A 288,358-nucleotide genomic window follows, 5' to 3' on the forward strand; every position below is an offset into this window, starting at 1 on the left:
GTGTGGTCCTTTGAGATTGATTTATGCAGAGCATAGATTGATCCTTCAGCTTTTCAGGAGGTAGTATTAATAGTGCTTTTGCTGGCAATGAGGAAACTGCAGCCTTAAAAAGTATACGATACAAGTACAGTTATCAACAAAACTTTTCTATGCTTGGATTTGAATGCCATCTGTCACTTCCCAAAAAGTGCAACAAATGGTATTAGTGATGCTTTTACCAGCTCTTCTGAACCAAAAAAAAAAAAAAAGATGATGAAAGATGATGACTACAGCCATATTCTATCATGCAAGCAGTATCTATTCTAGCATGCACCGCCTGCAAATTGTGATGCAGGAATCAGGAGACCATCTCTGCAGTGTCTGCCAACTATAGTAGGTCTGTCAAGTCTTGCCTGGACTCCTGATGCCAAAACCAATTTAGGCATTTAGTGTGTGACTGGCTTGAGTCAAAAGAGTCAAAAGCTCTGCAATGTGTGAAATTTTAACAAATCATGAATGGGTGTGAATTACTAAGAGAGGCATACAGAGGTATGTAAGCGACACATCTGAACTAGTCAAAAGATTGATGCTGGTGAGAAAAATGGCATGCAAGTTCCACTTAATATGGGGAGAAGAAAAAGAATTACAGTGTTGGAAATACATTGCCAATGACTTACATAGACTTTAAAGTACATCTAACTTGCTTTCATCATGAAAAAATATTGCTTATGGCATCATTTCATAGCTCCTTATTTGCATTAAGAATCTCTTCTTAACCACTACATACATTCAACACTAATACATGATATAATACGTTATGATATGTCTTACAAAATGAAAGGGTGGTATCAAATAAGTTTCTGCTGTGCTAGAATACATTGCATGTTGTTTGTACCGTCATCCCTCCTCAAGAGAAAAAGCACGTGAAACGTTTTCATAGTTGGGGGGGTTTATTGCTTAAAAATAAATGGATATTTTTAAAAACAAACAGTTGGATTGAAGAAGGCAAGGTAAAAGAAATCTACTTTGCAGTTGGGATTGGATGGCAGTGAACTCTGTTGTGTCTTTGGAAGACTTCACTTTGCTTTTTGCAATCAGCTCTCTGTAAGCTGTCTCCTGAACGGACTACTTCACCTCTTGCAAAGAGTGCTGTTCTTGTCAACAACAGCCAACTTCTTATCTTGAGGCCATAGCTGTACCGAAAATTATGTTCTCTGAAGATAAGACTGGGATAATGAATTTAATTTAAATTCTATGGAAAGCCAGAGAGATTGGTTTGATATGCTTACAAATAGCTTGTGTTTCTAAGATGTGCTGCAGCATTATGCACTTCTCAAAACTCCCTAAATATGGGAGACATCTTATCCATACATAGAGTATTGCTGTAACCCAGCTGAGGAATGACAAACCTGTGAATAAGTAAGGTCTGATTGTTGGCCAGCAGCAAGGACTGAGTTTCTTACAAAACTGGAATTTCTAGACAGTGATGCTTATCAGTGCTGCAGTGTGAGAATGTAGTGCCATCAAGAAGGCCAAGAACACTCTTAAACTGCAGTCTGCAGTAGACGCTTGTGTGTTTGTAACTTAAGCAACAAAAGATTCAGTATGTAAAGGCTTCAAATTATTTTCTCTTCCATCAGAATCTGCTCTTTCATTCAGCTAGTTTTCATTTGGAAGCTCATGTTGTCATGTTATGATAATACATGGTTATTGTTAGGTGTTGCGTGTCAGCCAAGCAACCTGTAGTTGGTGTGAGCAACAGTTAGTTAACAGTCATCCATGCAAGAAAAGTGGCCACCGTAAGACTCCTTAAACAGAAAAGGAAATAAGGAAAGCTGAGAAAGGTGTCCTTGGAAAGAAGAGACTTTAACAGCCAAGGAAAGGGAAGCATTACCAGCCTAAAACAAAGAAGTGAGTAAGTTCTAAAAGGTGACCAGAATCAAGAGCCCCTGAACATTTTGCACCTAAGAGAGGCCTGTGCATGGATGTCTTAAATTTATCCTAGATTCCTCTGTCTCCCCCAGGTCATCTAACTAACTGATGGGGTGATCTTTCTCTGTTGCTATGGTCGTATTTGAGCAACCTGGTGTAGTGGAAGGTGTCCCTGCCCATGGCAGGAGGGTTGGAACTAGATGATCTTTAAGGTCTCTTCCAATCCAAACCATTCTATGATTCTCTGATTTCTTAAAGAGGGACTGAAAACTTGTTAGCACATTCTATGTGCCCTTAGAATCTTTCTCACAGGAGGCAATATTCTCTCAAACATGTTGCAGAGAGCTTCAGAAGAGAATGTCTGTCCGCTTTCTGTCCAGTCAGAACAGAAGATTCTCCATCAGTGTCATAAGTGTAGTTTCAGTTCCATGGCCTGAATGACTGTCTCCAAATTGTTCTAGATGAAGCATTGAAGCTTTAGATAGATAATCTTCTAATGGGAGTTTTTATGAGTTTTTCTATGAGCTCATTGAAGCACAGGAGCTTGGATACTGCATAGCACAGGCTGTTCGTTCAGCGCTAGTTGAATCATTGCACATTTAAAGAAAGGAGAGCTTATTTCTCCGAATTATGTGCTGGCTTCATTATAGCCATTAGTATGGTCATGCTCATCACTTTCATTTGCAAGGCAAGAAGGGCATGAGTTAAATTCACAAGTCTTTGCCATCCATCTGATGTTCAGAACTTATTCATACCTGGGAACTGGAGGATTGGTGAGTGGAACTGTGTAACTGTTTAGACAAAGCTTCCCAATACCATTTTTCCATCAAAGTGGGATTTTTTTTTTATGATAGGGATGTTGTCATCTATAAGACAAAGAGATGCTGGCTGAGGAGAATGGGGATTTATTGCTATGACGCATGTATTCTTATGTCATTATCATATATACCTTATAATTTCATCGCACAAAAAAATTAATCATAAAAAATTATCAGCAGTCAGGCTTTCAGCAGTTTAAGTGCCTGTCCAACTGGAAGTCTGACTTCCTCCATGCCTCATGAGACTTGTTCAATTTCTCTCTACTCTCTTTCTCTTGCTGCATATACAAAGCAAGGGATGGGATTACTAAAGAAAAGTGTGGTTTGAAGATTGCCTATGTAGAGTAGGCTTTTGGGTCCCGGCTTTTCTGGTTTACCTGAAACTACCATACTTATCCAGCTCGTACAATATTATGTTCTTGTGTAATATATAGTTACCAGTAATCATTTAATCAAGTATGCACATTAGTGTGATATTCCTTGTCTTTTGCCTCCATCTTTCTATGACCAAGTGCTAAGTATAACATGATTTGTGTCGTTTCCCAATAGCTGTCCGGTTGGTTGAGATAAATGCCATCTGATGTCTATTAGCTCACTGTTTTGTTTGGTTTTTTTTCATAACTAGGTGTAATGTGCTAAAATCAAATATAGGGTAGACACATACTAAATTTTAATGTATTTTCACCCCCTTTGATAGTAATAATGATAGACTTGCTTATTAAAGACATGGTAGAATATAGAGAGCATTTCTCTGACATCTTTCACAGGCAATTACTTTCAATTTTCAAATACTAACCTCCCAGATTCAGTGATTTGACACAGATGAGGACATCTGATAGATGCACTGGCATGCAGCTATTTCCTTTTTTAAAAATCAGCTAACTAAAACTTTACTGCGATGTCTAAATATGTTCAGAGTGTTTACATGAAACTAAATCTGGGAGATGGGCTTAGGAGACAGGATCAGTCTCTGTATCAGTGTACCATATGAAAAGGGAAAGGTACACACATATATAAGCTTAAACTAAGTTTTACAATTTTTATTTGTATTCTTATTTAAAAATAGAAAAAAACATAATATATAGGAATTGAAGACAACATATATCCTTCCTTTTTCATGTATGTGGTTTTAGAGTTGTTTAGAGATTTTAAAAAAAATTTAAAACGAGCAAGCCTTATCTAACCTGCAGATTGCTGAGACAGCTATTGGTTTGTGGGGTGGTGGTGAATGGTTGAATAGTTAAACATATAATTCATAGAAAATTTTTGAAATAAAGTATTTATTAAAAATAATGGACTCATTGAAGGGGTTAACTTAAAAAAAAAAAGACTTTTAGAAGGTTAAAACTCCTGTGCCATATATACAAATACATATTGCACTCTCTCTCTCTCTCTCTATCTATCTATCTATCTATCTATATGTTTAGTATGACTTCTATAGACAATATTTATATTTGCTGTATTAGCCCCATCTGGTGAATTCTAACAGCATTGCAAACTTGACAGGCTTCATGCTGAACTCTCATGTCCCAGCTCTTAGATGGGTATTAGGGCATATACAGAGACCCATATTCCTCCTTTTGCCCACTGTAGCAATAGCACAAGCACCGAGGAATCCTCGTTAGTATTATTATCAGTAGCAGCTGTTAGTGGACATAGTCATGGGCAACCTGCTCTAGGTGGCCCTGCTTGAGCAGAGGGGATGGATGAGATGAACTCCAGAGGTTCCTTCCAACCTCAAACACTCTGTAAGTTTACCCTTAACATGATAATTTATATTTGTGCAATATCAGTATAAGTCAACACTATTTTGACTAGATAGCATTTTACTTACCTTCTGTAAGAATAAATGATTGTAAAAGGTCTTTCAAAGTGCAGGATAGGATCATAGTTTCTAAACAACAGATGAGGGGACTGTTTGTCTCTAATATATGGGTTAGCAAACCCAGTGAGCCTTGGATACGTGGTATGTTAGAATAATACACTCTCAGTGTCTGTCTTAACTGCCTCGATGCTTAAGGAGTCTTGTTCAGTTTCTCTCTTCTCTCCTCCTGCTGCATGTCTAAACCAAGTGATGGGCTGATTTTTTTAAAAAGCGTGGCTTGAAGGTTACCTACATAGAGTAAATTCTGCAGTAAGATGAATGGTGGCAGTGATTCTTTTACTGCTAGACTTCATTGATTAAGATTAGTTGCTCTGCTAAGGTAAGCTGAAATGTGGCTACAGTATGTTTCTTTCCATCACTTCCCTTTGGAAAATTGAAACATAATCTCGTCATAATCTTTCCAGTCAGTCTAAATGATAATTTATTCTGTTTCTCATCTTCTTTCCTTCCCACAGCTCTAACAGGAGAGAACCATGGGGAAAATAAAACCAGCTAGTAGGGAGACACAAGGCTCTGAAGGTCTTTATTCAAAACAGGTGAATAAAGGGTGTTGTTTAAGCATAACTTAAATAGCAACATTAAATAGGAACATATCTTAAATAGGAACTTCATATCTTTATATGGTTTCAGACTTGGTTACTGTTAAATGATCAACAGGAGGGACTTTGCACTATAACCTGTCCCTTCAATAAAATGTGTTTCCTTGCAATATTATTCTGACTTGAATGGGTTATGAGCAAGTCCATATTAGTCTCATCATTATACCAACTAAGCCAATATCTCTCATTCTCCCAGAGAGATTTCAAGCTTATTCTTAAAATTAAATAATTACCTCAGTGTGTTCCTATCCAGGTAGTGTTTCAGTTAAAGGAGAGTGAGAATCTCCAGTCTTTGTTATTTTGTCATAACTGTAAAATTTAAACTTTAGGATGTCCCAGAATGTAAATGGGAAAATAATTAGTGATAATAAATCAAATCTTGTGATGACTTCTCTTGCTTTATAATACAGTCTCACACTCACTACTACATTAAAAAGCCTATTAAATTCCTCTTGATTAAACAATTATTCATCCTACACCATCTTCATCTTGAGCAAGAAATTAGAAATCAGAGAGAAATGAAAATCCAAAATATACACTGGAGTATTAATGATACATCTGAAACAATAATTATATTTCTTTGTCCTTTGCTCTCAAGACATATCCAAAATTATTTGTATTTTTTTTTTCATTCCGTTTAAAAAGCTATATGTCACAGTCCAGTGAGTGTGTGTGTGTGTATTAAATATACATGCAGTAAGGTTTCAGCTTTATTGGTCCTCATTAACACTGAATCTGTGCAAGCTGAAGATAAACCCATGGATGAAGAGAAGACTCTTGCCTTCCAGGCTGAAATAGTTGATCATCAACACTTTCTATTCCAGCAAGGAAACCTTTCTGAGGAAGCCAGTTTGCAATTCATTGGTTGCAAGTAATCTAGCTATTAATGTGACTCAGCCAATAAAATAAAGCCTAAGTTCATAAGTATATCCTGAGGATGCTCAAGCCTTCTGTTGTAGTCTGTGGACAAAATCAGACTTGAGGCCTTGACTGATTCAAACAACCTGGATCCTGGGAATGACTGACCTGACAAGCATAATTGCACTCCGACCATCATTGATTCAGGCACAGGATGACCAAAGCTGACCTCATTACTATTGTGAGGTCCAGCAGCAGAGCTTTAATAGCAACATTGCTTGTGCTGTTGTCTCCAGGTTTGGTTGCTTCAGGGTCAGCTACTTTTCTGCCTACCGGCAAATGTGACCATGCTCACAAAGCAAAAGGACAGGCAGTATGTATGTCACCTTCCATTCAAGGCTCTCTTGCTGTCGTTGATAACAATAAATGTTCCTAAATGGAATTCACTGTTCTCTGTCTTGTGGCTGGCTAATGTCAAGTGCAACATATTGCAGAACAGCAGTGGGACCACAGGTGCACAATCTAATACAATAGTGTGTGAGCCAACACTGGCAGGACACAGCAACAACCACAAAACCATGGATGAAAGGCCAAGAACAAACTTAATCTTGACACCTCGTGGACTGGGGGATCTCCGAAGCAGCACCCAGGCAGGACACAGGCACCGTGGAGTGCGAGAGCCCTTATTAGAGAGAGAGTCCTTGTTAGCAGGAGAGCAAGAGCTCAGACTTGCTGTTCTTGCCTGTATTTCAAGGGTTCAAACAGACATAGTTTTCCACTGTGCTTTGATTTTCCCCAACAGCTGGGCATAAATCTAAAGCATGTTCAATAAGGCGCCCCTGAGTCCACCACATGTCTATGCTAAGTGCGGATGCTCTACTTGTCAAGCACATAAGACTAAAAAACAATTAGTGTGATATATGTTTTCTAGCACCCCACCTGCGAGTCACTTGAGCATGTTTACAATCCTCCTCGCCAATCTTCCGGTATTTTCCCACAAATACTATCTCTAACTTTAGCAGCAAATTTGCCCTGGCTGGGTAATAATGATTGACTGAATTTTGTATAGCAGGAGAATGAAGATGGTATCACACAATACAGCACCACTGCTGCATTTCATTTTTAGTATGTATAACATTTAAAGAAAAAGGTCAAACTTAATGAATTTCTGCATTATAAACTCCCTCTTACACATGTTGCTTCATGAGGGTTTTGAAAGTTGGGGGAAATATACATTGAAATGGTATAATTGCTGTAGTTGTTGCGTTTGTTGGAGCAAAGAATAGGTATAAAGCACCAGTTCATCATTATCAGGTAGTCAGTGATGATTAAGATTTTCTTATTACAATTATATTAGAATCATAGGATGGTTTAGATTGGAAAGGACCTTGAAGATTTTAGAGTTCCAACCCCCCTGCCATAGGCAGGGACACCTCCCACTAGACCAGGTTGCCCAAGGCCACGTCCAGCCTTATTAATTCCTTATTAACTCCTAATTTCAGAAAAAGCTTGCTATTTGGCCATTTGTGCTGCCACTAGAACTCTCAGATTTCATTCAGGGGAACCCCATGGCTGTAGAACAAAGATTATCCTGAATCTGAAGGAAGACCAAAGAGAATATTTGGAAGAAAGGCAAATCAAAGAAATTGTGAAGAAGCATTCTCAATTCATCAGCTATCCAATTACACCCTTTGTAAGTGCCTTGTTTGGGATGCTAATAGTACATGCCTTGAAACACTAGTTGCATACCTAATGTCCTTGCATCGTTCCCAGATGCTACTAGTACAACATTAACTAAGCTGTCTTTGTACTGCTAGCATTAACATTTACATTATGTTGTGTGATAATTTCTCAGTTTATTTTGCTAATGATCTCTTTAAGAGTACCATCTATGTAGGATAGAGTTATACCACATTATCAGTCAAATCTAGATGCCGAGCTTCTCATTCACCCACCCAGAGGATGTCTTATGAAGCTAACATTTATGTTGGTGAATATAGTAAGACATACTTCATGCTTTTGTTAAAACCTGGACTACTTGACAATGAAAATAAGTGTTTGTTGCTGAAAATCCTAATTATGCAGGTGAAGCAATAAACTCTGGACATATATTTTATACTGATATATCCTAAAGTTGTACATGTGGGGCCAAATAAATCTCCTGACAGATATGCTTCTGAAAGAGGTCTGGTTGCTGCTGACTACTTAGTAATTCTGGCTTTTAAGCCAGAATTATTATGGCTTTAGTTCCAAAACTGAGAACAGATGAGCAGAAGGCAGTTTACAAAGGTACTTTGAATGCCGGGTATATCAGTATTATTTCATTAATGAATTCTACAGAACTACAAAGCATAGTTGGAAATACTTCTCATATGACCTGTAATGACCTTTACTCTTTAAAAAAGCAGTGACATGCAGGGAATTCAGTCAAGATGGACATGACATGCAAATTAAAGAATATAACAGGAATATGAGCACAGAAGTTTCTAGAGTAAAGAATGGCCCACTGTAATTTTCTGTCTCAGACAAGTAAGGAGAAGGAAGCCAAGTCATCACGGTTATATTTGGTATACATTCAGAGCTGTATTTCTGTTAGATGAAACAAACTTGGAACAGTTCTGCAGAACTACAGGTGAGAGAGAGATTTAATTTTGAACAAATGATCTGAGAAAATGTGATTTTAGATAAGCCATTAGAAAGAGCAGCTATGCCCTGAGGAAGAAAAGCTGCAAAATACCTTATTTTACTCTTCCAATCCTTTACTGCCCCTTCCTGCACCTTAGCTTTGTAGATCTACTGTGGAGGATAGCAAGAATAAGACACTGAAAATGCAGTCTGTCGTCAGGTTTTTAGTTTTATTTTATCATAAAGAACTTTTCTGGTTAGAGTGAACTTTCTGATTATATTTTAAACACTAAACATTTTTAAAGTAGCTTGAATTTGACAAAATAAAGGTACTTTCACTATTCCAGACATATCTAAGCCAAATAAAGTGGAGGTGCAGATATCCAGGGCTGTCAGCATCTGAAATGGTTTTAAGTTTGTCAAACACAGGTGTCAATGCAACTCCCACCCAGCTGAAAGAGCCCTTCTGGAGTGGTTTTCCTCTGTCTTGTTTTGTTTTGTTTTGTTAGTGGTGAAGGAAAAAGGCAGAAATCTCCTTGCAAGTATGAACCAGCACCACTCTGATGAAGAAATAACCTGGTGACTTCTAGTAACTCTAGTCTGTCCTACTTTTATAATGTAGAGCAGCTGCATTATACTAACATGCATATTAACTGGCTAAGAATACCCTCAGCTCAGCTGACTGCAAAGCAGGATTTCAGCATAAACAGCCAAGTTACTTCAGGAGATTTGCCTCAGTATGGCAGGAAGCATCTCTTTGAACGAGATGAAAACCGACTTTCCCTCTAATTCACTATGCCTGGTTACTGTAGCCTACAGATAGATTTGTATGTGATTAATCAAGTACTTATACAGCTCTTGACAAAATTTCTCAAAGTACCTACTCATAATCAGCTTTAATCAGAATTATCTTACTGCTACTATCCCCTTTTCAGCATTCTTTTGTGGAGAGAAAGCTGGGATTCAGACCTCTCCTGTTTTTTCACAAGAAATTAATCTTTTGATCTGTCTGACAGAGCAGGAAAATAACATTAAACTGTGCCTAAGCAGAGTGTTCATCATGGATAGCTGTCAAGCCTTAATCTGTGATTATCTGAAAGTACTCCATAATTTTAGTATCTTGGGTTTTTGCTTAACTGTCTCTCTCTAACAAAATGAAAGTACAATCTGAAATATGAAAAAAAGAAATCTATCGACCATGTACTAAAGAGTATACCCAGAACATATAGATGGATTTAAACTAATTTCTTGTCTTTTTCTTACAATTATAGGGTGCTAAAGTAAAGACTATATCCTGTGTTTGAAATACTAGAATCAACTTCATGGACATCTATTTTAAATGCTCATAGTCACCCTTCATGAAAAATGTGGAACCTGAACTTGCATATTTTTTAAATTCCTATGACTCCTAAACCCTTTGTTGAAACATGCTTCATGATGAAATTTGAAACTTCTAGGCATGTAGCACATTCATAGTATAGTCCAGTGTGTACTGAATTCTGAATAGCTGACTTAAAGTATTTATTCACAGATCTTGCAGCAGAGCAGAATTACAAAGGTGACAAGAAAAAGTGTAATAATAAAATTCTTTAAAGTTTTCCTTGACCATCAGAAGGGAAGAAGACATAACAAGTTTTGTAAGCAATATTCCAGAATATGAGGTGTTTTACCTGGACACCTCTTTCAAGGAGGGACCAGACCGTCAGGATGTAAAAGAGGAGGTTGCTCCGCAAGGGACGGTGACCCCGGGGAGCCAAGGGTAAAAACAAGGCAGGCAGGGGCAGTGAGTGTACTGACAAGGGTCATAATCCCATGGTATCTGAAAAAGAAGAGGAAAACTGGTCCAGTGAAGTTTCACCCAATAGCTCAATGATCACCACACAAGTCTCTAATAATGAGGTAGGTCCAAGGACAAGCCAAGAAGTCAGGTCAGCAAGGCAAGGCTGGGATCAGCAGAGGACAAGGCTGAACTCAGGCACAGCTACAGCACAGCTCAGGCAAGCATCGAAGCCAAGGGCTGAGGCTTAAATGCAGCTCCTAAGCTAACATGGGAAACTCTTGGCCAAGGTTTCTCATGGCTCTTTCTCACACTGCTCCTTTCATGCTGTTCAGATCCAAGGTAAATTGGCTGCGTGACATCAGATCTAGTTTTGAGCGTAATTCAAACAATAATTAACTAAAAGTCCTCACTGCTAATTCTTTCTAGAACCAGGCTTATCAGATTCTTTTCTGCACCAATTTAAGCAGAAGTTCTGCAAGATTCTTCAGTTCTTCCCATTTCTGTGCCCTCTTAGAAGTTGGGTGTTTGAGGTTATTGCATGCTCAGTATCCTCAATAAAAATGTGTAATTGATTTTTTTTAATCTAGTTTACCCTGATTCCAGTCACCACTGCTTAGTAAACCTCTTTTCTCAACTCTTTAAACAACTAAAATTCCATTCACAACTAAATCTGAAAGTGTAAGTGATCTCCACATCAGATTGCTCTCACTCTTTCCCTGAATCCTCTGATTTCTAAAGTAAACCTTTCTTTGAAAGGTTTTTCTTTGTCTCTAGGAACTGTGCTTATTAAGAAGTAGATGCTTTGAAAGTGTTCATGGAGTATGAAGGCCTTTCCAACAACTCAAAAAAGGCTCGTAGCTATAGATAATAAAAGTTACAGCTGACACCATACCTATTGTTCTTCCTCCAAAGCTAACATTTTAAAGTAACTATTCCTGATTTAAGGGAGTTCTGACATGACATTCTACTGTCATTCTCCAAACCAAATACCCATATATGTTGTTTTATTGGTCCCATGCTAGGCAAAGAGAGCACACACATTTCAACAAACTGGTACTGGAGGCATCTTGCAATGCTCCTAATGCAAAGAGCAGAACCAGATACTGGAAAGAAACACTTGTAACTCTGGAAGACAAAGTGTCCTGTGTTGCTAAGTTTAGATAGGTGTAATTCTTGCTTTGTACATATAATTTCAGCTAAGAAGTGCATATTTATACATTTATTTTGGGAAAGTGTAAATGATGATATAAGGTATAAAACTATAAAGACAGTATCCCGTGTTCCAGTCACAAGGGAATATTGAGATGAGGACCAATTTAAAATAACAAATTGTAGTGGTTGTAAACTTAACCTGATCTATTAATTTTGTAACAAACAGCATATAAAGTAAGTTATTATAAGATTAAACAATTATTCTGGGGCCTTGTTAGCATTCCATGAATCCAGGCTTTCCCATGCTCATTCTCTCAGCCTTTCTATGCAGCTGAGCTTTTATTATAAATTAGACTTGACATTTGTTAGTAGAATAATTGTTGACTTTTGCTATAAGATACAGATTCTTGTTCAACAGTTTAAGTGCCCTTCAGAATTTCTTCTGAGAGCAATGACTCTGACAGATATCACACTCCCTAACACATACTTCAAGAACCATAAACTCTCGGGAAAAAAAGACGCGTACATATTGCCCTTGGTCCATGCAATTCTTGCTGCCACCTACAGTTCAAAAGTACAAATGCATTTTATGAGATCGATTCTGTTCTCTGCCTCTTAGCTACCTTTTCACCGCAAAAATACTCCTTCTGACTATCGATCCTCTTTTTGTGACCTAAAGATCTTGTGAGCACTTCATCTTCCAGTAAGACATGAGAAAGTAGGAAACAAGACAGCCTAAGGAACAGTTTTAAGAAAGCATGAAGCTTTGCTCAGTCAGAGATCCCTAGCCAGCTTTACATTTCATTATGATAACACAAATTTTACATGCATAATTCCATATGTTAAAGCAAACTAGACACATATTACCACATCTTTCTACTTATGCCAGTCTTCTGAAATCTACTGTTTGGGTGATTTGGGTTTCTGCTGGTTTGTTTTCCTTAAGTAAACCCTGAAGCACTGAGATAACAACATGACAAATCTGTGTCAGAACTCAAACAGAATTAATTTTAAAGCAATGTTATAAAAGCATTAAGGCTACAACACCAAGCACTCAAAAGTTAGTTTAATGCTGGAATCAGAATTCTCTATGTGAATGTCATTTAATTTCTTTGTGGCTTATAAAAATGAAAAAAGTCTTATTCAGCAGCACTGAAGAAGCCTTTGATGGAACCAAGAATAGAACCCAGTTTTCCTGGGTGTTATTTCAATGCTTTGAACATTAAATAACTTTCTTCCAGCCATCTTTTACTTTGTTCATTTTTAATTTCGTAACTTTCATATAGCAAGGAGTTCTATGAAATTGTGTAATTAAACACTTTTATTACAAGGCAAATGTTTATGGGGAACAAGTGTGGGACTCCTCCTTAGGAAATCAGTAAATGAAAGATTGAGGCCCATGTATTTAGTGCAGCAATGTGTCTGACTTCTTAGCATGTGTTGTTGGGATGGAACAACAGAGAAGTGGGCCCATGTGAACCTCATGAGGCTGAACAAGGCCAAGTGCAGGGTTCTGCACCTGGGTCAGGGTAACCCCCAGTATCAATACAGGCTGGGGGATGAAGGGATTGAGAGCAGCTCTTCTGAGAAGGACTTGGGAGCACTGGTGGATGAGAAGCTCAACATGAGCCAGCAATGTACGCTTGCAGCCCAGAAGGCTAACTGCATCCTGGGCTGCATCAAAAGCATTGTGGCCAGCAGGTCGAGGGAGGTGATTCTGCCCCTCTACTCTGCTCTCATGAGACCCTACCTGGACTACTGAGTCCAGCGCTGGGGCCCTCAGCACAGGAAAGACATGGACCTGTTGGAGTGGGTCCAGAGGAGGGCCACAAAGATGATCGGAAGGCTGGAGCACCTCTCCTATGAGGACAGGCTGAGAGAGTGGGGGTTGTTCAGCTTGGGGGAGAGAAAGCTCCAGGAAGACCTTATAACCCCTTCCAGTACCTAAAGGGGGCCTACAGAAGAGCCGGGGAAGGACTTTTTAGCAGGGCCTGTTGCAACAGGACAAGGGGTAATGGCTTTAAACTAAAAGAGGGAAGATTTAGACTAGATATAAGGAAGACATTTTTTATGATGAGGGTGGTGAAACACTGGAAGAGGTTGCCCAGAGAGGTGGTAGATGCCCCATCCCTGGAAACACTCAAGGTCAGGTTGGTCGGGGCTCTGAGCAACCTGATGTAGTCGAAGATGTTCCTGCTCATTGCAGGGGGGTTGGAATAGGTGACCTTTAAAGGTCCCTTCCAACCCAAACTATTCTATGATCCTATGAATAGTTTCTGGTTAAAGAAGACCTGGTTCTTCAACATGTGATTCAAATCTGAATTTTCTGAAAGTAGAAGTTGGTAAGATTCTGGCAAGAATATGGCAAATCAACTACCGGCCTGAGCTTCGAATTTGAAATTAGAATTTAATGTTGTGGTTGTTGGGGTTTTTTACCTTTGCATTTACAGTAATGTTTGAAGCAGTAAATCTTACTGAATAAATGGCAGTTGCCCCATGTTATTTATTTTAATATTGTATAATCAAAAAAAAATGAAATCCCATGTAACCATCCCTCAGACATTGGCTATAACAGTCATTAAAAAAAATGGAAGGATGTTTTTAGTCCAATTTCTCAAGGAAATGAAGCACATGCAAAAATGTCGTCATTGTCCATCAGTCCCTCCCTAATAATTTTGACCTATTTAACCAATTCAATCAAAGTTAACAAAGGAATAGAGATCATGGAGATGTTAAGGTCTAAAAAAATCAGGGTAGCAGAGACGTGTACTCTTGTTACCTTATTTGAAGGAAGGGGCAGGGAGAATTCAGCTTTATGCTCCCTGTTTGGCTGGCCTAACAGCAAGGAGGCAACGGCTAGCTCTTCCCTGAGCACAGCTGTGTGCACCGGCCGTAGCACACAGGGCTTCTCACCCAGGCGGAACATTAAAGGAAGGCAGATGCAGGATAATTGGGTTTAGGATGATGAGGAGAGGGCTCAGGGGCATCTACGGGATATGGAGGGAACAAGTGTGTGTGAATGTAGAACTTGGAAAATATCAGGCTTCAGCATTTCCCCTGTTAATAGAACTATTTTTTAAAATATGAAAGTATATTAATCTCTGGGTTGAAAAATGGAACTATTTTGCTCGGGTTTTCCCCCCAAATTAATTCTGACAGAAACCAAGTCTAGAACCAGTCTTTTTAGCCTAAAACTGAAGCAATATGAAAATGGGATCAGTTAAAACAGAGTAACTGTAGGAACAAAGTGCCTACCTTCACTAGCCCTCGCTGCATAACAGGACTAAAAGAATATAGATTATTCACAAGTCATGAAGAAAACATTTGTTTTACGCAGGCACACAGGAACTTGGGTTAAGCAGAGCTGGGAAAACTTAGATGGTTTAGTATGAGGTTACTTTCTCATAGTGCACTTGTCAAAAAATTTTGACAAAAGAAGTCAGTCTGGTTTTGAAGACTTCTTTTGAAAGCTGAATAACACAATCACAAAAGAGAAACAGAATGATATGACTGCTACATTAGACAATATAAAGGCACATGATTCTGCAGACATATGCAAAACCTTCCATAGGCCTTCACATGCTTAAAATCACATATATCCCCAAGTCTGAATGACTGAATCCACATTAATCAAGAGATTAGAAAGGAAAAGATTTTCTTTAAAGAACATTTTGAATATTTTGATAAAAGCAGCACTCTTAAAATTCTGGACATCTTGAAAGGAGAGCACACAAATAATTTTAGTAGGCTATTACCGGAAAAAAATGCTTGCACAGATTTCCATAAATTGTAATATTTTAGCAGTTCTCTAAAATACAGAAGTTGTTTTGACCCAAATAAATGCTAGAAAACATTTCCGTTAATGGAATCTGACTGTAAGAGGGTTTCAGCAAGAAGTCATGTCCTATAGAATTTATACTACAGCGGGACTATTTTTAATCTAAGAAAAACATGAAAGTTACATCATTATGCTTGGGTATAACTGCCAGACTTTATTAGGATCGTGGTAAAAAGCCACTAAGCTGCTTTACGGAAGCAGACAACCAAAGCAGCTGTCAGACCATTGAAATCATAGTTACTACGCAAAGAAAGGAACACGGATGGTGCTTATTATTTTGTAGAAAGGTGTGTGTTTGAGAGAAAGGAAAAGAAACGCATTGAGAAGCACCACAAAATCAGACTCGAAGAAGGTACAGAAAACCACCAGCCAGAGTAAGCAACAAAAAGGTGACCCAGACAGAACTGCAGAACTTTCCAGGCTGAGCGTTGGCTGAAATCCAGCTTTTTCAGTGACTTAGAACTGTGAGCAAATAACTTCACTCTTACAGTTTGATTTCTCCCCTGTGCTGAGCAGCAGCTTATCTATATACCTTCTTATGTTATTGTTGACACCACAATTAATTTTTCCTTCTAATTAAAATAACCCGCATGACCCTGTATTTTGGCCAACTGCTTGGATCAGAGCTGCAACACCACTATTTAGAGGGGCAGAGTCCTGTAAATCATTGTACCAATGCAGATACTGATCCAGATACTGCAGAAACTGCAATGAAACAAGCTGTAATTTTAATTCATTGACGGGTCCTACTTGATGTCTTACATGCATACTTAATATATCTTCTTGTCAGATACTGAGAAGTACTGAAAACTCCCTGAAAGACATAATGCTGCAACAAAATCAAGTCGGTAGGCCCCAGTTCAGTCAGATTTGCTTGTCTAGGTCAAACTGCAGGATAATGGATGCTACAAATGCTAAATTCAGCATCAGGATCTTTGGTTAAATGCATTCATGGACCTGAGTATTGTAATATCTAGTTAATGGGGCGTGCTACCCAGGGTAATTTAGGATGCTTAAGTGGGAAAAGGGCAGGTTAGGCATATAAAAATTCGAATCCCAAAAGTCAGTCAGATGTTGAACTAGATAGCTGTCTGGGGTACATCTAAGAGCCAACAGCAAATGACGAAAAGTTGCACCTGGGATGAATTTTTGCTACAGAAACAATCATTTTTATTCCTCAAATAAATAAAGTTATTCTTTAGAGCAGGGAGATGGTCTAGATTCACGCTGACATCAGTGTACACTTGTAACATGTAGCTTCACTTGGTATTTATATCCCAAAAAGTGGATCAGCTCCAAGAAGAAAGTTTCAGAAGCCTGTTCTGGAACACATGTGATGCGGAGCATTCTCCTGAGACATGGAAGACCTGCATTTAACTCCCTGCTTGCAGTCAGGTCGTTCAGGATATAAAAATAACCCCCCTGCTAAATGCCATAATCACAGAGCTACTGGGTATAATGAGACGTACTTATCAAAGCCTTTATGCAAGATGTATAAATGTATGCATAAAGATGTCTGTAGCTATACCCTTTGAACATCAACTGAGATTTCCCACAGATTAGATGGCAAAGGCCATGTCCAGGCTGAGAATCCCAGCGGCTTTCAGGCTTTGGGCTGTTAACAAATTGAACAGCATTGGCATCTGTCTCATGTCTACTATTAGCACTTAAATCCTTAAGTAACTACATAGCTATGTAGGTCTTCTGAGCTTCTTGGATGTGATCCCTTGACTCTTTCTACCCTGAACAAACACACAGACTGAGGCACGGCTTTGTTCAACTCGCAGACTGATACCCGCTGCCCTCGATCCGGCGAAAACGCTTTACCACAGCATCCCTGAGCCGTGATTCATCCGGCTACGCCCGGCAGAGCAGACGGGTCCTGCTCGGCGAGCGCAGCAAGGCAGGGACGCGGTTCCTGCCGCTCCCTCAACCTCCCCCATCCCGCCCCGCAGCCCCGGCCTCAGGGGGAAGGAAGCAGGGCCGCAGCTACCTGCACAACCGGCCGGCGGGGAGCCGCCCGCCGCCACTAACCCGCCCGGGGCCTGACAGGCACAGCCCGGCCGCTGCGGCTACGAAACGGAGACGGGGGCTAAGAGGAGAGAGAGCGGCTGCCGCCCCGCACCCCGGTTCCGGGCCCTTCTCCCCACCGGTTCTAGGCCCTTCGCCACAGCGCAGCGGGACGCGCGGGAGGAAGGGAGGCGGGGGAGGGGGAGCGGGCCGAACCCCGCCCGCTTCTAGGACGTTCTGAGAGGCGCGGGGCAAGCGAATGACGTCACCCACCGCTTGCGCAATTCCCCCCCCCCCGACCCTCTTCCCGTTGCGGCCTCCGCGCATGCGCTCGCCTGCCTGGCCGAGCCGACGGTTGGGCAAACGGGGGAGGGCGCGCGCGCCCGGTCGCTCATTCAGCCGCCGGCTCATGCGCGGAAGCTCCACCCCTCCCCCCTCCCCGCGCCCACTGACAGCTGCAGGCAACGGCAAACGCCTGCGCGAGACCCACGCTCTGACGAGCGCCTGTCGCGGACGGCTACTATTGGCTGCGAGAGGCTCGGCACCGCCTCTTAGAGGCGTGACCGGCAGTCTCCGCCCCTGTTCCCCCCACCGCCTCCCACCGCCGCGCCGCCCCCTCCCCGTGCCTGTCAGTGAAGGTTCCCGATGGTTCTGGAAGGAGGCGGTGCCGGGGCTATATAAGCCGAGCGGGCGGTGGGGAGCGCGCACTAGTGGAGGCACGACAGTGTGGGTTCGGCGCGTTCGCAGCTTCAGTGAGAACAGCAGCAGCCCTTCCCCCCTGCAAAGGTGAGCGGCGGGGGCGGCGGCAGCCGGTTGTGGAGAAGGGACGGCTCATCCGTGGGAGCGTGGTCTTCTCGGATCCCGGCGGTTGGTGCATGCCTCCGCCCGCTCCTGGGGCTGCGGGATGGAGGGAGGGGGGTGATACAAGGAACCGCGTGGTGCGGGACGTGCCTTTCTTCTTCCCCCCCTTAGTCCCCGATAAAAGGTGAAGGGGGATGGGGGAGGTGGTGGGTATGGAGGTGTTGGCCTCCTTGAGGTGAGGTGCTGATATGTCCAAAGCCCGCATATTTTATTTATATATTTTTTTCATCTCTGAAGTAAAATGGTGGGGGGAGGGGGGAAACGGGCGTGCATCTCCGTGTGTGGGGGGGGGTTCTTTCTCTAGCAGAGGTGGAGGAGAGAGGGTGGCGGGTGGAGAAAGTTGCTGCTTCTTAAGGGGTGTAGATGCAGGACTGGGGTGCAAGAACGGGGGGTGACCCGACCCCGCCTCGCTGCGGGGGGGGGAGGGGGGGCTCCGCTCCCAATGAATGGGCGCTCGGCCACGAGAGCGCAAGATGGAGAAGATGGAGGGCGGGCGGGCGATCCTGAGGGGGAAAGCGGCTGTGGCGGGCGTGGGGAAGGAGCGGGGGCAGTGGGCTGTTGGGCAGCGCTGCCTGCTGGTGGTGGGGGGTGGGTGCTCGCTGCGCGGGGCCGGCGCTGACAGGGAGTGGGTGGAGGGAGAAGGGGGGGGTGGGGGGCGGTCGAGGAAGGCTCTGGCAGTTTCTAGAATCTTTCATGGTTGCGGCGAGAGCCTGCAGGGGGCGCTGCGCGGCGGCGCGCGGGCGGCCGCTCCCGCCCGCCCTGCGGCTGGCGCTGCTCCGAACGGCCTGACCGGGGCGTTTGTCCGATTGCTGGGGGACTTTATTATCTGTTAATGAACTAGCGTTGTAATTAAGGATTCTACAGCGATTAAAGTGGGGTCGTGGTGGGAAAGGTTTTACGTTTTTCGAGCTGATTCTGTCGTTCCTGAGCCTTGACACGTGCAGAGGATATCCTAGGCTGCAGGTGGGCAGCCAAGTTGGGATAACACCTGTATGGCAGAGTAACGACTTCGGCTGGAGCGTATTGGTACATAAATTACAGTTGCGAATGGTGTCTGCACGTGAAGATAATAGGCGTATGAGCAAAGTACGAGGTGGACGCGAGAAAAAGTACTACAAATAAAAACTTTACTGTAGTGGTTTTCACAGGGTAGTGCAACTACGTTATCGAATGTCGGGCTAAGTTCTCAGTTGTTCTTTTCTTTCTTGCGGTATGTCCTTGGTATGTGGCAAGGGGACGCAAGGGCAATATAATAATCTGTAAATTAATGGAGAAGAGAGGAAGTTTTGTTTTACCCTAAGTAGTGCAAACCAAAGTGAATGTAAAGCAAGCCTGTAGTTAAAATCTTCTCAGTTGGTACTGGTAGGAAATAATAATCGGGTTTTCTTTGTGTTCCTGTGGTGCTGCATTTGAAACCACGTAGTTAAATACCTTTAATTTCAGAATGGCGTTGTCACTGCCTGTAAAAGGGCATGTGCAGCAAGCTGTTCGGGATGGGATTTCAACTCCCTCTCTCCTTACAGATGCCGGAAGCTGTGCAAACTCAAGACCAACCAATGGAGGAGGAGGTGGAGACCTTTGCTTTCCAGGCTGAGATTGCTCAGTTGATGTCTCTGATCATCAACACTTTCTACTCCAATAAGGAAATCTTTCTGAGGGAGCTGATTTCCAATTCATCAGATGTAAGTACTTAGCATGGTTCATGTCAACAGGACTACTAAAATTTTTAGGAATAGGGAATGTTAAAGTCTGCTTCTCTTCTTACAGGCTCTGGACAAGATAAGATACGAGAGCTTGACTGACCCAAGCAAGCTGGATTCTGGAAAAGACCTGAAAATTAACCTGATTCCAAACAAGCATGATCGTACTCTGACCATTGTGGATACAGGCATTGGGATGACCAAAGCTGATCTGGTCAACAACCTTGGTACTATTGCCAAGTCTGGTACCAAGGCTTTCATGGAAGCACTGCAGGCAGGGGCTGATATATCCATGATTGGCCAGTTTGGTGTCGGCTTCTACTCTGCCTATCTGGTTGCAGAAAAAGTGACAGTGATCACCAAGCACAATGATGATGAGCAGTATGCTTGGGAGTCATCTGCTGGAGGATCTTTCACTGTCAGGCTCGATAATGGTGAGTATTCCTGCTCAAGTATGCTTTCTAAAGACTTCTGGCACTCGGGTACCTACCGTGTGCATTGAAAAAGACAAAAACAGATGAAATGGGTATCGTTAATCGTGTATCAAATCGAGCACAGGCACAGTTGTTCTCTTACATTCCAGTTCGAGTAACTATACATCATAAAGGAATGCTTCAAATAAATGGTGCATTGTAATGAAGATTAAGCTTTCAAAGCTTATACATGGAAATAGTTTTGTAGTCTCGTGCAACGCCTCTATATACAAAACCTTGAAAGCTGACACATAAAAAGACTAATTGGTGAAAATCCTCTTAAGCTTACTTAAAATCCATGCTGGGTACAGTATGCTTGGGGAAGTGTCTGTGAGGCTCTTTCTGTACACAGAAGCTTACGTTTTTCTAGTGGCAAAGCAATTACTGGTACAGGAGTGCCTTTTTAACAAAGGCATCTTTTAGAACTAGTCTAGTCTGTTCCTACACATGTAAAACCTGTGAAACTCTTCTAGGCGAACCTTTGGGCCGTGGAACAAAAGTCATCCTGCATCTTAAAGAAGACCAAACTGAATACCTGGAAGAGCGGCGAATCAAGGAAATTGTGAAGAAGCATTCTCAGTTCATCGGCTATCCTATTACACTCTTTGTATGTACCTTGCTTGAAATGTCAATTTTAATCATTGCCACCTTAAAAACTTCACTTGTTTTACATTTCAGAGAGCAGGCCATGTGTATTTTTTTAAGTAAAATTGATTTATATCTTGCATGGATGTAGCTCTTTTGAAATGCAATTCTGTTACTTACAATATTACAAAACAAAATTTAAAATGCATTTTTTAAGTAGTATCACAGTCTGCAAAACACTGAGTAAATTATCTATATCTTGACATACTGTTAGTGGAAATCCAGTGTAATGAAACTAAGTAGCATAAACTACAACATTAGCACGTGGAAACAAAATAGCACTTGTGTTTCAGCACCCAGAATGTAACTCCTTAGTTGAATCTAGGATGAAAACTTGACGCTGTACTCTGGTAGCTTTATGAGACTACAAGGAATACCTTAGGGCTGTGTTACTTATGAACTTGTAGGTTTCTCAATTCAACTAGTGATCTCTTTTGTAGGTGGAGAAGGAACGTGATAAGGAGGTGAGTGATGATGAGGCTGAGGAAAAGGAAGAAGAAAAAGAAGAGAAGGAGGAAAAAGCTGAAGATAAGCCAGAAATTGAGGATGTTGGTTCTGATGAAGAAGAAGAAAAGAAGGATGGAGATAAGAAGAAGAAAAAGAAGATTAAGGAGAAGTACATTGATCAGGAAGAGCTCAACAAGACCAAACCCATTTGGACCAGGAACCCAGATGACATTACTAATGAAGAATATGGGGAATTCTACAAGAGTTTAACTAATGACTGGGAAGACCACTTGGCTGTCAAAGTAAGTTCTTGTCTTCCTGCAGTCACAATTGGTTCAGCCACTAAAGCTGGAAGCTTGCTAAACATGTAACTGAACTGGCATCCCCACTCTGTCAGATGTTACTGTGATAAGTTGCTTAGTATTTGGAGTGATACTGTTGCTTACAGCACTTCCACTGTGTGATGGTGACACTTTGTGCTACATTTATTCTGGCTACTGTTAACAGCTGTGTTTATAACCTCAATCAAATCCATACCTTGGTTTATTTTAAGTATGCGCAGGTGCCTTCCCAGTTTGTAACTTAGTTGATGCCAAATTTAATGAAAAAATTTAAAGTACCTTTCAAATAAATTCAATTAATTTGGTTTAGTAGCTTAGTTTTGAAAAGGCCTATAGTTAAAGGAGGATGGATAAGTGAGAGGTAATTGTCCTTTTTGTGTCTGTAGTGGGAAGGGCTGGAAGGATACACTATAGTATATATAGTGTATATAATATAAGGAACTGAGAATGTGTTCTGACTCTGTCTACTTCTCTGGTGACAACTCAATGGAACTTATCTGTCCGTCTAGAGAAAGTGCTTGTTCCTGATAAATGTCTTGGATATCTTGGCTACTGTGTTTTTTCCTGAAATCTCTGATGGTTGGTTGCCTTCTGCATTTGGAAATTTGTGAAAGGGTTACTAAAGTGAGAGCCGTACAAACTTAGTGAAATGATAATCTTGTTTTCTCACAGCACTTCTCTGTGGAAGGGCAGTTGGAATTTAGAGCTCTCCTGTTTGTCCCCCGGCGTGCACCCTTTGATCTGTTTGAAAACAGAAAGAAGAAGAACAACATTAAGCTGTATGTACGCAGAGTTTTCATTATGGACAACTGTGAGGAACTGATCCCTGAGTATCTGAGTAAGTACACTTTTGGGGAGAGCGTTTCCTAGAATACTAGAGACAACTGCTTAGTGACTTTGTAGTTTCCCTTCGTATATAAAAAAAATCAGGGGGGTGGGGGGTGGGCAGGGAGACTGAATCCTAAACAGAGCTGATCAGGAGGAAATACTTGAGCAGTTGAAGAAAGTACTGCTTAGTTTGTCTTGTCTTGAATTCTGTAGAAACCAATTCATAAGAGGGCAAAGCCACCTAGGTGGTGAATGGTTAATTTCTTCAAGACCTGAAAAGCTAATTCTCGCCATCATCTTCCAGATTTCATGAGAGGTGTGGTAGATTCTGAGGACTTACCTCTGAATATTTCTCGTGAAATGCTGCAGCAAAGCAAGATCCTGAAAGTGATCCGGAAGAACTTAGTGAAGAAGTGCTTGGAACTTTTCACTGAGTTGGCTGAAGACAAAGAGAACTACAAAAAGTTCTATGAGCAGTTCTCCAAGAACATCAAGGTTTGTGGTCTTTCTGCTCAATGGTACTGAACTGTAGTTCAGTTATTCCTGAAATACTAAACTACCATAGTTTAACTTAATAGTTTTAAAGGTAAACTTAATAGTTTTTATTCCCTCTTCTACTTTTGTAGCTTGGTATACATGAAGACTCCCAGAACCGCAAGAAGCTCTCAGAATTACTGAGGTATTACACATCAGCATCTGGTGATGAAATGGTTTCTCTGAAGGACTACTGCACTCGGATGAAGGAAAACCAGAAACATGTCTACTACATTACTGGTGAGTATACATTGTCTGTGAATGCTGCAGGTACATATGTTAGGATTATCTTTTTGGGGGTTAGAAAATGGAAAATAACCATGGGAGTTCTCTTGGTGAATTTAGAAATAAACTGGGATTCTAAGTGAGAAAAATCTGTAACAACAGTTAGATTCAGTCTTGAAGTTGCATTGCTATACAGAACATTGAGGTGTCAGTTAAATACATGATGGAGGAACCCTGTCTCCTGAGAAGATGGAACTTGCTGTGTAACTTCTACCAAATCTCTGTAGTGATGCAGTATTTCTGAAATGAATGGGTGCTGCAGTGTTAAAATCATGTAAAGTAAATTTGTAGTTACGATTCCTTAAGGAAGGTACTATGTCCATGAGGATGACAGAACTAGGTACAGATAATTAATTTATACTGTAAATGCTGCCTTTGCAAGCTTGTTGGGCATGCTGCTCACAACATTTACATTCCCTCCTGGTAAAACTGACTGCTTCAGTACTAAATGCCATCCCCATGTAAATGAGTTACAATAAAAAGTGGTCTTCAGTTATTACCTTGCCCTTGAAATACAGTGTTCAATGTCACTACTGCTACCTCGAAGACTTAGGAAAACCCAGTTTAAGGTTATAAAGAACCCATGCACAGCTAGCTTAACCACTGTATTATTTTACTTTTTTTCTCTGTTAGCCCAGACAGTGTGCTGCAGAGTCTTGGAGGTGTCTCTTAATTTGAAGATACCTTTGTGTTCTGGCTTCAGCTAATAAAGTTGGCCAGGAGAATCTGAAACTCGAGACCTCATGCTCAAACCAGTTTACCTGTTTTTTAGTATCGGATATTAAGGCTTTTTTTTTTTTTTTTTTTTTTTTTTTTTTTTTTAAGTTAAATGCTGTACAGGGATTCTCAGTTTTTCTTCTTGGCAGGAGTGGGAAACATTTCTTAACCTGGCATTCCAGGAAGTGGAAATGTATTTTAAAACCAGTGAAGTATTAGTGGTGTCAGTTTGAAAGGCTTGAGTCTTTTCATGCCAGCCTAATCTTTGCAGTAGCTTGTTTGTCCTACCTGTTTCGTGCCTGTTTTTTTTTCCCTGGTACAGACATCAAATATCACTGGAAATTATGCATAGGCTCTTCAGAAAATAAAATAAGCTGCCACATTACAGTGTTGAGGCTCAAACTGCAACTGTGGCATTCTTGGTTCTTGCAGGTGAAACAAAAGATCAGGTGGCCAACTCTGCATTTGTGGAGCGTCTTCGCAAACATGGCCTGGAAGTGATCTACATGATTGAGCCTATTGATGAATACTGTGTGCAGCAGCTGAAGGAGTTTGAAGGCAAGACCCTGGTTTCTGTAACAAAAGAGGGGCTGGAGCTTCCGGAAGATGAGGAAGAGAAAAAGAAACAGGAGGAGAAGAAAGCCAAGTTTGAAAACCTTTGCAAGATAATGAAAGATATCCTTGAAAAGAAAGTAGAAAAGGTAATTAGTAGTACTCAGTTTGTCTGTAAGTTACAAGTTGCTTAATGATCTGAAATGAAGTTGCTGCAGAGAAGGTTCAGATAATGTCTGTTACAGTTACCTTTTCTGAAAGATGACAATCTCTCTGCAAGATACAGCTTCATAGATTGAAAGTGTCTTCCGATTTTTTTTTTTTTTTTTTTTTTTTTTTTAACGAAGCCAAGTGGTTCTGTCAAGTTCTTCAGCTCTATCTCATGAGTCTTGGGTCTTCTGTGACGTGCAACAGTATTTCAAAGTTGAACCTTGGTTTACAGTTGGATTCAATCTTAAAGGTTTTCTCCAACCTAAATGATTAGTGAGGATAGTAAATGAAGCGTATGTGTTGAAATGTTAAATTACAAACTCTTTGTGTTTATATTCACTTTTCTAGGTTGTTGTGTCCAATCGTTTAGTTACTTCTCCGTGCTGTATTGTAACAAGTACATATGGCTGGACTGCCAATATGGAGAGGATCATGAAAGCGCAGGCGTTGAGAGACAACTCCACAATGGGATACATGGCAGCAAAGAAACATCTGGAGATTAATCCTGATCATTCCATCATTGAAACACTGAGGCAGAAGGCAGAGGCTGATAAGAATGACAAGTCTGTGAAGGATCTTGTCATCTTGCTGTATGAGACAGCACTCCTATCCTCTGGCTTCAGTTTAGAAGATCCTCAGACACATGCCAACCGCATTTATAGAATGATCAAACTTGGTCTGGGTGAGTTAGAAATTTGTCTTGTCTCTAGTAAACTTGGTGTGGTTACACTCCTTGTGGGGTACTGAGCGTTCAGAGATTGTTTGGGTTTTTTTTTTACTTGTGGAAAAGGGGGAATGCTCAGATGAGTTGAAAGGCTAAGGTGAAGAAGTGAAGAAAGCTTGGGGTTCTGGTATCAGCATTAATGGTATGTGTGTTTCCTGAACAGGCATTGATGAAGATGATACTGCTGCAGAAGAAGCTAGTCCAGCAGTTACTGAGGAGATGCCACCTCTTGAAGGAGATGATGACACGTCACGCATGGAGGAGGTGGATTAAAACAGTTTACAGGAACTCATGAATGTTTCCTTGGCTAATATGAATAAGTTATATTTTGTATATTATGAATGTTACCTGCCAAAAAAAAAATCTTTGACACTTTGTCTGCATTCCCTCTTTATATTTATTTTCAAAGATGTTATACCTTTATTTTTGTTACATTGCTTTTTCAGCTGACGTGAGATACAAATGCCATTGAGGGAATATTTTCTTTAACACTGTACAACCCTAAACAGGCAAGTAAGGAGTAGTTATTTTTGTCTGTATTAGCTGGTTGCAGGTGGCAGGGTTTTCAACTTATTCTTAATTGCCAGAAATGTGGGAAAGAACTAACAAAGATGGTATGACATCAGGATGTTCAAGTTTGTTTAGCGTTATACAGCTCTTCAACTCTTACATGTCTAACATACAGTACCTAGTAACTAGGTATCTATGAGAGCTGAAATACTTGGGGAAGCTTTAACCCTTTTGCTCCTAACAAGGTCTTGATGTTAAAAGTTGTTTTTTATACTGTTTAAGGATTCTGGATTGCACTCTACCATAGAATAGAATCCACTGTAAATCTCTATTGTGACTTATGCAACTCTGCATGTACAGTTCAAAGCTAGAACTGTAAGAATAAAAGTGTTAAGAATGAGCCGTGTCACTGACTTGTCTGTTAATGCTGGGAGCAAAGCCTCATTGGTCTTGGCATTAGTTAGTGATTTGGGTCTTGTACTAGCTGCCGTTTCGTTAAATCTGTCGTGCTGCATGCTTTGCACTGCCACTACAAACTAGTACTGTATAAAAGCAGAAGAGTGGGCAGTTATCAAAGATTGGACAATTTTAATCTGAAAAATTGATTCTTTTGCTTGAAGTTAGGTTGAACTGGTGTTGATAATCCAGCAATTTTTTGGAAGACTTCATGAATGGAGCTAGGCTCCTAAAGCTGCCAGCCTGATCCATTGTGTTGTACTAAAGTGTTGAGTTTTGGGTGGGAAGTCGGGTTGTCAGCATTAGGTCATACACACTTTAAAGAAACTGTAGCAGTATCTTTTCAGGGGTCTTAATCCCCTCTCTACAAGCCAATTGACAGTAGTAGTTTGTTGCAGGAGTTCTGGGTTCCCAATGATACTATGTGTTCATGTCAAACCAGCACTCTTCCAGGGGCGGGGAGTCTGATTTACACTCCAGGCATGGGTACAGTGGTGGATACACTTAATAGTGGTTCTGCTTGCCTCATGAGTTGAGTAGTCTTCTGATGGTCTCTTAAAACTGGTGTTTTGTGTATCAGTTTACTGGACTGATAGGCTCACATTTTTATTTTTGCAAATCATTGAATTCTTTCTCTGAAATGAAACTAAGAGGATTGGATACAGGAATAAAACTGCTTCAGCACTGCTTACATAATTGCTGAGGGGCTAACATGCTTGAAGACTTCACTTTTTAGTGCACTTCTGTGTTCTTCAGTCCATGCTTGTATTGGGTCACTTCAGTCTGCTTCAATATGGAGGTACAGTCGTAGTTGAGAGAAGAAATAGATTCCACTTTTTTTCTCTGGTTCAGAATCTAAGTAAATGAAAAGAAATATGCCTTTCAAAAGTCTGTTCCTCTCACAGTTCCCAGTGGTTTATGTTTGTCACAAAGGTTTGTTGCAGCTCTTTCTTGGTGACATGAGGAATTACGGCACCTACAAAGTAGCTTGAAGTCATCGGTTCACTACATGTGGGGTGTGAGTGGGGGGTGTTTTTGTCTTCCACAGCTGATATTTTGTGTCATGATGTAAAATGTCTAAAATCACTTCAGATGATGGGTGTCTCAAAAAGACTGTAGCAAAAATTGGGGCTTACCATGGTAGTGAAAGTTAGAAGCAAGGTGAAAGTGTGAGCAATGTCAAAACATGCAAACAATTCTGGGAAGTGAGGCAAGGAGGCTTGGTTCCTCCACACCCTAGCCTGAGGTCTAGGTGAGACTACTTCAAACTTCAGTGTCACGGTTTCATTCTGTTCTAGGTGGCATGACTGATGAGATGTTTTCCATTACTTTCTTGCCATAGTAACGAATAATACTGTTGCTATAGTGATGAGTATGACATCAAAACACATACAGTCTTCTGGCTTCTGAGAGAAATTGCACAGTTAAAATCCTGTGTACATCAGTACTGCCTGGCAGTTTGGTGCATGGGCAACGGGAACAGTGATTGGAAGGTAAATGCTTCCATGTTGGTGAGGCTCCAATGTTGAAAGCTGTCAGGATGACACATTTCAGTCTCCTTTAGGTAATTTCTCCAAGGCCTCACTGGCAAAAGTTTTCATTCAGTGTACCAAAACTAATGGCTTAAAAAGGCTACAACGACAATTAAGGGATTAGAACATCTCACCTATGAGGAAAGGCTAAGGCACATGGGTCTTTTTAGTCTAGAGAAAAGAAGACTGAGGCGGGATCTTACTAATGCTTATAAATACTTAAAGGGAGAGTGCCAGGGGGATGGGAACAGTATTTTCAGGGGTGCCCAGCAATAGGACAAGAGGTAACGGATACAAACTTGAACGTAGGAAGTTCCATCTTAACATGAGGAGGAACTTCTTTACTTTGAGGGTGGCAGAGCACTGGAACAGGCTGCCCAGAGAGATGGTGGAGTCTCCCACTCTGGAGATATTGAAAACCCGCTTGGACGTTGTCCTGTGCAACCTGCTGTAGGTGACCCTGCTTTGGCGGGGCGGGGAGGGGGGGGTGGACTAGATTACATGATCTCCAGAGGTCCCTTCCAACGTCGCCATTCTGTGAAAAGCAGTTGGATTCTGAGACCTGTGTGTCTTGTGACTAAACCCTATTTTGCAAAATGTTTTATAATGTGTAAAAAAAAAAAAAAAAAAAAAAAAAAAGTGAAAATACCTTCTAATTAGTATGTTGAGATCTGAATTCTACAGTGACAAGAGATATTGAGGAGACTTTTCCCATTAGTCAGTGAAACAACGGTTCACATTCTTAAATCCCTTGAAAACTAATTTGTTTGAGAAAAATTCAGGTGAAACTTGTAGGTTATCTCCAGTATTTTTTGCTGTGAGAAGGTGGTGGTGTTTTGAGTCGTTTCCTGCATTACACTGAGTAGTCAGAGTATAGGTGTTGCACAAAGGACACAATGACAGCAGGCTTTCCTTTACCACAGAGCAAGGAGCTCCCCTCATTTGCCAGCTTTGTGCTGAAATACATTTTAGTAAGTAAGGGCACCGTTCCAGAAAGTTCTGTTGCTCAGCTGCCTGTTGTAGTGGTTCACGGTCTTTGTTTCTCACATTTTATACTGTTTTAACAGTAGATGGAGTGATGCAAGGCACCGCAGTGGAGTTCAGGAAAGGCTGGGTGACCTAATAATACCTTCACTTCTTTTCAAGGCTCTTTGACCCTGTGGCAAGTCTGGTGGTACTGTTTGGGGCATACAGGTTCATTTCTTCTAAGCAGAAAAGCACAACCAAGTTCAGCAAAGGGTTGAGTACCAAGATTAAAATATGCATCTCCTTACTTGAACTGTAGGAGAGTGGAGCTAAGTAAGTGATTACAGTAACACTGGGCGCAGCTTGGTGTCATGCTCTTTCCTTGCCTCCTGGTTTAGAGCTGAGATAGCTGAAAATTAGGGGTTTCATTTAAGTTCATCAGAACATTTTCCTATTGATAATAGTCTTTTTGAAATCACGCCAGGGTTAAGGCACTGGGATACTGAATTCAGAAGTACTTGATTCTGTTGTTGTTTCTGGAAGGAAACTGCTCTATATGTGTGTTGGATTTTTGAACCTTAGGAGCTAAAATGCTGGTGCCCCAGTGCCCTAGTGAAAGGCTCCCACTGTTGCGTGCTGTACAGTCTCAATTTTGGATGGCAGCAGAGGAGAAAAATGGCTTTTGTTGTCTAGAAATTACCGCAATCAATTAAACCTGATAGATTTCCGACTGTAACACAGAAAGGAAAAGAAAAAGTACACATGTAAAATTCTGTGCTGTGATGAATGAGGGGGAACTTGATTCATCTTTTAAATAAAAAATGCATCTAGAATGTGCTACTGATAGCCCACATACATGAACGCTATTATTACAGCGTTCATGGCTAATGATGTGTCTTGCCAATGAAGAGATTTTTTTCAGCTATTTTGGAGTCATTTACAGCTAACTATGAAATGTTCATTTAGTCATGGTCTTGATTTGTATTTGGAGGTCTTGATTTGACAGTGGAAGCTTTGGCAAATAGATAATTTCAGATGGTTTTCTGCCTGTGCGTAAATTAAACTTTTCTCATACCAGGATATGCTTAATAGTGGGGGCACCCTAAAGAAAGGGCCACCTGAATTTCAGATCTGTGTGTTTCTCATACTTCATTATGTAGTGGTCTTGTTTAAACATTATTTTCAACAAAGCAAACCTTACCTAGAAAACATCTGAATAAGTCATACTGGACAATGAAAAATGATTTCAGACAAAGATTTGGTTTTGTGCTAGCAAATTGTATAAAACATTGTATTTTTTTAAATTAAGGCTAAAAAGAAATGAATAAAACTCCACCCAAAATATGGCTGGTCCAAGGAGGAGGAGATGTATCAGGGGAGCGTTCAGTAACCGTAGCAGCAGCGGTGTGAAGAGGAGACGAAGACATGCGTTCTTTCATACCAAGGTGCTGTTTCGGTGGGGTGATCATAGAATCATAGAATGGTTTAGGTTGGAAGGGACCTTAAAGATCATCTAGTTCCAACCCCCCTGCCATAGGCAGGGACACCTACCACTAGACCAGGTTGCCCCATCCAGCCTAGCCTTGAACGCCTACAGGGATGGGGCATCCAACTTCTCTGGGCAGCCTGTGCCAGTGTCTCACCACCCTCGAAGTGAAAAATTTGTTCCTAATATCTGATCTAAACCTGCCCTCTTCCAGTTTAAAGCCGTTTCCCCTCATACTATCACTACATGCCCTTGTAAAAAGTCCTTCCTCGGCTCTCCTGTAGGCCCCCTTTAGGTACTGGAAGGGGCTATAAGGTCTCCCTGGAGCCTTCTCTCCTCCGGGCTGAACAACCCCAGCTCTCTCAGCCTGTCTTCATAGGAGAGGTGCTCCAGCCCTCGGATCATTGTTGTGGCCCTCCTCTGGACCCACGCCAACAGGTCCATGTCTTTCCTATGTTGGGGACTCCAGAGCTGGATGCAGTAGTCCAGGTGGGGTCTCACGAGAGCGGAGTAGGGCAGAATCCCCTCCCTCAACCTGCTGGCCACACTTCTTGTGATGCAGCCCAGGATGCAGTTAGCCTTCTGGGCTGCAATCGCACATTGCCAGCTCATGTTGAGCTTCTCGTCAATCAGCACCCCCAGGTCCTTCTCCTCAGGGCTGCTCTTGATCCATTCTCCGCTGAGCCTGTATTTGTGCTTGGGATTGCCCTGACCCAGATGTAGGACCTTGTGCTTGGCCTTGTTAAACTTCATGAGGTTGGCATGTGCCCACCTCTCCAGCCTGTCCAGGTCCCTCTGGACGGCATTGCTCCCCTCCAGCATGTCTGCCTTGCCACACAGCTTGGTGTTGTCAGCAAACTTGCTGAGGGTGCACTCGATCCCACTGTCCATGTCACCAACAAAGATGTTGAACAGCACAGGTCCCAGTACCGACCCCCGAGGAACACGTCTTGTAACTGGTCTCCACTTGGACATCGAGCCATTGAGGAAGAAGAGAGTACGGGGCAGAGGGTGTTGGGCTTTACACCGCACAGGGTTCTCCCAATTTGAACCATTAGCCAAGTGTGTCACTATTGGTGCTTTAAAATGCACAAGTATGGTTTCCAAGTATATTTCACTATGTCGTTTTTTTATCTATTTATGACTGGTTGTACACGGTACTGTTGTGTTGCTTTCCTATATCAGGAAAAAAAAATCCATAATAGTTTTTAAAGAAAAAAAACTTTTTTTTTTGAGGATAGGCCTTTTCAAGTAATCTTCCACTAGTTTTTCCTAAAGCAGTATTTAAAAAGCTGTTAACAGGCTTCTGTTGCAAAGTAGAAGTTACATAAAACCATGTGTAGAGTGATTTATGAAAGGAGAACGGTGATAGTCTCTCCTGCAGAGTACCACCGGGGGTTGTGCTCTACTTGCTAAAATGCTTTCCGGCATTGTTGCTTTGCTTTTGCTGGCCCCTGTGGCAGGCAGTTTTGGGTGCTGGAAGTCTGTGGGAAACCTGCCATCCAGGTATCTCCATGAATCCCTCGGTGGGAAATGGACCCAGCAGCACAGAACTCATTTTGCTCATTTGGAGTCATTTTATTTTAGTTTTTAGGTGTTTATTGTGGTTGCTCAGAAGATGGATCGCTGCATGCAGACTGCAGTATGAATTTCACTAGTGGTAAAGGTCAGAAAGGAATTAAAACTCTACTGCCAGAGGCAGTAGACCCGGGAGATGTTTTCCACGTAGAAGATCTACAACATGTTCTCACACCTGGAAACTCAGTCCTGCCAGTTACAGAGTCCCACAGTGATATTTATATGGAACCGGAAAATGATTTTCAAATGCCAGTGGAAATAATTGGTAAGGAGACAGCTGCTTTTCCATCAAAATTAGTGGAATCATATGAAATGTCTCAGAAATCTAGAACTACTTCAGACTCTGAATGCCCTTCACCCATGGAGACTGAGCCTTCAAGACCTGTGGAATTTCTGGAGAACTCTATTACAGCTGCGCTGCTGCAGTGGGACGGTGACATGTGTGAACAGAGAGCAAACGTTTCCAATTCTAGAATGCACTGGTGAAAAATAAAGGAAAAAGTCTTCATGTGCTCTAAAGTAGGTATGGCAATAATACTAATAATATCCACAATACTTGGTCCTGTCATTAATGTACTGTGAAATTTCTGAAGTTATCTTAAGGTTCCTTTGTGCAGTGGTTGAAGTCATGTAGTAGGATTAAAGCTTCAAAATCATTGTTACGGGTTGTATGGATAAGCTGGGTCCGCTTACTCCATGAAATCCCGTGGTAGATCCATACTGAATCTATACACACAGGCAACTACAACTAAGGGCCTTGAAAAGTTTAGCTGATTATGAGGATGAAGTCCATCTCACTGTCCCAATTATTGCTGTCTCTCTTAGGATCTTGAAGGTGGTCATAAAAGGTACCTGGCATTTGACAGTGCCCTGAGAGAAGGAGAGGCATTTTTTTTCTTCTCCTGTAAGTTGTGCAAATACATATGTACACGGCACCTTCATTCCCAAGAGCTCCCAGCTGGCATACAAACACTGATTTCCAGCACTCTCTATTGTAAGAGGTGGCCAGATCACTCATGTTACTCCCTATCTTTTTGAAGAGCAAAACTATAGCTAAAGATTCCTGGCTCCATTCCTGAAGCAATGCCGTGCAAAGGGAAAAGGGGGTGGGTTCGAATGCAGTGTGGCCAGTCCTTGTACCCACCTGCCATGGACCCCTGTCAGTCTTGGTCTGCTTGAGAGGAGAGCACAAGACACGTTTCCTGATGGTACAACCAAGCAGGATTTCAGCAACTCCAGGACCAGGTTGTTATGAAAACACTCCGGGAAGCTAAGCCTGTTGCACTAGGCAGATCCCTATGGGAGGGTCATGCTAGCTCAGTGAAGACACTCCCTGCAGATGCTGACTTCGACTCTTTAACAGTGTCAGCGTGTCCTGTAACACCAGTGCCAGGTGCATCATTTCAGTCTGAAATTATATCCAGAGCAGCAAATGATACAGACCATAACGTTCATTGAACGGAGTCATGAGAATTAAGAGTTTTCTTTCTACTCAGTTCTCCGTTAGTCTCCTGTGCTTCTCCTCCAGTCTGCTTTCCTGCGAGCAGTAAGAAAGCAAGACAAACCCTATAAATACCCGTGATTCCCATGCATGGTTTGGCCAAAAATTATTTCTAGGCTTTATTTTTCTGAAAAATGAGACAGTAGATCTGTTTTTTATCCTCATGCCACCCTTGCCTGGCAGAAGAGGTGAATTTTGGGATCCGTGGAATTTTGATACCTCTGGGTAGAAACAGAGCACATCCATGTCCCCTGTGGTGTGTCCACATCCAGGGCACACCTTGTCCCCTGAACACTGTTGTCACCCTGAAGTCCTGTTGTACCTGCAGGATCCCACAGACCCAACCCAAAGTGAGGGAACTCTGTAATTTTAAACTGAAAAGCTTTCAAATTTGGGCTGCTGGTAACAAGGCAGTTCCAGTATGAGTCTTGGCTGAGCACAAACACTTCACCTGGAGCTTTTTGGTCTCTGCTGAGCATGTGTATCATCAAGCTTACTGCATGGTCACCGGTGAAGGGTACACTCCTGAGGTAAAAGGACTTTAAAAGGTTTGCCAAAACTTGCTACCCAGTCCAAGAAGCAGCTTGTTGCAAGAACTCAGCTTAGTCCTTGCCCAGTTTCCAAAGCTCCAGTTCAGCTTTTATGCTGTCCACTCCACCTGTCTAAGCAGCAGTGTAACCATAATATTTAACAGAAAAGGCTGAAACTGCAAACAAGTGGCTGACTAATGTATTCCTCAAGTGTTGCTAATGCATCCCTGGATGTTCAGCTGGGCATGAAACCCACTGAAAGTAGCAACTGAAATAAGCAATATTCACCCCCGGAAGCCATGCACATACCCAGGCAAATAAGCACTCCACATGTCAGAAAGCAGGCGGCTTTCATTAAATAGGATCCCAAACTTCAGCAAAACTTTAAAGTAAAATTATCTTTTGGGGCAGAACATATCACAGAATCCCAGGTTGGAAGCGACCTCCAGGATCATCTGGTCCAGCCTTTCTTGGCAAAAGCACAGTCTAGACAAGATGGTCCAGCACGCGGTCCAGCTGAATCTTAGAAGTGTCCAATGTTGGGGAGACACCACTTCCTTGGGAAGATTGTTCCAACGGCTGATTGTTCTCACTGTTAAAATATTTTCCTCTTGTGTCCAATCAGAATCTCCCCAGGAGTAACCTGTACCCATCACCCCTCATCTTTTCCATGTGACTCCTTGTAAAAAGGGAGTCTCCCTCCTAGTTGTAGCCACCCTTTAAATACTGGAACATGGTGATAAGGTCCCCCCTAAGCCTTATTCTTTTCTCAACGCTGAACAAACCCAGTTCTCTCAGCCTTTCCTCATATGGCAGCCTTGCCAGTCCTTTGAGCATCTTTGTGGCCCTTCTCTGGGGCCTCAGAAGTCTCCAGAGTAACCTTTGTCCTTCAGCTGAGAGGATTAGATCACATCACACATCGGAAATGGCAGTTCCTTTGGTGTGGATGTAAACGTGGGGATGCTGGAGCTGCATTATCCAAATACTTCACGGTGTTCCAGCCTGCAGAGCACACTGAGAAACTGTAGCTCATCGGGCAGGTGGGGTGATGTGTGTCAGCCTTCAGTTCGACTTCACAGCCTGCTTTCTTCAGGTGATGCAATTACTGATGAAACTGAGCTAAGAGGAGGAATGTACAGATATCATTAAAAAAAAAAAAAAGCAGCATGTTAGTCACATATAACTGGAGTTTTAGGAACAGGAGTCTGCATGTTCGCACTCTGACCGCCTTCCTTGCCTCCTCAGTACCCTCTTTACAGGACCCCAGCCTTGTACCTAAGGAAGTGGCTGAGGGAACAGAGGCAGCCAAAACGCCTGATTTCTACAGCCTTAAAAGAAAGAAAGGGATGTAGGTGCTTCCAGGGACATTTACTGTAAAATAATTCATCTTCAGAACAGCATCAGCCTGTCAAAGACATCCATGGGTGACTAAAGAGCTGTATTTCAAGAAAGGCAAAATGTTTCCTCTCCAGTATTCATGAACAAACTTGGAAGTAAAACAGCAATAGTCCAGCCAGTCTGTAAAAATGAAATTCCCTCTCCAAATGCCAGCATGGCTTTCTGGGTTATTAATACTCTGCTACAGCGAGATGTTTGGTTTGGGTTTTTTTTTGAGAAAATTCAGTACTTTTCATCTTCCCTGGCCAACTGTGACATTCCAAAGGCGGATTAAAAAGAACCAGCATTATGCCTACATTTTGCAAATGGGGAAACAAGGTTTAAAAAGGGCTGAAGTGTTTTTCCCAGGGCCAATGATTCCGTGCATCAAGACACAAAGAAAAGTCAAGAACCGCAGCTGTGTTTTCTAACCCCCAGTTCAGGTCTCCAGATGATGCTGCCCCTTACATGCAAGAAAAAACTAAGAACCTAAATGACTTCTTACGGTTTCTGTTCCATGTAATATCCAGTATTTTGGATATGGTTCCTCGGCCACCTCTGAATATATCACTGCTGTACTCACTGGAGACACCGAGGACATTTCTTTTGTCTCCCACACCCTTCTGTCATGTATCCCAGGGAGAAGACTTCATGAAGATAAGAACAGGATGTTGCTATGTGGAAACAATTGTGAGTACAGGAATTTAAAGGCTGCCTTCTTGCTCTCTTTTTGGTTTTGTGAAGAATTAACAGCTATATATTGATAATAATAATAGGTGCAGTAGCACTTTTTGAGGTAAGCGGTGGGAACGAGGAGACTGCAGCAGCAGTTGTAGTTTGGCCATACTTCCAGTCATATGCTGCACTGTATGTACAAGTACATATGAAGTAAAAGATAAAGCCGATTTCTGTTCTGCAAGACAGCTGTAAACTGTACTTTTAATGTCTTTGTTCACAGTTTGATTTTGATAGGAAGTGAGTCTAAAAGATTTCCTGCACTGCTCACAGGCAGAAACATGCAGCTTGCAGTTTCTGCAGCATCTCGTTTCTAGCTTCCCACAGCACTCTCAAGCTGGACTGACATGTTCTTGATTAGTGTTCAGCGGTGAGTTGACACAAATGGCCAACTGGATGCAGATCTTCATTCTCTGATCTGCACTTGCTTCATCTGATGAACTTCATTTAGATTAAATATCTGGTTTTGGTTGCTCCCTATTGCAAATGAAGGAAAAACCCTTTCACCAATACAATCCCATCTTGCATTTTCAAAAACATGTGTAGTGCGTGAAAGACATGATTCCTAATGTCTAAATAGCACCAGCAGTACTGGTGTTGGGCGTCATTGTGATACAGCAATTCCAACAGTACTTGAGGATCAAAATTTTGAGATAGGCCTTGTCCTCCAAAGACAACTTGCAGTAGGAGAAGCATGTGCTTCTGTCAAGCCCTCTGCCAAATTGAACAGAAAAATCTCTGCTCGTTCTGATCCTCCTGGAGGTACCCTGCCAACAATCTGTCTTGTCTTTGACTGGCAGCTGGAGGGGCATCAGCAGTGGGAGGAGATGAGCACCTACAGTCATAGAGCCACCGGGGACAGGTGGTGGCTGTGGGGAGGCAGAGTGACACTGGTCTGAAAGCAAAGGGAGAAAAAAGCACTAGAAAGGGTTGCCTGGGCTCTTTGGGCAGGGTGGAAACCTGCTCTTATAGAAGGACTGTGGCTTTAGGGAAGAAGGCTGATCTTGCTTCATCTTGGCCTTCAGAGATCAGGAGCTCATTCAGGTTTTGATTTTGGTTGGGTTTGTTTTTTTTTTTTCCCCTAAGAGTTCACCTTCTCCTGTTCCCATGATGAAAAAGTATTATTTGCTTGATTGCTTCAGTTTCAGCCCCCAAACCCCAACCCCCAGCTGAAGCACCCAGATGGCTGCGGAGCTGCACATGGAGAGCCAAAAGCCTCAGTTCATCCCTTTGTGTTTCTTACAGTGGGAGGTTTCGCTGGAGCAAGATATGCGTGAGTCAAACACGGTTCGCTGTGAATCAGTTCCCTCTTCATGCCTCACAGATGGAATCTGCAGCTAAATGATAATCATTTCCATTGACTAATAGGAGGTATTCAAGATTATTATTTAATAATTAAAGATTAACATAAACTGCCACCTAAAATCTGCTCCCAAAGGTGGCAGTCCTGGCTGCTCTGCAGGCAAGAGGTGAGCCACGGCCTTTCCCTGAGGGATGTGCAAGCTCGGACAGCCTCTGCTCCAGCCTCAGTGTCTTCTCTGCAAGAGCTGAGCTCTGCTGGCCCCAGCCCCAGAGCTTTAGGGGTTTTTTTTCATCTTGGACAAACTAGTTTTCTACAGTTTTTCCGCCAGCACATTTCACAGCAGATAATCTAGTATGTTTTGGTTTTGTATTTAGAAGTCAACTGTATTTCAAATGCGGCAGGGGGGATTAATTTTTTAAAGAACAACAGAGACGCATGTGTGAAGTATTAGATGGGAAGTTATAACGGAGAGGCTGAACTGATGAGCTGAGAGAGGCTTTCCCAGCGCTGTCCTCCCAGGGACACCAGGTGAAGCGGTGAGACAGTGGGCACCTTTGAGTAAGAGGAGGAGGAGTGACAATGCCTTTGAAAACAAGAAAAGATGTCTATTACCTACGTTCTCAGCTGGCCTGAAAGCCTGGACTCGGGGGAAACTAGAGCTGTCTGGGGCTGGTGCGGGACCTGTGCAGGGTCAGGGGCTTTTTCCAGGAGTGTTGAGGAAAGCCAAAGCACCGAGCAGCAGTACAGTAAATTATTGCAATAGATGGCTTAAGCGAGCATTTCTGTGCCTCTGTAACCCTCTGGCCACCCTCCTTGTTTGTACTGCACCAACCGGGTATGGCCGAAAGCTGCCCTGCCTTGGCAATGGCATTATGTGTGTGCTTTGGAAAGTGAAAGACCAATATATTCCTTGGAAATCTGTTGTCTGACTGTAGCTCTGCTGCCTGACCCCTGCCTAGGTGGGTGCTGGCAGCAGTTTGTTGTGCAAACCTTGGCCTGGTCTCAAACTCAAAACTGAATCACCGTCTCATCTGTAATCCCTTGCAGACCAACGGGGCTCCTGAGTCCCGGATGCTGGGGCATTGTTGCTGGCAGCTGGTGCCTGTGAAGCATCAGGTGCTGATTTTGGGCAGGCTTTTGTGGGAGAAATGACTCCAAGCCATGTGTTTGGATTAAAGATGGTGATTGTATGTGCTCATTCAACTCAGCTGGCACTGCAGGCCCTGACACAGCACTTCTTAGCTCCCACCTCAGTGGTGGGAGGTGCTGGGGGAACTTGGATGAGGCTTTTGGTTGTTCTATTTGTTTTGAAAGTGAATGGAGAACACAAAGAGAGGGAAGAACCATCAAACAGTCCTGGCCTGGGCAGAGAAGGTAAGGAGATGGGAAAGGAGGAGTCTGGGAAGAGAAGAGGTCTATGCAAGAGGCTGTAGCTCAGCTGGTGGCAGAAGTGGAGTGGAAGGCTTATGAAGTTTGTGAGCTCCTCTCACTGTCACCTCCCTGGGGGCTTGCTCCTGGTGCCTTTTCAGAGTGACAACCCACTGCTGGCTTCAGAGCCAGATGCTTGTTTTACTGAGGCTTTTATATTAATTTTAAAATGAATCTAAAACTATAATACTTTCTGCATTGTGCAGGAAGATGCAAGAAAGCCAGGTAGGAAGGAAATAATGGGAGAAAAAGGAATTAGATTTGAAAAAGTAGAAGAGTTAGTTCTTCGTTTCCCTATAAGAAGGAGGAGAAGAGGAATGGAGATGTGGCCTTTAAAGGGTCAAATCAGCTCTGCTTCTTGTGAGAAATTGACCTGATTCATAGTTCTGTGGTAAATCTGAAAAAATATTACTCCCGGTACTTAAAAATAGCAAAGTTGTTGTTCCTTTTCTCAGCGAGTGATGGCAAGTAAGGGTGAGGGCACCTAAGTCCTCCAAATCACACGTGATGGATTGAAAGTGATTAAGAGATGTTTAGAATGCATTGCATGTCCAACTGCAGCTGTCCATCTGACAGACGGGAGATTGTCTGCCCCAGCAAATGGCAGGAGGAAACATCTTTGAACCTCCTGGCTGCCTTTGGAGGGAGTAGGTGTTTTTCCCTTTGACTATTGATTATCCTCTGTCAGCCTGAAGGTTGCGTGAATGAAATGGGGCTACAGAAAATAAATCAGCAAGAGTGGAGAGGGAGCATTGCATCTCTGGCCACCAGGCCTTGCAAGCTCAACCGAAGGGGTGTGTGCATGTCCGTGTGTACATGTGCTTTATATATATCTGCACTTAGAGAAATGCGATGACTAGAGGACTCACGCTGCTGTGCTATTTTATGCTTATTTCTGCTGTAGACCTTCACAGAGTTGGATCTGGTGAACCCATGGTGAAACAGTCTGGAGCCTCCAGCAGTGGCACAAAGTGCTTTCGTAGGAGGACTTTACTCTCCTTTTCCTTGCTTCACTCCCATATTTTCTTGAAAGAGCAAAATCTCTGGACTGTGGGAGCATGGCAGGGCATGTGCAGGAGGTGGGGGCGGAGGTGGGGCAGCCGGGGGCCGGAGCCTATAAAGCTGGAGGAGGTGAAATGCTGGAAGCAGGATGGCCTCAGCCCAGAAGAGGCAGTGGCGGAGGAAGAGATGTGGGGCTGGGCAGCCCATGGAGGGTATGAGAAGAAGGGACCACCCTGTAACAGAGCCCTGTTGGGAAGGGGAAGGACACATGGGAACTGAAGGCGAGGGTGGGAGTGCTGGGACAGAGGGCTGACTCTCAGCGTGGCTTTGCATTTGTCCCTCTCTAGGCTGATGCGGTGTCAGGTACAAATACCTCTTTGAGGGTTCTGAAAACTTGTACTGCCTTAAAAAAAAGGGGAGGGGGGGCAGAAATCCACTTTACAGAATATAAGATTCTTAACAAAATATTTTTTTCTTGCTGTGTGAAGGGCCAGAGAATGAAGTCTATTTTGGCAGAAGGCAGCAGCTGCTGCTTGGTTGATTTTAAGCAGAAGCTGCCTTTGAATGCTTAACTCAGACTTTGTGAAGGACTGACCAACCTTTCTAGCACAAAGGGAGTTACCATGTCTGGGGAATTTATCTATGAGAAGATTTTTCTCTAATGTGCTTTCCTACCCTCTGCCTGTTCTAGTAGATGCTCAGGAAATGAAGGACTCCGCTAAAAGCCCAGACTACATAGAAAGACTGGCACGTAAATACATGGTAACTTATTTTCTAATTGCTGCTTCTCTATTTCTCTACTAAAATATAATTTAGAAAATGTTAGTTGCTTTGTCATTAGCCTGGCAGTGCAGGTAGCTGTGCTGGCAAAGAGTGCATGAAGAACATGTGTGAATGAATTAATTCAAATGGTGTCACCTGCAAAGAAATGAAAAGGGAGGGAGGGCAGGAGGGAGCCATTCCACTCCTGTGCTACCACCTGGGGAATAAGGGGGTTGTTTGTTTGTAAGGTCTCTGTAGCAAGAGCTTCAGAAAAAAGCAACTAAAACTACATCCTCGTGTCTGCAGTTACATTTCGGAGGTGTAGGCCCACCAAAAGCAAAGAAACAACCAAAACATCAGTGCAAATCAAGAAATGTTTTGTGAAGTTATTTACAGACCAGGAATCACTGTCCCTAACAAGTGCAAGGCATGTTCTGGATAGTTTCCCATTGTATTTTGGGGGGGGAGGGGTGAAGACTTCTATTTTTCCCTTACATTTCACTTGCACAACCTGAGCACCACAAATGTGGGTTGTTTGGAAGGACAAACTGGCTTCAGATGGGACAGCTTTGGAGAAACACAGCATTTGCAGTTTGTACCAGAGCTTCAGCTTCAACCTGTAGCTGTGGAAACTTCTACTTTGAGTGACATTTCTTTTCCTTCCTCCTCTGCAGCAGAAGTGCACGGTAGAGTCAAGTTCGGAGTCCGAGTCTGAATCCAGCGTGGAGGTAAGGACCAACTCTGAAGCATTTTGATGGTGATGAGGTTTGCTGACGGGTATCTGACTCTTCCTGCAGCCTCAGCGGGAGAGTTGAAGGCATGGTCGCTGGGGTTCTTGGGTTTCTGACTGGGAAAGGAAAGAGGAATAAAAAAACCTCAGCACTATGCTATCTATCAGGCTCTTCCTCACAACTGTTACTAATTTTAGCAAAATTGATTCTGGGGGGATGAGGCAGGAAAGCGTCAGCGGTAGCATAAGCACTTCTCTGCTAAGAAGCCCTTAAAGCTGAACTGGGCCGTTTCTGGTGGTTAACTTTCAGCAGCTCTGAGCCAACAGGATTTCCACAGGTCTGAGTGGAGAACCTCCACCTTCTGACTGTTTAGGATGAGACTGAGAAGCAGCTCTGTTGCTGTGGTAGTTACTTATGAATATCAGTAACTTCCTGAACATTGTTCTGTCAAACCAGTGTGTTTAATGTTGATGGGGGAAAAAAAGACCTGATTATGGAGCGCAGAACTAAATACTTAATTTCTGGGTGAAAGTCTTCAGAATTGATGCTGGCTCTTAGTCCATGCAAATTTCTGTGTTCTGTGGCTTTGAGAAGCTGTCTGCCAGGGACCTGCCACCACACCTTCCTGACAGCATAGTGGGAAGCTGGAGTTGTCCATGGGAGAAACAAGGCTGGGAGCCCAGTTGTCTGGCTGGACTGTGATGGCTGGGCTGGGTGGAAGAGGGGCTTGCAAAGGCACTGGCCTGGACTTAAGAGCTGGTTGCTTTCACCGAGGGCGCTGAGACAGGTGCCAGGCCAGGGCTGGGGGATTTCTGGGCTCTTTGGAGAAGCAGAAGTTGCTTTTCTTCACTGCCCAGCACTACCCACTGGTGTTGGGGGGGGATGTGTCTCTATATCCTTGAACTAGCAGGAGAACGGACAGTCAGAAATGGGCTTGGACTTCAGCTCCTCTGCTAAAGCCTTTGGGTCCCTGTTGTGGGGAGTCCAGGTTTGCCAGGCTCTGCTTGGCATCACCTGTGCCCAGACTCTGCCCCTTCCCCACGGAAGGCAGGCACGGCACCGGCGGGCAGCTTGTTCTCTGAGCAGCTGTGGTGGATCCTTCTCAAGGAGCGCTTTCCTTGCAGTGAACTCTTTTCCCTTTGTGTCATTGCTTTGTATCTGTGGTTTGCTTTTAAAAGGGAGTCTCCCTACGTAGCTTTCCTTATTCTCTTTTTGAATAGACCCAGACTATAAGCACTATTTCAGAGTGATGCGGTTCTCAAGCATAAATTCATGAAGAAAGTTCTTTGTCCAGGCCTGGACGTGTCCATGTTTAGTCACATGGGGAAAAGAAGTCTGAAACCTCAGTGTTACAGCAGCGATACTGAGACTGATTGAAAGGACTCGGTTTGGCTGTGTTAGTTACAGAACCCCCCAGAGGAGATCAAATCCGTAATCCGACTAATAAGGAAGAATTTCAGACCACCCCTATGTACAAGGGAACAATGGACCTGAGTGGGAGGGACTCTCTAAACTCGGCAGTACCTATGGTCTACTATTAGTTAAATGTGGATTTAGTTTATTTTTCTGGTGGTAAGGGGTACAATGACGCATTGTTCTCTTCATAGCAATGTTTTAAGTGCAGTAAGACTTACCATAGCTCTCCTCCGTCCCTCTATTTTAGGGTAACTTTACTAGGCCTTTAGAAGTTAGACTGAGATACACTTTTTACTATCTTGTAGCAAGGGGTCAATCTGGCATCCTCTTCTCTAGGTTTTTTACCTACTCTGGTTTCACTTTGATCAATAACTCATAGGAAAGTGCTTTACAAACCTATGTTAACTTCTCTTAAATAGGTCACGCCTAGCCCGCTTGCTGGAGGACCCAGGAAAGTGAGGGACTCCAGGGGACCACAAGTAGGTTTGCCTGTTTTGCAACAGCCTGTTTTCAGTGTGGCACCCAAAAACTAAAATATAGGTGGCAGTGTGTGGACAAAGAGAAGAACTTGCATAGTAAGTCTCTGACTTAGGTTGTAAGTGGTTTTAAAGCCCACTGTATGTTGCTGCTTGTATTTTTTTTTTTTTTATTACAGACAAATGAGTATCCACTATGTTTAGAGAAACCTTTATTTTAGTTTTTAGATCCTTATGATGGTGATTCAGAAGATGAATCTGTTCACTCTGACTGTAGCTTGAATTCTTTAAATAGTCTAAAAGTTGCACCATGGGCAAACAGTGCTCCAAAAGCTGTGGCTTTGGAGGATTCTGATACTTCTGAAGATGGAGAGTCCTTCCCTAAGCCTCCAGGCTGGCTCTGCCCAGAAACAGAAGTCAGTGAAATTCAGACAGTAAATGGCTGTAAAACACCTCTGGAACTCCCTAGCCAAGAGAAGGATTTCCCGAGAAGCCTGTCGCAATCACCTGAACTGACTAGAGCCACAGAAGCATTTACCTCCATGTGGCTGACACCTGACCATTCCTTACTGATGAGTATTGACCCTTCAGCCTCTGCAGATCTCGCAAGCCCAGGTGACAGTGCTCCACAACCCATACTAGCAGCTGACTGTGATGGCACAAGGGCCAAACAGTCTCTAATTAAAAGAAAACAAGGGATTCCCATTCTGGAGGGTGCTAGTGAAAAACTAAGAAGAAAGAAATTCCGTGCAACTTAATATGAGGTATGAATAAACCGTTGGGCAAACCTGGTAGAGATTTCTTTTGCAGATGGTACCTGAACTTTAAACAAACTGTTATAAATGCAGCTGCACCGTGTACTCTAAGCTTTGAGATCCACCTGAAAGGATGGGATTGACTAAACAAGCCTGTGTGGCAATTTAAGTGAAAACGAGCCAAGGTTTCTCCAGAGTCCCAGCTAAGCTTTAAGCCTGGGTGCTACTTTGGTGCCTGGGGCCTCTTGGAGCACCAGGTGACTCCTGGATCTAGTACCTGGAGGCACCTGCTCAGTTTCAGTGTAACTTCAAAAAAATGTATTACCAGGGTTTGTTGAGGAGAGAATTGCAATTAGTTTTCCACAGCTATAGTTTACCTTGCACCTGCTTCATGTCAGTGTTTGCCTCTTCGTGTCTAAGCTACTGTAGGAGAGTGGAGGAGCAGCTGTATGGTGAACGGTCTTACTGGTTTGATTACAAACAAATGAGTTGCATTAAGTTGAACTGCCTGCAACTAAAGGCAGTCTAGGTTTGGTCTGGTTTTGTTTTTCTTCAAACGGGGAGAAATTGACTTGTGCTATTAATATATTGTGTTCCTGTTTTGAACAATGTTTTATGTATGCAGACTCAGTGTACCCGCCAGATAAGAATTTACAATGTGAAGTTGAACACATGAGCTGAAAGCACTCTGCCGTAGTGAGAACAAGCACTTCTGAGCTGCGGAAGTGGCCCACGTGGACGGGAGGCCAGTTAGGCAGCAAAAACCTGTATCTCTGATCTCTTGCTCCTGTACAGTAATTTCTTTTTTCACCTTTACAGTCTGGGTAGTCCATTGATGTGGAAGGGGAACTACTATCTGTAAAAGTATAATAATGGGTTCATATATGTTGGTACCAACGAGTTGTGAAGGCATTCAGTCTGTAGGACTGGCAGAGATTTTCATTTGCAGTGTCTTTCATAAGGTGGAAAGCCACTCAAACCACTACATAACTTCTAGCCTTGCACCCTTCCACTAACAGCTGCATATTCATGTTACTAATGCATCTTTACTTTCATCCTTATCCCCAATCTGGAGATATGGAGATGGTTGGAAAAAAATTAGTTAGAACAATAAGAATGGGAGGCCTTTCCCTAAGACACAAACTACTGTGCAGCCCCAGCAGTAAAGAACACTGCAAAGTTAATTGCATAAAACCCCCCTTGCAGCTAATAGGTCTGCACATACTGCAAGTAGGGTGTGGATCTCTCTATAATTAAGAGATGTGAAAAGCTTAAAAAATAGAACATTGTGACACAGCCGAGCCCTTCAGCCCCCTGATAGGGAAGTCATACTCTTTCAAGTCCTGGCTGTCTCCTGAATGGTCTTCAACCACCTCATCCAAGGCTAAATAAAACTGAACTGCAGCCAAGAACCCTAAACTGGTCAAGTGGGGATTTCACTTAAACCAGTTGTTTAAAACACAGCATACTGAAATAAATAATACACTGGGAAAAAATAATACAGGACCAACCAGGAAACAACTGAGTTGAAGGGTTAGCCGTGTGTGACAGTGTCTACTCAGATATTCAAAGTCTGCTTATTGAGTATGAGAATCCAATTGTGGATTAACTTGGGAACTGAAAAATGCACCTTTTTTAATTTCAGGCCTAATGCAGAAGTTAACACATAAAGAGCTGAGCAGTTTGGGAAGCTCCAGCTGTGGGAAGGGGCCTGAAGAGCAGAGCCCTGAGTACGGCTCAGTTAACAAGTGGGGACATGCTGGAACTTATAGGCCATAAACCTTGGGAAACTTGACAAATGTTACAACACTGAGATAAGCATATCCGAGACTTTCTCGATCTCATCATTAGTACTTGCTAATAGGTGGAACTGCTTGAACTGAAGATTTTGGTAGTAGCTGGTACCTGGAAAAGACAGTATGAATTCCAGATACTAATATTCTGCTGATGGAAAGGAAAGCAACTCTTAGGAGCTGAAACAGAACAAGGATGTTTTGTCATGGTTAAAACAGATCTTGTATGATGCATGTAGTTCCCATCTCTGGTTATGAGAACTACAAGCAGCAAAGGTTACATGATGCACTGGTCTGGGATTCATTCTTTAGGAGGTAATGAAACCAGCTAGGACAGTTCAACCTACAGAGAATAGCTATACAAAACTGTATGGAGAGGATAGACAGCAAGAATTCTCTATTTTAGTCACTAGTAGGCATCTGCTGAAACAAGCATCTGAGGCAAGTTCTGATAACAATTTTTCCCTCCCAGCACAGGCCTGTGCTGTAGAACCACTTATCGCAGAAAAAAAATAAAATTAGAGTTGATACAGGTTCAGAAAGTCAGTGCTTTCATAGGAGAAATCACTGGAAGGAAGGAGCTCCCGAGATTTCCATTTTGAAATTGAAAAGCTATGCACCTGTATTCTTCACATGCATCTTTGAACCATCAGAGAGGACAGTTGTTCTGACAGGATGGCCTGGCCAGAAGGGTAGAAATGCTTACCCACTGAATTTAGGATGCAAGAAGGCAGGCAAATGCTCAAACCGTTACAACCACCCAAGCGATTAGCAGGAACTCTCAGCTCCCATGATTTTGTAACAGTTGGTCACATATGAGTCTCTGAAACATTGTAACTCCTTGTTTAAGCATTTAACAGTATCCTGCTGGGCTTTTAACAAGACAGGAAACGGGAGGCTTATTTCACCATGAAAGCAGCTTAAGAAAGAGGGAGACCTGTGGTCAGTAGGACAAGTCTTGTTTAGGATACTGTAGCTTCTGAATGCATCTCAGCAGCTGTGTAAACACAGGTTACTTCAAGCAAGAGCCGGTTCACTGCAAATAATTCATGCAGTGTCATCAGATGTCATAGCAGATAATGTCAGGCTCTGCGTCTTACTGCAGTGAGGACTTAGGTTCCAAGATTCCTGTTACTGGAGGTTAGCTGAACCAGCTGCTGAGTGAGCTGTGTGAAGGTCCACAATATGTTTGAATACCAACTCACTGCTCGGTATTCTGCGAGAAGATCACAGTTTTTCCAGAGAAAAAAAATCACTATAAGAATTTTATTTCCAGAGAGAGTCAAAAGTATTTCTATGGATTTTATTTCATATAACATGATCCATCAAATATCACATCTACCAATAACCATCTAAAGATCTCATCCAATTTTCCTTCGAGGAAATCTAGCCTATCAGCCTTCCAATGCATCGCCCCCTTCCTTTCTAGTCAACTTAACGCAAATCCATCTGACAACCTAACCAGGTTACAAAATACAGGTGAATACAACAGAGAAGACTGACAATTACTACAGTCAAAGCAAAGCTTTTCACTCAGTGCACAGAACCGCGACACCACGTTCATAGAAGCTACGGGGGTCTTCCTTGGTAGCTATTTCAAAGTCAACCGTGAAAATCAGATCAGCACGAGTGAAGTTCAGATAAACTGGTAAAGTAACCTGGGGAAAAACATGAATACAGAAAATGAGTTATGTAAGGTAACCAAAGAGTATAAGAAGCTTCTATAATACTATACAGTATTTATGAGATGGGAATTTAGTCTCAGATAACCCAATACTCAAAATATGAGAAAAAACCCAGGCCTAATAAATTCACCTAAAGCACAGCCTTCTTTATAGTTATAAAATCAAGGCTTGGCCTGAACAGCATTAATATCTTTGGATGCCTCTCCCTCTTATCTAACTACAGAGGAAAGTCCTAGTCAACACTAGGTCTGTTTGCTGCTAGCCCAGAATTCAGGTACTTACTGACATTGAGAATATAAAAAGAGAACAATGTGATTTGTGGTACCCAATAAAAGTATCCATAACACTTTAGGAAAAAAATTGTTAGGTATATCTAATTATGAGACTTTTTCTTTTAATTATTCTTATTAATACTTACAACATTTGCTTTTTTATCAGCATTTGTCTGCTTTATCCAGCGAAGCTGTGTAATGGGCAGTACAGTTGAAATAGCATTCGAAAGTGACAGTTTGTTGTTACTGCATGTAGCTCCCTGGAGCTTCAGGCCTGTAAATTGAAATACACTTTAGAGTTCTAAGAGCTTTTATACATCCCAAGATTGCCTCCCTAGGTATCATTTAAGGGCTGCCCAAGTCCACTAAATGAGAGGTAAGTATTTCATACTGCAAAATAGAGAGGTTGTAGCAGATACGCTATCCAATACCGCTTAAATATATACTACCCTGAGTCTTGAGATTTATTAGCATTTTAAGTACTTCCCTACTAACTAATATCAAACTAATCTTCAAACAACTTCAGAAAGCATGTATTAAACTTTTGCAATGATGTGATCTTTTTCATTTGATATAGCCCATTTAATACCAGAAGCTTCTGAAAATATTTTAGAGCAAGGACCCCTTCATTCTGGTAAGTTTACCTGTGACTCCAAAACTGCATGCATCCAGTACTGCATTCTGTGTAGTTGTAACATTGACCTCAAGACAGAGTTCTTCAAGGGACCAACTGTTTGCTTGGGCAACATATTGTCTTGTAGCAGTAATATATGCCTCTGGTACAAACAAGCCACCAAGGCACACATGGATGTTCTGTTTGAGGGGAAAAAAAAAAAAAAAAAAGAAGGATATCAGCTACAGTATTAATTAATGATTATCATAAATATTACTTCATCAATCTATTTACATTAAAATTTTCCTGCTGCTACTGGAACACTGTAACTGCTAAACTGCTTTTTGCTCTAAGGATACATCTTCTGTCATTCTAAACCACTGTTTCCCTCTAATCTCTATGAACAGTTAGCCTGCTAAGCCCCACCCTTTTGAGATCAGGAGATACTCAACAGTATTTACAAGAACATGTCAGAGAACATAGACTGAAGCTGTTTTGCCAGAGGAACTATTTAGAAGCCTTGATGTGAAGGCTCCATTAAGTAGTTCTACAGTTCTATCAATATCCTCTAGAAGAAGTCAGCACAAGGTACCTTTAGTTCTTTTGCTCCACCAGAAGCAGCAGCCTGGGAAATATTCTGCAGCTGTTTAATGCGCTCACTGAAGTCAGACACCCACTGAATAACAGTCATACCAGCTGGCACTGTGTAATGAGACCAGCTACGAGGCAAAATACCTATGAAAAAATGTGATTAGAATTAAGTTTTGTTAGCATACAAGTTGGAATTACACACTATTTTGACACTTCACTTTTTCTCCCAATAGCCATTGAAGACTTAGACCAGGACATCAGCCTCTATCTTAAAAGGCTCCTCAGTAAATGAAAGCACTTTCAAAGATTACAAAACAAATGGTCTCCAGGTCTACTATTTATTTAAAATGCCATCCAGTTACAGAAACCCTTCAATAGCAGCTTCAGTTACACACAGCTATATACTGCAGTAACTGATCTTCAAGTTTTCATGAAGATTTGAGTTCTTTAGAAAAAATTGAAGAGGTCAAGTATCTGTGTTTCAGGAAATGCTTTGTTCAAAGCTGACGGCAGATCTTCATGTATTACTAGGAGCAGGATGTCTGTGAAAATTCCACATTCACATACAATCTTGAAACAGAAGTTTGTGGAACTTGAGTATTTTCTAGGAGGTTTTATAGGAGCAATATTACTCACTTTGTGGTTTAAATAAATTTATTCAGTCACAATTCAGAGACTGAAAGAATTTAGTAAGATTTCATCTTAGAAATTAAGCTGCTGATATAAACTGTACAAAAAAGCCTAAATTAGCTACCTCAACTTGAAATCCCAAACCAAACCAACTGGAATTTCATGCTCGACTCTAAAGCATTGCTTGTGTCAAATGGTAAAGTCAATCCCAATTTTCCTGCAGTAGTTTTTTTTTTTTTTAAGCTGCTGAGCATAATTGCCTGTAACTTACAGTGCAAGAAGCAAAGAGAGCACTGGGAGATGCCAATTTGAATTACCGTACCTTTCACCAGTTCGTTTATAAGCGTGCGCAAATAGTTGGTTTGTTTCTTTTTTCCTTCACACACTTGAACCACATCTGCAAGGTCCTGACGAACATCCTGAAGCAGCTTAGCTCCCATTTTCACCTCTCTCTCAAAGAATCGGAACAAAGGATCCTGATTGTCAAAACATTGAAAGTAAGTTGGAGATTGAAGTTCTTGCTGGAAAACTGCTACAAAAAGCAACCCCAAAATCCTGGATGGACTGACCAGTAACACTGTGACTACACAAAACATGAAGACACAGTCTATGGTGCAGAAAGTGATTGCAGAGATGTTTTAAAACCAACAACCTCCTCTCTTTGGTAAAGCAAGAAAGTAGAAGTCTTAGCTGAACAATTAATGCAGAGTGCTGCTGCAACTCCTTCCAATCAACTCTGGACTCCTTTTAATTAGCAAAAAAAGGTTCTCACCAGTAGGTAAGTGGGTTACCCAGAGTAAGTCTTTAGAAGCAGTTAGGCAGCCATGGGCATATTCAACTGGGGAGCTTATTCCCAAATCAAACCTTAGGGTACTACTGTCCAGATCTCGAAAGTTTCCTCCATCCCTTGCAATTTCTGTTCCCAGTTAGCAGAAGCTGCTGCCCTGTCTCCCCTCACTGATCATCACTAAATTTTAGCATTAATTAATGTGCACTGGCTGTAAAAGCAGTACCATAAGTAGCAGTCAGTGTGCTGCAAGTACAACAGGAAAAACTTGTTTCTTGCTACCTGATCACAGAGAAATTTCAAAATTGGTACTCTTGATAGACAGTATGCCATTGTATTTCTTCAAATAATCCCCAGAAGACATAAACCAACTTTTAAGAGCATTTCAAAAAACCCAGTGGAGCATTACACAGCTATGGCAGTCAGAATCAGCATTGATACAAGTTCCATTGTCCTCTCCCAACAGTTTAATGGGTACTTGCACATCACAATGCACTTGTTCCAATGCACAAGAACCTGTGCACTTCCTATGCCCGCATTAGATAAAACTTAGTTCTTACCTTAATGTTTTCCACAGTCCGCTTCAGATGGTTTAGAGTTTGTGGGATAAGATGAAGCCAGTTAGAGGCTGTGGTATGCAGCGTTCTCATCCAGGCTGGGCGACCATCTGATGTAGAATCAGTTCTTGTCTTCTTCTCAGTTTCCGCATAAGCTAGATCATCCTCATCCTCTAGCATCTGCATTTTCAGCATTTTACTGATCATATCTATGCCTAAAACAGAAGATACGCTGTTAGTCAGAGAAGCCGTCACATCAAGATGAAAACATCCTACTACATGCAAGAACTAGGACTTTTCTTTTTCCCTAGTCTAGACCTAAGATTCGGAACTGCCCAGCTCTAGGTGGCTCCAGAGCTGACAATAAAGTTTTCCAGAATCAAGATGGGAGTTTGACATCTGGAAGGCTGAATGTAACTTTTTTTTTAATTCACAAACTTCAGTTTTTGGACTACTTGAGTGTCTTATTTTGCACAAGTTAAACCAACTATATTGAGGAAGGAGGGGAAAGCTATCAACTCTTCAGCAGGATTTGTATTTCTCTTCTGCTTTTTAGTTAAAATGGTGGCCTGGTAATCTATGGAACACGTTGTCTAAATTCTGGTTTTACCTTGTGTGGTGAGAAGAACTTTCTCTGCATTATTTGGCAGGCCCAGCCATGACGGCGTTTGTGTATCTGGCAGCATCTCAACCCACTGGACAAATTCTTCACGCCTGCAAGTCAGAGTTTTAATATTCATTAGAAGGCTTCCTCTATTGGAATGGCAAGATAATTATTTGCCCGAGAAAAATGCTTACACAACTAAATTCCAGCACAGAAATACAGGTTAGCATGTTGGTTTTTGGGTTTTTTTTTGGGCTTTTGTTGTTGTTGGTTTTTCTTTTTTTTTTTTTTTAATTTAAAAAAAATTGTACATAAGAGTTCAGGATAAAGAAAAAGTGATACCTGATTCCATCTGGCATCTGAATATCTTTGTGCCCATCAACTTTGCAAGCCAGTTTGAATTCACTATCAAAACTCAGAGTAGTGAACAGACGTTCCAAGAAAGTGTTTAACAAACGTTGATCAAATTCATTATCGATGCGACCTCCATAGATAGACTGTGCCATCAGTGTCTTTAATGCAGACCAGGGGATTTTATCAGGTGAAATGTTTTGGCGACCCTACAAGTAAAATGCAATGTAATTAGCAGGAACCAATCCTTTTCACCTCTACGACTGTGGAACAAATTCAAGAATTAAGTTAAATTGCCACCAGGTTATTTACGCCTACTCATTTAACTCACTAAACGTTTCCAGAACAGACTGCCTTACTGAAGATCTTCAGCAATCTAAGCACTACCATACCTAGGTACACAAGACTACTTGCCTTTGCTGTATCATCCAACCATGTATCTACTGTGTCACAGGCAGATCTCAGATCAGATTCTCCAAATTCATACTTCTTGGACCAACCCAGTGGAGCATAACGCAAGCGCTCTTGGATAATGGCATGGAACCAGGCAAGGAGGAAATATAAACGAGCACGCTCATTTGGAGACTAGGAAGTGGAGAGAAAAAAAATAAACACGACTATCACTTAAGCAAACTGATAAAAATCAAAGCCTGCTAAAAGGCTAGAAAACATCACATTTAATGCTAGATTGCTACCAAAACTGAATACATTCTACCAACAGAAGAAGCAACTACTACTTTACTTCTGTGAGAACAAAACGTTCTATGTACCTCTTGGAAGCTAAGGTTTTATCATCTATGGTAAGATTTTAATGAACACATTCTGACATTTTCTTTCACCTACACAAGCTGCAGTGTTACCTTGCACATTCTAGAAACTGGAATGCTACTGAAAGTCCTCAGCATGTTTGCCTTTACACCAGGAGGAGGTTCAAACACGAAGATTCGTCCAGCACGTAACAAATTCACTGGCACCTAGAAAAGATCAAATAAACTCAAATCCAACTCCCTGATAGCACTCTTGGCTCTGCAAGCCAGTTACTCTACCAGAGGATCGAATTTCAAATCAATGCTACCTTTGGATTAATCTCCATGGTAAGGAAGAGTCTGAAGCAAGCATGGGGTTGTAGGGAATGTAGCTTCTTTTCCAGTTGCATGAGCCATCCAGGAGCCAGGTGAACATTCTTCAACATGACCCACCTGTGAAGTTTTGAAACAGAACAAGTGCTTTGTAGTGTACAGCTTATGGATCCTGGCTATTATCACCACAGTGAGTAAAAGAATACAATCTTAATGCTCCACGCTTTTCTCCCTCTTTTAAATCTGCCTTCTACATAGAATCAGTTACATAGAATCACGGCTTTCCTGTTTTGCAGATACAACTTACTTCTCTTGAACATATTTAAATCAAATAGAAGTTGTGAACAGCTATGTTTAAGTTACGAATTTCACTTCAGAAGACAGTCCAAATTTTTTTTTTTATTTTACTCAATTTTATCTATTTAGCCAATAGATTTCTTCCCCTTTGCCTCCCACTTACCTTTCTACTAGGCATTATTCTAGCTAAAAAGGAGACAGAACTTACCTTCCAGATTTCACTGCTGTGTTTATTGCTTTATCTGCTTGGTTAAACCCTTCAGCAGAACCTAAAAGACAGAAGGGCTGCTAAAGCTCTTACTGCTAACAATTTCATTTATGCTTTGATGATGAAATACGCTATATTCTTACCAATAGCAATAGAAGTAATCTGTGTATTCTGCTCAGCTGCAAGGTCTTCAACATGACCACTGGCATCATAACCAGGCACTGAACACATCAGCACAGGGGTATTAGGTTTCACCTGTTGCCCGAGAGGTTTAAAAGGATACAAATCAGTCACTACATGAATATGAATATGAGAATGCAGCAAGCTCGGTCCTTCTTCCCTCTGGCCAGCTAAAGACATCGTGCTACTCTAAGATTTACATTAACAAATAGGAAAACAATCCACTCCTCATACCATGGGGAGAAGGGTAAGTGGACGAAATGATCCAGTGGATAGCTTTATTCACCATAGAACTCACGCGAAGTGGCACTAAGCACTACCTCAGGATTTTAGCCTTTCAAAAAAAAGTGGGTTACCTCTGTATCTACGATGTGTGTCAGATCTAAAGGCTGCTCCATAATGGACATGAAAGACTCTCCAAGATTTGTTGAAACAAAGGTATGTGCCATTGCCAACAAACGATCTGGACGGAAGGCCTGGATCAGAAGCAAGCGATGAATGGCTTGTCCGATAGGAGCTGAAAAAGGGATATAGGATTACACAGACAGGTAAGAAAGCCATCCTCATCACCTTCCTCTCTTCAATTCTCCATTCAGTTTTTCTCCTTTTAAAGATCTGTTGCAATTTATTAACGGACTGCTTATTTCTGTCTTCACTTTGACAGTCAAAAGAAACTTCAGACTTCAGTTGGTTTGTCTTCTGTGACATTTTAAGTACCTGCTCAATTGCTCATGTTATGAGCCCTTGAAAAGCCTACCTTGACAAGATGCTCTTGGATTCTACTGAAATGCTACAGGTTTACAAAATCTGCAGTCTAGACGTATTGTCATGAAGTGATTTTAACTTCCAGGGATACTAGATCTCTTCACATCTTCTCACTCATTCAATAATCTGCTATTCTGCTAGACTTTGAAGTATGATATACTTGTCTAGTGTGGAGAGGATAGATAACCTAGAGTTGCTACAGTTAATGGTCAAGCAGCTTTACAGTAGCTAGTAAATACAGGCTTAGAATCCTTAATTTAGAAAGCCACCTACAGGAATGAGCCCTGAACAATCACAGACGGCAAACACTTCCTAATGTTACTGTTCAGACAGGGGAGGAACTGTAGGGTAACAATTACCCTTAAGTTCTAACTCCTAACAAATTAGCACTAACAACTAATGCAGCAAGAATTAAGACTCCATGCTTAAATACAACTGCAGCAGGAAACATTCTACTAGACCAGACCTGTCCTCAGAAAACCTGTGTCTTTGAGCTTTTTAGAGTATTGAGCTGCCTCCAGATTTGCAATGACTAAGATTAATCCAAACTATTATGCAATCTAATGAGATCGTGGAAGTACATTTCATCCTCAGTGGAAGACCAGATCACAGGTTAAGGTGCAGGAAGCAAGTTTAGTAGCTCTTGCTTACAAAAGTTTGGGTTTTTTTAAAAACAAAACAAACCCACTGGACCCAAGGTTCTTCCACAATCCCAATTTTGATTTTCCCAGGCATTAAGGTCAAAATTAAAGTTCTACTTTAGAATTGCTTTAATATCATAGTAATTCTAACTTAGATTAAAGTCAGTACAGTAGTATTGGTGTGGACAACAGTGCAACTTAACTTACTTGCAGGTTTTTCTTCAGTCCAAAGGTATGGTACAGTCTGCTCTGGTGAACTGCTATCCAGCCAGATACAGAATTGCTATATTGAAAAAAAAAATGCAAAAAACTTGAAATGGAGTTTCCTGGCATCAACAGTCTGCTGCAAGGTGCAGGTCCTGTTCATGGTGCAGGGATATTCAATCTCAGCCTTAAAATCTAGAATTTATAGTAATGCAGAAGTGTTCAGCTACATAGCAACTCTCAGGAGGAAAAAAAGATTGCTAGGGTAGGGTTGAACTTGATACAGTCTGAGCTCTACTAGCCTTGGGCTTGCAAACAGATCTTTAAAAATTCTATTAAGTAGCTAAATGTTCAAACAATGAAAAGCACAACTTTCCAAAATGTTTCCTATTTAACGCTCATATCTTGTCATCTATCTTTAGAATACAAATTTAGGTTGAGTACCAGATGAAGCATTTGAGCTTCCATCTACAAATAAGTCTTGAGAAATAAGACAGGGCTAACACTGTTAAACAGAAGCACTATTGTATCGATTAAATACTAGCCCCAAATATTGTCCAACACTCAACATAGTTTGGTCTTTTCCAAGGCTTCTAGATACATATGGTTTGAGTGTTTCATATATAAATGGTTTGAATGTTTCCCTGTGCAAGACTGCAATTTAACCAACATATTTAGTTAAGCTTTCGACTCATTCTAATTAAATGAATTTCTCCAAGTTCTGTTGTAGTTGTTTTTAAACAAAAATCCACATGTAAAATTATGCTTTGCCTTTTATGCTTTCTTTAGATGTGTCCAATCATTTCACTGATACCCCTAATTCTGCATAGCTTCCGGGACCCCTGATTCTACAGATCTCTACCAAGTCCCAGGCCAAGCTATACGTTATTTTAGCCCAGGTTGAAGAGTTTGAGAAAAGTTAGACGTAGCAAAGAAAATTCAGCTTTTAATATAAAAATTAGGCAGGGCAACCAAACAGGTCCTATTTGAGATACGGACATATTCTGGAACATACAGTTTCAAAGGCAGGACATAGATGTATTGTTAGAACGCTTCGGTCATCAGAAGGAGCAAAGTGTTTAGCAGCTGACTGCTATCCAAATTTATTCCAAATAGTAATGTTCAAGACCCCACCATAATGACATTATGTATGGCTAGGGCTGCTTCCCTCTCTATGATTACTGCATAATCATCACACAATAGTGCTACAGTAAAAGACACGCAGCATCACGCTTTCTGCTACCACAGGTACCAAAGCTGACCACAAAGTTTGATGAATGGTGAAGGTGCTTCCAAGGCTGAGTAATGAACAATGCTGGTATGTACAATCCAAGTTTCATAGCTTGATTACAAATGAAGTGAGAACATTCATTTCCACAAATACAACTAGTTAGTCTGTAAGGCTTCTCTTCTCATACTAGGAGAGCTTACTTGTAAGCATGAAGGTGTTAAAGCAGGCACCTAAAAAGCTCTACCAGGTAGTTTAGTGCAGAAACAAACCCTAGCAAACACTTACCTCATCAGCTTGAACTTTTGAAACAAGGTCCTTAAATGCAGGAAGGCAGCTCAACCTCATCATTGCTTCTGTTTGCTCTACAGTCAAACCATTGATTTTTGGGAGAGATGCAGTGTTTAGTACAATCTCCTTCCCTCTCAAGAAATGCTGGAATTCTGCATCATATGTAGGCTCCCTGATGTAAAGGGAAAAGATGACTTGAGCTAGGTGCCTTCAAGACATCCCTCCCCTTTTTAACTAAAGTGAAGTGAGAAAACAAACGTTTACCCAATAGTGCCTTTCAGTTTAATCCGGGCCAGCAACATAGCAAACGTTATATGATCTTGATGCAGCATGCCACGTGCCACTCTATTAAAAGCCACCTACAAAAAACCCAATGAAGACAGCAGCATAAGGATCCTTGAACTGTGACCCTTTGAAAATGATTAAAGTACATTTACTAATCAAAAAACGAAACCTGAAAGAGATCCTTTGTGATGATTGAGAGACGCTGAGTATGGTCTGTAATTCCCTTCAGATTTGGGTTCTCATACAAGACGTTATGATAGATGTCCAAGAAAAACTGGAGAGAGTATTGGTACAGGAAATGTATCTGAAAGAAAAAAAGAGTTTGTTTTTTCTCTCTAGAGTCGTGCTGTTTAAGAGTCAACAGCTTATGCCTTCCAAATTGCAATATGGCAGCCAGGGCTGGAATTCGGCAGTGCCTATTTAGCTTTGAACAGTAAACACAAGAACCTTCCAGTATGAAGAAGAACTCATCCTACCTGTTTCAGTGACTCCATAGTAAAGTAGATACTGCTGCATGCTGTAGAAAGAGGTAAGTACTGCTGAGAAACAGTCTCCACTTCTTGCATGACAATATCAGTCTCTTCTACTTTTCTGGTGACCTCTGCTGCTTCCTTCTTCAGGTTCTCAAGAGTAGTAATGATGGTGTCATCATCCAGGATACGTCCCTTCACTTCATTAAGTGCTTGTAATAGGGATTTTTCTAACTGACGCAAGCGCAGCTGAAATTCACCTTAATTAGAAGAAAATTTATGTTACATATTGTACAGATGTGTTAGTTTTTAAGAATTGTATGAATTGTGTATACTTCTCCATTGGACATCCTGAAAAAGCAAGACTATCGGCTATAAAGATATTTCACTGGATATTTCTACAGCTACAGTAAAACCACTGCATTCTTTTAGAACAGGAAGAAGTTACTTTAATTGTGGTAAGCATACCCTGAAGCTTGAGGAGGTCAGAGCGTTTTTCATCAACATCTGGTCTTTCAGCTTTCAGGACTTCATTCAGACACTGGCTCTGTAAGCTGCTGCGAGTTACCGTAAAGTTCACAAATGTAACACGAGAGCAGAGGTCCGGTGGGAATTCAACCTATCACAGGAAACATGAAAACCTTTCTCAGCTCTCTGACATACCGTTTCTACAAACAGGACAGCTTTTTGTTTTACTTACTGTTGGGTCTCTGGTGGAAAGGAAGATAACGAAGGATGGTGACAAATCAATATCCTGGTCTCCCAGAGTAATCAGAACTCTGCCTCCAGTTCTCCGGACTTCACGATTCAGAACAGGATTCAGAACTGGATCATAGCTCTCCACATCCTAGAAGCAGAGCTGAGTTAAGACATTCTGTTTCTTTCAAGTGGCTCAAGCTAAAAATCCTCATCAAACTGGGGCTTAAAGCTCTGGTAGCAATCAATTTGCAGTTGCTTTTGAATACGGATCACATTCAGAAGGTACTTCCACTTTAGATTCATAGTTGAGCTACACGAGCACAGAGTTCAGACTACTACTGTACAAAATCTCAGTGGGGGAGTATTATTATGATGTTAGTTTGAATGCATAATAAACCCTATACAAAGCAGCACAAGCAACAGTTACTGATCTCATCTGTGAGCTAATGCTTTGTTTTTCCCATTTCTATACTAAGAAACGAAAAATATATCCATCTCCAGTGAAAGTCAACTATTCCTACAGTTGCCTATTTCTTTGCATTACTGAAAGTTCTTCCTGTTACTCAGAATAGATTTAATTCTAGATAACTAGCCATATTAGGTGTTATTACCTAAGACTAGAGACAGCATATGGGAACAAAGGAACAGACAGATAGGTTGTAAGTCATTTTATAGAGTGGAAGTAAAGAAAGATAATTTGAAAATAAAAACATTTGATCTTGAAACAGTGGAAAAAGGAAAGTCCTTCTTTTAACTGTCTACCTCACTAATCACATTTTTCTCAGGACTAACATCTCACATCACTCAGTACCAGCTTACTTGTTAAATTACAGTTTGAAAATAAAGTTGTTTGCACCTTGCTAACAGAACAATTACAAACTTTTCTAGTACACAGGGCAGAATTCAAGAATTTTAAATAGTTTCTACATGATTGCAACTAACCTGTACCAGAAGTGGGTTACCAAATCTCAAAGCACTTTCCAAGTTCTTCCTGAAAGCGTCATCCAAGAAACTAGTACGAGTTATCTTACGGTCTTTATATTCATTCATGATAAACTCTGTAGCTTGCCCGGAGGGATCAATGATCAATGGATACCTAAGTTAGTAATAAAACACTTTGATTATTTGGGTTTTGACTGCAGACAGCCTCTAAGCAGTTTTACAAATTTAGGTTGCATTATTAGTCTCAACTCTAAAGGCTTGTATATTAAAGGAATAAGTTGGCCTGGTTCAATGACTTACATCAGCTCAGAGTTTTGAAAGGTAAGTGTGCATTTGGGTAACAAAATAGGTTCAGTTCAAGCCAACTTATTTTAACAGCTAAGCACAACAAAAAAAGACAAGCAAACATGAATGAGAGTTTTTATGTTTACACAAGGCTGAGAAGCTTTTACAAACATTAGAAGCTCCCACAACAGTGAAACAGTGCTTTGAAAGAATTACTATGACGCTTTGACAGGTGCAAAACCCGGCCTGCTGTGAGAATGTTGCTTTAGAATTCTACATCTTAGAATGAAATACCTATTAAAACGCTTAAGCATGATGGCATTCTCAGTGCACAGATCGTCTGCAGGTAGAGAACTTGCTTGCCAGCGAAGCCGCTCATCTGCGTTGGACAGGTACTCTGTCCTTGCAATATCCGTACGGAACTGCAATAAGTACATACAGTTAGTATTTGACTAGAGATGTCTTAAGTCAATGCAACTCTACAAGGTTTTTTTTTCCAATAGCTCTATTCTTTACTTAGCAACCTTAACACTTCCATAACTGCTGCAGTAAAATGATTTACGGTTAACTTATCATGTCTGTATCTTTACCTGGATATTTGCTTGCTGCAAATGGTGGGACCACGTAGTGAACAGATTCTGACGCATCTGCTGATCAAAGTAGCCAGCATAGGCAATAAAAGCTCCTGAAAGTAAGCAGTCTCCTGCAATAGTGGACATCTGGTTCTTGAAAGTTTCACTTGTCTTCTCCCATCTTTCACGTTCAGCAGAAAGACTCTTCAGAAGAGCTGTGCTACGGTTTACCTAGAAGTAAACGTGAAGTAGTCTCTTTAGATGACAAATTGTTACAGAATTACAAGTCTCTCGGGACACTTAAATACTGACTTAAGGCCCAAGTTAAATTTAAAAGCTCATAATTAAATTAAATTTGTGTTTCTTCACTTCAGCGTTAATTTTTTATGTTGGTTTTAACTGTTATCTTGATGAACTTAAAAGTGTTAAGTATTAGCGTAGTCATGACATGATAATGATTCAATCAAATACATTGAGAAATTCTCCCCCCCAAAAGAAAAAAGTGTAGTTAAGGCACTACAATTACACTACATCCACACCTGTTTCCAAAGGCTTTCCACTTATTTTAAGCCTTATGTGAACAGTCTCATTAATCAACTAGCAACATGAGATGGTATTTTTAACTCCAGACAGGTTTCCGTAGCTTAAGAAACTGCGTGACACCCAGGGGTGAAACAGACAGCTGAGATGCACTGCACAGGGAAAGCAACCAAGGCTGCTCACAAGTTTGAAGAATGGTTCAATTTCCAACTGTCAAAGATTAAAGAATGGAAAATTACTGATATATAAAAGCCTTACTTTTGCCTCTACAGCAGCCAAGTCTGCCTTAATAGCTTGAGCCTCCGAAATCAGTACTGCATATTCTTCTTTGTAACGGGCAATACTGGCCTCAAGATCACGAATCATCTGCTCCACTTCATTTGCTTTCTGTTGGTTGTCTTTGGCATCATCCTCCAGCTTCTGCAGTTCATTGCGTAGAGGTTCCACTCTTTTCAACATATCGGCATAGTTGAGCTGTAAACAGTAAATAGGCCTTTTAAACTTTCTGAAGTGACGCGTTAACCTCAACCACAGCATTCAGGTATATACTATCCACTGCATCTTTTCAAGCCTAGGTACTTGCAACCTGTCTAAGACTTAATAGGTACTTAACAGAAACTTAGGATTGTTCATCAATCCCTAAGACTAGTTTAAACAAAGCACAGACAAAAAAGTAACTGCTTTTTGCAAGATCCTTCTACTGCTCTGTAGACATACAGAAAGTCATCTGAAAGGTTGAAACCACATTAAGTAGTGTACAGCACTACTTTGCATAAATACTCGACTGGGTGTCCATGCCAGTACTGTGCTAATCTGCCTTTCTTAGTATACAATTGAGTACAGCTAAGCCACAGAACAATTAGGATAGGACCCACTGGCAAGATTCAAGGTAAACAGTCTCTGAACATCATGCCATTCATAGCAGGCACAGTTTAACACGCCAAGCATTCAGCTGTATTGAACACCAACAGGCAAGTAAAACCATTCTTGCATATCTGTCTGGGAGCATCTTCCCAAAAGCCTATTCCTTTAGGAATCATGGAATCACGGCGTTTGAGTTGGAAGGGGCCTCTAGAGATCATCTAGTCCAACTCCCCTGCTAAAGCAGGATTGCCCAGAGCACATTACTCAGGACTGCATCCAGGCGGGTCTTGAAAATCTCCAGAGAAAGGGACTCCACAACCTCCCTGGACAGCCTGTGCCAGTGCTCCCTCACCCTCACCGTAACGAAGTTTTTCCGTGTATTTGAACGGAACTTCCTATGTTTTAACTTGTGCCCATTACCTCTCATCCTGTCACTGTGAACCAAGGAAACTTGTCAAGTGTTTATATCTGCCTAAAGGACCTTAACAGAGCTGCCTGTGAGTGTGCCCCGCTCTGAGGCAAGACAGAGACTGCGTATGTTTCGTTAAGAGGACTGCATTGTGTTTTCCAGCTGAGAATTGTATTGAACTGTAGAATGACACTACTTAAAGAAAGGAAATGCTATTGTTTACTGTCAACCTATAGTTTCTCGGTGCAAAAGCTGTACCACAACTGGCTATTAGTTCTCTGGCACAGTACTACAGAGCCCATAAGAATTCATCTGAACCATCTACCAATTTCTTTGGAGCAAAATAGCTTTAAATATTTAGTTGAACAGAGACAAATTCAGAACTTTTAGACGTTGTATACACCTTCAGGCTCACTCCTGTCACCTTGCATTTGCCTCCCCACAGTACTGACTTTACCTGTGCAATTGCCCATTTCACCATAGGTCCACAGGCCAGCGATGCTCTGTTAACAATTTCATAGTTGTAACTTGGATTTGACAGGTAGTTTTTCTTCATCTTCTCCCGGATGGCATCACTGCAAGGGAGAAGTTTTTAGAGATAGCACGAGTACATGGTAGGACAGCAAACAGCTGTTCAGTATCCCTTTATGTGGCCTGCCTTCCACAGTTGACATGAACAGTTCCTAGCAGTTTTGCAGACTGGTAGCTGGGATGTTTCAAGACGTTGTTTCAGAAACTACAGCTTACAGGCGATAAAAGGCATTTAACAGTATTTTAAGATTAGTCACTCACAAACTGCTTAACTCCGCTCAGAAAAGTTTGAAATTGGAAGGGAATTCAGATGTCCCTAGTCTGACCTTCCACTCAGATTCAGCACCAACTAGGAGGTCCGCCTGGATAAAGCCCTCAGCAACCTGGTCTGTTATTGCTGCAAAACTACTTTCAACTGATAACACGCTTTGGACAGCAACACACTGCTTTGCAACCACGCCTTGAAGTTACTCAACAGCAGCTGTTTTGTCCCAGTTTGCATGATACAATTTGCTTTAGTAGTCTGTTTCCTGTACCAACTACACATTCACTACATGCAGGAATAAATTAGTCTCAAAAGAAATCAAGTGCTACCAAAGCAATTACACAGAGTCCAGTTAAGACCTTCCATATCTTTGTAATGGTTTATTCACATAAATAACCCACGCTTGCACTTTACCTGATTTCCTCAGCAGAGAAGTTAACAATGGTTGGAATGAAGTTCTCTCTCATGATGATGGAACGTATTTGTTTCCAGTCAGTTGTACTTTCACCTAGTAGTAGGCAGATGGACTCCAGTGCTAGCTTAACCGCTGCAGGTGGATTAGCCATAGAACGGACCTCTACCAGGTGCTGTTTCTTTATTGACTTCACAGCTAACCAGTGCCAGAAAGATGAAGAACGTTGATTGGGAAGAAAACAAGTTAGCAAAGTCTATTAAAGTACCCTGGATTTGTAAAAATGCTTCAAGATTCTCAAAAGTAATTTGAGGTTATTGGAGAAGCAGATACTAGCGGATAACATTCAAACTACCACATCACAAGATAAACTTTTGTGAATGTCAACTTGCCAACTGACCACAGGAAACTTGTTCTGCTGTCTAAAAAGCTATTAAAGCAATGATTCCTCTATCCAGTTTAACGAATGGACAACTTGATTGTATGCTGTCTGTGCAACAATGAGGCATCAGTGGTCTTTCTGATTATGATCTTTCTTCATGAATACACAGACTGAATAAACAACTAGAGCTGGTCAGTCAAAACCGAAGCCATAAAAGATAGGAGCATCAAGTATCAGATCAGTACTACAAACAGCACAATATCACAGTTCAAAGACTAGGAATTTCTTCAACACTATTCAGCGCCATGCTAAGACCCTACATTTTTGTTGGACAGCACCAACTCAGACCACACCAAACCACATTCCCAGGGACTTCAGTTTTAGATCCAAGCCTATAGTGTGATCTCTTCAGGTGCTAACATACCATTCTGAGCTTCAATGACAGCAGGCTCCACCTTGTCAAGATCTTCTTTCACACTCATCTGCTTGTCTGCAATGACCTCCTGCTGCTTGTGCAGCTGTTCCTGGATCTCCTGGCTCATGACCTAGAAGGAAATTTCACAGACAAAATACTGCTTTTTAGAAGCTGAACTTCTTCCAGTGCTTGCTCTGCAGGCTCTGTTTTGTAAATAAGAATATTTACTACGCACAGAGATTTAACAAAGACTTTTACCTTTTTCTTCTCAGCTTCCTGCTGATCTTTCACCATCTTTTTCAGTTTGTCATTGGCCGCTGCATTCTTCACTTCCAGCTCCTGACTCTTTATTCTTAGGTCACGCCGCAATTCTTCCACCTGAGATAGATTGTAAGATGGGAGAGAGAATTCATAATAAGCATGGAGATCTATTTAATCACTCCATCCTTATAGAGGGTAAAGTTTTAGAGGTACGTACCTGATCAACGGTTTCCTTGATTTTTCTAAGACCAACATTCAAGTGCATTTGCTGTTCCTCCAATTCACTTCGTTTCTCATTGAATAAGTTGGCATAATGGTTGATGAAGTCTAAATAGTGGCGTGGTGTGATTGCCATGGTTCTGCCTCCTCGTTTTGCCAGACGAGCATTTGCCTTTATGTAAGAAAAAATTGTAGATTATGCATTGTTTTTTAAATCTACTTGGATGCTAAAGATCATGCTTTTTAGGAAACTGATGCATGATGCTGTGGCCTAGAGATCAATATAAGTTAAGCAGCGTAATAATAGCATACCTGATGAAGAGTCTGATGAACAAACACACAACTATTAACAATAGCTTCTCTGTGAGTTGGTGGTTGTGGCAGCTTATCATACACAACTGGCATGTAATCGGGCACAATATAATTTGGTTTCTCAAGATCCATTTTGCTTGTGAACTCTTTGCCAACTTGGTACAGCGCCTCAGTTGACCAGTCTCCAAACCAGTTCAAGACACATCTGAAATACAAAAGCATTTGTGGAGACTTCCCAAAAAGCACTCATTTAACAGTACTTGTAGTACATGTTGGAATATACAGCAATTACCTGTTGAAGAGCGCAGGAGAGGTAGCTGCCCTGTCCTTCAGGCCCTCAGAAGATGGATTCATAGTGAACACAACATGGAGATTGCGAATAACTTGGCTGGTGAACCATTTGTAGAGTTCCTCATGGGAATCTAACATCAAACCTTCTTTCTGTGCTCCTTCTTTACACTGAGTCATGAGGGTGGCATATTCATCTCCTTCAAAGAGACCGGGAACCTAATACAAAAGATAGTTTTGTTGTGGCTTACAGTTGTAAAAAGGCGCTTCAAGTATTTACTTAAAATCTTCTTACCTCTCCATTTGCTAGGAGAGTGTTCATTCTCTCCAGGAATCCAGAATCCAATACATTTGACTCATCCATTATAAAAGCTATTTTTTCATTTTTACAGCCAGAACGTCTCAATACTGTCCTAAGGTCTTCATCAAAATCTTCACCTGTATATTTTCTGTGAACCTAGTAAGATTTAGCATTGGTTATTAACGTGCTTGTTTAGCTTTTAATGGAATTTTTTAGGGGTTGGTATTTTAGAATTTTGAGTTCTGACTAATAGGGTTTAAGTTAAACTAGCATGCCAACCTTAATTTGGTAGACACTCAAACCATTCATCCAGGCAACAAATCTTGACAGGGTTGTTTTCCCTGCTCCGCTGACTCCAATAAGCAGCAAGTGGCCCTGTGGCTGACGGAAGATTCTGAAAAAGAACATAACCGAATATGTTTGATAAGTGTTATCAACTTACTGAAGCTTTCCTTGAACACCTAAACTTCAAGTTAGTACCAAAACTGACACACCTTTCCTCTGACACTACCTGCAGGCTAACAATATAGTCTATGCCATTCTTACTCTGTACTCAGGCTACTCTGTTTTAGAAAAAGTCTCCAAGTACTATATATATGAGCAGCAACTGAAGTCTCAACTTACCGGTCAATTCTTAACACGTGATCCAAGACCTCATTGAACAGAACAAGTGGTACATCAAGTTCTTCTTCATAAAAGACTTTAAGCCTAGCTTTCACATAGTCTCTTAATTCTTCTTGATCCACTGGAATATAATCCTAAAAGAACGAGCCAATACAGTACAGAACTTAATCTTAAGTGAATTTTGCTTAGGGATCAATTTACGAGTAGGTGAGAGCAGAACTATCAGAACACTTAAAGTAGCAATCCGCTACAAAAGCTTAAGAATGCTGTACTCATTTAACTTGCACAGGAACATGTCCACAGCCTAGAGTGCCACAGATAGTGACATGGGTTTTAAACACTCCATCTGCTGAACATACCATAGGTTGAGTCTGTGCTGTCAGTCACCAAAGGGACTGGGAAGTAGCATGATGGATTTATTTCCCTCTCTCCCTCCCTCACTCCCCCAGCTTATTTTAAACTGGCTTTCCTAGCCACTTGCTACTGGTCACAGAGATGGGCAGCAGGCTAGACAGACTTTTGCCTTGGGCCAGCAGGATTTTTACAGATTGCCTAGCTAGATCACTTCAGATTGCAAGAAACAGTCCACCATAAAATTTATACTGTCAGTACTGTTCAAGGGTCACTGCCTTATCCAAGAGATTCCGTAAGGAATAACTGTTGGCAACTTTCTCAGAGTGTTATACTGTTCTTGAAAAATATTATTTATACTTCCTTTATATACTGTGGTAGATCTTACAATAGCATCCCTGGCATAACAGCTATTAACTTTTGTGGTAGAGTTCACTGCAGATAATCATAGTAAGAACTTCTTGGAGACCAGTTTAGCAAAATGATGGGCCCTGATTATCACGTTACTATAGTCATAAGAGCTGCATTACCCAGTTGCTCCCAAGCTATTTTATTTTTTAAGTTTAAAAAAAAAAATTACTTGCCTTCGACAGCCAGTTGCTGTATAAAATAGGTCTGCTCATAGCTTTTTCTTTGTCAATATTGGGGAAGTGTTTCAGAGCAACCATATCAATGTTCTCATCAGTCCAGCGTCTCTCCTCATCTTCTACAAGTCTGGATAAAGAAACAAGTCAGTGACTACAAGTTCTCTGTAATGGAAGGATATAATCACATCACATGGCAGTACTACAACTAAAGTATGTTTCTGCTTTGCACAGATACTACTCCCAAGAGCATTACAGCTATATCAAGGAAATATTCTTATTTGTATTCCAGCTATTTAACATGAAGCATGCTCCAGTTTGGTCTTCTAATGAAAGCTAGCAAGGAGTGGGGAAAATTAATTTTGAATATTTTTTTTTTATTCCCTCCCATCTCATGTTTATTTTACCTGTCTTGGAAGAGACGTAAAGCTTCATGGGCCCAAATCCTGATAAGGCCTTCAACTGGTAAGGTTTCCAGTGGTCTTAATGCTTCAAATATACCTCTCACCCATCGAGTCATTTCACGAGGTGAATAGATGTAGTGTGGCTGTGTGTCTTGAGTGAATCTCTCCTAAAAATTTAAACTTAATTAGTTACTTCATACCAAAGTACCATATTTTTTACAGGCCTTGGCATTGCAAGATATTACTTTGGTACTGTCATTCAGTGGCTTTCATCAGAACTCAGGTAATCAGTTGAGTTCTTATACACATATTATCCGTATGAAAGCCAAACAATGCATGTTAAATGATTTGGCATAAAAGGAAGACTTCTAATTAGAGTTTGGGGTTGTATTTAACAAGTTACCTGAGACATTGTGTAGAATTCTACCATAGCAGCAGTGAGAGGTTCTGCATATGTACGAAGTGATGGGATCAGTCTTAGCATTGCACGATTGAATGTTCCATATATCTGAGTAAGTGAAGCTGGTCCAGGGTAGTCCACATAAACCACAGGAACATGTCGTAAAAATCTGAAAGATTAGCATATTACACAGTCCAGAAAGTCAAATTACAGTCTGTACTATTTTCATTATCTTTTGCCAAAATTAATTAACTGCTTGATTCAAAATGGTCAGCAGTAACAGCAGTTGGTTTGATTGTTCCTTAGTGACTTGGACCAAAAAGCATTCTGATGTATCCAAAGCACTTCAGACAGGTTATTCAAGAAGTGCAACGGTAAATCCACCGGCTGGCTTTCAGGATAAGAACCAACTAGCAGTTAGTTCAAAAGCAAGGAACATAATTTCAGGACAGCTGGTGTTAAACAAGTGTATTAAGAACAGATTATACAGTCGATGCTTCAATTTTCACCCCTATTCTCTTGGTAATAGTATTTACTAGATACATTACCTATGTGAGAGAGGTTTTCTTCCAGGATCAGTAGGTGGATTACACGCACCAACAAACTGAATTCTCTCCAGTTTCACCCATGTCTGGTCTGATGTACGATAGAATCCTCCATGTTCCACCATCTGCAAAAAAAAAAAAGTAAAGTAAAATAAAATCAGTGGGACAATGCATTTCTCTGAAAATAATGGTTATGATATAGCTGATTACAAAGGAAAACAAACCTGTCTAATGAAGGATATGACTCTCTGTGTGCCATACTTATCCATATCTGGCAAGTTGATTTCATCACAGAACAGCACCAGCCACTTTCCCAACTGCACAGGAGCCAGCACCACTCCATTAGGTGTACGCCTGTACTCACAGTAGTGATCAAAAGTTTTCAAAAGCAGCTCCGGAGTGGTTGCACTAGAAAAGTTGAGTCCAACCACCTTACAAAGAGGACAGTGAAAAGAAATAGTTAAAATACACTAAAGCTTGGAAGAGAGCATATCAAGAGTCCTGAAAATGGGTACATTTGGCTTTGCACAGTGGAAGTATATCTACCATCTATATTTCAGGTTACTGCCTATATTCTGACTGTATGCTGTTTGCTTCTCACTGCAGCTTCTCCATTTACCATGCAGCAATGCCTCCTGCCCAACCTTATACTTAAAACATCACAGCTTCATGTAACTGTTACTTCACTTAAATACACCAAAGACTGAGAGCTATTCTTAAACATTACCACAGGTTTTTAAATACGAAATGGGGGAAGGCTCCTGTATTATTGAAGCAGCAAAGGAAAGAAATAGCTTTTAGGTTAAGGATCTTGAGATATAAATTTAGATTCTGCTCAAAATTTTTTTTTTTTTTTTTTTTTTTTATGTACACACATGACTGACTGAGGTGCAGGCATCACTAAATTCTGGCTAGCAAGTAATTTCTGTGCTAAATCAAGACTGCTTTAATCTTTAAGGAGATTAGAGACTTGTAACTACTCGGTAATTCACACACACACATTGTTGTGTACCTCCATGTCAGGCAGAGCTCTTAGAGCACTGAAGAGGGTCATGGTTTTTCCAGAACCTGGTGGGCCACACAGTACTAGAGGTTTGTGTTCTGCCAGCCAAGTATACAGCAATGCTTCATGGCGAACCGTATCAAGGGTTGGTACTACAACGTCAGGAGCTGCAACTTTGTGTGTTTCAACTTCAATTTGAGGAACCTTGGATTGCCATGGCACCCATTCACCTGTAATGGACACCTAGGAGCATAAAAACATGATCAGACAATTTAGAACGGGAATACAGCTCAACCTTAGTTAAAATATTTTTTTATTAAACCACAGAATAGTTTGTGGCATCAAATTTGATGTGTTTATTTAAACAGGCAGCTTGTTTGCTGAACTGCGAAATGGTAAAATTTAAGATAGTCTATGATTTCACCTTCCAGTATCATCTCAAAAATCTAAAGCAAGCTTCTAAGAACATAAGAGAGCAATGCTTCTAGCATAGGAAAGGTTTACCTCATAGTCAATTATAGGTATGTTGGGTGCAGTTGGCAGTGGCACAGTGGTGATTCTCCTAATGTATTCTCCCAGCTCTGCTCGCATTTTCAAACGACTGTCTCCAGAAAGAGACCAGAGTATTGCATAGACCAGGTACCTCTGTAAGCAGCAGCAAAAGCAGCTATTAGTTTTAGAGTAATGGAACAAAACTTAATGAACAATAAACCAAATCTAGCTGCTATACTGACATGTCAAACACAGCAGTCACTTAGAGGCATATGGTATTTACCTGGATGTAACGCTCCAGTTGATCTATCTGCATTGGGAAGTCTGGATGATTGGCATTGTACTGGGCTACGTTGCGGCAAGCTTGATGCAACATGGAGAACAGAGAACCAAGACAGCGCAAGCGGGTGAGATCCATAATATGCTCCAACTTGAAAGCATGTTCAAGCGCTTTAGTTACCAGGCCGTTAGATGTGAAATATGGCTGCATTATGGTTGCAGCATCTCTCTGAATCTGTTGGGGGAGACAAACACCACTCAAAGCACTTGCTTTTCATCTGATTACCAGGCAGCAGGAAATAATTTTTTTTAAGGTTTGAAATGCTTCATGTTTTAATATTCCTTTTTTAAAGAAAAAAAGATGTAAAGAGCAATTCAGCTTTTCTATGATAGGCTGCCATAAATTCTTGTGATACAAGCATTCTTACTACATTATCTCATAATGTAATCTAAGTTATACCTGCAACATTGGGGATGCTGCTTCTTCTCCTTCATCTTCTTTGCCCTTTCGCCTCCGCTGAGCTTCTTCCTCACCTTCATCCAAAGGAATGCTTCTTAGTCTGGCCAGGAAGTTATTGAATATCATGTCTGTACTGAGAACATCCTCACTGAACCAGACCATGCCACACCTTGACACAGTAGCCAAAGTGGCATATTTCAGATCCTGTACCTCAAACATGATACGCACCTAAAGAGTAGAAATTTAAAACAAGACTTTGAAGTAAAAACAACCAACCAAAAGCAAAACAAAACAAAAAACTCCCCACCCCAAAAGAGAGCTTTTAAAATAAGTTAATTTGTATTTCGCCTCTGAATAATCAACAGCAGCATTAAACTATCCTAAGCTATGTTCATCATTATTGACTGTTACCTGAGACTTCTCTATAATCCACATAGCTTGTCTTATGGGGTCAGAGTATGTGAAATGTTTGTTTCCACAAAATCTCCTAACTCCAGCAAAACCACTACCCGACATCAGTATTACTCTGCTTGTGATGAGAAAGAGGGACAGCGCAAGTACCCATTAAGGTAAAGGCAACAACAAGCTTATATGACATCATGTAAAAAAAAGTAACATTACATTTGGTGGAAGGCTGAGACGTTCTCCATTCGGCAGAGTCAATAGTTTGTTGTCATCCAAAACAGAGTTCAAGTTCTCAACCCACTCAGGGTCTACATCACCATCAAAGATAATCCACTGACGTTTTTGTAGTTCACCTCGCACATTGTCTATGATTCTACATTAAAGGAAATATTTATTGCAGAAGAGAACAAAGACTCAGTAAGGCCAGATTATCCATGGCACAAATGTACTGGCCATTTTTCATTTGTGCTATTAAAGACTCACTTTCTCAGGACATGTGTAAACAAGCCATCAGTCCATTCTCTGGTGTTTGGATCCAAAGTACCATAGAGGTGATCTTTGCTGATTGCTTTTGGATCTATAATATGAGCAACACCTTCTACACCCTCCAGCCGTTCAAGGGCTTTCAAAAGTACTCTCCAAGCCATGCTCTTCCCACTTCCAGAGGGACCGACCATCATCAATCCATGATTTATCTGTGTAATCTGATACAGCTGCAGAACCTGTGACAGAAGAAATGATGTACCAATTAAGTCTGAACTTCAGTAGTCAATCTAAGCTTCTATGTATTGCTTGCTTAAGACAAGAAAAAGGAAAAAAGCTTTCCCCCTTTCATAATAAACGAGGAAGTTTAGTGTTATACAGAAACTTCAATTCCATATTTTCAGTTTTATATATTACCTTTTCAACCCACATGCCACCAACTTCTTCTCCATCACCATAGGTAAGGTACATTTCCTGACATACTTTCTTAAGCTCCTCTCGCAAGGCTGTCATCTCCCCACGATGATACTGTACTCCAGGGAACACATCAGAAAGGAGACTGAACAGTAATGGAATATCTTCTGCGACCAGTTTTGGTACCATAGTTTCACATACACTTTGGATCAGGATCTGCAGGGACAGTCACATTTTAGTTAAGATTTTTTGTTAAGTTCGCTTTACCAAACGTGTTTGACAAGGAATGCTTCACTAAATACTTTATTGATAAAGCACCAGACCAGGGTGGTCTTAGTAAAAACAACCATTGATGGTGTTTCAACTTTGAAACTACAAAGTGAATTCCTACTGAGCTTCAGTTTATATGATTATAGTTTCTTACGCTTCTTCACTTTGCTTTTGGTATTACCTGCTAAGGAATTGAGCAGCAATAAGTGTTGTGAATGCAACTACCTCATAAGAACGTGCCTTTCACTATGATTCAGGGACTCCTAAGAAATGTTTAACTTGGTGCTTTTAAGCTATCAAATTACCACCTTTTGTAACCCACATTACTTTGCTTACATGGCTTAACACTAAATGGTAAACACTGCAGGGTTATTTCCTTTGTTTAGTGTGTATCCTGTACTTTATCACAGAAGTAAAGAATTCACACATGCATTACCTCTTGTTCTGGTAAGTTCTCAGCGATTTCTCCCTCATCAACAACTTCACCACGCTCTTCTTTCTCCCGCTTTATCTTCTGAATCCTCTCTCTCTTCACATTACCTGCACTAACCAGTACACTCTTCAGTGCTCTCAAGCCAAAATCATAGTGACTTTGGGAGGACAGCTGTTCATCACAAAGCCTAAAAAGCAAGAGAGACATAATACAATTTGATTCTCAATAGGGATCGACACAACACTCAGTAAATGTCATTGTTTGCTTGAAATGATTGCTGCACAACGTGCTCAGTGAGTTGCAAAGAATATTACAGCTTTGAACAAAAAGCTCTGTTTTTACTGATTGGAGCCAAACTTGTTACTCACTTGAAGAATGGTACTATCTTATTGGCAAGCACTTCAGCTGTACGGAAACCTTGGGAGTACAACATGACCTGGGCAATCAACTGACGGTCTGGTTTTGTCATTGCCAAGCTACGGAACAGCTTCTTCAAATTGTCAGGCAGATTTGATCTGCCTGCATAGCCAGGATTCATGGTGATGAAGATTGCCATGTCAGGGCTCACTTTGACTTGTTTGTTCAGCAGCTCACAAGTAATAGGTGTTGCAGCTGAAAAGAGAGTGCATTTAGTTACGCCTGAGTCAGTGATCAATCACCCTGAGAATAGAAGTCATTTTATCCTATTTCAGTTTCCTACAGTAATGGACAGCAGGTCCTCTAACGCTGCAATTCAAATACATATTTCTACCAGCTGAAAGTTTTTTAAGTTTTGATAGAAAGTGGCTTCATCCTCGGATTGTTTGGGACAAATGTAACTGAGCAACAAAACAGCATGAAGGACATTAGAGATGCTGTACAACACTATTAGGAATGATCAATTACGTACTCTTGTCATAGTTGGGGTTGGAGTGCTCTCGCAAGGCTTCCTGGATGCACTGAACTTGCTGTGAAACGGCAGAGAGCATACGCTCCTCAAGTCTGTTGAACTCGTCAAAGCAGCCCCATGCGCCCACTTGGCAAAGTCCCACAAAGATGCGTCCCATTGCCTGCACGTAGGGGGGAAAATTCACTGAAGTTGCATGATCATTCTTGCCTATGCATAGGCAAAGGAAGCAAAGAAAAGCACTTTATACAATGCATCCAAGGCACAAAGTAGCTGTAGTTATATGTAGCTTACCATATTCGTAGCACTGTAAGAGTTATAAAAGGGTTCTAACCGACTTTCAGATGTTCACTGTTTCACAGAATCATAGAAGATGATCATAGCTTCCTATTACTACATACTGTACTGCAGTGTATTCACAATACAGTCAAGATTAAGTACACTGCATAATGTTTTGTTTGCTGATACCACTATTACCAGGTGCAGTTCTAGTCCTTTATTATAAGGAGGATACTAGAATTACAAAACATTTCAGAAGAGCAAATTGGATGATCAGAGTATGAGAAGGCTTCCACCTAAAAAACAACCTTTGAGGTAGGATTCCGCAAAAGGCAACATGAGGGAATAATATGGAGGTCTAAAAGCCAATGGTTTAAGATGAATAGGAATTAACTGTTCTCTTTTCCACTACAAGAACTAAGGAATCATTAAAAAAGACAAAAGAAGGTGCTCCTTCATAAAGTATACAGTAATGCAGTGGAACTCTTTGATAAGGAATGCTATAGAAGCAAGTATGCATGTGGATTTAAGGGGAGAAATGAGTACCTGGAGAAAGGTCCACTGCAGCATGAATAGAGTAACCCATTTCAGCTTGCGACCTCCTGATCCTCACAACTGTCAGAGGTAGGAAAGGGACTTGGGGCAAGGAAGGAGTATCACACACTATCTGTGTTCCTACTGCTCCCTAGGTATTTTCTTACAGTCACCACTACAGGCCAAAAGCTGACTAAATGGATCCCCGGTCTGACTGAAATACAGCTGTGCAGAAAAAAAAAAACAAACCAACAGATGGGCAACCTGCCAGAGTCCATGAAGTATCATGATTCCTTGTCCATGTTATATATTGTTTTTTTATATGTACACCTGACTGAGGTTTTTATTTTGAGATGTTTGCTGTGTACCAGTTTACAGAGGCATCTCATCTGATTCTTAGTTTGAAGATGCCATTAATTTTGAAATATCTGGGTAAATCTTCTTAGTTTTGAAGAATCTTTCACATGCTAAGGCAAACTCCACAGTTAAGTCACAAAGGATAATTCAGTAATAGTACAGCTACTTTGGCAGTCTCACACTCTCATCTGTTCTCTGTTTAACCAGTAATATCAATACAAACTAAACAGGTTACGTTACTTTCCTAAAGCCAGTCTTAAGCCTCCATCCCATACTTCCTCTTCTTTTCCCTCCATTTGCTGCTACAGAACTACCCATTCCAAAAAACCAGAACCCCTCCCGCAGCAATGTTCTGCTCCACTTTTGCTTTAGGCATTTTTTTGTTACAGACCATCTATATGACCCACAGATACTGGCTCAGTTAAGACATACATAATCATCTTAAAAATTAACACTGCTGGCTGCTTTAGAGTTTTGAAGATATTCCTATTGCTTGTTAGCAGAGAGTACATTTTAAAAATCAAACAGCTTACCTGGAAGTCAAATGTTTCATCGCAGTTGAAAACCAACACAAAGCGGCCAAGCTGATGTCCAAGAGCCTTAACAGATTCTGTTTTACCAGTACCAGCAGGACCTATTTTCAAAGCAGGATAGACACGTTTCAGTGTTTATGATTTGAGGTACCACTGCCTACTCATGTAGTCTGCCAGCATGCCGATTCTGATGGTCCCTGACAAGAGGGTTCAGTGAAACCTAAACTGCTACAACTTCCCCCAAAAGACTGTTTTGTTCTTCAATATCTTAGTTATAAATGTTCTGCATGTTTACATTAAAGCTTTATTTTAGAGAGGATAGTTTATATACTTGTCTCAAGTTTTTATTGTACTTCAGTACAAACTTACCAAATGGTGATCCTCCAAGTCTTGCCTCCAGGGCTTGTGTCATTGTCAGGTAACAGCGGTCAGTAAGAGGAGTCTGTACTAGCTTATCCTGAACACCGAGGTACTCAAAACCGTAGTTGAATTTGGCATTTGCCATCTGAATAGAGAGCTGTTGCAACACGTCTGTCTGTTTTGGGTCAAAGTAGAACCGCATTTGGCTGAGCCACTCAAAGGATTTGGAGTTGTCGATCTTGCTTTTGATCAGTGATCTCGTAACATCTCTCTGGTGCACCAACTCGGTGATCTGGAGAATGAAGTAACTCCTTAGACTGCAGTAATACAAGCCATTGCTAATAAAGCCAGGAATCCTACAGCTTCTCAGATCAGGACAGTAAATTGCCAGCACTTAGAAATCACAACCCACCAACAGTCTCTGCCTTAAAATCCACTGCTACAAAGAAGGACAAAACTAACAATGTTGACTGCTCGTTAAGGACTTCCCTAGCTTTCAGCAAAGCACTCTGGTCCAGTTAGTCTGTTAATCCATTACACTACTGAACTAGATATTTTACTTGCCAGAAACTACAAAGACAAGTACTCCTAAAACGGGCCAGATATTTCCCTCTAAAAATCTGTAGAAATAACCAAGGATGATTTTATCTTCCTACCCTCTCAATCCTTATCTACAAACAAAAGCATACAATAATTACAATAATAAGCAGCTTAATGAGATATGTTACATTCGAATGAAGAAATCAGTAACTTCCATATTTGGAAGAGCTAGTTTGAAAAATCAGTTCAGTGAGCTAGTCTAATATGGTACCACGCATCAAGCTGATGAGAGTGAAAAACTACCACCCCTTACAGGATCAGGGCTCGATGTAGTTGCTTAAACTGCAGAAAACTTTTTCCTAGAGAAAACCTTTTCATTAAACTTTTAAAAATCCTCACCTGAGAACCCAGAAGAGGAAAGGAGGTTTTTACTTACCAAGTGCTCCAGTTTCCTTCTGCGAAGAGGCGGCTGCTCCATCAGCACAGAATCTGCCAGGACATTGAGTGTGACCTCAACATTAGCTAGCACAGAGTGGAGGGGACTGTTGTCTCCAGCTCCACCCACACCATTGAGGGCTGACTCGACATTCTCAGACCACGCAATCTGGGCTGACAGGACAACAAGCTGAGCCTGTGTAACAAAAATCCTCATCAGACAGTTTTCCTCACTGAAGTAACCAAACTGCAGTATAATTAAGTGTTCCATATTGATACCTGGTATTTGTCAATCCAAGAGATGTAGACTGCAGGATCAATTGAAGTTGCCTTTCCAAAGATTTCTACTTCAGTCACAGATTCTGCAAGCAATTTAGCAAGGGTCACTCTCATTTCTTTCTCAACAAGAGTGAGCCACTCATTGATCTTGGGATGTTCTGTGATGGAGACAGGTGTTTTGAAGAGCACCTGCAAGAATCAGGTTTGAGTCAGCCCATGTGCACTTATTTTCAGAATTTTATTTGAAAAGAAAGACTGCAGCTATACCTCCTCTCCTTCACGTGAGGATATCCCAAGGACCACAGAATTATCTTCATTGAGAATAATGCTAGAAACGCCAGCAAACATCTTCTTGAAGTGTTTCTGCAGCTTAGCAACATTTTTGCTGTTTCCAATGATTTCAAGCAAGTCTTCATCCCCGACAAAATAAAACCTAGTAAGTACATAAAATTAGATCTATATCAGAACTCCCAGCTATCACTTTTTATTTATTTATGCTGTGTAGATGACCACTATATGGGAGTAATTGACACTCATTTCCCTAACACTGCAAGAGTGCATGAACCGTAAATTTGCTAGAAGTTATACTTCTAAGATTAAGTCTCAGTTCATAAAGGTTGGACCAGATGATCCTTGAGGTCCCCTCCAACCTGATATTCTATGATTCACGTGGTTTGTACCATACAAAAATGTATACGTGCTCCATACTGTGAATAATTTTCTTTACTTATCCATCCCTGAAATACCTTTACTCTCTCATGCTAAGTGACAAACTAGTCAAGGACTACAGGTAAGTCAGAACCAATGACTTAAATACTGGATCGTGACAGTTTAGACACAGTCCTTCAATCAAATGCTAGGATCAAGCAGTTCAAAATAGAACCTCTAAGTTTACAGAAATCAGCTGCAAGGGCTCCTTAAGCAATATCTAAATCCTACAACCATCCACAGATGAGCAAGTAAGGGAAGCTTCAGACCCACTTCCTGAAAAGTAGCTGTAACTGAATTCTGTATTTAGACAATACAGATTTAAATGGTCATAACATCTTATATACATGCAAAACATGAAAACTGGCAGAGGCTTTACAGAACGGTACACCAATTCCTGCATAAAACTACTGAATTACTTCAAGAGTCAACTAAAGTCAACTTCTTACCGAGGGAAAGAGGACCTCTCCCTTTCCAAGTATTCTCCCAGTGCCTTCTGTATCTTCCCAAGCAAGTCTGCTAGTCTCTCTAATGACCTCTGCACACCTTGAATGTTAAGAACATCCATCACAAGTGGAGACTTGGACACCTTTTTCATGAGTGCCAAAAATTCAGTGCTGATGCTGCAAGTAAAAGAACACAGTACATTAGTGTAAACTCAGTAACCACAGGCCCGCATAACACCAGTTGTCTCTCTGCCTCTCCCATTGTTGTGGCTGCTAAGTTCCCCAAAATAGCACTTTATCTACCTCAAGTCCACAACAACAAAAATCTAACAATCTAAAAATCTATCAATTTCACTGCTGAAGCTATAATTTGCCTTATTTCCTGAAGAGATGCATAAATCTGTTTCTTTGATCTGACTGGAAGGGTGTAGAATGAATAAGGATGACCAGAGCAACTTAAAGCTGGGAAAGAAAATGACATTTGAAGGATGAGACTGAAGCCTGCGGCAAGAGAAATCAGCCTGCTTGTTGCAGCCACAACGCAAGAAAAATCCTTGAAGTAGCTGACTAGAACTAGCAAGAAAAGCCACCCCTTCCAGTTCAGCCACAACAAGAAACAGATTTATGCATCTCTTAGGAACTAAGGCAAATTATAAGCTTCAGCAGTGAAATTGATAGATTTTTAGATTGTTAGATTTTTGTTGTTGTGGACTTGAGGTAGATAAAAGTGCTATTTGGTGAACTTAGCAGCCACAACAATGGGAGAGGGACCCACTGACATCATGAAGTTGCAGGCCTGTCCACATGGTGCCCCAAGGGAGGCAAGAAAAGAACAAAGCAATTAAAAAGTTACCTCTGGAACCGCTGGGTCTCCACAGGCAGCAAGTGCTTGATGTCTGCACTACCAGTAAAGATACCTTCCAGGTAGACCCATCGCCTTTGGACATCAATCCAGACATCAAAGAGTGCCATGATACGGTTCAGCTTATCTTCCCAGCTAAGGGCATCTTCCTCAAACACCTGAAGTTTAAACGCTGCATTAATATTCACTTTAACAGTATCACTAGTTTGACCACTAATATTTATTAGCGGAAACAGTTGTTACAAAGTATGCATAAACAATTCATCTTCTGTCAACTTAAATAGTGAGTATATTCCCTGCTGAAAAATATATAAACTAAACAAAAGGGGAAGGAAAAATTAAATTAAGATTTTTTAGCTTTGTGCTCCATTTTACCTTGTAGTATGGTGATAACTTCATAGCGGACACACTGTTAATGTGCTCTTTTACTTTGTTGAAAAGGTCATCCCAGCCACGAATCAAACGACATTTGTTCTGGTAATTGACCAAGTCCAGTTCATAAGTGTTCCACACTTCTCTTATCTGAAGATAAAAATTTTTAAGATATGATACCGATAATTTCTGCTCCAACATAGTTACAAACTAGAAATGTATTATAGTAATTAAATTTTAAAGGATTCTGGGTTTATGCTCAAGTTTTTGTTAAAAGTACTACAAATATGATGCAGTTTGGTAAAACTTAAAACAAGGTGGGGTCTTTGCAGTCATTATCAAGGACTGCTCTTCCCAAATAATGCAAGTTTCATCAGAGAAAGCTTACATAGCTTTAAGCTGTTCCCCAAAACAGTGTTCCATGGAGTCTCAGCATTTGTATCAACTGCTAAGAATGACAAGTTTACTACACAAGTGTCAGCCACCCGACAGCAAGCCTTTGATTCTCTATTACATGCATACATACAAGAGCTGATACTGGCCTGTTTCAAGAACTCTTCCAAAGCCATCTCTCCCTGAGCCACAAGCAGTACATCTTTGACAATTGCTTCATTTCTCTGTAAATCGACATCCCAGATCTGACCCAGGGTCAATTCTGAGACAACCCAGTTAACGTGAAGCCTCTTCATCAGCTGTTTCCAGTGACGATCTTTAAGCGCCTCGGATTTCAGTTCAATAACTAACATGTTTATCTACAGAAGACAAGAAAGTTACATCCTTGAACTTGAACTATTAAATACATGTATTTCAGAAATTTGTATAACTTACCTTCATGTAGCCCTTCAGAAGTCTCTGAACATACTCATAGGAGGCATACTGTCGCAAGCGGGCAGGGAAGTTTTTCAGTTGGTTCAGCAGACCATCTAAGTTTTGTCGAAGCTGTGATTAACACAAAAGCAATGAAATCTTTCTCTGCAAGTGCTGTGAACATTGTTGTACAAGTCTAAAAGTTGTCTATGTATTTTTACAGAAACCTCTCGCTAATGAGATTATCAACGATATAGCTCTTTTAGTATTATATGTATTTGCATAAGATGTGGTTACTCTATAGCTGGGAATGTAATTTTATTGGTTCGATTAAGACGTATGACACAGTATTGTCACAGGCAGTTTATGGCTTAGCGCTCCTACCACTCTCTACCTCCTGAACTAAAACTGATGCTGCTCATCCAATCATGTAATGAAGTTTCCCTGATGAAGTCCAACAGCCTATTTAAAAACAGCACAGTTTCTTCGCTGAGTCCAATCGCAATTTCAAAAATACTGGAATTGCATAAATCCCCTGCAAAATCATTTAGGTTGTGACAAACCCTGTGATTTTTTTTTTTAGCTTAGCATGAGAAGAACCACAGAATCACAGAATTATCAGAGTTGGAAGGGACCTCTAGAGATCATCTAGTCCAACTCCCCTGCCAAAGCAGGATTGCCCAGAGCACATTACTCAGGACTGCATCCAGGCGGGTCTTGAAAATCTCCAGGGAAGGGGACTCCACAACCCCCCTGGGCAGCCTGTGCCAGTGCTCTGTCACCCTCACCGTAAAGAAGTTTTTCTGTGTATTTGAACGGAACTTCCTGTGTTCCAACTTGCGCCCATTGCCCCTTGACCCATCACTGGGAACCACTGAAAAGAGCCTGGCTCCATCCTCCTTCAACCCACCCTTTAGATACTTGTATGCCATAATAAGGTCTCCCCTCAGCCTTCTCTTCTCCAGGCTAAAGAGTCCCAGCTCTCTCAGCCTTTCCTCATACTCTCAGCCTTACCACGCTCACAAAATTCTGAAAAAGGTACCTAAACACTGAAAATTATCTGGAACGTGACAATTGAGCAAGTCTATCTCAAGAGATCTAATTCCTAATTTGCATATACTTGTGGTAGCTACATTTTTTATGTATACAGAAATTAAGTACCTTGCGAGGCTGTACTGAAACCCAGGGTTGTTCTTTCATTTGATCAATCTGTTCCCAAACCTTAGAGAGTTCAGACCAGACGCCTTTGAGATCCTGCAACTCTTCAAGGGCTACCTATAATAAAGAATGTATCAAACATCAGCAGTTATTCTTAATTTCTTCAGAATCATTAGCATGGGAGAGCTGAACAGAACACTTTTAATATGTCAAAAACCTTCAGATAGCTTGCCAATTCAACAGAACTGTAGTAGCAAATGACCGAGATGAGATTGTTGCATCTCAGGTCACATAATAGCTTCATGAGAGTAAGACAGTCAAGGAAGAGATCACAGACAATCTCTTAAGCCTAGAACTGAACCAGTGTGGAGGTTGTGTCTTGATACCCGTACATGCAGGCTACAAGTCACTCTCTTAAGGGAGAGAGAGATGGAACTGAAACACTTTTATCTGAAATTGACAAGAAGTTATACAAGCAGGTTGCACCTGGACACGCTCTTCACTGCCACTGAGTAGTCCTGTATCTGTTAGTTCCAGAGCTTCCTTGGCCTTTGCACACTTCTCACGATCATCCTTCAGCCTACCGAATTTTCCTTCATAAATGGTAAGAGCTTGAAGAGCCTCTTCTGGACGCAGGTTTCCCTAAAGTTTGGATGGGATACATTAATCCAAAAATCCTACAACCAAGTTGAAGCCAAGTTAAAAGCAAGGACTAAATACAAAATGTTAAACCGGTTTGTTTCATTTTTCCATGTCCAGTTTGCTTACAATAAGGCTACATACTAATCTAGAACAAGACTTATCCCACTTTTACATGCAGTTTTTGGCTTTACGAAATCTCACTTTAGAAAAAAAAAAAAAAAAAAAAAAGAAAGCAGCTTGCTTCTGAATCCTCCTACATGCATGCCTTTGACATATCCCTTGTTTCAGCCAAAGCTTTGTTAGTAACTAAGTTGTCTTGCTTTTTGCACCTAACAAAGACCTATGTTGCATGGGTAAACTTCCCTCTGCTGCTGCCACCCCCCTAAATCAACATATTGGCAAGTTATTATAGAACCCTCAAAAAGAATCTACCTCATTTGCTGAATGAGTATTAATCATCATTACTTACTGTTACAGGCTTTGTTTTCTCCCAGTCTGTTAGCAAGTCAGTTGTTCGGCTCTCCACTGCACGATCCTCTTGAACTATCTTCATCTGCAAATTTGCTACTTGCTGTTGAATGGCAGAATCCTTTCTACGCATTATGTCATTAAAGGCACCCCATTCTCCTTCAATGTTGTCAATGTACAGCCAAGAGGATGGAAACTGGAACCTTTGTTTCTCAAGCAAGCGCTGACCATTGCGATAAAGCTACAAGAGACAGTGGTTGTATCTTAGAAAGAGAAAACTAACTTAAGTCGCAAGGCTAAATACTCAAGATATTTTAACAAGTGCTCACTATAAAGCTCACGGGATTCCTCAGGATATGAAATTCAAATCTGTTCTCAAGAGAACTTGAATATCATGAAGCTGCATCTTAAGAGGCAAGCCTGATATTTCCAGAAGTAAGAATCATTAGCAAGACAACATACCTCAACTTGCTTTTCGAACTGCTTGATTTTACGTTTCAAGGACTGCACATATGTGATGAACGTCACTGCATCTGATGTGCTAGCAGTGTCCACCGAATGCTGCTCCAGTTCTTGACGGGACTGTTTGGGGCATAAATCTGTGTTTTAGAAGTCTAGAATAGTTGATCTGAAAGTGAAAAACTGGAATTTAGACTTGTCTTACCTTAGAAATTTGTGAATGAAACTCTGTCATATTCTGACCAAGCATTTGGCCAAATTTGCTGAGCACTTCCTTGTGCCAGGAGTCATACTTCAAGTTCACCTTTGATTGCACCTACCATTGAATAAAGTCACAAAATAGTAATTTGTCAGCCTTGCTATTTTCTGTTATACACCCATTCAGAAATTTAATGCACTTAACCCGAACTATTATGACTTCTTACCTTGCCATAGTCTATGACAACAGGTCCAAATTCCTTTCTGGTTTCTGCATTGTCAAATGTTCCTCTTGCCTTTCTTATCTGAACTAAAAGGGCTTGCCATTTATTCAGGTCTTCTCCAAGACGGTTGTATATGTTTTCAGCCTGCATATCCCACAGACACTGGTACTGCAGCCAAACCTAATTGAGGTATTTCACAAACAGCGTTCAGAACTTCTCCAGTATATTCCAGAAGATGTGTGTTGTTCCCCCAACCCCCAGGAAAACTGAGAGAAAAGTACACATTCGTTTCAGCTGTAGCATTATGTAGTGTCAGCCTCCTACCTTGACATATTGCTCCACTTCAGTCACAATTCCCATGACAGCAGAGTACGACTCCTCCAGAGCTGCAGGGCCATCAGGCATCCTCGTCAATGCATTACGATAGAATTTCTCTTCCTCAGACAGCTCATAATGCACTCCAACCTGAAAATAACAATTATACATGTGATATACATGAACTTCTAGGGCACTCAGATTCAGTCCTAGAGCACCACACTAACATACTGAGCACAATTAACGGCAAAGTTAAAATAATTGCTCAGACTTAGATACAGCTTCATTACACTTACCTGATATCTCTGACTTTGAATTCTTGGTAGTGACAGGATTACCATCTTCCAAGAAAACATTTCTTGATACAGTTTGTATCGACACTCTTCAATTGGTGGATTCAAGTATATCACCTGGTTGGTTATTCTTAGTTCATGTACAATGTTCTGCAGAAACAGCAAAAACACTCAGTTTTACCGGCAGATACTACTATACGTAGACAAGAATTCTGGACTTCAAGAAGTAGCACACACTTTTGAAAAAAATTAACTTGCACTTAAACAAAGACACCCCACACCAAAACTTACTTTGATCTTGGGTTCACCACCAGGCTTATGGCTCACTTGAGGAGCATCTGTATCCATGTCAACTTCTGCTTTGTCATCTGCTTGTCCAAGAAGAACTTGGGTCCAGGCCCTCAGTCCAGCTTGCAAACGAACACCCAGGATTCTTTCAATCTAAAGAAAATAAGCCACATTGGACGAAAGAGAGGCACATTCACTGTACAAAGATCCCCACTATTGATATATTCTGACACAAGGCACATTATAGCACCTCAAAGAACCAAGTGCTCCTTTACTAAGTCATTAAAAAGGGGTAAGAGTTTTGGTAAATTTTCACTGAATATCAATTCAAAGCTTCTCCTGTCCTCATGGGCTTAAATGGAATTAAACAATTTTAACTGCTTTGAAGTTGGCCTAGTGTCCAATAACCTGAAACTTAACTCAACAGGCAGAGCCGAACAATATGAAGGTAATGAGTCTTTGCTACTGGCATGGTAAATTTTCACCACCTCACTCCCCAGCACCTTCTAGGCAGTCAAACTGTATCAAACTTTTTTCTTCAAAGGACAAAACTCCCCTTGAACTAATTGATCCCAAAAGCCAACAGCTAAAAACAAACAGATCTTGCATCTTCTGCATATTGAAAACCCACTGAAATTTTCAGAGAATGGGGAGACAGACTTTCCCCTGGGTGACTATGAAGTGTATAATCAAAAAACGTTTTGCACCTGATTAAAACGTTTCCTCTAAATACATACTACTCCTTGAGCACAAACCTACCTCCATATCCAACTTATTGACCCAGATTGGCAAATTTGAATATGAATGAAGATTTAAGTCATCCACAGCTTTCTGAACCCTGTTCAAGATTTCAGAGAAAGTCTTGTGATCATACATGCATGTTTCCAAAGATCTCACTTCCAGGTCTATTTTCTCTTCAATAATGAGCAGATCATCCACCTAAAATGGTTTAGGAAAAATAGGGTGTTTAGTTTGACAGGTTAGATGAGAGGCAACAATAACAATGCAGTAATGGTTAGTCATTTCTCCATATTTGGATGCAGCAAGCCTATTAATTTTAGTACTACTAAAAGATCCATACAGCTGGCCAATTTGTGCCAACCCAATCAGCTACTTAAACCAAGGAGCTACAGAACAGGTTATCAGCTATCCAATTCCACTTTCAGTTAACCACACATTACTGAAGTATAAATGTAAAAATTTTGCAGAATTTGAAAGATAAAACAAACCTTTTCCTGGAAACTGAAGACAGTCTCGGCTAAGCGCTGTACATATGGATCAAGTTTGTATGATTCCCACACAAGTGCAATTCCTTCTGCAATCAAAGCCTGCACCTCTTTCTTCAAGCCAGCAACCAGAAGTGAGATAGTATTACGTTCTTCTACTTTCTCACATGTTCGTTCATATGTACGGACACTTTCAATGAGAGAAATAGCAAACGGATAGAGCTGGTTTGCTTGGTGAGCTTTGTTGACAATTGCTAGTGGAACACGGAAACCAAGCCACTTCAGGTTTCGGACTTCTTTTGAAAGTGTAATTATTTCTGGGAGGAAGTTGACTTTCAGTTTCAGGACGTTTCCAGTTCGTCCTCTAACACGAGTGCTTTCAATGGTGAAAATGCGACCAGACACACCAAGATTGCGTTGCTGAACTTTTCTTGCCCAGTCATCAAAGATTTCCTGAGTGTTGAGCTTCATGCGGAAGCTATCTCCATCCTGCTTTAGCTTCTGACCTTCTACGTGGTTCTCCCAGCCTTTGCCAAGGACATCCTCAACACGCTTCATGTAAGCTGTGAGCTGTCTGTCAATCTGTTTTGCCCAAATTATAGACCCAGACACAGGAGGCAAGTCACGAACATGACTCATTTTACAAGCTTGACTCTGTGGGTATTGTACTTTAAATTTGTCATGAAGAGACTCAATATCGTCTTTTACGCGCTGGATCAATTGTGTTTGATATTCACGAATGGCACCGCGAATGTGAGGTCTGACAAACAAAGCATTAAACCGAGAGAAGATTCTGAACATTTCATTGGCATTCTTTGCTGTACCAAGCTGATCTCTCAAACGGGCGGTTATTCTTGTTTCAACTCTATCAATTCTTTCATCATATCGTTTCATTGCTGCCTCCCAGGCTTCTGTACCTTCTTTGGAAACATCTAATCCATCTACTTCCTTAACATTCTCATAAGCAAGATTGACTTCTTCAATCGCATTGGCATCTGCAGCATCAAAAAGGACTTCTGCTACTTTCATATCCTGTGGTTCAGGTACCTCTCCTTGATTTTGCTGGGCAACAGCAGTTACCTGCATTAAAATCACACTTTAATGAGTTCGGTACTTCAAAATTAACCTACAAATAGCTAAGCACAATCTGTTCTAACAAGCACTGCAAAAGCCCTATAAATTAGTACCAAATCCGTAACAATCTTTCAGTCATGTTTCAGATTAAAGTTCCCCTAGGAATGGGGCAACAGTTACTTTACAAACTTCCACTACTGTGCAGCATAATCTAATTTTCCACTATGGTTTAGCCAAGCTCAAGTATTTACACACTTAATAATCTCCTTTATGTTAAGCTTGGAGTTGCTGTGTCTATTAACATGAGATTTAAAGCTAAGCCTATTAGCAAGGGTTCAAAACTAGACTGTTTTTGGAGGCAGACAGCAAAACTGAACGTTACATTACTTTTGGGTTGGTAACTTTTTAAAGCAACAGCTAACACTCCTGAAGTCAAACACTCTTGAAGAAGCTGCACAGATTTTCTGTCTGATAACAACTAAAAATATTACCTGAGGTCGCAAGACTCTCACAATAACTGCCCTCAGCTGCTCATGCTGACGCCTGAATTTCCTCATTTGATCAAGACGACCTTGGAGTTTCCTATGAGCAGGATTGATACGCCACACCATCTTCAAGTTCTCTTCCCTTTTTCTTTTCACAATATCTCTCAGCAGAACTTGTAGTTTCTCATACTCATCATCCCAGGTTTGGAAAACTTCAAAGCAGGCAACCATCACCTGAAGAGAGTTTCAGAAGAAGAACTTCAGTTCCCAAGTGAAATGTTTTCTTAAAGTCACTAGTCAATGCAAAAATACAGCTGTCAGTGCCACAAAACCACGAACATACCTTTTCAAATTCTTCATAGGCAACGTGCATTAGTTTTCTGGTTCCCAACACTTTAAGTAGCTGAGAACTCAGATCTCTTGAAATAGCCTCCACTAAACGCAATGCCCTTTGGATCGGATATTTCGTGTTTCTGATTTTTCTCAAATGGGTAAATATTGCAACAAGGGCCTGCCTTATTTTGTCCAGCTCAGTAGCAGACAGCAAGTCATTCAGTGGAAAGTCTTTCATCAGTGGGTTATAGTCATTCACGGTTTCCAGAGCCTGTTTTAGACCTAAATGAAACAGAAGAGATTTTGAATGTAACTTTTCATTTCTCAAATCAAATCTGTATATGACAGTAGCTTTAACTAGACCAAGGTTACTCTAGACAGCACTGTTCTCTGTACCACAATGTCCAAGTTTCCTAACAGGTTAAATTCCGTAGGACATTCGTGAAGAAAATTTACTGAACAGGCATTTTACCTGTGTCTGTATCAAAGCTGACAGTTGCATGAAAACGTTTGCCATGTTTTAGAATATCCAAAGTTAGAAGAACTTCTGGACTTTCACGTTTTTCCTGAATGCGATACAGAGCCCGTTCCAAATTTAACCAGAAGCTTATTTCTTGTAATGCAGTGCCTGACGCAGGATCTCGATCTAGTTTGGTCACCTTAAAAGTAAAAAAGAGAAGGGAGGGAGAGGGAGGAAGAAAAGCATTAATTTACATGCTTCAACTGTAAAAACTTGCTCTATCACTAAACGTAATTGAAACATGTAACATCTACTAGGTTTTAATAATCTAACATCAGACAGTTTGGCACCCATTCTGTGAGAAGTCTAGGAACTGTAGCGTAACAACAGTAAAGGTTTAATTCCACTGGCCCTGAAGGTCGGGTTTGGGACCTTCATGTAATATCTGCAGCATAGCCTAAAAACGTCACCTGTCCACTTTCCTGATCAATGTCTGTATTCTAGTTAATGCCAGATGACCCAGGCAAGAAAACAAATGTGTTATGCTCTGGAGTAGGAAAAGGCACTGCTCTCTCATGAGCAATAGGTGTTTACTATGCCCATGGATGAAAAAAAGCCATAGTAGTATCTGAGATGCTATTTCTGAGTGCCAGCGAAAGAAAAGTAGAGTTCTTTTGAAAAGTAACAGGCAGGAGTACAAGAGATTACAAGATGGGACTGGAGCAACTGTTCTGAAGTGGTTGTGGATGCACCTGGGGAAATAACAAAACAACACAAAAGGACCTGTTTATCTCTGTCTGCTGTAAAGACTTGAAGAAGAGTTACAAAATTCACAAGGTCATTGCCAGTTACTTGAGTCTATTACAATAGAAATGAAATAGTCATGCTCTCAGCTACTTGCAGAACAATTTAGACTAGACTCTACATTTAAACTAGGCTTAGTCTAGTCTAGAATTAGACTTAGTCTAGTTTAGACTACAGCCTCTGGTGACTCAGAAAACTGGTCTCAGATCTTCAGAGTATCTTGCATGGTGCAGTATTTTACCAGTTAAACTGTGAAGATGATACATAGTACTACACAGAAGTTCTTACCACATAGTCTAGTACTTGGGGTTCTATTTTTACCTTTTGTATCTCTCTAATCCAGCGGTTGACTCCAGATTGTAGCTGATTGAGGAATAACGGATCCTCAGCCTTCTCACCGAAGTCTGTAACCTTTGGTTTTTCTCCACGTTCATAACACTGCTTGGCAACATTAGTAATGGTTGCATGAATTGGCAGACTAATCTCTGGAATTTCAATATTCTGCTGCAGGTGCAAGAGGCCCATTTCAAGTTCTGCAATCTTTTTCTCAACTGAAGGAGCCATCTTATCTCCATCCCTGAAAAAGCACAGATGTTTTCGTATAAGAAGCCAAAACAAAAACCATACAGAACACACTGAAACCATCTGAACTACTCCCCCAGTCAGCAACAGCATCATATGCAGCTGCGTGCTTCAACAATTTCACATGACTTGCCTTGAACAGTCACTGTTATTTTTTTCATTAAACACCTACTTTAATTCATTAGCAGAGAAGTGCAGTAATTATACTGAATTACCTGTCTGCTTTGCCAGATTCTCTGATATAGGACTTGAAAAAGGGAGCAACAGCATTGCTAATGAAAGAATGTAGTGTTTCATATGGAGAATCTTCACTGAGAGTCAGCACCCTCAGTTGGGAAGACACTGGTTTGTCGGCATCAATCACTGGTGTACGCTTAATGAATGCCAGGCTGCAGAACAGAGAAAAGAGTTACCAACTTGACATTTGAAACCTAAGTGACAGTTAAGAAGAATCTTTAATCTGACTGCAAGTTTAGGTCACAGGAGTCAAATGCTAACCTGCATCATTGTTCTTTATAATCTTTCTTCTAAGAGACTTGAACACATCTTCCAATAAATACATCATTATACTTCAATAATCAGCCAAACTTAGCTATCAATAAGGACTCTGCAGTATGGGCATACTAAAGAGGCACACATCTTACAAAGCTTCAGAGTCAAATATGCATTAAGATTAAGTGACAAATATGTAAGAGTCAGACATAACTGAAAATTATTGAATCCAAGTTGTATATGTTACATTCGTATGTATCCCAAATGAATAAAACTTTCTTTAATCTCAGAGCTAGAAGTTCTAAGTCCATTCCTTTCAGCCTCATGACACACCCTTGTTTTATCAGAGCCTCCACTACACTTTGAAAGCTATTGCCCTACCTGAATGAAAACACTGCATGAAGCACTAGGTAAATTGGAAGTAAATTTGTTGGTAAAGGAGGTAAATCTGCTTGTGTAGGTTTTACATTCACAGGGTAGACATGTCAAGACCTATTTTACTAACTTACCTGTTTGATTTTATTCCATAATGAATGTCAGTGCTGATACTGTAGGAAATGAACTCCTTTTCCTCTTCTCCTTCATCTCCCACATCCTCTGCAAAAAATACGCTATGTAAAAAAATATTTTCTTTCTAAGGCATCTGCCACTCTTTCTCAACCATCTTCTGCTATTACCAGACTATTTTCTAACCTTTCATTTCTACACCAATTTATTATACAAAATAGCTTAAATTAAGTTTAGCTTTGCAATATTCCTCAAATTCTGGGTGGGTTCTTTGTTTTATAACAATCCTATTAACTTTTTCAGGTTGCTATTAAAAAAAAAACCCAAAACACATTACAACAAGCAAATTATAACTCACATTCCGCTTGTGAAGCGGAGAGAAATCTTCTGCAACACAGAACATGCATTTATTTGTAGAGATATGCTACCAGGATAACTATATTTAAGTGCGAACATTTAAAAGCTGCTTTTTTCTTTCGTAGGTTGCTTTGTATTTTTGGACTTTTTCTTTAAAAGAGATTTGGAAATTAAGCCTCTGAACAAAACAACCTCCCAACAAAACAAAACCGCAAGCCATGGGAAGTACTCAGGCATTACCACAGCCAATGTATCACAGATGATGTAATTGCTGGGGATGCAGGCAGTTGTGCTGCAATGCAGTGATTTCAGTGCACAAGGTTACTCCCTGTTGGGCGACACACTCTGACTGGAAACATTACAGTGAACTCTCATCCTGCTCTGATTTCCTTTGGCCCTTGATAGGACATACAGCCTCAGGGTGTCACATTTGAGATCCTGAGCACCAGAAGCCCGGCCACAGAACAACACTGCACTAGACACCACAGGAATCCCTATGAAAGCTGTTGGCAGGCGGTGTGACTAGTGATACCACATGGCAGCTTTCATTACTCAGAAATATGTTTTATTGTATCTGTAATCAATAATTTATTTCATACTATCTATTCAATGCATAAGTTTCAATAATAATATTGGTTTTATCAGTGTCAGAAAGAACATGACCTCCATATTCTGCTGGAGGTTCTGAATCTGTTAAGTTTGAAGACTGGCTGGCAATCAGAAAATACACTCTCCCCAGATAACTGCTATTAAACCAGAAGACATGGATGGAAATGCCTTCTGCCCAGAGTAAATTAGTATTTAGCTTCTAAAACACATAGTAAGTGTCTCAATCTGTTTTTAACCATACATATATAACAATATCTATGTGACAAGCCTGCAGCTGACTAATCACCACTATCTTTCATTACTTCCAACCCAAACTAAGGATAACCAACCTCATGAGGCAGACATAAGAGAAATTTAGAGATCATCTGCCTATCCTGTTAACATCCAATAGATTTTCTTTAAATCCTGTTAAACACCATATCATGAATTTATAAAGATCACTGTTCTTCCCCACCCCGCCCCCAGAAAATTCCACTGTTATCCCTGCTGAAAAAGAAGTCTTAAACTTTGGAAGGGAAAGGAGAAGGATAATCAGCGGAAAGAGACATAAGATAAACAAAGAAAAGATTTTAAGTAACATCTTAAGTTCACAGTGAACGGACAGCAAGTAGAATAACCTTCTTCATGTTTCAGTGTGCAGCAACTGCAGGGCATATACCCAGTATGTCAACACTGGGGCTGTTGATGTGTTAAATAATGCAGTATGAACTATGACTATATTAAGATTTGATACACATCTGCAGGGACTGAACCAACAGCAGGCTAGGAGTAGAGATCCAGAAGTTTAACATCAAAATTTTGCAAGCTGAGGCTGGCAGACATGTAGTCATATACAGACTGTAGGTCTTGTTTAATGGTAAAAGTCTGTGTTATTAGTGAAGCCTAGTTACAGTTTATTATTGTTCATTAGGCTGGATTCTGTGACAATAAGTGCCTATTTAGCAACAGATTTGTTGACAATAAAAAATCATTTTCGAAATAAATAAGAGTCAGTAACAGCAGCAAGTAAATAATAAAGATGTTTCTCACGTCAGAGTGTCAACTTAGCTGTAGTATTTAATGCAGCATTTGATGAGGTTTCCGAGCACGGTTTACAAGCAGCAGGGCCACCAGGCCTCGCTCGTGAAACAAAGGCACTGCAAGGTCTACATCTTCATTTATGAACTTCGGAGTCTCGCCAATTAACAGCGGAACAACGCTTTTTACGGGCTGATTCAGGGTTGGGGTTTTGGGGTATGTTTTTTTGTTTCTTTGTTTTGTTTGTTTGGGTTTTTTTTTTGTTTGTTTTTGTTTGTTTGCTTGTTTGCTTTCCCTTTTCTCCAGGGTTTTGGGCAGGTTGCGTTTGTTCTGTTTCAGCCCGCTTATCTGCCTCGCCGAGGAGGAGGAGGTCACTTCCCCAGCAGCAGAAAGGAGGCCGCGGGAGGGTGTTGCCTCCCGCCCACTGACGAGGCACTTTCGGCGCCTTTCCGTGCACCAGCGCCCACCTCCATCCCACAGCCCCGCCGCCCGCCCACCCCGACACCGCCCGAGCAGCCCCACCTCAGCCCCCAGACCCGGAGAACAAAAAGAATAACGGGGGTGAGGGGATGCCAAGGGGGGTGAGGGGATGCCAGGGCGGGCGGGCGGCCAGCGCGGCAGCCGCCCCGCTGAGGCAAGGGCCCGGCGGCCTCGCCTCACGCCGAGCCCCGCGGCGGCGGCAGCGCTCCTCTCCCCGCCCGCAGACGGCCCGCACCCGCAGTGCGGCAGGGCCGGCGCCTCCCCGACCGGGGCCGTACGTGAGGCGGAGAGTCGCCGCAGCCCCCGCGAGAGACAGACGGAGAAACAGACAGAGTCCCCTCCCACCCCACGGCAGGGCGGCGGCTCGAAACAGGCTCCGCCGCCATTTTGACAGCGCGGCGGCCGCCCGGCTCGCCTCACCTTTGAGGGTGGAGCGCTCCACCAGGACCGTATGGACCTGCGGGTCGGAGAGGAATTTGCGCATATGCTCCACGGCGCCTTTCTCCTCCAGCGCCGCCTCCAGCACCGCCGGCGCTTCGCCGCCATCCTCCAGCAGCAGCGGCACCAGCTTGCGCAGGTGCTTCTGCAGCACCGACACGTCGGCCACGTTCTGCACCGCCGAGCCCGACACCTCCATGCTGCCTTCCTCGCCGCCGGGGCCGCCGCCCCCACCGCCGCCGGAGTCGGACATGCCGAGGCAAGGATACCGGCAAGCGCCACCCGCTCAGCCGCCGCCCCGGCACTGGCCCGCCCGCCTCTCCGCGCTGCGCCGCGCCGCGGGGGAGGCTGGGAAAGGCGGCCCGACACGCCTCCCGCCGCCGGGCCCAGGGGGCGGCCGCCGGGCCCGCCGCGGCTCCGCCCGGCAGCCTCACACCACTTCCCCTCCCCCCCCCTCCAGTATTTAACAAGTGTTTCATTCCAGTCCTTTCTTCTGGAAGGAGAGCGGCAAGGGAAAGCGGTAGTCCGTCGGTCTGTCCCCTGCCCGGCGCTGCCCTTGTCTCCCCGGCAGCACGGGCCCGGTGAGGTGCGTTCTGCTACTGCCGCCCCGGTACCTGCACGATAAAGCAGCCCCCGCGGCTGCTGCTTTGCCCAAAGAAGAGAAACGTCTATTTCGCGTGAAAAATAAGCCCAGAAGCCATAGGAACAGGTGGTACAAATGACATGGTTTGAGGCTTTTTTTTTTTTGCCATGAAGAAAGCAGTGGGCCAGCCTGCCGCCATCCCAGGCAGATTAGACATGGCTTCTCCTCAGTGAAGAGCAACCCCTTACCCTTTTGCACCGTGGGTGATTTATGTGCCCAGCGCATCCAGCTAGCCCTGCTAACTACAGTTTAATGAATAATCCCAGTCCTCTGTGAGACTGTTTCCCAAAAGCAAAGGACATAAAGCACACAGGAGGGACTGAAAGCACTGGAAGGGGACTTTTTCTTCAGAATATAATCTCATTTTTTAAAACCCTTAAAGCTCTTTTGCAGCTGCTGCATATGTGCCTGCCATACCCCAGGGACCAGGACAGGCTGGAGAAGTGGGCCTGTGCAAACCTCATGAGCTTCAACAAGGCCAAGCGCCAGGTCTTGCACGTGGGTTGGGGCAACCCCAAGCACAAATACAGGCTGGGTAGAGAATGGATTGAGAGTAGCCCTGAGAAGGACTTGGGGGTGCTGGTGGATGAGATGCTCAATGTAAGCCAGCAATGCACGTTCACAGCCCAGAAGGCCAACTGTATCCTGGGCTACACTGGAAGAAGCATACCTAGTAGGTCGGGGGAGGTGATTCAGCCCCTCTACTTTGCACTGGTGAGACCCCACCTGGACTACTGCATCCAGCTCTGGGGCCCCCAATATAAGAAGGACACGGACCTGTTGGAGTGGGTCCAGAGGAGGGCCACAAAGATGATCAGAGGGATGGAGCATCTTTCATCTGAGGACAGGCTGAGAGAGTTGGGATTGTTCAACCTGGAGAAGAGAAGGCTCCAGGGAGACCTTATAGCAACCTTCCAGTATCTGAAGGACGCCTACAAGAAGGCTGGAGAGGGACTTTTTACTAGGGCATGTAGTGATAAGATGAGGGATAATGGCTTCAAATTGGAAGAAGATAGATTTGTTATGAGGGTGGTGAGACACTGGCACAGGTTGCCCAGAGAAGTTGTGGATGCCCCATACCTGGAAGTGTTCAAGGCCAGGTTGGATGAGGCTTTGAGCAACCTGGTCTAGTGGGAGGTGTCCCTGTCCATGGCAGGGGGGTTGGAGCTAGATGATCTTTAAGGTCCCTTCCAACATAAACCATTCTATTATTCTATATGTTTGACTGATCTAAGGTATTATATGAGTTTAGCTCACTGTCACAGAGATGGACAATCCTGTTCCTCCTTGCCCAAACAAGTCCCCTCCCTTGCCTGGTCCTGTCTGGTGTGTGAACATGCCTGGAAGAGGGGAGGTGCTAGTGAAGTTCCAAAGCAACTCTGCTGACTCCCAAAAAGGTACACTGGGGCCACTGGGTGACCCACAGACTGAAAACTCCAGTTCTTGTTCATATGGAGGTGGAGAAGGGGAAGTCACCCAAAAAAGAGAAACAAGCAAACAAACCATACAAAACTACCTCCGAACCCCACAGTATTTCCTCAGGTGGATACACAGGCAAATACACCGAGACACTCAGACCCAGTATCTGTTCAGATGTACTGCACAAGAAATAAGGAAGCTGGGGTAGGATATCCTGCCTGACAAAGGAAGTCCGGCTTGTAAACCACTACACAAGTGTAACTCAGCATTAAAGTGTGTATGTCCAGCTAGGATACTAGGAATCCAGAAAGCCCAGCCACATACCCCAGCTCCTCTGTTTCTACCTGGAAAAAAGCATGCCTATGCTCGAGCAGGCTCCTGAGAGGGTTAGGAGTCCAGTTTAACTTTGAAAAAACACTGATTTCTCAAACCTTCTTGTCTGGAAGGAAAATGATCCAAGTTTCAACCACAAGCACTGGAACTGATAGAGGTGATTCACTGAAATCCAATCAAAGCCATTTCATTTTCACCCCTGAAAAAAACCTTATTAGAAAGGTACATTGTATTTTTGATGAAATAGTGGGAGATACTCATCTGAATATTCTATTTACAAAATATAGTTACTGAGGTAGTGTTTAACACAACACTCACCTATTTCAATTTCCGAAGTCTAGTTCACTCACACCCTATCATTCTTCTACATGCAGGTCATATTTTAGGATTACATTTTATATGAAAAAAAAAAAAAAGAGCTGTCTTTGCTAGGCTGTCTGAATTCCACCAAGGCCACCCTGTATCTGGTCCTGCCTGACTCCTTTCCAATGAGGGCAGAATGATCTACTTCTTACATCCATGTAGTAAGTGTCAGTAGAGGCCAAGCACCCAAACCCCACAGGTTAAATTAATATCCTGGCCTTCAGGATGTTCATTAAAAGGGTGTTAAGCAACCTAGATACATCTTCCGTGTAACTTGGCATCTCTTAGGAGGCTGGCTTAAGCTACGGTTCCAAGTGCTAACGGGCTCATTCTTCTAAAAGAGCTGTCATCTGCTGCACCAAAATGTCATGAAATTTTTGTAGCTTACAAAGCAAGATTTTTCTTGCTGGCAGCAAAATTGCTGCCAGGAAAAAAATAAGGAAAGTAAAGTAAGGAAGAGAAGAAAGCAGGGCAGAGATAGGAAATAAGAAGTCAAGTAATTACTTATATACATTGCTGCTGAACTGCCGAGAAAGCAGGGTCAAAAAACCCCAACAAGTCTCATCTTACTGTAGGTTTTAAAAACAGAAATACTCTATGTGCAACAAGACTTTATGGTATAAAGAACAAGTCTAGGATTCTGATATTTAAATGCTATACTACTTGCAACTGAAAGCCAGTGTAGGTAAGATGCTTTGTATTCCTTTAATCACTTCAGCCTTATCTACTGTGCCAAAGGGGGCAGGAGGAAGATGAAGTTAAAGGAAAGTAAATTAAGTTAAAGGAAATCGAAACAAAGACAAGATAAACTAGCTTTTTACACAAGTTCTCATGTTCAGTTAAAGCTTATGGAGGGAAAAGGCTTTAGCTTGCTCAGTCAGGGTGACAGTTTACTTTGGTCTACCTCTAGCTAATTATGGATGTCCTTTTCTTGGATACACAAAGGACCCGGCCCTTCTCACAGGTACGTTTGTGAGAAGCCATTGAAATCAGCTTTCCAAAAGGCAAGATTGCCAATATTACATATTTCCCCTATAACTTAACTAAAAATAAGTATTTCTGAGAATCAGAATGAGAACTAGGACTTGTCAAGACAGACAAGATTTGCTCCTGGCAAATGCCATACAACATATGTAGAAATAAGTTATAAAAGAAACAACTTCAGAAAAAAAAAAAAAGTCTTTTTCCTTTATTTAGTAAGTTGCTAGTATTTGAGACAAAAAACAAAGCAAAAACCTCAAACAAGCCACAATCAGAGTAAGTAATTTCCTTCTCCATCTCTAATCCTCTTGCATCTCTTAATTCTACAGCCAACGTACCAGAAAAATTGCTATAGCAAGGCCTTCATGCTGGCACGAACCCTCTCAGTGTGGTCTTCTGGATCACAAGAATGCCTAAAATAGCTTGAGGCAGACTATGTGAATTCCCCCCCCCCGCTCACAGCATAACAGTGGAAGCCCTCTCCCCTCAACACCATAGGGTTGACGCTTATGAAGCTTCATGTTTTGTGTGTGCAGTCCTCTGCCTGTGCAGGAGTGAATGCAGTCCCAATGTAAATGGGTTCAAAGAAAGCCAGCTGCAGTCGTGCTGCTCTTCAATTATGTGAGGAAGGAATAATGTATTATCTTCTTTAGCTCCGCAGGAAATTCTCCCTCGGGAAATTTTTCATACAAAATTTTTAACTACATCAAAATTCTATTTCATAAGGCCAAGACAGCTCAGGCCCAGCCTCATCATATAAAAGAAACTATAATCCAGGGAGACAGCGATATGGTAATTAGAATGGCATTTCTTAATTAGCTATATGCAGTTAAGAGTCTCCACAATCATTACGCACAGCAAGGAAAAGATCCAAGGAGCAGAAATGCTCCACTTTTAGGTGGGTGGTCCATAAAGGGATGCAGAACAATACTCGGGATAACCTGCAATTGTAGCTATCTCCTGTAAGTACATTTGTAAGGTACTAAAATAGTTTCCATAAAGCAACCCAGCAAACCTCCAATCCCAAATATACTTGTGCTACACTGGCATGTTCCTTTCCACTTCTAAAACACCAAAACCAAGCAAGCAAGGCCAAAAAAAGTTGTTGGTCAAAGCCCCCGAGTCTAATGCCCTTAGAGAGAAAGGATTAAAGTTCCCTTCCTGAAGACGCTTGCAACTCAATAGGGTATTTCTATAGAAAAAACGTCACAACTGTCTGTATTTTAAAACATTATATTTTGAGAGGTATTTGACCCTAATTTTGAAAACGGAATGACTGAATCCTCAGTTGTTTCAATATCTAGTTTTTGCTTCATGATTAGGCTCGGGAGTGCACACAATGAGTTCACTTCTGAGCTCATGCAGAAAACTATTTCAGTAGGCAAGGGCTTCGTTTGTAACTCAAACCTGTTACATTTATAACTCAAGTCAGTAGTCAGATACCGATCCCAGTCGTACAACTCTCACCCCAACTCTCCTCCCCAAACCCACCACTTACTGCAAGTCAGCTTTATGTGAGTCATTTCCTTAGCTGTTTTGAGGACTTTTACGGATTTCAGAGGGAAGACAATTCCTACTGCAGACTTCATTTTTTCCCTACATCCTTGTCACCTGACCACGTATCCCCTACCACACTATAATCCCTGGTTTTACAGCTACTTCGCTTGAAGCCTGTCAATATAGAAGTGTTACAGGGGAAAATACCATGGTATGAAAGGTGCATCTTTCATATTTGTAGATCGGAGATTTAACAAATTCCTTTCAGTACTGATAGTTGTTCTAAAAGTTAAGTCTGTTTTTTCTACTGAATATCCATTATTCCTGTTTTTTACTAATGGCCTTTCCATATTTTTTTTTATTCTGTAGAATTTATGAAATTATTTTGATTTGTACAGCTGAATCTACAAACAATGATAATCTGAACACACCCCAAATGCCCTGTGCTAAATTTAGTTTCATGATGAGCAAGTAAAATTCACATGTTCTTTATTTGTCCATATAATACACCTTTTTTTTTTTAGTTTTAAAATTAGATAAAAGCATATTAAATGGCAGGTGTATGAAGTTCTTCAGAAACAATGCCAGAACAAAAAATTGAATTACAAAATGTTAAAAAATATGTAGGTACATTTGAACTTAACATTCCACTAACGCATAATGTTACAGATATTGTCTAATGAAAAATAATTGTGCCACTTACCTATTTTTGCTGTTTCTAGGAACTTTTTATTCTGTACATAGGACAATTCTGTACAAAATATGAAGTCTACATTTTTATTACTTATTACCATAAAACAAGGTACAATGTATGTACAATATTAAAATGAAGCCATACTAAAGCCACACTAAAAAGACACTTGTAATATTACTTTTGACATTCCTGATGTACAGGTGTAATTTTGGAAAACGGGGGAAGGTGTCAGACAGAACTTTATGAAGAACAACAGTCACCAAAATTCTACTTTAATTTTTCTTTTTATTTTGGATGTATTAGTTTTAGAATGGTTTAGTACAGGATTATAAGAAGTATATAAATATTGATAATAAACATGCTAAACCATTAGTGGTGATAAGATTTTGGAATATTGACTAAGCAAATGTTCAGTGGCCCAAAACTTCAAATATGAGTTTGTGGTAAACTTTAAGCCTTTAAAAATACCACATTATTTCCCTTTTTGGTGAGTGTTTATCTTCAATAAAGAACAGAAATAAAATCTAGACAGTGAAATATGTTCGTATACGTTGAGCATCACACAATCAATCAAACACTGATATACAGTTTCTTTTTTTCCCCTTGGGTAACAAGAATAATTCCTTTCAGCAACCTCTTGCACAAACATACTGAACACCCAAAATCAAAGGTAACTGATAACCTACCAGCTAAAGATGGAAGTTCAAACAATGGTATATCAAAATACATAGACATTGCTTCACACAATTAAAAAAGCACCCTTTTTCCCTCAAAAGGAGAAGGCATCTTTAAACTGTTTTCATATAGTTTATCCTAATGGTAAAGCATATTCTTTTTCAAGTTTTACAGGAAATGTTTTTAGACACAGTGGACATTCCACTTAAAGGTTGGGTTGGTCTCTAAATTTAGTTGTTGTAAGCCAATATTTACCACCCACAATTTTCTTCCAATAGACAACGTAACAAATATTGGCAATTGAATGTTAAATGCAACCAACAAACAGCAGGCACTACATCTGCACAAGGTTATTACTATGAATGTCTGCTTCGCGCAATTTTTTTTTATTAATGGATGCAGGAGACGTTATACTTCCTTAAAAAGTAAACCAAAACTATTTTTAAAGAAGCCACGTTTTTATCTCTTTATGCATCAAGACATTAAACATTAAGTTATATCATGTTACTGCCAGAGACAAAAGAAACTAATCACCCATTTAGAATAGCAGAACACATTTCAAACAGCTTGTAAGCAGGATAAGTAAGTCAAAATACTGGCCACCCTGAGAGAAATCAAATATTGAAGACAAAGCACTATATTTTTAAAGAGATTTTCCTCCCGTGCTTTTCCATCTACAACAAAAAGCTTATTACATGCAAGTAATCTTGTGGAATATATAGCAGCATTTGAAGATCATCAGCAACTCAGATGCATTTTCAGTTCACTTGTGAGGTGTATTTGCAGCGCATGTGCTCTTTACAACAACAACAAAAAATATTTTCACGGTAAAATTATGGTCACTATCTCCTCAGCTCTTAGACTCATTTAAAAAGAAGCAGAATGGAATTCAAGGGTCTGTTCTTTTTCTTATTTTAATAAGCTTGTGATGTTGTGTTTCCTGAAAGGTTATGTTAATCTCTCAGATAGAAACTGATGCAACTGAAATCACGCGTAGTATCTGCCACAGAATATTGAACTCCTAGAGCCCAAGAAAAATGCTGAGTATTAAAAGCTCAGATAAGGGAGAAAACAGTGAGAGAGTATTTTGTCAACTTGAAAAAAACTTAAAATGAAATTTTATATTCAGTCTATTCCGAGTCATAGTAAACAAATTTTCATTTTAGGAAAAATTCTTCTACCAGTTCATATCTGGAATACCGGTGCCGTATTATACACTAAAGACTGGAAAATATGGCTTTAAATATACATAAAGTATTAGGACATGGTGTATATATAGATATAGATCTTTATCCTAAGTAAAGGAGAAATAAATTTACAGAATTCTTAGAAAGGAATGATGATTGAGGATTGTCATGAAAGTTACCAGTTTGTAAGCCATGTTTTACAATATGAAAGAATAACTGTGTATTTTCAAAACTGCTGGTATATTACAAGACAGCAATAATGTGGAAACAACTGTAAAGTTGAGAAATCCTAGAAAAAGTTTAATACTTAAATTTGAAATAATCGTACTTTTGAAAACACACATTTATCATTAGTACCAACTATTGGTCATTCACTCATTTAGACGGAAAGAGTTTATAGAATGCTCTTCTCAAATATGACTATAAAAACTGCATGTTATCAGCTAGCTGGTACTATGATAACACCTCCAGGAAATTGTGTCCACTTGATTATAGTCAACCCAATATTCTGCATATGGAATTGGGTAATTTACCATTGTTTGAACTACTAATCTTGAGCTGCATACTCTATTAAGTTATTGCCTACAGAACTGGGTTGAAGAAAGCTTTGACTTTGTGTGTAACTGATTGGTATGGCACAAAAAAAGTAAGTTCTACTGTAGAACTGAGTCCAGAAAAAAAAACCTTTTCCTCCAAAATAATATTTCACTGTAATAGTTTAATGCCCATCATGTGATATTAATTCATCAGCTCTGCAATGTGATTCCAAGGCTTTCATGGTATAGATATCCTGAGGCAGTTCTGACTTGCGTCGCACAAGAGGACGATCTTTTTTCTGATCTTTCTGTGCCTGAAATAAAAATAGAACCAAGTTGGCTAAAAATATTAATTACTGAACAATTACTTAAAAATATTTCTTGCACATCAGTATGTTCACTTATGGGAAAAGAAATAAAAGCATATGGGAAAAAAAATGATACTTTCTCCTCTTTACCCCATCAGCTACCCAGTTTTAAGTCTCAAAACCATTTTTTTTGCTAAGAAGAAAAATTAGAAACAACTAACAAATTCTAAGCTATTAGCAATAATGACATTACTACCACGATTATCACTTGATAACATTTAAAAAAATAAGATTATCATATATCTTCTCAATTATTTTTCATTTTGTACATCTCCAAATGTAGGATAAATGATTTTAAGTTTTTTCCATGCTTCTAATTACTTGCCCTATTCACATATGTGAAAATTTATGGTTCTGCTGTATTATTTTACTGATGTTCTCTTAAAACCAGACAGCAGTTCTATGACAGTATCTTCAAACTATATAATGGTGTTTTTATATAGTCCCCATGTCTGTCTCGCCTACCCTAATTTGCCTGTTAGAGCACTGTTGTTTATTCATGTTCTTCTATAAAAAAAGTCCTTATAGAAAAAGATTGGTTTTTACTTAGCCATTGATATACTCGCATGTTCAAAAAGTTAGTAAGTCATGGCAGTCAAATTTTATTGTAGCAAAGACTATACACTAAAAACATAGTCTGGTATACAAAAAGATTCCTGGTCTACTTTCTGCAGTCATCCCATCACCTCTTTGGTATGGACACTCTGCTACACCACTAAACTCTGGCATAAACCTTATTTTCACTGAAAGCGTATAGGTCTTTACATAGTTCCTTGCCTCTTAAGTTTTATTTCAAAAATAAACCAAGTTGTCCTTTCGATTTGCCACTTTTTTTTTTATTTTTAAAAAAACTGTATTACTGATAACTGTAATACCTCTTGTTTTAGCATCAATTTCTGGTGGTACTTAGCAAGGGATACATAAATGTCTTTCCAGTGTCCTCTCAAAGACTGATGCAAGAATGCTACCTAGCTTGCTTTCTGCAATATCCTAATCCTTTATCAATCATTTTTCTGCCTGGTGACCCAGGCTTATCAATCCTCTTGCAAGCTTTACACTTCTCACAAATTTCTCTAAGTTTTTTTAATAAGAAGAATTCGTGGTTCAAACTGTTCTATTAGCTCTGCTAGGACAGGATGTTTATCTTTGAAAAACAGGCTTATAACCTCCTAATCATGTCATTTACTTCTTGCACACTTTCAGGCAAGGAAGAGCGGAAAGCATTCACTTGGAGAGATGGCTAAAGGATGCTTAAACAGTTCCAACACAATTTTCAGAATCTTATTTGGTTTACAATTTGTTTCTTTTCCATTAATGTCACTTTTTTAGTACCCACCCCTTCTAACAGTCAGGGCAGGGAGGGGAAAATCAATCTCATCCACAGGAGTGCAATGCACTCATTTTCCAGCTGGAACTCTATCAAATGAAGCTGTTTATAGCCCCAGCATTATAGCTCTTGAAGTTGAATTCTTTGTAGAAAAGAAGGTAAGACCTACATAGTCTTTGGTTTTAGTCTGGCCTGCCATTACTTTTTGTGCATTTTATATTGTGTGATACTGGCCTAAATCTCCAAACACTTCCAGAAGCTGCGACTGGGAACTTTGTTCTTAACTGCTTGTCCCAACTACTAGTATATAGACATACTTGGGCTGCTCTTCTTCTAGAACTAATGTTAGAGCACTCAGAGTAAGGAGGTATGAGTTTTAGTTCCCTCTGACCAAGATGGGAAGTGAACCAAGGTCTCACAGATCTTGAGAAACTGGTTATGTGCTAGGAAATAGCATAGTAAAGGATGGACACTACCACCAACACAACTCTAAGATTAAGCAGTACTCGTGTTTTTCAACAATCTATATGCACCTTCCTCCAGTAAAACTGGTTCTAGGCTCTGGAGCTAGTGAAAGGAGGGCCCTCTCCTCATCACATGGGCCTGGCTAAACAACCCAAGGTCTGAAGAAAGGCAGAGGTTTACAAACTTTAATAAGCCCAGTGCTCCTACTGGCTCTAACCAGCATTCCCGTTCATTGCCCTGGATTGGCATGTAATTCAGCCACCAAAATTTACATGTAATGCATAGGGTTCCACTACAGAGATAAGCATTTAAAAAACAGCAGTCACTGAGCATGCCTTGGAGGCATTCCAGCATTTCTTTTGATTCTGACCTTCATCCTAAAGGCCATAGTACAAATAATAAATAAAATATAATCTTGCAGGATAACGACACTGGAATTTTAAGAAAGTAATGTTGGGGGTTAGGTTGACCATATGCTTATGTTTATTAAATTTCTTGTTTGATACATTGGTTCAAATTAACGGACTCTCTCTCCGATCTCAATCAGTTTTTCCAGCTTCAGATCATTTAGCTGGTCTTAAACTTTGCTGGATTTAGAGATATTCGTATTACTGATATTCCTACCAGACATCTTAGCGATACTGCAATGCTCCCTGGCACTTTTCCATTTTCCATCAGATCCAAGTTTAAATCTCTAGTTTGAATGTCAGGGTTCTAGTTCCACTTAACTGAAGTTAAATTAAGAACACCTGAAGTTTACTAAGCATTAGCTAAAGACGAAAACACTGGGATGACCTTGAGAGTCCTTGCCCTGTAGTAGGTAATGGAACACAACAGACAGTGGACTGAGGAAGAAGACCCATGAGTGGGCAAGGCAAATGCATACTTTAAACATTTCTTTCAAAACATCGTAGCTTTAGCCACCTTTAGCCACTAAGAAGACTCTGAATAACAAACATAAACGTCATCATAGAATCTGACTATATTTTATACAAGTTTTCTTTATGAAAAAACAAAACTCTCATATAGACAAGAGAATAGAACATGATGTGGTAGATTTTAGCCATATTTTTAACTATCCTTAAAGCATAATCCCTGTTCCCATCATGACACAAAAACCTATTTCTAAGTGAAAAGAAAACCAAAGTTTCTGTAGAAGAAATGTCAAAAGAGACTATACAGCAGATTCACAGGCATTAGAAATATAACACTCTGGTTTTGGCTGCTACAGTATCACTTAAAAGTAGCAGCTTTAATGAAGTTTGTTACTCTAGGATAAGTGGTTACAGGGCTGAAAATATAACCCAAGTTTATGTCTGTGATTAACCATAGCTTAAAACAATATTAAAAAATGTCATAATTGAGATTACTTTGTTATCTTCACATGGCTTTACCTGACAAGCCTCTTCTTTCACTGTCTTTTTCAGCATCTGCAAATCTTCAATTAAAGGCCCATCTGTTTCCATTGCAACAGGACTGTTCAGCAAACTCGTGTCACTATATGTTGGGTACTAATAAAACGCAAAGTGTTAAAATAATCATTCTTAGTAGTAATACCTAAATACTTAGGGTGTATTTGAGCAATTGAATGATATGATTAGTTATTTGAGATTAGCTTCCAGGCACCAAGTAATAAATTTTAAAATGCAACTTCAATACTTTCACTTGGCAGAAACGTCCTGTTGAAAAATACAGCCAGAATACAAAAAATATGCTTTGATTATCTGAGACTGACTTTCAAAAAATTCAGATGTTGCCAGTATTGAATGTCTACTTTGGCAATCGTTTATCTGACACCTTATTAATACATTGCCTAGTGATTTGTGAACAGTGTAGCAACCCAAACACAATTATTTTACTTTCTGGTGCAATTTTGTGTTGGAAGAGAAAATACACTGTTAAAGGGCAAAATATGGTTAACATACGTTTAAAATAATTTCAAAACAAAATATTAAACTTTTCTGTCTTGAAAAAGTAAAACAGCCATAAAAGACTTTTGAGAATAAAAAAAAAATCTTGTAAAAACACTTGTGTAGTATCTAATGCTTACTGTACAGCAAGCTCAATATTTTAAAATGTATTTTAATTCAGATGAGGGGTATGTGGTCTTGAAATCAAAACTCATTTATGAAGACACACACACATTTTCATCAATTTCTCCTCATAAATATTTTAGTATCTGAGTTTACCAATAACTTAGTGCAGATGAGACAAAACAGAAAAAAACTGACAGCAAGGATTTAATGAATATGATTATAATGATCTAATATCTTAAAATGTATTCTTGTGTTACGCAGAGTCAGGAACAGCTCTGAACAACAAGAATTGTCAGTAATTAGTCAAATTAAAAAGTTAACAGAAATTCCAGAGGACAAAAAAAACAACTTAAAAATCTGTTATATAGAGTGCTAAAAGCATTTATATCCTTACGTCAATTCAGTGGAACACTCAGTTTTCAAATTTATAATTTTTATTTTAAATTGCTTCCAATTATTAGCTCTCTTCAAGCATACTATGCAGAACATACTGTATACAGGTTGTGTTAACCAGTTTCAGAAAATTTACACAATTACAAAAAAATTACTTGTGAAGAAAAGGAAATTTACACCGTAGAACTCTAAATTTCACTACTACAAGTCAATCCCCTTATTTAGCCAGACATGCAATAGTTCATCCTATGTGATAACAAATGCCCACATATATCAAGTACTTTCCAAGCAAGGCTTTTGTATGGCTTATCTGATTACAGGAATGTTTTGTCACTGGAAGTCAATTGCTGCTTTCATATGAATGGTTCTTTTCTGATTAATTTAACTGATCTGTTGTCAGCTGACATTTTGTTTAATTTTAACAAATTTTGAGCAGTTTAGTAATTGTTCCCTGAAAAATGCCACAGGAGGAAAAAAAAATTTATGAAATTCCTCCTTCTTCGAAAAAAAGATGACCCCATACTTTCTATTTTAAAACAGCACTGAGATCATAAAATGATCTGTTTATGAAGTACCGTTACTCCATCTTCCACCACTTTAAATTCAGCTAGACGATGTTGGAAAGATACAGTACAGTAAGCTTCTTGCTGCATTACAACAAAATTCTGGCTGCAAAGTAATTGAAATGTTTGGGGTTTTTTTGTGCCGTATCAGCAATCGGTATGATTGAGACAAAGGAAAACTGGCAGCATTCTCCAAGCAAATTAGGTAGGGGGGGAAGACGAAAAACCCAAGCCAAACCATCCCCTTCTCCCATAATGTCAAAATATAATGACTAGTCTAAAGGAGCTCCGTTTCTTTACCAAGATTTCAGTTACATCAAGTAACGCCTGAGAGGATGTTTTCCTTTGAGTAAGAACCTGAGGTGCAGGTTCACCAGAAGACTGGCCCCATGCGAGCATGAGAACAAATGCAGCAGACAAGAACGTACAACATTACTTTAATCCATTTGACACAGAGGAAAACTGACCAGTCATAACTCACAGTTTGCAGAAAGATCTCTTTTGTAATATATTGTTTGCAAAACAGCTTTTCAAGAGAAACCAACTATGGCATCTCTATATTTTCCATAATTTTGCACAATAACTTTTCAAACCGCAATACAGTATATCTCCTATTATAAGAAAAGGAAAAAGTACTTCTTATCATACTTTTCAGAAACCTTTTTTTACAAAAATAACTACTTGCACAAGAGAAAGGTTACAAATTTTAAAAGTTCTTTTATTGTATATCTTTCATAATACAATTAGTTAAATTGCTTTATTTCCATGATCTGTCAGTCCTCTTTCCCCAACTGGTATTTAACAAAACCGAAGTATTTAAACATGAACATGTTAATCTTTTCTAAATACCTGGGGATTTGATTTGGCTAGATTTTCTATTTTAACCCATGCTTCTTCCCGTTCCTTCAATTTTAGCTTCTCTCTGAAAAAAATAGATTAGAAGCAAAAATGGCAAAAGCAGCTTTATGAATCTTGCATCACAACTTGTATGCTTTCTTAAACATGAAGAAATTCACTAGAAGAATCCCACAGAAAAAATTATTTAGCTATGCCTGTTTCAGCCTACTGCCCAAAATATCACTTACTGTTGACAGGATAATTTGCATCATAGCAAGACCCCATGATTGCAAAGCAACATTAGAAGGGAAAAAACTTATATTTTCTCATGAAAGCAACAAACTGGCTGATACCAGTTTATCTTTAATAATTGTACATTGTTAAAAAGAGTTAAAATTCAACCAGAAAGAAGTCTTGATCTATGCTCCAAGTGTGTTTGTATTTTAACATTATAATATTTGAACTCTGTTGAAACATAAGAAACTAATATCTGACCAAAAATAAGGGCAGAGATTCCTACTGTCAGCCCAATGGCTGCAGGTGCCAGTTTAAAGGAAAAGACCCAGAAACATTTTGAATTGAACATTAACAGAGAAGCACATAACAAAAATACACTCATTCAAGGGAGTCACAAGCCAAGGATGACTTGGGATGCTTTTTTTTTTTTTTTTTAATTAAAATAGGAAAGGTTTGTTTCCTTATGCCTAATGTAATTCAATATGCTAAAGTCTAGGGGTTTTTTTTCCCCCTTTCTTTCTTACAGATAAACAATTTATTATTACAGAGACTAGAATGAACACCTATCTTTGAAAGGTCATCGAGTTTAAAAAGACTTCGAGATTAAGAGTGCTAAAAATGCTCTCAGGCTTCAACGCACAGAGCAGATGATCCAAATGTAAAAAGGGCAGTTATATTCCAGCACATACACAATTTGCCTCCAGCTCTCAAGTTAAGTTTGGGCTGGGCAGGAAGAACTCTTTAACCACCCCTTTTTAAGTTCTTGTGTGGTGGGTGACTTTTTTTGGTTTTCTTTTTTTATTATGTCACTCAGCACTCTGCCCGCCTTAGTTCACACTCAAAATGCCATAGAAGATAAGTGACTTTATGATCATAAAAGTTAGCTGCGGTTTTGGGCATAAACTAGAAAAATTCTAGCTTCCAAATGCCTGCTATGTTCACTGGCCTATGCAAGAATATTCTAAACTCAGCAGGATTCTTCTCAGCAGGATTCTTCTGGCAAATAACGTACAAATGTTCTGTATTATAGTAGAGTAACAACTTTATTTCGGGTCATTTTTAGAAAAGCATGCACATATGCTCACACAATGCAATATTGAAAAATACTGGAAAAGCGTTTGGGGAAGAACTGAGTGATAACATGAAAGAAAATGACACTGGGTAAATAAAGCATGCGAAAATAAACACAGGATGTAAACTAAACTGTTTAACAGATCTCTTACACTGGGCTCCACGATTAGCAGTGTCCCTCTCAAAAAATTAATTCTTTAGGAAGATGGTGACCCCCAGCAGTATTAGGTCAAAGACTACATAAAGCAACCTATTCTTAAGAAGATTTTACAGTTCATATATAACAAGAAGTTTCACCAAGTCAATTTTGAGATTGCTGCACTGTAATGAAATGGGCAACTTCCCACTAAAGACACAGTAGGTTTTCAGAGCTAAAGCACTCTGAACAATTTACTCAAGAACAGACAGACACACTGACATGAAAACTTACTTCAGTTTTTCTGCTTTAAATTGCTGTGTGCAGTCATCGAACAGTTTTTGGTTCATCTCCATGAAGAGTTTCAGAGCATTGTATATCAAGCCATGTATTGTCCTATAAGTAAAACTTCTGGTTGAAACTCAGAGTACTTTAAACTTTGAAATCTATTTTTTCTGGTCAACAGTAGCCAATAGCCTACATAACTGGAAAATTACATCATTTCAGAATAAGTGGAAACAAAACTAGTCAGTGGAAGTTTCAGTTTACCCTCAAAAGGGCTAATATACATACTAAAATTACCAACTTTGAATGCAGTTTTCTTACTCTATAGTACTACTCGTCACTTACACTTTTGATGTTTGAACTTCATTTTTAATACTATTTCTATCGATACAGGACTAGCTTTGAAATTTATTAGCTGACACTAATCAAACTAGGGTCGTTAGAGAAAATGCAGGATGACGTTAAAGATCTCGTAAGTAACTTACGGGCAACTGACAAATTCAAGAAAAAAAAAAAGTTAGTGATTAAAAGGAGCCTAGAAAAGACACCATTCATTTTGAAAACTGCCACACAGCAACCGCACTCATTTCAGCACAATTATGCCAGGACTCTTGAGAAAAGCGTTAGAAAAGTGAGGTGGAAAACATCAGAAAGAGTAAACAAAAATAATCTGCTTTATGAAGCACTTTTACAGAGTAATTTACAGTTCCAGTCTGTAATCTATTGCTGACCATTAAATCCAAAAGCAATCAGTTAAACGATTACTTTGAATCATACATGTGAGTTACAAGAGTGCAGCTGTACGGGGTAGCACGACTCCTGCTCAGAATAAAATGAATGCATGGCCTCGAATGCCGGAAAAAACGACCAACAGCAATCCACATTTACTGTGTACATTGCATCACCGAATCAGAATTTTATTAATGAGCACATTATTTGTTACTGCTTACATCCAATGACAGTAACCAATCACTTTCACATCACTTTATCTTCCATTTCTTTTCCTGTATTTAGCGGCAGATTGATTACTCATTCTTGGCCAACAGATCAGCAGTCCTCGATTCAGGGCCAGCGCTAGACTCTGATATTTTCACCATCCCAGCAGTTGCGCAAGACCTCAAACAAAGAGGCACTTCACAATGGAACAGCTGCAGAAAGGAGCTGACCAGGACTGTTTTCATGCATAAGTACTATGTTATTGTGGGGAAAAAAGTGAAAATAGTCAATGGAGAAAGAAGAGGAAACAATAAACAAAAAGGGGGGGAAGGAAAGGAAAAAATGACCTGATCTACAATGCAAATCAGCACAGAGGTTAGAAATCAGAAAACAAAGTTAGTCTTTAGAAATATCTGAACTACAGATTAATGGCAAATTTGCTTCATATTAATAAAAACATATCATGGATTCGATGCACTAAAGCACTGTTTCCTGTTAAATGAAAAAAGGAGATATTATCTTCCTCAATTCTTAGTATTTCCTAAAATTTTTGACAACAGTAGTCTCCTCCTTATACAGCAATTTTAATGTCATAAAATAAACAGCTCGATGCACTATTAAAACTAGCAACTCAACGATCTGAACCCCTTTTAAACCTACAACTAGACATAAGTGAAGTAGCAGAACTTTACTTTTACAAGTGTTTCTTACTTGTTCCAATGCGTCTTTGAATTCCGGTACAAGGATGGAAACATGATGGGTAAAATCTTTGCTGCATTATCACTAATTAAACTCATAATATATTCATTATTCCAGTAGTATAATGCTCGCTCTGCAACCTAAGAAGACACGAAAAAAGGAACACTTCAGAAAATCTCTTAAAGATCAAATAATTGAAACATTTGGCAAATATAACAGAAAGGTAAGAAAAGTTACAACTTTGATTTGGATTCTTCTAATGCAAATGGGAGTCACGGAGCTGATGGAAAGAGAGATGGAAAAATTGCTTTTTCCTTGATAGGGACATGATTAGGAAGAAATTTTTCACTTTGCAGGTGGTAAGGCACTGGCACAGGTTGCCCAGAGAAGTTGTGGCTGCCCCATCCCTGGAGGTGTTCAAGGCCAGGCTGGATGGGGCTTTGAGCAACCTGGTCTGGTGGGAGGTGTCCCTGCCCATGGCAGGGGGGTGGGAACTAGGTGATCTTCAAAGTCCCTTCCAACCTAAACCATTCTATGATTCCAACTGTAAGGTATGAACTCTAAAATTCCAGCAAAGAAATGTTTTCCCAAACAAAGAGTATCTGTAGAACTCCATTACAAGCAATGAAATGCAAACACTATGTACTGAAAGGGTTCACGGACTTATGAAAACGGAGCTTTTAAGCTTTTTATGTTAAGCATAACACTGAAGTGAATCACCCAATACGAATGCACATACCGCAATCTTGAAAAGAAAGAATAAAGCTACATTTGGATCCCTAAAATTTGACATAGAATTGAAGACTTTTTTTGGCAACAAATATAATTCATTATGGTGAATAATAGTAGGCAATACCATTTACAAAGCAAGTCTGCTTTGTAAAAATCCTCATATTATTGTACATTCAGTAAGTACAGACCTGAAAGTGTGGACTGGACACACATTTGGCTAGCTGTCTGAAAAGAGGCTCCATAACTTTTACAAATTCAGATGGTTCAATAACATCTAAAATTTCTTCTAGTTCATTTAAAAACATGACTTCTTTTGGACTGTGAGTCTTTGGCCAGTACTTCAGCAGTGCCATTACAACCTGTAGAGACAAAGCGAACACAATCTTCATGAGAATTTGACTTTAGCTTGCACTAAATTATACCTGGTTAAGAAGTCTGATATTTTAAACAGAACACAAAACTCAGATTTCTTGTCCCGTGTGACAACAGTGATCAGATACGGTTCAGTGTCACAGATATAACTGTTAATAGGTCTAGAAACAGTTCTTCAGAAAACGAAGTTATACACTGAAAAGACATGTTCAAAAATAATAGTCAAAAGACAAGAGAAAGTAACCTGACGTCTAACTTAACACAATCATCAAATCAATGTGCAAATTTGCTACTATACTACGGGGAAAATTATCTGCCACTTAATGATAGCAGCTTTCAATTTCTAATTTCTTGGAGGCGTACTCCAAAGCTCAAGAAATTAAGTTTTTTCATTATGTTTTAAGAAAAGATTTACTACAAATATCCAAATTGACAGGTGACTGACTACTCTAGGCATGTTGCTCTTACACCTTGAGTTTTATTTAATTGAGTATATTACTATAACCTCAGTCTTAACTTTCTTCATGATGATTAAATTATTTACCCAGCTTGCTGAAACAGTTTTTGCCTAGCAAACCATGAACACTCAAAAGGTTGATGGGAGAAGGTGGGAGAGGAAGGGCGGATGACAACTAAGGGATCCATAAAAATGAGACACAAAAGGAAGTCATCCACCAGCTGGCTCACAGCTTTTCAGAAAGAGGCTATACATCTGTGGGAAATGTTTCTGAAGTCTAGTTGATAACCAAACTCTCTCATCTATTGAATATATAAACAGAAGTATTTAATTCTGAAAAGTGATGCTAGTTTAGAAGTTAAATATATTTACACACTGTATTTACTAGCGGAGTTATCAATCACATCATAATTTATTCAGGAATCTTAAAAAATACACAGTTATATTGAAGGAATAATGACTTTTGTGAAGGAATAATGACTTTTATGCTGGTAGCAATTTCTGATTTAAGGAAAATGCAAGTAGACACAAATGCTTTTGTTATGAAAGGATGATGATTTCATCCCCAAAGATGTCAGTTTTCAAACCCAAGTGTGAATTTTTTTTGTTTGTTTACTATAAAACCTATTTTCCATCTGTGGCAATTTGGCGCCAAACAATATCCACACAGGAAGGCATTTTCCTTCAAAGGATATTTAAACCATATTAAATATTTAAAAATCACTGGCATAGCACTCAATCTTAAATTTAGACATTTTTGATGAGGAATTAATATAACCTTGAATTTATAAGTTTATAAATGCTTTTGTTTTGTGGTTAAAGACTAAAAAGCCACATAAAGAACAAAAATATGACAGTGTCTGTCTAGTCCTAGATGTCGAACTGGAGAAAAAACCGCAACAACCAGAGCAGTACAGACTTCTTGAAAAAACTCTTGAAAAAACTTTAAAATTAAGTTTCTGTTTGTCTTTTTATATAGTTTAGAAGTTGCAACAATCCATTAGCCTTTCTCTCAGACAACAATTTTTTTTTCTATCATTTAGGAAAAAAAAAAGCAGTCTCTTTGTTTTCTGAAATGGAGGACATTTTTACAGAAGTCCAGCTTTTTGTACTTAAAAATTATAAGCAATATTTAATATCATCACTGACAAGACAACTCAATGAAGAATAAGTGCCTCTTTCATGTATGTATCATTTAACCATGAAAGCAGACACTATGTCATCAATGAAGCCTTGGGAAATTTATGCATATTTTTTGATGAGATGTCAAAAAGTCCCATAGGACAATCATAAGGGGAAACAAAGCGTTTTATTTTGTAATAATCAGAATTTTTGAAGGAAAACTTAGCACTTCGGTGATGCTTGTGTTAAGTTTTTAAAGAATGTTGTAATCATGTACTAATTTGGGATCAAAAAGGGAAACAGACTTGGATGTGTATTAGTTCAGATTTGTACCAGGAAATATGTAACATCCTAGCCGATGTCTGGACGAAAGCTAAGATTTCAAGATCTCACATAGCACGAATGACAGAATGTCTGAGATTTGATATCTTGAAAACATCAAGTAGAAGAGTTCTTGCTCAGCTGCATACTTCATTTGTTTCAAGAATCCCAGATTTCATTTTACAACGGAAATGGTTATAACTTAATAATGTGCACTTTTGTTAGTAGCAATCATTTCCCTTAGTGATTAAACATACTAGTTCTTACTACTTACCTACTTAATATTGGGTATAATGAGGCAAAACACTATATACTACCGAGGACAATTAAAAGTATTCATCTATGCAATTATGTACAGTCAGACCAAAGTCTGATTTTGTCTATGGTCCAAACTCAGTAGACGTGAACAGGATCTGACTCAAATGCCTTGCATCAGTAGGTAGCTCCGTGTGCCAGAAATCTGCGTTCCATCAGAACATCAGTCTCTCAAAGCACAGCTCAGGCAAGCTAATTTCTGACTAAACCGCTTCTGGATCAACCACCTCATATCCAGTCAGCCAGAAAGAACAAAAGAAACAGAATAAACTCTGGTCTGTTTGTAAGAGGTTTTTTTAATTCTTTTTGGACATTCCAAACAGCTGCTGGAAAACTGAATTTGATAGATCAAAATGCTTAAATATTTGACTCTTCCTAATAAAACCAATCACATATCAATACTTTAATCCCCAAACCTCCTTAAACAGTCTACAGATCAAAGGGATGTTAATATTACAAAATATGTAATAATAGCAAGACAAACTTACTGGTTCTGTAAGCGTGCTGTCCTTTTCTAAAAATTGAACTACACAGTAGGCCAGCTACAGTAAAAGAAAAAGATTTTTATTAATGCTCACTGTGAAACTGAACACACTTCGAAATCAATAGCCTAAGTGGAGAACACTACTGAATTCAAATAAAACCACAACAGTTTTTCTGTAATTTTACAAAAAAATTATTTGGCAAACAATTTAAACAACAAAAGCATGAATACTCTTTACCAATTTTTCCCAACCTTCCCAGGTCTGTCCTCACCTTTTTCAGGGTTATAATATAGACAAACACATAATTTGATGTTTTCTTTTCAGACCTAGTACTTTGCGTTTCAGCACACTTCATCTTTTCAAACACAGGATTTAAAAATCACAATCTTGTCCTCTAAAGTGCGTTCCACTCGCTAACATTTTGGTGTCCCGTGCTGATTTAGTAACTATTTTCTATTTCATAACTTAATTTAGTTAAAAATACATTGAACAGTTGTAAATATTAGGATTTTCTATACATGAGAACTAATGATAGCTATGGATATATACAATAGTTTTTGACGACTGCTACCAAGAATGTGCCTAGGTAATGACAGGGATGTACAAAGATTGTTGCACCAAGTGTTTTCCACCATGCTGAAATAAATTTGAATTGAATATAGACATTAGCTTTCTTCATGCTTATCTGGATTTGGCAGCAAATCCTTCTGAATATCTGCCACTGTTTCCATGTGATTTTTTGTAGTTTTACTCTGGTTTTTCACACACTAAGCTCACTTGAAGTGCTTTCCCATCTCATTCAGTAGGACATGTTGGAGAGGCATCACGGAATCACGGCGTTTCAGAGTTGGAAGGGACCTCTAGAGATCATCTAGTCCAACTCCCCTGCCAAAGCAGGATTGCCCAGAGCACATTACTCAGGACTGCATCCAGGCGGGGCTTGAAAATCTCCAGGGAAGGGGACTCCACAACCTCCCTGGGCAGCCTGTGCCAGTGCTCTGTCACCCTCACCGTAAAGAAGCGTTTCCGTGTATTTGAACGGAACTTCCTGTGTTCTAACTTGTGCCCATTACCCCTCGTCCTGTCACTGGGAACCATTGAAAAGAGCCTGGCTCCATCCTCCTTCAACCCACCCTTTAGATACTTGTATGCCATAATAAGGTCTCCCCTCAGCCTTCTCTTCTCCAGGCTAAAGAGTCCCAGCTCTCTCAGCCTTTCCTCATAAGGGAGATGCTCCAATCCCTTAATCATCTTAGTTGCCCTTCGCTGGACTCACTCCAGCAGTTCCCTGTCCCTCTTGAACTGGGGAGCCCAAAACTGGACACAGTATTCCAGTTGTGGCCTCACCAGTGCAGAGTAGAGGGAGAGAATGACCTCCCTCGACCTGCTGGCCACACTCTTCCCTATGCAGCCCAGGATTCCATTGGCCTTTTTGGCAACAAGGGCACATTGCTGGGCCATGGATAATTTACTGTCTACTAGGACCCCCAGAACCTTCTCCTCCGAGCTACTTCCCAGCAGGTCCACCCCTAACCTATACTGGTGCCCAGCATTCTTCCTCCCCAGGTGCAGGACCTTGCACTTGCTTTTGTTGAACCTCATTAGGTTCTTCTCTGCCCAGTTCTCCAGCCTGTCCAGGTCATGCTGGGTGGCAGCACGGCCCTCTGGGGTGTCAGCCACCCCACCCAGTTTGGTATCATCAGCAAACTTGCTGAGGATACACTATGTCCCCTCATCTGGGTCATTAATGAATATATTAAACAAAATTGGACTGAGTATTGACCCCTGGGGGACACCGCTGGTTACAGGCCTCCAACTAGACTCTGTGCTGCTGATCACAACCCTCTGAGTTCTGTCCCGCAGCCAACTCTCAATCCACCTCACTGTCACCTCATCTAGCCCATACTTCCTCAGCTTCCTAATGAGGATGTCATGGGAGACAGTGTCAAAAGCCTTGCTAAAGTCAAGGTTTAGACTCTCCCCTCATCCAGCCAACCAGTTGTAACATCATAGAATGCTATCAGATTGGTCAAGCACGATTTACCCTTGGTAAATCCATGTTGACCACTTCCAATAACTTCCTGTTCCTCAACGTGTTTGGAGATGACATCCAGAATGAGTCGCTCCATTACCTTCCCAGGGACAGAGGTGATCCCTATGTCACTATCTTCTTTTGACTGATTAGTAATGAGGAATGCAAATCACCTGAAGGTTTTTGAGAATTAGTTCGTGAATTAAGAGGAACAGATAACAACCAATGCATCTCAGGTAGGCAGAAGAAAAGGAGGCAAACACAGATGTCTACACTAGTTGAGACTCAAGAAAGGTCTGATTGGCCACACCCCAACAGGTTATGTTCATAGCATTAGAAAAAAAAGAAAAAGAGAAAAAAATCTTGTGAAATGGGACCCACTCTAGCCTACTACTTTAACTGGGGCTCACATCAGTTCCTGTTAAAGGCAAGATCCAAAACAAATGCTTATAAGCATCTCTAATTGCTAGAGAATTGTAATTCTACAAATGGTGTTCTTAAAAGTACAAGTTTTAAGTACCATTTCTTCAAATAAAATTACTAACAACTTGGAGTACTTGAACTTAAATAGAAAATGTTGAACTTTCAAATTAAAAACCAAAGCTGTATAACAACCCCTCACAGAGAAAATATCACACTAATACTGTGTTTTCTCTAATATTGTATGCTTTCCCACTTCTCTAGGAATTCTGAATGGAACTAAACTCAGCACAGAAAAGATACAGCTGGTTTAAAATCACAATACAACTCAGATGCCCCCTTTTTTTCTGTGTACTTCTAAAAAGATCTATTGAATTAAGTAATGATGTCCTAGTAAGTGCCCAATTCCTTTCAAAACATCAACAGTTGTAAGAAACTGAATTCAGCTGAAATTCTCCGTGTTTAGAAAAATCTGTTTATAGATGACAATCATTAAAATCATACTTTTCTGCAATTTTTATATGTCTAAGCATTACAGACAAACCCAACATAAACAAAAAATTCTGTGTGATAAATATCCCTCACTTCAACAAACTATTTCACGTATTTTATCTATAAACACTATAGTACTTTTAAAAAAAGGTGTTTATACACATGGAGACACATATATATAGTTTTTAATTTTTTTTTTCCTCAGCAAGTGAAACATTATAGGTACATATACTAAATAAGTTACCCAAGGCTAGTTAGCAGGGAAGTGTTGGAGCTTAGAACAGAATGCCCATCAGAATGCCTCGAGTCCCCCTGACCTCTCTACGCAAACTTACTTTAACGCTAGTAAGAAAAACACCGAACAAAACTTACCTGTGGATGGTAGACACTGAGGGATTTCACTTTGTGCAATGGTAGCAAAACCTTCAATAGGAATATTTTGTGCTCTTCTTTTAATGGTAAGGCAAATCCATTAATTATGCTGCCAGGGAAAGAAATTTAAAAATAAAAATCAGTTAATTATATAAAATCTGCACTACTCTACAGGATATACCAAAATCCCGGTTTTCAGTGCTTTTTTTTTTTTTTTTCCATCTCCTGGAGAACATGATGCAACAGAACAAAATATAAATTGAGCATGCACCAGAGTATTTAATTTTTTATCCACTTCTCTGAAGATTACAAATTAATCGATTAGTCAAATCAACCTCTGCCCATCCCTCAGCCAAGTCTTTCACAGGTGCCAAACTGTTCTTCCATGCAACAATACACGACTATACCTACATTTCAGATTCCAACTTTTGCTGTGAACTATTCACTAACAGCAAAGTTTTAAATATGAATTTCTCCCAGCTTCTTCATGGAATTAAAGAATGAACCAGAGACTGGATGTAGAAGAGATCAATCCACCACAGCAGACAAATCAAAACATGACTTCTACTAAAATATTATTTCTGCAAGACCCTAGCATGTAACCAAGCAGCATCTCAACCATGACATCCCAGTTACACGTGAGAGCAGATGTGGCTCAATACTGGATCAATGGCACCTTTACCTAAAACCACAGTACTACAAGTATTCTGTGTTCACTCACTTTGCTAGCATTAACATCAGTTAAAGCATCCAAAATCCTATTGGTCATTTACTATTTTAAATCCTATTTTAGTAATTCTAATGCTTTTCTCTTCACTAAAAAGGACAGAAGGCACCTAGGCAAAAGGAGCCTGCCAAATTTATCTTAAAAAAACCCCAACATTAAAAAATTCAGTTACATATATTTCAGATCTCAGAAATCAGATGATGTTCTAGAATTAAAGCTTACTAAATAACACTTGCTCACCCTTGCTGCGCATGCTTAAAATAATTTTCACTAGTAATGACTGCACAACTATTTTGAGGATACGAGGTTATTCCTCCTGAAGTCTCTCAGAGCATAATATTGAAACCCCATTTCTACATTAACATTTCTATGGTGTTCTTGCCACAACTTCCACATACTTGACAAATACAGATTAACTTCATTTTAAAAAAAAGTTTCTCCAAGATGTTTTAATGGTTGTTAACCACAAAGAGGAGCAGAACTGTAGGGCAAGTTTCGCCTCGATTGAGTATGAAGAAATTCTGCAATCCTGTCAAGAGATGGTTGTCAGAAAAAAAATATAACCACATTAGTAGTTCCTACTGGAAGTTTCCTTTGTCCAGTATTACATAGCATTTAGCAAAGGAAAAGAATGAAACCCAGTACTTCAGCATAAAATTAAATTCCTCTTTACTTCTGACAAGCCAAACCCCAGGAACCCAACTAAAAGCTGTTGCTCATAAGAAGCCCTAAGTCACCAACACGTTATGTGAAACTCCTTAATGGACTGGAAGAATAACCAATACAGAACAGTTACAGCTCGGAAGCCTCATTTAGCTACTAGAAATTTTGATTTGGAAACCTGAGGGAAAAAAAAAACAACAAACCCAAAACCTTAAAAGTTAAGTTTGTAACACTTAAAAGCTAACCTAACAATACCAAGAATGAAAAAGCTAGTGACTTAAGTAACAGTTTTGAAGATTTAGCTCCATGTTCTAGTATTTAAGCTTTACACAGTCTTCAGTCTATCCTGATGAGTATTACTTGACTATAGTATGTTGAAGTAATGATGGATAAGTAACTCCTTTAATCACTGACCATTTCATTGAAAATTATCTGGGCAGACATGCAGACCTAGAAAATTTTAAAACATCATTCCAATTTCAACAGCGTTATGGGCTGCATTAGAAACAGCATTGCCAGCAGGTTGAGGGACGTGATCCTTCACCGCTGCTCAGCCCTGGTGAGACACATCTCGAGTACTGGGCCCAGTTCTGGGCTCCCCAGGACAAGAAGGATGTGGACATAGTGGGAGAGTCCAGTGAAGTGCCATGAAGATCATGAAGAGGCCGGAACATCTGACATAGAAAGAAAGGCTCAGAAAGCTGTTTAGCCTGAAGAAGAGAAGGGTCAGGGGGATCCTGTGTACAAATACCTGAAGGGATGGTGTGAAGAAGGCAGAGTCAGACTCTTCTCAGGGGTGCCCAGGGACAGGGCAAGAGGCAATGGGCACAAATTGAAACACAGGAAATTTCATTCAAACATAAGAAAACAACCTTTTTATTGTGAGCATGGTCAAACATAGGAACCCGTTGACCAGAGAGGTTGTGGGGTCTCTATCTTTGGAGATATCCAAAGCCTGACCAGACGCAACCCTGAGCAACCTGCTCTTTCCGACCTGCTATTTTTGTGTGAAAGATATGGAAACAAAATAAACATAACTAAGCTTTAAAGTGTGTTAATGTATAAAAATTCAAAAGCTGGCAAATGGATTAGAGAAAGCAGTTGATAAAACACACACTAGTTTTGATGAGCCTATCAGCTTTATGTTGTAAAATTTAATTTCAAGGGCTTTTCAGATACCTCACTGAAGTTTGCAAAAAAATGTGATTATATAATAAAAGAAGGTTTCTGAAGTTTCACAACCTGTGCTTTGTATACCCACTATGCATTTAGTGATGTTCCAAGAATTTTTGAATAGATTTCAACTCATTACGTGTTATTTGTAGTTGCTTTATAACTAACAAGTATCCCAAGCTAGAAAATAAGACTTAAAAACTAAGATTTAAAAAATTGTCACATCCAAAAATGTTGCCACAAGATTCAAGTTTTTGCTGTGTTTCTGTAATCTTACAGAAAACTTTTTCTCTTCGTTACAGCTTTGACACATGATATGAAGCTATTTTCAGAGAATCCCAGATTGGAAGGGACCTCCAGGATCATCTGGTCCAACTTTTCTTGGCAAAAGCACGGTCTAGACAAGATGGTCCAGCACCCGGTCCAGCTGAATCTTAGAAGTGTCCAATGTTCGGGAATCCACCACTTCGCTGGGGAGATTATTCCAATGGCTGTTCTCACTGTGAAAAATTTTCCTCTTGTGTCCAATCGGAATCTCCTCAGGAGTAATTTGTTGTCCTTTCCATGTGACTCCTTGTAAAGGGAGTCTCCCCCTTCTTTGTAGCCACCCTTTAAATACTGGAACATGGTGATATGGTCTCCCCTAAGTCTTCTTTTCTCAAGACTGAACAAACCCAGTTCTCTCAGCCTTTCCTCATATGGCAGCCTTGCCAGTCCTTTGAGCATCTTTGTGGCCCTTCTCTGGACCCTCTCCAGCCTGTCCACATCTTTTGTGCATAGTGGGGACCAAAACTGAACACAGTATGCCAGGTGTGGCCTGACAAGTGCTGAGTAGAGTGGGAAAACTTAATCTTGTTAATTGCAATCTTGTTTCAAAGCAATCTGCAATCTCCAACTTGATTTTTAAAGTCTACTCTGAAGACCAAGCAAGTTTAATTAAACAAAACTTACAACTTACCTTCCCAGTATTTCCAGTAATTCTGCTATGCCATTGTGATGTTCTGTTTCATAAATAAACCTAAATAAATGAAAAGTTTTACTCAGCTACTGCTGAAGAGATACAAATCTAACACCAAGATCCCCATCTACCATTAGTTAGCCTTGAACTCCCAGGTCTTAATCACTCAGAAAAAAGAAAACAGAAATACATAGTGGAAAAGAAACTTTGTGGAAACATAAATCAATAGCACATCAAGCTGCTTTCAACGTTCAGACTTGCTTGCTCTTTTCTCCCACATTTAACAAAGCAGCATGCACTTGAGCTTTTTCCAGTACTCATATTCTATGCCATTTTAATAATGCAAAACTGAACACAGCAAACAATGCTTTAAATATTAAATTAACATGAGCATCTGGCATAATCAAATGCCATGACTCAACCTTCTATAGCGCCTGCAAGCACAAGGTGTTCAAACAGTTACTACTTATGGATCTAAAAAGCTCTTTGGCATTACAGACTTTTGTGCATACAAAAGGCTCTGTAATAAACAGAAGTTGTCAAATTTCCCTGAATTTTCTTTTGATAGAGCACTGTAATTTCCTAGGCAATCACTTTTCCGCCCTTCTTCCCAATTGCGTGAGTGTAAATTTATTGAGAAAGTTCTATGTGCAACTTCAAATATTTTGAAAATAGTTATAAAAATTTACACTTATGAGAAAATTCCACTCATTAAAACATATTTTTCTATTTGAAAATTTCTCATAGACTGACTTATTAACAGCTAATTTTAATCCAGAATATTTGATATGACTATTTTTTCTCCTTAAAAACCCTTTCCATATACTTCAGGACAACAATTCCAAGCAAAATTAAAGACAATGGTATGAAAAGCTTTGGACTGAATTATTAGGAATATAAAGGTTTACTAATTTAAAAAAATATTTACATTAGGAAAAAATAAGATTAATGCACTACTGGGACAGAATTAATGCAATTCTGGTCAGTGACTAACAAATAAAGACCACAGATTTCTTAGGTAAGCACAGGAACAAACTAACAACTTGCAGGAAAAAGTATAAGAAAAGGAAATATTTTAAAAATTCTACACATATTTCAAGGGCTTATCATGCACAATCCACTAATTCAAGACAGAAGTTGAAACAATTTTCCTGGTGCTCATATCCAGGAACACTAGTTTACATATGGATGGAAAATGTTTCAACTTCTAGCTCCTAAATATTATACAACTAAGTGAGTTTTTCAGTTTAATTTCCCCCCCCTACAACTTGGTAGAGAAAGGCAGTCATGGAATCACAGAATCTTCAGAGTTGGAAGGGACCTCTAGAGATCATCTAGTCCAACTCCCCTGCCAAAGCAGGATTGCCCAGAGCACATTACTCAGACTGCATCCAGGCGGGGCTTGAAAACCTCCAGAGAAGGGGACTCCACAACCTCCCTGGGCAGCCTGTGCCAGTGCTCCGTCACCCTCACCGTAAAGAAGTTTTTCCGTGTATTTGAACGGAACTTCCTGTGTTCTAACTTGTGTCCATTGCCCCTCGTCCTGTCACTGGGAACCATTGAAAAGAGCCTGGCTCCATCCTCCTTCAACCCACCCTTTAGATACTTGTATGCCATAATAAGGTCTCTACAGTGCAATTTATATAATCTCCCGTATACATTTCAGATTGAAAACATATTTTTATACAAACTATTACAAAGTTGATCTAATGACCAGAACATTTCTTAGTCTTTCAAAAGCCTTGCATCAGAACTAGCTGTGTTTGAAGACATTGCTTCCATTATCCCTCAAAGTAAAGTGCAAGATGTAGCAAATAAAAATACTGTTTGGAAGTGTATTATAATACGCTGTGATGCTGTTGTACCATCTGGTTCAGATATTTTACAAAATTATGCATGTTGGAATTAATTTAATAAAATCGGGGGGCGGGGGGGAGAATTTACATCTTTCTTTGAAAGATACACCTTAGGACATATCTTTGAAAGATTTCCTTAGGACATATCAGCTCCTGACGCGTCCAGTCAAGAGCAGTCGTCCACACGGCAGTAAAGGCTTACTAATTATTTTAAAGTAGCCCCTCTGTATCTCTTCTAAAGGCTTACTTGTTACCATAGGCAGGGAAGGCAAGCTCCCTCTACAGCTGGTACTGCTGGGTGCCATTCGTGAGATGGCACTGAATATGTGGCAGCTTTTTGCTATTTTCTTAAAGGGGTAGCATCACACATTCATTTTGGGATGAAAACAGCAGTGGTAGAGAAAAAGGGAAGCCTAATGGAAGGAGTGTAAAACTGATACACAACATAATTATTTGTACAAAAGAGAAGCGAACCAGAACTAAAAGACTAAAAGGCAGGCACCATAACCTTGCATTCACACTTGACATAATGGCAGTAAAACCACACTTGTAAAGACCTTTGGTAATACAGTGGATTCATTTTCCATCTTTACATTTTTTTAGTATCAGGGATAACACTACAGTTCATTCTATGGGAATTAAAAAAAAATATTTAATGAGCACTAAATGGTATATCTCCATTCTGAGGAAAGAAAAGGCAGTAAATATGTTCCCTTCAAGCAAATTCCAGATCTCTCAGTCATTTGATTTGAGCCCAACTTCTGCATTACGAAGAACAACATTTTATTAAGGCACTACTGTAATACAAATACTACTACCCAGTAAGAAAAAAAAAGCCTCACAGATAAAGATATCAAACCACCCACTGAATCACATACTAACTCAAATTTCAGCTGTCAAATTTATGCTGTGTGCAAGACTACCCTAATTTAAATCTCCCAGACCAGTATGAATTATTGTCAGATGTAGTAATATTAAGCATAAATTTACTAAGAATTAAAAAAAATTGCTAGCAGTGTCTTGGAGTATTTTTTGTTGTATACCTGATCACATGCACCATAATACAAATATACTGACATACCTATAAAATATATTATTAATTTGTTTCCGGATGTAAGCTCTTAGGCCTAAGAATTTCCCATATATTCTGTGAAGAGTTGTTTTAAGAAAATCTCTTTCACGAGGATCTTCACTGTCAAAGAGCTCTAAAAGCTGCAAGGGGGGAAAAGAAGAGACGTGCTTTACTTGAATCTAATGCATTGTAAAAACAATTTAGAGCTTGAAGTTAAAAATTTGTTTTCTACCTCACCTGTAATACAAACTTCTGATCAATATATTTCTTAGCTATATTAGGTTGAAAATCTGGAGATTCTAAAAACCTTAAGAAAAATTCATAAACAAGCTGAAAAAAAAAACAACAAAAAATGGTATTAGTCTTTTAAACAAGGAACCATTTTATAAGCAGCACAATACCAAAATTACTAATTAGTTGCTCAGAATTGCATTATGTTTTTATTTATATTTATTTATATAACACAGTAAAAGCTTTGCCCTTGCTCTCTTGACAAAGTACAAGAATTTAAGGTTCTTCAAACTGCATTGAAATTCTGCTGAGCTCCATCACTAGATTTTTCTCAAATGACATACAGTAATCTAAAATTCATCATGCCCAGAAGTACGTGTTTTGAAAATTCTCTGTTCTCCTCTGTTTGTCACGGTACCTCTGAAAGCTAAAACTCTGCCAGAGTCAGATCAAAGCATTCATAGTGACAAACGGAAGCTCATTTAAAATCACAGCAGTTACATCTGTACCGCAAGAAACAACAAGCCTTTAGCTTATAATATACTAACTGAATTTCTTTAAAAATATTATCAGTTTAAACTCAATAAATATATTTTAAATATTGCAGGGTAATTGACTTGAGATAAACACATAACCTAAACAATTTTGCGTCAATAAACAATTACTTCAATGTCAAAATTCTGTTAGACTATGATGTCCTAGTCTTCACTAAATACCTGTAGATGAGGCCATGCAGCTTCTAAGGTTGGTTCATCTTCCTCTGGATCAAATTCTGCTCCCGTTGGATTGGAAGATGGTGGTAATGTTCGAAACATATTAACTGCAAACTGAAATCACATGTGCCTTTAAGAACTTTGAAACAAGTGGATGATTAAAAAAAAGACTTCAAAGGTGGTTTTGACTGAGAATTCTTTACACAAACTATTTTAATTAATATTTGCAAAAATACAAGCTATATAATCCTGTAGTTCAAAAAATGAGGCACATTCGTTCTTCTTTAAAGATTTCTAACTCGAAGAACATTTTTCCATGCAGTACTCTTTAAAGCACAAACCTACTGTCAGGATGTGTTTTATGAGGATATCACTCTGATCTCTTTACACACACACATTTTAAAAGCTTAAGCAAATGTATTTAAAATGTTTACATAAACATTTTTTATATATACACTTTACAAAGCCTTGCAACAACCTGCAAAAGTGGAAGTCAGAAGCAGAGACACAAAACAAAGGTTACCCGCAACTGTACCTCTCTGTAAAATATTACCGGTTTCATTTCACACTGTGGGTATACACACATGGAAACACTTCAAAACCAAATTCCTCCCTCCCCCTCTTAGTGGTATTTCTCTTAAACCACGTCCATCTACCTGACATCACGGGGGCATTGAGGGGGGAGAAATGCACATCCTAATCCTTCAATCTTTCACTTCATCTCAATTCTCAAACCCCTGAAAAACATTCATTATCCCCATGGAAGTGGAGCAGACTACAAAGATGAAATGCTTTTCAAGTTGTTGATATATATACACAGATAAATTATTTTTGTGTTTCCAAGTGCTTGTCTAGACGTACATTCATACTATACATGAACCAAAGCAGTCCTCTTCACAAGCCCCTTTAACACTAGTTTCAACGTCCCTAATAAAGACAAAAAATCCAATTCCCTGTCGTATGGACAGAAAACCTTTCTACAAGGTCCTGTTCTAGGCAAAACAACCTCATCAGTAAATGCATGTAGCTTGAATTTTTTTACCATAAAAATATATAATCAGAAATAATCACATTTTTATACAATGCACATAATCGCAAATGCAAAATAAAACACTTTTGGTGGGCTGAAAAAAAAGTCTTACATGATTTTTGGAATTTAGCATGCATTCTCAACAGTACCCTTACCTAGAACACTGCAAAGATCTAAAAGGTCTCCAGTATCCTAAATTCTCCACCTGTAATGACAGCTAGCAAAACGAGCTGCCAGTTCTTTGTGGATAAGCAAGGACCAACTAACTAGTGATTCAAATGGTTGTTCTCACACCCTGAGGAGTTAATGATTAAAACTTTACTGAGCAAGTTGGAGGGAACAGGTTTCCGCGCATGCCAGTAAGAAAACCAGAGAAAGCCTTTAGTACTGAAAAGACTTCAATTCCTCAGTTCCATTTGTAATCCAGAGTATTAGATAGGGCAGATGTTGGTAGGAGACAACCAAATTGCTGAGCAAGTACAAAAAGGTAATCTATTTATTTAGCCACGTAAGTGTACCCAGTAGACTATCTTGTTCTATTTTGTCACTTACTTTTTATCAAACCAGCACCAAGCAGTCTGAACATTTTTGTACAGAATAAAAAAAATTAAGATCAATTCAAATTAGTATATGGTCCCAAACCACCTCCACTACTTCAAAATGATCCTTTGAGACAAATGCCTCAGTGTCTCAGCAGCTTGAGCACATTGCAGAAATGATGAGAAGACTGCCAAAATAAAAAGAGAGTGGTGCAATGTCCTAACCCTTCATAACAACTGAGTATATTAGGCTCCATAAAAAAATCCTCTTCAAGTCTATTCCTTCTTACAACACTAAAATAAGTTTGGCTTTCAAATACACCGATAACTTTGTGCTTTATAAAAATACTAAGATATTTTAAAGTAAATTTTGGTAAACATTTGCTCACTATGAGAATGGTGGCAATGCTGAACGAAGAGCTACATCCTGCACAAAACTGATTTATCACATCGGCTGCAGCTGGCTGCATGGAGCTTCAGCATAAGGCACACATATACTCGGTCCTAAATATGTACCACAAGTACTGGTAAGAGTTAACCTATACATTGTTATTGATATTTCATTGCTGTAACAGATTGGAGCTGTCTTTTTGCAAGTATTTAGAGGAAAATGTGAGAACACATTTACTAAGTTTGGCAAAGTAAGAGACAACAGGACAGAGAAGCCGATTTGTCAGGAAAAAGAAAATTCTTTGCAAAAGGCTACATCACCAGGAGCAGCAGAAAGATTTGCAAAGCCTTTTCAAGAAAACCAATACTTGGCTCAGCAAACATGCCAGTACAGGGCATCTCCAGGACCAGCTAGAAAAAGAAACACTAGTCCATTGGAATTTGCACTGAACTGAATGCTTTATTTGAGGATGCAAAAGAACATTTTATTTACTTAATCAGCTGAAAGGTTCCTACACTTCCAACAAGTGTATAATACAGCTCAATTTAAGGAAAAAAAACCACTAAACCCTACATGTTTGAATTTGCTTATAATGTAGCTATTCAGAATACAAGGTCCACTCCAATATCACATTTAAAATCTATTCTTTATGCCACAATCTCAGTCTTCATTATGTTCAAAGTCCATCGCAGATAATAGATGTGTGCGATACACCCATTTTTATTCTTTTCTCGGGTTTTACTGAGATTTTTTGGGGGTTGGTTTGGATTTGAATTTTTTTTTCAATAGCATCAAAGCTTTCTCGCTGATCATCTGAAGATTACTCAAAAGTCCTAACAGATTAAACTGTCTCAGTTTGAAGATGCTACTTTGCAGAGGAATGCGTTGCACCCATCTTCGGAGGGATTCTGGGAAAAGCAACAGAATGCCTTGTTTCCCTCTTCACATTCTGACTTCTCATTAACACCTCCATTCACAGTTTAAAATAATGCTGTGAATTACCTATTAACTGGCAGGGCTAAGGAGCATATGTATGTGCTGTCCTGCCATCTCACATCTGACAGATGGCAGAGCAGACAGTGGGAGGCAGTATCAAACTGCAGCAGCTAAATCTGCAAGACTTACATCATATTCCCAAGAAGGGAAAGTCATCCTGGTGCTCTATTTTTCTTCAGAATATTCTTTCATTTCAGCAACTGAGATGTAGGTCTGATACAGAGTGAGACTGGCATATCAGAGTAATTACTATTTCAGAAAATTACAAGTAAAGCTAAAATATCTTTATGTTCCCCTTTTTAAGAGCATGAACAAGAGCAATTAACAACTTCCAACCGTTGTTTAAAAAAAATACAGCAATAATTTACAATAATCAAAGGTCTTCCAAGAAAACAAACCCAGGAAGCCTAGACCTGAAATTTAGAACTTGCTGAGGTTGTTAAGCAAATGGAAGAATGATCAGCCTTTTCTAGATGAGAGAGTCTCAGGCTCTCACTATAAAGAAGAAAAGTCAGGTCATGTAAGGTGTTAGGTACTATGTTTTATATTTTTTTAGAATATCAAATGGAAAGAGTTAAAACCCAAAACCAGAATAATTTGTTCCATGAGCAATAGAACCTATGAAGCCTGATTTGATCTGTTTTGTGTTTTATATCCTCAACCAACAGAACACAAAACTGCTCAAATAAAGGTGCAGCATCTCTCAGTGAAGGCACAAACCTGAAACTTTCTTGTCTATTAAGCCATTGAAATTTAGGAAAATTTACAATGAATTAGTATCAGTGAGACCTTTATCCTTCTGTCAAAAGGCTGATCTTTTTCCTAACTTGTAAGTCTTTTAACCAAACAGAAAAGACACAAGCTGCAAAGCCTAGTTTCCTCTAAGGCCAATTTCCCACAGAGTACAAAGTAAACAGCATAACTTAAACATCCCCTCCGCAGCTCCCCCCGCTCCCATAGTCGCTCCCCCCCCACCACCCTTATGAAATTTCAGTCTTTATGAAAACAGGGCTAGTGTGCCAAAATTCTCTCCGTGCTGTTAGCACTGACAATACTTGACTCCACAGGACATAACTTAGGAGGTTGGGAGAACAAAAAAAGAAAAGCAAACAACCTGCATTTTTACCACTTCAGAGGTGTGTTTGCTGTAATGGTAGTTATGCACCCTGTTTCTCTGGTGGCTCATTTTGTATAACACTGTAGAATATTTTCAAGCAAGTAAGTATAAGAGATATCATTACACATTTTCTCCTCCCTTCTGCTGAGCAGTCTGAGTGAAGCCTGACATAAACAGCTCTGAATGACAAGCTATATAATCTCAAAGTCTGCGCCTTCTATATTCATGTGAATAAAGCCATCCTAATAGCTAACCAGAGCCACAGGTAGTACGCTTCTACTCGCAGTAACATCTCTTACTCTAGACCAAAGATCAGAGTAAAAAAACAAAATGAAAAAACACACCTGCAAAACCCCCCAAAACAAAAAAATCAACCTCCCATGGGTATAAGTGAGTATGTAATTTGCTTTTCACAATGCATGAAAAATTGCAGCAAAACCCACTTCAGCTGTTGAATAAAAAAAGTAGTATTAGCCTATGTGCTTCACAAAAACATCAGTTTACCATCCCCAAGTACTTCATCATAATCACCACTAAGAAAACTATTCTGGGAGCTACAGAAACAAGTAAGCCATATTTACACATGCTTTTCGATCTACTTCTTTCTCAGAACACTACAACCCAGGACCTCCACATCCCGTACCGCCCCAGCCTCCTCTCAGCCATCCTCAATACCCTCTGGCTGGCTAGCTGGGGAAGTGAATATTCGTATTGATGTTCACTTTCACAGTCCTTCTTAAAACAGATATAATCCAGACACTGCCCATTCTTCCCTGAGGTGGAATGTGGCATTAATTTGGGTCTGTATTCTACATAGCTAGCAATTCTCAGAAAGTCCTACAAAACTAAGTGTCTCTGCTTAGTTTGCTAGTTATGCTAGCAAACTAAGTTATGCTCTAGTTATGCTCTAGTTTGTCATTCTCATAAAGCCCTGTTTTCTTCAAAAGCCAAGCTAAAAAAAAACCCCATATATTCTTTTTTAAATAAGAATCTGCAACAGATGCTTTTGATGAAAAAAACTAAACTTATCATTTACAAGATTTATTCAGACATTTGATTACATGTCTTATAGTTTTGAGAAGAGGTAAGTTCCTGCTCTGAGGCTCATCAATCCAACCTTACTATATTACACCTAAGAAATGGAACTTGTTATACAAGCATTTAATAAAAACATTTCCTTTCCCATCACATCTTTGCTTAGAAATGTAAAAAGAATTCGAAGGATATGTCTGCTGGCTCTTTGAGGAAGAAAGCAAAGAAACCCTTGCATCCACTCTAGAGAATAACATTAAATCAATTTTAGAAATTAATTTATCTCATATCTTTTGAAAAGGAGACTGCTGCTTTGAACTAAGCCACTACATGAACATACAGCTTAAAGACAAGACCTTAATATAAATTAGCTCAGGACACTTAAAGCAAAAAAAGAAAGGCGAGGGTGGAGTGGATGGACATGGCTTAAGCACTAGAATTATAAAGAATAGAGAAGAACCAGATGATAAGGTAGATGCTTCTCTTGTTAGAAAGAAGATTTAAAGCTACCAAAAAGGAAACATATTATTTTATTATATTTAAACAGGTAACTTGTGAAATTAATTGCCGTAAGTGTTTGGCCTAAATAATACGTTAACAAAACCAAAGAAAAATGAGACAGACACACATATATGTGCATGTCTATCTATATATACTCATACATAAATGAGTAACCTCCAAACTATGAAGATAAACAGAACAGTACAGTAAAGTCCTAATCCCTATGCCAACTATGAACTCCACAAACTCTCCAAACCAAGAACCACTCTCAAATCCGAGTATTTCTTGATCACTCTGCTAATTTTACACTATTCCTTATTAATATAATTCAGTGGCAGTAGCAGCTCACAACTTATCAATATCTCTTGGAAGGGTCTTAAAGTACACAAAGACATTAGATTTATTTTTCATTAAAATCCACACTATCAACTCAAATCTACTGCTAGAACTTAGCAAAAGTGCACCTCAATCTACACATACATGCCTGAAAGAAAGAAGTTGATAATACTATTGCAGGAGGAATACAGTTGTTTCAGAACAGATGACCAAAAGAAAATTGTTCCATAAAAGAAGCCCCAAAAAACTGCTATCTGAATTTAACCTCAAAATACTAGTCCAGGTGCCTTCACTGACAGTGTCTATCGCAGTGCTGTATCAGTCCCATGCAAGGGAACTCTGTACCCTTTAGAACCTTGCACATAAAAAGCATTTTAAATTCACTGAAAGAATTGCCAAACAGACGCTGTGTGCTCCCAGCAAAGCGCTGGCAATTAAGAAAGCAGCCAAATCCTGCACCAAGATTTATTAAACTGACCGAAATGCAGACTTTATTACCGTTAGTTGCCTCTGAAAGTTAAGAGAGTATATATTCTCCTCAGCCAAATATATTCTCCCCTTAAGTGTCTGATGGAGGAAGATAATGCAGGCACATAAGCCAATAGTTATGAAATTATGAGCAGTCAGAACTTCTCATGCAGAGCAAATGACATAGATCTTCAAGAACTCATAATGAACTCAATTTTACATAAATGAAGTCTCAGCAAGCTTATTCTCTTCCATAACTCCCCGTTCATCAGTGTCAAGTATTCCAAAACAAGCCATCAATTAGCAAAACCCAGAGATATAAATAAGCTACCAAGACATGGGAAAATCCACGATCCCGCATCTCCTCATTAACCATCCTCAATGCGTTGTGCATGTTTGACATCTAGAGTTACATGTAATAACATACTCAGAAGTTCTCATGAAAATAACTTCTGTAACAGTAAACACTTATGGCTGATTTAGATAACAAGCAATTTTCAGAATAAGCAACATCTTTCATGCTATAAATCCTTAGAATCTTTGAAGAAGCTTCAAGTTCTCTGATTTGTAGGAGGACTTCAAAGTTTGACTGAGTTCGTATTTATGTTAAAGATGCACTGTTTTCTAATCCCCCTGAAAATTCAGCCCAAGCTACAAAGTCTCGGGAAAAACCATCATGCCACACATGGTCAATAGTTTCTTGTAGGCTTAGCAGTCAGCTATTTCACAAGATGCTTTCTCTTCTCAGTGTAGCATAAAACAGTTACAAGGACTGAGACATCAACCCAACTGCTACACCAGGCAACTGGTGTCTAGTCACCACAATGAGAGCTGGAAGACCCTCTTACAGTTTACAGTCTCCTCCTCTGGAATGGACTTGAGCACAACAGAAAAATAAACTATGTCTAGCTGGCTACAATTTGGATAGCGAGCAGGAAGAAACAACGCAGGTCTGAATGGTTCATATAGCTTGTTCCAGTAGAACCTTTGTCTACCAACCTGTGCACTAAGGAAGGTGTGACTCTCATTCTTACCTCTGAATACAGAATAAAATCAATCGGTGGTAGTGAATGGGATTAACTTAATCTTAAGTGTCAAGCTTGTACAGGTGACCTTAATTCTAATCTTCTAATTTTTTTTTTTTTTCAAATTTTCAGGTTTGCTATCTACATGCTTTTTAACAACTAAATGTATTTAACTTTCCTCCCTATTTTCATAAATACCTAGTAAAAAAAAAAAAGATTTGTAGGGGGGAAAAAGGGAACCCTTTTTTTTAAAAAAAATATACGATTTCATTTTTACCAACTTAAACCATAATTTTTGCTTCGTGTATGTGTCTAGTCGCTATCCTACAAAGAAGAGGAATCAACACTGGCAATGGGATTTAAAAGCACTGTTATATTACCATTTTGCAGGTGTACAAACATAGCTGATCTTTTTTGAAGATTTCAGTAAGATTTCTTAAGATAAATTGATACAGCTGAAGAATCATCTGTGAATGAAAGAAAAATTCAAAATAGTTCCCATTGTTAAATCACTTACCATATGTACTACTTCAGGGTAAATAGGTTCTGTAATCACATTGCGATTGTGTGTGATATATTCTACCATCTCACTTAAAGCTGCTCGTTTTACTTCCTTCCACTTTAGGTCACTTAGTGGATCAGAAACAAAGTCAAAAAGTACACAACATTGTCGTAACTTCTGGATAAAAAGTTTTTCTTGATCAGCAGGAGGAACATCTGAAAAGTGAAAATAATTGGTTATAAATTATACTGTAGTGGACTTTATTCTTCTCCCCATTTTATTTCCCAATATGCATGCATAGCAACATTTAAGACCACAAGTGAACTTTCTGAATCTTCAAACAACTTTCAGGAATATAATGGTCCACAGTGTGAACCCCAGTAAAATACACTGTATATGACAGGATGATTTATCAGAATCGCAACAGTGATGCATACTTGTCTTTGCCAGAAATAGGTACTGCATGGAAAAAATACATACTTGAAAAAAATGTCTCAAGGAATTCCCCAAACAGCTCAGTTGGTGTACAAAAATATTATGCTACATTTGCAGAAATACTCTGGTTTTAATATTAGAGACAAATGGATGTATCTTCAGTTTCAGCATTAGATTTAAGCCAGAGCCACTTTTTAAACCTGGGAGCTTCCACCTCACAAAATCCATTTTTATATCAAGTGCCTCTTACAACATAACAGGCTGCAGTAACCACATTTAGGCCCAGAACAACTATTTAAAGTTTTTTTAAACTTCATCAACACAAGAAATATTTAAAGAAACCGGAGCAATGCATTTAGGATCTTCAACTATTTGGTCTATTTGTAACACTATTTGGAATGTTTGTTTGACATGTACAAGAGTTAGACTTGCACCTGCAGTAGTCTGGTCAACTGTGGCCAGCACTGCAAAATTAAACAACATTGGCTTTCTAGAAAAGACCATACTTAATCACCAGGATGAATACAAGATACGAAAAAAATAACAGTAAATTTTAAAATAAATAGAGTAAATAACTCGTTTGATATTTACTCATTGATTAATCATCAATCAGATGCAGCTGATAAGAAACTATTTTGATTTCTCTCTTCTGTGACACCCATTAAAATATTCCACAGGCTTCAGATATCCTGAGACCAGTCTCCCTCATCTTCAGTAACAAATAAAAACCCAAGAGAATATTTGTACTCTTTTGATAACACTCTATAATTCATTGTCTGTATCATCGTTATAGAGACTTAAACTTTTGAGACAAAGGTTGCCTTGCCTTACAAAGTCTTTGTGCAGTGCTATTTTTATTGTTTGACTTAGGTTATAGAAAAATTTTATAGTTTTTACCTCCCGATTTTCACTTCCTGTGCTTTACGCCTTAATCCTCCCTGCTGACCCTCCACAATGAAGTATTTAGCACTTGCATGTAAGGTGAAATTAGATTGCACAGTTCAAACTTCATACACAGAATCAATAAGCAAGTAAACCAGCACTACCTTTGCCATTGGCATTTTCCAAAATAATGAATCTTCGAAAAATTTAAAATATACTCACATCAACATAAGCCCACCAATTGCAATTTGAAACTGAAGTAAGCCTAAATCACCAGTCCAAATATAGATGTAGAAGTTTAAAGCTTAGGTTACTGTTAAGAAAGAACTAATACTAGACTGCTGTTTATAAACATTCACATGTTGACAAATTAAAATACCTCCTATGGCTATCCTTTCAATAGTTGTAAAACTATAGAGCTTTAGGCTCAATGACACAAAATTCTGCATGTGCTTTATTTTTCACTTAAGTAATCCCATGAGCAGCTAAAATGACTAATGCATGTGAAATTACAGATCATTATATTATACACAGCAAAAACTTTCAGGATCAGAACCTTCACTTTCAATACTTAGCAAATACTAAAGTAACTGGCCAGAGGTAAAGAAAGCAGTACCGTGTTTTGACAGCAGCAAAAATTCATGTCCAATTAAAATGGCCACAGAACTACGGCACTAAGCTTAAGACGAGAAATGTGAACACACCGTAGAAAGCCTGTGTAAATTAACATCATAACACACTATGTTTCTGCATAATGACTTTTTTGTTAGATATGAACTGCTAAGACATTAATAGCATATTAAAAACAGAGTAAGACTACACTGCCTTTGTAAATATTTCTGCAGTTTGCTCCCACTTCTTCCAGTTGATGACTTTTCTTTTGCCTTAAAGTATCATAAAAAGCTAAAGTTTTCTTAAACGCAAGCAGCAAGAGCTACCACCAAACAAAGTATTTCAAGTGGTACTACTGACTACAAGCACACAGAACCTAACACATGAACATACAGTCTAATAAACTGAATGTCTGACAGATATCTAGAGTCCAGTTGATTAGTTAAATACAATGAGTTGCTCTCCTTTAAGTGCCTCACAAGCTTCTCAAGATAACAAAAGCTGGAGTAGTTCCTCCCTCCCCAGGAGAAGGTGCTTTCAAAAGTACTTCTGTTATAATAAACTTAAGAGGACATACTTGGTTTAAAATGGCTGGCAATTTTTTTTTCCTGTTATGTATACTGAATTGCTCCGAAGGTTAATTCCAGAAAAAAAAAACCTGTAAAGTGATGGCCCTGAAGAACAAACAGAATAAAAATGTATTACACATGAAAGAAACCATAACCAGTTACGGACTTCAGTGTTACCAACACACCTGAGGATAGTGAAGGCTTCAAGAACTAGAAAGAAGGTGCACAATGACAGGCGTCCTTAAACAGAGCAACAACTTTCTGGCAAATAAACCAAAATTCCTGTCCAGTGTTGTGAACAAATTAAAGGTACTTTGAGCTACACAAATTTTGTATCTGAATACACGTGCCTTTGTCTATCTGGATTAAAAACTATAGCAATGAATAATTTCTCCTGGAAAAAAAGACTGTTTAATCACGTAGTTTGCATACTGAAAGCCAGCCAAATTTATGACCTGAATGTAGGCAGTCTCAGATGCACAAAGTGGTTGGAGTGGTTACCTTTTAAACTGTAAAATGGAAAGTGGTTCAACCTGGAGCGTAACAATACAATTCCACTTAGGGATACTGTGCTATGGATGTATACTCCACCAAATCCAAAGCTGAAATAGAGACTACAATCAAACAAGCAGTGGACATACAATCACAGTGATTTACAGTACACTAACCTGAAAGGAGAGGAAGCATTAAAGCTGTAATTACTACTAATCTCGGAAGTTAAAGACTGACAACTAAGAGGGTCAAGAAACACCCTCACAAGTCAAGTCACCTCCATTGCCGTTTATTTTGAAGTGGCTTAACTATTTTAAGTACCTCAGTCATCTCGTTATTCTAGCAGAGAGAAAAGTTCTTGATACAGACTGAGAACCTCACGCATTTCTGAGGAACTGTGTTTCGTTTGTTTGGGTTTCTTTCCCCCTCTAGGACTGTTCATCCATCGCTTTCAAGCACCTGGACCTCAAATCTCAAGTACTTGGCTGGAGTACTTGCCATGAAATCAAGACCACCCCTACTTCTAAGATTTGAAAGGATGATTTCAGTATGACAAAAAAATAGAAGGTGGCTAAGAAGCTGACTTGAGCAGATTGTAATTTTTGTGCAGAGAATGTATGCACACCTGCAGAGCAACTCTGAGATGCCCTGAGAAGTCTTATATTATCTTCAACCACATGCCAGTGACTATCTGGTTACATTCTTTCAGTTTACTACATGATGGCTTTTACATCACATTCTACTTCAATTAAGCTATCATCTCCGACTTCCAAACCCCGAAGTAGTTAACTGACATATTTGAAGAGAGTGCCATTAAGTAAAAGTTTCCATGATTGAGCAACTCTGGTGCACCATTCCCCAATGACCATGGGAAGGCCGTGGTTATTCAGAAGCTACTCTTCACAATTATTCCAAACCTGACATTTGGTGCTATTCACTGAGCAATGTTTTTAAGAAAACAAACAAACCAAACACCCCCTTGCAATCAAATCAAACCAAAACAAAAAAACCCAGACCCCCCCCTCCATTTGCTAGCCACTATTAGCTACATTTTCACAGAATTTGTTTCTAAACAGTATCACTAGAATAATCTTAAGACCTTTTATTCAATCAACACTTATCCCTATCAGTAATCGTACTTTAAATGAGTACTGTTCCTGGTCGTCTACTGGAACAGGCGCATAGTTTTTCAGAATCACAAAGAATTTCAGTGTTATGTTTGGACTGGATGTCCAGCAATTCCTGACACAGATTTACACAAATATTGTAATGGCATATTTTATGCCTAAATCTGCATTATTTATCCTACTGTCCTTTTTGTAACACGGAAAAATACACTAAAAAAAGTATCAAAAGAAGCAGGTACTATGACAGCAAGGTAAGCCTCTGGGCCTGAGGAATCAGCTTTTTGTCTTGCTCAGGATTTTCAGAGTTTCTTTCCTTCCAGTCCCAGGATAACTGTTACATCAACTTACCCAAACAACTTACAGAGATGCAACCTCTACCCCTTATAGACCGTGGCCTTGCTACATAACTCGTTGACGAGTATCAAATATGTTTCTTTGCGCTGTATAATTGATACCAGCTGTGCTTTTATTATCAGACTAACTATACCAGTATCTCACTCTGTGAAAGGCAGCACTTTCAGTCCATATCGCAGTTTGCAACAGCCAGGGAAAGCCCAGGTACTCAGCTACTGACTGCCTTAGCAGAACACAAATGATTCGTTGTAAAAGCTAAAATTTAAACAGTCGACTTCGTATGAAAACCGATTCCTTGGAGGCTGAGGGTATGTCTTCAGCTGTTCTTACTGTGAGTTAAAGGTAAATGAGCCCACTGCAAACAAACTGTTCATACAGGTAACTGTCCATCCTCCGTCCTTGTTTGCTTCTCAGCCAGGATGTGGAACCATTCTGCCCCCAGACTATAGCATCCTGAGAAAACACCGTGGGTTTTTTTTAAGGTACGGCATAGCTAAAGAACTAAAACATAGTTATATTCTAACAAATCAAGATTTTTCCTGTCTTCATGTTAAAACAAATTTTGCCTAATTTAAGAAAATTAGAAATAGAAAAAGTAAAAATAAACCAGAAAACACTGAAGTTCAGTTACTAAGTGCCTGAACATATGTTCAATGTTGGATAATATATTAATATTTTTGCATTGTAGGACTGTAGAGAACTTAAGTGTTCTCTGGATAACATTTATGTTCCTTCAAATCTAAAAATTAGATTTTTAGTTTTGTATTGTAATTGTGTTATAACTGGGCATTGATGATTGATCCATCCCCTATCTTTTTCATAGAAACCCATTTTTCTATGCCAATGGTGTAATTTAATAGTTGTTGAATGGAGGACAAAAGGCAAGGCAGGGTAAGTAGGTGACCCAGAGATGTCACACAAAACAGCTGTTTTCTAGTGCAGATTGGAACTGAAATAAAGCTAGAGTTTTAAAGTTTTTAGGTCGTGTCCTTACAGGAAGAACAGTTGATAAAATTTGTATCACAAAACAAAATTTGTGGTCAGTAAAGCTCACTATGTTTCATCATTTTGAAAGCAGAAAACAGAGACTTGTTAATAATTTGCAGAAAATACACACAGAAGATAAAATTCATCTCAGTTATGTGAGCACTTCCTTCCTCATATAAAAAGGCTCAGCTGAGATACCAGTTTTGTTGGGCTGACAGCTCCCCATTTCGTTAAAAGAAAAACAACTCTTTTTTTCTTTAAAACTATCAGATGCCCACAGCCACCAGACTATGTACACGCACATCCGTAAAAAAAAATTCCTCTCTATTTAAATGAGCAGCTAGATTTTTTCATACAGAAACACACTCAGAGGAGAAGGAGCATGTGCAAAAACACGGTCATAGAAAAAAAGACTAAGTAAAAATCACATGCTAAAAGTAATCGCTTTCTTAAGACACTGGTCTAAAGCAAAAGTCCGAGTGTGTGAGGTGACTCCTGCTTGCAAGCAGACGATATACATCCTATAAACCCTTTCTGCAAACCTACTGAAGTGCTAGGGTTTTTAATGATATGGAAAAAACAACATTTAACTGTCAACTAGGGTGCTACTCAGAACGTATCATCAAGTATATTGATAACATGGTCGCTTCTGCTGGTCAAAAGCAAGTATTAGGGTATTTCAAACTTGATGTCCATTGGAAAAGCAAGCAGCAGAACTGGCACTTTTTCCAGAATGAGTGAGCAAGTCCTTAAAAAGAGGAGAACATAAGATAACCACAGAAAACTAGAAAGCAGATTACAAAAGCTTGTCTTACATTTGTTAAAATTCCACTTAAAATATTTACCTTATTTTGAAAAGGTTAAATTATTATCCTAATCCAAAGCAAGGAATACTTTTCCGGGTTGCAGAACTTCGTTCTTATTGCATTTGCATTATTTGACAAACTCACTACAGTTTTCACTGATTTTACGAAATCATGACGACAATAATTAACATTACTTAGAGATGACACTCCCAGTTAACAGTATTCTATCCTAATACATTATATTGGAAATAAGGGGGCAGCACGGGGAAGAAATCTTCCAATTCATGCATGGAAAAGTTTAATTAAAGCTATTACTTCTAGAAGCACAAAAAATAAGCTTGAGGAATACAAGAAAATACTATAATTATATACAGTATGCAATACATTTTATACTATAACTTGCAACCCTGGGAGTGGGAGTTCGGCTGCAGATCAGTCAAAGCAGGCAAGATATTGTTGTATGCATCCATTGCACTAGAAAATACATAAAACGTACTGCTGTTTATGTTGTTTTATTTGAAACATTATTGAACATGCAGAAGCATTTCTTTGCCAAAAGAAACACTTAAAACATGAAAAATGACCACAGCGACAAAAGCCACAGGAACACTCATGGAAAAACACAGTGCTTGTATTAGACTCAAGAGAGCATGATAATATAAACATTTTAAGTGGCGTAAAAGAGGAACAAGCTTCCGCTCTTTATCTCACTATTGAAGATAAAAAAGGGATGCACACGTAAGCGATGTAAAGTGTAAAGACATAAAGAACGTAGTTCTCAACAACAGCTTTTTTTTTTTTTTTATGGAAACACTTTACACATTTCCTGTCTGCAGAAACAGGACACTGAAGATCAGATGGACTCTCAGTCTGATCTACAACAACAAAGCTTACAATTCCCAAACAACTCCTGATCAATAACTAAAAATATTTTACAGGTACTTAGAGCTTCTATAAGGATTACAAGAAAACACTTACTATTCCAATCAGCTATTATCATAGTAAAGTTGTTTTGTTCAAGGCCAGCTCGCAGGTGAGCTGAGAATGGTAGGTGGATGCACAAGGGAAGTTCCCAATCTCAAGCGGTACTCATACAGCGGACTGAAAGTTCCAAAGCGTGACGCTCCTCTGCATCAGCTGCCTTTGTGTGGCACCAGGATGCTCAGTAGCAGCTCAGGCGTTCAGGAGAGGGGGGGAATGAGAACCAGCTGTAATTACCAGCTATGTCCACTCCTTTGCTTTCAAGGAACTGAGCTGCTGCCAGAAATACCTTTTGGCTGTTCTTCAGATAACAGAAACTTGTAATTGGAAAGAAAAGCTGCCTTTCATTTCCCCGCATTTGGAGAAATTGCACTGTTCCTAATTGCTGCTGTTTCACATTTGGTAACGTACCTGAAAAACATGGGCACCCAAAATATGAGAACTACTTCCCTATATATTGATTGACAATGAGGTTTAAAAGCAATGCTTAAAATCTTATATATGTGGCACATTTTCTACCTAAAATTCAAAACCAAGCTACATTTTACTTTATTTTCAAGTAGTTCAAATTTTTGGACATTCAGATACTTCAGTGGTTTTATGTAAAGAAGTTTTATTTCCAGCAAACAAGTCTTGGTTAGCAGTGAACATTCAAGCTTTATTTTTTCAATAAAGCAATAGCACTGATATTGTTTCTATGCTGCTCTGCAGTCTGGATCTAGCCATAACTCCACTTAAGATAAAAAAGATAAAAAAGTTATTTTACCTATGACAGCTTGTGTATGAAACTAGTCTTAATCACAATACAGAAGTGCGGATAGGGGATGCAGGAGCAAGATGGTGGAATTCATTAAGTAGAAAGGTACACAACTTTTAAATTTTTCAGCTTCTACACAAATAAATCTCTTGGCTAAATTTTCATTCAAATAAGTGGCTCTTCATTGGATTATGAGACTTTTAAAGCAGTTTATTCTTCCATTTAATGAAAAAAAAAGGGGGGACGACGACACACAGTTAAGACTCAAATCAGCCGTTATCAGACTAACTAAACAGCAACAGCAAAAAAATAAAAGCCATCACCCAAGAAAACCACAGCTTAAGAGGGCCTGAAAGGAACGAGCAGCATGTGTTTTGTCAGACCTGGCGTGAAGCTCAAAACAGGTGCCTCCCAACACTAATCCCCTCGGAGAGCTGCAGCCCAGTGCTGAAGGCTAGTACTGGGGGCTGCTATCTCCTTGCTACAAGATTACATCGTGGTTTTGAGGATAGAGAAACTAAGTAATGACATTTAACTGTCAAAGATTTAAGATGGAAGGTTTTAAGAACTGACTGGTAATGAAGTAGAAATACAGTCTGCTATCATTTTATACTGTTTGACATAATTTTTACATACTAAACAACCGAGGCACTGAAATTACTTCCAGTAACATCTTTTCCAGGTGTACATCATAGTCTAATGATGATAAAAGTAGATCAACTGTGAATAATCTGTGCACCTAATTGTCTAATGATTTTTCAAAAGTGGACCAACACCACCCTGTACCTAAGCTCCTGCTTGAATGAGTGTCATCAGAAGTCAACTATTTTCTTAGAAGCCATATGAAATTTTAAAAAACTTTGAGAATATATTTGTAATAATATTTAACAGAAATAAGGACTTTTAGACTATATTAAAATGTTTAAAAACAGAAAGTGAAGAGTAAAAGTGATAACTGTATAAATACTTTAAAGGCAATGTACCATAAAGAAGAAAACAGGAATGCTTATACAGGAAATGACAAGTGAAACAAGCCGAAATGGGCTTGAGCTAATGAAATAAAAATTCCACCTGAAAATTAGGGAGAAAAATGACAGGGAGGATAATCAAACAGACAACGGAAGAAAACACTGTCTTAACAAGGGAAGAGAGAAACCAAACAGATAAAGAACCCTCAGTAGAACTTTTTGGCATACATACAGTTAATATGACACCAAAACTCATTTTTAAACACAAAGCACTTACTAGAAACAAGAGAAAAATCCTCAATTTCCTAGCCATTACAGTGTACTTGAATCCATTCTCACAGTGTAAAACCAAACTTCTTATGCAACATCTTCAGTTGAATTTGAAAACTTTAAAATTGTTTTCAAATACATGTAACAGTCTCCCTGAAAAAACAAAGCACTACTGTGCTGGGAGCAGATTTCAGTTACACTACGGAACATAATTCAAGTGTATGGTGTAATTCAGAAGAAGATTTATAGTAACTAAATTGAAGAAACCCATGAACCACTGAATAAACTCTGTCACTTTGTACACTTGGTTGAAATAAGTATCAGCTAATCAAGCCTAACCGTCTGCTCTAAGCAGAAGTGCTGTTTTCTGAAGCACACCCAAACTCCATACACCAACCCATAATTCTAGTCAGATACCGCTTACTCAGTAACTTGCCAATCAACGTTACCTGTCACACATCTACAATAAATCTAATTCGAGGAACAATCAACCACCAAAATGTAAAATACCTTGGTTACTTCCCCATCAACCTGCTTTCTTCTCTCCTCAATCCCCGTGCATATGCTAAACCCTGGGGGTTACTGCTTGCTTTCTATTAGATGCTCCTGAATGACAAAATAGGTGAATTTAATGATGACATTTAGAATAATTAACAGATACCACAATGTGCTGGTTTTGGCTGTGCTCTGTAGTGTTTAGTGATGTTTAGCCTGGCAAATTTGTTGTTAAAACACTGACCTTGAGCTTCATCTGGTATTTGGGCTCTGTACTGACGCCATTACTGCACTTGGGGTACCATCTCATGGAGAAAAATAACAGTTATACTTCTTCTGAGGTTTTTGGTGGAGGAAATACAGAATGGCACCTTCACTACCTTCTTCTGTGTTTTTTCTTTCTCCCTTGTTACAATAACTTCTCAGTATCTTGAACATCCTTGGGTAGTTAAAATACTTCTATTTGTATTTCTTAGAAATATTGTTTCTGTTTTGTCTAAGGTTAACAAGCAATTTAGGAATATGACCCAGGTTCTGCGAGAGTATGGTCACGGGTGGTAGGACATGTGGGGAGAATATGGGCAGGTATCTAGAGAACTTCACTCCTGAACAACAACAGGATCCTGATGAAGTGACAGAATGTTTGAAAAAACCTATGCCGGGGCTATTCCAAAGAGGCAGAATTTACCACACTGTGCTGGGCCCTGGCTAGCATCTACCAAATGCTGCTTGATACTATGAAGCGTCCTCAGAGAGAAGAGAGGGAAAACACTGAAGGTGGAAAGCTGCTGTGTGGAGTCCTACAGGACAAGTTGCAGAAACTGCTGAAGGACAAGGCGAATCAAGTCAGTTTGCAGAGGTAAAAGCCATCCAGATTGACTCATGAATGGTGGCAAATGCTCTGTGGGGTGGCTACAGCAATGGAAGCAGACCAACTGCCAGTGCAGAGGTAAACCCATCTGGGCTGCTGAATTATGGCAAGATATTGCTGCTCGGGTAAAGAACCTGGTTTTAAAAGTACGTCATGTAGATGCTCACATACCCAAGAGTTGTGCCACTGAAGAACACTGAAACAATGAGCAGGTGGACCAGGCTGCTAGAATTGAAGTGGCTTAGGTGGATCTGGATTGGGAACATAAAGGTGAGCTATTTATAGCTCCACAGGCCCATGATGCATCAGGACATTCAGGAAGGGATGCAACATACAAATGAACTCATGACTGAGGGGTGGACTTGACTATTGATGCCATTGCACAGGTTATCCAGGAATGTCAAACATGCACTATAATCAATCAAGCTATGCAGCTAAAGCCTTTTTGGTATAGAGGACAATGGCTGAAACACCAATATGGGGAAGCCTGGCAGACTACCATGAACCCACCATGGCAAGCAGCATGCACTTACAACGGTGGAAGTGACTACTGGATGGTTGGAAACATAGCCTGTGACCCAAGCTGCTGCCTGGAATGTTATTTTGGACCTTGAAAAGCAAGTTTTACGACAACACAACACCCCTGAAAGTACTGAATCAGACAACAGGACTCATTTCCAAAACCACCTCATAAGCACCTGGGCCACGGAGCATGGCATTGACTGGGTGTATCACATCCCCTATCATGCACCAGCCTCCAGCAAAATAGAACAATAAAATGGACTGTTAAAAACTACACTGAGAGCAACGGGCACTGGGACATTCAGCACTGGGATTCACGTCTAGCAGAAGCCATTTGGCTAGTTAACACTAGAGGATCTGCCAGTCATACTGGCCCTGTCCAGTCAAACCCCCTCAGCACTGTGGAAGGAGGCAAGATCCCTGTAGTAGAAACACTCTGGGTTATTCCTTCCTCATGAAAGGGTAAAGCGATTCATGGGATAGTTTTTGCTCAAGGACCTGGGTGCACTTGGTGGGTAATGCAGAAGGATGGGGGAGTCCAATGTGTACCTCAAGGTGAAAATAATCCATAATTTGATGTTGCACATTACAGGAATTACTACATCAAGAACCCCTTGCTGCTAGTCAGACTAGGAGCAAGGGGAGGACTTCATTGTAATGTTAAACCATGTAACCTGGCTCAAAGGGACAAGGGGTGGAGATTGTAGTGGATATACCTTTAAATTGTTGTAGCCCCTGATTTCAGTTGCGTGTTATAGGAATTAGTATAGCAGGATCCACCTGAACCAATGGAGGACAAGCCTTACAAGAACCCGTGCAAGCGCAGCAGGGACCCAACCTGAGCTGTCTTTGGTGCACGGTAACTCCACGCAACACACCACCTCTCCTGTTCTGAGTGACGACTGTAAGAGACGGAGCCCAAAGTCATGGGCTATATGAACTCAGTGGGCATTTTGTGGACATTTATCAACATTTTAGAAGGGTGGTCCATAGACCAAGGGAATAATATCTGTGTATTACATCAAAGGATGGGAAGGGGGGCGGTGGTTAATGAGGATGTATTGGAGCATGTGGGACCTGAGCATGACCTAAATAGTATGGAATAAGGGGTGGAGAATGTGCTGGTTTTGGCTGGGGTAGAGTTAATATTCTTCATAGTAAGTAGTATGGAGCTACATTTTGGATCTGTGCTGAGAACAGTGTTGATGATACAGGGATAGTTTTGTTAATGCTCAGCAGTGCTTACACAGGCCTTTTCTGCTCCTCACACCACCCCACCAGCGAGTAAACTGGGAGTGCACAAAAAGCTAGGAGGCGATACAGCTGGGACAGCTCACCCTAACTGACCAAAGGGATATAGTATGTGATGGCACACTCAGCAATAAACTAAGGGAAAGTTGGCCAGGTGGGCTGCTGCTGAGGGACTCACTGGGCATCAGCTGGTTGGTGGTGAGCAATTTTTTCCTTTGCATCACCCCTCTTTCTTGTGTTTTATTTCTTTTTTTGCTACTTTCCTTTTCATTACAATCCATTATTATTATTATTATTTGACTGTGCTCAAAGAGTTGCAGTCAGCCTCTTGATGGCCAAGTGGTGACCAGTGATGAGTGGTGTTCCTCAGGGGCTGGTACTGGGGCCAGTGCTGTTTAATCTCTCTGTTAATGACATGGACAGTGGGATTGAGTGCACCCTCAGCAAGTTTGCCAACAACACCTAGCTGTGTGGTGCAGTCGACATGCTGGAGAGAAGGGATGCCATCCAGAGGGACCTGGAAAGGCTTGAGAGGTGCGCCCATGCAAACCTTATAAGGTTCAACAAGGCCAAGTGCAAGGTCCTGCACATAGGTTGGGGCAATCCAAGCACAAATACAAGCTGGGCAGAGAATGGATTGAAAGCAGCCCTGAGGAGAAGGACTTGGGGGTGTTGGTGGATGAGAAACTCAACATGAGCTGGCAATGTGCACTTGCAGCCCAGAAGGCCAACTGTATCCTGGGCTGCATCAAAAGCAGCATGGCCAGGAGGGCGAGGGAGATGATTCTCCCCTTCTACTCTGCTCTCGTGAGACCCTACCTGGAGTACCATGTCCAGCTCTGGGGCCCCCAACATAAGAAGGACATCGACCTGTTGGAGCATGTCCAGAGGAGGGCTACAAGGATGATCTGAGGGCTGGAGCACCTCTGCTATGACGACAGACAGAGTTGGGGTGGTTCAGCCTGGAGAAGAGAAGGCTCTGGGGAGACCTTGTAGCAGCCTTCTGGTACTTAAACAGGGCCTACAGGAAAGATGGGGAGGGACTTTTTATCAGGGAGTGTAGCAATAGGACGAGGGGTAACGGTTTTAAACTGAAAGAGGGGAGATTTAGATTAGGTATCAGGAAGAAATTCTTTACTGTGAGGGTGGTGAGACACTGGAAGAGGCATTGCCCAGAGAGGTTGTGGATACCCCCTCTCTAGAAGTGTTCAAGGCCAAGCTGGATGGGGTTTTGAGCAACCTGGTCTAGCGGAAGGGGGTTTGGAACTAGATGATCTTTAAGGTCCCTTCTAGCTCTAACCATTATATGATTCCATGATTTTATTTCAATTATTAAACTGCTCTTACCTTAACCCGTGAGTTTTCTCTCTTTTACCCTTCCAATTCTCTTTCCCCCCATCCTGCTTTGTGGGGCATGTAGAGTGAGCAAGCAGCTGTGTGGTGTTTAGTTGCCAGCTGGGATTAACCACAACAGTTAGTTACAGTTCATTTGGAAAATATTTTGGAAGAAAAACTGATTACACCCAAATGGCAGACAACACACGTTTTCCTTAAACTATGGCATTTCAAGTTTTGATCAATTTTGTTCAAGTCTTCTTTGCAATGTGGCCCAAATGAACATAGGACACATTTGAAACACCGCTGGCATTGTTATGCTTTCACTTTAAATAGAAAAGCAACACAAGAATTTGGTTCTGTGAAGATACACAGCTCGTAGCTTTAATCCAAAACCATAAATTAAAAACCTTCCATAATACTACTCAAAATGAAAAAGTATTTCAGATTAGTAGACTGCTACAAACAACTAGAAAAGTCCCAAATAAATAGTTTTTCCACTTTTTTTACATCTTTTAAGTTTCATATACAATTTTTTCTTTGTGTAACTTATAAAGGAAATATTTACTTCATAAAATTCAGATCATTATCAGTAACAAAAGCAATTATGAAAACTGACATAACACTGTCGCTTCCACTACTGATAACAATCCAGAGTCAGACCATACCCCCAATTTTAACTGCATGTGAAAAAGAAACTTAATTGGCAAATTGTATGAGAAATGGTGTTGCATGATTTGTATGTGCTTTAAGTGAAATTGATTAAAAGAGATGCGGATATGGCTTTAAAACATCACCCACTCAGAGCATCAGTTTTGTCATTTGAGACACAAGCATGCAGGCAGAAGCTAAGCACAGGCTCCATTATGCTCTCAAGACCATACTTTCACTGGTATAGGGTGTTTATCCTGGGCATAAAGGTTAGAACATAAAAGCCACCACCAGAGGAACATCTTCTAGAATCACAGAATGGTTTGGATTGGAAGGGACCTTAAAAAACATCTAGTTCCAACCCTCCTGCCATGGGCAGGAACACCTCCCACTAGACCAGGTTACTCAAATCCAAACTAGCCTTAAAGACTTCCAGGGATGGGGCATCCGCAACCTCTCTGAGCAACCTGTGCCAGTGCCTCACCACCCTGACAGTAAAGAATCTTGTCTGCATATGATGTAAATATTCCTGTATCTATTAAATATTGCTGGTGCTCACATGAATCTGCATGGCTTACAATGCACTTTCAGTAGCTAACAGTGTTTGATAGCACATGGAGAGAATTAGCTGACTCTACAGAAGTTGAAATTAATTATTAAAAGCTTTGAACAGAAATGGGAATAAAAATTTTCCTCAGAAAGAGATGACACTGAATTTTAATATTAAAATGTATTTCATAGCAACAATCACAAACGAGAAGATATTTGATGCATAAATGAATAAAAATTGAGGAAAATATGCATTTACACCAATGTAATTTTGCTTCCTTGAAAGGGCATGCAAATTACACCATGAGTCAGTAAATGTAACTTAGAAATTCCAACTGACTACCTTCCTATAATTTCATGGAATTTTCAGCTCAACAAAAAGTCCCCTCCAGAGGCATTTTACCATCACACCCTTAGAGATTTTAAGTGCAGCCTGAACACTTAACATCCTCATTGTTTCCAGCAGCAGCACTTGTTCATTAAGAACAGAACTGATGCTTGTTCTTAAGGAAGATGGTCTTGATTTCTCCTCTTTGAGGCAAAACTTTTAGAAAGGAACAGTGGATGGATTTCAAAGCTAACGATTCAGTGTACAACTGGTTAAACAATGTTAAAGAGCAGCAGTGCCTGTGAACTTACTATGAGGATATAAGAAACTTTTGGTAAAATGAGCTCCAGGAGTCAGGCTGAGTACCAATGGAGTCTGGGTGGCTTGGTAAGAAGGCACAGGTATCAGCCCAAACATGCAGCTGGTTCTCAGCCCTTCAGATTATCAAATTATCATTGGCTCATGTGGGAGAAAAGGGAAGAACAAGCATTTTTGTCTCCTTTAAATCTAAGATGAGGTTTATCCATTTGATCCAAACCCAACAACAACTACAACCCACAAGCAGGACAGATGATGTGTGCTGGAAATCTCACTTATTGGATCAGCAGGGGTGAAAAAAGTTTTGAAGGTCTTTTGCACAGGAATATTTCCACAAAAGTAAAAAACAAACAAACAAACAAACAAAAAAACAACCAACAAACAAAACCAACCCTACAATTTTACAAGTAGCTGTAATTTCTTATTTTAAATTCACCAAAAGAGAAGTAGCACAATTCATCACTGCAATGGAAGCATCTCTGAAGAAAATGATTGTCTACTCCATGTAACTTTCTTCCCAGGAAGATTTTACTCACTTCTCACAACAAACAGGCACTGTGCCTTAAATGTTTACTAAATTTAAATGTGTTGAAGGATTAAAGGAAATTAGTATTTAAATAAACATACATGCTCAGACCAGTGAAATTCATCATCCTTAAAAACACCTACTTGCATGGCAAATGCAAGATGCGTGTGAAGGTGAAGATTATCATTACACAGAAAATACTAAAGAAACAAACCAGAATAATTTTCCACTGCAGTATACACTAACAGCAAAAAAAGAGTGGCATAAAAAGTGACTGTCTGAGATTTTTAGCTACGCTTTCACAATCAGCATAGGCCAGTTTTATACTATAATAAAACATTAATACCCCAAAAAAGGCAAACTGAGCACAGGTAAAGGAAATTACCCTTTAAATGTTTACCAATTTTCTTATACTTTCCAAGAACTTGATAAATGACAATTATCTCTGGATTTTTAGACTTTTAACATGTTTTTATAATGCAGGAAGATTACCAGAAACATGTTGTAGGGATCTGTGGTAGAAATTACACCTTTTAACATTTTCATAAACAACACAGAAGATGAATAGTGAGGTCACGCAGTTTGTTAATGCTGTATTCATTGTCAGTTTAAGGCTTGTTAAAAAGAGCTACAGAAAAATCTCATGATACTAAGCAAATGAATTCAGTCTAAGATCTTTGCAAAAGCTGATAAATGTAAAAAAATGTCAGTGAAATAGCTGACTGAATACATTTATGAGTTCTATCTTATTCAGAAGATACTTTTAGAGTTATGGATATTCTGTAAAACACACATACCTGCCACAATTTTTTTTACTACTGCTGAGCTCCTAACAGAATATTAAGAAACGAACAAAATGACCTTTTAGTGTGCCAATATTTTTAATACTGCATGCAGTTCCAGTCACTCATCTTTAACAGTTTGAAAAAACATGGCAAGAACCATTTAGAACACTGTTGCACCAAAACCTGAGGGTTAACACAAAGGTAAAAGTACTACTAACAGGCATGGCTGGCACCAAACATTAAAAAGTCCGCCCTAGTAACAGAAGTGAAAAAAAAAAAAAAAAAAAAAGAAAAAAGATGTTTTACAATAAGAATATTGCTCTTTCAATCAAAAAAGTACATTAAAATGGATATTTTAATATTTTTAAGTGACAGTAAGGCCAGTCATGTTTTGGTCCCATGTGCAACAAAGAATGACAGAATCATAGAACAATTTTCACCAGAAGAGACCGTCTCATTTCTGCTAGTCTAATCCCTGATCCAAAGCAGGGTGAGCTAGATAAACACGGCTGCTCATTGCATTGTCCAGTCAAATTTTAAGTAACTCCAAGTACAGAGATTTCACAGCCCCTTTTGGAATCTTGTTCCAGTGTTTAACCATTTTTACCATGATTTTTTTTCTCCCTGTATACAATTGCAATCATCTGTGTTGCAACGCATATTGGTTACTTCTCACTCAAGCACTGTGGACCTCTGAGAAGAACCTGGCCCTCTCCTCTCTACCCTCCCATCAGTTAGCTGAAGACAAGATCTACCCTCAGTCTTCCTTTCCTCAGGTCAAACCAACCCAGTTTCAGTCTCTTTCTGCACATTGTGAGACTAACGGCTAGCGTTCTGCATGCTGAATTTGGTCTGTATTACTTCTGAAGTGTGAGCTTTGCACTCTGCTTCCCATTTAATTACAAAATGGATAATTTTTTTTTTTTTTTTTAGCTCAGAAACAATTCTTGCAAAGCAAGAGCCTTCATGATCTTTAGGAAGTATGGTTAGACAAAAGTATCTTCAGGTCAATTATTTTTCAAGAAAAAGAGACTGTGCTGGGTTCTTTCTAAAACAAAAGCAGTGAGCTTTCCTCCTTTAAGAAATAAATTGCATACTTCAGGTTTAAATGCAAAATGCACTTAAAAGTTGTTTCCTATGTTTACACATTGTCAAAAGGGACTTGACCTTTCACAGCCAAGTATGAAAATATAAAGTAAGTGGAAATGCACTTTGCAATAGCTAGATAGCACTCGGTTGCTTTAAGAACGTGACAGTAATTCATGGTGATCAGGTAATCTCTCAGCGCCAGATCGAAGGTGGCCCAAGCTCAGGGAAAACACCACTGAAAGGTGCTTGAAGCTGTTAGTACCTAACCCAACAGAACAATGATCTTTCACCACCCTTTGACAAGAATGCAAATTTCTAGCTAAATACTCAGATATTTACATCACAAAAACATTACCACCGGCATTTTTAGCTCTGTAGAAAAGCACAATGTGAAGATGGAATAGGAACTACCTTCCATGATCCCTTGCTCAGGATGAACACATACAAGGAGCACACAGAAAGAGTGGACAAAGTTAATATCACTTACACCTTCTCTGAAAAAGAGTCAAAGCATCTTTCACAAAATCTGAAGTAATGTAAGTAATGACAATTCCAATCTGTCAAAAAAAAAATAATTGCTGCTCCAGAAGGCAGAGAAGAAGGACAGACAATGAGATATTTGAAACAGGTTACGGCTTACAGGAAGCATCAGTTTGAGTTAGTACAGTATCAGGGTGTTCTCACCCTCCTTCCCACACGACTTTCAGTATGTCTTGCAAAACACCCTGAAAATAATTTTTGAAAAGCATGAACAGAGATTACTAATCCCAGCCAGTCGGCAACTAAACCACTAAAGTAACTTGTATATTCTGCTAATTCTGCCATTGCTGATCAGAGCATAGTTCCACCTATATTTTGTTCAAGTATGTGTCCCGAGTTCATAAAAACATTGGCATGTGGGCTATTCATATGTTGCTGGCTAAACAGTATTAAGAGATTTTTCTTAACAGCACTTAACTGTATTCCTAATGAAAAATGTGTGTCTCCCCACATATAAACATTTATAATCTGCCTACAGAATGAATTGCAATTATTTTCTACCTGCAACTGCACTCTGTACTACAGCTACAGTTTTCAGCAAGACAACTCACAACAGTAAATATAAACTGGTAACTCTGAAGTCTAGTGACAAATGTTTACTGTTTGTCCTAATCCATGCTGCTTTTACAGCTGCTTTCTTTGCTTGAAGTGCTGAGATGGAAATCAAAAGGTCATGATTCCTTCCCCCAGGCCTCATCTCATTTATGTGGATCCTCCTGTCAGGGCCTTGAGTGCACTTCCATCACCCTAGGGGTTCAGCTGCCAGAAGGGCTCCATAAGGAGAAAGATGCATCTTGAAAACACCATCCAGTTCTGCTTCTCTCCTTGTTGCAAAAACCTTAAATTCATAATACCGAATAACCCTCTTCTCTGTGCTGTCCTAATGGCATCTTCATAGCTACTGACCTGCCTATGCACGAAGATCCTAAAGGAGGTCTCCATGCAGATGTCTCATGATACCATGTAGCTTTGGCTACGGCATTTGTTTCACAGCCAGCTACAAGCCTGAGACTCTACCCAGGATCACAAACCACAGTAGTTATTCCATGGCCATAATGCCTGCTCAAACCAAAATTGTAATTTTCTTGGAAGCTTTGGGATCGTTTCAATACAAACTAAATTTTCAGTTCAGCATGATAACCAGTGACAAGCAGCTCAGCTGACCATTACGCACTATCTTTGTACTCCAGAAAGATCAATGCAGCAGTAGTAGAACTCAGATCTCCCGGAAAGCCTGTTGCGGGTGGAATGACCAAGGGCTCACTACCCCAGTAGACCAAACACTCTCGCTGAGCGCTTTCAGCACAAGCAAATAACATACAGTAATGGCTCCATGCCACTTGTGTTCAGTGTGGATTAGAGTCTTTTGCTGCTCGGTATTTTCCAGCAACGGGTCCAAAGTCATCTTCTGCAGACCTGATTTCTACATATTGGTCTTGAACAACTGCCAACAGCCTATGGTTGTGAACAAAGGGCATAGTCTCACAGTACTTGAATGAAGAAAGAAGAGCAGGTGTACTGACAGTGACCGGGGTCAGCCAACCGTCCAGTGGCTGCTGAACAACTCCACGGCGAAGAGGCACACCAAGCCAGGCAGTCAACACATCAGGATCCAGATCAGCGAGGTACTTGGCTGGACAACTACATCGCTGCAACCTAGCTAGGGCAACGACCAAGGCCAAGGGCCTGAGCTTAAAGGCAACTCCTGAGTGAAAGGGGAACCCTGATAAGACTTCTCACAGCTCTTTCCGCAGCAGGCTGACTCAAGATTACATAGCTGCACCATATCCAAGATGACCTTGAGCACAAGCAGCCAAATGAACTGCTGGAGGAGGGGGTATCTGGGGCCCTGACACCTCCTATCCTACAAATACCTACTGCTCCTCCTTACTGGTGATAGTGCAGATACCAGTGACAGCAACAGCAGTCAATACGATTCTGACACCCTTATTTCCTATTGACAAGTCTTGTAACATCAATTTTAACAACCATCTGCATCTATTTTTCCAACTGTGTTGTTTCGGCAAAGCTGTAAGTAGCCCAGACAATAAAGCTGTCTGCAGTTCAGGAGGGGCAGGAGGAAGGGGAGCAAGCTCCCATCTCATACGGGATCAGAAGATTTCCTTTTTATTCTGCAAACTTTACACACTCCATAAGATCCAGGTGCAGAAAGTGCTTTAGAATTAACTTTAAAAGCAGGACTGCAATTTTTATTTTCAAGGAAGTCCTGATAGTGTAGTCCACAAGGCTTCATAGATTTTTTTAAAAAAATAACATTAAGGCCAAATATGGTAGCTACGATATGAGTAAAATAAAATACAATATCTCAAAATTTTAGTTTAAAGGCTATATGAAATCGGTGGTAAAGCAGTATCTTCTCTATTACAACAAACTAGATCTACCAGAAACAACAGAGGGGCTTGCGCCCCCTTCTTTTGACACTGAGGTTTTAGCTCTTACAGCTGCAAAGAGGAGCACTTCTACTAGAAATTTAATCCTATACTGCAACAGATGATGTAGAAGGACAACTGTAAAAGCAGCATGGATTAGGACAAACAGTAAACGTGTCATTAGGCTTCAGAGTTACCAGTTAATTTTTACAGCTATTAATTTTATATGTATTGTTCTGTCAGGCTTCATTCTGGAGGCAGATCAGTACTGGTAACATCAGAGCAGCTACAGAGATGAGGTACACACAAATAAACCAAAGCAACTCCTGTATACATGTATGTATGGCAGAAATGCTTTTCCTCTCCCAGTGTCAAGAAATTCCTCTAGGCAGTAATACCAGAGACACATCCTATTTCCTCCCACCTGAAAAATGCAAAACAATTTCTCACTTATTTCTTAATTGCTTACAAGAAAGTCCACTCTCATGATCCATTAAAAAAAAAGGCAACCAACAAACCAGCCAACAAAACCCCTTAACCTCTATTTACTACTGTATTATTCAGTGCACCGAAAATTTAGGTCTTAGGAAAGTAAATTTCAGAACAGTTTCTTAAAATCCATTGTTTCCACAATTATGTATTTGACTGGAGCAACAACAGGGATAATATATTCACTGAAAAGAACCTTGGTATTTTATTGAGACAAAGGATTATTAATGTTCATCATTATAACATTTCATCATTCTGATTCCAACCTTGGTTTGTTTTCCTGACTTGCACCTTTAAAAGATGGTGCTTCTCCCCTTCCAAAAGGCAGCATCTACCAGAGAATTAAGGTGATTTGCACAGAGTGAAAAGCGAAGGCCTTTCTACAAGTCAGGCAGTTGCATTTATATTCCCTTGACGACAAACACTGGCCCTATTCTAACTCAAGGGAATTTTATCGCATTTCCCCCCCACTCACAGACCAAAATTAGAGTCTTCTAGAATACAGCCAGTCCCACTTCAGACAGAGGAGGATATGGCTCTTTTAAAAGGTAAAGAGAAATCCTGATTTCTTAATACATGAAAACAAGCGCTGCTGCTTAAAGGAGCAGGCTTCTGAACAGTTGGTGTTTTTTAAACTTTCAAAGCAAAATATTTTCAGTGTATGTAATATTAATGAAAAAAATACTCTTTTCAGTACTAACATCTAGGCTACACCAGTGAAAGCTGAGAAGCAAAGGTTATTAAGAATGGTATCAGCTGTGTGTTTTGCATATAAATGCCATTGTTCAAGGTGTGCTGGTCCCAGCTAATACATGTTCTGTTTTCATAAAAAGTTCTAAACTGAAACCACCTTAAGGAAGACATTAAAAAAAAACCCAAACAAACAAAAAAACCCCAGCTTTGGTTGGTTAACAGCCAGCTAAAAAAAATACACAAAAAAACCCCATAGAAATGCAAAATTTTACTAACTGCAAAAATACAGAACAAGAGATACACACTCCGTATTATGCAAAAGTGTCATACCAACATGTATTTTCCCCAATGAATTATATAAAAGTGTGGATTTGCAATGCACTAATTCTATACCCAAAAGAACATACTCTGTGAGGAAATTTAACATTCAGAACCGCACAAAGCCATACGCACACAAGAGCTTGCTTGTTAAAGCCGAACCGCATCTCTTCTAGGAAGCGCTTTCTGAATACATAAAGGATATTTTCATAATAAATGTCACATCTCTCCCCCCCTTCCTCCCTGACAACACTCCCAATTCTTTTACAAGCTGCAGAGGGTTTTAAAGGCGCTCTATCTGAACGATTCACACAAAAAAGGCTTTAAAACACACCAAACGTTTGCCCTTATTCTATAGAAACTGTATAGCGATAACTTGGCCCTCCCCCCCCCCCCCCCCCAGTACCTTTCTGGGGCAGTGACTTCACATCCTTTGACATCAGCACAGCTTGAAAGGGGGATGGGAGAGTTACGGCAGAAAGCAGTAAAACCTGCTTTTAACTACGGATTGCGATGCCTCTATGAATTCTTAAATCTGCCCGAAACGCATTGGAAAAAAAATGGATTTCGACCTCTGGCGGGGTTTACTGTGGCTGTACCGAACGGGAAGGGAGAGGGCTACAAAGGGACTTCCTGCTGCCCGTACCCCAGCGCCACAATAGCCATTTATTAGCTGGTGGAGGGTCGCGATCCCCTCGCACACGCACAATAACTCACCTCTAATATGCAGAAGGGCCACGGGCTGGAAGGGCCCATTGGAATTGGCTGCGTCAACCACCATCCTGCTGCCAGCTCTGTTACATGTCAACATCTAGGCTCCAGCAGGCAAGGCAATGTATTCCTTAAGGCAAGAAACCAGCCTCCATTTTAGTTTAAAAAAAGACAGAAACTGAAGCGCTCTGCAGCTGGAGGGAACTGGCTAGTTAGTGATGTCAGCGGGCGGGAGGAGCCCCATTGGCTAACGGCAGCAACTTAAAAATGACAGGGAGGAGGCCGCAAACGAGCGAGCGAGCGAGCGGGGCGGAGGGGAAGGGGAGGCGGTGCGGGGCTGTCACTGCGCCCCGCGCTCCCGCCCCGGCCCCGCCGCAGCCCGGCCCCGCCAGCCCCGACCCCCGGAGGCGACGCCACTTCGGCCTCCGGGGGTGGTCTGAAACCAGGACGATCTTATCGCCGCTCTGTTATTTCCTCCACAGATCATATTCAGTACGGCACCTGCTAGAAAGAGCGCTGGCATTTTGTTGTTGTTGGGTTTTTTTCTCACCCCCCCCCCCCCCCTTTTTCTTTCCTGAAAAAGCCAAAAGCTTCATCTTTCCTTCAATAAGGATGCCAAGAATTACCAAACAGGAGTTCAACTTAACACAGCGTTAACACACCTACAACTTCAGCTTTCAACAGCCATATTAAAAGGTAGTTCACAGTAAGACACAGGTCCTTGAATTATTATTATGACTATTATTATTAGTTGTTTATAAATATAAAACCTCATAAGCATTACCATGAAGTATTTTATGAGTCCTTACTAATATGTATGTTATGAATAAAAATATATACACATCCCATTCAGGAGATGAAAGCCTCATGTTTCATGCCCACCTGAATATTTCTTTCAATCTAGAAATGGACCTATCTTAAGTTTAACGTAACATTGGTAAACTTGGATATTGCAAAATTCAGGTTTTCCTTTCTAGAAAGTTCAATCATTCTAAGTAACTTTTTTTTTTTTTAATTATTAAAAACTAAAGTATTGCAGCACTAAGAACCAATATATAGACATGTGGAAACAGTTTTGCTGCCTAATCCCAGAAATACAAAGGAAGCACAGCATTACAATTTCTAAACTGTTTAGTCAAATGACTTAAGGTATTTGGAACAAAACTGTAAGAAACCTTTACTTCATCATATAAGACCTGCACATTTATTTTTACAATGAGCTATTTGAAGGACCATTTTGTCTCCTAGGTACCGCACCTCTGGGAGTGATGTTCAGAGAAACAAACAGGTAATGTTGTATTTGTACCATCTCCAAATCTGTGCTTCTCCCCAAATACAATTTGCACCAGAATGTCACCTTTAAATATTCGTTTAAATATTTATTATTTAAATATTATATGTTCTGACTTTATCTGCTCAAAAAAAGACGTACATCAAAAAAAAGAGGAAGAGTCTTTTCAATTAGGCAATTTGCTGATGAAAATTTGGAGCAAAAACAAATCATAGGGCATACGCATACCTGGTTAAAAAAATTACATCACACTACAATGATACACTGTCAAAGGTTAGTTAGAGCTGTACTGAATATTACTGAATTAGATCCAGGGAAAAGACTAACTGGGATATAAAGAAGAGGAATGTTACCCCTAAGATACATGAAGAAATCAATTGGCTTTACTGATTGCTGACAAGGTCCCACTTGAAGTAGTACCTCCTGGATGTCACACTCGAAGGATGTGAACATGATGAGAAAGCCCAAGGATGACCAATCTAGAAAATATTACTTGGTTAAAAAAAAATAAAGCTGTGGTGTTTGGTGTGGTGTGGGTTGGGGTTTGTTTGTTTGGTTAGTTTGGTTGGGATGTTTGGGTTTGTTTGGTTTGGTTTTTTTGATAGAAAGGGCTAGACTGAGAATATCCAAGTTTTTAAAAAGTAATTAGAGAGATGGAGGAAATTAGTTTTTCTACATTGACTATGGACAGTGAATTCCTCCTACAGCAAGGAGGATTAGGTTAGATATTAAATTAAATCCTCTCACAATACGCATAGTGAAACAAAATAGAGACCGCAAACTTTCCAATAATTTAAAAAATGGCCAAGCATAATGAATTATATAAATGTAGCTGATCCTGCTTTTGAGAAGAACATCAAAATGGACCACATGAACTTCTGATGCCTTTTTAAACCTTTTCCTTAAGACTACAGAGATTCAAATCATATGTCCTTCCAGTCTAGGCAAAAACAGGGGAGGTGTATTCTCAAAAATGTCAGGTTTTATATCCATATATCCCTTGGATATACCCTAGATGTGGAGTTTTAGTCGTATAAAACAAAAAGCTATCACAGAGGTATGCCTTTAACAAAACTAGATTTAAAAACAAAGCCAAGACTGATCTCAAAGTTTTCTATTTTCATATGCAGAATTTTGTAAGAAAATACTGATTCTTTTCCCCATCTAAAGAACAATTAGACTGTTCTATAGTGATAAGCCACAGTATGAAGCAGCAAAAATTAGGTTTAAAATTCCAGTTTGTCTAGTAACCACATCTTTAAGAGGCAGCTGCTCTATCTCTCCTCCTCCCTACTCGTGTCTTTGCTTTAATGGTCAACTGCTGCTTCTTTCTCTTTAAAACTCCCTGCAAAGATTAAAACGGATATGAGGACTGCTGGTACAACGGCACACAACTTAACTATGGTACTGGAACACAACAGAGCCAAAAGGGAATGTAACTGTAGTTACAGTGCCATTTCCTGTTTTATACAAAAACATGGCTTGAATAGTTGGAGGTTCATGAACAAATTTTATGTAATGGTTTAAGAGTGAACACCCCTACATTGCTCTTCACTAAAGAGAGTAAATGTGACATTCGCAGTGCTAGCAGTAGTATCAGCAGAACACGAAGTCACATTCAAGTAAGTTTTCTCTTGCAAGATGCACATAGCCTGTTCATGTCTTCCTCTTTGCAGGACTGTGTTACATCTGAGGCCAGTACTTAGTAAACTACCATGAAAGTGGTTCAAACAGCCATAATTCAGTATATTTCTGAATATATCTAATTCAGAAAGCAATACAACACAAACCAACCCATTAGTTACCTTAAAAGAAATATATTTCAAGAATAGCATCTGGTACAAAAATGCATTTCCCAGAGCAGATTGCAGAAGCTCCTTTCAAGTATTGGCACACTATTTTAACCAAGCCCAGCATTAAAGCTAACATGTATACCACCAAACTCACTCCTGTCTGTGGCCTTATTACATAGGTCACACATGTCATTTTTAAGAAATTAAGCGCAAAAAAATTAAAGAGTAAAAACTTGTGAGCATGCTAGTTATCCAGCAAACACAACCTTCTATTTACATATATTACTGCATTCAATGTTTGATCAGTAGAGGTCTTATAAAGGGAGAAGTTTAGTGCAGCAGCAAAAATGTTTAGGTCTGATTATAATGAAGACCCGTGCAATGGAACAAAATGTTCTTTTTGTAAAGTAGGGCATAATAAAAGGCATTTTAAGAGAGATCTAAACTCTGAAGACATAGGTTGGAATCTAGAAAATAAGAGAATACTACATTTTAAATCCTATTTTTATGGATTCTATCCAAGCTTCTGTGGAAACAAGTTTGGTAGGAAATGCTGCCAGTGACAGATGTAGAGCATTCTTCTAACACTTTCAGCTGCTGACTAATGAGTAGGTGTTTGATAGGGCAGTTGAAATGAAAAACGGCTCATTAATCCAAGCCTATGATTTCATGTAAAGCTAGCTAAAGAAAAAAAAAATATATCACACACTGAAGTGAATTATTTTTCTCTATAATCTTTTTTTGGTAGTTTTTTCACTATCATGTTTCTTAATCTTTAACATGTTACAAAGTAATTCAGACTGGATTATTGCTAAATAATTTAATATTAATGATCTGATAATCATTAAATATTAGAATATTTATTAATTTGATGGCTCATATTTTCCTATATAAACACCAAATAATTGACAGGGTTTGCTTTAGGAAATGTATATGCTTACCTCACACATTTTAATAGTTCTTCTAATAATTTAAAAGAAAATTAAATACAGGAAAGTCTGTTTATGCAACACTATGATAACGTTTTAAAGATCAAAGTTCAAAAACAAAGTTCCTAAATTCACATGGCAAAGAAAGTCTCCGCAGTTCTTTCACATGATACAATACATACACTCACTGACACCTAACCATACTGATGTAGGAAAGAGTGAGCTTCTGCAGTATTTTCCTTCATGGACTTTTTGTTTCAACAAATTCAATACAATATTGGGCTGCCAAGAATACTATAAAAGCATGAACACAGCCAGGACCAGAAGGATACTACTTAGCATACTGAATTAGTCCAACATAGTTCGTGTACAAGGGAGAAGAGCATCATCTGTTTCACAAAACTGCATTCATCTATGTTTTGCATGAAGATTCATTTCTTTTGCCTCAGTGTTTTGCCTTTTAAATGCATTACATCTTAGGGCAAATTATGTTTTATAGTAGCATTATCTTGTTTAACCTACCACCTTACTTTGCATAAAATACTTTTAGCTAAACAGTGATGCTACCACCTTGCAGTTGGGACAAAATTCCTTAATTGCCATGCATCCACACAAGAAGTGAGATTAAACTGGAAAGGCTGAAGTACTGCACTTTTGTTCTCCACCAAATTTACAACTGGCAGGAGTAGGTTTCTGCGATAAAAGTAACCTTAAACACCGAGATCTCCAGTCTCAACAGCTTACAAGAAAAGTGCTCCTCAAAACCCCAAAGTAGTCCATTACAGCCAATTCCCATAAATTCAACCATATAACATTTTTTGTATCACAAAAATAGACAGTAGTTTTAAATGAACAAGTAACACACTTGCTTGAGTTTGAACTTACCCTGATATGAGTTTGTGGAAATTACCAACATATATGGCTGAATTTCTCTACAGCACAGAGAACAATACTTTCTTTGCATTTTAATTTACCTTGACTATCAGTCTTGCTTACTTATCTGTACTCTACAGTTCAGAGAAACACACAACCACCTTCCATTTCTGACCTCCTGAGAAATTCTCACTTCTTCCTCCTTCCTCAATGTTACAACAGTTTTATCAATTAAAATTTTGTCCGTTTTTTTAAGTATCAGAATCTTAAACTGGAATAAACTCTTCTTCAGTCTTGATTCATCAGACTTTAATATCCCACAGATGATGAAAACAGAGCTATCTCCTAGACAGCCATTTATGACTTAAAAACATTAGGAAAGCTTTAATAACACTTGCATCCCTATCAGAGTCCTGTATCACATGCCAACAAGTTGAGACACCACTCTGATGTTCTCCTCTTGCACAGAACAGACCCAGAATTTGGCATAGCTCTAAAGTCTCTGCTTGAAAAAAACAAAGAAACGATGCACTCTGCATAAAACATGCTCAGAAAAATGGCACCCTTATGACCTGTCATGTTCATTATTTCTTTTTTCTCCCTCTTTTTTTTTTTTTAAATAGATATGACTGATAGTATTTTTAATGTTGAAATCATGTTAAGTCAGAAACAGACATCACCACCAGAAGGTCAAAACCAGGGCTAATCAACATGTATGGCAAGGTCTTCGACAACAAAATGCTAGAATCTGTTTAATTGTATCACATGCAGTTATTCTACATTAAGAAAACAGAACGGTATTCTATATTCTATACTTCGCAGCACTAGAAGTCAGTATGTACATCCACATCTGTCAACGTAGCTCATTTCTTTATAAGAATATTGTATCCATACTTTCAAGATCAAAAATCCAAGTCCAAGATGTAAACTAATTCTGTAAATAAATTAGGAACTGTATTCAGAAATAAAAGCTGAATTGCAATCACCATCTTTAAGATTACATAAAACAATGTTCAGTTTTATCTAGTAAAGAAAACCCAACCCCGAACCCACGAACAAAACCATGACACTGGCATCATAGGAATCCTCTATAAGGCTACAAAAGGATTCCATCCATAAGGCTATAAAAGGATTCCATCCAGCTTTAAAAAAACATATACAGAAATGCTACAAAAAAAGCATATTTTTGAATCATGCTCAAATTTACATATGCATGACTAACACATGGTCATTGGGAAATTTTGCAACACTTCAGAATATTAAGGAGTACTGATCTTTTTTTTTTTTTTCCAAATCCGTTATTCTAGGACTGACAGAGAACATTATCTTTTAATGAATATTACTTGCAGGTTAAAGTTAGATTTGTGACACAATCATATTTGACAGTGTATAAAACCTTTTGTCCCAGTCACTGTATCTTAATATTGTAATTAAGAATTCTCACTACAACATTCTCTTACGTATTCTAGGGATTCAGAGCACATCCTTAAAAAGCTCACCACTTTGTACAATTTATCTCTAAACGCTGCACATTTACAGAGTTTACTAAAATCAGCACATCCTTGCAAAATAACGTGTACAAATACAAGTATGCTCACCTGTTTGTACTGTTAAAAATCCCTTGTAGCATATAAACTAAATGTACATAATGGGCAAGAGAGCATCTTCGAAATACATAATTAGCAAGACTGTACCATGGGGAAAAAAAAATGGCAACCTGTAATGGAAGTATTACTAAAATGATAAATTCTTATTACTATAAATTCTCATTTTTAATAACATGTACATTTTCAAATCATTAAACTTAAATTTTACTTTTCTGTATTAACAGTCTTGAATAGAAGTGAAACACATTAACATTTAGGTTGCTGTTAATCAGTTATGAAATGCCACACTGCTGGCTGTTATATTTTTTTTGTTCCTTTTTGATCTTGGTCAATTACTCACTAAGTCCATCACAGCAGCAACCTGGGTCCTGCAGATGTCAACACTTGCCCAGTACTCTTATGCGGTAAGGGACAACTATATGCTAAGTAAAAATCAGAGATGAAAAATAGAATTTTACTTTTTAATTTTAAAAAAAAGATTACAAAAAAAATTCCAGGGAAAATTTAGAAAACATTAAGTCTGATCTCCTAATGGTTTAGATACTAAACTAAACTTATAGAATTTACAAATGTTTGTGTGATAGTTTTCTTAATATGCATGTAAGAGAAGGGGGGGGGGAAAGGCAGCTAGACCTGGAACTAAATGCAATTACGTCATTAAATAAAAAAAAGGAAGAAGAAAAGAAGAAAGAAATATCCTTCCTTTTCCTCAGCACTAAATCCAGGTCACTTTTTTGTTTAAAGTTTTAGAGACTGGATCTGTATCATGATCTTTGGATACTAGCTCCATGAGAGCTGAAGTAAAAATGTATTATTATTACAGCTGTCAAGCGCACAAGCAACAAGCACGCAATTCATAACATATCATGACATACCCAAAAGTTTCCTCTCAAAATTGAACCAACACAGCTAGATGGCTAGCACATATATATCACATATTCAAGCTCTACAGCTTTTTCCAGTATAGAATATCTTTAGGTGTCAGAAGTTCATAGAAGTAACATAAAATCAAGAACGAAAGTGAGAATGACCCATCAACATCACCAGAAATAAGTGCCAGCACACAACAAACTAAAATCACAGCCCCTGTGGAATTATTTGCTAATTAACTATGGAAAAATTACCCATACTGTAACAATGAATTCAAGCTTCTTGCCTAAAGTTGAAACAGGTAGTTGCAAAGAACACAAACTACTTCAGTGAGTCAGTGGTCAGGTACATACAAGCTCAGATATGCTACTTTAAAAATATATTTATTAAATATTCATATTGTAAACTTAGGCTGTTTACCTAACACAGAATACATTTCTAAATTTGTAAACAATTTCAATATATACTAAGTTACAAACTATTTTCTTAAGAAAGCAAAACATGAAGAAACCGGTAAGTTTCTGAAGGCTGAAACACCCTTCACCATTTACATTTGATATAACCAAAGCATTAATCTGGAAGTTTTCAAGTCATAATAAAACAAAACACACCTTTAAAGCCAATAAGTAATTTTTTCCCAATAAACAACTGGAAACAAAAATCAACTTTCTGTATGTGAAGTACCTGTACTACAAATGTTAGCTAACAAGAAGAACTGGATAAGCAGAAATTAACATAACGCAAGTTTGTTGGCACAGAAGTTTTCTTTTTTGGTGAAAATCGGTACAACCTTTTTGAGACATTTGACACAGTTCTGAAGGCCTGTCTCCAGAGATACTTCTGGGTTATCTGTGGGCAGACAAGCTACCTATTTTACTTGAACTAAATCAGGTTGCATCACACTGTGCTGCAGGGAGCTTCTCCGGCTTGCAGCTTTGCTAATATATGGGATCTTGATGCTCCAACAAACCAATTGCATCAGACACTTCTCTTTTCTATGTTCATCTCTATTCTTAGAGCCTCTTACCTTGTAATTTATTTCCTTTTCTATTTGCATTATCTGAGCCATCCTGCTCCTCCATTTCCTGACTAAACTGAGGGTGTACAATGTTAAACATAAGCTGCTCCAATGAATATAAATCATACCACACTAATACCAGTCACCAGGGCAAATAGGCTGGTATTTCCGGAAGCCTATCATCAGCACTTTCATGCAACGCCCAAGAGAAAGTTCGCAGTGTGGCTGAAGACCAAAAATCGAGACTATTTCAGATTAAAAGGCAAAGTATTTCCTGAATAAGAAACCTTGACAAAAACCCACTTTGGCAGCTCCTCCTTTCCCTTACCACTATTTCAAGTGATCTGCTGACCTCAACTCCAGCCCTATGGCACTGAAGCAAGGTGGTTATTTCAGCGGTACCACAGGCCATTTACAGCTTACCAGTTATGAGCTTTCACAGATCTAATACGCACCTTCAAGTAGGCAAAGATAACCCCATGCTATATGCCGAGTTTAAAACACAATCTCATGTAAAGTACATCACACCACACAGTACATCACACCCAACATTTATGAAGAAAATAAACATCTCTTGGTCTGCTACAGATAGAAGAAAGGTTTCCCAGGCACTGTAGCCATAAAATACAACCACCCTTCACAAATAACTGGAGTTTGACAGCTGGAAAGTGGTTAAACACAGCTAACCTGAAGAAACCCTACATTCTTCCCTTCATAAAAGTTAAACCCGCCTTAATAATCTCAGACCTTTAAATTACAGCCTCCATTCTGCTTCAACTCCCGTTCAGACACAGACATTAAACAACATACTTACAGCTGTCCAAAAAGAAAGTTTCCCAGCTTCACCTGACCCACTGAACGCACATCAAGTCACGTATCTATGCATGCATTAGGAGAACATGGTGACTGGCTAACAGCATACTCAGCAACCCTAATAGGTGGCAATTAAGTCATGATTGAGCATGTGTAGTGAGCACGGCAACTATACTGACACCTGCTATGATCCATGAGATTGGACACAGCTTTATTAGTAAAGGTAGTAATTGCTACCCATCAGCAATTGCACCAGTGTTTCATAACAGAGTTTGACCCTCGACAGCCTGGGGACACACATACAGCATCAGACATCCACCACCAATCAGCTCAAGATATTTTCTTTTGTTTCACTTGAGAGCGGGGGGAGCGATCGCAGACTGAAAGGCAAATATAATGCATATGCACAACAATACTTGTACCATTTCTTCACATCTAGGTATGCTGCATCAAAAACGCGAGAACACTCTCAGAACATACCTTATACAGTTTTTAAGACTTTTTTTTCCCCGCCCTTCATTGGCTGACTGGTTTAAACAGCAACAGACCCAAGGTGGAAACAGATCTAAAACTTCACCCTACCCACAGATTACTTTCCCCCTCTCCCATCTGCACTCATTTTTCTCATTTCCAGCTCACTGTCCACTCTGCTTCTAATTGAATGCTCAGTTCTAGTCTCCTGGGGCTGGCAGTCCCAGGTACTACCAGAAACATACTATTTAAAACAGGACAAAATGTAGGTTCTAGACCAAGTAACAAACATTTTTCTTTGCAGATGAGCCTTTGAACAGAGGGTTATGCCGGTCAATAAGGCTGTATGCATAACTTCTCATAAAAATCACTACTTTAATTCAGTGTCATTTGCTTATGTCACACCCTAGATTTGACACCTTGTGCATGAACCTATGTCAGTTTTAAAAATAGGACATATAATTAAGAATCTGTGGTGCTAAGTATTCTTATTTACAAATTTAATAAAATAGATTGAAATTCACTAATTCAATAAACAGCAGTTAAGTCTTGAAAAATTTGAAGCAGCATCTTGTATACAGACTGCTATACTAACATGACAGACAATATTTCATATTCTTTTTGTAAAAACGGTGTCTGTGTGAAGAGAAGAATGTTGCAGTCTAATCTAATCTGTATGAAAAGCAGTATAATTCATGTGGGCTGAGAAGCTGAGTTTCTGATTTTCAAGAAACACTCATGCCGTATATCAAGAAAACAATGACTGGAGGAAAAAGTCTTATCCGTTGACATTTTCACATTGCCTACAACAGTACTACTCAACATTTCAGCAATCTATTAGGCTTTCACTGACAGCTTTGGACACTGGAAAGCAGTATGCATCACACTTTGAAACAGTTTTGTTTACTTGGTTTTTGATAAACCTTCATAGCAAATCAGTTGCTCATAACCAATAGAAAAGTGCATCTGATCACACCTGAAAATTCTACCCTAACACTACTACAAGCTACCATAAGCACACTATGCAAACATGTATCTACACAACAGCCAGCAGCTAAAATAAAGATAATAAAAGCTGTGTTAGTAAGAGAAGATGCATCAATTGTCATCATCTTTTCATCAGATGACAGTAAATATAATTCTAAAAGATCACGAAGCCTTAAAACTGACAAAGAAAAACTTCATAGTCACTAAAAAGATGAGACTCTGCTTGACCCATCCTCAGGAAAATCAGACCAATAAATAGCAACAGACCAGGTCTTCTCACAATGCCAAGAGATATTTTAGTACAAACAAACTAGGGTTTGAGCATGCTGCACTGAAGACAGACGACTGACATTTCACATAGAGAGTCCAAATATTCTGCTTTCATGTGAGATGAGTGAATAAAATTTCACATAGACATTTTTGGGTTGAAGAAACATCGATATTTCTTATACTGATTGCCAAGATGGCAACACACTGGAAGTCCTCGTATAAGGAATGAAAGAAAAGAAAAAAAAACCCAGTGCACTTGAGCATGCGAGTATGTGCAAGTTTGCACATGTGTATACTTGATATATAGTGTAGGTTTTCCAGATATAAGAAGTATGATAGTTGAGATGCTTCTCTGTCTCATGCCCAAGGTCTCCCACAAGAGTCATTCTAATTTGGAAAGACATACCTTTTAAAGCTGGCAGTTTTTGAAGCTCCCTGTTATTGCTAACATTAAACCGTGAAGAACTCTGCCGCTTTTCCTTCTTCAATACTGTCTGTGGTGCTGGTACTTTGATTTTAGATAGTTGTGCTGGGGGAGGAGTGCTGTTTGATTTTTTGTTTGACACCTGTTTAAAAAGAAATGAAAACGGTTAATTGCAGCTGAACTTAGAGAGAAAATCTTCTAAAAATGATTTTTGTTACAGGAATAAATTAAGCAAAAGCAGCTTTTAATCAAATAGCTGTATTCATCCTTTGAAAGTATATCTATCTAGTCTTCTGTTTCCTCTTTTCAGTGTTCATTTCTGGACCACAGACCTCATATAGACAGGAAAAGATCAACTTGTTACATGCACTAGCCCATTTGTTCGAAGTTACCAGCCAATTGAAAAGAAATTTTCAAGTAATGTAGTTCCTCAGCTGCTCTCACCTTTTCCCTGAGAATTCCAGGTCTCCAAGGTATTTGGCTGTCTACCTTCAGCTTCAAAGGGATCACAGGACCTTGTCTGTTCACAGCAAGTGAACCCTTCACTGCCTATTTGTGCTGTGCCTCGCTGCTAGAGTCCTAAGCTTGGCTAGGGCATTCGGGCTTTGATATAAAGTTAAAGCAGCAAGTCTTATTGCAGTGGCTTCAGCAGCTTCTAAAACATACATGAAGACTTGTAGCAGTTTACTGCATACTCGGAGCAAGTTGCTTTTACCATAATAATCTTTATCAGATTGTCACTATACCTCTCTATGAAGCAAATAACATAAAACCAGAAAAATGGTTGCCACCTATAGGTTGCCAGTCTGCTGTTACTTCCCACACTGCGTTTGACAGTGCTGCCTCTCAAGCTGAATAAAATGCATCATTAACAAAAGCCTGTCAGAACTTGTGATGCTGCCTTTCTCATTCCTTTTTTGAAGAAAAGCAGGTTCAAAGTAGGTAATAGTTTTCACATTTAACTTTTTACATATGAATAATTTCATTATGTTCTTTACAAGAACGATAAAACATCTAGGAGTGACCTACACTAAGAATACAGAAACAGCTGAGCAGGAAATCTTACTGCAAGTATCATAATTCATTTTACAGCACCTTGATTCGCTGTAGAAGCCTTTCAAATTGGCAGACTATTTTACACTGAAGTACACACATCTGAAAATATACCTTGGCACTTTTCTCTTACAGAAAAGACCATATTCTCCTTTTCAGGAAGTGCCCATGTGGTAACAAACAGAAAAAAAAAAAATCAGATGGGAATGGGATTCAGGATGGAAATCAAGTTCTAATGCTGCTACTTTGGCAGTTTGACTGGATTTAATTAAGAGTTTTGTTAAGTATAGTAGATAGAAAAACAATGTTTCATTCCTGCATGAAAAAACATCAATGGCATTTTCACAGGGATACGGCTAAAACAACAGAAACCACTTTTCTTCATGTTCTACAAAGAATTTCCAGAATAGCTTATTCATCAGCAATGTCCATATAGTCTGGAGGTGTACGCATTCAGCACACATGGAAATGTTACCATACATAAATTTATCTATCTTTAGAGTCTCTAAGACATTAATTTTATTCAAATTTTGTTCTAGTAGCATAACTGGGGGAGAAATGTATATGCTTCAAGAACAGATTAACAATTGTGTTACATTATACACACAGTACTCAGTACACCGAAGATATGACTGAAAGCAACATTTAGTTTCCATTGAACACATTTAAGATTATTATTTTGTGAATTTAGTATCACAATAGCAAAAACCCTTCCAGCCTTACAGAACAAATAAGGGGAGACAATACACTGAACACCACAAGTCTTAAGTTACCAAAAATATTCTAGAACTTTTTCAGTAAAAATGGTATACATTGGCAAGTTAAAAGCATTTATGTACAAGAAATACCTGTGAAATAGTCTGAAAAATGCAATGTAATGTTTTAATCCCAAACACTAAATGCTTCAAAAACTTTTAGCGGAAATACAAGTGATCTGCAAGGTAAATTCTATTCATTAATTCAAGTTTAAAAAAAAAAGCATTCCAAGTAAAAATACGAATAGGCTAAGCAGACAGAAAAACAGCACTGAAAATTAGGAAGCAATGACCTACCATGTATTAAACAATAAAAGCTAATTAAGATGCATTGTAAACACTATGACTGCACAGGATTCTATACTTTCAATATTATACTTGAGCCTAATGGTGTTTTTCTGAACTGGCTATCTTCCACTGACACCTGTTTTTTGTTCATTACTTGGAACAGGAAAAGCCGCTTTCCTGCTTCCTCTATTCCCAAACAAATTCTCATTTTCAAATTAATGAGTGCTCATATGTGTCTGTACACATGTGCACACTACGGCATCGTAAGGTAACACACACCTCAGGGAACCAAGTATTTTAAATTGCAGATGAATTCTAAAATTAGCCAAAAGTGGTTATTTAAGAGGATGGGTAACATTTCTAATTAGAAATGTTGAAAGCAAGCATTTTTTGTTGCTATGGCAACTTCCCATCTAGCAGTGATGACTCCAGTGTAATTCTAGCCCTGAATCACTGGCCAATTTATTCGACAGATTTCCTCCTCCCTTCTACCATCAACCATGATCCTCCCTGCTTTGCAATCATGTTCCAGTCATTCCGCCAGCACATACCTGAATGCTGCCAAAACAGTTTCCAGTTCATTACTATTTGAATAGTGCACTACACAGCTGTACACAGAGACCTCTGCAAGTAGCACTATGGTGCTACCACAAGAGAACTGGCTCCAGAGCTTGCAGATAACCAGCCCTTGGATAGAAGGGCACCTGGAGAAAGTGAGTTAAGTCAACTTAAGACACCCAGCTCAGCAATCTTAACCACTCTAAAAAGAAAACAAATTCAGACTAACAAGTCTGTGTATTAATTTGCTAAAGATTTCAGGGTAACATACCTTTTATGAAGCTACAGTCCTCATTAGTTCAGATAGAGAGCCAAGCTCAGCTTCTTCCTCCTGGTAACAAACCAGACTACTCCAGAAACAACAACTCCTGAGAATAACTGATGGACATTCTGCTACATCAGTGAACAATTCAACTTATTTGACAGCAGAAGACTCAAACTACTCATACATTTCTATCAATTCTCTTCTTGTGACTAAAATGGGAATTTCCTATTCTTCCCCTTGTTCTAGCAAACAGCTCCCTCCTACCCAAATGTTTATATGCTCAGACACATTCAATCCCAAAAGTACTAATAAACCCCTAAAAACGTGTACAAATTACTCTGAAAAAATGTCAGACCGAGAATGTGTTTCTTCAGATCATAATTAAAACACAACTCTCAGGTTTTCTGGTTAATTTAGTTTTTAAAAGTGAGAGCTTTAAATACTTTTATGAACATTAAGACAGTCAGGACCAGTGTGATTCTGACTTTTAACTCCTGCTTTTAACAATTGCAAAAACAAGAATTTATGTTCCTCAGTTCCCTTGAATAAGCTTAAAATGAATTCAAGAGAGTGAACGGCAGGAAGGAGAGAAGGCTTCTTGCCAGTCACAACAGTTCAAGATACATAGTCCTTGCATCTCTTCTTCCCTTGAGTCCTCCTGCATCAAGCAAAATGTGCCACATTCCTTGTCTTAACATCACGGTTCTGAGCACAGTTGGATGCTTCATTCCCCCCAACTTGTACACAGGCGAGTACAGATCAGAGCACAACACTAAATCTGTGACCAGGCAAAGAAAGATATGAGAAGCCCAAGCACATCTATAGTTACAGCCTGTTTTTCTCTTTAAATTAAATCAATCATCAAACAGTCCACATAGCAACTTTTACTTCTGGCCAGCCACCTAAGGCATAAGAGAGAGAGAGTACTGGGATCTGGAAGGAGGGTCCACCCAGCTTTCCATGTATATCAACAAGTCTTTCAGAAGACCCTATTCCTCCCTTTCTGACAGTCCTCCCAAAAAATGGTATTTGAGCCACCTTGACCAAACATGGGCAACCACAAGAACTCTGTCTGACCTTACCTTTCAAACACACTCACTAATAACTGAATTAGACAAAAGCACAGAAAGCCTTCTGCTCCACAAAATCAAGACTAGATCCTCCACAAAATTAAGCCCTCAATCCTTCCAAGCCAAGCCTAGAGTGGAGTGCACTCTGGAACGATGCAGCAAGCTTTCATACAGCTTTCTAAGATAAACTGGTCAGAGCAGAGTAGGATTTAGATATGACAATAAAATCACCTGGATGCACCTGTCATTCCAGATTAAAAAAAACGTGACGGTTTACTAGTGACAAAATCAGATCACCTCCTAAGCACAAGACAAGAGTGATTTTCTCTCTCTTGACCTGAAGAAAACATGGTGCTAGGCAGCACCCTATATGGTGTTTCTTGATGTCGACCAGCCTAACACTAATTCACAAATTTCTTCCCTCTAATGAGCATCACCACTGAATTCAAGTTTATATCAGCATGTACACCATGCCAGGAAGGCAGCAGCAAGCCACATACCAGCAAGAACATTGATAAAAACTCTGGACTACAAAATCTGGGTAAGTGAACCTTGTACCAATTAACACATGATTAAGACTCCCTGTGAAATGCAGGTATGCAGAGCAAAAAGCACATAACGCTTTCTATGAGAATCATCAGTCTGAATCTGAGAATAGAGGGAAAATGCTTATATTAATGTAGAATTAATCCCTTCTTTCTTTTCCTTTTGGTATAGGAAGTAGCCTCCATGGATTTATTTTTCATTAAGATAAACAAAAGTCTGATCTATAGCACCCAGAAGAGCTCATTTCTTGCCAAAGCAGCCTCAAAAGGGTCTTTGAAAGCATTCTGGATTATATCTAAAATTTACTTACAATGTAACTGAAACACAATTTATTGAAACTACACAAAGAACATGAGAAAACAGGTAGTAACTTCTGCAGTAACTTCAGAGTAGTGTGAAAATGTGCAAACACTCCAGGAACCTCGAACTTTGCTGCAGAGCTCTCCACTTTGCAGATCTTCATTTACTGCTCTGTTTTGGGGGTGGAAACAGGGACAGATCATATATGGCATGTGGCCCAGTAGCCATCAACCTGGTAAATATATCCACAGCATACCTGCAGGAGGTGGGCTGGTGGTAAGACTAGCGGTTGGGACCAAGACAAGTTGTTCAAGACAGCATGCTACCAGGAGAACAGTATTTGTCAGCCGATTTCAATGTTGTGTTGTTAACTCCACCAGTTTAACACACCTTCCAACAGGACAACATCAGAATCATGGAATGGTTTGGGTCAGAAAGGACCTTAAAGATCATCTAGTTCCAAACCCCCTGCCATGGGCAGGGACACCTTCCGCTAGACCAGGATGCTCAAAGCCCCATCCAACCTGGCCTTGAACACTTCCAGGGATGGGGCTTCCACAACTTCTCTGGGCAACCCGGGCCAGTGTCTCACCACCCTCACAGTAAAGAATTTCTTCCTGACACTTTATCTAAATCTACCCTCTTTCAGTTTAAAACTGTTACCCCTCTTCCTATCGCTACACTCCCTGATAAAGAGTTCCTCCCCATCTTTCCTGTAGGCCCCCTTTAAGTACTGAAAAGCTGCTACAAGGTCTCCCTGGAGCCTTCCCTTCTCCAGGCTGAACCACCCCAACTCTCAGTCTGTCATCATAGCAGCGGTGCTCCAGCCCTCTGATTATCTTTGTGGCCCTCCTCTGGACTTGATCAACTCTTGTTATTATGGTATCAAAAATATGGCCTGACAGAGCTATGCAGACAGTCTGCAATAATTCTAGTTCATGCAAGTAGTGCCCAATCACTGGTAAGGAGTTCATTATGGAGCAGCTAGCTATGATCTTTAACATCCGCGTTTTCAATCTACAGAGACTGAACACAAACTATAGAAAGCTTTATATGGATTCTTAATTATCTAGACACATTAAAAGGGGCACTGATTCATAAACAACTCTGTTATAAACAGCAGGGAAACAACATGTTTGCTGGGTACCATTTTGTATAGCAAATGGTTCTGAGGTTCTCACTTTGTTGAACACTCTTGCTACTATGCCATTATTGTTCATGAGTTTCACTGCCACAAGATTGTTTGGACAGACAACTTATGGAGGAGCCTCTGGAGATGCAGTTTATGGTGCTGAATACTTTGGCTGGTTTCACACAGAACGCAATTTAGATTTCTATTGTTTTTTTCTCAATAAAATAATTTGCCAGGATGATACCTGTATTGGCCTGCTAGAATGATCTTCGCAGCTGCCTTCCTAGCCAGTATGTTTATTATTATTAAAGATTCTCTCAGTGGTTGAGATACTACCACTGTATTACCCAGTGTCTCAGCAGAACTTACTACATTTTTATTTCGTGTGATAGCAAGAGCTGCATCCTACAACTTTGAGGATCCACGTTATTATAATGATAAACAAAAAGATTAACTTTTCAACAGGGTGGTGATGACAAAGTTTATATATTTTAGCACAGTGTAATCAACACTCACTGATTTACTTTGTGGTACTCGTTTAGCAACTGTCATTTTGCATTTACATATAGCAACGTTACTGCTGGCTATTCTTGATGCCTATGAAGTTCCATTAGTGTTTTGTCAGAGACAACATGGAGTTTGTTGAATTGCATCAGTGACTGGAAAGTTCTCTACAAGCAGTGAAGGTCATATGGCCCTTTCCACTCTGGAGGGATGCCCACAGCAAGTTTTACAGTCGCAGACTGTTTTAGAAGACTGATCTACAACTTACTGAAGCTCTTCTGCCTTTCTTGCTGGTGTTTATTTTTCATGACAAAGCATTGCTTGTATTTCCTGTTAGCTGCTTAAACACACAGCTCAATTTTTATCTCCTGAAGAATTGTATCATCACAGCTTTGTGCAACACACTTGACTTGCAACACATCAAACCAAACCTGACGATTGCTAAAGATGTCTCAGCTCGGTGTACTGCATCCTTGACATTCTTGCACTGTAATTTTACATTCATAGCTAAATATCAGTAGCATAAGGCTTATTTTCCATTTCCTCCTCGTAAATTTAATTTTTTTAAAAAACTAGCTTACTCCAGGAACAAACTGACATTTGATTCCTTTCAGTCAGAGATCAGTTCTGCAGCCTGAGGTTGTGGACTATTGGCAAAGATAAGGTGCCCAGGGTCAGACTGTAAACGGATTCATGCTGTTTAATGTTTGCTGAAATACCAGCATCAGTGAGCACCTGGTACTTCACTGTGCTGGTTTTAGCTGCGATAGAGTTAATTTTCTTCCTAGTAGATAGTATGGGGCTATGCTTTGGATTTGTGCTGGAAACAGTGTTGATAATATTCATCAGGCTGGGAGTGAGTGCACAAGAAGTTGGGAGGGGACACAGCCAGGACAGCTGACCCTAACTGACCAAAGGCATATTTGACGCCATATGATGTCATGCTCAGCATATAAAGCTGGGAGTAGAAGTGGGTAGAAAGAGGAAGGGGACAATGTTTGGAGTTACGGTGTTTGTCTTCCCGAGTAACCCTCACACATGATGGAGCCCTGCTTTTGCAGAGATGGCTGAACACCTGCCTGCCAATGGGAAGTGGTGAATGAATTCCTTGTTTTGCTTTGCTTGCATGTGCAACTTTTATTTTACCTATTAAACTGTCTTTACTTCAACCCACAAGATTTCTCACTTTTACCCTTCTGATTCTCTCCCCCATTCCACCGGGGTGGGGGAGTGAGCAAGCAGCTGTGGGGTGTTTGGTTGCCAGCTGGGGTTAAACCATGACATTCACAAACACAGGCAGCAAAGCAACATTTGTTTCTAAATGAATCTTTTATAATGAAACTTTAAAGAAATAAATGCCCCCAGAAAAGGAAAATTTGTTACCTGCAACCTTCAGTTATCTAATTAAATATGATTAAATATGATATATAATGATATATATGATACATAATTAAATGATATATAATTAAATATTATTAAATATGATCCGCCCACTGTAGGTGAAGATCAAGTATGAGACCACCTGAGGAATCTGAAGGTGCACAAGTCCATGGGACCTAATGAGATACATCTGCGGGTCCTGAGGGAACTGCCCAATGAGGTCGCTAAGCCACTAGCCATCATATTTGAGAAGTTGTGGCGGTCTGGTGAGGTTCCTGCCGACTGGAAAAGGGGAAAAATAACCCCTATTTTCAAAAAGGGAAACAAGGAAGACCCAGGGACCTACAGGCCAGTCAGTCTCACCTCTGTGCCTGGCAAGATCATGGAGCAGATCCTCCTGGAAACTCTGCTGAGGCACATAGAAAACAAGAAGGTGACTGGTGACAGCCAGCATGGCTTCACCAAGGGCAAGTCATGCCTGACAAATTTGGTGGCCTTCTATGAAGGGGTTACAGTGGCAGTGGACAAGGGAAGACCAACTGATGTCATCTACTTGGATTTGTGCAAAGTGTTTGACACTGTCCCACACAATATCCTGGTCTCTAAATTGAAGAGACATGGATTTGGCAAATGGACCACTCGGTGGATAAAGAACTGTCTGGACAGTTGCACTCAAAGAGTTGCGGTCAACTGCTCGACGTCCAAGCAGAGACCAGTGACGAGTGGCATTCCTCAGGGGTCGGTACTGGGGCCTGTACTGTTCAACATCCATGTCAGCGACATGGACAGTGGGGTTGAGTGCACCCTCAGCAAGTTTGCTGAGGATACGAAGCACTTCAGCGAGGTAGACACGCTGGAGGGGAGGGATGCCATCCAGAGGGACCTCGACGGGCTGGAGAGGTGGGCCCAAGCCAACCTCATGCAGGTCAACAAGGCCAAGTGCAAGGTCTTATATCTGGGTCAGGGCAATCCCAAGCACAAATACAGGCTCGGCAGGGAATGGCTGGAGAGCAGCCCTGAGAAGGAGGACCTGGGGGTACTGATTGACAAGAAGCTCAACATGAGCCAGCAGTGTGCGATCGTAGCTCAGAAGGCCAACCATACCCTGGGCTGCATCAAAAGAAGTGTGGCCAGCAGGTCAAAGGAGGTGATTCTGACCCTCTACTCTGCTCTGGTGAGACCCCACCTGGAGTACTGCATCCAGCTCTGGAGCCCCCAACATAAGAAGGACATGTCCCTGCTGGAGCATGTCCAGAGGAGAACCATAAGGATGATGCGAGGGCTGGAGCACCTCTCCTATGAGGAGAGGCTGAAAGAGTTGGGGCTGTTCAGCCTGGAGAAGAGAAGGCTCCGGGGAGACCTTATTGCGGCCTTCCAGTCCCTAAAGGGGGCCTACAGGAGAGCTGAGGAAGGACTTTTTACTAGGGCATGTAGCGATAGGACAAGGGGGAATGGCTTTAAACTAGAAAAGGGCAGGTTCAGATTGAACATTAGGAAGAAGTTTTTCACTGTGAGGGTGGTAAGGCACTGGAACAGGTTGCCCAGAGAGGTTGTTGAGGCCCCATCCCTGGAAGTGTTCAAGGCCAGGTTGGACGTGGCCTTGGGCGACCTGGGCTAGTGAGAGGTGTCCCTGCCTCTGGCAGGGGGGTTGGAACTCTATGATCTTCAAGGTCCTTTCCAACCTAAACCATTCTATGATTCTATGATTAAAACCAGATAATGTTTTAAGTATTATTTAAAAACTTTTATCTAGATACAGAGATGAAGAATCTTAATAAACGATGGCCTGGCTTAAATTACTTTAGTTCTTGATTTTCCTTCGTAATTTTTTTTCTGATCAGCCCGAACCACCGTTTCACTTTCAAGAAACCCAAACAAAAGCTATCTTTGTGCTTCTTTATATATATACACACACACACGGTTCCCACATTTAGAGGAAAACACTGATCTCATTTGCTTTAAGCCTCAACTCCTCTACTGTGCTGTAAATTTTAATTATATAAAGTATCTATGTATATACTGTATATGTGGCTTTGCAAATGATGTCTGTATTCTTGTGCCTCCTGATCCATTCATAATAGTTTCTCACTTCACATACTCATACTGAAACCTTTTTTGCTTTGCTCCCTGCCCCCCAATTTAGTATTTGTATTAGATGTTATATAAGAGTTATTGTCCATGACAAGGTTCCTGGGCATTTTAGTAGTAGAATAATAACCCTGACCACTTCTTTAGAAGTGTTACGCCAAATCATTTCATCTTTAGCTCTCATCATGCTTGTATCTTACATGTCACCAGAAAGTTTACTTTTCAGTACTGCAGACTGCTGCACTGAGCAGTGGTGAGGAAGCATATTAAACTATAGTCACTATAAAGATGTAGCAAATTATAATATTTGAAAGTTATCTTAAGTATATTCAGGGATGAGGCAGGATTTTTTCCCTAGAATTTTTTTCTTTTTAATTGATCCACAAAGTCAGTTAGGGGAGAAGGGGGGAAAGGGCAGGGAAAGAACACACAAACAAAAAGCTAAAGCCTACCATCCCACTTGTAGAATTACAAATTTATTCTGGCTTCAAATGAAATTGAGGGGAAAAAACCCAAACAAGATCTAATGTTTGTAAAGTCTGTGAACATAAGGGTTCAGCTCCCTGTTTTTTTTTTTTTTTTACTATTTGTATTCTCTATGGGATAACTATATTAATAATTCTGTATTACACATATGCATTAATGAACACCCGAGTCCTCTCAAAATTTAACGAGCAGTACACCTTAACTCTTAAAAAAAATAAGAGAAACTATTTGAAACAACAGATGAAAAGGATGTTTTCAGTTTACAAACCACTGATACCCATTTTTGAAGACCACTTTGCTCCTTTTCATTACAACAACCTTTGTCTTCATTGCTGTGTTTCCATTCAGGAAGAATTCAGAAAGCTTAAAAGCACGATTAGGAAGTAGAGGATAGCAAGTGCTAAAACAAACAACAAACCAAAGACCTCACACATCATGTTACACAAGTAGTTGTCAACCTTGTGTAAGAACTAGAAGGGCATAGGATCCTGTTTTCCGAAGCATCTCCTTTTAGGTAACAAAATACTTCTATAAAGAAGTGTACCGAACACTGCTGTAATCAATTCAATTAGTTTTAAAAGCATAAGATTAAAGTTACCTAACAAGCACTATTAAGGTAACCTCTTTCACTATTCAGTATTAAGGTATATGTGCTTTGGAGGCAGAAATAAATTGCAATTCCCAACACCAAAAAGTCAAGATGTCAATAAAAATTGGAAACATATTTAACAGAAGTTAAAAACAAGCAAAAAAATTGCATAGCTTCTTTAAGAGCAACACATAGTGCATCTTTCTAGTCAGCAAATAGCACCTCATTTAGTACTAAGGGTGTATTCACTTGCTACACTTAAGTATTTTTCACTGGTTATATCAACCCATTAAAAAAAAATCTCTTTTGGAAGGAAAAATCAGAACTGCAATACATTAACAAAAATTAGTTTGTTTTTTTTTTTTTTTTTTTTAAAGAAGTTGGCACACCATTTTAAAGACAAATGAACAAAAAAAACCCCAAAGCCCACAGACTTTATTTACAGAGCTAGTACAAGAGAAACTTAATCCTGATTTTATATACAGTTTTGGTTTAAAGTCCTGTTTTGCTAACATTAGAAGTAAAATCCCAAACCAATAGCCCTAGAAAGCTTCAGAAAACAGAAGGGCTAGCACTGTCCATTTATAGCCATTCTACAAGTCAAATTTGAGAGGACTAGTTGTTCAAAATTTCAAATTTATTTCATAATATGCGTATCTTCTTCCAAATGAAAGACCACCAATTTCCAAATCAATTTTATCTACTGCATGGGATTGACTCATGAAAACACTGGCTACTCTGCCTATCAGTCCACCCGGGACATATTACTGAATACTTACTGAAGAAGCAGCTAGGGTACAGCTAGTATATTGTTATGCGCTGTATACACCAAGCAAACACAGCTTATTGATTTGGCCCACTCAAAACCTGGGGATCTGAGATGCTTTATTACAGGCTGTCAGCTGTTCTGATCTAGATGGCTATATAACTGGCATCAAAACGACAGTATGGTAGGGAGTACTACCAAACCCCTTAAAACACTGTTTTATGTTATAAATAAATTAATACTTAACTTCAGGCATTAATTGATACATCTGATCTATGCTAAATGTATACCTTTGTAAAAGGCATTTGGTTTTATGAAGAAAGATCTTACAGAAAGATCTTATACCTCAAAGATGTTGAACTCAATGCACCTGAGTGACAGAGACTACACATCTAACGAGAGCAATGGAAAAGAACTTAAATGACAGCTGCTTTATACAAATGACAATAAATATATATACACTGAATCACACACAGGTACAAATTAGCATACTAAACAATTAAAACATGGTAAACTCGGCTGAATGGAAGAATGTTCTGTGGCAAGAAGTTATTTCTAGAAATTATTTAGGAGCAATAGCAGCCCTAGTCCTAATACATGTGAACAAGGCAGGGAAAACAACCCCAGAACTTTTGGAAAGGTATTCTCCCCTCCCTGAACCCAAACCTCAAGCTCCTCTGCTGTAGTCCCCGAGTTGCCTAATGAGTACTTATCTGTACTAAGACGTCTAAGTATAACTTTAAAAATTCTGAAGTAGAAAAGCCTAGTCACAGGCTAGACACTGTATAACAGCCTCCACATACCATCTTCAAGATCAGATACATTTGTTTCTCAGGGTTACTAATAACTGGTACAGCACCTTAAAAAACACTGCAATGAAAATCACAAACAGGGAACGTGGAAAAAATAGGCAACAGTATATAGAAAACATGGAGTCAACTTTACTTGCTGCTACTGATCACAGGATCCTGTTAACACAAAAAATGCTGGATTTATTGCTTTTCTCTATTCTTAGTTTTCCTTTTAACATTAGGATACTTCTACATACAATCTCTGCGAAGAAACCCCCACAAAACCATCAAGACCACTTCTACCTCCCATCCCCTTTTTAATTCATTATTTTTAAGGAAAGTAGCAATCATATGTACACATGTAACCATGAATCAGTAAAAAAGTAATGAGAGTACTGAAAGTCTTTCCCCACTGTGTACTGGCTAATATAGGAAAGGTGATCACAGAAAACAGATAGCCACTTCTCAAGGTTCTTACAGAGAAATGAAAATCCTTACTTTTGCTGAAGTATTTTAAAGATGTCCAACAACAACAAAAAGATATTTCTGTAATTTTGTTACCATTCCCGAAAAATATTACCACTATGAATAAAATATTACCACTAGCTTAAGAAATTAACTTTTAAATAAAAAAGGCTTCACAAAGCAGGGAAGAAAAACCTCTGAAAACAAAGCCTGACAAAACTGCTGCACTGGAAGCTATTACCAGTGTTGAATAAACCTACTGAAAAGCGATGGCTGCGAGACAGTGGCAGAACAGAAGCATGGATCAGTACTTAACAGATAGTTTTTAATTTTTTTTTTTAAATCTATTTCAACCATGATTATAATTCAACATTAGTAACACATGCTGTCAATAAAACAAGCAATTCCTTGTACAGCAAGAAAACCAGCCAATGCAGTTGGTATTTTATTACATTTTGATTTGTCTGTATTCAAAAAATACCACCTTTAAAGTAGAAAGAACCAACCAGGGCAGCACATGGAAACACCAAGATAATACACACAAACTCCTAAAACCACATTAGTCTTCCGTTTGCTGCTCTGCATGGCAGAAGAACTTGAAGAAAGAGTTACGATTTCTGTTCTCATTTGTTGAAAGTCACCAAGCCAATACTTTCTTAAACAACAAAAGTAGCCTCTCTCTTCTATGTGCTACTCAGCGCCTATAGTCAAAATGAATACAATTTTAAATTCAGAAGTTTTGTGCCTTCCAAAACCAGTCCAGCTAGACCTAGAAGAGGCTGTCACTCCCAGTCACCTACTACTGCCTTGTACAAAAGGTTACCAGCAACTTCATCCCCCATGTGAACCACAACAGTGAATTTTCCAAGTACTCCTAGATCATTTCAGTGAAAAGTGCAAGTTTTAGCACGTACCTGCCCACAGGCAAAACAGACAGAAATAAGAATATATAGGGTTAAAATTTTAACTTCCTTCCCCTGTGGTCGTATTTGAAAACTACTGTTAAAGTCCTCTAAGAAACACTTATATTTTTAGAGGTGTTAGGTTTTTGCTAGAAATAGAAAAAGGTAATGTTTGTTGAGAAACATTAATTATTACCAAGCCAGGTCTTTCTAAAGAAATTAGACTGACCATAAGTTACTACTGCCTTAACTCAAAAAGAGACCTCCACACCCCTGTAACAAAACAGAACTCCCCAATAAAGCTTATCCGTGAAGCAAGTAACTTCTGCAAAGGCCAGTTAGGTCACAGGGAGTAGGTCCACAAATTCCTAAGTGTTGGCATAGCCCAGCCCCACGCCCAGGCTTTTTTTTGTTGTTATTTGTTTGTGTTCCGAGTATAGATTTTGGGCACTGGTAAACAACCCCCCGCCTGAGTATTTTGCCAGAGTAGAGACACTACTCCCACACAAAGGAAAAACAATACAGAGCAGAATAAATCTTTGTTCACAACCTGAAGACATGAATATCCTGGACTAATTATTGAAGAGGTTATACTTAAAGGAATAGATTCAACTGTTCTGGCAACTATGTAGTCTAATTCATTAATGTTTACTAACAGGCTACAGACTAAAGTTAGATGGGAGCTTAATCATATTATCTCTTTTCTTAGGTGCTCAAAAAGTGAACAATACGGGCAACCGGAAACCGGAATAATTGCATTAGGATGCAGAACAACAAGATGCCCTCACCTTATACATACTGTGAAATTCTGGCAGCTCTGCCACAAAAAGAACAGAACACTGAAACAGAGGACAATGAAAGTAATGGAAGTTTTCCCAGCTAGGGGAGATTAAGCAGGGCTTGGAGAAAAAAGTAATCTACAGGTGACTATAAAAAAACTCATTTAAATCATTAATATTTTTACACCACACCTCAGCTAAGCAACCTTTTAAACCACATACTGGCTTAAAGAAAAGCATACCAGGATGGAAGACCATACATCTACTCTCTTCCAATTCCCCAATCTCTCTTCCTGACTATTAGGTACTGACCACACAGCAAGTATGAAGCAACATGGACCTCTCTTCTCACCTAGCGTGGCTCTTTTGGTATTAACATCAAGTAACCAAGGCACAGATAATACAAGCAGAATCATTTTGTATTCTTTTCCCTAAACATCTCTCGGTGGGAATACCAGAGACAGGAAAATAGGCAAGATGGACCTTGTTTTAAACACAACTACAATGGGACTCTGAGATTTAAATGAAGAGGCATTTACTTCAATTACCTGTGTACTGCAGCTACTATTTACTACTTCTGTACATGTTTATGAGCTACTGCTGAAGTTTTCAAATGGAGACAAGCATCAGCTTAAGTCACTTTCACTCCCTTTCAGCATAGGCATCCTGACCTAGCATACTAAAAATCATTTCAATCCTGTTTCAAACTTGCAGTACAGCTTCACTCAACTGAAATCTCGTTTCCCTGACTGCAAGACAGGAAAAACACTTGTTCATTTTTGTAAACATTAAGATCTGTTGTACTTTTTATCTATAGAAGTCCAAGGCATCATGAATTTAGTTAAGTGCTATAAAAGTGCCTATAAATAAAGTATTTGTGGGATGCTGCTGTTAGTGTTGTCCCTGTTCTCTGAATAGCAGCCAGTTTCTAGCCTTTACAATCTGCCATTTGCATTAAATTAATTTCCATTAAATGCATAAGCATTAAATGCATTTTGAGAAAAAAATTAAATGAACCAGCATATTTTCAAATCTACTGATAGTCTAGAAGAAGATTTTAAAAATGTCATGTTAAACCACATGTACAAGGAAACATGAAGACAATGTTCTTTAAAAGAAAAAAAACAAACCTCAAAGTGTATTTACAGCGTGTTCCAGAATATTTCTATATTTACTAATCTTCACTATGTTAACAAATAGCCTCCTTTCTGCTCACAAGAGCACCAGCTACCATACATCATGATTACAGCCAGCCACATTAGAATGCAAAGTCTACATTATTTGTGTGCAATTATTCTATTAATTAAGTTAATGAGTCAAGCACTGAGGTGTTCAAAATTGTATGGAGACTAAATAATGCCCACTGGGAATGGCAATCATATTACATGTGCCTGTCACATTCCCAGTCCCTCTCCCATTCTGCCGCTACTCTCATATGATTAAGTATCATAGATAACATAAGCAAATCGTACTTTTCATTGGGAATTCTACCTGGAAGGACAACTAGATAAGAAAAACGCATGAACACTACAACATATTCTCCTGTTGAGATTCAGCTCTCTCACATTTTAAGTTTTATAAAAAAAAAAGCTAGATCTGCAAACACAGAAAGAAATTACAAAGAAACCTGCATATAGATTTTCAGTTAACATTCGGAGCTCTCCACTAATAAACTATAGGAGCTTTACGCTCCCTCCTGAAGGACCAAGAAGGAATAAGAAAAAAAGTTTGGTCTTTGAAGCTTGTCATCAGGAGCTTGAAAAGCACTCAACACGTGTACAGCAAAGATGGTGATAATGACGAGCCTTGGAATTACACAGGAACTAAAATTACAGTCAAGAATTCATACTCTTTGACATCACAGCAATATACTGTAAAGGCAGAACATATCACAATAAAGTACGTTTATTTACACTATTATAAACATCTATACTAATACATTTCTTATTTCAGTTTTAGAGCTTTCCTAGTAACTAAGATCACTCCACCAAAAATTCAATCACTCTTTTATCTGAATTTACCAGAATACTTAAGTTTACAAGTTTTAATGATCTTAATTTATGACAGTAGCATGCCTTTCCGCACAACAAACAAATGAGAACTCATTGAAGTGCATCAGAAAGAGCATACTAAATATTCCCACTCGCCTACCCCCAACAGTTATTTCAGAGAGGGAAAAATGGCAAAGCTGGATAAGTGTTTTTTTCTCAAACATTATCTTTCAGGATCGAGACATGTAGTTTAGAGCTTTTCAGCATAGCATTTTTCGTTCACACCGGTATAATCATTTTAAAGGAAGTGTCATATTCCACCTAAACAATAGATTTGCTTCATTTGGAAATCTACTAATTCTGAGTTTCTGGATTAATGTGGGAAAGGGAGTGAAGAATAATTTAATTGACCCCTTTCAAGTCAATGCACCTTGCTATTGGGCAACACAGAAAGCAATGCAGAAAGAAAAAAAAAAAGGCATCAACAACAGATTAATCAGTCAAAAATGGAACACTCCATTACATACTTATGAAAAGAAATCGCACAACAAAACAACTGGCAGCCTTTGATTTAGCATAAGGTCTCCTGACAATAAAACAGGCTACTGACACTTAACTGACATGCCAACATCAAGAGTTTGAGAGAAGAGAGCTCTGGGAATTACAAAGAATGATAAAACCTGCAATGAGCAACTAGAAGACAAACCTAAAACCTCTTGATAAGACTAGAAAGTAAGATAGATGTACACCTCAAAACTAAAAAGGAAATGGATGAATATTTAAGACTGTAAGCAAGCAAGCATTTATTTACTCTAAATAAAATTAACTTCCTTAAAAGCATCTTAAGTCTTAAAAACACTTTTTGTCAAGTATCAGGGCCATAATTCCAAAACTGCTTTCCTCAGAGACACTTGCCATGTCAAAATTGTAACAATCTAAAAAAATTTAAAACACTCTTCAAAAGTTATGACAAATTTGCCTGGAAAAATCTACATATTTTACTAGTACTTACCTCATGTTCTTGGTTATCTTGTCCATCTTTGCCACTTTTTCCACTCTTGGCTGATTTTGCAGGTTCCTTAAAAAAGAAAAAAAAAGTTTGCAGTCTCAGTTACTTTGAAAAGGAGATCTAGATAGTTTTTCAAGTCAAGCAATTAGTTGTGTTTTTTTAAGCACTCACTAAGAATATTAAAATTGACAGGACAAAAATTATACTGTTATTTTGGAAGATCTTAAACCTGAACCATCAGTCTCTACAAAGCTGCTTTAAACATTTTTCATCTGCAGAAAGGTTTTGGAACTTTATTTATGCCTCAAAATTCACCCATAAAGTATATAAAGATAAGCTTTCACATAGGTAAGCAGGCAGCGACAAAGAATGCAAGTGATTTGAACCATGCCCAAGAACTTACTCTTGCTGTCTTTGGTCTTTAGCTCCAGGTATATCTATTTTATTCTAGCTTTGAAACTAGCATCAGTGCAGTACACATTTTATACTTTACTATTTTGTCTGTTCTAGGGGCTAGAAAGTCTAGCATTAGAAGTAGGCCCACAACTCAAACTTCTCCCTTCCAGCATTGTACCTAACTCACATCCTCCACCCATAACATATTTTTGAAGTTTGTTATTCTCAGAAAATTTTGAATGCTTTTAATATCAAAGGTGGCAAGGATAACAGGAAAGAGTTAAAACAAACAACTCCCCCCAAACCATAACACCCAACCTCCCTACATCTAATTTTAAAACAATGCTGAAAAACAAAAATGCAAGCAGAAGTCAACCAAACAGAAAAGGTCCAGAGGGATAGCAGCTGGATGAGGCAAACCATACACTTCACTGTTTCTGATTTCCACTCATGTAGCTAATTGCCTATCACATAAAATAAAGTGCAATCCAATTAACTTTCTGTTGCATTTAGAAGTTTTCTGTTAACATTACTTGGGCAAGCCCCTTTCATGGCTGCCAGACAAATCACTCCCGGGAGCACCAGGGGAAACTGAGGCAAAGCGGGGCCAAAGCTAGATCCTCTCCCATGGTCACGAAAAGGAGATGAGAAGACTTCGAGGGGTTCCTTGAGTGCTTATGGTAATCCCCCAAGCACAACTTCAACTGCAGCCAGTCACGCAGCAGTGAAACTTCCCGGGACGGTGACCAGACAAGCAGCTGTGGGGACAGCCACCCCCACCCCCCCCAGCTCTGCCGCCATGAAAAACACCCTCTCCTCCCCCCCAAACACACCCGACCGGCCCCGAAGTAAGAGACCCTCCCCCCCACCTCACCCTTCCGCCAGGCAGGGCTGAGGACGCGTTTCCCATCCCCTCCCCTCCAGCACTCCCCCGCACGCCAAAACCACGGCCTCCCTCCACCGACTCCCTCCCCCCGGCTGCCCCCAACTCCGCGCCCGTCCAACGCGGGCTCCACGCCCTCGCTTCGGCTGGGCGGACCCCCAGGGACCGGCGAAACGATACCAGGACACCCCCCGAGGCCGCCACGCACCCCCCGGACTAGGCCCCGTCGGGAGCTGCCCCCTCCCCAGTATCCGTCGCCCAGGGGAAGGAAGGGGGCCGGCACATCAGCGGTGAGGGGACGGGGTTGCCCTTCGTCCGTCTCTCCCCAGCGGCGGGAAGCGCCCCGCCGACCCCCTCGTGTCGGGCTCCGCTCGCCGCTGCCGCCCCCCGCCGTGCTCTGCCCCAGGCCCCTCCTCCCCGCGGGGCCTGCGCCCCACAGCCTCCTCGCGGGGCCCGGGCCCCCCTTCACAACCACCACTCCCCCACACAGGCACCCCGACTCACTTTCTCCTTCTTGTTTTTATTCGGCATGGCCGCCCCACGCGCCGCAGCCGGAGAGGCGCAACCCCCGGCGGCCCCGCTCAGCGCTGCGCCCGCCCCGCGCTGCCGCTTCCCCCCTCCCCCCCCAAGTCCTCGGCGGCGGCAACCTCAGCCCTCCCCCTTCCTCCTCCGCCCGCCGCGAAGCGGGCCGCTGCCTCCCCATTGGCTGCCCGCGTCACGTGAGCCGAAGCTCCCCCTCGCGTCACCACGTAGGCGGGGCTGGCGGCGGCTTCCCGCCCCTCGCCCCTCCCGTCCCGCTGCCGAGCGGTGGTGGCGGTGGTCGGCGGGGCTGGGTCCGGCCCGGCCCGGCCCAGGGGCTCTCCCCGCTGCGGCCGGGCTGTGGGGCGGGTCGGCCCCGTGGCCCTAGCCACGCCTTGAGGTGGGCTGAGCCGTTCCGCGCCTCGATCCCGCCGCCTCTCTGAGGGGAAGCAGCGGGGAGGGTTGAGGTGTTCTCAGCGGCCCGGGCCGCCGGCGGGCTCTCTCTCAGCCACGGGCGCCGGTGGGAAGTGAGAGGTCCCTGCGTCGCCCTCCCTCCCCCGAGTCCGGGGAGCGGAGCCCGCTCTTGAGCGAGGGGTATGGGCTCCGCCGCTGTGGGGTCAGGGAAAGGCGGGACCACCGTGCGGGGTGCGGGAGCCTGTCACTGGAGAGCGGCAAATGTTTAAGGAAGAAAAAAAAAAAAAAAAATATATATATTTTAATAGGGCATATCTGAAGCATGCTGGCCCTCTCATACGAATCCAGTGTGTTCATCGTCAGTCTGAGGACTTCAATATATGCTTGCAGTGTATGGATAAGGAAGAGGTGAGCTTTGTCTAAGTTGCAGCCTGATTTTGTAATAGTATCTTTATCCCTTGTTTGTTTTTAAAAGCCCGGGTGCAGATGTGTTTGTTTTCATGATGCCCACCTGTACCGGAGATAATTTTTTTCAAACAAATCGCTCTTTAATCTCTCAAAGCCACAATGCAAAAATCAGAACAATCTTAGACAAAAGAATGAAAGGTGTATGTACTTCATGTGGAAAATTTACTAACTGTGTTTCTCACATGGGCAAATTAAGCCCTAACTTACTGTTAGCTGAGGAAAAAACACGGGGAATAGTAATACTCATAATAATGCAAAGACAGAAGCCATTTAAAATTTGTGTTGGATGTGCTTATTAAATTCTAGTTGTGCTGTGCTACTAAAGGATAGAAAAATTGCAGCCTAATAAATACCTGCATAAAAATGAAATTGATCTCTTTCCTTACCCAACCTGTGAGCATCACAGTCAGCATAAGCAAGCATCTGTGCTCTCATTTTTAGGAACAGGGATTTCTAACAACCGCTTGTGTCTGATGTGATGATACCTAACATCAGCTTGCATCCATTATATTTGAACACTTCACTTTTGCTGTGGTGAAAAGACAAACTTTCCCTTTTCTAGGCACTGCAAAGAAGTCTGCTGACTATGGAGAGCTGCTTCCTCTTGAGGCTTCAGTCCCTTTCCTTTCCTGCCTCATAAGTGCTAGCAAACAAATTACGTCTGCCTCTTATCCTTTCCCTAATCTCTGGTTGTTTAGAAACAAGGTGCAGTTATCACTACTGTGCTTCTGTTAAGACCCAGTCATGAATGAGTTACTACTGATAAATGACACTTACAGCCAACAGAACAATAATGTATTTTGAACATACTAAGAGACAGTAAGGGAAAGAAGTCTACTTCCATCTGTAATTTGGAATTTGATCAGTGTATGAAAGGGTTTGCACAGCTAAGGATAAACTCAAGAGCTTCCAGTTCTTTGTTAGGTTTCAGTTTCATAGAAGCTTAAACTACGTTTAATTCCCAGCTGTTGTGTTCTTGTCTCCCTCCTCTGCACTGATGCTGGCACTGTGCAGCTCCTTAAACCAGTTCATAGAATTGATCAGATTGAAAACTCTCCCCCCAAAGTGATGGGTTGATTGTTTTTTGTTTGGTTTGTTTTTTGTTTGTTTTTTTTTTTTTTTTGCCTTGAACTGGCACACCACCACCTGCTTCTGTAAACACTAGCATTGGCTGAAGGACTGGGGTGGAAATATGTGGCGGGGGCGGGATGTGACCTCAACAGCCTAGATTTAGATCGGTTTAAGCAGCTTAATGAGTTTCTCATTGGCTCTTGGCCTCCTTTGTGCTCACTAGTGCTCATAGTTTTTCCAAATAATGGAAAAACTCTGTCAGTATCATTGTTACCCAAGTACTTCTGAATAGCAGCACTGAAAATTGTCTGTCCTTATTTTGCTTTTAGTTGTGAAACCTGGAATCAATACGTCAGGCTGAATAGATGTTCAAAAGATGGCACTGACTCAGTTAACATTTAGGAGGTTTTCTTTGTGACCACAGATGTAGAAACTCTTGTGAAAACTTGACTCCCCCTCACCTCACTTGCTGGGGAAAGAGTCTTATTCACCAGTAACAGAGAGCAATTGTGTTTTTCAAGGCCTGCTGTATTATATGAAATAATTAGTGGGTGGAGGTGGTTTACAAGAAAAATAGTTCCATCTGTATGCTCTAGTGTCTTCATAAATTAGGAGAATAAGACAAGTGACTTATTTTCATGCCGCGCTAAGATGAAATCTTATTTTTACTACAGCGGTACGTCACCGTGGACCTAATTATTCTGCTACAAAGTAGGATTAACTATGTAAATAAGTTGATGTAATATGAGTGTGAATATGACTATGGTAATGTTAGGATTAACTTCTGAACATGTTTCATGCAAACTAGATATTTTCAAAAACCAGAACAGATTCAGACTGATTAGGCTATCTCTGTAATTAAAATAGCAAAACCTAATGCATGTACCATAGCTACCAATTTGCATTTCTTTACTGTATTGATTAAATTGTCTAAACTTGCAGAAGTTAAATCACCAAATAATTTCAAGTCTTGTGTAAAACACCTGGATAATATTTAATAGCTTGAAACTGGGCCAAGTCTATGGTGTGCCAATGAAAGGGGAATATTTACACAGTCCTTTCCAACTGTATTGGATATATTTTTGTTTGTTTGTTTGTTTTAATCCCGTTACAGTGGTTGAGCAGTCATGCTCTGGCCTGAGTTTATTGAACAGATCACTGTCACTGTGATAGGGATAACATCTTCCATCCACAGTTGTATGGTTTTACTGCTGTTGATGCACTCTCTCTAGTTTAATTGGGTGGTATGCCAGTTCAGCTTGCTAAAATGGCAGAAAACTAACTGAGCAGTGAAGAAAGGAGACAATGAGACCTTTTGCTAGCAAGCTATTAATTTGGCTCAACTGAAACTATGCAACTACACTTGTGGATGAGGTTTGAGAAGCCAGTGAACTGTCATCATTATACATAATTGTCAAATATTGGCAGGCTGTTTCTCAAAACACTTCTTTATTGACTGAAGCAGATCTCTTCTGTTTTCTGGCACTCTGTGTCAGATGTAAAAGAGAGAACTGAAAACTGAAGCACCACTGGCACTAAAGAGGCTGGAATAGATGGTTGAAATTTAAACAATTTTCCATGCTTGTGCAGGCCAAACTACTAGTTAAGGTAACTTTCCTGTCAGGAGTAGTGAAACTGCCAGATTATGTCTGAGGGAACTAACCGGGGGAATAGACTACTTCAACAGCACCTGCAACAGACTCTGCTTCTATGCAACCTAGCGCCAAAAGCTGCAAAACCAGTATATTCAACTTCACAACAAAGCTTAAACATCTTTCTGAAACCTTCTGCACCAGCATGGATTTATTCTACCTACCCTCAGTTACATTAAATAGTTCTTGGGCTGTTCTCAATCTATATTTGTAAGGCTTTAATTCTCCTCAATTCTTTCAGTATCCATTAGTGTTGGATGTCCTGCTGTCACGATCTGCTGTGTTGTAAAGGTTACAAAATAATTTATTCAAAGCTGTATAAAAGTCAGACTCTTCTGAGGTAATGAGTAACAGGTCAAATTTTAGAACTTCATGCATGTAAACCTGTAAACTTCATGATATTTCAGCCCTGTGTGCGACCACATAGTTACAAATGGCAATTATTGGCTTCACTTAACACAGAACCAGAGGTACACATTCAGAACCATAATTAATCATATGTACATGTAGTAGTGTCAGTATTTGATACCTTCTAGCTGTAATATTACTCCATAGTTTTGTAAAATTCAGACTGGTAAAAAATGAAAAAAATGCTCTGGTATGATTAATTATACTATCTAAATCTCAGCTTTAAGAATTTTCAGTGGCTATATGGAAGTATTGCATTGTAATACAGATTTCTTTGAGTTTTATCCATTCTTAAACCTTTTCATTCCATTTCTTGCCTCTTAAGTTTTAAAAAAAATTGATAAGATTTCATTTTAAACGCCATGAATAGCATCATAGAATCATGGAGTGGTTTAGGTTGGAAGGGACCTTAAAGATCATCTAGTTCCAAGCCCCCTGCTATGGGCAGGGACACCTCTCCCTAGACCAGGTTGCTCAAAGCCTCATCCAGCCTGGCCTTGAACACCTCCAGGGATGGAGCTTCCACAGCTTCTCTGGGCAATTTGTTCCAGTGCCTCACCACCCTGTGGTGATTATCAGTTATTTAGGCAATTATAGCATTATAGAAAATGTTTGCTAGGAGTTTTTTCACTTTTGTTAAACATTCAGGACTCTTTCCTTCAGGTAAGCAGTGAAAGCTCACGTTAAGTTCCTGTTACTCCCAGAGGCTTAGTGGCAAAACCAGAAGTCAGCTTGTTTATGACTGTTCTGTTGGGGAGCAGCAAGGGTGGAACTGCTCCATGAGAGAGAAAGATCTGGGAGCAGAGCATGGCAACGGCAAAGGCAGGGCCTCTCTGACCAGGGCACTGTCCCAGTGGGGTCAGGATGGCGCTAGTCACCAGTCTGAGACAAGGCAAGGTAATAGGTCAGGGATCCATCCAAGAAGTCTGCGCAGGAACAACAGGAGATGGGGCCAAAGACCAGAATGGAGGCAAGACTGCCTATAATGCAAGTCCAAGCTTGCAGGAGACAAGCCCAGAGAGAGGACTACTTGTAACCTAGGTCTAAGGTTCATCCAGGAGATTGGGACCAGAGACAAAACTACCTTCAATGTATACCTGAGGTCCATCTAGGAAGCTCAGTCAGTAAGTCATGCTGGAAGGAGACAGAGCTGGATACAGATACAACTCTGACAAAGCAGGCCAGGTTTGAGTGCCCAGGACAGAGCATAAATACAGCTACTGGGCCAGTTGGAAATGGTGTCACATATGGCTGGTAACTGGCCTGGTATTAGATGTTGTCAGTAGCTATTGTCCATATTCATTAACACATTAATTCTGGATTTCTGCTTGGGCCAACTTAATTTTAAATGAACGTGAAAAACATAAATAATGAGCGTGGAGAACCCTTGCAGACTTGCTGAGGCATTGTACTGGTTTTGGCTGGGATAGAGTTACATTTCTTCATAGTAGCTTGTATGGGGCTAGCTATGTTTTGGATTTGTGATGAAAACTGTTAATAACATAAGGATGTTGGGGACTGGCTGGGCATCGGTTGACTGGTGCTGAGCGATTGTTTGGGGGTTTTTTGCATCACTTGTTTTTCTTTTTTTTTTTTTTTTAAATTATTATTAGAGTGTCTTTATCTCAAGCTATGAAATTTCACACTTTTACCGTTTCGCTTCTCTCTCCCATCCCACTGGGGGTAAGTAAGTGAGCAGCTGTGTGGTGCTTAACTGCCTACTGGGGTTAAGTCACGACGGGCATCATTACTGAGATTCAGTTAATATTCTGGACAAATAATATATAACAAAAATATCTAATGATATCTAAAGATAGTTAAAACATTTTATCTGTTTGTGGCAAGAGTTTGCACAGTGGTTATTAAGTATTAAAATGACCTACATGTGGAAATTTGGATGATGGTCAAAGTAAAAAACAGGCTATTAAGCTGGATGAACATTTGTCTTATCCAGAATGCCAATTCCTATGAAAAGTGCCTGCGCTTGTGTGCTGGTACCCAAATTCCACAGAGATGGGAATTACAAAAATAGTAACATTAAAACACTTTGTACAAATCACTTGATGTTCTTATGCCTCAGCGAAGCAAATAGAAAGATCTCAAAAGCAAGACTTTGGTGCATGTCGTGCAGTTGAATCTTTCTGGGAAAATAAAGAGGTGTAACTCTGCTGGTAACATATATGAAATTAGGATGCCTGCTTTCATTTTTCCACTATTTTTTGTGGTTTTATTTTTTGTATTTACAATGAGTTGAAAGATACCTTAAAATATGATATAATAATCTGTTTAAAATTGATCGTATGTGTCTAGCTTTCAGAGGGTATAAAGGATAAGTTTATTTTTGATCATCCATCTCTTTTTCGTGTCCAAGTTGGGTATTAGTATGTTGCGTTTTGGTGGAATTTTTAGCAGTCTTTGTTGATTCCCGGTTTTTGCTGCATTAAGTGCGATATTCCTAGTCATGTACTACCATTCCCTCTTCCCACATGATATCAAAGGGAAGATTAATTTTGCATCAGATGAGTGAGACTAGTAACATAAAGGTGACTGCAGCTGACTCCTACATTTTCATTTTTATCATATTTAAGTTGTTATTTATAGAATGAATGAAGAGATCCAATTAGTTGTACCTCCTGTTGATACCATACAAGATTTTCTCTTTCAACACTTCATACTTTTTTCTGCCTTTTTTAGGATTTGTCATAGCTAATATAGCTATATATTTTTATCTCAGTGTGGGAAGAGTTGAAAGACATAATCGGAAGGCATGATCAGGACTTAACCCTGCAAGTACCCTAAGTTTGTAGGTGCGTGAGGGTCTGCTTCCAAGTGCGCTCAGAAGTGTCCACCTTCTCAAATGATGTGTATGCTGGATTTCTGATCTGCTTCAGGAGCAATCCCTGCTTCCTGGACAGAATGTAAGGAGTAGCTTCCATCAAGACAGCTTTGAGCTTGCTCCCCCTAGGGCAGGCTGCCTGCATCTATGCTGTGCAGTGTTTGGAGGGATCTCGAAGTCTTCTGGCCTTTCCACAGCCTTTTTACACAACACAGCACAAATACCACTCCTCTGCTGTGCTCTCATCCTGTGATCATGCCAGTTCTTACTGTGGACCTTAAGATGGATAAATTTTGTTTTTATGTATCCTTGCCTGGGGCTACACTAAAGTCTGTCAGCACCAAGCTGTTGTACCACATCTCTTCTGGTAGTCGGGGTGATTCCTGCAGTCAAAGTTCCTCTTTCCTCAAGAGCTGTGGTAGCCTAGAGTCCTTTGTCACACTGACTTCCTTTCGGCACCTTGAAGTCCATCTTTGCATATGAGACATCTGGACAATTTTGAAAGGTTTTTTAATAATAAATACCCTTTTTTGTTTGTCTAAGATAAAAAGTGAAATTCTTGCAGCATACCACTTACCTGCTGCTATAGCATGTTACCAGAGAGGCACGTTACAGGGACATGCCAGGCAACAGGCTTGCAAGGGCGATGGTGGAGTATTGGACCAAGTGGAGGGAGACTTTGTACTTAAACTATTTCCTAGAGCTACTGAATGGCTTCTGGATTTTGTCTGAGAGGAATCCTTGGTATTTTGCTTCAAAGGGTATTCTAGGAATAATCAAGCATGCACAGAGTGAACGCTAATGAAGAGGACTTTGGAGCAAAACAGGTGATGATTCAAACTGGTAGTATAGGTGCACTCCAAATCTCCTTGTGTGTTATGGTGGCAGCCTTGGTCTGTATTCTAATTCAGCTGTAGGTTTTACTGGATGGCAAAACTCCTGAGTCCATCATTCTCGATTCAGTTTTTCAACATAAGAGTTACAAGAATTTGTCAACTTTGGCAAACCCAGATTTTTTTTGCTTAGTCACATTTTAGAAGGTGTCAGCTCCGTTTTTACTGAAGGTTTAAAAAAATCAGATATGCTGAAAGAATTTAGACTGAGCAATTAAAAATTGGCAAAATTTATAAGCATTTCAAACTAGAATGTTATAATAGGAAGTGTTTGGCAAACTTAACTACAGATTTCTCTCCCATCTGTATTTATATCATGCTGTGTACTGATGGTCTGGTGTGCCTGTACAGACTTTGCCCCACAGTTAACTTTGTCTGCATCTTGTGTTCAGTATTTATTTTAAAAATTCTGCATAGGTATGGGTTGTATTTACATTGATATCATCATTTCTTAAGCATGTTAGGTGAATAAAAGTACGGAGAGACCATAACGTGGGAAGGCAGTTACTAAGAAGTCAAAAAACAAGGCCTTTGACACAGATTTTTTGCCTGCGTGCCTTCCACAGAAGCATGACACATAATCTTTATACTTGATGCATTCCCTTTGCAAAGAGGTCCAGGTTTTTTTTGACTTTATGCTCTTTTTTTGCTGTCCACAGTTTTTTCCTGTCCATGAAAATGGCATTTATTGATGTGAGCAGAGCTGATGAATCACAGCTGTTCTTACTGATTTTAATTTCCACAAAACAGCTCGTGTCTCCAGCGTGCTGTATGTCTCTGCTTTTGCTTTTATTTGCTACCCTACATGTTTCTTTCCAACTTTATCAGAAGACTCTCTGTTCATACATTTCTTGGCTGTTTAGAGAAGTGTTCCATATACATTTAACATTGATTCAAGAATCAATTGTGAGAGCTGTTTCTCCCTTCCTTTCACAGGGGCTGCCAAGATATTTTTGTGGTTGTGCTTTTTAATTTATGGAATAAATGCCCAGATTACTTCATGAGCTCCTTTATTTTTGTTTCAGAGAAAGAATTAGCAGGCATTTGAATTAAAGTTAGCTGTTTTTCAGTATAAATTGAAATGGGAAATCCCTGTTATTAGCATATAAAAGAAGCAGATTGGTAACTCCCTGTCCATAATTTCCATGGTGCTTTAACTTTAAAGCTTCTTTTGTGTATTTAAAGAGGATAATGGTAATAGGGTAAATAAAGTGTGTAAATAAATGAGAGAATGTATGAAAGGTGTAGGTAAGATATATAAATAAAGGATTCTTTACATACATTTATATAGAAATCCTACCCCTCGCCCCAAGTTAATTGGATTTTTGCAACTTACTTTACTAAGTTGGATTTGACTTTTAGTTCTGCTAAATATGCTAAGGCATTTTAATATGTATCTAGAATGTTAGAAACTAGATGAACTAATAGCAAGTCTTTTCAGATTTTTTTTTTTTTTTAAATTTACTTGTATTATGGAACCAACCAGAGGTTTTAAATCAAAACTGAAGTATCATGGCTCTGTGTATGGAATGCTAGTAAGGAAATGTCCTTTTCACAGAAAGGTCTGGTTTTGCTATGTACTTCCCTAAAAGTATGCTTCATAAATAGTATGATTCAATTAAATGCTAAATCAGCCATATGCATAAGTTGTGGGCTTAAAGCCAGAGTGAGAGGAAAATGATCAAAAACTGTACAATTAAAAAGAAAACTTACTATGTATACATTACTTATGAGATGCTCAATAGTCACTCAGATGAGTGTGTTCAGGCTTTGATTGTGCATTTCCGGCTGCTCAGCTGTATGTAGGTCCTGTGCCATCTGGTCTGAAGACATAAAGTTGGTCATTTATGATGTTGACCATTGCATTCCTGGGCATGCTGTTGGCTGCAGAAACTGGTATACTATATCCAGCTAGCCTAGCAGGCTGTTGTAGGCTTGTGTGAACCTTAAATATATATGGTACAGCAGGCATATTCAAGAACCTCTTAGTCAACTTTTTGATTATTTTGTAAGTGTTACGGAGGAAGTGGAATTTTGAGAGGTGGTAGGTTCAGTTGCTTTGTGTTTAAAAGGTCTTTTTATGTTCTAACACTAATTGCTACTGCTAAACACTGATGGCTAACAAAAATGTCTTAGAAAAAGCCCAGGAGAATATTCAGTGAGCTTAGCAAAGGACTGGGGTTTGGAAGGTCTGGATTCTATTCTTAATTTGACCATTGATTTGCAGTGTGATTTTGGCAAGTTAATCTCTGTGTTTCTGTTTCTTTTTCACATCTTTTATCTCTCTTGTCTATCTTTACTGCAATTTGTCTCTACGGTGCCTAGAATAAAGAGGGAGGCAATCATGACTGTGATTCTAATAACAGTGATAACAAACAATATTATATACAAAGTAAGTTTCAGTCGTTTTATTGAAGTATGATTGTAGTGGGTTTGTCTAGGTATAGTGATACAGATTTAAGTTACGTGTTCAGCTGTCTTTAACATAAAGGTTTGAATCCTGTCAGAGAGCTGTCCTTAGCATCCATCTTCATGTTCTGTACTGAGATGAGAGAAGTTAGACTTGAAGATAATGTCCGTGGATGTCAAGGAAGTAATGTAGTTGTATTTGTAACAATTCTGTAACTCTGTGACCTGCAGCTAAATGTCTGCAGCTCTTTTACACGTGTAATTCCCTTTCATGCCTGACATGTTTTCAAAAACATTCTCATTAAAAACACTTCCATATGATACTGACCTTAGATTTGAAAATGACTGATTAATTATTTCTCAGATGGCTATTGCTAAGCTTACTCCAAATATACCCTGATGATATTTTTCATTTCAAAGGGAAAGTGCTTCTGCATTATGACCAATTTTGTTGTCAGATTCCAGGTGATATAGGCAGCCTTTGGGTCTGGTTTGAAACCTTACTAATTTCAGTTGGGTTCCATGAAAACGTAAGTGTGGTTCTGTTCAGTAAGCATGAAAAAACCCTATCATAAATTAAAAGCTCGTGGAGACCACTGAACATGGTAAGTTTTACTGAGAACAGTAGCTGCCAGCATTTTTTAGGCTTCCTGAAAAAGGGAGTTACAGTCACTTGATTTTTATTGATTTATTAATGCTTTTTTGACAATACAGATATTTTGCATGTTTGTATGTATCACTACTGACAATTCTTGTGTCTTGAGTGTACAAAAGAAGAGCGCATCATATCCTTCATGCTGAACTTTGTGAAAGTAATAGTCTGTCTCATTATATTAGTTTTTTTCCATTGGACTCAGGTTGATTTTCTTCTCTTTGGTGGTTTGTTTTTTTTTTTAAGTTAATATAGTCATTGAAAAAAATACCTGATAGACACCAATGGAAACTGACCACTGAACAAGTGTACTATGTGCTAAGTCCATTGTCCCAATAGCATCTGCTTTTCAAACTTGTTTTGAAGGCCTGAATCTTTAGACATAGAAGGATAATCAAGTTTTCTGGCCTACTCAACCCTGAGTTTGAAAGCAGCGTGCCAGCTTTGTTAACCAGATTGTACAGGAAAAGCTAGACTAAGACTGGTTATTACGTGTTGCCTATTGAATACCTGTCAAATAGTAACTTTCAGATACAATCAACATGGGGCAGATTTGAAGCAGTTACTTTGAGATGAAAAGGTGTGTATCACATTACCAGTCACTTGAGCCGTTCAGCATCCATCTGCTGATTTGAGAAGAAAACATCATTAAAAATGTATGCACGGGTTGTACTCTAGCTTTTATGTTGCTATTAGTTCTTCCAGCATGAGCTATCTCAGCATTATTTAGCTTCTGAGCTCTAACATCTACTTAGTAGCCATGGCAAGTTGCTTGGTATTTTCTGGTTTAGGGGATAAAAGAAACTGAACATATGATGTGAAATTAAAATTGAGTATGAGGTTGCTTAGCTTTTGTGTAAGAATCTATAGTACATTAATATGTTTTATCAGTGCTTCAAAATACTTTTGCCAAAGAGGGAGTCTGAGAAAAAAAGAGTTAACTTGTATCATAGTTTATTACAACTAGCACAACTGCACCAATCTAGTACTTGATAATATAAATCACTTAATGCTATAAAATGGGTAAGGAAACGTTTTGGACTTAGGGAGCCAAATGCTGAAATAAATTGGTGGAACTCTGTTGAAGTCAGTGGAAATATCAATGCCAGAAAAATGGCCAAAAATATCTAGAGAATTTTGTTTGGTTTGGACAGTGTTTTAACATTTTTAATTAATGGTTCCACCAGGCACAATAAAATTATTGCATTAGAATTTAAGCCATTCAGACCCATAATTTATAGTCTTATCATTTGGGGAAATGTTTTGTTTTTAAATTGCTGAACAATATGATCTGAAAAGTTGTCAGAACTAAAGCCTGCAGCCAAAACAAGACATTATTAGCTGTTAAGTTCTTAATGTCTCTGAAATTCTTGCTCTTTTGAAGTATTGATCTTTTTGTTTTCCTTAGAATGAGAAGTTTGTATACACTGGGAAAGTAATTATGTGCCTGGGACAAAATGGCATGCAGGTGTAGTCCTTGATCCAAGACATTTGCAAAATAGAAGTTCTTATTAATCTATGGTTATCGGTTTTTTAATTTTTATTCTTTAGTATCAGGTAGTATCACTGGCCAAAACATCCAAAGGCTTGGCTGTTTCTCTCTGATACAGATCTCTGCAGTTTTTGTGCTTTTGTGGCTTCAAGATTGTATTACTGCAGTACACAGGGACAGAGGAGCTATAGCTATGGCAACCAATGCCTGATAGGTAACTGACAGCATGAATTACAGAATCTCTAAGGGTTTGCTGCAGACTGGTCTCACTGCTGGTCTGACTGCTCATTTCTTTTTTGACCGTCAGGACCAGGATGAGCAGCAGCATCAAGGCCTTTTCTGTTGTAGTATTCATTCTTCTGTAAGAAACTCTAAATAGATAAACAGGTACAGATGGATATTAAACTGGTTTAGGAGGGGGTGTTTTTGCAGAATTGTTATTCTTCAAGTGAGACAAACTGTGTCTCATTTTTGCCTGTACCGCTATTGCTACATCTACTGTAGCACTTTTACCAACACAACTAGCTCATTCAGAAGGGCATTTTTTACAACCTTGATTGACTCAGTGCTGTAAGTAAATCCTGAAGTCAGACTCAACCTCAGATATAGCCTTTGTATTAAACATGAGGTGGGGAGTAAGGTGGAATAGGAAATGTTCTTGACTTTATTCTTTAGATTATGCAAAGAGTGTCTTAATTAGGAAAGCCAGTTGCAGCCCTGACATTAAAAATCCAGGTCCTCCATATTCACTGTCAATTGGAGTACATGTTTCATAGCAGTATCACAAAAGCCAAGAGATTGAAAAGTGAAATATAGGAGCAAATTATTTGGGTTCTTGCTTTTCTTAATACCTCTGCAACTTGCTGATTAAATTTTAAGAAAAATTCAACTCATATCCTGGTTAATGTGTGAGTGGTCATCCAGAACCTGTTAGGTCTCCTTACCCAAACAAAAGCCAAAAAAAAAGATTTAATGCTGGTTAAAAATATTTCATAGATGAGAGTTTAATATCTCTGTTGACATGGTATTTTGACTTCTTTTTATGAAAGCTGTTGGCCATTTCTGTAAATATCATCTGCCAGCAGTTATCTATTCACAGTTGCTTAATAATGTACATTTAAAAACAAAACTGAATGTGCCTGGACACTTATGCCTTCAGCCAAGTATCTTGTTAGTGCAGATATAATAATATTATGTAATAATAATAGGAGTGACTTAATTGAGCAATCCAGGACACATGTTCTGACATTACAGCAGCTATTTAATTGCATATAAAGGTTTCAGAGAAAATGAAATTCATTTGTAAGAAAATGAGAACTACAACTTAAACCAAGTTTCAGCAATCATAGGAAAAAACCCACTTATCTTAATGAAGCACTTCATAGTATAGAAGATCTGATAAATTCTATGGATATCTTTAGTGTGGAGACCACACGCAGAATTTTATTGCTTAAATATCATCTGCAAACAGTAAACTAATGCTTGATTATTAAGACCCATTGCTACAAAAATCTACTAAAATGGAAGTAAAACAACCACAGTAAGGTGATTTTATCTGTACAAACGTAAGGTATAAAGAAGCAGTTCACAAGGAAAAATCCCTGTAAACAGTTCTTGGACTTTGCTGGATTCAAAATTACTCAGATTCACTTCATTTTAAATTAAGATGACCTAATGAAATTTAATAAAGTCATAATCCTAACTGAATTTAAATCACTCTATTTGGAAGACTCGTAATGCTTCAGTTGTGGAGTGGCAAAGCTGAAGAATTTGGTTTTCTTTCTTTTAGTAACTACTAGTCATTTTTTTTAGTGACTGCTTTCAGCACTGTGAACAAACTTCCAGAAATTGTTAGGAGAGTTCCCAAGGCTCAGTGTTGCCTGATGTTATTGAACAGATAGCTAAGAATAGATAAGAGAATTATTTACATGATAATTTTTGCCCAAGAGCATAGAGAAAGTGTGCCAAGTGTATGTGTTTATAACTAAAAAAATAAATCAGAAGGTGACAGATTTTGTCTTAATTATTAGTTTTTGTATATACCAAGTTCAGATCCCTTTTCCTAAAAATGTCATATTACTATTACTAATAACGCGAGTAGAACAGTCTGATGCAATACCATTTTTCCAGTTTTTATTGATTTTAGTAAGATTGTAAATGAGTAGAGATTTTTGTCTCGCAACAGTTTAGGATCATAAAAGAATTATAAGTATGTAGGAAAGGTGGAATATGCATGAAGAGATAATCCAGTATAACCTATTGCTCTTGTCATTTTTTTTTTTCTAAATAATCTATGACAAGCACATTTAAATTTACTGAAAAACCTTTGGTAAAGAAGGTTTTACAGCTGCCTTAGTGGGTCCATTGCTTGGCATCCCATCCACTGCACAATTATAATATATGTTCTAGTTCTTCTCAGTGTAAGATTTAATTAATATTTCCTGTGCTTCTTCCAGTCCTTCTTCTAGTGGATACATTGAACAGTAGATGATAATCTGTTTATAACTACCTTTCATGTATCAAGAGAATTATCAAGTCCTGCACTCTTTCAGATTCTTCATCTCTCTTGTAGGTCTTATTTTCTATGCCACTTTTACTGTTAGTTTTCTTTGCTGGATGGAGCTCTTCTATAAATGCTAACAATTGCTAAACCTGTTGACTTTTGAAATTAAAGCAATACAGAATAACTGAGTAAATACACACATTAATTCAAGTATTGTTATGTTAGTAATATAAACACATATTATAAACAGGTAATAGACATTAAGGAAAAATGCTGTCTAGTTTTGAGCGGTGTTAGTCTGTCGAGTTCATTCAGAAGAATGTTCACATCGTCACCAGACTAAATTTAGATTTTGTTTTTTTTTCAAGAAATCAGAATTCTTATTCTGAACATGGAGAATCTTACAGCTGTACTGCATCAGGTAGAGCTGCATTTCTCCTCCTTTCCTTTCTTATTCCTGATGACAGCAATTTACTATGGCTTTGTACTTGATACAGCGTACACCTCAACCTTGTGCAAGTTTTTTTTCTAACTTCTGTCTCCATGTTTTAATTCAAGTTGGCAGCTGATTTATCTCTGCTTTGCCCAAGTGAAGGTGTAAGCAATTAGAGGAGTAAGTTTCTTATTCCCGGTAATTGCCATAAGTGAGTATGCCCGAGCTGGGCCTGATCTGGTTCCTGGTCCTCAATAGACTGTCAGTCAGTTTTCAAGTCTGATACCTGTAACCCTCACCAACAGCCTCACTTTTCATCAAGCAAATGAAATTATTTCAGTACTACAATGAAGAGGGAACATTCTGAAATAATCAAAAGAAAGACACTTTGAATAGCACAGAATCCCACGAGCATTTCATCCAGATGTATGTTCAACCTTCTGTGGGGGAAGTCATCTTCAAGGACCCTTTTTATTGTTTATGACACCTGTCAAAAGGATCTATATCTGCTTTTGGAGTCAATATTTCTGTAACTGATTTTTAAACTCAATCAAAAATGAATTATTTCCATCTGATTACTGTATTAGCTACAGCAGAAATATATAGATTTTTAAGCAGAGAAGCACTTTTTCTAGACTCTGATTACAAAGCAGTTTAATTTGAAGTGGATTTGCTGCCACACATCGCCAGGGCAGTGTGTTCCTGCACTTCATCTGTGCTGAGCACTACCTGCTTGATCATAGTGAGTCGGTTTAGAGATCTAAAATGGCGAAAAACTTATTAAAACATATTCTGGGAGGATCGACACAGAGCAAGGGAGGACACAAGCCAAGAGAGCAGAGATGTGGTAGCAAGTAATTAGACCAGCTTAGGTTGCCATGATCGGCATCACATTTCATGGACATCTCAGAATTAGATCATGTATTTCCAGCACCGCTACAATAAAATTCAGTTATCCGCTGTATGTCAGACCACTGCACAAAGGCTGTCTCCTTCCAAGAGATTCCCAGGTAGCACACTCAACCTGAGGTAAATTCATTTCACTTACTTGAAGACAAATAGCGTATTAAATATTGTTTCTAAATGCCAATTAATAAGCAATTATGCCATGTGATTTTTCGCTCTATTTTTTTATTTTAAAAAAGGCTTCAGGGTTTGCAGACAAAAAAAAATCCTTAGTTGAAATATAAATGCTCTTTTTTTTTGCTGGCTTTAGAAAATAAGCAACTTGAACTTTACAGTAATTTCATGTACTTAACGTTGGTGCATAGTAATATGACAACACTATCCTCTAGTGGCAGTATGTGTTAACACAAGTCTCAATCTACGTCAGTGTGAATTGGTTTATGTGTGTTGAAAAGATGGTATGTTAGCCACATTATTATTTGTAAATTCAGAGATTTGTTTTACATAACATAGCAAGGAATAATTAACCAAACACTGCATACAATGTGATGATAATATATGCTTCAACCACCAGCATCGGCTGCACTACATATATTTTTATGTGACTCTAATGCAAAGTATATATGTACGGTTTCTTGTGATTTTCCAGACTATCAAACTTACGCAGTTGTATTATGCTATTTAACATGGTAGGATCGCTGGTTGGTTTTTAGTCTGCTCTTGAACTCAGGCATTAAAATCTAACTGTCATAGTGAGAGTGTCTCTAGACACTGGTATCCTCAAGCACATAAAATAACCTTAATCTCTTTTTTTCAGGTTGAAATTTCAAAAGTCCAGTGTATAGCTTAAGGGAAAATAAGGAAAGGCAAAATTTTGTGTAAGAGAATAAATTCTGAGATTTCAATGCATCAGTTTTTCAAACTTATCCACTAAAAGGGCCAGTCTAGACTGAAGGTGTATTTGCTTACTGTGAAGGTAAATGATATAAAAAATTAAATGATTTCTCACTCATCCTCTAAAAATGTCCCTGCTATGGAAATTTGTAAATTTATCTATCTATGTAAAAAATCCTATGAGAGTAATCTTTTTTTTTTTGGTGGTGTTTTTGTGGCGTTTGTGTTTTTTTTTTTAATATTCTGACACATTTTGGAGAAATTTTATCTAAATATTTGATAATGTGTTTTGGGAATAAAGAGGTTATGATGCTTCCCATTCATGCATGCCCCATATAAATCCCGGGCAAAGTGGGAGGAGGAAAGAGAGAAGACTCAATTACAGACATATCTCTAGGTTTTCGTATGGAGTGATTTCTGCAAGTGACAAGCAGAACAGATGGGAATGAACATGTTGATGTTGTTATTGTTCTGATTTTCCTTTCAAAGACCATTTGGCATACAGCCAGCTCACTTGTGCATCAGGTCCAGTTTGAGGACTGTGTATTTAGCTCAACAATGCTTTCATTTCCCTTCTGCATACCCAGGCAGTTAGCAAACAAGTTTTAGGAGATAGGATTGTACCTTTTAATGTTACCACTTAATGCAACATAAAACATAACCAGCGGATACTAAAGACATTATACTGACGTTGATACATATTATAGAATTCAAAAAAGTTACTTGTACTTTATAAACTTACTTCAATTGACAAGTGTATTTGTTCCTATTGTGCCAAGTTGTTTTTCTGATATCTGTACAAAGCATTCAAGGTAAATATTTTCTTAATTTTCGCGTGAATTTGCCTTATAAACCAAAAGCAAAAGTAAAAACATAAAAATGCAGTGTTCTTTTTCCTACCGTTCAATGTATATTGCAAAATATGTGCATTGCATTCTTTTTTTTCTCTGAGGTCTGCACTTGGACCAAAGGAAGTACTTGATCTGGACAGTTCGTGTGCACAGAGAGAAGTCATTGTCTTGTCATCTTTGTTCCACAATCCCCTCAAGCAGTGGTTGCTATAATGGTATAAACTGCAGTGGTAAACTGCAATGTGAAAACATAAAATTTGTGACAACGTAATTGTAGCCACAGAACAATAATTAGTCAAGAAACAATTCTCTTGAATGAGACAACAACTATTTTTAAAGTGTCTATAAAAACTATTAGTGGTATAAGTAGTGCCCCATTAAGGGTCAGATGTAACTATGCAATGAACAGTGTTTTTTTAAAAATGTCATGTGAAGAGTTCAGATGTTATTACATTTGGAAGATGTTATTACATTTGGAAGATGTTATTCAGGGGCTTGTTGTGAATTATGGGGCCTTTTGCTTCTCATTCATCAGTTTAATTCCAGTTCACATTGCTAAAGACAAAATACTACATGATGGCAGATGATAGCACTATGTTTCATGAATTAACTGTATGTGTCCAGTCCCCCAAAAATATAGCTATTTTATGTCGCAGATTGGCTAACTATGGAAAACATCAACTGGTAATTTTGTTGGCATTGTTTGTCACCAATGTTTGAACAGCCAGTGAAGACTGAATTGTCCTTTTTCCTCTAGTTCTTCTCTGAAAGTTGAGCATTGTCAATGGGAAATACAGAGAAGTCTCAGAATTTCTGCCTATGCTATCTGTGTTCTGCAGATAAATAAAGAAATGAAAAATAATGTCAGGGAAAAAATAACACCCAGATGTCCTGGGGGAAATGCTTGTGAGGATCTGTGAAAGGGAACTGTATGTTAGTGACAGGCTGCAATCTGTTTGTGTGAAGACAGGCCCTACATCATAGGTGATCAAAATGATGGTCTTTGTCTCTTAAGCTGTGTTAAAATAAGCCTGTGATGTAGAAAGCGTGAAAAAACTTTGATCTTAGCTCCACATTCTCTTCAATAGGTCAGTACCACCAGGTGAATCTGTCTCCTGTTTCTGCTTCCACTTGCCTGATTCTTTGAATTCTGTGTTTCTAGATTCTGTGTATCTAGAACTTCAGAGCATAAGAAGATGGTGTTTACTTTTATGTGGGTTGTTATGTGTTTTAGTGTTCCTGTTGACTAAAACCAAATTAATTTGATATTACGTTACTGAAAAATGGATACTCCCTTGATGATTGTGTCAGCGTTTTTGGGAATATGTTGTTTTCTTTGTAAATATTTTGCCTTGTAAAGGGAACCTTTCTAAATTCTCTTCAAAAAATACTGTGTTTATGTAATAAGCAGTACAATAAAACAAATATTAACTATAATTTGCAGTTTCACATTTGCATAATTGCGGGAATGTTGCCTTAAATACAAATATAGGAATTTAGGAATTACTCTGAAAGATTTGAAAGCATATTTGGCTATGCAGCATCATAGTGTAATGGTTTATTGTTTAGGATTCCACTGCAGTATTTTTCTCAGTGTTTCACTGAAGTATAGAATTGACATTAGAAGAGCTCTGTAATAAACACAGACTTTCTTATCTATTATACTTTTTTCAAATGGGGCTTCACTGCTAGCTCTGCAGGACTGAATTATCAGGACAAGTAACACAGGAAGAATAGCCAAAGCTCCTGGGATAATGTCCTTCTCTGCTGACCTACAACACGGTTCATTCTATGTACTCACCTAAAATTTGGGCTGCCTGCTGATATGTGTAAAAAGAGTACAATCATGGCAGTCTGTTCTCTTCTAATAGAAATCTGTAAAGAAATGCAGGAAATAAAATAATAAAATGTATTTCTCACAGGTCGCTGAAGAGCTACAATGTCATGTGCAGATAATAGTTGCCTACTAACGATCTGGAGAATGTGAACTTGCAATCTGGCACAGTCATACTCTATTTCCATCGATAACTGCACGACCCAGCCCCTGTTACAGTATAACGGTGTATGCAATGATTAGAATATTAGATCTTTCATACGGTGAATATGTCACTTTACAAATGGCTTTGCTGAATTCAATTCATTAGAGCAGGTGTTCTTCAGTGTGAATAAGGATATTGTCTTACCCTGAATAAGGCAGCAAACAGAGCCCTACTGCATTGGCTAAGAAATTACACAGGCACAATGTCTCTTTTTTTTTCTGGTGGTTGACTGAAAACATAAGAAAAATCCACTACGTAACAGAGGATAGAAGAAACAGATACATTGAAGAGATTGACTTTGATTTGCGGAGGCTGCTTTTTCACTACAATTTCAGTTATGTCAGTGGGAAATATGCCTTCTCTTTCTCTCCGCTGACACTATCCCATACATCTGGAAGCAATTGGTCTTAAAAAGGGGCCCTGACATGTCTAGTTAGAAAAGGCAGACCAATGGTATGTGGCAGAGCTATGACAACACATCAGAAAATCTGTCTTCACTGATTTCAGTTACTGTCATGTTACATTCGATGCAAAACTTCCAGTATCAACTCGTTCTTATGTGTATTACTGCCTGAACTAAATACCTGGAAAGTATTAAGAATTACGTTTTAATATAAATTGAATAGACAGATCATAGAAGCATGTGCTGAGAATTTATTTGAATTGAATAGGATTCATAAGAGCCTTAAAAATTTTAAAAAGTAAAGTACGATGAAGTGTAGCTGTAGTCTTTATAATGTAGAACTACAGGGAGCAGAATCCTCTGCCGAGTTAGACTCCTTGTCTAAGATTAATCTAGAAAGATTAATCTTTCTAGAATAAAAGAGCCTTGTGATTTTCCATAATAGGAAGTCAGGAAAAAGTGTTTACTAAGAAAAGCCAGAGAGAAGAAATTTTATAACTAAATATGGTATTTTACATGATGGTATATTTTTCACATCAATTCATTTGTTACAATTTTTAAAAATGAAACTGTTTTCAATGTACACTGTCATGTAATTTGCAAGCAAAAAATGCCATGTAATTTTTTCACTTTGCAGTCTTTTGAAGAAGTGTCCCTAGATACGGTATAAATCAGAATTTGGCTTGTGAAAGGGATAGCTCCTCCTTGGATTCAACATAGATGTAGCGTACAGGCTGGTATATTCTGATGAAAAGATTTCAAATCTTATATGAGGAAAAGAGAATTTGACTGGTGATATTGAGAAAAGAAGCTATGCCCCCACTTCTCATTTTTTAAATGATATTGCATATTGTCAGTAGTATGAAATGGCAGAACTACTAGTTTGTTACCAAGTAGAAGAGAAGGCCAGAACATGGCCACTTAAATAAAACATTACTAATCCTATTGATTGAATTGGGACTAGGTAAGAGAATAAGTACCCCCCATCATGAAAAAGGAAAATCATTCATAATCTGGCTCTGGGAGCCATTCACTATTAAATTTCATGCCTTATGTTTTAAACTGAGAACCTTTAGTGGTGAGGGGGCAGTTGTTTCTTCGAGTTGTAAGTAAGTGACACAATTTCTAGGTGCATATTTCTTTACTGACTTTCTCTGCAGTAGAAGTTGCTGACTACAGCTGGAAGGACGTAGTACTGAAGTGGTCAGTAGATTGGTTTGGGACGGGGGATCCTGTTTTTGTATTTTAATATGTTAACAAATCAAACAGATGTGAAATAATAAAAAAAAAATCCTAAATTAAGAAAGAGTTATAAATGTTTTGGTCAAAATATTGTGTAACAAAGGTATGACCAGACAGAGGAGTCACACAGCTTTTCAGGGAGTGCCTTTTTCTGTATTTGAGCAGCTCTCTCCTGGGAAACCGTGCTATAAAAATTACTGGTAACAAAGTGTGAGAGGACTAAGTGCTTTAAGACTAATAAGGATTTTTATTAAACCAAATAGTGCTGTAATGTTATAATAGTCTAAAATAATACTAATTCTTAAATTTTCTGAGTAATTATGTCAGCCCCTGGTCTCTTCGGGACAGAATACCTATTCTTCATTGACATATCTTTAAAAAACAATCATTAAATTCTACATTCTTCTTTACAGTTTGAGAATACAAACTTGTGTATAGAGGAATCAGAAATGTTAGTCAAATGTACTTTCAAAAATATTTAAGTAATAGTCTTATATGGTGTTTGCATGTTTAATTAGGTTCTAAAACAAACTCATTGCTACTAATATTTTTTTACAAGATTTAAAAAAAAACCCACAGGAATCTGCAGTCTAACCATTCTTTCATTAAATGTTTGTTTATAATATCACTTTTCTAAGTAATTTGCTACTCAAAAGAAATCGGTTAAGTAGATACTTTGAGAAACATGTCATGCAGTGAGTCTGTTACTGATCACATTTCTTTTGAGGAATGAAGAATAATGTCACTCTGTCTGTTAATCACAACTCTCTTTGCTCTCTTCATTGCCTTCCAAACTGTTTCTTATGCCTGGACCCACCTACTGTGAAATTATTTTACCCTCAGAAGTGTCTCAGACCATTTTCTTGCCAAATAAATGTTTTTAGCACCTTACATTCTGTTCTTTAAAAGTATCAAAGAGGGTGAGCTACTAAGCCAAATCCCCCTCAGGATTTGAGAATGTGACTCTGTAATCTTGTGTAAAGAGGCATTAACAGTATTAGTCACAGTACTCTGCTTTTTCCATATTCCTGACTAGTCCCTGATTGTGGCTGTCCTTGCACAGGCAGAATTCTTATTAGCATTAACAGATTTATCAAATAATTCTAAAAAACCGTTAAAATTTGTACAAATTTGTACAAATCTCAAGATAGAAACAGCATCATTTATTTTTATCTAATAATGCATGTAAGAGTTGCACAAAAAATGATTGGAATTGTGAATCAGCAATGTTTTATAGTAGAGGATGCCTGGGTAGGGACCAAGGGTGGGATTTTAGGCATCTGGGCTTTACTACTGTAAATAACCAAATTATGCACTGCCTGCATAAGAATTGTATGATGAAACCATTGAAATGATGATTCACAACACATAATGATAATGGACTAGTTTTCGTCACGAAGGACCAGCAGGGAGATACTTAGAACTTTCAGATTCTAAGTTCACTTTTACATCAGCCTTTGCAGCATTACAAAAAAGGGGACCACTCAAACTCCGTACCCTAGTTATGATCCACGTGAGGCAGTCCACCAGCTGGAATTGTGTTGCCCGTGTTCTGTACTTGTTTGCCAGTTCATAGAATCAAAGAATCACAGAATTATAGAATGGTTTGGGTTGAAAGGGACCTTAAAGATCATCTAGTTACTAACTTAGAGTGTAGGCACTGGTTATACTGGGTTCCAGCCAGCTGAGAGTGATTTTTGTGATCAGGGAATTCTATCTAGAGAGAGGTATCCAGTCTTTTTTTGGTGTTCAAGCAATGTCGTGAGAGCAGACTGAACCACAGGATGTGACCCCCAAAGTATCTTAGAGTAGCAGACTTATTAAATGAAATGTTTAATAAAATGCCTGTTCCATTCAGTTTTATCAGCAGAAGAAAAAACACCCAAATAAGGAGTTCAATATATGATCCTTACTGTGCTTTCTTTCCCCTTTCATTCCTTGTTTTGTTATCTTTGTGAATTTTTTGTATATACAACCAGTCAGCAAACGAATCAGGTGCTTTTTAGACTATTAGTTACAACATCCATTTTTCTTTCTGTGAATGTTGATATTTTAACTTCCCTTAATATTTCTTTGATGGCTTAAAATATTTCTTAATTTGTTTCAATCAGTTTAATAGAATTTGAAGATTATGTAAATGCATAGTTGTTTTTTTTTCCTCGACTGCCTCTTCGTTGCTTGAATACCTTACTGATTTCCGTGAAACACAAAGATTTATTTCATGTCACAAGAAGAATTCTACAAACAAAGTGGTATCAAGAATTAGTGAAACTCTACCGATTAAAGAATATCTGCTTTTAAAATCTAACAACCTAATGTTAACCTAATACCTTATGTATTCTGGATGTATATGTCTATGACTTAGGTAACATGAGTTTTGTTCCAGATTTAAGTATTTTTATTTTTTTTTTCTTGTGATTGCTTTGGGCTATTTTTTGTTTGTTTGTTTGAGTGTGAGAATACCCTTTTGTTTGGAAACTGATTATATTTAAATGCTGTAAAGCTAGTGACAAATATGTGACTCATCAATAATTTTTAATGTGGTATCGATTAAAAAGTAAATTTGTATAAGGTGGATTAGTTGCGTCTTTTGAGATCAGCAATAGTGCAACAGAGAAGAGAGTGCTCAGAAGTTTTAGGATTCCTATCACTAATTTATTAGGCATGAGCTGTGGAGTATGTTAAAATGCAGTTCCCACATAGGATTAGGACATTAACTTATTGATTAGAAAGAACTGTTAGACCATTCAGGTTTACTGTTTGCCTCAAAGGCTTTGTTAGTTCCAAAACTCTATAATGAGCATCGCTAATATCTGTCTTTTAAATCTTTTAAAACAGATTGTAGAATTCTAGCTCTTAAAGTGTACTTAAAAATAGAAAATGTTGTAATATAAAAGATAGACTTTGGGAAACTAATGTTTATGCAGGATATTGCAACTCATCTTTTAATTTTAGTTCCTATTCTAGAGTGTATTTAATACAATGTACTGGAATACTGTAAAATAATCCCACTTCGGTAATGTATAATTTGGTGTGCACACTATAACTTTTTCTGACAAGCATACAGGAGTCATCTACTATATCTTACTAATAGGAAAAGACATCCTGAATTATTAATAAATCAATACTAATGAAGCAGTATATATCGGTTATAGTGCAAATACCAATAGTGGGAGCTGCTGCTAAGCAATTTCTAGTACCAAATTTTCAAAAAAAGAGATAATTCTAAGAACGGAGTTGTTAAAATGTTCAATTTATACATTAATATGTGGCTAATGTTCTCATTTTCTCACTGAGAATTTATTTGCTAATAAACTGTCTCATGAGACTTGTTAAATAAGGCGACTGATTTATTTAGGGCAAATAATCAAAGAATGTGTGAGCACTTAACAAATATTAATAAAATAAACACCTGATTATTCTGATAAGAATACTGTATCTGTTTTATAGGTGACTAAACAGCAGCCTGGAAAAGAGATGTGACTGTCAAACACTACACAGGAGATCTGTTAAAGAAGGTGAGACGTGTTAACCTGAGTGGCAAATAATACAGTAGATGTGCTCTTATCTGTCTTAGTAACTGCTTTCTTCCCATAGCTACTAATGGACTTGTAGAAAGATGTGAAAACTCAGTTCGTACTTTATTTACTTGGAAACAAAACACAAAGTGACTATACTCATGTAGACAGCAAAAAACTCAAAAGTTTTAAATGACCGATGTCTCTCAAATGGAGGAAGACTTCTTCCTTTTATCTGGCTTCTTGAAATGAGGAGTTTTCTGATTAACAAGTCAATGGTGAAAATCTTTCTGCACTGCTGTTTCCACAACTGGGATTCCAATTTGATAATCTCCCACCCTGACTCCTGTAGAACTTTGTGGGAAATGTATTGATTACTACTTTCATAACACAAATTTTAAAGAATTAATAAGCTAAATGTTTACATAGTTAAATGCAGTGTGATCTCTAAGAATAAAGTCCAAAATATTTGAACTAATATTTCAAGCTTAGATGCTAAAATCTGGTCCCTTAACACCTTTATAGACTCACAAACAATCAAATTGCCGTCTGTCTTCCAAAAAGTTCGAGTAATTTCTATTTTGGCATCTAAACATGCATTTAGGAATGCAGCTTTCAGGCACTAATGGCTGATTTGCAGTAAATTTTAAGAGTTCATTTGGTGATTCATAAATGCAGTCCAGAAGAGTCACGAATTTTCTAAGTCCTCATCACCACTGAATTTATAGAACTGCTCTACGTAAACTGTTGTATTCTACTATGGTATCTGTGGGCTCCTGGATATAGATGTGCATCCTAAGTGACTGTCTGAACAAGAACTAGGTGTATGTCCTTCCCGTTTCCCCATTGATCTACTGCTGTCATTTCTTTTCAATGGGAACCTAAAGATACAGGCAGAAAGTTTTCGGTCTGGACAGTTTTCCAGTCTGAACAAAATCATGGGAGCTGGATGACAAGGGTAAACTCTACTCCACATTTTAGGATCACAAGCCATGAAAATTCAGTCCTGTTATGCTTTAAAATAAAGAGAGATCTCCTTACAGACTACAATAGAGTAATATCCCAGGGAAAAATTGTGACTGTTTTTACTGAAGAATTTTCCAATCTTGCAAATTTTAGTGAAAATTATTTTTCAGAATTATCTTGGTTTCTAAAATTGATGATATAGAATGTGGAAACTGCACTTAGTAACTTGGGTATATAGACTGTATAGCGCTTCAAGGAAAGCTGACAGTAAGCATCAGTGCTTTTTGGACGGTATTTTTTGTTGCAGAGGAACACTATTAGTAGGACTGGCAAAAAGAGAACTAAGCAAGTACAAGGGGGAAAATAAAGATAAAGCGCCACATTCTGCAAAGTGCTGAACATGTTTTGAGGCGCTGACTGCCTTTAACTCCTGCTGACTCCTGCATGCAAAGAGGGTGGATTGGAAGAGTGTGTGTATATGCATGTGTGTGGAATCAAAGAACCTTATTTGAACCTGTCTTTGGGTTATAGCCAAGCACTTTAAGTCAAGACAATAGTCAGATGCTTGGGCTATGAAGTTGCTTAATGCAAAAGGAAAAAAGGAGTATAGCTGCTTTGGTTTTGATCTTGCTCATGTGATAAAAGTTCCAATAGCTTCCGATCCCACTGGCAGGTCCAAAGACCTTCTCTAATTATATTTATATAAATGTTAATGAATATTTCAGTATGATTAACGATGGCAAGATTTGAACTCATTAAAGGTGGGAAATCGGTGGGATTAATTTGCTCCAGCTTTTATTTGCCAAGAGAGCATTTTCCCAGCATTATTCTTTCTCCGTATATTTTAACTTTGTAATTGTGGATCAAAGCCGACTCAGCTTTGGTTTTATTAAGTGAATCTTACTGAAATAGAAACTCAGAAAAGCATTTTCTGCCAAGAAATGTAACTGGAGAAGTCACGATTGAGTTCAGCTTATTAAATCTGTTTACTCAGTGTGCCTAAGTCCTTTTGGAATTTAAAAAAAACCAACACAAACACGGGTATGCTTGGGCAGTGGGACATTTTTAAAGAAATAATCCTGGGAAATAGGTTTGAGAAACATTGACAATACAGAACAATAAACAAGACCTCATAAATGTATTGCCTGGAATAATATGTGGCTCTGTGAAATGCAAATTATTCAGAAATTGTGAAAAATCAGAACTTCAAAGACTTGCACTTTATGTTCATCTGAATATAAGAATTCCATCTGGTCCTGTATCCCATCTCTGAAAATTGCCAATATATTTGTGCTTTCAAAAGAAGGTGTAAGAATTTTACAGGAAACTACAGTGGTTGGTCTTTTCCTGAACGCTGATTGCTAATCTGCTCCAACTTTCAGTAACTCTTTCTATAAAATGGATGTAAATAATGAAAATAATTGTGAACATCAACTGTATTGGTATTATTTCCATATGAATATTTACCTATAAGTTCTTGACCTCATTTACTCTATGTCATTCAGAATGTAAGATCAGCCACATGAAATGAGACCCAAATGTCCATCTAGCTTAATGTTGCCTCTCACCTGCTACGTGAGAATTTTGTTTGGTGAGCCTAGATATTTGCAGAGTAACAAATAGCAGGTTAATATCTTCTCTGTTAACTGTCTTAATTACATTAATGACATTAGTCATCTCAACATTGACATTAGTCATCTTTTGCTTTCAACCTTCTGGGGTTTTTTTGAAGTGAAGCATCTTGGTGCGTTTTGTTTCTCTTTTGTGAAGCTGTTCCATACTTCTATTTATCTTTGATAGTCTTTCTATAGTTTCATAGAAGCTACATTTTTTTAGAAACTTAAATTATAGTTTTATAGGGTCTTTTTTTTTTTTTTTCTGAAATGGGATGTCAGAGCTGCATACTTTGTAGATGTTGGGAACATGGTAGGTTTATATTGTCTCAGAATTATTTCTGTCTCTTTCCTAGTAGTTTATGTTGTTTGCCTTTTTGAATCCTGTTGCATATTGAACAGCTATTTTCAAAGAGTCATCCATAATGACTCCAGGACCACCTCTCATTCCAGCAATAGTTGAGAGATCATTTTTTTATATGTTTTCGCCTTATGTGTTATGCTGCCTTTATTGATTTTATGCATCCATTATCCATTTTAAGAACCTTAGAATGATTATATTAGGTTAAACCAAAGGTTACTCCGGGACAGTTTCCTGTCTCCAACACTGGCTAAAATAAAATGCTGTTGGAAAAAAAAACATTAGAACAGGGCAATCATGTATTGTTACTTTGTCAGAATATTCTCCCCAGCTCCAGCAGTTTGCAGTTCAGGAAATTCCAGAGTCAGAGATACTGTCTTTGTAGTTATTGAATTTTATTTCCTGTTGCTCTGTACGGTATAATTCTGCAAATGCTAGCAGTAAGTTTTAGATTTGACTGTCCTGACTAATTTTTATCACCAATACTGCTGCCTACTATTCTGTCCATATGCTGTTAGTCTTAATTGAAGTAATTAAACCAATTAGTGTTGATCAAACTTTTAAGTTCACATAGACACTCAGTTAATTGATCATTCTACTTTGTTGGTCAGATCAAATGTAGTTTATGTTTTTCCAATCCTTTGTTAAATCCCAAAATGTTTAATTTCCTACTTTGGCACTTTACTAATTTTTTTCACACAAGGTAGAAAGAACTTATTTGAGGGAGAGATGAACAGCATTTGAGCCATCTTTTGACTGTTTAAGCCAAAGCATGCTGCTGATGAAGCTGTAGAAATTGATGGTTATTCCAAAATGCATTCTGTCCCAGCTGCAACTGTTTAAGTAATTCACTATTTTTTGAGGAGATATGATATGAGTAGGGATAAAAACGGGAAGAACTGATAAGTGTTTTGATTTAAAATATTTCTGCTTAACCCTTTATTATGTTCATGCAGGATTTTTGCAGAAATACTGTCCTTAAGCAAATGCTCTCTGACTAAAGATCTGCCTGAAAATGTGACAGTCTTTTGTCTAGCGTTACATGTAGGAATAGATACTGCATTATTGAAATTAATGAGGGGTTCTGCTTTGACCTTGTTTATAAGGAGGAGGACCTTGGACACCGATGTGCAGCTGGACACATTGAAAGATAAAAAGTTATCTGGTGTGGGGTTTTGTGTGATCGAGTACAGAGATAAGAACTCTAGCATTATTTACAGTTTCAGTGCTATTTAAGTGCTGATTTCCTAATGTGCATTTACATTGCAAAGTTTTAAGGGCATTATTATGTGCAACCAGAAATAAATGTATGTCATTATTCCTCTGAACAATTTAATATTTTAGGCACGGTATGTTGGTTGTGGCTTATGGAAAGAACAGACGTGCAGTTTACCTTGTGGGAAGAGGAATCAGCTGCAGTACTTTAGGCTTTTCTTCTGGTATTTCCCTATTATCCAATAATCTCTTTGATGAGGAACAGTACCCAGTTTTCTGTTCTCCCCTCTAAGTCTAGCACCTGCTCTAAATTTTTATTTATTTGGAGAAACAGGCCCTCCAAAAATGCCTTTCATATTTAGCACTACTGTTCCATTTACTGCCTGATCATCGGCAGTGCTCTTATTTACCTCAAAGGCTATTGTTGCTGGGGAAGAAAAGCTGAGTCCTAGATATGCCCTTCGGTCTTAACCAATACCTGTCCCTGAACCGCAAGTTCTTGAAATCACAGAATCACAGAATTTTCAGAGTTGGAAGGGACCTCTAGAGATCATCTAGTCCAACTCCCCTGCCAAAGCAGGATTGCCCAGAGCACATTACTCAGGACTGCATCCAGGCGGGTCTTGAAAATCTCCAGAGAAGGGGACTCCACAACCTCCCTGGGCAGCCTGTGCCAGTGCTCTCTCACCCTCACCGTAAAGAAGTTTTTCCATGTATTTGAACGGAACTTCCCGTGTTCTAACTTGTGCCCATTGCCCCTCGTCCTGTCACTGGGAACCATTGAAAAGAGCCTGGCTCCATCCTCCTTCAACCCACCCTTTAGTTACTTGTATGCCATAATAAGGTCTCCCCTCAGCCTTCTCTTCTCCAGGCTAAAGAGTCCCAGCTCTCTCAGCCTTTCCTCATAAGGGAGATGCTCCAAGCCCTTAATCATCTTAGTTGCCCTTCGCTGGACTTGCTCCAGCAGTTCCCTGTCCCTCTTGAACTGGGGAGCCCAAAACTGGACACAGTATTCCGGTTGTGGCCTCACCAGTGCAGAGTAGAGGGGGAGAATGACCTCCGTCGACCTACTGGCCACACTCTTCCCTATGCAGCCCAGGATTCCATTGGCCTTTTTGGCAACAATGGATCCATGTTAGCTATTACAGTGGGTTTCCTATGATCCAGGCATTCAAGATCCAAAATTTTGTCTTTGCCATACTAGTAGAAGTGTGCTGTTGCTCCTTTCCTTGCTACTCAGCACATGGCCTATAAGGAGGCTCTCTTGTTGAGAGGGAATGCTTTGCAGATCTTTTGCAATTAATATAGTGCCTTTTGCTTCTCCCGTATTGAGGATTTAGTCCAAAGCCTCTTTTCAGTTGTGCAGAACATGCGAAGGTTATGTCCCAGGATCAAGCCTACATGCCTTGGTTTTCTCAATTAGGGTTATGTTTCTCAGGGGTTTTCCCTTTGCTGGTTGTTCAAGATGCAAACTCTGTGCCAAAGGCAGCTAGACTCCGAAGTTTTCTTCTCAAATGAGTTAAGAGGGCTTTTGTCTTTTCATCTTCTCCTGAGCATGCCGTCAGAGCCAAAATTCCTTGTGACATTTGGGTAAGTACATAGGATAATCGTATGGGTGAGGTGTTCGTAGTAACACCGGGGATGTCATACGCCCGTAGCAATTTAGTCTGTAAAGTCGTGGGGAAAATGCTGGATGTTCACACAGTGCTTGTTTCCTACAGCCACAGTCTGTTACGCAGCTGTATCAGCTTTGGCAAAATCCACAGAGCACTGTAGGACTGTATCCACATTGGCTCATTCGCTATTGCTTCCTGAATGTGACCTGGTGGCTCGGCTTCTTGCATCTTCTAGATTGTTAAGGCTGCACTGGCGGCCATCAGCACTATCCACATTGTCCTGCCTGCATGGTTCTGCTTCCTGAAACCTCCTCCTTGGTGATTAAAATCTCTTCAGCTGTCCCTGGCAGCAGGAGTGTCATTTGTTTGCTGCTCAGGGATCTAAACCGTTCTGCTAGAAGGAATGGTGAGAAAATCCTTAAAAGAAGAGCTCATGCCAGGGAGTCTAAACTATCAATGTCAGTACCCGGTGCTATGTATGTGTTTTACTACAAGGATGTCTGCTTCTGGAACTGGCTTACGTGGATCAACCTCCTTTCTCATCAGTCTAAGTGGGCTTGCTTATTTCTCAATATCATTGCAGTGCTGGCCGCTGAACTATTTGGCTTTGATTTCTAGACACAGATTCAAACTGCTTGACAGGTTTCTTCTCAGTGTTCTTGTGTCCTAATACTTTCTTTTGTCTTTTTTAATGGAGGCCCGATGGTCTCTCACACATCACATCGCTCCAGACCGTTCCTGTGCAGCAGACATAAGTTCCCGTTCTATTGCATTACCTACCATTCGACAGTGGTGATTTTCACAGCTACAGAGCACTGGCCCCTTTAGGACATGCAATACTTGTTGAGAATTTGCTGTCTAATCATTCCTTCATTTTCATTTCCAGAATTAAACTCCACTCCACTGTCTTAAGAATTCTTAGACCAGTTCTGTTTGCCAGGAGTCTTCTGTTGCAAAGGGAACAATGTTTGACTAATTACTAATATTAGGTGGTCTGTGCCTCCACAGTCTTTGAAGATTGTAAGCCTTGGCAATGCGTTATTCATTTTAGGTCCCTGATTTATGTTTCCTCCCAGCCAGGGAACATGCAACAGATATAAGATCCCCCTATTTTCTACAGTCTGTACTCAGCTTTTGGGTGGAGTATCTGGCTACCGAAGGAGATTATTGAAATAACTGGCAGGCTAGGCATTCTGGCTTGGACATGTCTAGCAATCCAAGTACTTGAGAGGGGAAGTCAACAAGTATTTCAGAATGAATAAACTGTCTTTTCTCAGAGTTAATTAATTCCTGAAAAGGATAGATGGTAGTGCCTAATGGTAATATTCTATATGATGGCATTGCCATTAACCCTTAGAAACCACTTAGTTCTTTAGGGCACATGATGTTTCTTGCCTTTTAAACATAATGGAATCTTGATATAATGTCTCTGGTCTAGGCAGTGCTAAGACACGCAGGTAAGTTCCGCATGTAAGACTCCACAACTTTGCTGCATAGCCACTGATTGCATTTTAATTTCACCATAATCTCAGGTTTTATGTAAACTTTAAAGTAACTAGTTTTGATTTTTTCTGGAGATCTAAACACTGTAAGGGTATTTTTTCCAGACAATCCTTGTTTATGGAATGCTGCAACTATAGTCTTGATCCAAAGTATTTAGCTAGGATTTAGTAAGGTGTCAGTATGAATTACAGAAGAAGCTTCTGTACAAAGCTTTCTTAGCAGTATAATCCTCAGAAGAATTAACAATTCCAGACTGCTTTGCCGAATAAATTTTAGTATGTGTGTCTTGTAAACAAAAAAGACAATAATTGCATGGTTGTGTGCCTTATATTTTTCTTTTACTGGATTACAGAATAGCAGTATCTCTTCATTACTCTGAGTTGTAGTGATAAACAATTAATCTATTCCAGAATATTTATTGGACCATTGTCCGTTAATGATAAACATTGTTCCAAGAGGGAAACAGTGAATATAATGAAAGGTGATTGTTTAATGACTACTTGGGAATGAGAAATTCTAAGAGGCAATAAAGCCTCCAGAACATATTGATACTCAGTTTAAAACTCTGGAGTGAAAATCATAATGATTAATTTTAAGAATTAGTCCATGATCATGAGCAGACGGAGCTGGGAATATCAGATAAGTATCCTCACATTGGAAAAATACATCAGTATTCACCTCAGTATTTTCTGGAAAAAAGTTTTGGCTTTTCTTTATTCACTCAAGGCTTTCGAAATGCTTTTCTGTGCATCATTTCTATTGTTTAGACTTTTGGTATAGAAATAATCCAAAATTCATTGATACAGTTTTGTTTCCAGAGTGTGCTTTTCCCTAGGAAAAAAAAAATTATTTGCTATCTAGCTTCAGTTAAGATTGGGCTAGAAGTTTTTTTTTTCATTGGAGATGTTGGTCTGTTCGTAGTCCAACTGCAGGCTAACATCCATGCTTTGGGATAAATAGCAAATACTGTTTAAATAAACAGTAATTGTGTATGATAGGCAGCAACACCATTACAACCTGTTGATGTCATAAGTTCTTTCTTTTTTTTAAGGGGCATTCAGTCTCTACTTTGTGGATCAATAACTCTTCACTAGATAATGTTTAATAATCACTAAAATACATGAATATTAATGACATAGTATGTAATTCTATGAGAAGGAGCTATAGGAAGCGACATTAGGATTTGCACGATGTGTTGGTAAGTGAGTAACTAAATAGCTCTAGGGTTCTGTCTCTGGTGTTGCAGACTGGAAAAAAGCCCATAGCTTAGGAGACATCAGCTGTGTCGGTGAAGAGGTAGAACCTTGAACTGCAACTGGGATGTGTCATGGGGCTACCAAAAAGAAAGGGAAGAAAGTTCTGTTTAAGTTCTCTGATAGTAAGAGTGCTCTGAGTTGGTCTAAGTCCCAGGTGTACTAACTGCCAGTGGCCCCAGTGGGCTGATCCAACAGGCACTGGCACATCTCATTTGTGCCTTTTGGTTGTGCCCAGTGCCTCATTAGCGGTGGACAAATGAATAGAGGGCACTATGCTGGGGTTGCACCATGGGAAAAAAACGTTCTCACTGCATTTTTCTTAGAGAACTGCAGGTGTCACTAAAAATCGCGAAGACAAATCCATTCTCTGGCAGCCAGGACGCTGGGGAAATCTGGGGAAGTGGTGAAAAAGATGAATCCTTTTCCAGTTGCGGACTGTGATAAGCCAACATAACAGAGAGCAGGATATTTTTTTTATGTGCGTGTTAGCTCTGTCTCAGTGCTTTATGCATGTATGTCCTTAAAAAGTGCTAATTGTGGCTATAATTGGAGTTAGTAAGTTTTCCAAGTAGTCATTATGGTAAGAACAGTCTAAGAGGTTCAATTTCCATCTGTTACCAGATCCATGGCTTGAATAGCAAACTGATTTTTTTTTTTTCTCTTAAAATTGGCTTTGTTTCTTGTATTACACTTGTTTGTCACTGTGATCAGTATGTGGAAGATAAATACATGTCACTGTAAAATATTTTTAAAATTATTTTTAAATGCTTCTTCCTGAATAGTTGTAGGACTTCTGATGGTCACCATTTCTGGTTCTTTCTCTCGATTCTCTAGAGGTGAATGTTGCCTATTTAAGTGTTTTCTTTCCACAACTCCTTCAACTCGGCTTTCCTTATTATTTAGTGGATCCTGCTTTCTTAGGTCATCTCATAGGACGTAAGGGTATATCTACTTAGTGAAAAGATAGGGAAAATATCTTGATAAGCACTGATATGATACCAAACACTGTGGAGAATGTAGGACAGTTTTGCAATAGTTCTCAATTCACTCTGCATCTTTTAGTTTTCTGCCTTTCGGTTTTGACATGAAGTAATGTGTTAAGTTTCATCATTGCCTGGGAGACAAAAAGTCTGGGAGTATTTGCAGTCAATGATCTGTCACAGTGTCAAACAGTGTATCAAGAATTTAATAAGGCAATTACCTATGGACCATATTTTTTCTAAAACAATGGAAAATGATTGCTTCTAGCTCAAACACTTTTAACAAACAACAATCATCTTCCCACCTTTCCACCAGTAAGGGATATCAAAGAAATCATTAAAGACCTACTTAGGGGGGAAAAAAGCAGGCAGAAAATAGAGAAAGAGATGGACAGACAGAGAGCAGCAAGCTGAATCTGAAAGGTCAGTGTGTCTCTCCTACTATATGGTGTAGTACAGTCTTGCCGGGCTAGGGATTGTTGACTTCTGCCTTTGAATGGCCATTAAATGTTGGATTATTTTAGAAAAGCTGTCTTTCCAGCATCAAACTTCTGCTGGTTGCCTTAACTTCCAATTTCAGAACAAGTACAATTTGCCTGCAGTGATGTGACTGCCGTATCCACTTCCAGAGTTGGAGGAAACACTGATCATTTATGCATATGCAGAAGCAGTGTGAGGGCTAACTTTGAGCATGATTTGAGGAAGCTATGTGATGGCCATGGTGGAAAGTGCAATTACTTTTGTCAAACATCTGTGGCAAATATGAATTAAGATCTCGTGAAATGTATTAAAAAGTGTTTCGCAGAATTTATTACTTTGCTGGTTTATGTCCTGCTGTTGGCACAGCAGGTAGAAGGGGTTAATTCCAGAAATATTTCGTATCTCTGTCTTGCTGATGCTATCTTATCTATCAGTGGTCGCCGGTAGCCTCTTCTTGAAGAGTCTATCATAGGTAGTCCAGAAATGCATTTGGAAAGTTAATTCCATAGTTGAGTTCAGCTTCCACAGGAAACAGCATTGATAAGGAAAAATGGACTATTGCAATTGAATTTCCATTTTTCCAAAATTCTTTGTACCTTGTTTAAACATCTTCAGCATATTCTGTGATTCTGTGTTATGTCTGAAGGACTAATACCTCCTAATTTTTTATTAAAAAAAAAAAAAATCCTTCCAATTTTCTTCCATCATTTGCATTGCTCCTAAGCAATAAATAAAGTATCATGCACATCTCTCTGTCTCTCTCTACCAGAATAAGCTCTACCCAGAGCTTTTCCACTTTCATTTTTCACTTTGTCTTTATTGGCTGAAAACCAAACGCCTTCTTGTTTACTTTGGCAGGCTGTTGAAGGTTATGACTGAGACCCTCCATTTTCTTTCTTTGTTACATTTACAGTAGTGATCAGAAACACGAAGCTTCCTTTATGTGTTCCTTTGCTGAGAATTCCTGTCAAACAACACTGTGGACATAACCATTCTTGGCACTTACTGCCAAAATTTCATTATCTGATGCCTGTGTCATATTATCACTTATTCACTTCAGTCTCTTCTTATAATGGGGTCATATTGTGCCTTTAACCACATTTTCATTACCTGTCTTTGACACCTTTCTCTTTCAGCTAAACGTCTTTTGAAGATGAGTTGAACACAATATTCAAAGATTCATTGCACCATCAGTAACCTTCACACAGTTTATATTGGTTTTGAGCTTTTTTCTCTGCTGTACTAGATTCTCAGTTTGATGACCTTCTGTGTAAGTTGTGAGACTCATTTGTTTTCCAAAAGATATCAGTGGGTTTTGCATCACACTCTACAACATAATTTATATTTCTCAGAGACAGTAGTTGTGTTTGGGGTTTTGCAGTTTGTCATAATAATGAAACTGGACTGGGAGGGCTTTCTCTATCTAGTTCATTTCATTATTTTGTTCTTTCTAGAGCAGCAAAAGAATGATTGGATTTCATATAAATAGATTTGATGAAAATATTATGACATGAGAAGTATTATATATCATAGTCTAAAAAATTAAAAAAAAATAAGTAAACACAAATATCTTTCTCATACATGAATGTTTTTAATTGGTTGACAACTACATTTTGTTCTGTTCACATAATAGTGTTTGCAAATACTAGGTTGTTCAAGAATTCGCTGCTTGGAATATTGGAAGATGTTATGTATGCACTCATATTCATATGTATAATATGCATAAGTACTTGTTACATTATCGTTATGTAAGAAATACCTATGCATATAATATATGTAAGTAATTGAGACAAATTAAGACTTTTCATTACCTCTCTGGATAAAATGTACCACTGTATGTAGAAATACCACCTAGAATTACCTTTTACAAACATGAATGGGTGGTGAGAGTACTTTTATTGCCCATGCATCAAAAATTTTGCTGGCAACTGCACCCATCCCCATCCAGCACCACAAGAATGGCTTGTTGCCTTAAGGAAATACAAAGGAACAGGTAAAGGGGAAAGTCACTAAATACGAGAATGAGGACTAAGACAAAATTTAAAAAAGGTGAAAAATAAAATATTCACAATTTCATAATAAACTGAAAATCAGATGGAAGTCAAGCCAGAGAAAATAATAAAACAGTAATGAGAACATACAGAATAATGTACGTGTGTACACTGAGATATATTCAAAAGCAGAAATAATGTAATTAGTGATCAAAACTTGTAGATTTCTTCTACAAACTCATATCTCTGTGCAATTTTGGACATCTTCCTATGAGAAGGCAAGGCTTTTAGAAAGCGTGGAATTCTCACAGATGAAAAGAGACTTTAATGTTGGCACACAGATGCTCCATTGGCTTCTTAAGTTGTTGATCTAGAAACATTTCTTATTCCAGTAAAAGAATATATGGTAGATCTGCAGCCTGTGGAGCATCTCCACTTTTTCCTGCAGGAGAGGAGGCTTCAGGAGACTGAGTTATCCTGGGAATGCAGAGACATAGGAGAGGGTTCTTCTCCTTGAGCCTGCCAGGGAGAGGAAGAAGAAAATGGTCAATTAGTCTTAAGTTCAGTGCCATTAGTTTAGTACAGGGGATGACAAGGATATTTTCTTCATATTGCCTTTCAGGTATGAAAAGCAGAGCCTTGTTTCTATTCCTGAATATATTTTTTGTGTGTGTCTTTAAGTAATCTTAAAGAGATACAGAATTTGTGATAAGCAATGATTCCCAAGTAGTTTTTATAAGCGCTGAGCGCGTTGCCTTGCCCAAATTCTGCTTTGCTGGCTAGCTTCGTTTTGTGCCCTATCGCTATTAAACAGTTCCAAGTGTCATCCCAGAAATGGTTGCACTTCATCGAGATAAGGTGAGCTTTGAATATAAAGCCCTGTCCTGAGATATATTATGTGCTTGCAAATCCTACTGACCTCACTGGAAATTTGGAATCCTGTGCACGAGAAGGTTGGAGGACAGCAAGTTCATTTTTAAAACTCATTGACGTGTTTTCCTTTGAGATTGACTCCTGAACTATCCTACAACGCAGTTCATTGTCTAGAATTTTCCTTAGCAGTCCTGTCCTAGCTTATCCCAGAGCCAACATCTGTGTTCTTCCTTCCAATCTTCATTTGAGGGAAGCTGGCTCACTTGGCAGGCGGAGTCACTGGGACAAATATAACTGGACCTCAATGTAATTCCCTCATGGGCAGATGTAGGCTGACATTTTTGCTACTGCTTGTTGTTTGGTGGAAGGTAATCTCTTGCAAGGCCAGGTTGGGTGTTGGTTAGATTATAAAGCTCATATAAAGTGGAAAACAGTAGGAATACACGAAGCCTGAAAAATGAAGAATCCATCATGGTTTTGCATCTGTGATTTTCCATTGGTTTGGGACATAACCATTTGATTTTGGCATTGTACCCATGTTCGTGTCAATAAATAAGATAGCTGAACCTCCAGGGAATTACTGTCTCTTAATCAAGCCCATCATTAAAGTGTGTACACAGGAATGGGCCTAGAGACCGGTGTTCTTGCCAAAACCCCAGAAGCCAAAAAAGAACATCAAGATTTTAAAAAGCATTCCTGTAAGGCATTTACCAATGTTTATGCAATTCTTAGTCCATCTCTGCCACTGCTGCGTTCTGTTGATTGAGAACATAAGGTGCTGTGTTTCCTGTAAGTCAGGAGAAGCTTCTGGAGAAGCAGATAGGAGCAGTGCCTTTTTTCACCTTGATTTCACTATAATCTTAAGTTTTATCAAAGGATTCTCGTGGGTGCCCCTCTGGGCTTCAGCAGTCCCCGGTTAAGCAAGGCTCCCATTTGTTTTTAATAGTCTCAGATTTCACTCTGTGAGTGCCACAGCATGTTTGGAGGGTCTGTGGCCATTAAGATTTTAAATCTTTGTCTGAAAAGTGTTTATGAGATGCGCATAGGATGTGCATATTTATATAAATGTTTAATGTGTGTATAAACTTATATTATTTTATCTTGTTGCATTTACTTGTTGCTAAGAACTGGATATTGTAAGAACACATGTAAACAAATGCGTGGTATTAGCGGTTTAGCACAAACCTAATGGGAGCATCCACTTCAAGGTCTGGATCTGCCAGGTGTTTACTATCACACGGTCATTAGGTTTCAAACAGAGTGCATGTGCATTACACACACGTACAAATCTGCTGTCAGCTGCAAGGTTCTAACTGAAAATCAGAGCTTGCATCTTACCTTTTTTGTATTTCCAGGTTTTCTCCACTTCCTGTAGGAGTGTGAACAAATTTCGAAAAGAAATTGTTGTCTTTGAAATTAAATACATTGCAGAAAGTAGTAATTAGGTATGAATCTTCCTTTTAACTCTTGTAAGAAATATGAATCTATAATTAACAGCAGCGAGGGCAAAAAAGAATAGCTCAAGAGTTAAACTGACCTGAAGTGCATTCTTTTTACTGACTTCTATGTCTTTCCCCAATGAAAAAAAACAAACAAACAAAGCTCAACAAACAATCCACACAATTGGTGCACAGATGGTACAGAGCAGAAGCAGATTCCTCTGCAGAACTGCAAAGCTTTCATCCCATGCAGTTTCTACACTGATAGAGATTTTACCCATCCATCTGAGCTGTTAAGTTTTTGTGCACCGAGTGTGAGACTCATAGATTTGGCTCCTGCATCGGCGCACCCCCACAGATAGGGGTATGTCTTACATACTTTCCTAGCGCAGTGCCAGAATCTTTCTCCTACTCCATGACCTGATAGACCCGCTGCACTTGGTTGGCAGCTCCTCTCGTCCCCTGCATCCCCGTGTGCGGGTCTGTCGAGTGAGTGCTGGGCTACACGTCCACCAGTTCTTTCCGAGGTGCCTGGCTCCAAGGAACCTGCTTGCTGGCACGTTTCCTGGCTGCAGCACAGAAACGCTGGCCTCTTCCCCACCACAAGCCCCAGCACCCAGATATGCCTCCAGCACAGGACCAGTCCACAGCTTTGTCTTATTCATTGGAAAAGAAGAAACGTGAGAGGACTGAGCCATTTGTAAATGAAGCTATGCAAAGCTACAGTCAATTTTGTTTGCCAAAGCTTGATGATTTGAAAAATTTGTTCGCATATTTCTTCCAGGCTGTATCAAATGTTCTGGAAAGTCATCTGCTTCTTCAAACGTCTTTTTGGTCCTCTATTGTATCTGGATAAATGCGTCTGAGGACTCTCATTTTAGTGGATTTCTACTTTTGTACTGATAATTCACTGAATTGTCATTATTTCTCAGACACAAAAAAAAATAAAAATTCATTTGTTGTTTCATAGCTGATTCCACTGGTATGGCTTGTTAAATTTTTGCTTATTTCAGGTCTGGCTCAGCCATATTTCATCAGGCAAATCTGCCACCAAAGCTCGATGGGAGATTTGTCCAAGTAAAGGCTCTAGGATTTGACATGTATTATTTTGCTGTGTCTTTGTGCTGTTACTGTCTTTCATTTGAATTGGAACATACATAATTATATTCTAGATCTAAACCAACAACTTTGTTTTTTTATAAATAAAATATTTGTTTTACTATCCAAAGCCTGGAAACACCTTCAAAGAGGTGATTTTAGTATCTTATAATTTTCTGTACACCAGAAATGGTTACTTGGAATGTGCTTCTAGTTGTCTGCCCTAAAAGGAAAAAAATACTGACCAAAAGAATTTAAAGTGCTTAAGAGTTTTAACCACAAAGGATACACAGAGAGGCTAGAATGGCACATGGTGCTGAGCCTGTCAGATTCTTAAAATACCAACAATTTGGTGGTCTATAATCCTGTCACTCTTTTCATGTATCTGAAAAAAAATGCTTAACATCCTCGTTAATTGAAACTAGAGCTTTCAGGCAAGAGATTTGATTTTTCCAATATCAATGTTATAAAATCAAGGAGGATTTAGAGTAAGAGAGTAGGGGTCTACTTTCTAAAAAACCTACTGAAGCTTTATAAAAGATTTTGTGAAGCAGTCTACTCAGAAATGTTCTCTTGTGTATCATGTTATCCACAATTTCTCTTTTCCCATTTGTGTTGTTGAGGAATTTTCTTTACAAGCCTCGTGTTTTAAAATCCATGTGCTCCTTTTTCTTCCTACCCATGTGAATTAATCCTTTATTTGTGGCTTTATTCCATTGACATTTTTATGATGTCACAAAAGATCAGATCCAGAGAAAACCTATGAATTGGTCAGTAGAAGTTAGTGCGCAGGATTTCAGGATTTCACAGGATTGGGCCTGCTGAAAGAATTACAGTTATGTTGAGGCATGATTTTCTAGCGAAAGCCAATGAGCTTTAAATGTGAAGTGGTCCAAAAAATATATGAAGCATAAGCATGAATGTTTCGAAATAAAATGTTTTCCAACATTTTCGGTGAAGGGTCAGCTATACAATTCCAAAAAAAATAATTATTCTCATTTTAAAATCTAAGAATAGAAAGATTTTAAACCAGAAATGATGGCACTAAATAGCACATAATCTACAGTGTATGAACCTGAAGACATTCTAGAACAAACTGGAGCTTTATCACCTTTATCGTAATCATCTTACAATTTTTTTATTCCAATACGTTTATTCAGGGATGTCTGGTTGTCTTCACCCTTTTCTTATCTATGTCTTCCAAGCAAAAGGTATATAGAGATGGTCTGGAGCAATGAAACAGGAAATTGCAAAGCCTGATGAATCTTATTTGTTGAGCCACACATGGTGGTGTTGGAGTTTGGGGTTTGGGGTTTTTCTGGGGGGGTTGGGTTGGGTTTTCTTGGTGAGAAATAAAATTTTCCTCTCCTCAGCAGAAACAGTAGTGACAGCAGAGAAGGACCAAGCCATTCTGAGCTGCAGTAGATGGGTTAGTCAGGCTTTTCAATGCAATCAGTTTATTCCTTATGCAAACCATTCTCAGCTTCTTTCATTGAACAAATGGAGACGGGATAGCTGCTTCTGTGGGAAGAAGGCTAGATGGGGGAAAACTACCTTTATCATGGTTTTATATTCTTTTTCTGCTACAGAGCATGTGCTTACAGATGTCCGATTCTCAGCAATGAGATTGTAGGAAAATAATTGCTGAGGATAGGTAGCTTGAGAGTTTATAGTGCACATGCTGAGTCCATTTGATCTTGAGAATAAGGTCAGGCCTTCATTTTACTGATGTATATGTATATTCTTAGAAATTTTCTCCATCTGACGGCAGCAAGGTATATAGGACGATGAAAGTGCGTGTCCTTTTACCAAAGAGGAAGAAGGACATCCTCGGTTTAGCACAAGATATTAATGTATATTGGGAAACATGGAATCTTAAAAGGCTCTGTTGACCTTCATCACTAAAATGAGAGAGGGACCGAATCGCAAATGTGACTCTTGCCTCATATTGAAGTCTGACCATAAATTCCTATATGCAAACTATTTGTGCGTTTCATCTTTGTAGATACTAGCAGACTTGTATGTGGGAGAAGAGCTGAGTAATTACTGGTTTTGCAACGGGATGGTTACCTTTACTGCTGTGTTTTTATTTGATGCATGGCACATTGTACATTCCATACAAAACAACCTGCCTGCGCTGTGATGTGATATCCCTGTGACTTCTGCTCCCTAACTGGATGGAATGTGTTGTTTTCTTCTCTCTTATAGTCTGTCTTCATTTCTAGACTACTAAGCTTTTAGAAAAGGTACAATCTTGTAACAGTGTTCATAAGCTCTTGTCACGTACCATATATTGCACAAAGTCTCCTAGGTATTCTTTGATTTCCAGGTTTTCCAAACATCTCTCTCCCAGATACTTTTTGAATGATTATTTCCTTCAGCTTGCGTTTTTCCAGAATGAATCTCATTTTGGGTGATATCCAAAGCCCATTGAGGTCAGAAGAATGTCTCCTATTGACTTCAGTGGGCTTTGGATTTGTTCCTTTATTTCCTACATCCAGGAGCCAAATTCTGCACACCTTATTGTTTTAATGGGAATTTTGTATAAGCAAGGCAAGCAGTATTGGCTTCAATAGTCTGATAATTTCTGACTCCTTTGTGTTGCATTGCGCTCTTTTCACTAGCATTCATAATGGTACAATATAATTTACGAATGTAAGTGCTGTTTATCTGTCACCATGGATAGCTAATGGAAATCTTAAGTAATACTGAGTGAACTCTGTTGTGTCCTGCTACCACCTCTTTCCAGACTTGATATATGTTCTTCCATTACCTTTTGTTTCAGTCTTTTAATTACTTTGCAGTTCATAAGGTTTTGTCAGTGTTTGGGAAAATGTGAATCATTTGTGGGTAAAGTTTTGAAAGGCACTGTAATCAGATATAAAGTCCAGTTACGCATTATATTCTACATATAATAACTTTTGCCCAGATTCAGGAAAACGCTTTAACATGTGCTCAAGTCTATCCCTGTTAAGAAATGCAAGCAGAAATTTAAATGTAATTGTCTAAGTGGGACTTCGAACTCAATAAAAGTTAAGCACAAGTTTATATTAATTCCTGAATAGGGAGACCTTTTCAAATTGCATCTTTTATATAACAGTTCTCTGAGATGAAGGATTCCAAATTATTCTACAAAGTTGGTACCTGTAAAGGCTATTCAGCATGATAGTATGGTCATCTCTGAAGTGACTGTGCTACAAGCCTTACCCAGGATTTGTCATTTAAATTTAAAATTGGAGTGTGTTTCATGGAGAGGTTGAAGTATTTGCGTTAGGAGGAGAAGCTGAGGCTTGTTCAACCTGAAGAAGATATGGCTTTTGGGGAACCTTATAGTAGGAGATCACCAAGAAGATGGAGCCAGGCTATTCACAGTGCTGCATGATGGAAGCACAAAGGATAACGGACAGAAGTTGAAACAAGACAAGTTCAGACTGGATATAAGGAAAAACTTTTTCACAGTGAGGGCAGTGAAGCATTGGAATAGGTTGCTCAGAGAAGTTGTGCAGTTCTTGAAGGTTTCCAAGACCAAATTGCATATGAGTAAGTTGGTCAGAACTCATAGCTGACCCTGCTTTGAACTGGAGGCTAGATTAGATGAACTCTAGAAATACCTTCCAATCTTTTGATCCTATTCATGTTTTCTGTTGCTTATGGTTCTAATATGCTCTTGGTCTCTCTCTGGGTTCATACTTCTTTTTTCTATATAGCATTTATTCAATTATTTTTCTGGAAGAAGAAGCAAGAGATACTGGAAAGTAAGTGCTAGAATTCCTTGGACTTCCATAGGAAAAGTGTTAATCCATATTTCTCCCTTTTGAATTTTTCCATTTCTCAGTACCTCCTTCTCTTGGCATGCCAATTTAATTGTCAGTGGTTCATAAATGAACTAGCTAATTCCTTTATGATCTGGGGATGCATATGTCCTCCTTCTGGTTTATATTTTTTTCTAGCTGTTTTATTAAGTACTTGTTATAAATAACTGTACCAGGAAGATTCTGCTGCTCTAGTTGTTCAGGCATCTTTTCCTTAGTTTTCTTGTTAAAGAGTAATGTTTTTAGTTATTCCTTTATTCTTTCATTTTCCCTCTTTAATCTTTTATCAACTTGAGTAACATTTCACAGAATCACAGATCACAGAATGGTTGGGGTTGGAAGGGTCCTTTGGAGGTCGTCTGGTCTGACTCTCTTGCTCAAGCAGGGCCCATTGGGAGCCAGTTGCCCAGGACCAGGTCCAGATGGCTTTTGAATATCTCCACGGATGGAGACTTCACAACCTCCCTGGGCAGCTTGTGCCAGGGCTTAGTTATCCTCACAGTAAAAAAGCGTTTCCTGATGTTCAGATGAAAATGCCCGTGTTTCAGTTTGTGCCTATTGCCTCTTGTCCTGTCACTGGGCAACACTGAAAAGAGCCTGGCTCCATCTTCTGTACACCTTACCTTAAGGTATTTATTTGCACTGAAGACATCCCCCTGAACCTTCTCTTCTCCAGGCTATTCAGTCCCAGCTCTCTCAGCCTTTCCTTATGTGAGGTGCTCTAGTCCCTCAATCATTTTAGTGTCCAGTAGCTCTTTATCTTGCTTGTACTGGGGAGCTCAGAACTGGACACAGTGCTCCAGGTGTGGCCTTACCAGTGCTGAGCAGAGGGGGAGGATCACATTCCTTGACCTGCTTACAACACTCCTAGCGTAGCCCAGGATAACTTCAGCTTTCTTTGTGTCAAGGGCACGAAGGATGTGTATATGCTTTGCTGGGTAGAAAACTGGCTAGATGATTGGGCCCAAACAATTGTGGTGAATGGAGTTAAATCCAGTTGGTGGCCGGTCACAGTTGGTGTTCCCCAAGGCTCAGTATTGGGATCTGTCCTAGTCAATGTCTTTATCAACGACCTGGATGAGGTGATTGAGTCCACCCTCAGTAAGTTTGCAGATGACACCAAGCTGGGCAGCAGGGTTGGTCTGCTTGAGGGTAGGAATGCTCCAGATGGATCTGGACAGGCTGGACTGATGGGCTGAGGCCAATGGTATGAGGTTCAACAAGGCCAATGCTGGGTCCTGTACTTGGATCGCAACAACCACATGCAGCGCTACAGGCTTGGGGAACAGTGGCTGGAAAACTGCCCAGTGGAAAAGGACCTGGGGGTGTTGGTTGACAGCCAGCTGAATATGAGCCAGCAGTGTGCCCAGGTGGCCAAGAAGGCCAACAGCATCCTGGCTTCTATCAAAAATAGTGTGGTGAGCAGGACTAGGGAAGTGATCATCCCCCTGTACTCAGCACTGGTGAGGCCCCACCTCGAGTACTGCGTTCAGTTTTGGGCCCCTCACTACAAGAAAGACACTGAGGTGCTGGAGTGTGTCCAGAGAAGGGCGACAAAGCTGGTGAGGGGTCTGGAGCACGAGTCTTATGATGAGCGGCTGAGGGAACTGGGGTGTTTAGCCTGGAGAAAAGGAGGCTGAGGGGAGACCTTATCACTCTCTACAGCTACCTGAAAGGAGGGAGTAGCCAGGTGGGATTGGTTTCTTCTCCCAAGTAACAAGTGATAGAACAAGATGAAATGGCCTCAAGTTGTGCCAGGGGAGGTTTAGATTGAATATAAGGAAATTATTTTTCACCAAAAGGGTTATTAAGCATTGGAACAGGCTGCCCAGGAAAGTGCTTGCATCACCATCCCTGCAGGTATTTTAAAGACGTGTAGATGTAGTGCTGAGGAACATGGTTTAGTGGTAACTTGGCAGTGCTAGGTTATTGGTTCAATTTGATGATCTGAAAGGTCTCTTCCGACCAAAACGATTCTATGATTCTGTGATTCTGTGATTCTGTGGCACATTGCTGGTTCATGTTCAAATTGGTGTCCACCAGGACCTCAGGTTAGTTTCTGCAAAGCTGCTTTCCAGCTGCTCCTCTCCCAGCATATATTGGTGCGTGGGGTCTTTTAGCACATTTGATTTCATACTTAACAGAGAGCCTGCAAGGGTGAAGACCAGCAGCTGAAGAAGTCTAAAAAGGCACAGGGAGTCACCTAATGCAATCTATTCATATGCACAGAGCCTTAGGTGGGCTGTATGTAGAATTACATATTGACTGAGCAGGTGAAGCCCATCATTTCGGATCATGGTTCGGTGCTGTTACTAACACAGACTTTAAAATTGATATCAATTCCTCTATTACAGTTAGGTAACTTTTTGCAATATTTTTCCTCATCTTCCAGTATCATCTTTAGTTTCAGCCTAGGTACATCTGGGGCAGGACACTTCCATTTTGTTTCGATATTTCCTACACGCATACAAACCTCTTGTAGGATGCCTCAGGGAATGTTAATCAACAGGGGCCTTCTCTGTACCCAGAAAATTTAATCTATGAAGAAATACTACTAGACAGAAGATGTTAATAATTTCTCAGAGGTAGTTCTTGTGGTGTTGTCAATTCATGGCATGTAATGACAAGGAGATTGGGTCAGGGAATGAACTGATTGATTTCTCTTTCTCAAAAAAATTTAAACTTTGTAAAAGAAGTCATCCCAAGTGGGAACAAAAATCCCCAAATGGAATTATAAAAAATATCGTGGTAGTCTAAATGCCACCAGCTTTCAACAAAATTAAAAGGCACTATCAGGAATACTCTGAATCACTGATATGAATTAATTAAAAGAAATAGTTTCATTAAATCCTTAAAATCTCTGTAGACTTTGTTGTCCAGAGTTACATCAGGTAGCCACTATGTGCAACAATGTGTACACACCTTTTTTCCTAACTTAGAAATGGCATTTAATTTCATCTGTCACTTTACCAGCTAGTCATTTAGTACTGTGAGATGCTTCTGTACTTTGCCTCAAACAATGTTAGTATTGACTATCCTGAGTGATTTCATATCATCAGCAGAATGTGTAAATTTTCTATTTACTCTGTATTTGAGATTACTCATGAGTTTGCTAAACAGCACAGATTCCAGCAGAGACCTTGTAACGCCTTGAGGGTAACCTTCCTCCATTCTGACAATTGTCCTCCCTCTCTTTCCTAACTTGGAAAAAGCTAATAATGCAAAAGAGCGCTGTTCCTCTTGTGCCATGGTAGCTTCATCCTTTTAAAGGCCTGTGAATTTTCCCAAGGCTTTATGGAAATCCAAGGCGTATGCACCCAAATATCCAAGTATAGAATTGCAACACCGCAGTTACCAGGTCATCTTATCCACATGTTCCTTTAGACAAGCCTAACACATTTTTGAGACATGACTTCCATCTGCAAGTTTGCATCGATTCTTCCCCAGTTAAAATCTCTGTCACAGCTGTAACTCCCATCATATTACTGTGCTAGGGTAAGCTTGTTAAAATATGCAGTCTTTGTCTTCTAAATTATTTGGATGCTTACCCTTTGATTACCCCGAGTATTATTTTGCTTTTTTCCATAAATGGTATCGAGAGGATATTTTGTAGAAAAAGAAGGTGAGAGTGAACAAAATAACATTTTTTTATGTGACTAAATCATTAGCATTGGGGACTTCATTGAAGAATGCTTATAAAGAAAACCAAATTCTGGAAGTACATTTTGTGGAAGAAAAAAAAACAAACCAAAAAAGTCCTTCGAGGCGAGTCAGTCCCTGAACCTGTGCATCTGTATAGCTAACTAATTAAATATTATTTTCTTTGTGAGCTCTCTGATACTGTTTTCTCTGTTTTGATTTTCAGATACATATGCAGGCAACTTATATAGAAAGTGGATTAATCTAGGCTTTGGCTTTCTTTCAGCTATGTCTGGCATATACAAATCTGAGATCTGTAATAGAAGAGTCTGTTTTAGAGGCATACACATTCACATCAGTATCACGTTTCTAAATTTCACAACAGTCTTAATTTTCAGGGCTTCATACTTTGTATGTGCTAGATTTCCCTATTGTGTCAATTAGCTTTTCTTTCCATGAAGCACTGAAAAAAGTGTGTGTAAATTCAGACGAAAATTGCCTGGGCTGTTGACATTTTCTGCTGTTGAAAATGTAGCAACTTGGTTCTGATTTTCAGCTTGCTTTAAACTTACAGAAATGGTGCAACTGCTGCCTGTTTCTAATTATTCCTGAAAAGCCAGTAAGAGGTAGTATGAAGGCCACTCAGGAGAATGATTCAGAGTAATCTGGAAATTTTAGCTATTGATCTTTGACTGATGACGTTCTCTTTGCTAAGCCTGACATGTGCTGCCCAGACCGGAGGTTGTTTGTAGTGTCTGTTGCATCCCGTTCTGTCCAAGGCACGAAATTGCAGCGATGGGGCTTCAGAGAAGGTGGCGATATTCTTTTTCTTAGAAGTAGTATGAAACAATGAAACAGAAAGGGCTTGAAGAGGTGCTTTTTTGGTAATGACAGCCTTGGTGAAAAATTGAGATCTCTACAGCTGATCAATGACATCAGCAGTTACCAAAGATCTTAGCCCATCACTGCTACAGTCTTATGAGAAATATTCAAAACCAGATGTCTGTATTTAAACAGGCTCCTGCATCTATAACAGTGATGAGTTTACAAGTTTGATGTTTAGCTGGGTTGTTTCTCACAGCCATTCACTGAGATTTGCGGGTATCTGTCACTGAGGTCTAACAACTTCACTGACATAGGGAGACTAAATATGGATTGAAAAGCTTAACATCAGGCAACCGTGCTGATATTTCTGCCTTGTGTCCTAGAAAATGATCTTTTTCTTTTTAATCTTAAAAAAACCCGCAGCAAGTAAAGCAATTTTTAAACATCTTGGCCTGGTAGTTACAGCATCCTCCAAAAGCTTAGCATTGGTACAATCAAATAAGAAAATTGGCCAAGATTTCTTAAAGATACATAGAGTAGGAGCAAAATCCTACTAAAATGAAAGGCAAGTTTATTGCTTTTCCACATTGCTGGGTATGAGGCAGCGAGACAGAAAAGCCCTATATGTGCTGGATGTAAAATGAGCGGTTTCAGTATGGTTGTGCTTTATTTTATGTAGACAAATAAATATATGCATATGTGTATATAAAACCCCTCACCTAACTTTGATTCTTGAGGAGTCTTAATCACTTGTAGCTTCCTGGCTTACTGCATTAATGTTACTATTTAATATGGATTCTTTTCTATTTCGCTTAACACTGTTCTCGCCTTTTCTGAAGCAAATCTCACTCGTCCTACCTCCATTTCTCAATGATGTGTTTGTTTTCACAGTTCTCTCAACCATCTCTTGCACAGGCAAGCTCACTGACCATGTTTCAGTAACTTCTGAGACCTAAGAATGTACTTCTTCATATGATCAGCTGGTACTTTGAAATCTAGGTCTCTTCATCCTCTTATTTCCTGGCAGCTTTTTCTAAAGACTATCATGGGGCAGCCAGTCATCCTCGAATGCTTCATGCAAGAAGCTGATCTCTACAGAAGCTCAGATAACTGTTGTCTTTAGGGATCTTCTTTACTGAATGCCCATTGTCCAGCGTTATGTGCTCACCTTGAGGTATATTTATTCAGTGCCACGTGAGCATCTGCGGGGCAGATAACAGCAATTTGTGGAACTTCTGTCCCAAGCTGCAAATAACTCTTTTGTAATACAAGCTGCCTCATCCCTCATGCAGGAGAAAAAGGAGGAAGCATTGAAACATACAAGGAAAATGAACTGATAACTTTACCATAGCTTAGTAATGTTTCTTCTTTTTTTCTAGTTAAAATGGAAAGCTCTTCAAATAGTGGAATGAAGATTTATATTTTTATTATCAGGGACAGTATTTAGAACTACAGTTCCTAAAGATAACCAGCTTCTCTGCTAAAACGCTTTTTTGGAAATCACTGCAAGGAGGAGGCAGGAATTCTCCCCTTCTCACGTTTGCTGTTGCACCAGTGAATTCTGTGCTGCCTCTGACATACCAGACCCATGGCATAGCTGGTAGTCAGATATGACGAATTATGGCTCAGACCTGATGTTCCTCGGTTAGTTTTACAGTATAGCATATACTTTATTTATTAAAGTATAAACCCTCACAAAACTCCTACATAAAGCAAGCTTTCAAATGGTCATAGGCTTAATGTCCCTCCATCCTTTTTACAGGAAGAAAAATGACTAAAACTTGAAGTCAGACTCTGGCATGCTTGAATACCATATGCCTGCACTATTGAGAGACTGGAGCAGAGTATCTGGAGAAAGATGAGAGGGTGTGGGTGGCAATAGAAAAAACAACCACGACTGTAAGTTAGCAAGATAATATCCTTACTTTCTTCTGTGGGTCTCAAGAGTGATTAAAAAAACATTGGTGTTTTAAAAATATTGCTGAAGACTACAGTGTGAGTCATAATGCTTCAGAGAATGGAATTCTTGGAAGTTTCACTGTAATGCCAGATTTTAGAATGGAGGGCAGCAGAGCTGCAGAGAAGTAACACGAGGATATGTTGACGGAGAAAGAACATCTCTGAGGAAATGCAGGCGAGAGAAAAAGAAAGGAAAGAGAATGAGCCTGGGGAGAGATGACAAGACAATTATTTATACTGAGAACTGTTGCTTGCGCTGATGGGAACGTTTCACTGCTTTTTTGAGAGGTTATTGGCCAGCATGCCTGCCTACACAGCGCTTGGGCATATGCACAGCCGGGGGAGATATGTAAACATGTTGACCAATCAGAAAATGAAAGCAGTTAGATGCAGCTCTGAAAGTCCATCCTACAGCTGGCCTGAAACTTTTGAATGAAACTTTTTGAGGTTGAAGGTGGGGGGGTAAATTTCTGGTAAATTCAGCTATTTTATAAGGCAATGTAGTGGCTAAAAGTAAATTTTCATTGAGAAGGTTTCCCAAGTCACAATAGGCATCCTGGTCAGAATAAAATACAGAAGAATGACAATTACCTGGAATTAAATAGTAGCCTCACAGTTATGGCATGCACCTGATTTTTTGTTTGGCACTGTAACATACCTGTTTTATACCCTAAATGAGTACCTTTGCTAGGAACATCAGCAGTCTTTCTCCCACCATCCTGCAAAAGTGCTGATCAACACCTATTCCCCTAAAGTTCCAAGGAAATGGTTTGTGCATTTCACAGGCTGTGACATTGGCCAGGATGTGGAAATTCCAGATTAAAATCCATGAGCATGGGCTAGGCTTGTACCAGAACCTCCTCCTTTAAGGGAGTGTCCTAACTATCTGGCAGCTGAGGCATGATTGAATTCTCACTCTTACTTACAGGGGAAAAATATATTGGTTATACTGGAAGCCAAAATACTGAAATCTGGGTGCTTTTTTTTTTTGCCTTTTTTTTTTTTTTTTATAAAGAGCACTCTTATTATCTAGTCTCTCCTATATATCTATAGTTTGTGCATATGGTTGGATAAAATATATTGATTCAGAGTGCTGAAGATATGTGGATAATGCTGCTGTCTGGATAGAAAGTTTGTATACCTTTTAAACATTTAATGATTAGTCATCTGAAAATTCACATCTGAGAAATGTCATTACTTGATATTTGGTACTTTCTGAAAAAAAAAATCATATATCCAGCAGGGGAGCAAATAGGACACCATTTGTATAGGTGATGGTCATATATCACAGTTAAATAAATACCCCAAGTGAAGAATTAGTTCTTGGCTGAAATTTGTTCATGTCATTTGATCGATGAAGTGTGTGGATAAAGAATAGATTAACAGATCATAACCAGTTCATGAACAATTCATGAACAGGAAGAAAGACGACAGAGCAGGGAATTTGAATAATGTATATTTTATTTCACTTGTATAACAGGAAAATGTAGATTTTAGAGTTGGCCAAAATGGAAAAATTAACTTTTCTTTTTTTTGGTTTATATATTTCTTCTGGAAAATTAAATCTAGTTATATTTCGAAATTAAACATCTTAAATGAAAAAGGTAGTCTATTATGAAAATATGAGTATAGATTTTTTTTATGTTTTACTTTTTATGTTTTAATGGATTCTTGTTGGAATCATTTTGCAATTTTCAGGTGGATGACACATAAATTTTAGCCAGGTTGAACTGGCAAGATGGGTGGATAAAACATTCGATCCAAAATTTGTCCAGCTTTCCTGGGCTTATGATCTAGCAATTCCCTTATTTCCCAAAGCAGTGAACTGAGAAATGTTTATCCGTTATAGGATTAGTGCAACTAATTTGCTCTCATATTGCCTGTCATCCTGTGGATTTCATAATAAGTGAAAACAGCCAGACTGTTATGATCTCAGAGTCACAGTAAAATCTACAACGCATGATGATAGTAGGTTCTCAAATAAACAGCATCTTGGACAGAGTGAAAAAAATGCACCAAAAATTTGAGTAAACAACAGCAAGACAATCTGCATCTTCTCAGTTTGTGTAGGAGATAAGTCAAAGCTGGGAAACATTTTCTGATATGCCCATTAATGGATGTACAACTTATCCAATCACTCAGGAGCTAATACTGCACTTTTCTGTTCTGTGCATAAAAAATGTCATGCCAAATGACTCTGAGTGGTATCCTTAATGATGAATTTACAACCATCAGTAAGGAGCCTTCTTCGATTGTCTGCATTAAAGCAGCAGTTGATTATCATCCCATCCAGTGATGCTTTTCCTTGGCCTTATTAAAAAGAGCAGCATAGAAGGCAATCATACCCTTGGGTGTCTTTTGACTTGCTCAAAAGTATAGCTTAAGTGTGGATTTCTTTTCAAAAAAAACCCAAATTCCATTTTACAATGATGTCACATCCATCGTCTAAAAGAAATGACATGGGAATTACAACGAATGCCCTGATTACTCACCTGGCATTAAAAATAGTACCAGGTTTCACAGACAATATTTAGCTGGGCATATCCATCAACTGTCAGTGCTGTGCATGGGAAATAGACAACCAGCTCCCTCTTGTCATCGCCCCACAGTTTGGGCATTTGTGCTGCAGCCTCTCTCAGAGACCGTATATGCTCGATGGCATCTTCCCCATCCTCTGGTCCATGAAGCACTGCCTGACTGCCTTGCGCAAGGGAAGCTTGACAGGTCTGGAAATGAATTGTGAGTGGGCACATTCAATAACTGGAAAGATAAAATAAAGTCTGATTTTCCTTTTTGTCAAGTCCTTCTTCTAAGGATTAGATTTAGTAACAAAACAAAAGATTCCAAAGTGGGTTCATAGTAACACAGAATATATAGTAAAAGACAAAAGAGATCTTTCCAGCTTCCAGCAGTGTCTCCAGGAAATGCCAATACGCATCCCTCTGGATAGCCTCCTATCCAACTTTGGGAAACACAGATGTGTTTCTATAGTACATATCGATTCGTTTTGATTCTGCTGGTAAATCACTACTGAGTTTCTCCAAATGTCTCTTTGTGTTCATGAGAATGTGGCTGAAGACTTTAAAGCTCAGTCAGTAAAAAAATGAGAAGCAAGATCAATGACATTTCTTCCTCAATCGGCTCTTTTTTTTCTTGCGCTCTGTTCCTCCCAGTAGATAATTTCTGGAAATTATTTCAGCTGAGTCAATCAAGTGAAGACAGGAACAGGAACAGGAGAGGTCTTGCAGGTCAGTTCTGGGAAATGGTTCCATGTATTACAAATTCTTTTATTGTTTTTGCTTACCACACCTTTGCTCTAATCAGGTAGATAGAGCTATTGTCTTGGTGTGATGGCATGGTAGATTTAGTATCAGAGATACATCAATCAGCTGAACACTAAATAAAAAAATCTAGAGATCTGCACGAAAATCAGAAAAACTAGAGCTCAACATGATCGTTCCAGTGGTGTGCATTCTAGAGAAGGCAATATGCAGTTAAAAGAAAAAAAAAAAAAAAATGAAGTAGAGGAAACAAGACAACTGAGTTCCACCTAATATTTTCCATTTCCTCAGAACTGTTCATTATTCACTCACATACGTGCAATAGATGTGTCCACTTAAGAGTGAGAGGAAATAAAAATTAACTTTGTAATTTGCTTATTTTTTTGTATAATGATCACTTTTTGAAATAAATATTTCATTCTATAAAATGCAGAACTCCCTCCCTCTCCCTTTCCAATGTTCCAAAAACATTTTGGACTAATTTTGATCTCTGTGTGTTAGTAGCACAGTATGTTCTCTATGTCCATGTGCTGCAAATCCAGTTGACAGCAGCTTTGCACCCTATTATTTCCTGGTTGTCCTTCATCACAAATGCTAAGTGATCAAATAACTAAAAAAATGGATTTTTCTTGTGTTCAGTTGTGCAACTTCTGGAATTTTTTCAGCCCATAGTTTTTATAAGGGTCACCTCCCTTATAACAATTTTAAAAATTCGTAAGAGCTACCTTTAAATTTTATTTATCACTTCATAAAATATAGTTTTTTGTAAGTGTATGTTTTAAAATTTATCCTTAGGATTTTTATTCTTAGAAATTATTTCCACTATCAGGTCTTTGCCACTAACTATATATTTGGCATATTTATGCATATGAAGTTCAATGAGCTCTGAGAAAGATGTTTCAACACCATTTTTTTCAAGTTTAAGGTACTTGAAGTGAGGTTCTGTGCTGTGAGACCTCATGTAAATTCCACATCATTTGAGGAATTGTGCCTGATAACCTAAAGTGATTAAATAAATATACTGAATTTTTGCTATTGCAAGGAATGTACATCCTGACTGGCTTTTCAGGCAAGAAAAGCAAGACCAATGAAGGAAATAGAAATGTGACCTTAAAAATTTACCCCGGGGTGCCTTGGAATGGATGAAAAAGTCTGGTCAAATGCAGACTGCTCAAACACTAGTGGCTTTTTAAGCCTGAGAAGGTGAGAGGGCGAAGACGGGCAGAAGAGATAGAAAGCTTTGCCACGGTCCTCACCCTCATTGCCAGGAGGTTCACTAAAACGTAAATCTCTTTATCGTTTATTGTGGTGCCCGTTACTCTGGAATGGATAATGGGATCCCCTTCTGCCAGGGGCCATGTGCCAATTCATCCTTGAATGTCTCCAGTAAGAACTGCAGCTCGTAGATGTTGCCTTTATCAGACATTCAGGGATCGCCTCTGTGTCGGGGTAATTCTGGTCACTGGGGGAGCGATGTGTAGGAGGTTGAACTACCTTACCCCATCTGGCTGTGTCCTAAAGGTCCTTTTAAGAAGGAGGATATTTATTACTTAAGAGGAAATGGAAACAAACGCTTCCATGAGTGAAGTCAAGAAGAAGCTACTAACTTGGAAAAGAGACAGGAAACATCAGGTAGGCCTGATCTGTGTTTGATGGGCACAGGAACTCCATGGACCAGACTGTGGGATCCTTACTTTTGTAGGCATAAGCATTACACCCTGAGAAGACTTCTGTTACAAAACATTAGCTGAAGGGTTTTAACCTTGTCTAATGATGTATTTTCACAAAGGAAGGATTGAATAGTGCTTACTGTTCTAGTTAGGATGTTTTGGGGTGTTGATTTTTAGTGCGTTTACCACTGTAAACCACTTCCAAAATCTCTGAAGAAGCAGGTGGAAGGCCAAGAAGTCGAGAAACGACATGGAGTAGTCAATTAAGCGGAGGTCATAAATGAACCCTTTTTCAAGAGACATCATCAAGAATTTGTCTGAAAAGAGAAATCTGCAAAGAAGGAAGCAGGTGTCAAAATTCCTGTTGGCAGCTGGATACTTAAAAGTGTTTAAAATGAAAAGCTACCTGATCTAAAGCTCAAGATGCCGAGAAGATATGCCTTAACAAGTGGAAAGGAACATGTATTGATGGGGTTTACAACTCCTGGGCTGTAGGGAGGGTGCAGAACGGTGAGGAAAAGTGATGACGTGACTGAGTTCTGGCAGGATTTAGGACACTGGCACTGAGGACATGAGGAGGAACTTGAAAATTATTTTTAAGCTCTGTATTCAAACAGCTGTCTGTCTTCCACAGCATGCTGCAGAAAAAAAAAAAAAATAGAGGTTTTGAACCATTAGAAAAGCAAAGGAAGTGCAATAGCCCAGATTTTGATCATAATTACACCCAGGTGGTTCTGAAGTGACTACACCCGTGTCATTGAAGTTACACCAGTGGAAAACTTGTGCGAGAACTGAATCAAGCCCTTTGTTTTCTTGCATTTGTGTACCAAAAGAGCACTCTAACAGCTCTTAGTAAATAATAAATTAATAATGATATGACGATCTCCCTTATGACTGGAAGAAGTACAGAAAAATTAGTGTCAGAGTAATAATTCGCTTGCAAGATTCTTTGAATGTGTCATTTCTGAGTTTGTATTGGATATATGATGCTTTGCTGGACTGACTTTAATTTCTGCACTGATTTTAATTTTTATTTCAAACATCAGAAACACCAAATTTAGTCAGTTAGTACGTGGTGAACAATACAAAACCTACAGCATAAAGCTTATAGATCCAATGAGTAAGACCTCAGGTCTGTTCATCATAAAACACCTTTAAATCCCCAGCAGAAAGTAGTAATGAAAATGGTGAATGAAAGCAAGTGCTTTGGCTGTCTCCCTGCTGTAAAGCAAATAATATTTTCGTAGTTGGTTTCGTTTGTGTTTCCCTGTTTGTGCCTCAGAATACACCAGATTGCAAAGTTACATCACATTTTTAATGACTGGAACCATGTCCTGAGATCCCCCTCCGACCACACCACAACTTCCTTCTTTCTTCTCCCCTCCCGGCTAGAGGACTGTATGTAATTATGCTGAGGGCATAATTCAATTAATTATTGACAGAACACGTAATCACCACTCAGATCTCTCTCTGATAAATCTCTTCGCTGCTCCCTGACTTCTGTTTGTCATGCACCAGGAAAGGCAGTAAAAATGCGTGTTAAGGACGTGTCTCGGTCCTTTGTGTCAGCTGGAGAGGGTCCCGGCACCCGGGGCTCTGCCGAGGTAACGCGCATCCTTCTCCTCTGGGCTAAACAAGTGTCCCCGAGAAAGCTCAGGGGGATGGAGGCTTATGATTCATTTTAAGTGGAGGATACAATAGAAGCAGATAACTTTGATTTGTGCGAAGGAAAAGTGTGATGTCTTTCAGGATTCCGGGCATTCACAGCAAATTCTTCTGCTGCTGCTGATTAAAGAGAAAGTGATAAATAAGAGCTCTGTGTTCGGTTTAAGGGAGGAATGTAGCTTTAGAAAGCTGACTTATTTAGAAAAAAAATAAAATAAAATCCTGACCTCCGATAGCCTTTAACCAAAATCTGCTAGTAGCAGAAAGTAAAGACGAGGCTGTTTCTGTAACTATTAAAACCCGAGCAAGGACAGTGATCATTGTCTAGGTGACCGGAAAATGTCCTGGGTTTGGGGACGTGTCCGGGGGTTGCCCGTAACTTCGGATTACAACTAAAGCATGCCAAAACCGGATAAAAAAAAATGAGATAACGAGGTGAGAAAGCAAAGACGGTCTTTACTGTAAAGTAAGGAAAACTAAGCTGGGGGGAGGAGAAAAAGAAAAAAAAAAGAGCAGTCTCGAAGACAGAAGCAACCTGGGCTAACCCGATGCCGGTTGCAGGGTGGGCGCGGAGCCGCACGGTCTCTGACACCCGGGTGGGTGCTGGTGAGCCGAGCATCAGCTCCGGCCCTCACCTGCCTCCGGGAGCCGATCTTAGCGCTACCCAGTGACCCGGCCCTACGTGGGGCTTCTCCCCTGCCTGCGCCCGGGCTGGTACCGGCCCCGCCGGGCGGCTGCGGGGCGACGCGGGAGGGGGGCACCCACCGTGAGAAAGTCCTTTACGGCGGCCTCCTGAGAGAAGGCCCGCTGCGCGGGTTTGCAAGAGCTCCTCTAGCTTTGGTGTCCACGGCACGACACGCGTGGGGCAGGGAGCGGGTTGCGCTGGGGGCCGGCGGGCGGCGGGGCGGTGTGCTGCCCCGGCAGCCGCCCTCCGCCCGGCTCTGCCAGAGGAGCGGCACCTTCGCCTGCTCTCCGGAGCCCGGCGTGGGCGCCTGCCTCACCTCCTCTCCCCTCCTGCTGCGTGTGCCAGCGTGAACTTTTGTTCCTGCCGCCTCGGGAACAACGTGGAAGGGGAGCGGGGCGTCGCCGTCGGTAGCCGGGTTTGCTGATGCTCGGGAGTCTGAGACCGGGGAAAAGCGCCCGTCCGTCCCGCCTGGGCTGCCGCGGAGGTCCCCCCCCTCCGCTCCGGGGCTTCGTCGAGGACTCTGTGCTTAGCGCCCTAAGGCGCAGCCGGGGGAAGCGAGCCCACCTCGGGCTCTCGCCCCGCCGCCCCAGCATCACCGGAGGTGGCCGAGCCGGGCGGAGCCGGTGCAGCCCCGAGCCCGGTGCCGCGGGAGGCCGGGCGGGCGTCCGCTCATGGGGGCGGGGGAAAGGTGAAGTGCTGAAGGTTTTTGGAAGCCGGCAGAGCAGGCTGTACGGCCAGACGGGTGGGGAAGCCCGAAGCGGGCACCTGAGCCGGGTCTTTTGGCGCCTCAGCCAAAGTGGCGCGATTCCCAGGGGCGCTGCGGGGGCGGAGGGGACCGAGGAGCGGGGTCGGAGCCGCTGGTTGAGCTATGAGAGACCTCCCGGTGCTGCTTGTCTTGCGGGGTAGCGGCGGGAGCGGTTCCACGGGCTGATCTAAACCGTGAACGTTGGGGGACAGGGACGTTGCGGGGACAGAGGAACATTGTCATAGGCAAGACAGGGGCTACAACTCCCTTACAAACAGCTTTGCGCAGGTTTAGCTCAGTATTGCGGGCGCCACTCGGTCCCCCAGCTGCGGAGAGCGGCGTCCCCGGTTTGCTTTGCCATCGGGCGGTGCTCCCCTTTCCAAAACTTAGGGGCCGAACAGCCCGGGCGCCTCGTCCCGCTCCTGTCAAGGACAAGGAGGCGTTCAGAGGCGCAACAGGCGGTGCTTAAAGACCCGCTGTTCCTGGGCGGCCTCGCACAGCTCCTGCGGGGGTTGCGGGATGCTCTCCGCGCTCGGTTTCACCTGTCGGGCTGCGGGGGAGCGAGCTCCGGCACCCCGCACCTATCTGCCGGCCCCCGGGGAGGGTGAGCCCTGCACCCCCGGGCTGGGCGCTGCCCCCCTGCCCGAGTCCCGCAGTACTTCGCTTTGCGGGGGCCGGTCCCACCTCGCCGCAGGTGCGGGTCGCGCTCCCCCCGGCCGGGCTCCGGCACCGCCTGGGCGCCCGCGACGGGGCGTCCTCGGCGGGGCGGCTCTGCCGGCCAGAACGGCTTTCCCCCGCCTGTTTTTTGGCCGTGATTCACTTGCTTGCACGGTGCCGGCCAACCCTGCACCTTCGCCCTCCCACGGCTCAGCCCCCGGGGTCGGGCCGGGGTAGGGGGGAGCTCACCGAGGCAGCGCACGGTCCTCCTGGCCGGTCCCTAGGGCCACCGAGGTGCTCCCTCGCCCGGGAGCCCCGGAGGTTTGGATTTCCCTCTGGGGACGCCCGGTACAACCCCCCCTTCTCCACAGCCCCCCTCCCCCCCGCTTCTCCTTAGGGTCGCGGGCGGTGCGCGCTCCCGCCGCAGCCGAGGGAGAGCCCCGTCGCCGGGCGCGGCAGCGGCTCGCCGCCCCCGAGCCCCCAGCAGCGCATCCTCCCTCTCCCGCCTGCTGCCGCTTCGCCCTCCCCGCCTCGGCCGCGGGGAGGGTATTGCGAGGTAGGCAAAAGGGAAAGGGAATGTAGCGGTCTGCAGATAGAGAGAGACAGTCAAGGTTAGACGTGTATTTACTCAACCTTTATTATTTTAAAAAAATTCATAAAAAAAAAAAAGGTGAACGAACGTCTTACAAAACCCCCCCACATAAATAGGACATTCCGTTCAGCTCTGGCTATTGGCAGTTCTAGTACTTGACAACATCAGACGCGATTTCCTGGCATTAGAGAAACCCATTTCAAAATCGGTCATCACAAAGAAATACTAGAAATCCCAGTTAGCACTTGCTAGGCAGCACGGAGCACTTGTACACAACTTTTCAGACACACACCCGCGCACACACGCAGCTGGGAACAGATCCCGTAGGAAGAGAGCCTCCTTAAAAAATAGTAAACGCTTCTCAAAAAAAAAAAAAAAAAAAACAAGAGAGAAAAAAAAAGGAGGATTATTTACAAAACGCACATGGAAATACAGTATTGACAGAGCGTGGCTGGCAAATCAACATGATTTGAATAGAGAAAGGACTATGGCACATCTTGCTCGAAAGCTCGCACAGCAGCCTCCTTAGAGTGTCCCCGGGGGAAGACAGCTCCTGCCATCCGCGTCGCAGTGCCTTCTCCCTTCCCACCTCTCCTCCCGCCCTCCCCTCGCCTCTCCACCCCTCCACTTCTTGCCAGGTCCTTTTTACACTTGGATGACCACCGTGCTGGGGCTCTGGAGCCGGGTTTTGTACTGGTCTAGCCAGCTCCTCAGCTCCGAGATCTTGTAGCCCTCTGGTCCTCTGCCTCCCTGGTACATCACCTTCTCCTCCTGGATGATGTAGAGCCTCTCGAAGTAGGCACCGTAGGCGGCGCTGGAAGCATTGTCCATGGTGTCCACGGCCAGGGGGCAATCGGGCGCCCCTTCCCTCATCAGCTGAGCTGCCCGCAGCCTGTCCTGGAGGCACTGGTGCTTGGGGATGTTGTAGGCTGCGTCCGAGCTGACCCAGCCGTCGGAGGGGTGTGCTTCTTCGATGTACACCAGCAGGAAGTCAGCAATGTCCACGAAGTGCGCGGCCAGGCGCTGGAAGGACCTCAGACGGGCCATGAACGGGGGTCAGGTGCAGCTGCCGAAGTTGAGGATGAGGGGTCTCTTGCCGCGGGCGAAGTCCAGGATGCGGAGCCTCTTCTGCCCGTCCAGCTGGATCACCTCGGGGTTGGGGGCTAAGGAGCCCACGTGCGCCGACTTGAAGAAGTCCAGCTTCTGCCCGTGCCACACGGCTTTCAGCGACTCCAGCGTGAACATGCGGTTGGAGTCGGACACGCAGACCGGGGGGTCGTCGGGGGGCGGCTCCTCGCCGGCGCTGGCCGCCTCCTCCGCCGTGGGCATCATCAGCATCTTCTTCCTAATGCACAGAAAATCCAGGAGCCAGAGCATCACGGCGGTGAGCAGGAAGCGGGGGAAGAGGAGGATGCAGGCGGCCGCCTGGGTGAGCAGCTGCAAGGTGTGAACGCCAAGGGAGTGGAGCATCGCAGCGGCTGGTGCTGCAGGGCGCTGGCTTGCCTGGGGGCCCCCACGCACCCTGCTTGCCGGGGTCTGTGCAGCACAGCTGAGATCCCGCTTCTCTTTAAGCCCATTTTATAGTCAGGGATTTAAATGAAAAGTGACTCCACCTCCGGCCAGAACCCGCCCCTCTGGAACTTGAGCCTGGGGATTACCTACCCCTCCACTCTAATGACCTAAAAATACACAGACAAAAGGGGAGAGAGCCCCGGCGGGACGTGCAACGAAGCAGGGAGCAGCCGCTATCAGGCACCAGCAGAGAGTCCGCGATAGGGCACCGCCGGGGTCCCCGGCCGCAGATAGCGGCGGGCGCTCACAAACAGCCCCGCCAAGGGCGATGCAACAGGCGCAGCCCGACCCCGGCCCGGCCCGACCCGACCCGGCTCCGCAGGGGCTGTGGCGGGCGCGGAACCGGCGCCGCGCCGGAGCGGCAGCGGGAGCGGGGGGCCGGGGCCGTCCCGGCAGCGCCTGCAGGTGACAGGGACGGACCGCCCGCGCCGCGTCCCTCCCCGCGCCTCCCTCTCCTCCCCGCCCCGCCAGCCCGGTCGCCCCCGGGGCACGGCCTCCGCCCCCGCCACACGCCCCCGGCGCCGCTGGGGCACCCGGGGCTCGAACCCGCGGACCAGCCGCGCCCGCATCCTCCCGCCGCGGCGGCGGGACGGGAGGCGGCCGCCGCCCCGCACCGCGGGCCACCCCTTCGCCTTCGCGGCGGGCGGCCCGGTCCCGGGCCCCGGCGGCGGCGGAGCCCCGGTGCGGAGGGGTGCCAGGTGGGCGCGGGGCGGCGGGCGCTGCCCCGCGGCGGAGGAGGGGCGCCGGGCGGCGGCGCGGCCGCTAGGGGTAGCTGTTGCCCGAGAAGCCGCGGCGGCGGCGGCTGCGGCGGCGGGGAGCTGCGGGGCCCTGCCGCCCCCCGGCCCGGAGGTGTCCGCGCCCCCGCCGCCTTGCCCCGGCCTCACGGTCGGAGGGGGAGGAGGGGATGTCTCTTCCCCCCCTCCCCGGGCGGCGGGTCTGCCCTCGGGGGGTGTCACCGGCCTTCCCCTCGGGAATGAGGGGGAGCGCGGGGAGCCCCGGGGCCGCAGCGGGCGGTGGCGGGCGGGCGGGCCCCTCGGCTGCGGGTGTGCACCGGGTGTGAAGGCGGGGACCGGCCGCCCCGCGGAGGGGGCCTTCGAGCGTGCTCGACGCCGGCCCGGCTGGGGCGGCCTCGGCATCCCCGGCGAAGATGGTCCCGTCCCGTCCCGTCCCGTCCCGGGGCGTGCGTTCCCCGGGCTTCTCTCTCCAGCTCAGCCGCCACCGCACTCCTCCGCGCCGCGGAGCCGCGGGGTGTGTGTGTGTGTCCCACGACGGGTGGGCGGCGGGGATGGAGGTGTCAGGGGACCTCCGCCTTTGCAATGTCCCCCTGTTTGCTGGGGGTCCTGCACTCAGGCGAGCTGTCTGTCAGGGCGGATGCTCTCTTACAGACACCCGGGGGACAACAATATTTTTTTTTTTTTGTGTTGCCAAGGGAAGTATAAACACAAGCTTCTGGTGTGAGCAGGACTAGCAAAGTCCTTAAACAGATGGCTGAAGTGTCAGCTCATGGACAAGGTCAGGTACACCCATGGACTGTCCACAGAGTGGACACGCGAGGGCTGGTTTTAGGTTGGGTGGGCTGCGTCTCTATGGCAAAGTGCTTGCAGTACGTGGAGCTGAGTGCCCACTGGCCAGCTTCAGTCTTCGGCCGGTTCAGGAGGAATTTAGGGCCTGTAAATTCCTTCTTGCTGGACTAGATGGAGACCTGTCCCAGAGGTATGGAGCTTAAGTCTAGTTTGGTGTATAGACACAGCCCTAGACAAAATACACCAGCTCTGCTCAGAGCTTTACCGCTCCATTGATGCAGGGTTCCCAGCTTGCAGCGTGCACATCATTTCCTCACCAGCTTCTTCAGAAAGGGATATTAGTTGTCCAAAATGCTGAACACTGCCCTCTGCTATGCAAATGGGACTCATGCATCCCCTGAGCTGCTGCTACAGCTGCTGCTCACCCAGGTGTTCACCACGCTGACCCCAGGGACACGTGGCCCGAAGGTTCAGCGTGCATATGGGACGTTGCACCCCATCGCTGCCTGTGGCCAACGCCAGGTCTCTGGCTGCAGATTCCCAGAGACCCTGAGGACCTGCAACTCCCCCTGGGTGCAGCCCGCACTTCTCCCAGTGTGACTGTGCATGTCTCCGTGCCTCCCGTCTAACATCTGCAAAATGGAAAAATTAATGCTGGGCCTCCTCATGGGAGTCCAGGCGGCTTACTTCATTTTTATGTAACTTGTTACGAGAACTCTTAATAAAAGGCAAAATTAAAATCTCATTTTATTTTGTCTTTATCTGGTTCCGAATAGGCTGTTTTAGAGCAATCTAATCAGGCGCCTGGTTTGCAGCCCCCCTGGTGCATCCTCTTTAGTTGGTGTCAACAGCAAATGAAGGGAATTCAGTTTTAGCATCTGAATGGAAATGTATGCTCCAGTCCTCATAAAGGCACGTTCATCCACTAGCCCGATTAATAACTTTTTTGGCATTCTGTGGTGCTCAGTCCAGGGAAAATTACTGAGTAGATATTTACTATATTGTCAAACTTATTTTGAACTCTTCATGTGGGCCTCTCACCACCTCTCTGTGCAGTTATGCAATCCTGAAAACCACAAATTAAAGCCTCTAAACAGACGCAATAACAAATTGTGGTAGCTCTGAAGAAACCCCCAGGAAAAAAAATTGATCGCTCAAAGCGACCTCTTCAAACTATGCTGACAGACAAAAGCCTGAGTAAACAGATGGGTTTGCAACCCTGAATATCAACAAACTTTGCTCTACTAGATCAGCGAGAGATATTCCCAGGTAAAAAAAGTATTTGGTCTTATATAGCGTATTTGTAGCTGGATAGGGACTTTGGAAATGACTTTTTCTCCATTCCCTGGAAACAACTTTGCTTTATTTTTAGAGCTTGAAGGAAACTTTCGAATTGGGGTTTCCTATTCAGCTGTGGATAGAGCATATAACTGAAGCATTTTGCTACGGCGGCCCGCCGCCACGCTTTCCTACCAGAGGAAAATTCAAATATAACCTGAGGCCGTTGTTTCATAGCGAAACGGTGGCTCTGCGTGGCTCTACAAGCCATGCGCCGATGCATTCAGTCGAACTACAGCACTTGTGTATTTATCCGAAACTCCGTGGGAAAGGGTGGAATTCCTTCTGCAAGCCCTTTGGTTCTCGGGAGGTTTGAAGTGACGTGTCGCTGCTGTTCTCACTTCTGTGTTATGCTGGACGGTTTTCAAAATCATGTGTTTTCACTCCAGTAAACCCTCCCTCTACTTCACAAGGGCCGTACCTCCCAGTCGGATCTTGGATTATTTTTAGGTACGTGAAGGTAGTCGGTCTTTCGAGGAATCCGTATCGCTGCTACTAATAGTGTGGGAACTTGTGTCTTCCTGTACACTGAGGAGTTCATCGGATATATCCTAAAATATGGGATTTACAGTGGCACATCTGGTTATGGGTGGTTTTTACTCTTCTGCCTGTGGTCTGTGGTTCAGCAGTCGCTAACTTATATATATTTAAATTTGTGTGTGTGTGTCCGCCTGCATGCACATACAGGGTTCAAATGATTTCCCTTTTTGAGAATTTTATAGTTGTAGTTTTTCTTCATTTGATAAATGTAATTTATAACTCTCTTAAAGTTCTTTTCATAAACAGGAGCTACAAAATAAATTCAGCAACTTATAAAAACAAAACCTCAAAAAGCTGAAATTAAAAACATCAGGTCTGCTTTGATGTAGAGGATGTGTTGAAATGGTATATTTACATGTTTATTTTCTATTTTATAATTTCCTGCACAAAGGCACGCAATACTTTCTGACAGGAAACTAAATGTATTTTGGAAGACTTCCACCTCTCGTGTCGTCTAAGCTACATGTCATTAATGTGTTAGAAAAGAACTTTATGGGAAGGAAACGAAAAAGACTTTGCTGAAGTTTGGATCCGGCCCTGAAATAAGAGCTGGACAATTTCTTCTCATGTAAGCAGCTACCCAGTGACTATGGAGAGGTGCAGCAGTGCGGTGGCAAATTACTCACCTGTCTGGTGTACGTCAGAAATGGGCAAATGTTATATTGCTGACATCGGAGGTGGACAAACTCCATTTGCAGTTGTTTGGTCTTGGTGACACCTCTGCAAAAAAGTTACAGTAAGCTGGAGTCTGTGCGTGGGTCCGGCTGTCTCTGGACCTACATCCCTCTTAATCTTTCACCACTTTTAGGTGAAACATGCTTTTCTTTTCCTCCCTCGTGGGTTTTTCGTGTTTGAGGTTTTTTTTTTTGTTTGTTTTGTTTGTTTTTTTTTTTAATATATATGTGACTCAGAAAAAAAAACAGGCAAAGCCAAGCACCCAGCCAATGCTTTGAGTAGCTTTGGGAATTGAAAGAAAAAAAAAGTGCCATGCGGCAGATCGGTCTATAAAATCACTAGCAGAGCCACGGACTTTGACACTCCTACCCCACCCTGGCATTCTCACCTTTGAATACATGCCAAGTATATCATATGTGACAATGAGGTTCCCTACACTGAACCTTTTTTTAAAATTTTTTCCCTTGCTTCTTGCTGACTCTGGGTTGAACTGGGAAGGAATTGTTTAATTTGGAGGGAGGACTGATTCCACAGCTACAGGGCTGTTAGCGCAACACTCAGGTCTTGTCCTGAGTAAGTGGAAACCAACATTTTCTTGAGTCTGTGAGCCACCTACCAAAGCTTCGCCGCCTGACCAAGCGTACGGTTCCCCAGATGCGTTAATGGGTTTCTGCACCTGCCTCCACGCTGCTGCTCGCTAGTGCCCTGTTGTGCTCGCAGCCTGGCAGGCTGTGGGAGAAACTAGATAACCAAAAAGTTCTGAATTGAAGAATTCTGTTTTCTAACCCAGATGATTTTGGTGAGTGGGTTTACTTTTGGACCCCTAAAATAGTGTGTAATAGCACAACTTATGGTGCAACCTCATGAATGCCAAAAGGTGCAACTTTCCGCCCCGCTAATCCTTCCTCACTTCTGCTTGTGCCGTGTCTTGTGTGATCCTGCAGTGACCTGCGGTGACCTGGTTTGGGGACTAAAGGGGCAGAAAAGCTTGGCTTTAGAAAAATGAGTTATTTCCTGGCAGATTAGTTTCCTAAACTGACTCATGACAAAAGGAAATGATCACATGCACGATGCAGAGAAGGCACAAGAGAAATGGCCACAGCGTGCGGCCAAGGCAGGGGTAACAGGACCATCCCATCAGACCGCCTCGGCAATGTTATCAAACTGCCCCTGGGTGGAACTGCATAGTGAGAACATGTTAAGAGCAGAAGTTTCCTGAACACGCTTCACTGCAAGAAAAATATACGTAGTCTTACCCTTTTGTGTAGTGGAAGAGTATAGGAGATGTACAGGAGATGACAGAGGCTGTCACGAGGTCCTGCTGGGCAATGTAGCTGAATGGGGTGCACAGCCGGCTTCTGGGGTGAGCCAGCAATGTCAACTTCAGCAGCAGCTGCTACCACACTTCCTCCAGCAGTCGGAGATCAGATTATCCAGGAACCCCCGTGCCAAGCACATCTCTGCTACCCATGAAGCAAACTGCTCAAAAGCTGCTGTGGCTCAAGAGCTCAGGCTGGACCCCCTGGTAGTACGGAATAATTATGGTCATCTGAATGGCTTGCTCTGCAGCAAAGACAACGGTCTAGTCCAGAAGTGGAACCCCATAGAGCTATACTTAAGCGGCAACTTTATACACATTGAATACAGATGAAGTCCTTGGCATAAAGAGAAAATACTTCTTCCATGGTCTTTGTTCAGACCGGCTTCAGGTGTGATGCAGAGGAGGACGAGGAGATGCAATTTGCTTGAATCTAAACCTCCTCTGAGAAGATTGTAACAAAATTCACCACGTGCAGTGTTTAATAACAAAGTACGTTTCAGCATATGACAGCAAATTTCAATACACTAACACCGTTCGGAAAGATGAGAAGAGCAGGCTGATAACTAAGGTTAGTTTTTCATCTTTTACACGGCAGCACAGCAAGAGTATTTTCTGAACATGTTAAGAGGATCCTTTTGAGTTGACGGACTCCAGGCTTTGTTGGGGTAAAGGAAGCACCACTCCTCTGAGCTCCTTTGCCGGAGGACTGCCTGGCAGTCTTTGTTACAGGTTGATTCTCAGAGCCCCGAGGTTTGTGTGGTGAAAGCCGCGAGTGATCAGTGGCGAAACGCCCGGCACCTTCCTTGTGATCAGGATGCTGCCCAAGCCGGGGAGCATGATAACAGATAAAAGGAGGGCTGAAGACTCAGGGCGCGATTTCCGTCATCTCACTTTCCCTCGCAAGTGCAGTAAAATATAAAGAATTTAAATATAATATCATTTAATAATTCACCGGTTTTCAGGCGATTGCACGTGCCCTGCCTGAACTGACACACGCGTTTGAGTTTTCAATCTGTAACAGGCTCAAAGGGGAAGGCAGGAAAAATAGCATTTAAGAAAACATTTATTCAAGAAAAATCTTTAGGGATCATGTCTAGGATAATCTTTTCCAGGGTGACCCTCGTTTTCGACCATATAATGGTTTTACCCAGCAGTGGTTTAGCGGTTTTGAATAAGCTGTAGAGTGGAAGAACAAATACTTTAGCGAGAATGGAGGAGGTGACTCTGCCCAGAGAGGCAGCAGTAGCAGCCCACTCTTGAATATAGAACAGAGATGATTAATCTACTGACCTTTTATCCCCAACATCACTAAAATGTACATTGCATGCACGACGTGACCTGGTTTTGTGTAAATGGTTGCTTTAAGCATGACAGAGCTGTTCGGAGCAAGTGGTGTGCCAAACAGGAGGCTAGAAGGCACCAGTGCCGTGCACTTAGGCTCCCGTCAAATAGCTCGCTTGCTTCAAGCCTTTTCTTTGAACATAAATGTTTGTGAAGTTTTCCAGTAATTTTTTTTCCTGGCATTTGCCCCACGACTCTTATTATTTTTAGCCATGTAAAATGGCATTATGCAATCGCTGAAATTTGTTTCTTTCAGCCCATGATGATTTATAAGTCTTCATTTCCAGGATACTCCCTTGAAGTTACCTTCTCTTTGTGACCTCAGGATTTCTCTTCCCAGACCTTTGGTATTTATTTTTACTATTTCTGTGGTCGGGGTTTGGCAATGTTGTTTTGGATTAAGGACTAAACATACATAGGAACTGGAAGGAATACACGTCTTAATCTCCTAATTTAATGTGTGGCTTGTTTATCAATAGTAGAAAGAAGTTTCTGGACAGGTTTGACACATGCTAATAATAGGCCCCTGCAGCCAGATAGAAAGATTTTGACGCATCTGAACTGCCTGTAATTCATCCCGTGTTCCAAAATAGATGCAGTTCGCTTATTTTATATTGCGGTGCAGTATTTCTTTCTCAAACTTTGCCCAGAAAGAATTGGAAGTGGAATTCGGTTAGTTTGGACAAGTATGCATTGTTTATATGGAATATTTTAATTGACATAAAATTGTGTAAACCTGCTAGCTTCTCTGCTCTTGGATGAAGGAAAGATCTTTGGCGTCACAAGGGCCTGAATTTCTGTTCTATTTTTTCCTTTTATGCAGGAAACTGCAAATAATTTAATGCTCAGATGAAATTACTCAGCATTTTACTCAATCGTTGAATTTTCCTCATAAGCAGTATATTTTGCTTTCATCATATATCCAGCAGTTTTTTCACTGGCATCTTCCGATGATCTTTTCACTTTCTCTGTGTGTTCATATTTACCTTCATTGTTTATTTACTTAGGCTTAATTCCTTCCCTACACAGCCTACTGTGAATAAAATGTTCGTCTGAAAATGATTAATTTTGCACTTTGTTTACAGAATAGGCTTGCAATGTTGTATCTGATACTCATTAGCAGGAAAACAGAAATAAAGGCAGAAGCATTAGTTCTCACCACAAATCATTTTGAATTCACTGGGATCAGGATCTGACCCAAAATGTTTAGGTTAGCTCCACAGCTCAAATTGATTCGAAGGGTCTCAATGTTTATGCCTAACAGCGCGTCCTCCTATGACTTCTTATTTTTAGCTGTTCAACAGTTCTTACTTTCTGTGAATTTTAAAGTTATTCTTAGACTAAGCAATGCAGTCTCTTCGCAGGGAGAAACTGTGACAAGCATCGCTATGTGATACAGCTCATCATTTCGTAGGGCCCTTCATTTCCACCTGAAGCTCCCGCAGAAAAAAACAAAAAACAAAAAACAACCAAAGATTAAATGGGTGCTTTAAACTTAGATATTAAATTTTGGGTTCCAATTCACTCTTCGCAGTGCTTGAATTATTGTGGATACCCGGAGCGGTCCACCATCCTCTGTGAAACTCAATTTAAGGGCCACAAATTGCCTCTGAATATTCGCATATGTGCAGACCCGCTTCCTGGAATCCAACTGTACTTTTAGTTCTGATGTTTTAATAAAATTGGTTTCGTGAGCGTACTAATCCCTTGCTACTAGTTCTTACCTGAAACGGAGTCTGAATTTCTTGAAACAAGAAAATGGTGCTTTTTTAACAAAGGTATTCACAAGCCCCCTTTTTTAATGGGAATCATATACGTACACAAAGCGGGGAATATGTACGCAAATAAAACGGATCAAAGTGATCTAAGCCCCCTCGTAGAAAGGAGAAAGAGTTCTGAAATGCATATTTATTGCAAACAAACCCTGGATTTACTAGGTACTGTGGGAACATTTTTTTAAGAACAATTATGTTGTATTTGGAAAAATTGACATTTTCTTTCTTAACTAATTTTAATTGGCATTATGCTCCCAGTGAGCCAAAAAAAATGTGGAAGGCAGCAGCAAAATATAAATTAAAGTAGGAGTAAAGTATCTGAGCTGATGAAGGCATAGATAAAAGGCTCTGCAGCCTTTCTTACAAATACCTTCTTCAAAATGGGGTGGTCCTCGGGCAGTGGTGGCCCGTGCCTATTCCTTGGCCTCTTTTACAGTCGTTGACATTGCGCTGCCAATGAAGCAGCTGTCACTTTTTACCAGCGTTACGCCTGCCAGCAGCCGGCTCAGAAGAGCTGCTTTTAATTAAATTCCTCATTTCAATTGGATTTCGGTTTGCAGTTCACAGCTAATGGAGATTTGCGGGGTGGGATCTTAGAGGGCATCTAGGAGTATTTCAGACACCTCTGTGTTACGGAGATCTGTTCAGAAACATCAAGCATCACCTTAAAATTAGTAAGATTTTTGCCCTCATTACTCGCAAGAGCTCCTCCAAGATCTCACCGCCATAATGGTTAGAATTATTCATTTTCCAGCTTAAATGTGTGTATGGTGGATTTACAACGTTTGTTCACGTGCCAACACTGTCTCTCTGCTGAGGCAGTTTTCCTGCCTCCCCTTTCTCCTTGTGTTAAGGAATCATAAAATCATTTGGGCTGGAAAAGACCCTTAAGGTCATTGAGGGCAGTCCTGTCCCCTTGGGCACCGCTCCACCGGGGTTACCAAGCCAAACTCTTGTGGGGTGTATTGGCACCGATGGGGACAGGCAGATTCAGGCTCGCTCTGCTAACGATCTGAGCGAGCTGGGATGCGAATTGGCCCTCTCCTGGTGCCTGTAGGGCTATGGCAGCGTAATGCTAAGCCTGAGCTGGTGAGTTCTGCTGGAGACTTCATTAGCCCTGTGCTAATTCAGTCTATGTGGATTCTGGGCCAGTTTGAGGCCAACTGAGGCTCACATCGGTCTGCACCTGTTTATTCAGATGCGCTCACAGTCTCTTCTCATGAGATGGATTTTCCATTTCTCTGATCCTCCTAGAAGCAATCTTCTGCACCTGTTTCGTGTCAAGTCCATTTTCCTGCATCATATACGAAGAGATTAATTGGAGAACAAGAGATGGCTCTACCCTCTCCTCTTTTCCTTGCATTAGCACTGCTTGGCACAGCATACGGTCACTGGTTCAGCACAATCGTTCTCATCAGTCTGGTTGACGTCTGGAAGTCACGGACAAACGCATATGCGGCTTGACAGATGAACACCTGGGCAATGAGCGGGGCATGTCAGGGACATGCTGCGTGTACCCTACACGCGCTACGTTATTTGATCGGTGCTGTGCAGTGCAGCTTGGACCTACCTGAAACCCAAAGGACAAATGAAAAGTTTATGTGCGGTGGCTCTGGAGCCTCTCTGCTGCGTGAGCCAAAGCACCATGGAGTCAACCCGTCTTGGTGAGCCCAGTACAACTGGAGAGCATCGGGCTGTTTGTTCCCTCTCTGGCCATCTGTGTCGTTCGCGTTTCCCACAGGCTGGATTTCCTGCTCATGCGGTGCGTGGCATGGGGTTTCCCAGACACAAACATGGGAGCCCGGGCACATGCTCGGGGGCCGTGTGACAGGGCTGTGGCTGTGGATCTCCCCCATATGGAGCACAGCTGTGTCTGTCCTTGAAAGGGGTGACCTAAATTTTACACAGTATTCCCATGACGTGTGCCCGGCACATCTTTTGCTGCTGGAAATACCCTGTGTGTTTTTGAATTGTACTTGTTTACCATAACTGCCTCTCTTTAGGGGCTCATGCTAGCCATGAATTTGACCGAACCATCTAGAGTTTTCTCCTCCACGTGCAGCTGGCAAGCGCCCAGATTATAGTGACATCTTTTGCTGCCAGCTTCATGAGATTGAGTTAGGCAATTGTAGATTTCATCCTGTTTGCACTGCTGCAGTCCTTGAAGTCATTCAGTTCTTCCAGTGAAATATCCCAGTCCTGTTCTGTACACCCACAGACCTCATAAGCTCATTTGCGATTTTTGCACCCGCATTTTCTATGCCATCTCTGCTGACCATATTCTTGTAATGATGTTTGATCGTGATAATCAGCAGGCAGCAGATAACCTTAGCTGATGTAAACCGTCACAGCTTTTGCTATCAAAATACTGCTGTAGTGTTTCCGGCTAAGGTTCTGCCAGAATGTAATTAGAAACGCACCTTTAAAACGTGGTATTTCTTTAACTACTGTAAGCTTCTTTTAAAAGAATTCAAAAGGCTTTGCTTAAAAATACCCCTGTGCTTATGAAATAGTTACTCTTAGGCCAAATTAACACTAAGAGGGTATCACAATATCAAAAGTGTTACAATAGTAAAGATTTAGATTTCCATTGTTAGGAATATTCCCCCTTGCTTAGCTCTGCAGTAACTGCGTTTCCTATACGCAGATGACCCCGGTTATTGCGATAAATCTTACTCCCCTTTCTCGAGTGAGCTGCCAGAGAGATACTGCAACAAGCACTTGCTTCTTGGCGTGACATCGGTCCCTTTTAACAGTGGCTTTGGAGCTGGCCTTTATAGCAGTTTTGCTCTGTTACCCAAAGAACCGGGTGTTATGTTGCTCTCTTCTGTGTGCCACAAGGGCTGTCTTCCCCCAGTGTTATTCCCATCCCGTCTCTCTGGCTTTGTGGCTGAGAAGAAAACCTAGGAAACATAAACCAAATGCAATAGTGCATCTGAAAGCAGTCTAGGTAACAACTCCAAGAGATGCAAACTGGGCCACATCTCGCATATGTTCAGTACTGGTGATTTAAGTGTTGACATTGTCATGGTGACAATTAAGAAGCAAGAAGGGGAGGATCCTAGATCTGTGTGGTTTAATGGGAATATTTTGGTGCTAATAGTCACTTCTTGTCAAGAACCACCCAAGCGCAGGCCGAGCAGGCTCCATGGGTATGACCCCATTTTAGGGGGGAACCAAGCTGGAAGAGCATGAGTACTGAGGAAGCAGGAACGGGTCCTGTAATGAGCAGTCCTGTTTTCGGTGAGTGGTATCTCACCTGGGAAGTCGGGACAGATGTCGCTTAACTAGTGAGTGCCACCATCACTTTGGCCATTTGGTCTTCAAGAGGAGAAGACCAAATTTGAACATGTGGCGATAGGAGGCAGTGGTGCAGCCACCCACATTTAATGAATCACTTTTGAAGGGGTTTGGAACTTTTTCTCATTTCTAAGCTATAATCGGTCAGAGAAGGACTTGATAAAATATTTATCCTCCGTTCTGCGTGTAAAAGTGATTTACTTTATTTGGTGTTTGATGCATTATTTTTTTCCAATAGGAAAGCAAGCCGTAATTTGTTAAACACCTGCATGGAAGTATCCCAAAATGACCTGATATGATGAATACTGTTATAGACTGTAGTTGAATAGGTGCTTATTTTCCCAGGTGTGGGAACTGTAGAAACTGAAAATATTCTTTCTGAAAAGTTCTGGAATCAATTTTTTATCTTATAGAGAGCTTTCTAGTAAAGAATTAAAGTTGCTTAAGTGTATTTCCTTGCAATGAACATTCTAAAAATAAGAAGGGATGATAAATAAGGTGACATTTATATTCAGTGCAGTGTTCATTGCCATCAAATTCCATAACCACAGCCCTCTTGTACAGACATTCAATTTAACAATACATCACCTTTGATTCACAGCTCCGAATAGCTGAAATATCCTCTCGTAATGCTTGCCCTTGGCCCCCAATAACTTGCTGTTTGCTTGAATTACATAGGATGAGTAAGCACTTGAGGCAGTGTACATCTGTACATGTCAGTAATGTTTGTGTAAGGTTTAATTTAGCACCGTATATTATATTGCAGCCTTCACTTTCTGGTAAAGGTGATGTGAGGAAATTGTTTTGCTAAGTAAGGACTGCAAAATTCATTACTTACTGTATGTTCTTTCGATGCACCCTTTTTTAATTCTAGATGGATTTTTTGCCATTTGAGGGCTGAACAGTGTAATACTGGAGTTCAGCCTGGGCATTTGCATCCTGAAGTACATGAGGATGACCGCACTAAAGGGGTTACTAGCAGCTTTCTACCAGTTCAGATATGCTGTGTATTGGGGGTGAAGTCACTCCCTTCTATATAAGACAGAGTAGTTGTTTGAATGCAGCATTTCTCTCCCTGTGTGCATTTGAAGAGTGGGGTGCAAATTTTTACTTCCTCTTCTGCTCGTCTGCTGGCAGATAGAGCTCAGAGAGTTGTGGTTAGTGGCGCAGAGTGTAGTTGGAGGTTTGTAACAAGTGGTGTTCCCCAGTGGTCAGTACTGGCTCCAGTCCTGTTCAATATATTCATCAATGACCTGGATGAAGGGATAGAGTGTACCATGAGCAGGTTTGCTGATGACACAAAACTGGGAGGGGTGGCTGACACGCTGGAAGGCTGTGCCCACCATTCAGCATGACCTGGACAGGCTGGAGAGTTGGGCAGAGAGAAACCTTATCAAATTCAACAAAGGCAAGTGTAGGTTACTGCACCTGGGGAGGAACAACCCCATGCATCGGTAAAGGTTAGGGGCTGACCTGCTGGAAAGCAGCTCTGTGGAAAGGCGCCTGGGAGTCCTGGTGGAGAACAGGATGACCACGAGCCAGCAATGTGCCCTGGTGGCCAAGAAGGCCAATGGCATCCTAGGGGGCATCAAGAAGAGTGTGGCCAGCAGGTCGAGGGAGGTCATCCTCCCACTCTACTCTGCCCTGGTGAGGCCGCATCTGGAGTGCTGTGTCCAGTTCTGTGCTCCCCGGTTCAAGAAGGACAGGGAACTGCTGGAGAGGATCCAGCAAAGGGCTACAAAGGTGTTTAGGGGATTGGAGCATCTTTCTTACGAGGAAAGGCTGAGGGACTTGGGTCTTTTCAGTCTGGAGAAAATGAACACCGAGGGGGGATCTTATCAATGCTTATAAATACTTAAAGGGAGGGTGCCAGGGGGATGGGACCAGTCTTTTTTCAGTGGTGCCCAGTGATAGGACAAGAAGTAACGGGCACAAACTTGAACATAGGAAGTTCCATCTAAACATGAGGAGGAACTTCTTCACTTTGAGGGTGGCAGAGCACTGGAACAGGCTGCCCAGGGAGGTGGTAGAGTCTCCCACTCTGGAGACGTTCAAACCTGCCTGGATGCCATCCTGTGCAACCCGTTCTAGGTGTAGCTGCTCTGGCAGGGGGTTGGACTAGATGATCTCAGAGGTCCCTTCCAACCTCTATCATTCTGTGATTCTGCAATTGAACTGTGTAAAACTGCCCTAGAATTTGCCATATTTGTAACTGGATAGTGCTATAAATGTGTGTGCAGGTGCCCAAAATGCACTCTTCTCTTTAAAATATGGGGGTTTAATTTTTTTTTTTTTTTTATTTTGGTGGGAAAAATGAAGTGCATTAAATTTGTCCAGCTGGCCGATTTGATTTCATCCAACCTGTTATCATATGTAACTTGGACATCAAAATGTCATGGGAAATTATGAGGAATCTGAGGCCCTCAAGGTTTGACTAAGATGAATTTTCAAGGCCATACTGAGAGATAACATACTTTTAAAAAGACCGTTGGAAGTCCTGGTCCAAGCTGCTGTGCCTTAATTGGGGTGGTGTTACGAATGGTGCATCAGAAACTGCAGAGACTAAATTAAAGGATGTGCTTCTCTTTTCATCAGTGTTGCTGCACTTTATTAAAAGGTTATCAACATCATTTCTAACTTTAGCAGCGTCTCAGTCTCCATCTTTGAGTCCTGCTCTTCTTCCTGTTACAAATTCTCCCCATGATTTAGCATCATTTCTCCAAAGTGGCATTCCTCCAAACTGTACCATAATAAGCATGGGTAGATGTACATCTACTTGTGGACCACTGGAGACCAGTCTTCACCCAGATGTAGCTGCAGACCTACTTGAAGACAATTCCATTAATAGCCACAGATCCATAGTTGCTGAGTGTCTTATGTGCTTTTCCAAAAGGAATTCACTGGGGCTATCAATGAACTTCACTCAATAACCACAAGTTCATAACAATTTTTGACTATTACTAATACAGTACAATACAAATGAATGTGTTAACAGTGCAGTTGTTGTTTGAAAACAGCAGTATTGCCTATGAAAGAACAGTTTCTATTTTCCTAGTACAATTTTCACACATTACTATTCATTTAAAGTGAAATAGAAATGAATAGCCACCCAGGCTTTGTAATCTGGATGTTTAATATGTCTGTTATACATCTATTTTTTTTATTTTAAATTCTTCACTGTGTGTGTTTCTTCTCTCACTCTGTCCCCATTAATATCCTTCAGAAATTATTGGTTTTTTTGAAATATAACTTCAAAAAAGAAATGAGATTTTCCCAGCATGCTAAAATCTTGGGTGGTATACAGTATTGTCACTAGTCATATAATTTAAAATTAACACCATTGACAAATGCTGCTTTAAAGCTTCTATTGAAAAATCATAATATGTAAGGGCAGTCGGGCTTTCTTGCTGATCTGCATTTACATTTGTATAATGTACAGTTAATAACTGGCATGATCTTGTTGCAGATTGATTATTCTTCTTCAGTATGTCCCTTGTTTTGTATCCCATTATTCACTCGAAAGGCTTAATTAAATGAATCAGAGTATAAGCACATATTTGCTGCAACAATCGCAATTCCCCATAGATGATTTTCTTTGGCTTGTCTTGCTGGGATTTCCAGGAAAGTTCCCAGAAACTGTTTCACAGAATAGAGGGATTTCTCTTTTTAAAACCCTTTTTGGTGTTACACAAATTTGAGCCCAGAAGAGTTTAATTTTTGAGAAATAACCATGAATACTACATGCATATGTGTCTCTATAATAACAAAATCTTCAGAATAAATTGAGTTCAAGTTGAATCTTATTTGATTTCTGTGGTTGGCTTTGGAAACATTTGGTAGTTATTTTCCATTGAAATTCACACCGCTTGGGGCAGCAATATGTTTAAGTGCTTCTCCTGTTATTTCTGCTCTGTAATCTTAATTTTAAAACTCGTTTTCCTTTTTTTTTTTTCTATTTGCTCTTTGTTGTGTGTACTTATCTTTCACATGGCAATAAATAATTCTGTATTTGCTATTGGTGGTCTTGGTCTTAGTGTGCATGTATGTGTGTTGAAGGGGTACAATATATAGCCCTGTAAAGAGCATTGTTCTTTGATTTTGAGAAAGAGAGATGGAGGGATTCTAATTCACATCCACATTGCTGAAACAAAAATGTGGCCTCTCCATTCGAGATTGTGGCTGTCATTTTTTAAAATGACTTGTAAGGCTTAGATGTCTTCATTTATGGGTGGCTGAACTGGGACAATTTTAAGAAACAAGTTTTTAGACAGCAAGGTTCAAAGTTATAAAAATTTTAACAGGACAAGCCGGCCCCAAAGAACTGGTAAAACTCTCAGCTGCTGACTGTGAGTACAGCACAGTTCTCCTGGTTTCTGTTGCGTTTGTTGGGTCAAGGTGCTTGATTCTGTATTAGACATTAAATAAAGGTGATTCATGCCTCAGCGTACTGCCAGTCTGATGGCAGGTGCTAAAGGGAGGAAGCACATGGAATGAATCAAAAGGGAGACGTCGTTTTGTTATTTTGGGATTTTTTTGTGTATTAACGTAGAGATTAATTAAAGACATTTCTACGAAAGCAGGTGCAAACTTCCTCTGAGCACATAGCAGACTGACAAGGTACAAGTCAGCGGGAATCCAGAAGCTGTATCACTGTGTCAGCATGACACTATTTAGCAGGAAATATTACGTCAGGCAAAGTAACCTGTTAACAGAACCGCGCAATTTTTGTGCCAGTGCTGGGTTGCTTCTTGCCAACTGGGGTAACTAAGGGGGAAGAGTCGCTCTGACTTCTCATGCATTTGCAGAAATGCATCCATTTTTGTGAAGATCAAAGTCTTGTTCTGAGGGTCCCCAAATCAGCGGTGACATATCAGTCATCTCTAAGGAGGTTTGTGTCAGACCTCAAGAGCTCTAACTGGCATTTGTGGCCGCTAAGTGTTGTACCTGGGAGCTCCAGCTGATAGATGATAATTTCTTACAGCAAACACGAAGTAAGTAAGAGATCCTGCTTCCAAAACTTTAGCCTGAATTGAGAGGAAGCTTAGATGGAAATGATCATCCAGCCCAGCTCCTTGCCAGAGCAAGATTGTATCCCTGCGGGCTGTTTTCTAGCATTTGCCAATCTGGCTATAAAAGCACCAAGCAAATAGGATCCATTACTGGGAAGAGTCTGGGAGACTGTTCCATTGTTTAAAAGACGTCATGCAAGTACATTGTCTTCTGGAATTAAGTATTTATTTTTTTTCTTATCTTAATTGCATCTTATCCTTGGTTATGTTCTGAGATACCAAAGTAAAATCTGACGTTCATAAAGTCTATATAGTTGTTGGCTATTACGATTCACCTTTGTGTCCTCAAGCTCACCAGCCTGGGGTGTTGGTCACCCCAGGGGAAGGGGTTCACCGCTGCATGAACATAACTATTCTATGTCACAGGGACCAGGGCAAACGATGGCTTTAAAACTTCTTTTGCCTTCTTCGTGTATCTGGCTTGCTCTTTCCTAATCAATCAGTTCCTTCATCCCATCACAGCTTTTGCTGTTCTTCAATGAATGTCTGCCAGCAGCTATATCTGTGGTAGCAAGTAGTGTGGGGTGAAAGCAGAACAGGACCTGTATAGTAAAATGGTTGGTGCTGAGGGCTTAACTTCCACAATTATGGATGCCATAAGGTTTTGGGATAGTTCTGGCCTGGTCCCTCAAACTGGGAATATATACAGGTTGGAGATCATTAGATGCACTCCTGGAACACACTTTCTGATTTAGTTTTTTATGAAAGTCTTTGATTGTGAGAGTGCTTTATTGTGTGAACCAGAGCATAATGAGTAGAGATGATCTGGAGACTTCTCCACTTTTGAAGAAAAAGTGTGCTCCTAGTCTGAACTAAAATGCTAATGCAGTACAATCCAGATGTTTTGGGGAGTTTGCCTCTTGGCTGCTGCTTAATGCAGTCTCTGGGAAAAGGAAGAAGTAGACTCAAGGCTACCCTAGCAAAGTGTTTTAAAATCCAGGTCACTCATTTCCCAATAATTTATCTTAACATTGACTCCTGCTCAAAAGATAACAAAGATTTAGAGCTCCAAGGCCATTTCATGTGTGTGCTTTTGTGGTTTCTGATGACATTTTTATTAGAAAAATATATATTTTTCTTTCTCAGATATTTCCATTTTGCTAGGATAAATAGTATTCAGAAAGATTCTTTTGATGTCCAAAATTATCTGTATATCCCTATCCATTTCTGATGCTGAATTTAGGAATGTTAAAAAAGAACAATAAAGGGGAAAAGTTTTGGTACAAACATAAGATTTGGAATGAAAACATTTTCAGCTACGAGGCTCCATTAGTTCTGCAGTTAGCAAATACTTCAATTGACACTGTTGTCAAACCAAGGACATAAAACTGAGAGTGTGATATGTTATCTGCTGCCAATTACGTAAGTTCATGATGCATAAGTTATTGCAAAAAATAGGGTCATGACTCCTAAACCAACTCCTTTTGAAGTTGTAGTTCTTCATAAAACCTCCCGCATATTTGTATATTTTAGTTGGTTAACTCTTAACTGAATTTATGCGAGTGCTTATGAAAATGAAGTATTATATGACATTAAAGAAAAAGCAGAACCTTGCATGGTCTACAGGAATACCAACTTGTTGATATCCAATGCTTATAGAGAGGTGAATCTGTCTAAAACATGGGTTTTATTTCCTAATCAAAGAGCTTAATCAAAGTTCCTTATCAAAGAGCTGTTTGAAAATAAATATTTTTGACCACCAAACATAAACATTAAGGTTATTACAGAACATTATCTAGTGGGTAGGCAAGAGGATTAGAACTCAGCCTCCCCAGTTCTTCTCTTACCTTTTATATGGTCTTTTATGGTAATCTTATACTCATCACTGAACTTTTCCAATTCCCTTCATTTATCTTTGTGTGTGACTAACTATGACTAAATGTCATGTTTGTCATATGAAGATAGCATGTAAGTAGTAGACTTAAGCCTTCATTTGAAAAATGCCAGCAAAGCTGGGAAGAGTTTCAGAGGAACAAATCAGTCCACTCAGAACTGGAACAGTGAGGTCCTTCTTCATGTCTGGGGCAGAAGGTTCAAGAACTTTAAGAATCAAGCTATCATGATGCTAAAGATGCTTGACACTTTCATCCTAGTGCAAAGGATTTGTTAGAGAGTCATGTAGCTACAGGATTTTTTTTTCCACTCCAGAAAAAAACTAGTATGACTTTCAAATATTATCTCTTTTCAAAATGTGATGGAAGTACGACCGTTGGAGTGATTTGACAAAGCCTCCCCTAAAAGTCTACTACTACTCCCCTAGTAGTCCTTATTCTGCCTCATTCAGGTCAAGGACTGAAAAACGGGTGTTTTGTAATCTACTAAATGACTTCACCACAAGGCTTTAGTTTTTTTTCTTGAGTTTTTGGGACCCCCTCAGCTACCTCTGTCGATCTGCAACTTACCAAGTTTGTACAAATAGTTACCTATTCACTGGCCTGGAGAAAGACCAATGCAATAGTCCAATGGGCAGTCTAAGTTTAAGTCCTTCTTCCAATTAATGTTTAATTATTTATACAAAGTGAAACAGGTCCAACAGGAAAGACCGAGGAAGCTGATCTTCAGAATAACTGATAGTTTGGTGGCCAGAAAGCTTGCCTGGGGTGCAGGATTCTGACATTCAGACATCTTGCAGAACAGAAACTTGAAACCTGGACTCCTGTGCCACCAGTCAGTGCCTTGATCATGGTATGATTATCTGGGAGGGGTGACAGTTTTCTTACTCTCTGATGTATTTCAAGTCTCACCCCAGGCATGAGAACCTTTCCCAGGTAAGAGCTTCATAAGTACCTGCAAAAAGTTCCGGTCTCAACAGAATACAACTTGTCAGTGAAAAAATGCATCACTGATGGGGACATGACGAGAGTTTTCACAACTGTGTAGGTCCAGAGTGGTTTGGCCATCATGATGATCCCTCAAAGTCCTGTGTTTGAAGGAGAGGTCAACAAGCAGCGCTGAAGGGCAAGAGTCTCGGGAAGCCTGTGGAATGCCAGAGCATAAGTCTGCGTAAGCGTCAGACTTGTAAATCAGCTGTTGTTACAAAAGTTTAACAACGGGGAAATGGTCACATACAAACATTGGTTTGGGCACTAGGCTTATGAGTCTTGCTGTTTTTAAACACTTCAGCTGACATTGACGTGAAACCGGGTCATAAAACAAGGAGTCTGACATATGATCTCTTGCCAGTTGCCTTCAAACTACCATGTCTGATGAGGAAAAAAAGAGAGGAAGTGGATGGAGAAATGGGACAGGTCATCTGGACTCTGATAATTAATGTTCCTTAGAAAATAAAAGTTTTGAAACTTTCCTGGAAATGAGGTTTTATAATCTGCTACAATGGCCCACAGGGGGGATGCTGCAACCTACACATATTGACAATTGTGGTATTACCAGGCAATTCATTTTTATGAGTAATTTCCAGAGCAACCCTCAACCATGCAGTCACGCATACAGTGCAGCGGTGCGCCACAGAAGAAAGGCTCAGCTAGAGGCCAAAGATTATACAGATTTGTTAATATTTGGGAAAAAGATCCTAACAGCAGAAAGCAAATTGAGCAACAGAGAGGGGGAGAAGGAATGGACTTGACAACAAAGCGAGCTCTGTAAGGATGGATCCAGAGGAGAGTGAACTCAACGGAAAGATCTGCATTGATTTCTTAAGATCTTGGATATATCTCAAGGGAACAGAGATACTCTGTCTTATACCTTTCCCCCTCTGTTCTCCATCTGAATGGAAAATACATTCTTGTTTACAGCAAGCATCATTTAGTGACCAAGCATCACAATCAAAATGTTGATCTTACTTGCGATGTTAAAACATGTTAAAGAATCCCTACCTGAACAGCCCCAGAAGTGGCTTGACTTTTCCAAGGGCTGAGCAGCTTGCAAATTCTCTCTAACAGTACCTTCATCTTTTTATTAGACTCAGAATAATCTTATCCTGTACTTCCCTTTGCAAACCCTCTCTGCTTTCTCCTTTAAAACACAGAGAATTATGGAGCCATTGGATCTATAATCTTGTTTCTCTTAAATCCTTCTCCATAAACACTTTTCTTGTAGAGGTAATGACCCGTTTAGTCGTCTTCTATTTATGTCTAGTCTAAGTAGTTGTAGCTGTTACTTTTAAACAGCTATTAAATACTTCAGTAGTTCTTAAACCATGCCAAGGAATATTTGGAATAAAAGGACAATGAACAGAGATGACTGAAAATGAAGTTGTAGAACTGAATTTGATTATATATCATTCAGAATAAAAAAATAGTTCTGTCAAAGTCCCTGCTAGTGGCTGTTTAAGAAAGTGATATACTTTGCACTAAGTGAGGCCGCATAGATGATGAATCATGGCCCCAAGTGATATGCCTCCACGTTCAGCTTGGTTATCTACTTTCAAAATCTTTCCTTCTATGGGAGCAAAAGTTTGCTGCCTAATGTAAGTAGTGTTTGACAAACTTGTCCTGCTGTGATAGAATAGCAACTCTTATTTTATCCTACAGACTGGAAGAACATAATTTATCTTAACACTAGGCTTTGAGGAAGGCTAGCTGTGGGGAAGGAGAACTACTAGGGTTTCCTTTTACTACTGAACTCAACTGAAATCTGCAGTCAAGCCAAGCCTGGTTTAAGTACTCTGTTGATTATTTTCTTTAACATGGTGTGAAAGACCAAGGCTGCTTTATTGCAGTGGGTGGGTAAGTTACCAGCAAGACATGCTGAGATGAGGAGCTGGTGACAATACACAGAAAGAGAAATCCGCGTTACTCCCCATCACTTTGGAGATACAAGAATAAAATTCCTTATAGAGAAAACCAGAGCATTTTCGCTGGAGAACACTCAACAGAGAGTCCTATTGTTTGGTGGATCACAGCCTTCTCAGTGACCAGGAGGTCAGGAGTGAACGCTTCCATGTCCCTAAGCGCAAGCCCCTCACCTTTCCCAGGCTGTACATGATTAGGAGTGCCTGCTCCTCATCTTCCTGACCACCAGGATGCCAACTGTGCCAAAAAGTCCAAATTCCAGAGTGTGAGGATTTATCCATTCCCTTCACTAGCATTGAAGGTGCTGGCTTTGGCAGTTCACTCTGTGTTGCTTCCTCCAGGACGCTGTAACGTAGCATCAGTGGAGACAGCTGTCCTTCACCTGGCCTAAACACGTACACACACACACACTAACAACAGGCATTGGCCTGTCCTTCTGTAAGGTGATTCTGACCTAAGGGACACTGCACCAGCACTGTCTCAAGCTTTGCAACAGAGCAGAAAAAATGCAGTAGAATTGGTTTAAAAGAACAGAAATGAATAAAAAGACAGTTCTCTGCTATTACAGCACTGGAGACTGAACATCTATTCCAGTCTAAAGTCTGTCAAATGATGAAGCACAGATAGTGCATTTGGAGTTTTCAGTTTAACTTCTGACCCAGACCTCCCTGAGGACAGTGGGAATCCCTCTGGCTTTGATAAAACACAGTAGAGGCTCTTTCCTCAAGGACAGGTAAACACATAGTCATTAACAGGTTGTAAAGGAGGACTGAGCTTACCTAAGGACTTGTTTTCTCAGATTCATCCTGCACTATCAGCTTGAACACATCTGCGAAGATCCCATGGGGGTTCTGCAGTTTTCCCTCTTTGGCTTGCTCTTGGCATTTGTTTTAGTGAGTTCCCTGTCCACAGAGAGGTGTGACGGAGTGATGCTTGAAAACCTGGTTCTATTCACTCTGTCTGTGTCACAGTAGATCTAGTTTGTTTACCAGGAAGCCCCAGTATTATGATCTGAGGAATGAAGGGGACACGTACCTTCTAATTTTGTTTGTAGAAGGTATTTTTAAAACTTGATATTGTTTCCACAAATAATGTCAAGATGGAGAATCCTGATTCACAAATCAGGATACCAAGGTGAATATGAATTTGTTGGGCAGAGCCAGTCTGTGCTGTGGAACAACAAACCCACTGGCATCCTGAGCTTGGTAATATGCAGAAGTGATGATGATGGTAGACATGATGTGGTTCTCTCTCTATGACAAAATTCATAGATTTTTCTATGGATCCGGTGCAAACACTATTGGAGTCCCCAGAAAAAAATTAAAAAAAAAAGATGCTTTTCTGTGCCTGCACACTGAAAGAGATGAATATTGGTTTTTCTTTCAAACACAAGAATCTCAGGATGTGTCCAGACACATCCAGCACATGACTACACAGCTACCCGATGTGTACATTCCTCCTTTTTCCACTCTAACCAAAAGGTTCATCAAAGCTGTGGAGATATTTGATATTCCTGGTGAGACGAGGTCAGTGCTCCTCTCTTGGAGTTGAATCATGTGAAGTGGAAGCTGAAAGGGGACAGAGGGCACGGGAGAGAATAGGTACTATTTTTAGCACAGAGACATTCTTCAGTGGCCCTGGCATCACTGGAAGAAGCTGGGGACGTGATTCAGGAAATAATATACAGAAGAGATGTGGAGACCTGCAAACAGCAAGCTCCCCTACACTATGTCATTGACACCTGTTTGCATTTGGGTTTTATCACACTTGTGTGCTAATATTTGAGACTTACTGTTTTTTTTTTTCCCTTGGTCTTTTAGGGGCTAGCACAGATGGTGACTTCCCTTGTGTGTTTTGCCCTTTACACTTGTTTCTGACGACCATCTGACTGCCTTCATGGTGGTTCTCTTCTTTTCAGAGCGCTATTGATTATATACTGCACTTCGTGGCAATCCGGCATAAAGGGACGGCTTTAGAAGCCATCGTGGGCTCTAGGTATCTATTTTTGTCAACCTGAGCAATTGTTGCTTAGAAAAAGAGACCCCTGCTTCCCGGGCTGTGTGTGGCTGACCTCGGTTAGTCCGAACTCCTTTGACCTCAGCGCAGCTTAAGCGATGTGACAGCCGAGTCAGCCCCTTTAATTCCTGTCTTTGTGAGTCTCATGTGATAATCACGCACTTGCTCTGTCAGAGGAGCCGGCAAAGAGCGATTCTGTCTGTACTTGCTCCCCGCAGCAGACCTCTTTCTTGCCTTCTCTCTTCCACCAGATTCCTTTCATTTTGTTGGTTCTATTCAGGAACAAAGAGGACTTTGTTGAATTGCCCTTGTGGTTTATTTCCTGAGCCTTGGAAGATAGCAGACTTTTGCCACTGTTTTATCCAACCCTTATCACACGCAGAAAACCCTGAATGCCTGAAGGAGGGTAGTGTGTGTTAGCCTAACTCTCTGCTTTTTTTTTTTTTTTTTTTTTTTTTTTTTCAGGTTGGACGCCGGGGCTGACTTCTGGATGCCAAGTTAGGAATAATCGCCAGAGTGAAAACTCAGGGAGGAGTCTGTCCACACAGCTGCCATAAAGGCTTCAGTCAGAGAAGCTACAGCCATCAGTAGATTTCATCTTGTTTTTCACGTTTTCTGGTTTTACCAGGTCCCAGTGTCTACACAGACATGTGTTTATTTACAGATGTAGAACACATCTTCATCAAACGATCTTTGGGCACATGTTCAAAAAGCGGTAAAGATGCATTGACTGGTCACTACAGCTGCTAATACTTAGCAGCTTTTATCTGAGCCTGTAAAAGTGTTTTAACATGATAAACTGCTACAATCTTCACAGATGCGGAAAGGCAGTTGCAGAAGACTTAGATGAGGGACTCTGGTTGGTTTATCGACTTTACCATAAAAGACTTCTCCAAATCTCAGGACAAGTCAGAAGTGGAGTGGAGAAGTGGCGAAGACTAAAAAGAGCAGCTGACCCTAATCCTTTGTCCCAACCACTGTCCCAGCTGCCTTTCACGTGACCTGCCACTCTACCTAGTCCCAGCACAAAGCTCCCAACATGTTTCCTTTATTTAATGCATCAAAACTCTTTTTAAATGAGGGAAAATGTAGCTGTTACTCAAGGCTGCCCTTGAGTGACAGCTTTATCTATTTTGTCTATTGCCAGAAGGACACAGTGTGGTCCTGGAGAGTCTCTGGACAAGGTAATAACAGAGAGTTCCTCCATCAAAGCTCTTCCCATGAGGGACGAGATCTATAATCTTTGTTTTTAGTGGAACAGCCTAACATCTCCAAAGGCGCAGTAGGCGTCAAAATACAGTGCTTCTGAGCTCTGTATGCAAAAGGTCAGGCAGTGTTTAGTCCTGGGGGTGACCTCATGGACCTCGAGGGAATTTCATCAAGGATGTCGTTAGTCTGTATTCTGCAATAATCTGTAGGAAATAAGCTTGGCATTTCAGAGATAAAACTCGCAAGCAGTACCATTCCAGTCACCCAATGTGCTTTGTAGATGGGATTTCCGTGACTGTTTATTTCTTAAAAAGTCTCATGTTCAAAACTGAAACTTTCAGCCCTTAGTCGAGCAAAAATTGCACAGAAACCGGTAGGAATACTGCCTAGAGCAGAGTGAAATAAAAGCTGGAGGATCTGGTGCTGTGTTATTTGGCTCATGCTGCAAAACTTCAGCAAATTTGTCTCTAGCAAGCAAAGTGAGCAGTTTTGACAGCTTTTATTATATTGAATTACGATGACAAATAGGGGCATTGATTTGCAGAACGTTTGAAAGCGTGATAAACACAGTCCTAATGAGAAAGATGTTTCTTTTTATTTGACAGAACACCACTGTTTTTTCTCGTGCATACTGTAGGTGCACCAACAAAAATAAAAGACCTGGTTATTTGAGGCAAAATTCCTGAAATATTATTCTCTAAATCTCTAAGCTTTCACTTATTACTTTTTATTCCCAGAAGTATTTGATGATTTTACTGTCCACAAAAACTGTAACAGTAATAAAAGAAAATAAAATTGTTAGTGCAAACATGGAGTACCCCTGTGTTTTCTTATGAATTCAAACAGGAATTTTAAAGTCAAACGTGCTTTTCAAAATCTTAATTTTTAAAAACCCTTTTGTGCAAAGGATAAATGGTGCTTACAGGAAGGGGATTGCTCTTATACCCCTTATGCAGTTAGAGCCCTTGGGGTGTTTAACTCCAGTTTCACCCACCATGGCGCTTTTTGAACTTCGAAGCCTACAGCGAGTAATTTGTACTATAGAAGAAAATAATTGTACATCCACATTCACATAACAGTTGTAGCAGGCTCTTCAGAGAATGTTTGGAAAACAGGTAGTATGTTATGGGTGCTGCCATAAAAAGCAACAATAGCAAGATAATTTTGCTTATCCACCAGCAGCACTTGCAAGTGAAGGCATTCTGCCACAGCTGTTAGGGATTCAATCACTTCTAACTAGGTGTTTACTCCGGGATGTCGGCATTTTACGTGAGTGTTGATTTAGCTGAATACTGTTTAATTCTTCTGCCTGTTGTATTTCTGAACTGGCGTCTATGTCTATGTAATCTTATACCTTCTTAATTGTGAAGAGTTGCACTGAGCACATGCAGGTTCATTCTGTTATGCCAATTCCCACACACAGACCCATATATTTCATCACCTGCTTTACTTTTGGTATGGCATTAAGATGGAACTGGGAGGTTATTGCTATTCACACAGGTGTACTCATGTGTCCAAGCCCTTGACGTGGGCACACGTGCGTATGCACGCCCTTCACACACACACGCATGTCCCTGCGAGCACGGGGATCCTTTGGCATTGTGAAACTCGCTTTTTTCCTAAGTTTCTGAGTAATTTTCAGGAGACCTAGCTCAGCTGTGTCTCTGCTGGCTGAGCCTTTTCACTTCTCACTTTTCACTTGCCCGTTTCCCTCTGTCCTCCCTGCATGCCTGCCTCAAACGCTGTTGTAGCCTGCTGAGATCAAGCCCGGGAGCCGCCCGGGGCAGGGATGCTTCTCCTAGTGTGTCCTGAGAGCGTTGCCTGCTCTCTGCAAGTGCATCGGCCCAGGATCTAACTCTGTACGTGCGGATGCGGTGGGGTGCAGGACCAGATGAGAGGGAGCTGCCGAGAAAGCCACAGGAGCAGAATACACACAGAAATGAAGCAAGACAGGGCAAATATATATTCCTGGTTTAGGTGGGTGCACAAGAAACAGCTGCCGCTGGGGCAGCCTCAGCTCCTCCGAACTGTGCTGAGAAGAGGCACAGCTAGAGGAATTCTTCATGTGTTGTCACATCCTGAAGGGTTGTTTCTCAGAGTACAGAAATGCTTTTTATTGTCTTGAAAGCCACCCCCTGCCCATGTACAACTTTTAAATCAGCCTTGCTTGGATTCAGCGGAATTAGGGATAGGGAAATCCTATTAGGTCCCATTATCGTTTGAGCTACCAGAGCAGTATTGTTCTATATGTTAATTTTCCAAGCACTCTGTTCATGTTTAAATAACTCAGTGTAATAACCATGTAATTGTTGTCTATGCCTCTTCATATGTCTATTCATATGTTGGTAAAAACATTTTAAATATTTCTCTTAGAGTTCAAACACCTTCCTGCCTCTTTTTAACCCTTTTAACCACTCTACCTCTTCAGGAAGACCATGTTAACTTAATTTTGTAGATGAGGCAGAGGAGGGAGGGTGGATCTACACTGACTGCTTACACCCCATTTCCTTTTACCAGATTGCTTTTAGACTCTTTTGAATCAACCGATTCCCTTGAAACCAAAATCCAAGAGGAGGGTTTGCTTCTGGAACCTCTCCAGAAGCACAATGAGGAAGGAAATGCCAAGTTCGACACCTTGCATCCAACACAGGCTATCCCCAGTGGCCACTCAAAGCGATGTTTGAGAGAGTACATGTCCTCCCATGAGCTCCAGCCCTCGGAGTGGCAGGAGAGGTGGGAACAAGCTAGCATGACAGGCAGAAGTGGAGTGGAGATGGTGTTATCCCAACGCAGCAGTGAAGTGCTACTGCCGTACCCTCTCCCATCCAGCAGCCTGCTCTCCTGGCTCCCACCTCAACCTTGCCAGGGGACCCCTTCCTCCCATTCTCCTCCTGTCAACCATCTCCACCCTGGCAGCCTCCTCACTCCACGGCCAGGGTTTCTGCAGAGCCTTGTGCTCTGGCACCACATGGGGCAGCTCTGGGATGTCTGGGCTGTGGGCAGCACTGTGGGATTCCCAGATCAATGAGGCTGTGCCTTCTCTCTGCAAGAGGGTTTCTGCCCCGGCCACGCTCAGGTCTGCCCCTGTGACAGACGTGAAATACACAAGTGTATGCTCAAAAGCAAGGAGCCTTCTCACCAGGGTGTTTGCCCATTGTAGGAAAGTCACCTGAGGCCAATGAAGATGTTGGTCCGATGCCAGGAGACAACTGGGTGGAGACCTTTTGCTCCCAGGTGAGAAAGATTCTGCTCTGAAAGCGGAAAGCAAGTGCCTAGGAGAATGACTGACAGCTCTCATTGACATCATGGTGACACCTCCCACCCCACCCCCCTCCCCATGTTGTTACCAGTGCCCTGAGCGCTCCAGGCAGTGAAGCCCTTCTGCAGCTCCCGCCTTAGCTGCAGCGGAGCCGCAGTCGAGGCACCAGCCGTGCAGGCTGACCCTGCAGACCTCATCAGGACACAGCTGGGGAGTAAGTCCGCTTTTACTCTTTTTCGTGCTTATGACTGCTTAGGCTTTTGTATGCCAAATAGCGTATTTTGATAGTAAAGGTGGTTTGCAACGGCACTGTGCTCTTGGGATATCCAGGGCCTGTTGTGTATGAGTCGGACCTCTCTGCAGGGTGGTGGGGGGGCAGGTCTCTATACAGCGATGGTTAAAAATAAGAGGGGGAATATGTGGGGACACACTTCAAAGAAGCAGATGAGAAGGTAGGAAAGAAGAAAGCGGGGGAGCAATAGCTATGGTGTTGATTTGGAGATCTGGGGACATATGAATATGCATGGTAGCCCTGGGGCTACCTCCCTGATCTGGAGAGGGACAGAAGCTCCTTGTGGCTGGAACAGAAGGGGAATGAAACCTCTGTACATCCTGTGTGACTGGCAGTGGTGCTGTAAAGGGACATTGCCTGTGAAGGGTATGTGGGGAAAGGTGGGGAAGACAAACACCGCCAGCATGGGTTTATTGGTGACCTGGCTTATGGGTGGCTTATTGGTGACCTGGCACAGGTTATGCAAGAGGCAGCAATGACCTGTCCAGCCTGTCTCCCCAGGTTTGTCATCTTGAGGTCAACTAGCTGAACACATGCTCTGCTGAGAGCATGCAGGCAGTCAGACACATGCTTGTCTTGATGTGGTGCCTGTATCACTGTAGGAGGTGGTGAGCAGAGTTTGCCCAGGTGCTGGAAAGTGTTTTATTGCCAATATCTCAGGTCGGAAGAGAACGCCAGCTCCTGTGGCACTGAGCAAAGTTTCGGATAGCTGCTTTTTTTTTGCAGGTGTCTGGTAGAGGTCGTGGTTCTCTCAGAGCCTTCTGCTTACGGCTCAGAAAAGGGAAGAGTGGCAATCTCTGTGGTTGAAGTATTTGTGGAGGATATTAAGGAGTTTTATTAATTTGCCTGGATAGCTGGAGAATGCACATTGGGCAAGCACCTGTACTAGTCTCCTGGTGTCTTTGGTGCAGATATTTCATGAGCTTACAAGCTAGATAATCTCACAGACGCTTATCACAATCATGCCTGTGCTGGTAATAGCCAGCCTTGAATTGGTTGCCAGCCACTGGTGAGAACTGGGAGTGGTAGGACTCTCTTAAGGTGATGGCAGAAGTATTCTCTCACTATGGGTTTCTAGAAGGGGAACTGTTGATGTATGGAGACTTGAAGCTGGTTTGATGTATCCAGAAGTGTTGTCTCCATTAAGGGTAAAATCCTAGGTGCACAGCACAAACTGGTCTTCCAGGGGGAAATGTTTTCTAGATCCAACATCTCCTCTGAGCATGAAAAGACTGACATAGAGAGCAGATGCTGCTGCGTCCCATGTCCGTGCCATCAGCCTGGGACAGCTGCCCTTATTTTGGCATCAGTCTTGTTCTTGAGGAACAAGTCCACCCATCTGATTCAATGCCTGAAGCAAATGGATTTTCTTGACGAAGGTGGCAGATCTATCGGTAGGTATGAACTAGCAGCAAGGGCTGTAAGGACGAGCACAGGTAACTTGTTCAGTAGTGGTGAAACAAGTGGGAGCAGTGGTGATCATGCTGCTGCCTGCAGGTTGGACAATGGCTACCAGAAAGCTTAGAGCATGGCCCGCTTTTAATGTGCTTGCTAGTGTTGTGGGGCAAGCAAGGGTTGTGCATGATGTGCGGGTCAAACTGGAGCTGCGCGTGGGTAGGTTCAGAGGCCCATGGACAGGTACGGGGCTGTTTGGTGCAAATAACCCTGGCCAGTGAGACATGGGCTCTCTGCATTGCTTGTCCCAGATATTTGTGTCAATGCAGAGGGAGATACTGAGAGACAAATAACTCTCCTGCTACATTAACAGGGAATGGACTTGGACTTCCTAAGTCCCAGTGTGTCTGTTAGACCCTACTGCAACTCCAGCACTTGGATCTGTTTCTCATATTATGCATTACTTTCCTTTAGGGAATCCCTCTTTCTCTGTAAAAGAAACATGAAGCACAAGCTGTAACAGGCTCTGTTAAATTATCTAAGAGATGTTGTGCTGGAGAGCCTCCCTGGAAGTCATCCCCTCGCTCTGAGGCAAGATCACACTTAGCTAGATGGTCCCTGGGTGAAATTCCTGTAACTCCTCCTCGACACCTCCAGTGATGCAGCATCAGCTACAAACAGAGACTGCAATGCTTCATTCCCCTTGCACTTAATTTAGTTTTTTCCTCCTGACCTCAACATATCTTTGCTGCAAGTCAAGCTTGCACTTTCTTGTCCAACTCTTGCTGCATATGGCAAAGCTTTCTTTTGGTAACAGCCTTTCCTTCATATCGGACAACTCTTTGGAGGCCTCTTTCTCTCATCAAAGCTTCTCTTTCCCAAAGCACTTAATCTTTCTGCTGTGCTCCGCTGGCCTCTCTCTGGCTTCCCTGCACTGCTCTTCTGGTGTGAGCTTTGTGTCCCTGTTGACCTTGTTGGCAATTTAGGTCTAACAGTCAATGTGTAACACAAACCTAGGAGTGAGGTGACTTGCTCCAAAGACCAGGACCCTGGCTGAATTCTAGCATGTGGTTCTCCTAAAGGATAATAACTCTATGAGCATTTGGTGACCCCTCTGTAGGTCCTGGGGAGGAGAGTGCTGGCCAAGGCCTGGGGAGTTCTTCTGTGGCATGTTGGCCCTCCCTGCTCCATCTGCTTTCTATTGAGCTTGAAAAGGAAATGAACTGAGCTAAATGATTTCAAAGTGACATTCCCCACACTGCACTCTAATTCTGTAATTGCCAGCTCCATGCAGTTCCCAGTACTAAAATGTTTAAAATAATAACCTTCGAAAAGAGCCAAGGCTTCGAAAGGGCCATACACCACCTCTGCTGGAGCAGTAAAATGGTGGCAGAATAATTTCCATATGCAGTGGATGGGTGTTTGGTTATTTGGGGGTCGAGCATAGTTTCTTCCTTTGCCAGGAATTTCTTTAAGCCAGGAGTCAAAATTACTTTTTTCCTTTGTGAACTCTTTTTAAATGCTGCGTTGACTGATATATCGGCCGTGGTTTGGTCTCCAGTTGACCGCTCAAGCTTGCTGGTATACATTTTTGAACAAACAAAAGAAACTTTCTTTTTAAAAAAGAACATGGCCTATTCCCTATCTCCATATAGATAGAGGGCTGAAATAAATTTTTACTCTCAGCCCTTTGATCTGATTCATTTCCCATGTGCAGTTCTGTAAATGCCTGTGCAGCAATGACAGCAGTGGCTTGGTTTAGTCTGACACCCATTAACTACATCTTCAGTGTGATGTAACATCTGGGACAAGAAAGACAATGCTCAGCCAGCTGACGGCGGGCAGCCACCAAAGATTTGTTGGCCATTGGTGGTTTGTACATCACAGCTCAGGAACTGCTGGCTTAGAGACTTCAGCATGCAGACCTGCAAGACTAATTGTGGTTTTTTGCTAAACCATTAGCTGGTTTGTGTTGCATTCATTCTCTAACGCTATCTCCGTTTGCTCCATGCACACCTCATCTTTTCCTTCCCCTTATATTTTTGGTCAGATGTTTTTGTTTCTTGAAATCTACCTCTGAAACAGTTCTGCACTTTTGGCATAATGTATCCACCAGCATGATTGACTTTGCTGTATAGTATCAAGTCCACTCCTGGAACTCATCAAGTTATTGTAAAGGCTATTGTATGTATTCCATTAAACGAATGCATTTCTTGCCATACCTTTAAACAACCCTTCTGTTGGTTTTGACAGAGAGAACTCAGTTTTTTTCTTAAAGTAGAAAATAACCAGAATAAAAATAGCAAGCAATCTCTCCAGCAACGAGCAGTCAGAATTTATGTTCTCAGTGTGCATGGCTCTGAAGATGTGATGATTCCATTCAGCTGAGCATCAAAAGGATCAAAAGACTTTGCTGAAGTGTAACTGTCACTTTGATCAGAAAGCTGTATTGGCAACTTAACGAAAATTAGTGGCTTCTTTTCACAGACACGGTTCTTCCTGTTTCTAGTTGTGGTGTTGATACTATGGGAAAATAACCTGACCCTGTTGAGTCTGGACACTGTGGTTGGGTTTTGGGTGAGATTAGATCAGACTTTATTTTCAGTAAATATAGTTGCATTGCATTTTGGCTCTGTCCAGCTTATTTCTGGAGTTGGACTTTGTTTTCTTTTTGTCCCGATCGCAAGCTATTTCATTCATTTCAGATTTTCCAGCTTTCTCAGTAATTCCTGAAATGGATGCTATTTCCGACTCTGAGCGGGATAAATGATCTGATTTCTGAGGCCCTAGACAGAGACTTGGAAGTTTTGGTAGAATAGTGTGGAAAAAGCTTTCCGTATTTTGTGGGAGAGTTCAATGACTTAAGTTTGAGTTTGTTGCAATTCCATTGTGCTCAACTTTACAGAAATCGCTGTGGAGGCTAGAGACGACTGTAGGATGGAGGCGGTTCGGGAGGTTGACTGCTGGGGTGGTGGCAGGAAATCAGTCATGAATGAACAATGCAGGTCACTCCATGGGAAGCTTTTTGACTGACCTTTCCTTTGCATTCTCTCACTCAGGTGGTGACTGAATATGGCTTTGAAGTGATTTACCCCCAGCTAAATATAAAAAGTCGGGAGCAAATCAACCTGCTTTTTTTAGAACCTGCTTGGTTCTGAAGTTATCTAGAAAACTCTTGGTTGGGTGTATTCTGCATTCTTTCTTGGACTGGGATCTTAACTTCTCAGGAAAAAACAATTTTTGTTCTTTTGCTATTGGGTTTTTATTTTTTAAATCACTCTTAAAAAAAAAAAAAAATTCCAAATTTAAAGTTGGGGCATTACTTTCCTTAAGTCTTTTCTTTTAGGTTTTGGTCTAATCCTTAGAACATTAGTATATTGCACACAATCAGATGTTGATCTCAACTTCTTAAAAAATAAGATCTACGAGCTAGTCCCCTTGTGGGACCTGAAATAAGTGCCTGCAGATGAGATACTCCAAAGGCTCTTGTCTCTCTCCCTAGCTACCTTCTACAAACACCAGCTGTAGTCATGTTCAGAGGTTAAACTGACTAGATTTGGGAAAAAATAACATATTGAATTTGGATGCCCAGCTCTGAATTTTATAGGGTTTGAAGTGTTTATTGCACACTAGATTTGAAGCCCAATGGTGACCCGACCACAGCTTCCCATCATTGTAATTCTACTGCTCCAGAGATGGGGACCATTTTCAGAGCGGATGGTAGAAACCAGGCAGATTTGTCCTTGCACACCTGCCCCCACCCTTGGAAGAGATGGCAGTAGCGCTCTGCCTCAATTTCTGTTTTTCATCAGAAGTCAGCTGGCAGTTTTGCTGGCATTGGCTCTCTGGTGATGCAGAGAGCCATCTGCCTTTTCCAGAGCTCGAGCTGTCCCCGAGTGCTCTGCAGAACCAGCTTTGCGGGGGAATGTCCATGGTTTTTTTTTTTTCCACAAAGTGACCACTTCCAACAATGGTCGGTGCCAGCTTGCTCAGAAAATTTAAGCAGGTGGTTAAAGATTAGCTTGTGGCCTGAAGGCTATGGCCTTTTGAAAGAATTTTGTTTAAAAAAACAAACAGGAAAAAAACCAAACAGGAGGAGTTGTTTTGAGTTGTCTTCAGTGAAAGGAGCAGCTGATAGCGGAATGGCATGTTTCTTTGGTGACACCTTGCGTCCCTTGCAATGAATATATCTAAATTCTTGTTTCCTGAACCCTGGAGAGGAGTCAAGCGTCCAAAGAGATTTTCTTTGCTCATGGGCCCAAGACTTCAGCGTTCGGCGTGCTGGGCAGACAGTTTGTCTCCACTTTCCTCGGGAGCACGTTGCCAGAGCTTGCCTGGCTGCTCCCGACAGCCAGTAATTCCCACTGCAGAGCAGGCTGCTGCCTCCTCCCCGGGTCTATCAGCCGCCTGGAAAGCCCAGCAGACAGCTTGGACCCTGCCATTCCCAAGCTGTATGCACTAGCCCGTGTGCAGTGTGGGCCGTAATCCCAGCTTTTGCGAAACAAAAGAGAACGTAGATGTTCCTGCATTTAGCCTGAGCAGCCGTCAGCCACGCTCCCCATGGCCCTGGTGAGGCCGCGCGACCGCCTGGCCTCCACCATCGCAGCAGTGGGGATGAGCCATGAAGTTTTCCTTCTAATTCCTAGGTTACTTTATGCCCTGAAGCTTGAAAGCGTAAAGCTTTCCAAAGCACTTGGCTTTATAAAATGCTTGTAATTCTGGGTATTTTTATTGCCCGTGTCAAGGCTTCCACCAGTGTAACTTCATGGATTTCTAGCAGAATTATTCTTGATTTCTATCCATGTGAGGAGAACAGGATCATATTCCAGGACTTTTCAGCCTGGGACCGTTATATTTTCAATTGGAAGCATCAGCATTTTGTCTATAGACATTTCCAAACCTAAATTATTCTGATCTTTGAGTTCCATCAATTTATTTCATTGATATTTTGATTTCTTGGCCTGTTTGAGGACGGAAATGAAAGTTGAAATAACAGGATTCCCTCCAGATTGGAAATTCTGCTTTTTGAAAAGGTTTCTGTTGCCTAATTTAACATATATATATGTATGTAAATATATACATCTCTCTAATGAGCACCTTGGGACCCTGAATAAAAGTTCATTAGTTAAGTGTTCCTTGTAACAACATTTGGCAATTTACCAATAAACAGAGAAATGTCCAATTTTAATCCAGCAGGAATTGTATAGTAACTTCATGGGTAAGCTTCATAGTGATCAACTTTTAAAAATATCTTGTAAGAAATACAATAAATATTTGAGAATAGAAAACTTTTGTATTTATAAGCTAAATGCAGCTTGCAGCGAAGAAAGAAAGAGAAGTAAACCTGCGATACGTGGGTCGGTCTCATGTCCTTGAGATTTTTCTGTGTGGGAATTTGGCACAAGCAGATCTACTATGGCAAAATTAGTGTGTTTTGAGCATGCTGAGCATCCCTTTTAAGCTCCCCCAGGCAGCTGTTTCACACTCCCCTCTTCTCCCTGCATGCCTCCTCTTCATCTCTGATGTTTGGAGCTGTTGCTCTGCTGACCTTCGTCTTTCCCAAAACAACTTCTCTGCCTTGCAGACCTTTCTTTAAACACAAGACCTACCGATCTATCTTTAAACATTTAGTTCAAAACCTTTGTTTCACATTTTAATTTCCCTTCTTCCCTCTCTTTTCCCCTATCACCAGGCTTTTCAGGATTGTGGCACCTGCTTTTGGTAGGAGCCCTTGGAGGGAGACAGGGAGGGCAAGAGGGCATCTTTGTGGTTAGGAATACACCAGGAAAAGTAATTTAACTTTGTCTCCCTCCATCTAATACCAGAACCTTTCTGTTTCTGGATGGAGACAAAATGACATTTTCTCTTTTGGTGCTTTTTGGTTGCATGATAGCTTAAATGTTCCCGTTTCCTGGGGGTCAGTGGGGACAACAGGTCTTGAGGGCCTCTGAAAATCCTTCTTCTTAGGAAGCCCTGCCTGGAGAGGCTGGACTAGGTCAGGCTTGGCCCTGCATGGCTACAGATCGACTCTGAATTGGGCTTGGACGCACCTGACATATGCCGGCCCAATGGCTCAGCTAGTCTTTTGCTATTTTTGTCTTTTCTTTAGGGAGACAGCTTGACTGCTTAACACAGCGCTTAATTCTCAGGTCACGATCTGCATGTCTTCAGGTCATAGGGGAATTTTGGCTTGCCAAGTGTTAAACCTTCTGTGTTTATAAGCATTAAACCTTAATGTGGTTACTGTTCGCTGCTCTATGTGTTTTCCTTCAGTCTTGTGAAGACTATGACATACAGCTTAAGGGCACTGCAGACAGTAACTCAAGCTTTGTTTAGGACATTGCAGCTAAAAAAGTTTCATGCTACTAACATATTACGGTAATGTGGGACGCTTTATGGTGTGTAAATATAAAACTTGCATGTTACAAGAATGAGATATTTTATATTTTCTTTCCAAGGGAAATATTTAATTTTTTTTTTTATAATATTGTTTTGTATATCATTAAAAAAATCACCATATTTTGTTAGCTTTTGTGTGAATTAAGGGCTGGAATCTTAAATTTATTTTAAAAATAGAAACCACATCATGCAACCATTTCTACATGTTGTGGGAGTGCTGACCTCTTTACTCAGCCACGCTGTGCTTTGTAAGTGACTAGGGGTGGCTGGTTGGTTCTTCCAGTCGCTGCAGCGCTGACAGCCGGAAGGTGAGTGACATGTGGGGGGACACACTCGCTTCAGTCTTCCCACCTTCTTACTGCTCTGATAGCTTTGGATCAGCACAAAATTCTTGTCCCACTGAGCATCTGCTGACCTCAGTGATCTGCTGAAGTCAATCAGCCTCTGCTGACCTCAAAGATTTCCCTAAGAACTATCGTGTATATGGAGGCTTTCCTGTCCTTAAGACCTATATTTTAAGGGCCTGTCCCAAAACTCACTGAGTCGATGGCAAGCCTTTAACTGACCTAAATAGGCTTTAAATTGAGTCTCATCGCAGAATTTGCTAGTGGAATACAAGGAGGATTTTGTGTCCTGGCATGTTTTAATCAGAACTGCCTTTCTGCTTCTGGACAAAAAGGGTAAAGCTGTATTTGTGTGGGACAGGGGATTGGTTCCTAATGTGGCTCCAGGGAAGCCCTCGTATGTAAGAGGCCACGAACAACTCTTCTGCAAGCGTTGAGAATTGTTTAAAAAGCCACTTGGCAGCTTTTTAATCTAGTTACAAAAATGTGTGCAAAACCCCCAAATACTAAGCTATTAAATTTAATCTCTATCCAGAACATTGTAATGAATAAAGAAGGAAGAAAATACCTAACTACCAAAGAACCACGCAAACATTCTAGGTCTTGTAAGTTTGTGTTTGCCTGGACTCCAACCAATGCCTGGTTGCACACTACAAATTTGCACGTGGTATTTCTGTTTGACTTCACGCAGTTCTCCAGATCTACCTCTCCTCTAGATGGAGGATGTATGGATGTGTTACTCTGCTATTTGAGAAGGTTTTACACACACACTTGGATGAGGTCTCGGTATAAAAAGCACTGATTATTTTGCCTTATATTTATTGGTTAAGGGACAAGACCTATATAACAAGGTACTTTGCTCTTTCATTGTTATGGAGCAATTGCTGGCATGTTGCAATGTGCTATTATAGGACGCCAAATTCTGATCTCATTTGTAAATATGCAACCTTCATAGAATCTAAGAGGCTCAGATGTATGTAAAGGAGAACAGGAGTTTGCTTTATTCTTTAGAAATTTAAAGCAAAGCACAATTGTAGAAAAACAGGGGTGAAAGAGTCCTCAACGGATCCTCAATCATCAGTGTGGATCAAGGTAGGACCAATTATGTCTGTATCATTCCTGTCAGCTGCTCATTTAAATTGTACTAGAAGGTAATCCAGTATGGGAAACTCCACTCCTTCCCCAGACGATATACTGCAATGCTTTGCAGCTAAGTTTTCCTTATGTCAAACCCGAATCTTCCCTGTTGCAATCTTAATCCAATTCCTTTTCGTCCTGTCTACCAGGCAATATTCCACCACTAATCGGATTTTTATTTTGCTAGGAATATTTTCCTGTCTTTTCTACCTGGAGGTGATCACAGACGTGTTTTCCAACAGAACAATTGTGATTTAATTAAGGTGCTATGGGGGAACAAGGATAGAAACTGTTACATCTACTAACAACAGTCATATCTCTGCTTATCTGCATAATAGAAAAACAATTTAATTAAATGCCTCTGCTTAGTCAAGTGGGTTTGCAGTCTGAGTTTGCTATTCCTGTTAATGGAGCCAAATTTGTTTATTTTTGGGGATTCCAGAAATTCATGTAACCATTTTCCAAGAATGGCTGTTGTCAGCCGAGTGATAGTAATGTTGAATCATTTGTGCTGGGTTGTGACAAGGATTTCCATTCCTGGACAGAGAGCAATCGAAAGGCAGGACTACGTGCAATTACAAACCCTGGTGGGCATATACGGCGTTGACAAACGTGGAGAGGACAGAGAAGCTTTTAAGAGACCAGCCAGCCAACAGAGAGAAGGGGATTGTTCAAGGTAGGGCACCACGGGCTTGGCAAAGGAGATGAAAAGTTTGTGCCTGTAAAGGAAACTTTCTAAAAATGCCTCACTGTTGGCTCTGCTCCACTGACATTAGTGAGGCTGGAAGATGTAGGAAGAGCCTAAAGGATTAAAACCATGAATGGGAGTTCTCTGCTGTGCCATACTGGTGGAGATGGAGAAGTGCTCGCAGCAGTGGGAAATCCTTAGCAAGTATCCCTAGTGTAGACAGGGCCCCATGGAGCCCTTAGGAGTTAAATCTGCAGGAAATAAAAAGAGGGGGAGGGAGTGTGAGAGATGCAGTACAGACCGTTCCTAATAGGAGTAAAACTGCACATAGCCCAGAATACAATATACGGAATATAATTGAAAAAGATGTTTTGAATGAACAATAACCTTTAAATTCTTTAGTGTGTGTTCTCTGAGCTGTAGAATGTTCTGATTGTTAAGGCAATTAGCTTTTAAAAATAGTTATTTTTTTAGATTTTAATTACATGCTGCATTTTGCCTTTGTTATTAGATGGGGTCAGTAAGGTTACTGAAGTAATTATTGCGCTCTGCTTGGCAGTGGTTAAAGCATAACTGGAGTAACTGCATTCAGTTCTGTATGAAAAAACATGAACAAATTGAAGAATTTAGAGGAGTGGAAGAAAGATGGTAAGAAGTTTGGCATTCAGATCTAAGAGGAAAGGTTAAGATAACTTGGCACCTTTAGCCTAAAGGCAAAAGAAGAGTGTGGGGAACGTAATAACGGGCGACATAAAGGAATGTTATAAAGAGGACAAGGATCAATTATTCTCATTAGTCAACGAGGATGGGACAAATAATAATTGGCTGAAGCAGAAGGGAAGTTTTAGGTTAAATATTAGGCAAAACTGTGGAAGAACTGTTCAGCAGTTGGACAAGCTGCCAAGAGCCGTTGGACAATCACTGTCGTTGGAGTTATTCAAGGCCAGACACCCATCTACAGGAACAGTTATGGAATAATTAAATCAATCCTGCCGCAGGCAGAGGGGTAGGCAAGGGGTCCTTCTGGCCTCAGTGATCAAGATTTTGTTATGGATCTACTTTTTCAGGATTCACACCCACCCCCTGTTTTGTAAACTCTGGAGTCTTCTTCAGCCTCTGTTAAAATCAAGGAGAGCAACAGTTTAAAGCTGTTCTTCATAGGATCAGAAAACATAAAATTATTCCCTGATCTGTGGCCATGCATTTCTTTTTACAACTTCTTAGAATCAGACTTCCTCTCCTCTGAGTGCCTCTGCTTTGTCCCTCTGAAAATATGAGCTCTGGGAGAATAAAGTAG

General features: G+C 40.4%; 4 protein-coding genes across 5 annotated transcripts; 1 reads left to right on the forward strand and 3 right to left on the reverse strand.

The window, feature by feature from the left end:
* Window positions 1-18,153: 18,153 nt before the first annotated feature.
* On the forward strand, window positions 18,154-26,703 carry HSP90AA1 (heat shock protein 90 alpha family class A member 1). Its single transcript, XM_082484846.1, has 11 exons — window positions 18,154-18,262; window positions 19,861-20,019; window positions 20,105-20,471; window positions 20,984-21,117; window positions 21,596-21,904; window positions 22,616-22,781; window positions 23,076-23,266; window positions 23,398-23,545; window positions 24,740-25,008; window positions 25,418-25,751; window positions 25,957-26,703. Exons 2-11 carry the CDS (start codon window positions 19,861-19,863, stop codon window positions 26,064-26,066), a joined length of 2,187 nt encoding a protein of 728 aa, XP_082340972.1. The 5' UTR covers window positions 18,154-18,262; the 3' UTR covers window positions 26,067-26,703.
* A 20,718-nt stretch (window positions 26,704-47,421) lies between these two features.
* DYNC1H1 (dynein cytoplasmic 1 heavy chain 1) lies at window positions 47,422-93,277 on the reverse strand. Its single transcript, XM_082485695.1, has 78 exons — window positions 93,002-93,277; window positions 90,121-90,208; window positions 89,335-89,508; window positions 88,859-89,114; window positions 87,746-87,932; window positions 87,284-87,555; window positions 86,947-87,174; window positions 85,385-86,461; window positions 84,915-85,094; window positions 84,159-84,308; window positions 83,871-84,017; window positions 83,584-83,724; window positions 83,263-83,439; window positions 83,043-83,153; window positions 82,841-82,960; window positions 82,380-82,619; window positions 81,755-81,910; window positions 81,272-81,385; window positions 80,132-80,242; window positions 79,846-80,055; window positions 79,307-79,453; window positions 78,923-79,089; window positions 78,073-78,246; window positions 77,183-77,348; window positions 76,916-77,104; window positions 76,638-76,832; window positions 75,671-75,953; window positions 75,302-75,402; window positions 73,602-73,761; window positions 73,081-73,324; window positions 72,716-72,899; window positions 72,013-72,225; window positions 71,596-71,834; window positions 71,329-71,485; window positions 70,708-70,935; window positions 70,252-70,482; window positions 69,981-70,121; window positions 69,486-69,719; window positions 68,698-68,904; window positions 68,477-68,598; window positions 67,932-68,097; window positions 67,532-67,695; window positions 67,125-67,254; window positions 66,190-66,323; window positions 65,845-65,959; window positions 65,560-65,721; window positions 65,269-65,483; window positions 64,977-65,181; window positions 64,663-64,836; window positions 64,443-64,562; window positions 64,194-64,314; window positions 63,390-63,585; window positions 62,637-62,754; window positions 61,165-61,380; window positions 60,385-60,597; window positions 60,089-60,216; window positions 59,510-59,663; window positions 58,569-58,715; window positions 58,337-58,487; window positions 57,875-58,128; window positions 57,568-57,702; window positions 57,378-57,472; window positions 57,111-57,285; window positions 55,598-55,673; window positions 54,341-54,501; window positions 53,948-54,059; window positions 53,805-53,865; window positions 53,296-53,419; window positions 53,081-53,194; window positions 52,635-52,805; window positions 52,212-52,429; window positions 51,876-51,979; window positions 51,269-51,480; window positions 50,244-50,397; window positions 49,293-49,435; window positions 48,732-48,900; window positions 48,234-48,361; window positions 47,422-47,788 (listed from the first exon to the last, which is right to left on the reverse strand). The coding sequence occupies exons 1-78, from the start codon at window positions 93,270-93,272 to the stop codon at window positions 47,660-47,662; spliced, it is 13,956 nt and encodes a 4,651-aa protein (XP_082341821.1). The 5' UTR covers window positions 93,273-93,277; the 3' UTR covers window positions 47,422-47,659.
* Window positions 93,278-101,092: 7,815 nt separating this feature from the next.
* Window positions 101,093-187,160, reverse strand: PPP2R5C (protein phosphatase 2 regulatory subunit B'gamma). Of its 2 annotated transcripts, XM_082485717.1 has the most exons (16): window positions 187,098-187,160; window positions 185,318-185,383; window positions 167,580-167,739; window positions 133,166-133,365; window positions 125,217-125,327; window positions 124,507-124,599; window positions 124,279-124,409; window positions 121,342-121,401; window positions 117,821-117,929; window positions 114,508-114,561; window positions 111,621-111,791; window positions 110,713-110,840; window positions 109,075-109,176; window positions 107,349-107,421; window positions 104,902-105,018; window positions 101,093-101,661 (listed from the first exon to the last, which is right to left on the reverse strand). In XM_082485717.1, the coding sequence occupies exons 1-16, from the start codon at window positions 187,122-187,124 to the stop codon at window positions 101,530-101,532; spliced, it is 1,734 nt and encodes a 577-aa protein (XP_082341843.1). In that variant the 5' UTR covers window positions 187,125-187,160; the 3' UTR covers window positions 101,093-101,529. The 2 variants fall into 2 exon arrangements, with proteins under 2 accessions (XP_082341843.1, XP_082341844.1); XM_082485718.1 differs by lacking the exons at window positions 167,580-167,739; window positions 185,318-185,383; window positions 187,098-187,160 and adding an exon at window positions 156,258-156,400.
* Window positions 187,161-247,762: 60,602 nt separating this feature from the next.
* On the reverse strand, window positions 247,763-248,661 carry DIO3 (iodothyronine deiodinase 3; the record flags this gene model as incomplete). The annotated part of the gene is made up of 1 exon (XM_082485551.1): window positions 247,763-248,661. Exon 1 carries the CDS (start codon window positions 248,585-248,587, stop codon window positions 247,763-247,765), a length of 825 nt encoding a protein of 274 aa, XP_082341677.1. The 5' UTR covers window positions 248,588-248,661.
* Window positions 248,662-288,358: the final 39,697 nt, after the last annotated feature.

The sequence above is a fragment of the Vanellus vanellus genome (assembly GCF_965231255.1).
Source record: "Vanellus vanellus genome assembly, chromosome: 6".
NCBI lineage: Eukaryota > Metazoa > Chordata > Aves > Charadriiformes > Charadriidae > Vanellus > Vanellus vanellus.

Excerpts from the sequence above, each read along its gene's own strand:
- HSP90AA1 (XM_082484846.1), top strand. The coding sequence starts at position 19,861 with ATGCCGGAAGCTGTGCAAACTCAAGACCAACCAATGGAGGAGGAGGTG. Across the intron at positions 23,267-23,397 it reads AGTTCTCCAAGAACATCAAG|CTTGGTATACATGAAGACTC; the intron begins GTTTGTGGTCTT and ends CTACTTTTGTAG. Across the intron at positions 23,546-24,739 it reads ACATGTCTACTACATTACTG|GTGAAACAAAAGATCAGGTG; the intron begins GTGAGTATACAT and ends TGGTTCTTGCAG.
- DYNC1H1 (XM_082485695.1), bottom strand. The coding sequence starts at position 93,272 with ATGTCCGACTCCGGCGGCGGTGGGGGCGGCGGCCCCGGCGGCGAGGAA. Across the intron at positions 76,833-76,915 it reads CTTGGATTGACAAATACCAG|GCTCAGCTTGTTGTCCTGTC; the intron begins GTATCAATATGG and ends TTTGTTACACAG. Across the intron at positions 72,226-72,715 it reads AGAACTTACCAGAACAAGAG|ATCCTGATCCAAAGTGTATG; the intron begins GTAATGCATGTG and ends CTGTCCCTGCAG.
- PPP2R5C (XM_082485717.1), bottom strand. The coding sequence starts at position 187,124 with ATGCCGAATAAAAACAAGAAGGAGAAA. Across the intron at positions 185,384-187,097 it reads ATAAAAACAAGAAGGAGAAA|GAACCTGCAAAATCAGCCAA; the intron begins GTGAGTCGGGGT and ends TTCTTTTTTAAG. Across the intron at positions 125,328-133,165 it reads ACCCTGAAGTAGTACATATG|TTTGCAGTTAATATGTTTCG; the intron begins GTAAGTGATTTA and ends ATGTGATTTCAG.